The sequence below is a fragment of the Aquarana catesbeiana genome, linkage group LG01, assembly GCF_042186555.1.
Source record: "Aquarana catesbeiana isolate 2022-GZ linkage group LG01, ASM4218655v1, whole genome shotgun sequence".
Taxonomy (NCBI): Eukaryota; Metazoa; Chordata; class Amphibia; order Anura; family Ranidae; genus Aquarana; species Aquarana catesbeiana.
This window is the reverse complement of record NC_133324.1, coordinates 806,707,421-806,995,778: the sequence shown is the minus strand read 5'-3', so window position 1 is coordinate 806,995,778 and position 288,358 is coordinate 806,707,421.

Here is a 288,358-nt window from a genome sequence, read left to right as displayed (position 1 = left end):
AAAATTTGGCCCTGGACTTCACCCAGACTGGCCCACTTTGACAGGTCTCTCCCATGCCGGCTTGCCACCCAAGCCCCCCCCCACTAGCTATTAGCCGTTCTACATTATTTCTCTTATAGGCAGTATCAGTGGGGAAGCTAGACATTATTTCACCTGGGGCAAAGAATCAGTTTGGCGCCCCCCCCCAATGGAACAAGATTAGGCAGGAAAGTGAGGCCGCCCTCCTTCCAGATCGTATGATGAGCTTCTAAGTGTTGACTCCTGAGCATCATGTCTGTATTCAGGCGCGCTGCATAACTAGCCAGGGAGAGGAGGTGAGCAATGCGGGGGGGGGGGACAGAGGACTGGAGGGAGGCAGCGGTCCACTGTCACTAAAATCGGCCCACTGAGCCATCGGCCCACCGGGAAACTCCCTGTAGTCCCAATGGCCAGTACATGCCTGGGTGGGGGGAAGGCTGCTGCACTTTTCAGACATTTGGAGAACAATAGTTCAGGACGAGTGGGTGACCTCAACTATATCCCACGGTTACAAGCTGGACTTGTGGGGGGTTCCCCTCAGAGGTTTCTTAAGATCCAGAGTTCCCTCGGATCCTCCAAAAAGAGACTTTTTGCTTCAGGCACTACATTATTTAGTGCATTAAGGAATAATTGTAGAGGTTCCTGTACCCGAAGGGGCGGGGGGTTTTACTCAAACCTATTTACGGTTCAAAAACCAAATGGGGACACAAGGCTCATTTTGGACCTAAGATACCTGAACCAGTATCTACTGATCTAGTCCTTTCAGATGGAGTTTGTCCACTCAGTAGTAGCCTCACTCCATATGGGAGACGTTCTAGCCTCCATCGATACAAAGGATTCGTATTCACACGTACCTATCTTTCAGCCTCATCAGATGTTCCTTCAATTTGCAGAAGAGGAACGTCATTTTCAGTTTGTGGCTCTATCCTTCAGGCTTGCTACAGCTTCCCAGGTGTTCACAAAGGTCCTAGCACCAGTACTGGGTCTTTTAAGGGCCCAAGGGATCCTGGTGCTCAGGTATCTGGATGACCTCCTGCTCAGAGATCACTCACTACAGGCTCTAGAACAGAGCATAACATGCACAGTGTGGTATTTGGAAAGTTTAGGCTGGATCATAAATATCGAAAAGTCAACCTTGAGACCAACTCAAAGTATAAAGTATTTAGGTCTGATCCTAGATATGGTCCAAGCAAGAGCATTCTTGCCACCCGCAAATATCTGTGCCCTGAAGGATCAGGTGCATCAGTAAGGGTCACCAGGCAACCCTCCATTCGGCTCTGTTGGAGTTTTCTAGGGAGGATTGTATCCTCCTTCAAGGCGGTGCCCTATGACCAGTTCCATTCCAGGCCTCTACAACAATACATCTTGTTGGCTTGGAACAGGAGAGGACAAGCCCTGGATTATCCAATGTTCTTATCTCCTCGGGCACGATTAAGCCTAAACTGGTGGTTGCAGGATCAGAACCTGCGAAAGGGAAGAACCTTCCTCCCAGTAACTTGGAGAGTACAGACTACAGATGCCAGTCTCTCAGACTGGGGAGCAACCCTAGAAGGGCTCACAGCTCAGGGGAAATGGTCAAGGAAAGAGTAGATCCTGCCCATCAACATCCTGGAATTATGGGCAGTACGTCTAGCCCTATGGTCTGACAATGCCACTGCAGTGGCCTATATAAACCACCACGGTGTTACCAGGAGTCATTCAGCTCTGAAGGAGGTAAACCACATACTAGCCTGGGCAGAGGGACATGTGCCAATTCTTTTGGCAGTCCATATCCCAGGAGTAGAGAACTGGAAGGCAGATTATCTCAGCCACCAGCAGATCTGCCTGGGGGAATGGCCCCAACACCCGGGGTGTTCCAGGAAATTTGCCAATGTTGGGGGTGGCCAGAGGTCGACCTACTGGCATCCAGGTTCAACAACAAGCTACAGCAGTTTGTGTCCCGAACAAGAGATCCTCTGGCAATCATAGAAGATGCTCTGGTAGTTCCATGGAGCCAGTATTCCCTCATTTATGCTTTCCCTACAATCCCTCTTCTTCCGCATTTGTTGAGCAGGATTCAGAGAGAGGGAGTTCCAGTCATTCTGGTGGCACCAGCCTGGCCCAGAAGGCCCTGGTTCATGGAGATTGTGAGACTGACAATAGACGGGCCATGGACGCTTCCACGTTGCCCCGATCTACTGTCTCAAGGTCCTAGATTCCAATTCCACCCCAATTTACAGACTCTAAATTTGATGCCATGGCTATTGAAGCCAGGGTGTTAAAGGACTGTGGCATCTTGGGACCAGTGGTGTCTACCCTAGTGAATGCTAGAAAAGCTGTCACTAGGAAGATCTATCATAAGGTCTGGAAGACTTATATTGCTTGTGTGAAGCCAAAAAAATGGCATCCTCATAAATACGTGATTGGGAGAATTCTCTCTTTTCTATAGTCAGCTGTGGAAATCAATCAGAGAAAAGGGAGGAAGGGGCAGGCAGGACTTTTAAGGTACCAAAAAGTGGAATAATCAATTTAGAAAAATATAAGTTTTATCAAAACAATTCTTTAAAATCGCGAGTAAACATTTACAAGAATCACGTATTATTTCTTTTGACATGTACAACCACTTCTTACGCTACATGTTTCGCTCAGAGGAGCTTCTTCAGGAGTTTTTTTGGAATGATGTATGAAAAATAAAATAGGATTTTTTGGTCATACTTACCTGTAAAATCCTTTTTTTTAAGTACATCATGGGACACAGAGGTCCCTCCCCTCTGCTTGCTACAAAACTGAAGTACTTCCTGTATGGGAAAGGTTATATAGGGGATCACTTCCTGTCTAAAGACCTTTGGTCTACCAGTGTCCATTCACCTGGAGATGACGTATAACCAGCAGGTAATAAATATATTAGCCTAACTCAGTGTCCCATGATCTACTCAAAGAAAAGGATTTTACATGTAAGTATGACGAAAAAATCCTATTTTTTAAATGAGCAGTGATTTGTTTATTTTTAAAGTGAAAGCAAAAAAATGAAAAATTCCTTCCGATATTATGCAATACTGACACATAATCACACACATAGGTTGGACTTGATGGACTTGTGTCTTTTTTCAACCTCACCTACTATGTAACTATAGATAAGCACCTGAATGACCACAACATACAGGGATATACAATGCAATACTGACACATAATCACACATATAGGTTGGACTTGATGGACTTGTGTCTTTTTTCAACCTCACCTACTATGTAACTATGTAACTATGTATATAGTGCCCCTTATGCCGCGTACACACAAGCGGACTTTATGGCAGACCTGGTCTGGCATACTGGATTTCGTCGGACAATTCGATCATGTATGGCCAGCGGACTTTGTTTGCTCAAAAGTTGGACGGACTTAGATTTGAAACATGTTTTAAATCAATCCATCGAAATCGAGTCTGGTCGAAAAGTCCGCTCGTCTGTATGCTAGTTCGACGGACAAAAAGCCACGCTAGGGCAGCTATTGGCTACTGGCTATGAACTTCCTTGTTTTAGTCTGGTCGTACGTCATCACGTACGAATTAGACGGACTTTGGTGGATTGTGTGTAGGCAAGTCCGTTCATTCAGAAAGTCTGTCGTAAAGTACATCAAAAAGTCCGTCGGGCAAAGTCCGCTCGTGTGTACGCAGCATTAGTCTACCTGTAAAGTGGCAGATCTGTACCATGTCTAGAATCTGCTGCAGCAATAATGACATTTATAAAGCCAAAAATAAATGAAATTTTCCCTGCAAGCTGCCTTTATTTTGCTAAGCAACAGCTGGGGAGCCAGTGTGTATGATGAGGCCACAATGTAGTGCACTGGGAACAAGATTAGAGATTTTTTGGATACATTCTGGTGTCACTTTGACTTTGTATAGAAATAATGGGTGCATAAAAATTGGTCTTTGGGTGTTGTGGCGCCTTCCTACCGTAACCCTACAGAGGTACTCTTGATGAAAGTAAGAATTGGCCTTTCTGTAAAAAATTGCAATGATATGCACCTGTCAAACGGGTGCTGAAAAATTGGCCTTTGGGTGTTAATTGTGCCCATGAAACCTATACCAAAAAACATTCTTCCAGATGAAATAATTGAACACCCTCAAAGCTAGGCAGATTCAAAGTCCTGCAGAGATTCCATATCTCAAAAAGACTTAATCAGTGACATTGGCATCAGGGGCTTCATAGCTGGTAATCCAGGACTGATTCATCTTTCTAAAAGTCAAACGGTCCACAGAGTCAGTAAACAGACGCGTTCAATGATCAGTAAAGGAACCTCCTGCAGCACTGAATGTCCGTTCTGAAAGCATGCTGGATGCAGGGCAGCCCAACAAATCAATAGCATACAGGGCAAGGTCTGGTCAGTGGTCTATTCTCATGACCCAGTAAGTCAGTGGATCGTCAGCTGGAAAGCTCTCAACCTCTGTTTTGGCCCCGAGGTACTCATCCACCATGTGATGCAGATGCTGCCAATGGGATGTGGAAGCTCACAGCCCTGGGCTGCGAGGACTAAAACAATTCCGAAATGCCTCACTTAGGCAGACGCCTTCTCCAACGATCCGCTCTTGACCAACAGAAGACTCAAAACTACATTTTCCACGACACTGTAACCTACCGAGTCAGGAAAAATGTTCAATAAAACCCTCTTTAACGTGTCCTCAAGAGATTTTATCTTCTGCACTCTTTGTGGGGACAGGATGAGTTCTGAGACCTTCCCCTTATAACGGTGGTTAAAAGGAGAGTTTCCAACCAGTAATCATCCTTCTGCTTTATGCAATGTATTCTTGGGTCCTTTGGCAAGCTTTGAAGCATGAGGTTGCCCATGCGCCTCAAATTTGCCGAAGCTTGAAAAGCAGACTCCTCAGGGTCACTCAGGATGACAGCATCTGGAACTTCCTCCTCCAAGCCACGTACTACTCCCAAGGGTCCTGGGGTTGGAAAGCCATCACTTACAGATTGACTCAATGTATTCCTCTTCTTCGAAGCCTATGAAAGTGCCAGAATTCTTCTCCTCATCCTCCTCCCCTCTCTCCTCCTGTGTGTTCTGTGACATAGGAATGATAGTGTCTGGATAAAGTGGGCCTCTTCCTCCTGCTGCTCTGCCTCCAGTGCCCTGTCCATAATGCCACGCAGAATCTGCTCCAGCAGGAACACAACAGGGATTGTGTCACTGATGCGTGCACTGTCACGGCTCACCATCCTTATGGCCTCCTCAAATGGTGACAATAGAGTGCATACATCCTTAATGATCAGCCATTGGTGTGGGGAAACAAAGCCCAGGCGGCCTGAGCCTGTCGTTGTGCCGTTTTCGCACAGGTACTCATTGACGGCCCTCTGCTGCATGTATAGCCACTGCAGCATTGCCAAGCTCAAGTTCCACCTGGTGGGCATGTCACAAATCAGGCGGTTTATGGGCAGGTGGATTTCCCACTGAACTGGCTGTGTATGCCCACCTGAAATGGCTACAGACTCTTCTGGCCAGCTTTAGCACATCTTGCAACCCTGGGTACGTATTTAGGAAATGCTGCACCACCAAATTGAGGACATGTGCCAGGCATGACACATGTGTCAACTTTTCCTGTCTAAGGGTGGACAGGAGGTTTGAGCCATTATCGCACATCACTATTCCTGGATCCAGCTGGCATGGTGTGAACCACCTCTGGGCCTGTCCCTGCAGAGCTGCAAGAATCTCTGCTCCTGTGTGGTTCCTGTCCCCTAGACACACCAGCTGAAGAACTGCATGGCACCTTTAACCTGACTCTGGGAATAGCCCTTTGAAGGCTTAGGGGTACCTAAAGTTCATAGGACAATTCTGCAGAGGAGGGCATGAAGGTGGCGGAGGAGGAGGAGGAGGGGGTAGAGCTCACACATCTGGCATCGTCACCACCAGCTGTATGGAGATGTGGGGGCACAACAAGCGGCAGCACCAAGACCTGTCCTGCATCCTTTTGAGTTGCAAGCAGCATTACCCAGTGTGCTATGAACGAAATATATCATCCTTGTCCATGCTTGCTGGACCACGTGTCAGCAGTAAGGTGGATTTTACAGCTGACTGCCTTGCCCAACGATGCCAGAGCATTCCCTTCCATGAGATGGTAGAGAGATGGAACGGCCGTAAGTGAACAGTAGAAGCAACTGGGAACCTGCCATTGTGATACACCACATTGTGCGGAGGCAGAATCCACCCGCCTGAAAGGCAGAAGTTGGAGAGCAAATAGCTTTGACAAACTTGCATTTAGACGCTGGGCATGTAGGTGGCAAGGGCTGTATTTTTTTTTTCTGCTACAGCAGATGGGGCAGAGAAATTGGTCAGCTACAGTCCACAGCTGGTGGTGTGCTGCTGGCAGATGTGCTGCTAGGACCTGGGACACCCTGCGCTATACCATCATCCCTGTCAGTAAAGGCTGATGAGAGGTAATGACTCGGTATAGCAGGGGCAGACTGAAGTGGGTAAGGATGAGGAGGGGCAGATTTGTGCCCCTTTTGTGTGGCTTTTAGGTGCTCTTGCCAACGGGCTGAGTGGTTGGACGTTAAATGCCTTGTTAAGCATGTGGTGCCCAAATGGCTGGTGTTTTTGCAACGTTTGATGTGCCTGAGACACAGTTTGCAGATAGCAACAGTGCAATCTGCTGCAGATGTGCTGAAAAAGGCCTAGACAGCTGAGCTTTGGGGAGTGGGCCGGGAGATGACAGCTGCAGAATGTGATGGAATAGGGTGGCTGCTCTCTACTCTTTCTTGATGCCTCCTTGGGGTTGTGCCGCCTCACCTTCAGTTTACTCCTCTGCTCTATCTGGCACCCAAGTCGTATCAGTGATCTCATCATCATTATCATCTCCATTTCCTCCATCATCATCATTACCACTGGAGACAACTTGGCAATATGCCTTGGCTGGGGGAACATGAATGCCAATTTGTCTACCAGTGTTCTCCTCTCTCTTCTAGGCTCGTGTTCCTGTCATCCTCAACCACTCACCTATTTTTTTTTTTTTACATGTAAATCTATTGTTAAATTAGGTGGTTTTCATCTAATTACATGACTGATTAGCTTGCCATTTAAATTCAAGCTGATTTGTAAACCATTCTATAAATTAACTACATCTATTTAAATGCTCCCAAAAGAAAACTGGGAAAGAAAATCACTTTTCCAAACAATTTTGTGACATTGATGCCATTTGGCATGGAAACACAAAATAATTATAAACATATAATGAGTAAAACATGCCATAATATAATTCACATACCCACCGTTATTTTTATTAAAGATCACACAGTTTATGCATAACAGCATATGAAACTTGAATTATGAATACAATAATAACATTATGAAAGAAAACTGTTGACTACTTGTTCACGGGAAGCAAGTATATATACAGTATCTCACAAAAGTGAGTACACCCCTCACGTTTTTGTAAATATTTTATTATATCTTTTCATGTGACAACACTGAAGAAAAGACACTTTGCTACAATGTAATGTAGTGAGTGTACAGCTTGTATAACAGTGTACATTTGCTGTCCCCTCATAATAACTCAACACATAGCCATTAATATCTAAAGCACTGGCAACAAAAGTGAGTACACCCCTAAGTGAAAATGTCCAAATTGGGCCCAATTAGCCATTTTCCCTCCCTGGTGTCATGTGACTCGTTAGTGTTACAAGGTCTCAGATGTGAATGGGGAGTAGGTGTGTTAAATTTGGTGTTATCACTCTCAATTTCTCATACTGGTCACTGTTAGTTCAACATGGAACCTCATGGCAAAGAACTCTCTGAGGATCTGAAAAAAAGAACTGTTGCTCTACATAAAGATGGCATAGGCTATAAGAAGATTGCCAAGACCCTGAAACTAAGTTGCAGCACGGTGGCCAAGACCATACAGCGGTTTAACAGGACAGGTTCCACTCGCCATGGTCGACCAAAGAAGTTGAGTGCACATGCTCAGTGTCACATCCAGAGGTTGTCTTTGGGAAATAGACATATAAGTGTTGCCAGCATTGCTGCAGAGGTTAAAGGGGTGGGGGGGTCAGCCTGTCAGTGCTCAGACCATACGCTGCACACTTCATCAAATTGGTCTGCTTGACTGTCGTTCCAGAAGGAAGCCTCTTCTAAAGATGATGCACAAGAAAGCCCGCAAACAGTTTGCTGAAGACAAGCAGACTAAGGACATGGATTACTGGAACCATGTCCTGTGGTCTGATGAGACCAAGATAAACCTATTTGGTTCATATGGTGTCAAGCATGCGTGGTGGCAACCAGGTGAGGAGTACAAAGACAAATGTGTCTTGTCTACATCAAGCATGGTGGTGGGAGTGTCATGGTCGGGGGCTGCATGATTGGTGCCGACACTGGGGAGCTACAGTTCATTGAGGGAACCATGAACGCCAACATGTACTGTGACATACTGAAGCAAAGCATGATCCCCTCCCTTTGGAGACTGGGCCGCAGGCAGTATTCCAACATGATAACAACCCCAAACACACCTCCAAGATGACCACTGCCTTGCTAAAGAAGCTGAAAAAGTGATGGACTCGCTAAGCATGGCTCCAGACCTAAACGCTATTGAGCATCTGTGGGGCATCCTTAAACAGAAAGTGGAAAAGCGCAAGGTCTCTAGCATCCACCAGCTCTGTGATGTTGTCATGGAGGAGTGGAAGAGGACTCCAGTGACAACCTGTGAAGCTCTGGTGAACTTCATGTCCAAGAGGGTTAAGGCAGTCCTGGAAATAATGGTGGCCACACAAAATAATGACACTTTGGGCCCAATTTGGATGTTTTCACTCAGGGGTGTATTCACTTTTGTTGCCAGTGGTTTAGACATAAATAGCTGTGTGTGGAGTTATTTTGAGGGAACAGCAAATTTACACTGTTATACAAGCTTTACACTCACTACTTTACTTTGTAGCAACGTGTAAGTTCTTCAGTGTTGTCACATGAAAAGATATTATAAATTATTTACAAAAATGTGAGGGGTGTACTCACTTTTGTGAGATACTGTATCTCTCTTTCTCTCTCTCTCTCTCAATATATAGATATAGATATATCTATATCTATATAGATATAGATACATCTATATCTATATAGCTATAGATCTATATATATATATATAGATCTATATATATATATATATATATATATATATATATATATATATATATATATATATATATATATATATATATATATATTTATATATATATATATATATATATATATATATATATATATATATATATTTATCTACATATATATATATAGATAGATATATCTATCTATATATATAGATATAGATATAGATATATCTATCTATATATATAGATAGATATATCTATATCTATATATATTAAGATAGTGGGGTGATTCAACTCAAGTAGTGCATGAGATTTTAGGAACACATGTCAGTCCAGACTGCATTTTAAGGGCATGGCAGCCCACTTATATTTAAGGGAAATGAAAAATGTCAAACAAACAGTAATCTTCCCTCGCAGGGGGTTCCACCATCACTTTATAAACACATCCTTCAGCCTCCTGACTTACTTACTGTCAGCTTCATGCTGTTCAGTCGCGGGCCATATCTGCCTGCTACAGATGTGCACACATGGACTGCCACCTGCAGCCTTAGACCCCGAGACCTCCTGTCTCTTCTTACTGGAGGGTATCCGACTGGGACCCTCCTGAACTCCTTGGCCAGACTTCCTGTCTGCCAGGCGGAGCTATCTCCAAGTGCTCTATCCCTGGGATGCATATGAACCCAGCCTACAGCTATGTAATTAGCATGCCTGCTTCTGCCACAATTAGGCGTATATTGCTAATCCACAACGTGACATATACATATATATATATATATATATATATATATATATATATATATATATATATATATATACACAATTTGTTTTTGCATATACTATATGCAAAACAATTTACAACTTAAAACAAACTCAGGAGTCTGTATATAAACATAAAAGTTCACAAGTGTATAAGCTGACTTAAATATGGTCCTTCATATTTTTTGATACAGGAAAATCTGATTGTAAAATCTCATTTAGCTCTACCATCAACTATGTAGTGCAAGGGCCTCCCTGATTTGATACAAATTGAATTGATTGTTCAGATGGATCATCCTATTACATAGTTTTGGACAATCTAAAGGAAATTGTATAGCTATTATACAATCAGGTACACATTACATAGTGTATGGCCAGCTTTATATAAGTACATTGGAAGGAGACATTCAGCTGTCAATGTTCTTGTATTCCAGGTTCAGCTCAGGATGGCGGAAACACACACCAATTTAACTTTTAGGCCACATTTACATATTGTAGTGGGAGTGCATATTTTTGACATGCATATGCACAATAAATGCAGCAAAGTAGCCCACGAGGCATTTGGCACATTGGGATTTGCTAAATTTTTACTGCGCATTTGTTGCATGTTTTTGCATTTGACAAAATGTGTGTTGGCTTTCGCATTAATGGCTCCTAAAGTATAACTAAGTTAGTTTTAGGTGTATAAAGGTTGCCGTATACTTTGCAATATGAATGCATAATATCTGTACAATCTCTTATAGATTTACCAAAACTATATAATAGGAGGACACACCTATCTATCCAATTACTCTGTATGCAATCAGGCAGGCCCTTGCACTACATAGTTGATGGTAGATCTAAAGGAGATTGTATCCACTTCCATACTGGGCCATTGTCAAATTACGTCCGCAAAAACACCCTGCCATCCCGGGTGGACGTCATATGAAGGCCTCTGCTTCTCGCCATTACTGCGGGCCCCCGGGCACCCTCAGCACGGCGCTCAGGGATCAGGCGTGTCCCTCGGGGCACAGCCCCTCCCCGATCAGGGTAAAGAGCCAATGAAATGAGCCAATTAAATTAAATTTGCTCTTTACCACATGACCGGCTGTGTCCAATCATTTTTTGTACGAAAGAGCAACTCCTCACTGCTGCTCGCAATAAAGATGCTCTCCTAAACCCATGATTACCCAATTCTTTTCAGATTTGGCCCCCGTAACAATCGCTAAACGTCAAGTGTTGAAGCCACAAATCCTTCTGCAGCACCAGCTCAATTACACCTGGCTATTTCCATTTGCCCTGCAGTTTACATATCAAGGCCAGCAACATTCCTGCACTACGCCTGAATCACTGCAGCACCTCCTTGAATCCCTACACCTAGCTACCCCAGCTCAACAACCCGAGACTTTGCTACAAAGAACACCGGCCCATTCAGCAGGTTACCCACACAACACAACACCGAAACGCAACCAGCGAGGCCCATCATCTATCCAGAAGGGAACCCCATCCCGGGCCCACAACCATGCCTTCAATGACCCGTGCGCTTGGCTGACTAGACTCAACCCCCTCTTCTTTACAAATTACTTATCCTCAGTATTTGTGAGATAATTGACCCCCGCATGGCTCTATACTAATCCCACACAACCGAGATCCAGAGACACACAGCCTGGTAGATACTTTTTACCTTACGCCGGACAGCCCACACGGGCCCCTAAATCCCTGCTAGGGTTGCACTGGTTCAGACCCTATTTATCTGTTGACTTATTTTTGCACATAGCTCAATAATGTCCAGTTTATTCTTTTTTCTTTCACCCCCCCCTTTTTTTTGTTTTGTTTTTGTTTGTTTTTTCCTCATAGCACAATCATCTGGTTTGATGCGAGTAACAAAATAACCGTGCTCTTTTTTAGGCCCAGGTGCCTCTGTTTCAAAGCAAAATTTTACTTGTTTATTCATGTTTGCATGACTAGTTGCCAAATATTCTTGCTGCACCCCCCATCTACCCTCCCTTCTCATTTACCCTCCCCCTCTCTCCCCTCCCTTCCCCCTATCCCTTACCCTCATCTCCCCTGCTCCCTCCTACCCCTTCCTCCCTATCCCAACCCCCATTAAACATCTGGCGACATTGATACAACCTGTTTTGTTAGTAACAAAGGTTTAAGTAAGAAAATGATTTATATACAATCTTCTAGTTCCATGTTATCTTTATGATCTATATTTTTTCCTCCATTTGCAGCGGAGAGCTGTCACTGCTCCCCCCTCTATAGTGTGCTCACTCTTCAGCTGACGGGCTAGCTGTGAAGTCAGTGTACTAACAGTTTCGGGCAATAGAGTCCAATCTTTAAGGTTATTTTTGCTCTACTGGTTGCCCTATGGAACTTCCACTATATTCTCTGACATCCCTCTCCTTTCCCCTTTCTTTTCTAGTTTCTTTCTATCTTTCCCCTATGGTCGTTCGGTTCACATGGGCCCGACGTCTCCTCATAATAGCTTACACCAGACCCCCAGATGGCCCAGCTGAACATACTCTTTCTAAATGTTCAGGGACTCAACTCCCCTAACAGAAGAGTTAAAGCTTTTCACTCATTTGTGTCCCTTAAAGCCAGAATAGTAGCCCTACAGGAAACGCACTTTTTGACCCACAACACCCCTAAATACTTCAGCTCCCGTCATCCCCAAGTATTCACCACCAGCCGCTACGAAGCATAGAGGTGTCCTACTGGCCTTCCTAAACACACTACCTTTTACCCCTCTTAATGAGATTAAAGACCCTGAAGGTCGTTACATTATTTTAGTTGGCCTCCTACAAGACATTGAAACCACATTTGTTTCATACTATGCTCCTAACCATAGCCCAAACCCCTTCTTCTCTCACCTCCTGCAAGTGGTACGTACCCACTGTAAAGGAACTTTGTTTATGTGCTGCGATTCAAACCTTGTTCTTCACCCACATCTTGACAAATCCCTGTATGCCCCAGAACAGCACTCACCTTCTGTACAGTTCCGCAAACTACTTCAACCTTAAACGCGACAAAAAACTCAAGTTGCAACAACTCAAAACTGAGTACCACCGCCACTTCCTCCAATTCCAATCCTCCCCAATGGAACCTCACAGAATAAAGTTAGAAAAAAACAAACTGGAACTAGACCTACTATTAGCAGAGACGGCAGACAAGGCAGATCTAATCACACCATATACACTAAAGCTAATAAGCCAGACACCTTCTTAGCCCTGCGACTTTGTCGGCCTGACCAAACTCATAACCCCATCCAACTCAAGTTGGCTAAAGATGTCTCCTCAAGCAACCCTGTTAAGGTGCTTGCTGAGTTCTGTAGGAGACTAGCCAGGCTATATGAAGCAAAAGCATCTTTTCCTCAGCACCAGGTAGAAATATTGTTCCAAAATTTACCTATGCCCAAATTATCAGAAGTCAACCGTGAGTCCATGGAAAGTCCGGTTATGACCGAAGAAGTCCTTCTAGCTATTAAATCACTCAAACCCCACAAGAGACCAGGACCAGATGGCCTTTCAAGCATGTACTTTAAAAAATTTGCTGATATACTAGCCCCACTCCTGACAAATTCTTTTAATGTCCTGCTTAAACACCATTCCTTTGGGTGGGACACATTGACTGCCATCATATCCATGATACCCAAACCTAACACAGATACCACCCTATGGTCCAACTACAGGCCCATATCCCTACTTAATCTTGATATAAAGATCCTAGCCAAAATCTTAGTGACAAGACTAGACCCAATCATTGGAGGGCTTATACATAAGGACCAAGTTGGTTTCATACCACAACGTCAGGCTGGTGACAACATCCGTCGAGTAATCCTTCTACAACACCTTGCTAAAACCCACAACATACCCATGCATCTTTTGTCCCTCGACATTAGGAAAGCATTCAATACAGTCTCCTGGTCCTACCTACACTTTATATTGCAACGCTGGGGCTTTGGTCCAAATTTTCTACAGTGGATAACCTCTCTATATGACCAACCCCAGGCATACGTCAAATACTCCGGGTTCCGCTCAGACTGCTTTCTTATTCAGCGGGGGACAAGGCAGGGTTGCCCCCTAGTAATTGAACCACTAGCGGCCCTGATAAGAGCTAACCCCAACATAAAAGGCCGAGAGGCTGCCTCCATTTCCCACAAACTTTGTCTCTTTGCTGACGATGCTTTACTATTCATAACCTCTCCCCATATGACCCTCCCAAACCTTATTCAGACATTAGATAAATTTGCTACTATAACTGGATTGGAGGTCAACCAATCCAAATCCAGAGCCCTCAACATATCCGTCCCGCAAGACGAGTTTAAACACTTACAGGATAATTATCGCTTTAATTGGTCTGATTCCTCGATTCCATACTTAGGTATAAAATTAACGAGCAATCCAACACAACTCTTTCAGACAAACTACCTCCCTTTTTTGTCTCATCTCACCACCTTGCTGGCCTCTTGGCAGCCATTATGCGTTTTCTGGCTGGGGCTCGTTGCGGCTGTCAAGATGTCACTGCTACCGAAACTCCTATACCTTTATAGAGTCCTCCCTATTGCAATTCCCCCTTACTTCCACTGGGTTATACAATCAAGAGTATTTAAGTATATAAGGGGCCCCATAAAACCTAGGGTGTCAGGGTCCATTCTGCTCCGTAGCAGACTCAGCGGTGGTCTGGGAATCCCTAATTTTGCACAATATTTCCATGCAGCCCAATTGGCTCAGATTGCATTATACCATACACAATCCAAGACTCCATTGTGGGTCAGCTTGGAAGCAATGGATCTTCACCCCCTGGGATAAATTACGAGGATCATTCAAACTAATATCCCCACACACTCCTTTACTCTCCTTTTTCAACCACTCAAGTTTTTACCCAGCCTTCACGGACCCAACTTCCTTCCAAGTCTGGGCCCAATCTGGACTTAGACGAATATGTGACCTAGTCAACAACAACAGCCTACACACTTTCCCAGCCCTACAAGAGCAAGCACAACTCCCTTCCAATAAGTGCTTCTGCTACCTCCAGATTGCCCATTTTACCAAGACAATCATAGTCACACACACGTCACTAGACAGCCTATCCCTATATGAAGACATTTGCGACTCGGATCTGCATGCCCCAGGCATCATTTCCCGTCTGTATAGTCACTTCATATCCCCTCCAACTAGCCTCCCACCATACGCTACTCAATGGTCCCAGGACCAAGCAATAGATCTAGAAGCAGAGGACTGGACAAACATATGGACCAATACAAAAGCCTCCTCCCAAAATGTTATAGCACTTGAAGCCAACTACAAAGTCCTTATGAAATGGTATTTGGTCCCTGCACGGATTAATAAATTCTTGCCTGGATATCCCCCAGTATGCTTCCATGGTTGCGGAGAAAGAGGCACACACGTCCACATATGGAGGTCATGCCCGATCGTGCAGCTTTTCTGGACCTCTATCTTCCAGATGGCCTCTACACTACTCCGAGTTCCCTTAGATCACGATCCAGCTCTTGCATTGTTGAACCACATCACGATTGACTGTACTAGAGCCCAAAACCGCCTCCTCCTACATCTTACTACAGCGGCCAAGCAAATGATAGCTAAGGCTTGGAAAACCCCAACACTGAATTTAATAGAAACCAAGAATAGAATCACCCAAGCTATGATACACAACAAAATCGAAGCCACAATCTTAGACGGAGTCCCCCAACACCTTAAAATATGGCAGCCATGGATCGAACACCTTTTGCCCCTGGATTTTGATAAACACCTCCTAGAACCTTAACCTCCCCTATCCCCCAGGGTCCTTAACCAAACCTGATGGAAGCCCATGTGACACCCCCGTCCCCTCCACCTGGCAGCCCTTGCCTTTCCTCTCTTACTTCTCCAACTAACCTGTATTTCCCCCCTTCACTCTACCCCTTCTCTTATCCTACCTTTGCCAATGGTGGCACGATCAATTTGTGTATTGCATCTATCTGTTGCCTCTCTTTCATCCCACGGAATTATACTCTCATCCCTTTCTTAATGTTACAGTAGATTTTTGCCTCTAAATGGTTTGTTCTACCCAGAATCAATTAAAATATAGTTGTTTATCTTACACTATTCAACTCTGTATCTCCGTAACAAATGCACTGTTCTATATATCACTCTAACAATACTCCCTTGTAAACTGTAATTATCTTTCAATATCCGCAACTGATTATTTGTTACTGTTCATTGATTGTTACCAATAAAAATATTTAAAAAGAAAAGGAAAAAGTATATTGCTAGGTGATACTAATGGTATTTTGAGATATATTAGAGAGGAGGCTGGTTGCAAGATGTGTATGTGTCAGGAGCTGAGTCTTCCTAATCCAAGAGGAAATCTAGGCTTTCCTGTGTTGAGGAGCATTAGAGCGATGTCCAGCTTATCTCTTTGGTGCCATATTATGTGTCTTCACTTGCAGACCTCAAGAAGAAGTTTGTTAGTCTGTGAGGCCTAAACTTCTTGTTTCGTTTGTGGGACATATTGCAGAATGTTTTGAGGGATATCATCTGCTCTCTGACAGTGATAGGAGGTGGAAGATACCACAGAATTCACATACAGACACTTACATAGTTACATAGTTACATAGTAGGTGAGGTTGAAAAAAGACACAAGTCCATCAAGTCCAACCTATGTGTGTGATTATATGTCAATATTACCTTGTATATCCCTGTATGTTGTGGTAGTTCAGGTGCTTATCTAATAGTTTCTTGAAACTATTGATGCTCCCTGCTGAGACCACCGCCTGTGGAAAGAAATTCCACATCCTTCCCGCTCTTACAGTAAAGAACCCTCTACATAGTTTAGGGTTAAACCTCTTTTCTTCTAATTTTAATGAGTGGCCACGAGTCTTGTTAAACTCCCTTCCGCAAAAAAGTTTTATCCTTATTGTGGGGTCACCAGTACGGTATTTGTAAATTAAAATCATCTCCCCTCTCAAGCGTCTCTTCTCCAGAGAGAATAAGTTCAGTGCTCGCAACCTTTCTTCATAACTAATATCCTCCAGACCCTTTATTAGCTTTGTTGCCCTTCTTTGTAATTGTGCCATTTCCAGTACATCCCTTCTGATGACTGGTGCCCAGAACTGGATAGCATACTCTAGGTGCGGCTGGACCAGAGTCTTGTAGAGCGGGAGAATTATCGTTCTATCTCTGGAATTAAACCCCCCTTTTTTTCTGACTTAAAAAAATATTGGCATGGATTGGGGGGGGTTTTTTTTCCCAATTTTTTTTGCCAGCAATTTTATGTACATTCAGCTGTCAGCGGGGAATCCCACTGACAGCTGATGAGTCATCCGTTGCTAAGGACGTGGGGCTGGCTTGCTGGGCCGCTCCTTAACAACCAGCTATTTACTGGTTGTTAAGGACACCGCCGGCATCTTGCTTGAAAAAAAACAAAAACACTGGGCACCACTTAGCAGAGTTTAGGAGCTGTTAGCATTTTTTCTGCCAAAAAGCCACTGCTCTAGAACACCCTAGGAGTAGCAGTAGTTTTTCTGACACTAAATTCTCCTGCCACAAAGCGCTAAAAGTCTATGGGGGTCATTTACTATAGTGCCAGGAAGTACTGGGCACTATGGCAAATAATAGCTCCCATTTTAGTCAAATAAAATTTCAACAGGCGAATGTGCGAATGAAAATTTGCGCTATTAGTGAGAAACACATGTCAGTAAATTCTAAGTCGGCGCTAATTAGCGCTTCTGCATATATGCAAATGCTAATTAATACCAAGTTGACATATAGTACTGCACTGTAACCATGATCCATGTATGTGAAAGAAACATTTTTATGTGAGATGTGCTCTACCTCGTGTGCATCTATTGATGTATGTTGCAATTAGTATTCCTAGTTTTTTCCTTGTTTTGCTAACGAATGCAGTTATGAATGATTATTACATAGTAATGTCTGCCATTCTGTAAAGTAACATTTAGGTTACCTATTTGTTGTATGTTGTTTTTTATTTTTTAATTTAGGTGACTATAAAGCGGTAATTATTTATATTCATTCTTTAATCATACTACACTATTATGCAGGTCCCGTACTTAGCACAATGGCTTAGTGGTCTGCTCAGATGTCTCCACAACACTCATGGTACAAGTTCAAATACCATCCACCAGCTGTGTTTACTTTTTCAGTGCACAAGCGAATTAAAATAAACAAACAAAAAAATGTAATCTGCCCGTTAGTGTGTGGTGTTTGGAATTTCACACCATAATAGTATTGAATACTTACATATCATTGCATGCATTTGAAGAGTTAATATAATAGAATCAGCCAAATTTAAAGTGCATTGGCTAATTGGCATTCACCTATTTTCAAAATATTTTTGGCTAATTGGCTAATAGTCATTTGCCTTTTTTTCACCAATTCCATCTTTTAGTATTTCTCTGTGGGATTTGAACCCATGAGTTATTCAAGGTAGAAGTGCTGACCACTAGCCTATTGGGCGTAGCACAGTCAAACATAGAAAATACATTCACTAATGTTTGATGTTTCTTCTCCCTGAGCTGTCTCTCCTGCTGCCGCCATCTTCTCCTGCTGATGTGTTCTTCCGCGCAGCCGGTTACCCACTAATAAAAAAAAAGCCGCTCTTCTTGTGGCGGTCTTCTGTGGCCATCCGATAATGTCACCCAGAGAGGCCGCTCCATGGCTATGTAAGAGACGCCACACAGCAGGTGACAACACAGTGGAGAAAGACCGCCACGGAAGATGAGCAGCTTTTTTTTTATTAGCGGGTAACCAGCGGTGCGGAAGAACACAGCAGATGGAGAAGATGGTGGCGGCAGGAGAGACGGCTCTGGGAGAATACAGCTCAGGGAGAAGATGGAGGAGGGAGAGACAGTGTCTGGAGAAGATGGCTCAGGGAAGAAGACAGCTCAGAGCTATTTTACAATAAAGGACTTGTCAAAAACCGGCTATTGATTTTTTTACATTTCGCTGCTTTTTTTGGTGAATGGGTAGGAGTAAAATGTACCCCATACCTATTCACATAGGGGGGCATGATCTGGGAGCCCCCTTGTTAAAGGGGGCTTCCAGATTCTGATAAACCCCCTGCCCGCAGACCGACAACCACCGACCAGGGTTGTCGGGAAGAGGCCCTTGTCCCCATCAATATGGGGAAAAGGTGCTTTGGGGCATGTGGCCTGGTAAGGTTCAGAAGGGGAGGGTGCTCACTCGTCCCCCCCAGCCTGACCTCCAGGCTGCATGCTTGGATAAGGATCTGGTATGGATTTTTGGGGGCCCCACATCAAATTATTTTACATTTTGGTGTAGGGTTCCCCTTAAAGTCCATACCGAAGGGCCTGGTATGTACTGGGTGGGCCCTAGGACATTTTTTTCCTTGAATTTTGGAAATCCATACCATAATATTATTGAATAAGTACATACCATTGCATGCATTTGAAGAGTTAAAATATGGAATAAACCAAGCTGGTGTGCATTGACTAATTATGCTTCTGAGTACAATTGAGTTCCCCATTGAGAACGTCAACCTATGACGAAACGCGTCTGGAAGGGATGTACTGAGGTCACCACGTCGCCTTGCTGTGGACGGGAGTTTGTTTGAGTGCCGGCCGGCATCGCAGTATTCCTTTGCTTTTATTGATCTCGGCTTGTGTTTTTTCCAATCGGCCATCTGGTAAGCAGGAATTTTAAAAGGTCTGCTAAAGACAGATCCTCTGTCACGTTCATGATGTCAAGCCCCTAACTGTGTGGAGTTTGTGCACATCAGTTTGCCATCTGGTAAGCTGCTTTATGTGTCTGTGCACTTGGTGGGATTTTTTCCTTGCTTCTCCTTTGGGTGATAGTTGTATGCTCACTTGTCCTGGATATCTGGTAAACAGATTCGTTTGGAGGTTCACCTATTTATCTAAAGAGCACTATTTTATTGCATGTTTGCATGTCACTCACTTTATATTCCTGTGTATGCTGTGGACACAGGATATCTTTATGATATATATGATTTGGGTTTGTTGAGTGTTGCACCCCCTTTTTTTCTTTTTGTGTTTGTTATCGTATCAGTATTACGCTATGTTTTTTGCCATATATTTTTTGGATAACCCCATGCGGATCTGAATATGCTGCAGGAGTGCGACTGATCCTGTCACATTGGAATCGCTCTCTAAAGGCCCGGGCTGGGTTTAAGCCATCTGTCTGTTTTTGGCTTACGTTCTGGTAAGCATTTCACCACACAGATTTATCATATTTGAATTGTCATCTTTCAACATTTTCACATTGAGGAGTTTTTACGTCACTTATTATAATTGGACTCTTTTGTATTGGACTTTACACTCTCATTATTGTTTCAATTTTGTCTAGCGCGCTTTTTTTGTTTTATACAATTTCATTCCTGCATGTCAGTCCCGACTGTGGGGGCAACATCAGAGACATCGGTGCAGGTTTCTGCACCAATATCAATACAAATCGCACCAATTAGAACAGTGCAATTGCCACCAATTTGACATGTCAAATCACACCAACGTGAACAAGAGCTGACACATTCAAACACTGCCTATCCACCAGCTGAATTCCTTACCTGCAATTCTCCACAGCTATTAAATATAAAGATTCCTTGTTAAATATATTTATTGAGTTTTCACAGAAGAAGAAATAAAATGATACAATACATGGATAAATATCAATCATCAGAAGATCTTTGCAGTATGATAAAAAAGATAAATAAATAAGTTAATAAAATAAAGTAATTTGAGAGATATCTTACAACCATATTTACTATACACTAGTTGGGATTCTAGATGTAAGATTAGAGAAATAAATCAAGTTATTAAACTAAGTATCGTAGGAATATTTTAGGAAATGATAAAAGAAAAGGAGAGGGAGGAGAGATAAAGAAGGAAAGAAGAGAAAAAAAAAGAGAGTTTCCAGGGATGATGATCCAGCTCTCATTAGGTATACAAATATAATATATATTTCAGTAATAATATGATATATATCTTATAGGGTGTACACACGGTCGGACTTTGTTCGGACATTCCGACAACAAAATCCTAGGATTTTTTCCGACGGATGTTGGCTCAAACTTTTTTTGTCTACACACGGTCGCACAAAGTTGTCGGAATTTCCGATCGCCAACCACGCGGTCACGTACACCACGTACGACGAGATTAGAAAAGGCGGTTCAGAACCAAGCGCGGCACCCTTTGGGCTCCTTTTGCTAATCCCGTGTTAGTAAAAGTTTGGTGAGAGACGATTCGCGCTTTTTCAGACTCGTGGCTTTCAGTTCGTTTTCTGCCGTTCAGTTTGTGCTTGTGGGTTTGTATCTGCTCTTCAGTGCGTGCAGCAAGTTCCGCGTGACTTTAGGTAGTCATTGTATTCTTGTTCGTTTGTTACTGTTTTTCAGGTCGCTCTTCACAGGCCTTGCTGTTCTTCAGTGCGTTCTGTTACTTCGTTCTGAGCAGCCGACCGTTTTCTAGCCATGTTTCGTATGCGTACTCCTCGTAGAGTTCGTGCTGTGCGGGGGCTTGGTGTTGGAGTCCTGACCTTGACACAAGTCCAGTCCATGAACAGGGTGGGGAGGAGTTCATGGACCAAGAATTGGTTGCTTCAGCGTGACCAGTTCTCTCATATGCCTTTGCTCCGTGAGATCCGTGAGAATAATCCTGATGATTTCAGGAACTTTCTCAGGATGACGGACCCCGTATTTTACCGTTTGTTGGCTTCGCTGACCCCCTATATCAGCAGGCAGGATACCTGCATGAGGCAAGCCATCACTCCGGAGCAGAGGTTGGTCGCTACCCTGCGGTATTTGGCGACAGGGAGAAGTCTGCAGGACTCAACAGGCATCTCCCCCCAGGCTCTGGGGATTATTATACCAGAGACCTGTTCTGCCATCATTCAGGTCTTGCAGAAGGAGTATATGAAGGTAAGATTTTTATCCTTTTATATCACATTTTATTGTATTTAATGTTTGATAATGTATTGTATTTCTTTCCTCATTCCCTAATTACCATGATTGTAATATGCTGTGAATGTCCCCTTTGTCCTCATGCATGCTGGATTTTTATGTAATTATTATTTTAGGTCCTTCATACATATTTGCCCTTCACTAACCTCCCCAGCATGGTGTCTCCTGCCCTATATTCACCTCATGTAGTCACTTAACAATGTATTTTATCAGCTCTATAGTAGTACTTTACCCCAAACACCCCCTAAAATGTTTGGAAATGTTATTTTAGCTTTAAATTCAGGCAGAGTGCCAGAGGCTTTTTTTTGTGGTGTCCCCAAATAATTTTTAGTAACCCTCCCTCCCCCAACTGCTAAGTCAGCTGATCCCAATTCTCTATCTATCCTCAATCATCTATCTGCTGACTTTGCCAAACCCATACACACTACACCCACCTCTTTACTGGTCAGATTTATGGATGAATTCCCCAAAGCATGTAGTGCAAGGGCCTGCCTGTATACTTTCCAATGGTACTGTTTAAAGTTTTTGTATCCTAATATTATCTTGATAGGTAATAGCAGAATGTCCAAATATCCTCAAATGTGTACAGTGTGTATTTATATCTTTGTATTATGACACTTCTTGACACCACCTGTCCAGTGGTCTGCCAATAGCGTAACTAAGGAGGGTCTGTTCCAAGTAATACCCATTATTTAGGCATTCATCTCTCAATGAAGTGAAGAGGGTTACCTGTCCAAGATTTCCACACACCCCCTATAATGTTACAAATGGCCCATGAGAGGGGGGGGGAGGGGGAATATGATAGCTGTACCTCATACTTTGGCGTTGTTAATTTCCCCTTAATAAATGCTATCTGGAGGTTGCCCCATAATGTTTGTGTCTAATCTGCTTGCCATGTTTCAGAGTAAAAATAGTAATGTTTATTGTTTTTTCCTCAACAGTTTCCTTCCACGCCACAGGAATGGCAGACTGTGGCCTCCCACTTTGCCCAGCGGTGGGACTTTCCTAACTGCGGAGGGGCAATTGATGGGAAACACGTCCACATCGTCCCACCACCCAACTCGGGGTCGTACTATTATAATTGCAAGGGGTTCAATAGTATAGTGATGTTGGCGGTGGTGTTGGCTAATTACGACTTCTTGTATGTGGACGTGGGGAAGAATGGCCGGATGTCCAATGGTGGAGTCATCGCCCAGACGGAGTTCTACAGGCGTCTCCAGAATGGCAGCTTGGACTTGCCAGTTCCAGAGGACAATGTTGAAGGACTCCCATTTGTGTTCGTTGCTGATGAAGCATTTGCGCTGGGGGACCACCTGATGCGACCATTCCCAATGAGAACCCTCACCTCGGAACAGAGGGTTTTTAATTACCGGCTGGCCAGAGCCTGAAGAGTGGTGGAGAACACATTTGGAATCCTGGCCAGCCAGTTCCGCCTATTTATGACACCCATCCATATGGCGGAGTATAAACTGAACCATATTATACTTGCGTGCTGTGTTCTCCATAAATTTTTAAGGAAACATTCGGCCAACTATGCTGGCTCAGTTGGGTCTGAGGCTGGAATCCTACATCAAACCACACTGACGGCGCTTGAAAGTGGCCGTCCTGGCTTGCCCTCCCTGAGTGCCCGTGATGTCCGGTTACACTACCTGGAGTTCTTTGCGGGTAGGGGGGCTATCAATATGCCAGACAATCTGTGAAGCCTTTTTATAATAAAAAAAACAAAAAAATTCTTTGTGGACATTTACTGCTTGTGTTTGTTTTAGCTGACCCTGACAGAAATGTGTTGAGTGCAGAAAATGGCGTGATTGTGTAACCTTATTATACAAAGCACTGTTGGCTGTTATTTAAATAAAATGCAAAAACACATTTCACTACAAGTGCACTTGCAACTGCACTGAAACTGCACTTGTAGTGCCAAGAGGATTTGCCCTTAGGAAATAACCCACATTTTCTCAGAAAACAACAATTACATCACCCCAAAAGTGTTGTAGCGTTGAGACAATAATCCACACATTCTTGATTAAAAATCTTTTTTATACCTGCACAATCACATGTGCATTTACCAAATGTTTTTCAAACAAACCAACATGTTTGTTGTATATCAATTTTTGTGGTGGCATTGTCCAAAATCAAAATGTCCATTTTATAGAAAACAGGCCTGTGTAAAACCAACAAGAAAAGACACAAATCTTGAACTTACAAACGTCACATTTGGTAGAACTTGAAGGCAATATCAGACATGAGTATTTAGGAACTGTGTTTGATATTGCGTTCAGATGGGGTGAAATCACCTCTGGAAAAGCCAAATTTGGAAGATGCACACAAATTTCACAATGTCAACATGTGCGACCTGCCATCAGGGGGGATCAAGGGACGTGTTTTGGGGGAGCAAGCCCTTCCTCTCAGCTACTTTATAATTGAGGAAGGGGTTGCACCCCCAAAACGTGTCCATTGATCTCCCGTGATGGCAGATAGCACATGTTGACACACTGTGTGCATCCTCCAAATTTGGCTTTGGGAAAAATCACAAAAACATTTAGCACATTGTAGCACACAAAAGAAGAAATGATGTTTTTATTTTTTGGAATAACATCATTGATGTTTTGCTTGATGATTTCCAATTGTAAATTACACCCCATGATCTCCCCGATCAGGATCTGGGCACTTTCGGATGTGAAAGGATCTGGATCCACAACATCACGATCACCTAAAAAGAGAGGAACCCCAAAATAAATTAGGTCTAAAAAAAATGCCGCCATCCATCTCTTATCTGAGCCTGTGGTTGCAGACACTCACCTGTTGTGGTGACTAGTTCCACCACGCCTTCATCCTCCTGCTCAGCTTGTGTTGGGGGGATTTCCCCTTCTTCCAGAGGGGGGGGGGCTCTGGTCTCCTCGGATGAGGGTTGTCTTCCGAGTCTTTTCTCCCCTATGTAAAACAAAAATGGTATAATTAGCACACAGATATTTAATGTCAGAACTATAAATAGGAAACATTGCTTGGAAGTGTGGTACAATTGTCAATTTTAGCAGCGTTCCAAGATGTAGCATTTTTAGTGTCCTTTGTCAACATGCAATACTTTACCTGTTTGGTACAAGCTTCACAGATGGAGACCCCCCCTATAGTATACACTGGAGCACCTGTGTGGCCCCCTAATAAAAATGGTGTTCTTGTGTCCCACACTAGTGCTCCAGTGTCCAGATGTGAAAACAGCTGCTCAGTGTCCTCTCCTTACACACAATCTAGTTTGCATTTCATTCTAGTAACAAAGCCATCTACACAACCCAATTCTTTGAAGACAAGTATAGGGCGTCAAAATGGTGGCCAAATGCATATGGGCTAAACAATGGTATTTTATAGTTGGAACGAAAAATGTTGGATCCGAAGGAATAATGTGCCCATGAACATGAAAGTTGCCATTTTAAACTGTACAACAGTTCCTAAAAGCACATTGAGCAGCACGAACGTAATAAACACAAAAAGAATAGGAACACAGCACAACTACTTACTTTTTTGCAGCACTCTCCGGATCTTTCGGTACTGCTCATGTTCTCGTAATTTCAGGTCCGACCACCGCTTCCTGAGCTGATCTTTCGATCGTCGTACCCCGAAATTCCGGTGCAGACTCCTGACCACTTTAGCCATGATCTTGGCCTTTCGGACATTGGGGTTGGGGTAAGGCCCATACTTTCCATCATAGTCGGCCTTCTTCAGGATGTCCACCATTTCCAACATCTCCCCAAAGGACATATTTGAGTCCTTAAATCTCCTTCTGGATCGGGACATTTCAGGCTCCGGCCTTTCCTCCTCCTCCTGCTGCCACAACTCCACCACCAGAGCCACAGCGTGGAAGGAAGCGTGGAAGGAAGACCAAAGAGTGATGGCCCTGGGTTCAGTCTGGTCTGACAGAAGATGCAGTCTCTCGTATGACCACAGCCTGGGGACACAGATGTCATCTGCTGCTTTCCGGATCTCTGGGACTTCTGGACCACACTGCCCTCCCTTATATATGGACTCCTCAGGCCACCAATTTTGCTTTAAAAAAGTTGATGTGTGCCCTGGGGGTCCAAGGCTTCACCCACTTCTGCAGTTTCTCCAGCGTTGCCTCCCTCTTTGTTTAGTTGTGACCCCTTAATAAAATTTTTTAGATAAATTCTACTCTCCTGTGTGTGTTTTCATCCAAAAAGGACAGTTTGTTGGTGACGATTCAGGTACATTTCTAACATAAAATGTGAAATTAACAAGAGACAACAACACCAAACAATCTCCTACAGATTAAATAGAACAACATATCAATGGTGTTGTGGGAACTTGACACAAAAAACACACACAAAAATTTTCGGGAGTACAAATCAAAATCGCAAAAAAAAATAAATAAAATACAAACACAAAAAAAGAATCTACATTAAAGCCAAAAAATATATAAAAAATATACAAAAATATGTTGTTAGATGTGAGAAATCAAAATATATTGAGGGAATCACGATAAATAGTAAAGAAATAAGTTTGTGAGAAGTGTGTGTGAATATGAGCAGCAAAACTAATATATTCTTGTCACATTATAAAGAAGAAGAGATTGCGCTGTATTAAACCATTTTGAACATTGCAGCGCGACGAAAGTGCTGTATCCATTGCGAACGCTAAGTTTACCAGAATGAGCTGTTCTGTCTTGGAATTTCTTCTGAGCATGCGTGGCACTTTGTGCGTCGGAACAGGCCACACACGGTCGGAATTGACGCGATCGGATTTTGTTGTCGGAAAATTTTATCTCCTGCTCTCCAACTTTGTGTGTCGGAAAATCCGATGGAAAATGTCCGATGGAGCCCACACACGGTCGGAATTTCTGACAACACGCTCCGATCGGATATTTTCCATCGGAAAATCCGACCGTGTGTACGGGGCATTAGTGTGGTAACAACAGAGATTGGTCAAAATCTGTAGGGAGGTAGTTTTTAACCCATGGTTGCCAAATTTTGCGAAATGTATTTATTTTATTTTCTTCAATAGCTGTCATCTTGGCGTATAAAAGTGCTCTGTTCATTCTGTGTTTAGCTTCAGCAAGAATTAGATTTTGGGACTTCCACGCCTTGGCAATCGTTTGTTTAGCTGCAGTGCTAAGTTGGATAAACAATTGGAATTGAGTATGGGTGAGTATTGTGGGTTTAAGGTTTAGGAGTGCCATTGCAGGAAATGGAGGAATCGTGATTTCCAGGGCTTTAGAAGCCATAAGAAATATATTCTTCAAGAATTCTTCAACTACGGGGCATTGCCACCATATGTGAAAATGTGTTCCTGCTGTGTCACATCCTCTAAAGCAATTAGGTGAATATGTGGGGACAAATTTAGCTATTCTAGCTGGTACAAGGTACCAGCGTGCTAGAACCTTGTAATTAGTTTCTACAGCAAAGCAATTTGGAGAGGAAGTTTTGGTGGCTGACCATATATTCAACCAATCTTGTTTATTAAACACTCGATTCATATCTTGTGCCCATTTAGTTGTGTATGAGGGTAGAAACTCACTAGATATCATATTATTTTGGAAATATAATATTGAGATAAGTCCTCTAATGTGTGGATCACTTATACAAATCCGCTCAAATTGAATCATTTGATTAAGAGTTGAGCCTGTACTAAGAAGTGGTTCATAAAAATTTTTAATTTGTAAATATCGAAATATTTCAGTTTTAGGTAACCCAAAGGTTTCACAGGAACAGTACAGGAAATGTATAAATAGCTTTAGTCGAGGAAAGATTGAATAAACGAGTCAGGTTCGTAGAGGTCCATGCAGAGAATGATTTTGGGAATTTCCAGGCAGGATAAAAGGCTGGATTATTAAGAAATGAAAGCAAGGGATTATGTGTTGATTGAAGATTATGTGCAAATTTACATTTATCCCATACGGCTAGGGTCTGTTTCGTGATAGGATTAGAAAGATGTATTCTATCAGCAGGACAGAGCCAAAACATATTTGCCACTGAGATAGGGTCACTTTCCACTGATTCAATAGCTACCCATAGGGGAGCTTCTACAGAAGTATGATACTTGGGTATAAGTGCTAGCTGTGCAGCGTAGAAATAGGAGGAAACGTTCCCAATCCCAAACCACCACTCAATTTATTAAGGTAAAGCGTAGATTTAGGTATACGAGGTTTGGTGGTACCCCAAATGAAGGACATAACTCTACGTTGAGTAAGTCTAAGAAAGTAAGATGGTAAAGAAATAGGGAGTACCCTAAATAAATATAAGAATTTCGGCAGGATTGACATCTTTACCGCATTAATCCTTCCCAACCATGACAATGATAGAAGAGCCCATTGTTTCAGAAAGCCGGAAGTTTGTTTAAGGAGGGGTAAGTAATTTGCCGCAAAAGGTCTTTAAGAGAGATTGTGAGTTTTATTCCTAGGTATGGAAGCAGCTTTGGAACCCAAGTAAAGGGTAAGGAAGTTTGTGCCTGCTGAAGTTCTAATTGAGATAAGGAAATATTTAATGCATTTGATTTTGTTGGATTAACATGTAGTCCTGATATTTGGGCAAAATTATCTAGTGTTTTTAGTAGATTAGGGGTGGATATATGGGGATGAGACAAAAATATGAGAATGTTATCCGCAAAGAGACATAGTTTATGGTGATAACCACCTAGTTCGATACCTTTAATGTCAGGATTGGTTCTAATAAGGTGTGCCAGGGGTTCTATTATTAGGGCAAAAAGTAGAGGGGAAAGAGGGCATCCTTGTCTAGTGCCTCTTTTGATCTCAATCATTGTTGACTTATAGCCTGCATATTTGATATATGCTCTAGGATTATTGTATAAGGATGAGACCCAGGTTAAAAAATTGTTTCCAAATCCCCATTTACCAAGGACATATTCCATATAAGGCCACGTACCCGAATCGAATGCTTTCCTTATATCTAAGGATACAAGGCAAGCTGGGATTCGTCTAGTTTTAGCCGCATTAATAAGTAAGAGTGCTCTCCTGATATTATCTCCAGCATGGCGTTTAGGGATAAAGCCTGTTTGGTCTTTATGGATTAGTAGGCCAATAATATTATTCAGTCTAGTGGCCAAAATTTTAGCAATTAATTTTATATCGAGATTTAGGAGGGATATAGGATGATAATTAGTCCAGGAGGTGGAGTCAGAATGTGGTTTGGGGATCATTGCTATTATAGAGGTGAGAGTCTCTGTTCTAAATGAGTTACCTTTAAGGATCGAATTGAAGGCTTTAGTTAAGACAGGTGTTAAGATTGATGCAAATTGTCTATTACGTAATTTTAAAGATTTTATTGCGTTAAGGACTTCAGTATCTGTAATTGGACATTCAAGAAGATCTTTCTGTTGTTGATCAAGGTTAGGAAGCGTGATATTGGAGAACAGTGTGTCTGCTTTAGTTTTATCAAAATTTGAGGCAGAAGAATATAGTTTAGATAACTTAGAGCGAAAAATTTCAAGTATTTTCACTGGGTTGCTAGTGTAAGATTCCCGGGATACTTTCAATCTGATAGGCGTATGTATATTTTGTGAATTTTTTAAAATTCTGGCCATAGGTGTATCAGGTTTATTTGCCCTGCGATATTGAACATGCTGGCGTTTACTTATAAGTTTATCTGTGGTATCAGTAAGAAAAAGATCTAGATCCAGGCGGGCTTTTTCTAGTTTGGTACTGTTGGTAGCATTTGGGGAGGTTTGAAAAGTTTGATGACAGTCATTAAAGGTAGATTCAAGTTTTGCAAACAACAGTTTGCGTTCTCTTTTAAGGTTAGTTGCTTGTTGTATCAGTCTACCCCTAATGACTACCTTGTGCACCTCCCATAATGTAATCACACAAGAAAAGGCAAAATAGCGCAGGTTACTTGGTTTGTGATATATTAAATGTTGCTGAAGATATGTCCTTTAGAGCAATGCACTCTCCGTGAGATGAAAGCAGTCTATGTGCTGGGCAGCCTTTAGATGGGAGGTGAAGCCGCTCCAAATATACAAAAAGAAAAACAACAAGAAAGGCGCCTCTTAGTAAACTGTACATTTAATAGCGTATTGGTATTAAAATCACTCACATTTCAAACTTAAATAGTCCGGCGTAGAGAACTCAGTATAGGCATACGGGATAGCGTCCTCCTCTGTCCCACAGTCTTTTTCTCTCTTGCTGACGGCTGGTCTGTGTGGCATAGACTTCCGGGAACAGTGATTGTCCAGAACGAGGCTTGGCCACCGCCGAGCAGTTGATTGAGAGGCAGGGACACTGGAACGCACATCCGAAGTATGTGCTGTACTGCCGTAAGGAGACGCGTTTCGGAGCATGCGCACTCGGGCGCGCTCCTTTCTCAAGCTAGGGATAATACAAAGAACTGCAGCCTATTTAAGTGCTCTAATGGCACCGCCACCTAATGGACATAGTAATAATTACATGCAGAAATGGACAAATGGAATATTTTGTCTATTGACTAAAGAAATAGAATATAAATATGATGTACTTAACATTAATATGTATGTGGTAATTAAAACAATGTGTTTTACATGTTGTTATGTATATCATTGTTGCCTGGATTAAATAGGTAGATAAATTAAAATAGACTAAAATAATAAGTCAATTTGTGAACTGAATAATTACATAGTTGCCTACGTGCACTAATGAACCATATGTACTAGCCTAAATATAATATGTGGGGATAAACACTGTACTAATGGGCATATGTGTTAGTACATTGTGCATGATGACACTATATAATAATAATAACAATTGCAGATAAAAATAAATAAAATTAAATTTAAACTATGGGACTAATATTAGAATATAATTAAAACATAATTAAAACATATATATATATGCTATACATATATACTAAAAATCTATATATATATATGTGTTAAAATGGAACTCAACTATCACCAACAAGGTATGTTTATCGGTAGTATATAGCCAGAATATGACAGAATTCTCCTAAACGAATGAATATTGAGCAGATGGTATACTCTAAGCCAATAATATTATTACAAATATTATTATAAAATGGTGGATATTTCTATTTCTTCGTTAATTCCACCAGGATTTAGGGCATCCAAGGAATAAATCCAGTAAGTTTCTCTTTCACATAATCTGTGAAATCTTTCAGCTATGGGTACATTTTTTGGTATTTGTTCGATAACCCATACCTCAAGACCATCGGTTGATTTAGCATGGTATTCACAGAAATGGCGGGGGACACTGTGTTTGTCCCTCCCACCTTCTATTTTTCTTCTGTGTTCCCCGAATCTTTGCCTTAGTGGGCGTATCGTGCGCCCCACATAGATGAGGTTGCACGGGCAACTCAAGCCATAAACTACAAACTCCGAGCCACAATTATAGAAATTGTCAAGCACGTAAGTTTTTCCTTTAGTAGTAAACTGTTTTTTGCCATGCTTGACAAAAATGCAAGTTTTGCACATGGCTTTCTTACATTGGAACATGCCCTTGAGGGGAATCATGTGGGCCTGTGCTGGTACGGTTTCTTTAATGGGCTTTAATTTGCTAGGTGCTATTTTATTTTTTATTTTTTATGTTAGGGGCTTTCCTGTAGGTTATTTTGGGATGAGGCGGTAGGACTGGTTTCAGGTATGGGTCCTCAAGTAGGATAGGCCAATGCTTTTTAAATATTGCTTCCATTTTCGAGAATTTTGTATGAAACCTGGTGATGAAACGTCCTGATGGGTTGGATGTATTTTCATTTGGATGTTGGTTAGAGGGTATGGGTTGTAAATACTGTTTCTGTGCTTGGTCTACCAATGATTCTGGGTACCCTTTATCTTTGAGTTTTTTTCTGAGTAAATGGCTCTGTTCCTTATAGTCAGTCATTTGTGTACAATTCCTCCGTAGTCGACAGAATTGCCCTTTTGGTATATTGTTTTTCCATTTTTCATAGTGGCAACTTTTGTAATGTAACAGGGAATTTCCTGCTGTAGGTTTGAAAAAATTCCTTGCGTGTATCTCATTGCCAACATGGAAAAGGTCAAGGTCTAGGAAGGCTAGTCTTTCTTTGTCCATGACATAAGTGAAACTCAAACCGTGTGGGTTATTATTGCAGTGGGCCACAAACTGGTCAACAGCATCAATTGGACCATTCCAGATAATAATGATATCGTCTATAAAACGACCATAAAAAATGAGATGCCTGAGAAAGGGATTATTTTGCCATATGTATCTGTGCTCCCATAGTCCCATTGCCAAATTAGCATATGGGGGCGCAAAGTTGGCCCCCATAGCTGTCCCCTGAATTTGTAAATAGTATTGCTCATTGAATGTGAAATAATTGTGAGTTAGACAATAATTAGCACAATCCAAAATAAACGAAGCCTGTTTGTTGCTCATGTATGGGTCCTGGGATAAGAAATGATTGAGTGCTGATATTCCAAAGGTATGAGGAATGGACGTGTACAACGAGTTCACGTCTAGGGATATCCAAATATATTGATTCTCCCATCTATATGGTTTCAATAAGTCCAATAGATGGGTTCCATCTCGGATGTATGACTGCAGTCCTTGAGCTAGGGGCTGTAGATGGTGATCAATATATTTCGATAAACCTGAAGTAATACTATCCATGGCTGCGATTATGGGTCTTCCTGGAGGATTGGTCTGATTTTTGTGAATTTTGGGTATGTGATAGAAATATGGGGTACGGTAGAAATCCCTCCGTAAGAAGGATGCCTCGTTCTTACTAATGATGTTTGATTGAATAGCACCATTGACAAGAAGGTTTATGTCATTTTGGAATTCTGGTAGCGGATCCGACCTTAACTTTTGATAGGTGGAACTGTCTGCAAGTAAGCGTTCTGCTTCTTTTATGTAATCCACTCTGCTTTGGATTACAATTCCGCCGCCCTTATCGGCAGTTTTGATGATTAAATCTGTGTTGTCTGTTAATGCTTTTAGGGCCAGTTTCTCTTTAGTGGTGAGGCTGCCAAGAGAAATGGGACTCACCTCCTTCTGACTGCACATCTTTTTTAGGTCAGAAAAAATCATATTATAAAATGTGGTGAGGTGTGGGCCTTTAGATTGATATGGATAGAATGTTGATTTAGGTTTTAATCCAGAATGTTGAACTGGTGGAGAGGTATGTAGATGTTGTGTAAAAAGGTCTAATCCTGTATATGATTCGTCATGATAGAGATGTTCAAGCATCTCGATCATTTCTACATCAAAATCAAACTCCTGGTTTTCTGATTGAGGATCTATAGTACTGGTTAGAAGGGGACTGTTAGTATCATTTTTATTGTTTTTTGTATCTTTGATTTGAAAAAATCTGTGCAATGTTAAATTCCTAATATATCTATTAAGGTCTTTGAACAAAATGAATGGGTCTGGTTTATTGGATGGGGAGAAATTTAGGCCATGGTTTAGCAGAGAGACTTCAGCTGAGGATAGGGTGTGCTGGGACAGGTTGAAGATCTTGACTGTTTCAGGTTGTTGTTTGCTGGTGTTATTGTTTCTGTTTCTTCCCCCTCTACAGCCTCTCCGATGAATTTTCTTTTTAATTGGGTGGCTGGAGAGGGGTTTGTGGATAAAAAAGATGAATTATCTAGCGTGCTACATGAGCCAAATGTGATTGGTATATTAGTCGTAGCTTGTGAAGTGGATTTGGAATAAATGGGAGGGATGTCTGATACTGGGCCAATGAATGATAAGGTACTAGGGGGGGGTCCAGTACCATCCGCACTAAGTGTAGTGGTAGTATAATTGGTATTTGGAGTTTTTTTGTTATTACTATTACTGGATTCATCTGTGGGGACGGATGTATCCATTTCTATTATCTGCATGGGATTCTGTGGTTTTGAAGGGATTTCATGAATACTGGTAGACTTGTTTTTGGTAAGAACGGGTTGAGAACGGTTATAAAATGAATTTAATTTGTTCAACAATTGAGCTTTGGGTGACTTAATAGGCGGGTGGGGATGATCTTGTGGTTGTGTGTTACAACCTATACGAGAAGAACATTCTGTGTTTCTAGTTGTTTTTTGTTTTACAGCTGAACCACGTGATGGTAATGGGAGATGGGATGGGGGTACTGGAGCAATAGACTGGTTGAATGGGTCTATTTCCATTAGTGGTGGAATGCGTGTGGGTTTTTTCATCCATGTAAATACTTTTTTATTTGAATAATCCTGGATATCTCGCCTAAACTTTCCTATTTTACTGGAAATGAGATCATTTTCCTGTTTTTTGGTGTTGCTCTTGAGGATATCTAGCCAGGGTAAGGGAATTTTTTGTCCTACATTAATAATCTCAGTGGTAAGGTTTTCTACGTTTTTTTTGAGATTTTCAAACTTTTTTTCTCTATGTTTGACCAATATATTCATCCATTTAGTGGTACAGAATTCTGCTAGGCAGCCCCATTCCAGGGCGTCCTCTGGTTCCAAAAAAGAACAATTTTTGAGAATGCGGAGACCTCGTGGAGTAATTCTATTGTTTAGGTATTGGTTAAGGAAATATTTATCCCACCATTGGGAATTAGTGGAGTGGATCAGACGTTCAAGTTTTTTGAATTTTCCGCATAGATTGTATCGTGTCTTTTTGTCTAAAACAACATCTAGACTAAAAATGGACAATGGTAATAGCTTATGTAGTGAATCTAAAACACTATATTTAGGTGACTCTATATCTATAATAAAATCCATAACACTATGCCAAGTGTGATGTTACAAATGAATGAATGATGTATGTGTTAAGCTGGACTATTTAAGTTTGAAATGTGAGTGATTTTAATACCAATACGCTATTAAATGTACAGTTTACTAAGAGGCGCCTTTCTTGTTGTTTTTCTTTTTCCCATAATGTAATAGCAGAGACATCATCTGTATCATTGGATTTTAGGTAATCAGAAAGTGCTTTTTCAATCTCAACACGACGAGAAGGGTAGGTCAGAATTGAATCGTTTATACACCAAGTGGTATCGTGTGATCTAGGAATTGTGGAAGCAATGGTAATGAATACTGCGCAGTGGTCTGTCCATGGAAAAGGAATGATTTTGGATGATATGATTTCTGGTAGCATACTTGACGGGATTAGAATATGATCTATTCGTGAAAAAGAGTTATGCGGATAAGAATAATGAGTGAAGCGCCTACTAATAGGGTTCATCTCTCGCCAAGTATCTACCAGGCTATGAGTGGTGAGTAGATGTTGAAAAGTTAGGTTTATTGAGTTTGTGGTAGGTCCAGGGGGAGATTTATCTAAGAACGGGAAAATAGTAGCATTAGAATCCCCACAAATAACAACAGTACCAAACTTATGTACTTCTATAAGTTGAAAAAGGTGGGATAAGAAAGCAGTTGGGCGTTTGTTAGGGGCATAATAAGACACAATAGTAATAGGATTATCAGAAATAAATCCTGTTAGGAGAACATATCGTCCTTCAGGGTCTGTTATTTTGGATACAAGGTTAAACGGAGTGGAACGGTGAAAATCAATGAGAGTTCCGCGCTGTTTAACCATAGCTGAAGCAGTATAGAATTGTGGATATGATGATGAAAGAAATTTGGGATAAACTTTGTCAGTAAAATGCGTTTCCTGCAAACATATAATATTAGCTTTTTTCATAGCAAAAGAGCGTAAAGCCTTGGTTCGCTTATGTGGAGTATTAAACCCCTGTACATTTAATGACAAGATATTTATAGGAGCCATAAAACAACGAATGCGAATATTATAGCATAACAAGCAGAGTACTCACCGAGAGCCAGGATCACCAACCCGAGAGTCAGGAGGGAATAGCAAAGATTAAAGAAAGAAGCAATAGAATAGAAAAAGAAAAAAGGAGAGGAGAATCGAACAAACCCAATATGAAGACAATTTAGCAGTATATAAAGGCTAAATAATAGGGTGTAGGAGCATCTCAGGAGAGTTTTTAGAACTCTCTGAGAGGGTCCGGGACCACCAATAGAGACCCCCATAACAATGGTAGGAGTCCTTAGGTGGAATAAAGGGCAACAAGAAATTCCTAAGGGATGTATAACATCGGAGGACCACAGGAACTATTCCATCACTATCATGGAAAAATTTTGCTTAAAAACTTTCAAAAACTTGAGAGGAAAAAAAACAGAAAAAAGTTAATATAAAGAAAATAAAAAAAATATTAAAAAAAAATATATTTTTGTAACATAACAGTAGTATGTAGCCATAACTAATTTTAGTCATGAATATGGCCAGTTTATTAACTCTGTCAGCATACTGTGCTGGAAAAAAGTAGCAAGGACAAATAACTAGTCTGGCTTAGATTGTCAGTCCATTGAATCCTCATTATTTGGTGGTGAATGTTCATATCGACCTCGCTTGTTAAGATTTTGATGGGAAGATGTGGAATAGCTGGGTTTTGGGTCTTTGTTTTGCTGTGTAGAACGAAAAGCTGAGCGCCTATGAGACTGGTCATTTGGTAAGATTGCTTTGGCTAGGCCCATATCAAATAGGGCTGACTTCAAGTCCTCTGAAGAGCGACAAACATATTTTGTTTCCAAATGAGTAAATCTGAGACAAAAAGGAAATCCCCATTGATAGGAAATTTGATTTCTCTTGAGTATCTGGAGTTGAGGTTTAAGTGCACGTCTTTTTGCAACCGTTAGTAGGGACAAATCTGTGAAGAGTTGATAGGTATTGCCCTGGAAGCTAAGAGATTCTCTCCCTCTGGCAGCTGTTAGTATCTGTTCTTTGGTTCTGTAAAAGTGCAATTTAGCTATAATATCCCTCGGGGGACCATTTATTTTGCGTGGGGCTAACGCTCTATGCACTCTATCCATTTTGAACCTGTCAATAGGGGTTCCAGGTAATAATTCTTGAAAGAGCGCCGTGATATTAGCCTGCAGGTCTAGAACAGATTCAGGGATTCCCCTGATTCGCAGATTCGATCGACGATCTCTGTTCTCTTGGTCCTCTAAACGATTTTGTAATGTAAGGTTTTCCTTTTTTAGTACCTTCATCTCAGACATGTAGTTCTGTGTAAAATTATCAATTTCATCAACCCTCAGTTCTAAGTCAGCTGTTCTCTGACCTAGTTCTCTAATTTCTTTAGTCAGTTTGTCAATTATATGATCAGAAGTCTGTTTGAGGGCTTTCTGAAGCATACATTCAAATTTTTTGAAGATGTCAGACTGTGTAGCAGCTTGTAATTCAGAGTATTCATATTCAGACTCAGACTCACCGTTAGCAGCCTGTGTCTTCTGACTGTGAGGTAAAGATTTTTCAGTGTATTCACCGCTGTGCTGACTGTGAGGTAAAGATTTTCCAGTGTATTCACCGCTGTGCTGACTGTGAGGTAAAGATTTTTTAGTGTATTCACCGCTGTGCTGACTGTGAGGTAAAGATTTTCCAGTGTATTCACCGCTGTTCTGACTGTGAGGTAAAGATTTTTTAGTGTATTCACTGCTGTGCTGTGGGGGAGAGGATGCCGCCGCCATTCCAGCCGCCAGCCTGTGTGCAGTTTCCTTCGTTTTTCCTGCTTTAATTTTTGTTTTAGGAACTCTCAAGACCATTGTGAAGCTGACAGTATTAGGTAGGATTTTCTGCAGTTTTGGGATACTTGCTGGTTCACTGGAACCTGTAGTCCTCCGATGAAAACTCCTGAGGAGCGGAGCTCTAAGGTAACATTACCTTCACCTCAGGCTGCCGCACATGCGCCCCTATATATAAAGATTCCACCTTTATCACTTACTTGCAGGTGTGCTGAAGCCTAGGTTTATATTGGAGCGATTTGAGAGAGCAAATTGCATGACAAGACACAGCCCATTAGCGGCAATGGCACTGGTCCAATCGATGCGACACCGCACCGATTTGCAAAAGTAGTTCCTGAGCTACTTTTGCTGATTTCAGGTGTGACTTCAATAGAAATCTATATGAAGCCACACAGATGTCTATCAAGTAGCACCTGAAATAACGCTGACCTTGCTACTTTGAAATCGGGCTACTTCAAATGAAGTAGCCCAATTTCAAAGTAGCATCAATGTGAACCAGGGGGAAGAGACTAGCTTTTTTGGTGCACAAATACATATAGAAATTATAAGTTATAAAAAGATTGCACTACCCCAAAACCACCACCCCCAAAATGAATTAAAAGAAAGAAAAAAAAAACACAACAAACTCAATAATGTACTTTTATTTTGCCAGCAGAAACAAAATTATGCACATTCATTTACTAGCAAAAAAAATAAAGTAAAAAAAAAAATTCTACAGGATGTATGGTGCTACATTTAGCAAAACATTTAGCAATTGGATTTTAAGGGCCCTGCTTATAGGAGCTTACAATCTAAAATTTGTCTAAACCTTAGAGTAGACACAGCTTTACTTTCAGTGTATAATGGGCAACACATCACATTTTTATCTGCAAGATTATAGAAACATACTTAACAGTCATTATTCTAACAAAGCATTCCAACATAATATTAAAAAAGGCAATTATTCAATACATAACACCCACCACCAGCCCACAATCCACACACCTACATACATATATACATTGGTGACCATGTTCTGCTGTTCTGCATTTCTGTGTACATGATTAAGCAATAAGCTCAAAGAGTAGAACATCAGCACATACTCCCAAACCATGTTTGCATGGTCAGACAAGAACAATACACACATAACAGTGACAGCATGGCCACAAAAAGCCACTTTTGATGGAAAAAAGCACAAGAATTTCAAAAACCCTAGTTGGGCATTTGTCAATCTGCACAATATCATTCCTTCTCCCCCACAAATCACATAATTGTTAGCACACTGACACGCCCAATAGAAGTACATGCCCACCAGTATTTTTCAATCTGTCTCTTCGTGTATGTCTAAAGTGATTGCACCTGATTAGCAGGAGCACATAATACTATTTGTAACTGTGTTAGCCCTTGGCTATGTGCATCAAATCTCCAACTGCAGGCTAAAAATCGAAGTCTATTTGCATCCACAAAGCAACAGTTTTCTAAGCATATGTACCTGTGCATTGTAAACCTTAAAATTTTAAATGTCCAAGTCCCTGGGCATGATTAGTGCTAACAAACATTGGGGGTTATTTACGAAAGGCAAATCCACTTTGCACTACAAGTGCAAACTAAAAGTGCAAAGTGCACTTGAAAATGCACTGAAAGTGCATTTGGAAGTGCAGTCGCTGTAGATCCGAGAGGGACATGCAAGGAAGATAAAAAACAGCATTTTAGCTTGCACATGATTGGATGATAAAATTGTCAGAGCTTCCCCTCATTTCAGATCTTCCCCTCAGATCTACAGTGATTGCACTTCCAAGTGCACTTTCAGTGCAATTTTAAGTGCACTTTGCACTTGTAGTTTGCACTTGTAGTGCAAAGTGGATTTGCCTTTCGTAAATAACCCCCATTAACATCAGTCCCTGGCTGTAATGAGCTTCCAATCTAAAGTCCAAAATGAACTTTCTTACATTAGAGACTATTTTGACAGGAGCCAAATAAAACACCAGCAAGTCTTTGGATTGTAGTGAGAAACCCACACAGGGAGAACATATAAACTTCAACACAAGCATTAGCATGTTGGGGAATTGAACCAGCAACCCGAGTGCTGCTAGACAGAATTGCTACCCACTTAGCCAGCAGGCAGCCTCCCACATGGTGACTGCATCTCTGTGGTGTGAACCAGCCCTAAGTCCATAGCCATGCTCAGTGTCACAAGCAATGTACAATATATTGGCCTAAGTATTGGAACGCCTGCCTTTAAATGCACATGAACTGTAATGGCATCCCAGTCTTAGTTCGTAGGGTTCAATATTGAGTTGGCCCACCCTTAACAGCTTCAACTCTTCTGGGAAGGCTGTCCACAAGGTTTAGGAGTGTGTCTATAGGAATGTTTGACCATTCTTCCAAGTGTATTTGTGAGGTCAGGCACTGATGTTGGACGAGAAGGCCTGGCTTACAGTCTCCACTCTAATTCATCCCCAAGGTGTTCTGTTGTATTGAGGTCAGGACTCTGTCCAGGCCAGTCAAGTTCCTCCACCCCAAACTCACTCATCCATGTCTTTATGGACCTTGCTTTGTGCACTGGTCCAAATCATTTGGTGGAGGGGGGATTATGGTGTGGGGTTGTTTTTCAAGGGTAGGGCTTGGCCCCTTAGTTCCAGTGAAGGGGACTCTTAAGGCATCATCATACCAAGATATTTTGAACAATTTCATGCTCCCAACTTTGTGGGAACAGTTTGGGGAAAGCCCCTTCCTGTTCCAACATGACTGCTTACCAGTGCACAAAGCAAGGTCCATAAAGACATGGATCAGCGAGTTTGGGGTGGAGGAACTTGACTGGCCTGCACAGAGTCCTGACCTCAACCCGATAGAACACCTTTTGGCTGAATTAGAGTAGAGACTGTGAGCCAGGCCTTCTCATCCAACATCAGTGCCTGGCCTCACAAATGCACTTCTGGAAGAATGGTCAAACATTCCCATAGACACACTAAAACCTTGTGGACAGGCTTCCCAGCCTTCCAGAAGCTGTTATAGCTGCAAAGCGTGGGCCAAATCAAATCTTAACCCTATGGACTAAGACTGGGCTGTCATTAAAGGTCATGTGTGTGTAAAGGCAGGCGTCCCAATACTTTTGGCTAGATAGTTTATCTGGTAAGATTTACAAAGATGGTGGAACCCTCCTACACATAAATACTACATTTAGACATAGTTTTAGGATTTGGGAGATGAGACAACTCTACATGAAGCTGAATGTTTGGGATTTGAAACCAGACCCTCAGAGATGCTAAGAAGAAGTTCTAACCTCTAAGCCACAGAGCTGTCACAGATAAGAACCTCCTACACAAAAATACTCATAAATACTGCATTTCTTTGAAGAGGTGATGGAATTACATTAGTTAAGAGTTATTCTTTTTGATTTATTCTGTAATATTTGGTGGTTCTTTGTGGGTGAGAGTATAGTTATATTAGTAGTAAATAGTGATATTATCCTCAAATTTTTGGGAATTACATTTTGATTTCTGATGTTGGTACACATATCACATTTTTTGGGCTCAAATTATGAATATTTGGAAATAATAAAAAGCACAAAAAATTGCGACACATTTTAAATTTGCATCAGCAATGGTATTGTTTGTGCTTTGTAAAGACACCTGTGTGAGTTTGGCTAAAGATTGTTGTGAGATGGAGAGTAACAAGTGAAAGTGACAGAGAAAAATATATTTTACCAAAACATCAAAACATTCCACATTCTAGCATTCTTAAAAACAAAATAGATGAGAAAAAACAAAATAGAAGCAGTAACATTGTTGCAAGGAACATTTATTTCAGAGAAAGATACATTTCATTTCAACATTAAAAGTATTTATTGTACCATTAGAATCAATGGCTGAAACTTGCATTGGACTATAATAGCGCAAATTTTCATTCTCAAAAACGCATTTTAGCCAAGTGCTAATTTTGGTATTTACTATAGCGCTTGGTGAAAAAGACACTTGAGCTATTTGCAGGTCTGAGCATACTCAGTTGTGTTGGCACCTAGTTGTACAAAAACGGGGAATTTATCTCTTCTCAGACTTTTAAAGATATTTCAGTGTATAAATCACACAGTTTAAAAGCAGATTATCTTTAAATAATATACCTCATATTTCAGTACCATTTAGGCAATTATATCATGCTCTAAACATTATTTCCATGTGCACTACTCCAGATTTTAGCAGAGTAAGGATTTGGGCGCTATTTGGTTTCAGGGAACTATAGTAAATTCGATTTTGGGAGTATTTTCTCACCAGCCCTATAGTGAATACCGTTTTAGCACTAATTCACGCTAATTTGTGCAAATTTGCACGAATTAGCACCGTGGCGCTCTAGTAAATGACCCCCTATGTGTCCATGAACATATGGAATAACATGCAGGGGAGTCAGTAAAAAAAAATGCCTGACTCTCCCCTAACAGTAGCACCAAAAACGCCCAGTGTGCATGAGGCCTTATCATTTTAAATGTTTTAATAATTGATTTAATGTTGTATATTTTCCTCCAATTCATTCCTACCTAATGCACAGTACATTACTGACTTGTATTTTCTTTTATATAAGGCAGGTTCTTACATATACCCTGTCAATAAGTCTAAAAAAATGCTGCTGCAAGCACAGAAAAATATGAAGTGAGCTTACTTGCAGTCTTTTTCCTTTCCATAAGTTATTTTTATTTGCTTGTGATGTGCCAGTGAACTGGTTGAACAATGTGACAACTATGCACTCTTTTGGGAATGTTTAATTTTTTCTGTGCTGGCCAAGCTACTCCACTCCTAACCTTCATACCTAACCCTTTTTGTAGCTTACAGGGGAGAAGCAATGATAAATAACATACAGTGTAATTAAAATGACAGCTCAGAGTCTGCTGGGGCTGCTTACAACACATTCAAGATGGTATGACCCAGTAGCAGTCTTTAGGATGTCTACACAAGAAATAAGTTTACAAGTAAATAACATACTGTATATTAAATGCAAAAAACATCTTATGGGACTTTTTTTTTGTTGTTGTTAAAATCAATGATCTAGCAACAGGGTCTCAGCAATAGTATCCTTAAAATTGAGAAGCCCTCTCTAAACCTCAATGAAAGGCTCACCACTAGTCCCTCATTGATTGCTCCAGGGGGTAGTAAAGAAATGCATGTGTGATAAAAAAAAAGTAAGCTACTATCATTTTTTCTTGGACTGAACTAAATACTCTTATGCCTTGTACATAGTACAAATAATTTCAAAATAGAAATCACTGTTCCTATTTCCTCACCAGTGTGAATCTTGGTGGACAGTGCTTAAAATGGAGCTTCTAGTAAGTGTTATCCTAATATAGAATTAGAGAAGCAATTGAACTAGGTTATAGTAGATCACCAATGTTCTGGTAGATTTCTAAGATTTAAATAGTTTCATTATCTTGTTGAAAATTGGTTTATTCGTTGACTAGTAAATATTGCAGTTCCAAAGAAACATTTTCCAATAAAGAATACGGAAACTGGTATCCTGCCAAAATCTGTTTACTGGTTTGTGCATCTTAGTTGAAGTTATTAAAAAAAAAATGTTAAAATTGACGGTTGCTACCATTCTATTGCCATTTCACTGTAAAAATGAAGCAACAGGCCAATATAAATTCTCTATTAGTCCACACCTCCTAAATGCTGCTAAATCCTTCATTCCTAAAGAGAAGACTGAGGCATAAAACTACCACATCCATTCTAACATTTATTGTCAGCCTACATGTGGACGCAATACTCCTTTTTAAACTAAGCTTTTAAGATTGTTATTCCTATATCCCTCTCATGTAGTTTTGTTTCCACACTTTTTCTTGTCATACAAATAATAATATACATGTAATTCCTTAGTGTTCTTTATATCAGAGATCTTCTACTGCACGTTTTCTTTACCTGTACAAAAACCTTTCTTTAATATACAAATATTGAACAAAAATAAATAAATAAATAAATTGTGTTTGTAAGTCTGCTAAAGAAACACATGCAGCACTACCTGTCGTTGAAGCTTGCATATTATTAATCCATGTCAGTTTTCATTTTCACTTTCTTTTCTGTAATTTCAGTAGTGTGCTAAATATACCCTTTTTTATATATGCTATTTTTTTTTACCTAGATGAATAGTCAGCCACATCCAAGGTCCCTAATATAGATGTAACTATTGTGTAATAGAGAAGTTTGTGGAACTTTGCGTGTACCTTGTGGGGTCTAATAAATGTCAAAACTAGTAAGTTTTAAAAATAAACAAATCTTTATTTTGTACATGCATATAGTTTCATTTAAAAAGAGAAAAAGACAAAACTTTTTTTTTAAAATATAGTTACAGTTTAGTTGTCCAGCATATGGTTAACCCGGCAGAAGAATCCAAAGAAATGGCCTACATGTTTTGCGGGTAGAATCACTTCATCAGGGCCTCAGATTATGATGCAAATTATGTAAATACTGTAATGATATACAAATTAGTGATTAACACACAAATTTATATTGCTAATAAAAAATAAATGAATTTTTTCAGATTCTTCTGACGGGTTAACCAACCTTGGACAACTAAACTGTAATGCCCCGTACACGCGGTCGGACTTTGTTTGGACATTCCTACAACAAAATCCTAGGATTTTTTCCGACGGATGTTGGCTCAAACTTGCTTTGCGTACACACGGTCGCACAAAGTTGTCGGAATTTTCGATCGCCAACAACGCGGTGACGTCAACCACGTACGACAAGACTAGAAAAGGCTAGTTCAGCACCAAGCGCGGCACCCTTTGGGCTCCTTTTGATAATCTCGTGTTAGTAAAAGTTTGGTGAGAGATGATTCATGCTTTTTCAAACTCGTGGCTTTCAGATCGTTTTCTGTGGTTCAGTTTGTGCTTGTGGGTTTGTATCTGCTCTTCAGTGCGTGCAAGCGAGTTCTGCATGACTTTTAGTCATTGTGTTCTTGTTCGTTCGTTACTGTTTTTCAGGTCGCTCTTCACAGGCCTTGCTGTTCTTCAGTGCGTTCTGTTACTTCGTTCTGAGCAGCCGACCGTTTTCTAGCCATGTTGCGTGTACGTACTCCTCGTAGAGTTCGTGCTGTGCGGGGGCTTGGTGTTGGGGTCCTGACCTTGACACAAGTCCAGTCCATGAACAGGGTGGGGAGGAGTTCATGGACCAAGAATTGGTTGCTTCAGCCCCTTGTTACCATAAATGTACAATTGTAATATTAATGTGATACCTACGTAATCATGTGCATAAAAACCTTCAATTGCGTCATAATAAAGCAGAACAGTTATTTGGAAAGATGCTGAGTGTATCTTTTGTGTCTGCTCCCTACTGCAGTAGTTATTATTAATTTGGAACCACTAATCAATATGAGGATAGGAGTTGCCTATCATCAATTTAACCAAGTCAGCATGGCGAGCCTTGCCTTAGGAGGGGATTCCAGGTGACCCTGAGTATCCGAAACGAGGAGCTTGAGACGATCCGGGAATTTCTGATAATCAGCCGGCTGAGGTAAGCCTTTTGCTTACATTTGATTTATCAGACTTCCTTGATCGGTAAGGCATTTTTGGGACAAAGGGTACCTATTTTACTCCCCTTAATCGAACTGTATTGATTGGTGGTTATATGTTATGTTGTCCCTGTCTATTGTCCATCGGAGTGTTATAGATAAGAAAGGGTAGAATAGTGCTGTTCACAGGTATATGTAGTAAATCTGCTAGATAAAGTAGTTTAGAGGCAAGAGGGTATAGGCACAAGTAGAGAAGAGAGAAGACTGGCCAGTCATTATGGGCATTGAATTAAGTAAGGGAATGAAGGGTAAGAGACCCTCAAAAATGCCCAGCGCAAGAGAAGCGCTATATATGAACCGAAGGTGCGGTTCCGCCTATACTGAGCTCCTAGATTAATGGTTAAAGTGGACATGGATCCACAATGGGTAACTGGGTTACCAAGGTCCACAGGGACTAAGAATCATGCAGAGTAAATAGCTAAAGAAACAGCTATCTATGTGAGCAGGATGGATCAAGGGTGACATTAACGCTAGACAGAAAGGGACATTTTCACGTTAAGTTGTCGGATGCATTTGGGGTCAGGCACTACAACTAGTAAAAATCAGAAACAGAGAAATGAGAATTAAAACAGAATACTTTATATGTTGTCAGAAAGGGAAGATGGGATGAGTACTCTGGCTCCCCGTCTGATCATAGAAGCTAGAAATAAAAGATATCTGAACAAAATAAGGAAAGCAGAATTTAGGCAGGGAAATATTAAAGAGTTAAAAGAAAGTGAGAGAATGATATGCATGTGTTGTGTACAAATGGGAAAAAGTAAGCGATTTTAGAGAGATATTGGTGTATGTGTGTGCGAATGCTGGGACCTTTAGTTCTATTGTTTGTGTGTCATGTACGCAGATGTGACCCCCTCCTTTGCGCTCTCATGAAAGAAATGTGGCTGGGATGAGAGGTCAGTGATAAGCTGGAAGGACACCATGTCAATTCCAGTTTTTTAGACAAAACATTTATAACAAAATGTGCCAGGTTAACGAATCTAATGGTAAACAATGTGATCACAATTATTTTGAATCTGTTTTCCAAACATGGTAAAATGAAGGTTACATTTAACCGTGTATTATACAAATTGAAAATCTTTTGAGAGTGGAAACAGTGCATTAAAAAAAGGGAAATTAAGTAAAATTAAGTAATGAGTATTCATTTCTAATATGAGTTTAACAATTTTATTAATAATATTGATATATTGAAACTGGTTTAGACAGCCTTTGGATGGAAATGAAATCCAGGTTAATGGGGAAATTTGTAAAAATTGGATTAGTTTAGATTAAGATAACAATTTTGTAATTTTACATTTATACAATAAGCCCTTATTGAGAGAAAAAAAAGATTAAGATGAGGTTGTTATTTGGAATGAAGCTGCCATAATATTTAACAAAGCCAAGATGGATGGAATACATAAGAAGTTTTTCTATAAAAATGAAATTTCAAGGTTCTTGATAATAACTTGATGTGCGGTCCATGATGTGAGAGTTATAATAAATAAAATTTAAATATAACAGACCCATCACATCAAGTCCACACACCCTGTTAGGATAGATGCCACCTGCAGCCAGTTGTTTTATAGTTTTTGATGCTTTCTGGTCCATCATACAGATTGTTGATCCTTTTGTTTTTATGTATTTTTATTTTTGAAATCCAAAGCAGAATGTGTGGATTGTGAAATGATGTGCCCCTTTTCCTTGTAAGTGCAGTGGTATAAGCAGAAGAATATTTTGAATTTATGGGCATCTCTCCATGACCGCAGGGTATTGTTATCATTTATCATAATATTGCCAGGAAAAAGTTGTCTTTTGAAACATGAAAATGGAGTTCTTACACAAACAGCGTGATAGAAAACAAGCCATTGTAACATATTTATGGAAGCTGGACCCAGTAATGAAGGGTTCACCCCGATATATCAGAGCTGTAGCTTTTATGCAAAAGTGCTATTAGACAAAGTTAGATATTGTTTTGGTCAAACATTTAATTTTTAATGGTCCGACATTCTGTGCAGCAAATATACAGCTAACTAAATGTTTGTCTAATGAAAGGTTTAAAATATAAGTTTGTTTATGTACAAATCTAACAATGAAAAATGCGTACATTTGAATCCAGCCACCTTATTGCCTCTATTGGAGGAGGCTGGAGACAAAGGAAGACACGTGTGTTGAATTGATGGTGTAGGAATCAGCTGCTGTGAGCCCAGTGCGGGACACACTCCCTGAAGACCCAGATATTACATTTTTTGTAGATTTGAGTATGCAGTTTATCACCCAGAAGGATACTCTGTATTCAAAGTCATTGGATCCTTTTTCCCCAGCTCAAGAAGCAGAGCTCCATGTTTTAGCAAAGCCTGTGAGCTATAAAAAGAATGTATATTTATATAGATAGTCGAGATATAGAGAGCTTTTGGTTCCATTTAAAGGGCCAGAAGTTCGTTTTTACTTCGGCAGGTAAACCAACCAAGCATGCCAAGTTAATTTGATTGGCTGTTTTCAGCCTTCCAGGTTCTTGCTGAGGTAGCCATATTAACTTTCACACATGGAAGCAGACCAGGTGACTAAGGTCACTAAGGTCATTTACAGCCCTGGACACTTGATGGGTCTGTGCAACTCACAGATTCCACCCTAGTTCTGGCCCAGTATAGCTGGGATTAATAATACAACTTTAAGGACCCCAGAACGAGAAGAACAAGTGGTCCACAGGGGGCAACTTCTTATGAAACAGGACTTTGGAAAAGGTGATCATTTATGTCTGCCAGCCACTCTTTTCTCTCCAGCTTGACACATGGACCGTGTCATCAGTCACAAGCAGTTATGGCTGCCTTAGTAAATGAGCGTGGGATAGAGCCAGGGTTCTCCACAGTTGTTTTTATAACATACCACTTCTTGTTTTACCTGTTACCAAAGGTGTTACCAAAAGATGAACATACCTTCCAGAGATTACAAAAAAGATATATCCAGATGCCCAAGTCAGGATCTTACAAGTATGCATTTTGTCTGTACGGACATGTTTTTTGGATGTCCAGTGGCAAATGCTACTGCAAAGGCCACAGTAAAAAGTGTTATCAGAAGTAGTTTGTAAGTACAGAGTGCCAGAAAGTACATAGAGTAACAGAGGAAATCATTTTTTATAGGAGAGTCCTTAATAGAAGTTTTGAGGTTTTATTTTTACACCCCTTACTGTCTACAATGTAGCGGACAAAGTAGAGTAAGAAACTAGAAAATTTTTGCCTGAATGTTTTCTTATATTTTATGAAGCCCCTAAGGGGGATGTTGGACTCTCTCCCTATGGGATTTGATTTGGGAGTGTGTTACTCACTTGCTTATATTTTGTCTCAGCAGCTGAAGTCCTTCATTCGGATCTCACAGAGAATGTTGCTGATCTTTTAAGGTTTTTGACAAACTCATTTATGTGTTTTTTTTCCCCAATTCCAGGTCCTAAAAGTTTGGAAGGATCTAAAACTAAAGCCAGGTGACTTGTGGATTGTTAAGACACATTTATATATAAGGAAACGTTTGGAGACTCAATACAGCATCTATTTCATGTACAGTTTTTGCAAAACTTGAAGGAAAAGTCACCTGGATCCACCTCAGACACTGCAAAAATGACTAAATTAAAGAAATCTCTGTGTTTGATTTGTTTCCCTCTTGTGATCACAGTCTAGGGTACTTTTTGATTCAATTACTTTAATTGTAAGGGATATGCATATTTGAAAAGTAGTTTAGCCATGTTGAAGTCATATTTGTCTTTTGTTTGTCTTCCATTTCATGTAGAATTGTCTGTGTTTACATATGCTGATAAGTCAGCATGCCCACAATTCAGTTAGAAGGCCATTCTGGCCACAGGAGTGTACAGCCAGTACTCTGTAAATATGTCTTATCAATCATTTGTTTTTCACAATGAAAAGTCATTTGGTAATGAAAAAAGTTGCTCAGCTATTATTTTCTCCACAATGGAGTTTTTGCCTCTTTGGCCAGGACTACTTCCACCTAAGCATGTCGAGGTTCCAGGTTAAAGGTGATAGCAGGTATGGTTAGTGATCAAAATATTGATCAAAAGAAGGCCTATATTGTAACAAGATTAGGAGAGTTTTGGATGACATTAGGGTTTGTCTTGTGTTGTGTCTTGCAGTGAAAATTGATATCTTGAATGATACAGCCTTCATGGCAATATTCATTGACATGTTCAGGGAGCTGCCTTGTCTGTGGGAGATCAACCACCCACATTATAGGAACCAAACAAAGAGGAAGGCAGCGCTGGATCAATTGTTGGAAATTGTGAAGCAGGTGATCCCCACGGCAGACATTACATATTTGAAGATCCTAATTGGTGGCCTGAGGAGCACATATGTAAGGGAGCGCCAGAAAGTCCAGGATTCGCAGAGATCCAGAGCAGCAGATGACATCTATGTCCCCAGGATGTGGTACTATGACAGGCTGCATTTTGTGGCAGGCCAGACTGAACCCGGGTCATCACTCTCCAGTCTTCCTTCCACACTTCCTTCCCCTCCAGCTGAGGCTTCTGACGCCCAACCTGGGCCTTCCAGACAGGAACAGGCCACACACGGTCGGAATTGACGCGATCGGATTTTGTTGTCAGAAAATTTTATAGCCTGCTCTCGAACTTTGTGTGTCAGAAAATCCGATGGAAAATGTCCGATGGAGCCCACACATGGTCGGAATTTCCGACAACACGCTCCGATCGGACATTTTCCATCGGAAAATCCGACCGTGTGTACGAGGCATAACTGTATTTTTTTAAAAAAGTTTTGTCTTTTTCTCTTTTTAAATTAAACTATATGTATGTTCAAAATAAAGATTTGTTTATTTTTATAACTCACTAGTTTTGGCTTTTTGTTAGACCCCACAAGGTACACGCAAAGTCCCACCAACTTCTCTATTATACAATATATGCTTCTTTTGGGATGGTACCTTGATAGGGTCATAATTATCCCACACTCATCCCCCATATCCCCTTATCTAATATAAATGTAAGGTACAGAATTGCTAGATAAACTATTTTGTAACCTAATGTTATTAAAAATGACCTTTGCATTTCAACCTGAAGATAGGTATAAAAATGTAAGTTGGCAAGAATTGGCAAGAGACTTTTGGGGGTGCTTGGTACAAAGTTAGCATACAGAACACTTTAGGCAATCCAATTTTCCTTTTTTTAAGTCTTAGTTGAATTTGAGTAATATTTTAGCCATTTATACAACAGTCTTTGGTGATATACATCTTTGGCAATCCTGGGATACATAATTTATTTACAAAACTGAGTGTGGTCAAAGGATCGTAACAGGCAGACCTTCCCTTTCAACATTCAATACAAATCAATAAATAAAGTAAATGTGCAGAAAAAAAGTAAAATATTAAATGTCTGACTGCTTTTAGTGGTTTAACCATTTAAGAACCGGAAGGATTTGCCCCCTTAACGATCAGGCCATTTTTTGTGATACGGCACTGCATTGCTTTAACTGACAATTGCGCGGTCATGCATTACATGCATGACTGCATTATGCATTATGCATAATGTATTACATGCATTACAACATTATACCCAAACAAAATTTTGAAAAAAAAAACTCAATATATTGATTGGTTTGCATAAAATTTATAGCATCTACAAACTATGGGATAGATTTGGGGACTTTTTATTTTTTTAATATTTTTTAAAACACTTCATAATTTCTTCCATTATTTATCTGTTTAACTACTTCAGTTCTGGAAGGATTTACCTACTTTCTTCCTTCCGGAGCTGAAATTTTTAAACAGATAGAAAATGGAAGAAAATATGAAGTGACCAGCTCCCGCTGGACTTAATGTCCCATGCAGCGATGCGGGGTAAAACTGTGCAGCACAGGCAAAGCATAGTAAGTTGCTAAATATGGAAGGAACTATGAGTTCTGAAGAGAGTGAGCCTGCCCAGGACAGTCTAATTTATCTGATTGCCCAGAATTCCTTTAGTCTTTTAGCCCTCTGGAAATTGTATCCTCAAACAGTATAAAGTCTATGGTAACGCCAGGTGACCGGACTATCTGTCCCACAATCCTTTGCTGTCAGTGAATGGATTTTCCTCACATTCCAGATGTGATTATCTCCTGGTTGAGCACTAGAGGTAAAGTGCTCCATGTATAGTATTAGAAGAAGTGTCTCTGAATGAATATCCAGTGTGAGAGAGATGATGACTGCACTCTAGAATGTAGAGGATGAAAAACTTTATTCCATAAAATCCTAAAAATGTATTATGTCAAGACATCAGGATACAGACAGAAAGCAGCAAGGGTTGACGAGTTTCATAAAAAACTTTGCATAGTCATAACCTGAACTGCACCTATGGGTATAAACCTTAAATAGCATAAATGCAGCTGAATATAATTGGCGCCTAATTAAGCTGCTATAAACACACATCAAGTTCATGGTATATTCAAAAGATAGAAAGATAGAAAAATAAAAAACAAAATGTAAAAAAAATACATACATACAATATCCTAGAACGTATCTAAGATCTCAAACAGTATATGGGTACAGTTAATAGTAAAGACAAAAAATAGCGCATGAATGTCATATATCATATATGCAAACTCATAGACATATGAGAAAAGCATGACCCATCGCACAAAGAGCTGTTAAGCCCAATCTATAACATGCAATGCTGGGAACCACATATGGGCAATCAAAATCATATATATATATGGATGTATACATGCAAACAATTCACTAGTTAAATAATGTGTTACTATGAACCCAGAGTGGACCCAGCATTATATGTAAACAAGAAAAAAAGTTATATGTCAGTATATTTTTTGTATACAAAAAATAAATGAAAATAAACAAACAAACAGAGAAGAGGTGATCTGATAGATAAATACACCTAGATACAAAGGCGAGGGAATGATTAATCTCACTAAAATCCATATAAATGTACCAAAACATTAACTGCTGGAAAACTGTGAAATACATTGTCACATACCAGTCATGTGAATACACAGTGTACCCAGTGACGCATCTAAAAAAAGAGAAGAACAATTATATGTGTCAGGGCTGGGCTCAGCCCTTCCTTCTCTGTGCTGGCCGCTCAGGTGTCAGCTAATTGCCAGCTCCTATCTCTCCACAGTTACTCAGCTGTTGATAATATGCTGCTCGTCAGCCCTGCCTACTTAAGTCATCCAGTCCAGAGGATCTCTGCCTTCACCTCAGTCAACATCACAGAGGCGCTCTCCTGCATTCCTGTTAAAAGATTTGCCTTGCCTGACATCCCTTCTGGCTCCAGATCCTGCTTGCTGTTTTACTACGCTCATCTCTGACTCCCTAACGTTTGGCTTGTTTGACTATCCATTCCAGTTCCTGAACTCTGGCTATGTTTTGACTATGCTGTGGTACACTTATACAATATTTACTGTGGTTGTACCACATTTAGGGTACACATCAGTATAGTTTGATTCAGCACCACACTATCACTTTTTCATATTCACCTGAACGTTGTATGTTTGAGTGTTGGCTGCTTCCCCCTTTTTTTCACTTCACATATAGCTATAGTAGCACAGTTTTTTCACTCATACTCTCTATCTAGAAGGATAAGCCTCTGGTTTCAGTCACCCTTTCTTGAACTGAGTCGTCCATCCGGATACCGGCTCTAATCGACTTTGGGGCTGCAGGCCTGTTCATTGATGCTGCCTTTGTATTAAAGCGTGACACTCCACTTGCCATTGAGGCTCTTGACGGTAGACCCCTACAGCCTACCCATGTGACTCATGAGATGGTTCCATTGTCTGTGGCCGTAGGGGCTCTTCACCATGAGATAATCCAATTCAAAGTTATTTCCTCACCTAAGTTTTTGCTGGTTATTGGTTATCCTTGGTTACAGAGGCACAACCCCTCTTTTGAATGGCTCCATGCTGAGGTTCTCTCCTGGTCACCACAATGCAGTAAGGCATGATTCCAGAAGGTAGCCAAGGTCCTGTGCACCTCTTCACCCTCCTCCCTGCCAGAGGAGTAGTGCAGTTTTAGCTATGTCTTTGACAAAAGGTCAAGCCAGTAATTTGCCTCCACACTGGCCATATGATTGCGCAATTGACCTTCGACCTGGTGCCATACCCCCCGTGGCCGGGTTTACCCTTTGTTGGTCTTGGAGGATAAGGCGGTGGAGCAGTATGTTGCAGATGCACTTTCTCGAGGTTTCATCCGCAAATCCTCATCCCCTGCTGGTGCTGGTTTCTTCTTCGTGAAGAAAAAGAGTGATGAACTGAGACCTTGTATTGATTATAGAGGTCTCAATCATTTCACGATTAAGAATGCCTATCCGATTCCATTGATTACAGAGTTATTTGACTGCCTTAAGAGAGCAACGGTTTTCACAAAGCTTGATTTGAGAGGGGAATACAATCTTGTGAGGATTAAGGAGGGCGACAAGTGGAAAACTGTGTTTAATACCAGAACAGGCCATTATGAGTACCTGGTAATGCCTTTTGGCCTTTGTAACGCCCCGGCAGTTTTCCAGGAATTCATTAACAATGTCCTCCAAGATTTGTTGCAGTTATGTGTGGTGGTCTATCTTGATGATATCCTCATATTTTCCAAGTCCCTGGAGAACCACCACACAGATGTCTGACGTGTACTTCAGAAACTAAGAGAGAACAATCTCTATTATAAATTGGAGAAGTGCGAGTTCCATCGTGAACAGGTTAAATTCCAGGGTTATTTGCACTTAATGCACCTACTTCACTTTTTTATAGATAATGGTAACCCATTATGTACACAACCTATTTAGGTTCTGGGTCTGGCATGCATGAATAAACACGTCATTGAACTTTGGGGGTCATAGGTGCTGCCTTAACATAAAGTCATTCCACCGGGTATGTGCCACTGTTAAGTTACTTTTAGTTATATCTTATTTATTTCTTTTCAATTTACATACTCACTTTGATGGTTATTTATCTGTCCATTATTATTTGTTCTCTATCTATCCATTTATCCAATGTTTGTGCTCATTTGGTCCGAGGATCTTCTTACTGTTCATTTCTGTAATGTGATGTTCTTTCTGACATGCCTCTGTGTATACTTTTAGAATCCACACACATGTAAAACACTTGCAACTCTCAAACCCCTGATGAAGGTATCAATATACCGGAAATGCGTCGGGTATTGGGGTACATCAACCCCAGGAGAGCACATTCAATATTATATTTGTATTATCACTGTTCTGATCTAGTATCAATTTTGTATGGAATGCATTTTCTTTTTTTGTACGTTATAGACATCTTTACATTCGTTTTTAAGTACATTAATAAAATATATAGCTTTTATCTCAGGAGTTGGTGGTCTATTAAAGTCCCAATTTAAGGGGGTTACATTTTTTTCTGTGGTTCATACGTTAGGGATGGGACCACCACACTCCATACTTGTCATGATGGAAGCCTCCTTTCTGCATCCTGATCACAGAGATGCTCTCCTGCATTCCTGTTAAAAGACTTGCTTGGCTGACATCCCTTCTGGCTCCAGATCCTGCTTGCTGTTTTACTATGTTCATCTCTGGCTCCCTGACGTTTGGCTTGGCTGACTATGCGCTCCGGTTCCTGAACTCTGGCTATGTTTTGACTACATTTTGTTCTATTTACTTTTATTATTAAACAAGTGTGATTTAACTGTACTTCTGTCTCAGTCTGATTTTATGGTTCCTGACAATATGATAATTACACAAAGGATGCGTCTAAAAAAGTAAAATTTATTGAATAATATAATGACATCCGGTTTTGCTGTAACTGAGAGAGAACATTGACAAATTGAATATAAGAGTGGGAAACTATAAAAATATTGATATTAAGAATACCACATCACTACTCATAATAGTGTGTGACATTCCACTCATAATTTAACCCATTCAGTATCCTGACCTGGAGTTTAAAAATACTTCCCTTTTGCAAAGGAGGCAAAAAACATTCCCTTCCCTTTGAGGGGGTCTTCACCTTTTCGATAACCTGTACCTGAACAAAGGACAAATCACCCCTATGTATTGAATACATAGGGCCCCACACAAACTGGCTGCAGCTAATTGGTTAGTTTGTATTTGGCCATTAGGAGTGAGCAGAACACCCCCCAGTTTGGTTCGCATCCAGAACATTTGAACGGACCGAAAGTCTGCACGAACGTTCGAACACCGTTAAAGTCTATGGAGCTCGAACATGAGAAATCAAAAGTGCTAATTTTAAAGGCTAATATGCAAGTTATTGTCCTAAAAAGGGTTTGGGGAACCGGGTCCTGCCCCAGGGGACATATATCAATGAAAAAGAAAGTTTTAAAAACGACCGTTTTTTTGGGAGCAGTGATTTTAATGATGCTTAAAGTGAAAAAATAAAAGTGAAATATTCCTTTAAATATCGTACCTGGGGGGTGTCTATAGTATGCCTGTAAAGTGGCATGTGTTTCCCGTGTTTAGAACAGTGCCTGCACAAAATGACATTTCTAAAGGAATAAAAGTCATTTAAAACTGCTTGCAGGTGTAATATAATGTTGGGTTCCGGCAATATGGATGAAAATTATTGAGAAAAATGGCATGGGTAACCCCACAGCCCATTAGCAGGTCCTTTGGGTCTTGTATGGATATTAAAGGGAACCCCGCACCCAAATTAAAAAAGAAAAGGAGTGGGGCCCCCAGGCCCTATATACTCTGAACAGCAGTATACAGGTGGTTCAAACAAGACAGGGACTGTAGGTTTGTTCTTAAGTTGAATCTGTTTGTAATTTGGAACAGGAACATTTTTAAGTGTAGCTCCAGCCAAAAAATCTATTTTTAAGCTTTTTGGATAACATAGGGAAGGGTTATCATCACTCCTGTAACATTTCTTTTGCTGTCTGTGCCCCTGTTCAGAAGATTTCACCTCACTTTCTTTCCCAACGAGAATTGGATTTTAAAAATTTGGGTTTTTTAGGGAAAAAGGATTGGTGATAATAAAGCATCAGTGGAGACACCTTTTTCCCATAATAACTCTTACAGGAGAGAATTTCCCTTCCTAGGGGTAGATTTCCTCTCACTTCCTGTTGTCTCCCTCCGTTTGTAAGTAGCAGTCGTTTGTAAGTTGGATGTTTGAAAGTAGGGGACTATACGGCCTGCCCTATATACTCTGCAGAAATTTGGGCTTTAGGTGTTGGTGGTACCAGAACACTGTAAGCCCTCACAGTTACTCTTGGGCACTGGAACAGAGCCTGCAGTGAAATATTATATCAAGAATTGTAATTACATGCCCCTGTTGAACAGGGGCAGAAAAATTGGGCCTTTGGTGGTGGTGGTGGTGCCACAACACTGTAAGCCCTCACAGTTACTCTTGGTGGGTGCTGGAATGGGCCCTGCTGTGAAATATTATATCAAGAATAGTAATTACATGCCCCTGTTGAACAGGGGCAGAAAAATATTATTTCTTAGGCAGTGGTGGTGGTGCCACAACACTGTAACCCCTCACGGATTCTGTTGTTGAGCTCAAGAACGAGCCCTGCTGTGAAATATTAGATCAAAAATTGTAATTACATGCCCCTGTTAAACAGGGGCAGAAAAATTGGGCCTTAGGCACTGGTGATGGTGCCACAACACTGCAACCCCTCACAGATACTTTAGTTGAGCACAGGAACGAGCCCTGCTGCAAAATATTACAGCTAAAAATGTAATTACACGCCCCTGTTAAACAGGGGCAGAAAAATTGGGCTTTAGGCACTGGTACTGGTGCCACAACACTGCAACCCCTCACAGATACTCTAGTTGAGTGCAGGAATGGGCACTGCTGCAAAATATTACAGCAAAAATTGTAATTACATGCCCCTGTTAAACAGGGCCAGAAAAATTGGGCTTTAGGCACTGGTGGTGGTGCCCAGAACCAAAAATGTTCTTAGAAGCTATAAACATGAACATTGAGGAGGAATAGGATAGTCACTCAGCATAACAGGATAGATCTCACATTCATAAAAAAAATTAATTGGTTACATCAGCATCAGGTGCTTGGTAGCTGGTGATCCAAGACTGATTAATTTTTATGAAGGTGAGCCGATCAACCGAGTCTGTGGACAGGCACACTCTGTGATCGGTTACAAAACCTCCAGCAGCACTGAATGTGCATTCAGAACGCTGGATGCAGGGCAGGCCAGTATCTCACTTGAATACTGTGCAAGCCCTGGCCAGTGATCCATCCTCAAGACTCAGTAACCCAGTGGAGTTTTGGTTGGAAAGGTCTCCAAGTCTCATCTTGCCCCAAGGTATTCCTGCACCATGTAAATCAGACGCTGGCGATGGTTGCTGGAACCGTTCAGACCTTGGGGCTGCGGACTAAAAAATTGTCCAAACACATCGATCAGATGGCCACCTTCTCCACTGCTCCTTCTGTGACTGACTGAAGCCTCGGCAACACATTGTCAAGGAGGACCAGGAAATTGCAACCTCCCAGGCTCTGGAAATGCATTGCACAAACCTTTCTGCAAGGCCTTCTGAAGATGTTTCATCCTGTGCTCCCTCTGCGAAGGCTGGATAAGTTCCTCAACCATACCCTTGTAACGTGGATCAAGAAGGGTTGCCAGCCAGTACTGATCCCTCTCCTTGATACCACGAATCTGAGGGTCCTTTTGCAGGCTTTGCAGGATCAGGAAGGCAATACAGCGTAGGTTTGCTGAGGCATTTGGTCCGGAGTCCTCTGGGTCACTAAGGGCAACATGATCTGCAGCCACCTCCTCCCAGCCACATACAAGTCCATTGGTATATGGGGACCGAAAATGATCCCTTGAAGACTGCTGCTGATGCAGAGTGCCAGGCTCCACCTCCATGCTGACACAATCCTCCTCCTCCTCCTCTTCCTGTGTGATAGGTGCGCCTGCAGGAATACTGTCTGGATAAATGGGGCCTTGAGAGGTAAGGAAGTCCTCCTCTTCCTCCCTCTATTCTGCCTCAAGTGCCCTGTCCATTATTCCACGCAGCATGTGCTCCAACAGGAAGACAAAGGGGACAGTATCACTGATGCATGCACTGTCAATGCTTACCATCCTCGTGGCCTCCTCAAATAGTGACAGGACAGTGCATGCATCCTTGATCATTAGCTACTGGCGTGGCGAAAAAAAGCCAAGCTCCCCTGACCCTGTCCTGGTGCCATACTCACACAGGTACTCATTGATGGCCCTCTGTTGCGTGTGCAGCTGCTGCAGCAGTGCCAACGTTGAGTTCCACCTGGTGGGCATGTCACAGATGAGGCGGTTCTTGGGCAGGTTGCATTCCTTTTGAAGGTCAGCCAGCCGAGCACTGGCATTATATGACCGGCGGAAATGCCCACAGACTTTCCTGGTCTGCCTCAGGAGATCCTGTAAGCCTGGGCACTTGCACAAGAAGCACTGCACCACCAAATTAAGGATGTGAGCCAAACAGGGAATATGGGTCAAGTGTCCCTGTCGGAGGGCGGAGATGGTTGGTGCCATTGTTGCAAACCACCATTCCTGGCTGAAGCTGGCGTGGCGTCAACCACCTCAAGCACCACATGGGATCTTTTTGCGCAACCCCTAGAACACCTACGGAGCACCGCTGATTACGAGGACAAATCTGCACAGGAAGAGGCCATAGAGGAAGAAGAAGAGGAGGGGGTGGAGGAGAGAAGTGTGGCAGAATCACCACTACCAGCATTTTGGAGGTGTGGTGGAGGAACTAGCTCCAACATTACTGCACCCTGTCCTGTATCCTTCCCAGCTGCCAGCAGGGTTACCCAGTGTGCCGTGAAAGAAAGGTAAAGTCCCTGTCCATGCCTGCTGAGCCATGAGTCAGCAGTAATATGCAACTTACCGCTGACTGCCCTGTCCAACAAGGCCAAGACATTGCCTTCCACATGCCGGTAGAGAGCCGGAATGGCCTTCCGAGAAAAAAAATGGCGTTTGGGAACCTGCCACTGAGGTACTGCACATTCGCTTGAGAGGGGATATGATTTCAATATACAAATATCGTACTGGTGACCCCACAATAGAAATAAAACTTTTCAGCAGAACAGAGTTTAACAAAACTCGTGGCCTCTCATTAAAAGTAGAAGAAAAGAGGCTTAACCTTAAACTACGTAGAGGGTTATTTACTGTAAGAGCATCAAGGATGTGGAATTTCCTTCCACAGGCAGTGGTCTCAGCGGGCAGCATCGATAGCTTCAAGAAACTATTAGATAAGCACCTGAATGACCGCAACATACAGGGATATACAATGTTATACTGACACATAATCACACATAGGTTGGACTTGATGGACTTATGTCTTTTTCAACCTCACCTACTATGTAACTATGTAACATTCCACAAATTCTCGAAAGGGGGCAGAGTCTACCAGCTGAAAAAGTAGCAGTTGGAGTGCTAGCAATTTAGCCAAACTAGCATTCAGCCGCTGAGCATGTGCATGGCTGGGACCAAATTTCTTTTTGACTGTTTAGCAACTGGGGTAGGGAAATTTGCCTGCTGCAATCGGATTTAGGTGTACCGCTAGCAGATTGCCCGCAAGTACTTGGGACACCTAATTCTACACCTTCATTCCTTTCAGTGCAGATCTCTGAGAGGACTGAAGGTATAGTGGGGTTGGAGATCCCAGCTGATGAGGAGCAAGGAGAGGTCCGCTTTGTTCTTTGGTGTGGGTCTTTTAAGTACTGTTGCCAACGGACTGCATGGGAGCTCAACATATGTCTGATCAAGCATGTGGTGCCCAAGCGGCTGCTGTTTTGTCCACACTTGATATGCTTCAGACAAATGTTGCAAACAGCAATGGTGCGATCTGCTGCACACGTCTCAAAAAAGGGCCACACCAAAGAACTTTTGAAAAAACGCGCTGAGTCAGCAGTGCAATGCACATGCACAGCTCTGCGGTGTGATGCAGTTGGTTGGCTGTCCTTAAGCTCCTGGAGGGCATCCTGCCTCATTGGAGATGTGCCTCCTCCTCCTCTTCTCTTCTATCAGGCACCCACATAGAGTTAGTGACCTCATCATCCTCTTCCCCCTCACCACTGGAGCAAACCTGGCAGTATGCTGCAGCTGGTTGAACATGACTGCCAGTTTCTTGTCCTTCTTGGGTATCCCCTCTCTCTGGGCTCATGTAACTGCCTTCATCCTCAACCTGGGTACCATCATCGGAGCCTTCAAAATGCTGCGCATCCTCCTGCAGCATGTACCCGACACTGTGGTCGAACAGATCGTGGGACTCCTCAGGACATGATGGTGAGGTTAGGGAAGGAGTGACTGATGCCATTGAGCTCATGAAATAGGCCACTTTGTCAGCTGCATTGGCAGCCAAGCTTGTCTTAGCCTGGGTGACAGAGGATGAGGAGGATGAGGATGGCTTTGTGATCCACTCTACCAACTCTTCTGCATGTTGTGGCTGTCGAAAAAAAAATAACAAGCGTGCCCCACGGCCACTTGCTGAGGATGCACCGCGTCCATGACCAGCACTGTTGGCTGTAGACACAGAGCCTTCTTGCCCTCTTTTAGTGGCCTGTGAGCATCTGCCTTACCTTGGTGGCCTTCCAGACATGCTGTAAAATTGGATTAGCAAAATACCGCCTGAAGTTTACTAGAAAAATTACACCAGGAATGGCCTGCAGTAAGGTATTGGCTTGGCTAGACTAGAATGCAGTGGATATATGCAGGAGACTGTATATATATCTTTATTCACTGCAGATCACTGAATCACCTGCCTGCCTGCCTGAAAGTGTCATTGAAAACATACACCAGCAATGGCCTGCAGTCAGATATAGGCTTGGCTTGACTAGAATGCAGTGGATATAAATGTAGGAGACTGTATATATATATATATATATATATATATATATATATATATATATATATATATATCTTTATGCACTGCAGATTACTGAATCACCTGCCTGGCCTGCCTGCCTGAAAGTGTCTTTGAATACGTACACCAGAAATGGCCTATAGTCAGGTATAGGCTTGGCTAGACTGGAATGCAGTTTTTATTTATATGTTGGAGACTGTATATATATTTAATGCACTGCAGATGACTGAATCACTTGCCTGTCTGCCTGAAAGTGTATTTGAAAACGTACACCAGCAATAGCCTGCAGTCAGATATAGGCTTGGCTAGACTGGAATGCAGTGGATATATATATGTTGTAGACTGTATATATATTTAATGCACTGCAGATCACTGAATCACTTGCCTGCCTGCCTGAAAGTGTATTTGAAAATGTACACCAGCAATGGCCTGCAGTCAGATATAGGCTTGGCTAGACAGGAATGCAGTGGATATATATATATGTTGGAGACTGTATATATATTTAATGCACTGCAGATCACTGAATCACTTGCCTGCCTGCCTGAAAGTGTATTTGAAAACATACACCAGCAATGGCCTGCAGTCAGATATAGGCTTGGCTAGACTGGAATGCAGTGGATATATTTATGTTGGAGACTGTATATATATATATATATATATATATTTAATGCACTGCAGATCACTGAATCACTTGCCTGCCTGCCTGCCTGAAAGTGTATTTGAAATTGTACACCAGCAATGGCCTGCAGTTACATATAGGCTTGGCTACACTGGAATGCAGTGGATATATATATGTTGGAGACTGTATATATATTTATTGCACTGCAGATCACTGAATCACCTGCCTGCCTGCCTGAAAGTGTCATTGAAAACATACACCAGTAATGGCTTGCAGTCAGATATAGGCTTGTCTAGACTAGAATGCAGTGGATATATATGTAGGAGACAGTATATATATATATCTTTATGCCCTGTAGATCACTGAATCACCTGCCTGGCCTGCCTCCCTGAAAGTGTCTTTGAATACGTACACCAGAAATGGCCTATAGTCAGGTATAGGCTTGGCTAGACTGGAATGCAGTTTTTATATATATGTTGGAGACTGGATATATATTTAATGCACTGCAGTTCACTGAATCACTTGCCTGCCTGCCTGAAAGTGTATTTGAAAACGTACACCAGCAATGGCCTGCAGTCAGCTATAGGCTTGGCTAGACTTGAATGCAGTGGATATATATATATGTTGGAGACTGTATATATATTTAATGCACTGCAGATCACTGAATCACTTGCCTGCTTGCCTGAAAGTGTATTTGAAAACATACACCAGCAATGGCCTGCAATCAGATATAGGCTTGCCTAGACTAGAATGCAGTGGATATATATGTAAGAGACAGTATATATATTTTATGCACTGCAGATCACTGAATAGCCTGCCTGGCCTGCCTGCTTGAAAGTGTATTTGAATATGTACACCAGGAATGGCCTGCAGTCAAATCTAGCTACACAGAATATATATATATTTCCTGGTGCCTCCATGGCAGCATACCAATGGTTGGTGGCTCCACCCTCGACCAACCCCCAGGACCACGTAACTATAAAAAAAAGAGTTACTCCCCCCTCCAGTATTCTTTTTCCTGTCCTCATCCCTGCAAGATCACAGTTCAGCCCTACCTCACCGACATATGGTGTGACCATTGCAGGTTCATGCTCTCCTGCAGTATGGAGTCCCATTACTTGGGTTGCTAAATGCACCATATAAGTATGGGAGCCCATTTTTTTCTGTGGATCTTTTTTGGGGCATGTGAGACCCAGGAGCATTTCCTTCTCCTCTGTCTCTAAACGATGGCCATTTCAAACGGTCTGGAACTTCCAGTGACAAAATACCTGTGTGTTTGTAAGTTGGACCAGCATACCGCTCCCCTCCTGCACAGCGTGCTTCCTGGAGTCACTTTCAGTATAGTGCAGCCTCCTCCTGCTCCGATGGCCGCCCCTCCCCTCCTGTGTATGTGTTGGACGCTTCGCACGCGTCTCTCAGCACACTTTCGTCTCTTCGGGGGCGGAGCTTCAGTGGAGCGAACGGCGCATGTGCAGTAGCCTTCTGAGGCCAAGCGGTGGCCATCTTTGTATACCCTGGTTCAATTACTATTTAAACAGCCTAGAAGTGTCATTTTAGCCAGGCTATCAGAGGGAAGACAGCTGTTGGCATCTTCTCCTTTTCTCTACCTTGCCTCCCTATTATGGAGCCCGGCCAAGGTAGAAGTTTATGTGTTTATGGGTGTGTGTGTGTATATATATATATATATATATATATATATATATATATATATATATATATATATATATATATATATATATGTGTATATGCATATGCATATGTATATGATGATATGGTTACATGTATATTTAGATATACATGTGTATAAATATTAATATTATCCCTTTCTGTACCTAGTTGCCACAATGCCGCATCAAAATAAAGATCCTCAACATACCACTAGGTAAGGGCTGCATCAAACAGGTAAGTTTCTTCTTTAAATGAGCATTCTTGGGGCAAATGGAAATATCCCTTTATTCTTTATTTCCACAGCCTGCACCATGATTCATCTCGCAGATCTTCCTGCAGAGGCTCTGATGACAGGTCAAAAGGTCACAGAAGCTCTGGTCACTCGCACTCATCCTCTGCTCATGCTTCCCGAAGCAGTCGGAGGTCACCCCATCATACCTCAAGCAGATGTGACTCCCAGAGCGGGTCAACACATCCAGGGGAAAAGGCGTGCTGGGTCTGCGGGAAACAAGCCCTACCAGGAAAATTGGCATGTAGTCAGTGCCTCCTGGAAGCCACGATAGACAGGCAAGGGTCTATAGACTCAATTAAGGATATGATCAAAGATTCCATCCGGGAGCTAGCCCTATCTCAGGATCAGTCTGTTCTGCCGGTGGAAGAGAGACTGCTGGAGACGCCTCTTCTCCGACCCAGTTTGGAAGCTAATTCAGAGGACGAATCGGTTGCAGTCGAGGATAATTCAACATCTTTTGATTTTGCCTTGGTGGACCCATTCGTTGTCGCGGTAAAAGTTGCGATTCAGTGGGAGGAAGACCTGGAACCTCCATCCAAAACCAAAAAATATTTTCCTCACCTGACAAAAAAGGTTTCAAACAGCCCCTTGATGGATGAAATAAAGGAAGTGGTCACGGAGGAGTAGTGGAAAGTGGACAAGAGACCTGTCGTCTACAATAGATTCCAAAAACTTTACCCACTGGCAGAGGCAGACGCTGATCTCTTTGATTCTGTTCCGACTGTGGACGCATCTGTCATGAGATTAGCCAGGAACACAACGTTGCCTTTAGAGGATGCAGTCTCCTTCAGGGATCCCTTGGATCGGAGGATCGATTCAGAGCTTAAAAAAGTTTATCAGGCAATGGGGGGAGCTTGCAAACCAGCAGTGGCACTGTCCTCAGCCTCCAGGGCTACCAGAGTATGGTCGGATAATATTGAGACGGCCCTCAGACGAGGCTTGGGGCAGACAAAATAATCAAGGCACTGGATGAGCTGAAATTGGCCTTGGACTTTATGGCAGAGGTAGCCATCGATATTCTGAGGTGTTCCTCGAGGGCCATGCTGTACTCTATTACAGCCAGAAGAGCATTATGGCTAAAACCATGGTCAGCGGACCCATCGTCAAAACAGTCCTGGTGTCGTATTCCATACGATGGAAAGGCCCTGTTCGGCGAGAAAATGGATACAGCCATAACCAGAGTCACAGGTGGCAAGAGTGGCCTAATTCCTCAGGATAGGAATAGGAGAAGGAAATTCAACTCATGACCAGCTACCCAGCAAAGATCTAGAGATGCCAGAATGTACCGGCCCAGTAAGGAGTACAGAAGAGGCTGGAAGGGCTCACAAGCCACTTTTCTTAAATTGGGGAAGCCAAAGGCCTCAACATCAGCGTGTTGAGGGCCAGAAGTCTTTTTGACTCCTTACCCACCCAATCCGGTCCAGTAGGAGCAAGACTCAGGTCTTTTGCCCTGGTTTGGGTGGAAAATTGCACGGATCCATGGGCAGTCTCCACGGTTCTTCAAGGGCATTTTTGGAAGTTTAAAAGCCATCCTCCACCCTTTTCCTTCCAGCCCACCAAGATTCCGACTTCCAAGGAGAAGAAGCAGGTTCTCTTTCAGTATATCCAAATACTACTTCAGCAGCGGGCGGTTCTACCAGTACCCGACTCGGAGAGACACATCGGGATTCTATACCCCAATCTTTTTAGTCCCCAAGAAATCAGGAGGCTGGAGGCCCGTACTGGATATGAAGAGGCTAAACAAGTACATTTGCGTGGAACATTTCAAGATGGAATCCCTGAACACAGTCATCCTGTCAGTGCAACCAGGGGATTGGATCGTCTCTATATATCTTCAAGATGCGTACCTTCACATTCCCATCCACCATCATTTCCAACCTTTCCTCTGGTTCAAGGTGGGCGATCTCCACCTCCCGTTCCAGTGCTTGCCGTTTGGGGTTTCATCAGCCCCCAGAACTTTTACCAAAGTTTTAGTGGCAATCCTGGCTCCCCTCCGAGAAAAGGGGGTCAGGGTCCTGCACTACTTAGATGACATACTAATCCTGTCCCAACACAGAGGAACTCTGGAGGCACAAGTACAGTTAGTCCTGAACACTTTGTCCCAATTCGGGTGGCTTATCAATTACTCAAAGAGTCAGTTAACACCTACGCAAAAAATGACATACCTGGGAGCTTTGTTCAACACCCCGGAGAGGGCTGTGTCACTCCCACCAGAGAAGATCCCGATATTGATAGGGAAGGTGAAGCAGGCGTTAGGGAGCTGCCAGCATCAGATTGTCTAAGTCTCCTGGGGTCTCTTTCATCCTGCATACCAATGGTGAAATGGGCCAGATGGCATCTACGAGATTTCCAATTGGGGTTTCTGGCAAAATGGAGAAGGAAGCATTTGAGGCAGTTAATAATCATCACCTTGGCTATGAAATCCAGCTTCTGGTGGTGGACAAGACCACCCAACCTTCTAATCCATCATTCCCTGGGACCCGTCTCATGGTCCGTCCTGACATCGAATGCAAGTCAATTAGGATGAGGAGCACACTATCTGAACCAGCTAGTGCAAGGGAGATGGCGATTCAAGGCGGAAGGAATAGTTTTCAACATCCTAGAGCTAAGAGCAGCATGGATGGCAATTCTACATCTGGCTCCTCTTTTCAAAGGCAAGTCCATACTGCTCCAAATGGACAACCGAGCAGCAGTGGCCTATGTTCAACACCAAGGGGGGACACACAGCAGGTCCCTGAACAGCGAAGTAGCCCCAATTATATCTTGGGTGCAGAACAATTTGGTCGATCTTCGGGCCGCTTACATCCCAGCCCCCGAGAATCAACTAGCCGATCACCTTTCAAGGTCTTTCAGCAACAACATTGAATGGTCACTGGACCCTCAAGTTTTCCGTTGGATATGCCAACAGTGGTGTACTCCCCAAATAGATCTTTTCGCTTCCCCGCTCAATGCAAAAACTCTGCTGTTTATCTCGAGATTCCCATCTCCGAGGTCAGCAGGAGTGGATGCCCTAATCCAGCCCTGGAACTTCCAGAAGGGGTATGCTTTCCCTCCGGTTCCTCTGATACTGAGGTTCCTCCAGTGCCTAACCTTAGAGAAAGTCACTATCCTGGCGGTCATTCCATACTGGCCAAGGAGACCGTGGTTTCCACTCTTATGCCGCGTACACACGATTGGACTTTTCAGCTACAAAAGTCCGACGGCCCATACGACAGACTTTCGACTGACTTTTGGCAGACTTGCGGCAGACTTTCTAACGAACGTACTTGCCTACATACGATCACACAAAAGTCCGACAGCCTAGTACGTGGTGATGTACACCAAGTCCGACGAGACTATAAAACGGAAGTTCAATAGCCTGTGTTTAATCTCGTGTTTATCTTGTGTTAGTAGTAGTTTGGTGAGAGACGATTCGCGCTTGTGAGACTCATATTTTTCAGTTAGTTTTAACTGTAGTTCAGTCTGTGCTTGTGAGGTTTGTATCTGCTTTTCAGTGTGTTTGGTCAGTTGGCATTAAGCAATCTTTGTTTTATTGTCCGCTCGTTGATGATTTTCAGGTCGCTCTTCACAGGCCTTGCTGTTCTTCAGTGCGTTCTGTTAAGTGCATTCTGACCAGCCGACCATTTTGAAGCCATGTTACCTGTACGTACTCATCATAGAGCTCGTGTTTTGTATGTGCTTGGTGCTGTAGTTCATTCTTCAGCCCAAGACCAGTCCATGAACAGGGCGAGGAGGAGTTCATGGACGAAGCGTGACCATTTCTGTCACATGCCATTGCTCCATGAGATCCGTGAGAATAATCCTGAGGATTTCAGGAACTTTCTCCGGATTACGGACCCCGTTTTTGACCATTTGATGGCTTTGCTCACCCCTTATATCAGCAGGCAGGATACCTGCATGAGGCAAGCCATCACTTCGGAGCAGAGGTTAGTCACCACGTTGCGGTACTTGGCGACAGGGAGAAGCCTGCAGGACCTTAAGTTCTCGACAGGCATCTCCCCCAGGCTCTGGGGATCATTATCCCAGAAACCTGTTCTGCCATCATTCAGGTCCTGCAAAAGGCGTATATTAAGGTAAGAATTTTATCCTTTATTAGCATCACATGTTATTTTATTTAATGTTTGATAATCTAATGTATTTCTTAACTCAAACACTACTTACCATCATTGCAATATAGTGTGAATGTCCCCTTTTTGTCCTCATGCATGCTGTAATTTTTTCATGTTCTTTTTTGTCCTTCATGTATATTTGCCTTCACTAACCACCCCAGCATGCAATGCTGGGCACATATCCACCTAGTCTACTCACTTTGAATGTATTTAGTCAGCTGCATTGTAGTTTTTTTCCCCTAAACTCCATCCAAATAGTGTGTGTGTCATTAGTTCGATTTCCAATCCCCCCCTAAACTCCATACAAATAGTGTGTGTGTCATTAACTCGATTTCCAATCCCCTCCCCCCCTAAACTCCATCCAAATAGTGTGTGTGTGTCATTAACTCGATTTCCAATCCCCTCCCCCCCAAACTCCATCCAAATAGTGTGTGTCATTAACTTGATTTTCAATCCCCTCCCCCCTTAAACTCCATCCAAATAGTGTGTGTGTCATTAACTCGATTTCCAATCCTCTCCCCCCCTAAACTCCATCCAAATAGTGTGTGTGTCATTAACGCGATTTCCAATCCCCTCCCCCCTAAACTCCATCCAAATAGTGTGTGTGTCATTAACTCGATTTCCAATCCTCTCCCCCCCTAAACTCCATCCAAATAGTGTGTGTGTCATTAACTCGATTTCCAATTCCCTCCCCCCCAAACTCCATCCAAATAGTGTGTGTGTCAATAACTTGATTTTCAATCCCCTCCCCTCCTAAACTCCATTCAAATAGTGTGTGTGTCATTAACTCGATTTCCAATCCCCTTCCCCCCCTAAACTCCATCCAAATAGTGTGTGTGTCATTAACTCGATTTCCAATCCCCTTCCCCCCTAAACTCCATCCAAATAGTGTGTGTGTCATTAACTGGATTTCCAATCCCCCTCCCTAAACTCCATCCAAATAGTGTGTGTGTCATTAACTCGATTTCCAATCCCCCCCAATAATTTGCTATAATGTTCTGTGGTGTTGATTTTAAAAAAGCAAATATATGTTGCACTTTGCAAAATGCATTTGCACTCTGCAAGTGCATCTGCTCCAGGGCTTTAGTAAATGAGCAGAAGCTCTGCTGATTTCCATCATCCAATCATGTGCAAGCCACAAAGTGTTTGGATTAATTGCCCTTGCATGTGATTGGGTACTTCTTGCAACACGAAGCCTTTACCTTACCTCATTTACTAAGCTGTGGAGCAACTGCACTTGCAGAGTGCAACAACTGCACTTTTCAAACTGCACAGTCTTGTAGCCTTTAGTCAATCAAACCCTGCATGTCCTTAAACTTAATTTCTAATTTCACCACCCCCTAAAATGTAACAATGTGCCATCAGAGGGGGTGAGCAATCTGATAAGTGTGCCTTTCCATATTATTTATTAAAGAAGATTTCAATTATTTAATGTTATACTGATGCTGGACAATAATGTTTTAAGTTTAATGTTCTTGCAATGTTCTTTTCAAAATTACTGAGTTTTGTTTTTTTTGTTTGATTCCCCAGTTTCCTTCAACACCACAGGAATGGCAGATTGTGGCATCCCATTTTGCCACCCGTTGGGACTTTCCCAACTGTGGAGGGTCTATAGATGGGAAACATGTCCACATCGTGCCACCACCCCATTCGGGGTCATACTATTTTAATTATAAGGGGTTCCATAGTATTGTCTTAATGGCGGTGGAGTCAGCACATTATGACTTTCTGTATGTGGACGTGGGGAAGAATGGCCGGATGTCGGATGGAGGAGTATTTGCCCAGACGGAGTTTTACCAGCGTCTCCAGAGTGGTGCCCTGGGATTGCCACCTGATGCAGCTAACGTGGAAGGACTCCCCTTTGTCTTCATAGCAGATGAAGCCTTCACTCTGAGCAAGCACCTCATGAGGCCATTCCCCCAAAGGACCCTCACCCCGGAGAGGAGGGTTTTTAATTTCCAGCTGGCCAGAGCGAGAAAAGTTGTTGAGAATGCTTTTGGGATTCTGGCCAGCCGGTTCCGCCTGTTTCAGACATCGATAAACCTTGCGGAATACAAACTTAATTACATAATTTTAGCGTGCTGCATCCTGCACAACTTTTTGAACAAACATTCCCCAAATTATATTTTGCCAGTTGGGCCTGGGGCCGGACTTATTATTAGTGACAATGTGACGGGCCTGAATACTGTCCATACTGGCTTGGCCCCCCAAAGTGCTCTTTAAGTTCGTGATCAATATGTAGATTATTTTATGGATAGGGGGGCCATTGCAATGCCCCAGAATATTTAATTTGTCAAAATAAAAAATCTTGATCAAATCTTGAATTATATTTATTGCTTGCCTTTCTTTTTGGCTTTCTCCTAGGTTATCGTAGAGCACTTGTAGTACCAAGTGTATTTTCCTTTAGTAAATAAGCACCATTGTCACTGTAACCAACTATTTTAACTTTAAACAAACTGATACTGAGCATTGAAAGAAGAAACCACACATTTTGTTAATTACTAAACAGATTTTTTAATATTCGGTGTACATTCACTTATGCGTTTGTTAAAAATGTTGATAGTCAAAAATATATCTATATTTAGAAATTTTTAACAATATAATTAGGTCCTTTTTTTTTTTACAATATTTTTGTTTCTTTTTGTTTTAACAAACAGGCCTCTTTTTGTTTTGTTTTTTTTTAAAAAACAGGCCTCTATTTTTTTCGTTTTTTATTTTATAAAAACAGGCCTCTATTTTTTTTTTTAAAACAGGCCTCTATTTTTTTTTTTTCGTTTTTTATTTAAAAACAGGCCTCTATTTTTTATTTTTTTTATTTTATAAAAACAGGCCTCTATTTTTTTATTTTTTTTTGGGAAAACAGGCATATCATTTTTACAAGAGAAAAGAGAAGGCCCAGAATGGGGTCAGAAAACAAGGAAATGAAGAACATGATCAATGTTTTTTTGGTTGAAAAAGGGCATTTAGATTCTCCCCAAAACATCGATCATGTTCTTCATTTCCTGCTGCATACGATCCAGCCGATTCCGCATTAAATCAATTTCCCCATTCCAGGCCACTATCTGACCAATTAGGCGTTGTGCACTGTCTGTGCTAAAATGTACACCCAGACCTAAAATTGAATGAAAAAAAGATGTGTTTAGAAATATGCAGCCATACATAGATTACCTTACCATAAGCTGGTGTCTCAGACACTGACCTGGTGGGGTGCCCATGTCGCATACTTCATCAACATTCTCAGGGGTGGCGCTGATCACCAGATCACCTAAAATAGAGTTTAAAATGTTATTTTCAAAATATGCAGCCATACATAGATTACCGTAAGCTGGTGTGTCAGACACTCACCAGTTGGGGTGCCCATGTCACCCACCTCTCCTTCCTCCACATCCTCTGTGGGGCTTGGGCTGATTTCCCAATTATGGTGTTGCAGTTGGGGGGGACTGGGTTCATCTTGGCTGAGTCTTTTCTCCCCTATGTGAAAGAAAAAAAATATATACTTAGCACACAGATATTTTAGTACATAGTAATCTTAAAACTTTGTACTGAAGTGGTGTACAAATTGTCTGTTTGTGTAGAGTTCCTAGTTTAATACATTTTTAAATGTTCTAAAGACATATCTATATAGATAGATCTATATCTATATATCTATATATATATATATCTATATATATATAGATATATATAGATATATATCTATATAGATTTAGATCTATCTATATATCTATTAGGGATGAGCTTCGAGTTCGAGTCGAACTCATGTTCGACTCGAACATTAGCTGTTCACAAGTTCACCGAACAGCGAACAATTTGGGGTGTTCGCGGCAAATTCGAATGCCGCAGAACACCCTTTAAAAGTCTATGGGAGAAATCAAAAGTGCTAATTTTAAAGGCTTATATGCAAGTTATTGTCATAAAAAGTGTTTGGGGACCCGGGTCCTGCCCCAGGGGACATGGATCAATGCAAAAAAAAGTTTTAAAAACGGCCGTTTTTTCAGGAGCAGTGATTTTAATAATGCTTAAAGTCAAACAATAAAAGTGTAATATCCCTTTAAATTTCATACCTGGGGGGTGTCTATAGTATGCCTGTAAAGGGGCGCATGTTTCCCGTGTTTAGAACAGTCTGACAGCAAAATGACATTTGGAAGGAAAAAACCCATTTAAAACTACCCGCGGCTATTGCATTGCCGACAATACACATAGAAGTTCATTGATAAAAATATCATGGGAATTCCCCACAGGGAAACCCCGAACCAAAATTAAAAAAAAAAAATGACATGGGAGTCCCCCTAAATTCCATACCAGGCCCTTCAGGTCTGGTATGGATATTAAGGGGAACCCCGGCCAAAATTTAAAAAAAAAATGACATGGGGTTCCCCCTAAATTCCATGCCAGACCCTTCAGGTCTGGTATGGATTTTAAGGGGAACCCCGCACCAAAAAAAACAAAAAACGGCGTGGGGTCCCCCCAAAGATCCATACCAGACCCTTATCCGAGCACGCAACCTGGCAGGCTGCAGGAAAAGAGGGGGGGACAAGAGTGCAGCCCCCCCTCCTGAACCGTACCAGGCCACATGCCCTCAACATTGGGAGGGTGCTTTGGGGTGGCCCCCCAAAACACCTTGTCCCCATGTTGATGAGGACAAGGGCCTCATCCCCACAACCCTGGCCGGTGGTTGTGGGGGTCTGTGGGCGGGGGGCTTATCGGAATCTGGAAGCCCCCTTTAACAAGGGGACCCCCAGATCCCGGCCCCCCCTGTGTGAAATGGTAACGGGTACTTACCCCTACCATTTCACTAAAAAACTGTCAAAAATGTTAAAAATGACAAGAGACAGTTTTTGACAATTCCTTTATTTAAATGCTTCTTCTTTCTTCTGTCTTCCTTCATCTTCTTCTTCTTCTGTTTCTTCTGGCTCTTCTGGTTCTTCCTCCGGTGTTCTCGTCCAGCATCTCCTCCACAGCATCTTCTATCTTCTTCTCCTCGGGCTGCTCCGCACCCATGGCATGGGGGGAGGCTCCCGCTCTTCTCTTCATCTTCTTCTTCCTCCTCTTCTCTTCTTCCTTCTTCTCCTCTTCTCTTCTTCATTTTCTTCTCCGGGCCGCTCCGCATCCATGCTGGCATGGAGGGAGGCTCCCGCTGTGTGACGGCGTCTCCTTGTCTGACGGTTCTTAAATAACGGGGGGTGGGGCCATCCGGTGACCCTGCCCCCCCTGACGCACGGGACATGACGGGACTTCCCTGTGGCATTCCCCGTGACGTCACAGGGAAGTCCCGTCATGTCCCGTGCGTCAGAGGGGGCAGGGTCACCGGGTGGCCCCGCCCCCCGTTATTTAAGAACCGTCAGCCGAGGAGATGCCGTCACACAGCAGGAGCCTCCCTCCATGCCAGCATGGATGCGGAGCGGCCCGGAGAAGAAAATGAAGAAGAGAAGAAGAGAAGAAGGAAGAAGAGAAGAGGATGAAGAAGAAGATGAAGAGAAGAGCGGGAGCCTCCCCCCATGCCATGGGTGCGGAGCGGCCTGAGGAGAAGAAGATAGAAGACGCCGCGGAGGAGATGCTGGACGAGAACGCCGGAGGAAGAACCAGAAGAGCCAGAAGAACCAGAAGAAGAAGAAGATGAAGGAAGATAGAAGAAAGAAGAAGCATTTAAATAAAGGAATTGTCAAAAACTGTCTCTTGTCATTTTTAACATTTTTGACAGTTTTTTAGTGAAATGGTAGGGGTAAGTACCCCCTTACCATTTCACACAGGGGGGGCGGGATCTGGGGGTCCCCTTGTTAAAGGGGGCTTCCAGATTCCGCTAAGCCCCCCACCCGCAGACCCCCACAACCACCGGCCAGGGTTGTGGGGATGAGGCCCTTGTCCTCATCAACATGGGGACAAGGTGTTTTGGGGGGCTACACCACCAAGACACTAGGGATAGAAGTCACACTCAGCCCAATATTTGGCTACAGGGGAATTAGAGGGCACCCTAGTTATATGCAAAATCACGGCGCTCAATATTGCATAAGGGAGATTCACAGCGCAGTAAGTTCATGTAAAAAAATCGCATGAATGCGATCAAAGAAACGGAAAGGCATAAAGTTAGAAATAAAAATGCGTCCTAAGAGTGAGGTTCCGCCAATATCTTGGCTGAATGTTGGAACCTCCACAATAGGTCCTTCTGATAACACCAGTTGTTGTAGATGGTCTTTCACATATGTAGCCAGCTCCCCATGGTGATCCAGCAGCAAGGAGATCTATCTATCTATCTATCTATCTATCTATCTATCTATCTATCTATCTATCTATAGATATAGATATCTATATATAGACAGATATATATATAAATATATATCTATCTATATATAGATATCTATATATACATATCTATATATATATCTATATATATATATATATATAGATATATATATATATCTATATATATATATATATATATATAGATATATCTACATCTCTATATATATATAGAGAGAGAGAGCGAGAGAGAGATATAAAATCTAGATAGATACATTAATAAAAGATATAGGTCTGTATATATGTAACGAGGTTTATTAAGATCGTTTCAAATGATATAAACTCGTACATTAAAGAAAAAGCACATGGAGCAGTATACAAGGTAATAAACAGAATATGAACACACAACAAGTACTTTACTTTTTTTCAGCACTTTACGGATCCGTCTGTACTGATCCGGCTCCCAGAGTTTGAGGTCGGACCATCTTTTCCTAATCTGATCTTTTGAGCGCTGTACCCCAAAAGAAAGATGTAATGTCTTCACCACCTTCGCCATTATTTTGGCTTTTCTAAAATTAGGCCGGGCGTACGGTCTATACTTCCCATCATAGTAATTTTTTCTAAGAATTGCCACCATTTCCTCCATCTCTTTAAAGGACATATTGGAGGCCTTAAATCTCTGCTACCCAGATCAGGACGTTCGCTCCGGGCTTTCGTCGCTACCTGAAGTAGTACACATCTGATGTGTCTCCGCCATTGTTCATCCCACTACGCACCGTAGAAAGAATGGGCGGAGAATATTCGTTAAACTAGAACGTCAGGGGCGGGCGACGCAGGTGGAGTTTCACACATGCACAGTGTATAGAGGTATTACGCACATGTCCTACGTACGTTCTGTGCGTAGAGACAAGGGGCGGAGAATATGAGTTAAAATAGAACGTCAGGGGCGGGCGACGCAGGCGGAGTTTCACACATGAGCAGTGTATAAAGAGAGGTATTACGCATGTGTCATACGTATGTTCTGTGCATAAAGACAAGGGGCTGAAAATAAGCGTAAAGAAAACAAATGTCAGGGGCGGGCAAAGCAGGTGGAGTTTTACGCATGCGCAGTGTATAAAACGTTATTACATATTGTGTCGTGCGTACATTCTGTGCGTAGATGATAGTGGAGCGGGACGCTAGAAAATGAAGGTAATTTTAAATTTTGAAATTTGGTAAAAACTTTGTAGCAAGCAGCTTATATGGCTTGACAGATTGATGAGGCCTATGTTGGGATAAGATGATGAGGGTTTAGCAGAAACATAAGTGTTTTTTGTCTTGTGTCTTTATCTTTTACAGAAATTATGAATGCAAAATTTAAGGAGCCTGAATTTCTGTCGGCTTTTATTGATCAATACAGAGAGATGAGGAATCTGTGGGAGGTCGAACACCCTCAATATTATCTTAAGCATGTAAGGAAGTCAACGCTGGAGAGACTTCTGACATTTGTCCAGACGTACATCCCAGAAGCAACAATGGAGATGTTGTTATCGAAAATTGGGATCTTGAGGAACATGTATAAGAGGGAGCATAACAAGATCCAGAATTCCCTGAGATCAGGAGCATCAGCAGATGATGTATATGTACCCAGGCTGTGGTACTACGATAAACTATGTTTTCTTGATGACCAGACTGAAGCCAGGGCATCACTTTCAACCCTTCCCTCCACCCTTCCTTCCAGACTTCCATACACTCTTCCATGCAACCTTCCCTCCACCCCAGCAGAGGCTGATGAGGACCAAGCTGGGTCTTCCATCCTGGAAGAACCGGATGTGACCATCTGGAGTCAGGTAAATTAATTTTAAAAATATTTACTGTCCTAATATTAATGATGTTAACTAGATGTTATAATTGATTAAAATAATTTTATCCAAAAAATTATACATATCAATTGACAGTAGTGGCCAAATATGTTTGTCACCTGCTTTAAAAAATTATAGTGTCTGATTTCTAGACTCTTTTATTAATAGATGTATTAACATTGAATTTGCAAGTCATGAGAAGCAAATTTTGTGTCATTGATGAACCAAAAACAAACAACTAAAACTATGTCCCTTTGTTATACACAGGATGAGGTCAGCCAGGAGGAAAGTGGGGAAAGTGGCAGGCAGGAGGAGGCCGGGCCCAGGGACAGCCAGGAGGAGGCCGGACCCAGTGTCATCCAGGAGGAGGCAGGACCCAGTGTCATCCAGGAGGAGGCAGGACCCAGTGTCATCCAGGAGGAGGCAGGACCCTGTGTCACCCTGGAGGAGGCCAGACCCAGTGTCAGGCAGGAGGTGGCTGGGCCCAGTAGGAGCCTGACCCAATCCCAAGTGGCTCCCCTGCGCCTTCCTACAAAAAGGGCAAGGAAGGGGACGGTGACACGGGAGGCATCCCTGCGCCTCATGCGAGAGGCCACCAATTTTTTGAAGAGCCCCCCTGAAGCTGAAGAGGCCTATGGGTGCTATTTAGCCAGCAGGCTGCTTCTAATAGAGTGGGCCCAAAGCCTCATTTGTGAAAAACTGTTTGCTGAAATGATATACAAGGGGCTGAACGGCGAGCTAACTGCCAACACTCAAATAAATGTGGCAGCCCCCCTCCTCCTCCTCCTCCTCCTTCTCCTTCTGCCACAACTCAACCACCAGAGCCACAGCCTCCAAGGAAGGCTGCAGGGAAGGGTGCAGGGAAGAGTGCAGGGCTGCATGGAGTGAAGGCTGCAGGGAAGAGAAGAAAGTGATGACCTGGGTTCAGTCTGGTCTGACAGAAGACGCAGGCTGTTGTAGTACCACAGTCTGGGGACATCTATATCAGCTGCTGCTGCTGTTGATCTCTGGAATTCCTGGACCAGATTGTGCTCCCTCTTATATGGACTCCTCAAGATCCCAATTTTCTTGTCCAGAGACTTTTGCCGGCGTTGACTTCATCTTTATTTTCTTTTTACCATAAATAAATGGATATTTTAGTTTATGAAAAGACTTTATGTGTTTTAATTAACATCATTGATTTAGAGACAATGTCAAATTAACAAGGGACAACAATCTCCTTGAGATTTCAAAAACACCAACAAAAATATAATGTTCTAGTGGTAACTTAAAAAAATATATATATACATAACCAAAAAAGGTTCTTTGTGTTAACTTTGTATACAAAGAAAAAATCCAAATACAAAAAAATGGTTCTTTGTGGTAACTTAAACCAAACAAAATTAAAACAAAAAAAAAAAAGAAAAGAAAAATGTATTTGTGTTCAATTTAAGAACTACAAAAAAAAAAAAAAAATGGTTCTTTGTGGTAACTTTACAAACCCAAAAAAATAAAAAAATGTAGATAAAGATAAAATAATTTCAACAATAATCATAAAAAAAAATCTGGATAAAATCTAAAATAAAAGATGACCCCCCAAAAAAGTGTAAAAATTAGTATTAGTATGGAGATATGGCTTTAAAAAAAAAATACTAGATCATTCATGAGATCAAAGAGAAATCAGTTTGGGAGAACTCTGTGTGAGTAGGAACAGCAAAACATCTTCGTTCTTATAGCATTATTAAAGAAGACATTAAATGCGCTGCATTCAATGATCACAGAATTTGCAGCGTGAGGAATGTGCTACCTACAATACGAACACTAGTTTTACTAGACCGAGTGCTTCCGTTTAGTTTTTGCTTCTGAGCATGCGTCTTTTTTGTCCGCCAAACTAGCATACAGATGACCGGATTTCTGGATCCGGTGTAGTTACGACGTAAAGATTTGAAGCATGTTCCAAATCTAAAGTCCGTCAGATTTGCGGCTGGAAAAGTCCGCTGAAAGTCCAGGGAAGCCCACACAGAATCGGATTGGTCCATCGGCGTCCGCACGGAAAAACTCCTATCTCAAGGCAGCTTCTTTCATCTACATCCGGAGATCCTGGATTTGAAGGCCTGGAAATTGAGCGGAAGAGACTGGGCGACATAGGGTGCTCACAGGAGGTCGTCAAAACACTGCTACAAGCCAGGAAGTTATCTACCAATGCAACCTACTACAGGGTTTGGAAGAAATTTGTCCAGCTAGCTGATTCCAGCCATTTTGATCCAATGGATCCTGGGGTCCATAATATTCTACTGTTTCTACAGTCAGGCCTAGACTTAGGCTTAGGGCGTAACACTCTGAAGGTTCAGGTTTTGGCCTTATCAGCTTTAACAGACACACGCTGGGCACTCAATCCCCTCGTAAACCATTTCCTAAAAGCAGTCCTTAGATTACGTCCTCCCAGGAAGACTCTTTACCCCAAATGGGATTTGACAGTTGTCCTCAATGCCTTAGCCAGCCCACCCTTTGCACCTACTGAGGAATGTGCATTGGAAGACATTACCTGGAACACAACCTTTCTGATCGCCATCACGTCAGGGTGCAGAGTATCGGAAATTTAAGCTCTAGGAGCACAAGAACCCTATGTCACGTTCTTCCCAGACAGGGTAGTTCTACAGCCTATTCATCAGTTTGTCCCGAAGGTTCCCTTGGACTACCATCTCGAAAAGAATGGGTTCTCCCAGCTTTCGGAGAGGACTTAACCTCCTCAAAGCTACATGAATTGGATGTATCAAGGTCCCTGAGGCGTTACTTGGAGCTGACACAACAATTTCGCAAAGATCATCGACTATTCGTTATTCCCAAGGGTGCAAGGAAAGGAGTGGCAGCCTCCAAAATGACCTTGGCCAGCTGGATCATGAAAGTAATCCAGAAGGCGTATCGGGCTAGTGGTCTCCCAGTTCCAAATGCTCTGAATGCTCACTCGACGCAGGGAATGGCTTCCTCTTGGGCAGCTTTGGCTAGGGTCTCCCCTGAGACAATTTGCAGAGCGGCTAGTTGGTCATCTTTCAACACCTTCATGTCGCACTATAGCCTAGATCCGGCGGTTCTCACCTCCCGAGATTTTGGGAGAAGAGCCTTGGAACGCTCAGTTCTGTAAACTCATTAAAATATTATTATTGCAGTACCCACCCTGTAAGCGAGTTATTTACCATTGGTATGCTGCCATGGAGGCACCAGGAAAACGTAAAATTGAATACTCACCTTTCTGTAATTTTCCTTTCCTGGTGCCTACCCATGGCAGCATACACCCTCCCTTCAATAATCCTTAAGGTTCAAAAGACTAGTTACAAGAATACCGGAGGGGGAGAGTAACTCTTTTTTTTATAGAGTTACGTGGTCCTGGGGGTTGGTCGAGGGCGGAGCCACCAATCATTGGTATGCTGCCATGGGTAGGCACCAGGAAAGGAAAATTACAGAAAGGTGAGTATTCAATTTTCCGTTATATATATATATATATATATATATATATATATATATATATACAAAGCTGGGATGTATATAAACTAAATACACTGCAGCTAACTGAATCAACTGCCTGCCTGAAGTATATTAGAAACAGTACACCAGGAACGGTCTGCAGTGAGATCCAACTAAACTGGATATAGAGGATATATATATATATATATATATATATATATATATATATATATATATATATATATATATACCCTCTTTCCCCTAAAATAAGACCTAGCGTGATTGTCGGTGATGGCTGCAATATAAGCCCTACCCTCCAAATAAGCCCTACCCTGTTTCCCCTAAAATAAGCCCTACCCTGAAAATAAGACCTACAAAGACTTTAACTAGGGCTTATTTGGGGGGTAGGGCTTATATTGAAGTCATCGCCGACAGTCACGTTAGGTCTTATTTTAGGGGAAACAGGGTACCAGTCTGACTGTATATATATATTAATTACACTGCAGCTAACTGAATCACCTGCCTGCCTGAAGTAGATTAGAAACAGTACACCAGGAACGGTGCCTGCTCAATCTAATGCCAGCAACACACTACACAGGGCCGACATGCAGGCGGCCTTATATTGTGTGGGGTGTGGACTTAACCCCCTGAGCCATAATTGGCCATAGGCACCATGAGTCTAACTCATGTTCGACTCGAACAAAAAGCTCATCCCTATTGGCCATAACACAGAGTGGTGTTGTGTGCAGAGGTGGCATTTAACTGCTTCTGCAGATATGCAACTGTGTAAAAGTATTTTAATATGTTTTATTTGTATTTTTGTTGTTTCCAGACATGGCTCTGCATCTGTGTGGTTTCGTTCAGGCTGCTATATGCACAGGTCGGATGTCGGATGGTTCCTGTTGAACCGGCCGATATTTGGCCTGTGTGTACCTGGCTTTAGTGAGCGTGGTATCAATAGTGACTCATTAATGAACCTGCAACTTCAAAAACAGACTCCTTTGACCCCAATAGAAGTTTTTATTGAATCTAGGTGATAATTGTAAGAAAAAGGTGCAACATAAGACAGATTTTCAAACCCTAAATAAAGTTCCAAACTAGGGTGCATGAAAGACTAATAACTGTAAGCTGCTGTAGGAGGCACAGCTGTAGCATTGATGCACATGATTTAATAGAGATGAAAGATAAAATGTCACCATATGATATACAGTCACTTAATGCTGTTTTACGTTATGTGTCTGATTAATAAAAGTGTCTAAAATAATTCACAGTTTGATGAATCAGCTCCACAGGTTCTAAGGAGTGATGTCTTCCGAGACAATATCTTCAATTTAATGTCTATTTATGGCAGGAGCCTTGGTAAATTTATATGTATTCTGTTGCTCAATTAACATTGATAATTGTGTATGCTAGCAATGATTTATTTCAACTGCAATATCATAAGACCTAAGTAAAGTGTGTTGTATCAACCATATTCATCTATTGCTGTCATGTAGATAAACGGAGCAGGATATATTATGGATCTGAAAGACCAGTAAGTATTATTGAAACTTAATATATACCATGTGTAGTTGGAATGCTTAATTTAAAATAGATTTAAACACCAACTGACATTGAGTTTACCAAAGCACTGCACTGCAAACACTTGCCATGTGTGTGTTTTTTTTCTCATAAATTACAGAGTTTTATTTGTTTATTTATTTTTTTACATTTCAGTGCTGCTGATTCCTATACGCATCTCTTAGCCTATTTCTGTTTAGATGTACATGCCCCAGTTGCGCATCATTGCTTTGGTTCAGCTTCCTGATAATCATAATGGTGGACCATACCTGCAAAATGTTTGCCAGTACAGTTGCCTATAGTCTGCAATAGGGGTGCATGTGACTGGTCGGCAATGCATGAGAATGTTTAGATTTGATTCTCCTGCTAAGCAATGGTAAAAGGCTTTTGCCAGTGAAGTCCCTGTGTCTTCGCATCTAATAGTGTCCCACCAGATGGGCTCCTGGGATGTGTGCTTAGTGTCCACTATGTTCAGTTACTTTCATGATCAATGTTGGCTACAGCCTGTTTATTGGTTTGGGCTAGTAAATGGTGCCATGGAATGCAAGCATGCTATTCACAGAACTCTGCAAGTGTCAGAAGACCACTAAATGAAGCTAGCTTCTGCTTAAGTCCTGTTGGCTATTTACTGGTAGGAGGTACAGAGCTGTAGAATGCAAACTAGTGATCCATGCTACCTCCATCTAATACATCAGGGTGACCTATCTGTTTACCTTAAGGGACATCATTCCTATGCATTAGACCAGTGTTTATCAACTCCAGTCCTCAAGGCGCCCCAACAGGTCATGTTTTTAGGCTCTCCTTTATTTTGCACTGGTGATTTGATCAGTTTCACTGCCTTAGTAATTACCACAGCTGTTTCATCTGAGGGAAATCCTGAAAACATGACCTGTTAGGGCGCCTTGAGCACTGGAGTTGAGAAACACTGCATTAGACTAGGCACTCCAATAATACAACCAAATATAAACAAAATATAAAATTGTTTTATTTATACAAAATCTTTAAAAATGTAATAAAATCATAGACTTACATTAAACCATGTTAAATCATTATATCACTGATCAAAGATAGGAATGCCAACTCACTAAGAAAAATGTGAAATTCTGTGTTTGCTTGATGCACCAGCACAAATCAATTACAATGCATGAGCCAATGCTCACAGCTCTAGGAACTCTGGGATGATAAATATAAGTCAAATGATAAATGAGCTGGCAGACCTAAATTGGTTGTAAAACTCTAACACAAAAATTAAACAAAGCATATCATTCTATAGTGTGTACTATCCTTAATCCAAACCAAGTGTCATTTCTCTCTGCTGTCTCTTCCCTCTGCTATCTGTCAATAATAATACTCTATGCCAACTCCACAGTATTCTGAGTGATGGCCGACCCCTCTCTCCAGCACACAGCAGCTGATTCACAGCCTCAGCTATGCATGTTTCCTTATGGTTTTGTGTAGACGGGGGTGTGTTCATTCCCTCCTCTTAGGTTTTAGGTTTGACTGAGATCTGTGCTCTAGCTGTGCAATATGAGTGACATCAGATCCCCACACCTTGGCTTCTACTGCTAAGAAATAGCCTTTTATTTATGTGCTGTAGAAGGATGTAGAGGGGAGAGAGCTGCAGATAAACAAGTACACTTATGTAAGAGAATTTATTTCATCTTTGTGTGTCACCTTAGGCTAGTTAGTTTGGTGGGTATATGTGAGGGTTTACAACCACTTTAACCACCTACCATCTGACCACTGTAGACTCGGCCAACCAGGAGATGCTTTGTATTCTTTTTTTTTGCCATAGGCCAATTCTTACACTATTACTTGCAACCTCTAGTACAAAAGACTAGAGCGTATTTGAGAGATACGAAGCACTTTATACAACCGTTGGGAGATATACAAATGGAAGATGGACCTTGTATATTAGTTACGGCCGATGTTAATTCTTTATATACAGCCTTTTGAGGGCTACTAAATGCGCATTGAAATATTCAAGTGATATACCTAGAAAACAATGAGCGTATCTGATGGAAAATTTGGAATACTGTTTATCTCATAATCGCTTCTGGTATGATAATACGTATTTTAAAAAAATCAAGGTTATTGCAAAGGGTGCAAGGTTTGCATCAAGTGTGGCAAACATTTTTATGGCTGAGTGGAAAGAAAACATTATTTACCAAGCCACTCCCAAACAATTGAAAATGACGATGCATTGAAGATGTAATTATAGTCTGGAATGGTGAAGAAAACACACTAGTTCAGTATTTGAAAAATGTAAATCAAAATGATAAGAATATCGCCTTCTCATGGGAATATGACACAAAACACAAGGCGGTGATTGGTTTTCGGGGTCCTGTACACGGTTAGACTGCCAAAAAGTCCCACACATGTGGTATCCCCATACTCAGGAGAAGCAGCAGAATGTACTTTGGGGTGTAATTCCACATATAACCATGCTATGTTTGAACAACATATCATTTTTTCAGAACATTTGGGGTTAAAAGAATTTATATTCATATATATATATATATATATATATATATATATATATATATATATATATATATAGACCTTTATATTTTATATTTTTCAAATGAACATGAGAGGGGCCATTTTAGCTCTAAAGTTGAATCAGAGTTTATAGCCCATGAATAGGCATTGTTGCAAAAGTTGCTTTATGTCTTGAGACTGTGTAAAAATACCAGTATCCCAGGTTATATATCTTTTGTCTTTGACACTTATAGATAAGGGGAGTTGGTACAAACTTACACAGCCTGCAAAACTAAATAGTATTTTCAGAATAAACCACGTAACAAAAAGGGCTTATCCACAAATTATATATTTTAAATAATAATGTTTCTTTTATACATCTTTACAATGTATCTTTATTATGTAACATTATATAAACCTGTTTACTACATATATATTATTATAAGGTTGCAAATATGGTATCTTATTTAGGAAACCATTCATGAATAACTGGTAGGCTTATCGTAAGAATCCTGACTTGCATGCCATTTACAACCCCAGTTAATTGTGTGGGGTATATTTTCTTATACACCACTTAAGGACCAGTCTCGTTTTGGATTTTAGGTGTTTACATGTTTAAAACATTTTTTTTGCTAGAAAATTACTTAGAACCCCCAAACATTATATATATTTTTTTATAACACCCTAGAGAATAAAATGGCGGTCATTGCAATACTTCTTTTTGCACCGTATTTGCGCAGTGGTCTTATAAACGCACTTTTTTTGGAAAAAAATCACTTTTTTGAATAAAAAAATAAGACAACAGTAAAGTTAGCCCAATTTTTTTTATATTATGAAATATAATGTTACAACAAGTAAATTCATACCCAACATGTCACGCTTCAAAATTGCGCCCGCTCATGGAATGGCGTCAAACTTTTACCCTTAAAAATCTCCATAGGTGACGTTTAAAAAATTCTACAGGTTGCATGTTTTGTGTTACAGAGGAGGTCTAGGGCTAGAATTATTGCTCTTGCTCTACCAGTCACGGCAACACCTCACATGTGTAGTTTGATCCACTGTTTTCATATGTGGGCGCTACTCACATATGCATTCGCTTCTGCGCACGAGCTCGTTGGGACAGGGTGCTTTAAAAAAAATTTTTTGTCTTATTTATTTTACTTTATTTTATTTATTTTTTCACTTTAAAAAAAAAAAAAAATTTGCATCACTTTTATTCCTATTACAAGGAATGTAAACATCCCTTGTAATAGAAAAAAGCATGACAGGTCCTCTTAAATATGAGATCTGGGGTCAAAAAGTCTTCTATCGGTAAGTGGTTAAGAAGCGACAGGACGACTGGAGATATTGACACTTGATTGTCAACCATTAGACAATTAATAGTGTTTTGCTAAGCCAAAGTCAGAAGGTTATGGCAATTTCTGATCCAACATCGCCCCTAAGAGGCTGAAATTGGTAATTATTCAATATGGCTTTGGTCTTGGTTGGCAAGGTAACATATAAACTATATCATCATTTGACATCATCAATTACATATTCATGAGACCCACACCCACTTTTGGAGGTGAGATAAAAAGGAGAGACAGATAGCAGGAAGGGAGAGCTATTGGAAGAGAGCTATGGGAAGATCTGGGGGAGCTCTGAGAATGGCTGGACGGGTCTATCTCTAAGATGGAAAGAAGTCTCTTTTGGGACTTGTTTCTCAAACTGACAGAATTCTTAAAGACCTGGTAAAGTATTAATCTTTCCAATGTATACCTTTTTAGGTAACTGAAGTTTGGTTGAGCATATTCTTGACTAATCCAATTCATTGTTAGTTCTGCTTTGGAGTGAAGTGAATTCTAACTGCAGTATGAATTTGTTTTGCTTTTAAACCAAGGGAGATACATATATATTGTTATATCTCACAATACTGACTTCAAAGTTTTAGAACTGGATTGGTTATAGTATGTGTTAAACCATTGATTCATTCTAAATCTAAAATATAAGCTTTGATCAAATTATCAAGCTGTGCACAATATAACAATTTTTGTTTGTGCATTTAAGAGTGTATTAAGAAGGTCTGTTGGTTTTGAGAAGAGATCACATCATAGTATTAAGGTAAACAATATTTGTTTACACAAGTCCGTGAAGTCACGGAAGGCTATTCACAAGTTACCAGGTTTAAAATGTACAAGTATCATTTAAGTATTGAAATGTGGTATTTTGTTATAAGAAATTGAATAAAAGAACTGTGAATATTATCTGAACCATCATTTATCTTTGATATGTAGAAGTATATCCATTTATTTGTTTTATCACAAAATATACCTGATATTTAATTTGCACTGTATTTTTAGTAAATAAATATATATTTTTAAGCAACATCATTTGTATCACTTGTCTTCAAAATAGCAAGGATAAATGAACTTGAATTTCTTGTTGGTATTGTAGAAAATTGTAAATCTCCCAAATCAAAGATTTGCATATTTTCATGATTACAAAACTATTTTATTATTTCAGTATAAACATTCTGACAATTTAGTGACAATTTTGTATAAAAAAAAAATTGTAATTTTCCCGAAACTTGTGGCAAAACATAAAATATTCCATGGGCTCAACATGCCTCTCAGCAAATAGCTTGAAGTGTCTTCTTTCCAAAATGGGATCATTTGGGGGGGTTTGTGCTATCTTGTACTTTAATAGCCTCTGAAACTGTGATAGGTAGTGAGGAAGTGAAATCAACATTTTACGCCCTTAGAAAGCCTGAAGGCGGTGCTTGGTTGTTGGGGTCCTATACATGGCTAGGCTCCCAAAAAGTCTCACACATGTGGTATCTCTGTACTCAGGAGAAGCAGCAGAATGTATTCTGGGGTGTCATTTCACATATGCTCATGGCATATTTGAGCAATAGATCATTTAGTGACAACTTTGTGCAAAAAAAATGTCATTTTCCCGCAACTTGTGGCAAAATATAAAATATTTCATGGACTCAACATGCCTATCAGCAAGTAGCTTGGGGTGTCTACTTTCCAAAATGGGGTAATTTGGGGGGTTTTGTGCAATCCTGGAATTTTATGGCCTTCAAAACTGTGATAGGTAGTGAGGAGTGAAATAAAAAATGTACACCCTTAGAAATCCTGAAGGTGGTGCTTGGTTTTTGGGGTCCTGTATGCGGCTAGGCTCCCAAAAAGTCTCACACATGAGGTATTATTATTCTGAGCAGAATGTATTTTGGGGTGTAATTCCACATATAACCATGGCATGTGTGAGTAATATATCATTTAGTGACAACTTTATGTAATTTTTTTTTTGTCAATTTTCAATCACTTGTGACAAAAAAAAAAATAAAATATTCAATGGGCTCAACATGCCTCTCAGCAATTTTCTTGGGGTGTCTACTTTCCAAAATGGGGTCAATTTGGGGGGGTTTGTACTGCCCTGCCATTTTAGCACCTCAAGAAATGAGGTAGGTAGTCACAAACTAAAAGCTGTGTAAATTCCAGAAAATGTACCCTAGTTTGTAGACGCTATAACTTTTTTTTTACCAAAGACATGTGACTGAATACATTTTGGCCTAAATGTGTGACTAAAATTGAGATTATTATTTATTTTTTATAACAAAAAGTAGAAAATATTTTTTTTTATTTCAAAAAATAAAAATTGCAGAGGCAATCAAATACCATCAAAAGAAAGCTCTATTTGTAGGAAAAAAAGGACGCAAATTTCGTTTGGGTATAGCATTGCATGACCAGTTAAAGCAGCGCAATGCCAAATTATAAAAAGTGCTCTGGTCATTGAGCAGCCAAATCCTTTGGGGCTGAAGTGGTTAAACAGCAGATTGAAGAAGTAGATCAAATGAATAGACAAAATCTTATAAAGGACACTTATCAAGATAATGTGCCTATTATCTTCAATGATGGTGTACAGCATAAGAAAGTGGAGAAAGTTTTCAAAAAGCACTAACCCATCCTGATAGCTGATAAACATTTAAAACAAGTGCTTCCTAGACAACCAAAATTCACTTACAGAGAAGCACCAACACTATGGGACAAAATAGTAAGAATATAGTGGATTCCCTCAACAAAATTGATTTCATGTTCTTTTCAGGAAAAGGTTTTTTTCTGTGCAAACAGTGTTATGCGTGTAATAAAACTAAGAAACAGAATATCAAAAGGAATAATTTTCAAGCTAAAATGACAGAACATGAATACCCAATTAAGGACTGCATAACATGCAAAATGGAAGGAGTAGTTTATGCCCTCCAATGTCCATGCCAAATCCAATACATTGATTGTACTAAGTGACCTATGTGGAAAAGAAATAGGGAACAAATCCAAAATATCATTAAAGGTTACGCCAAGCATAGTATTTCTAAGCACTATGCAACTCATCATGATAAAGATCCCTTCTCCCTCTTATTTGGGAAATAGAAAAATATCATTCCCATTGGAGGGGGAGTAATAAAATGACTTCCCTTACTCAATGGAAATCCTTTTGGATACATGAGATGCAGACCCTTCATCCCTTAGGATACAATACTGAATTTGATATATATATATATATATATATATATATATATATATATATATATATATATATATATATATATAAAAATTTGAAATGTTTTACTTTTAATCATTAGAGATGGAGTTTATTTTTAGTTATTCATCTCCATATTCATTATTAGATTGCTACGTATTTCCCTTGGGTCATTACACGATCTCCCCATTCACCTAGTCAGTTAGGAACACATCGTTATAGGTCCTTATGATTCTAGGATATACTACAGTATATTTCTATTTTTAGTACATAGGCACATTTTTAACAAATATTTTTTATATTTATTTTATGTCAATATATAGAGGGTTTTATCTTATCTGATGATGATATATTATGTAATTTATTAATAGCCACTTTTCAGGTTAGAATGGTAGGATTTACTATGTAGAGTGGTTCGTCTTGTATCCAGATGTTATATTGTACGCAGTGGCTTAAGTTATTTACCCCAGATCTACGTCTACATTATTGTTTCTATGGCCTCGATTTGGCCATTTTGTTGTAACATTTGATCCCCTTGATTGCTGTCGTACGGCACTGTGCATGTGCGAACTTCCGGATTTTCCAGAGACCAACACGCAGGCATGAAATAGAGATTACCCAGGATTGTTGGAAGACACTATTGTGCATGCACGACCCTGCTTTTTTCATGGTGTTTAACAGCGTTAATCTATAATTTACCCCACCACAACTGCTCGGCTTATCCTCCAGATGAAGCCACATGGATGGTGGCATAACACGTAGAGGTGGAGCCTTGCAGTAGGAATATCAGCACAATATGTGAGACTTGTTGGATGTTGTTATATGCCTTGTTTTTTTCAAAATTGTATTTTTATTAGTATATCAAAGAACAAGTACAAAATTGTAACAAAATGTACATTACGCATTATAAACGGTCATAGTAAAAAGGGAAAGCAAAATGGAAAGTAATAAGTATGACTAAAAAGAAAAGTGTTGACAGAAACTAGGCATATGGGTAAAAGTGTAGAACCTTAAGGTCAATCTAGGCCATATACACAAGCAGTGTAAAATCCGTGTAAGATTAGGGTGTGTTTGGTGGCACGGGGGACCTGAATTCTGAAAGGTCCCACGGTTCCCATATTTTATTAAATTGGTGGATGCAGTCATGTACTGAGGCCGTCAAAAACTCCATTGTCCGAATCTCAGCCACCAAATGTAGAAGTATGGACCATGAAGGAGGTGTATTGGATAACCAGGACAATGGAATAAGCCTCCTGGTGGCTAGTAATATATAGGTTATCAATCTATTTGTCTTTTTAGATACCGCGCTAAAGGAGGTAGTCCCAATAGGTAATTTAACGGGTCCATCGGAGGGGACACCCCAGCCACCTTTTGTATAAGGAAATGTACATCACGCCAGAAAGGTTGTATCAAGGAACATTGCCAAAAGATGTGAAATAAGGAGCCTATGTCAGTTCCACACCGCCAACAGTGCTGCGGAACTGAGGGATCATACTTATGAATTACATCAGGAGTTCTGTACCAAAACATGAGAATCTTAATGGTTGTCTCCCTCTGAGTTACATATTTGGAAGATTTAAAAGTAGAGGACCAAATCCTATCCCACATCTGTATTGTGACAGGGCGGCCCACTAAGCGAGACCACCTGTTCATATAATGGTGCAAGGTCTCCGTGATTGGAGTCGACTCATGGATGATACGGTAGATATAGCAAATTAGATGCAGTTGATGAGGGCCTTGAGCACACAGGTATTCAAAAGTAGTTGGCTTATCTAGGGCCAGGGATGGCGATTTAGAGTGAAAGAAGTGTCTAACCTGTAGATAAAAGTGGAAGAGGTGTGGTGGAATATGTTTATATATGGGATCCAAAGAAGGGGGAGCACCCCAAACCAAGGAGCCTGGATGAACCTGGTAGAGTATCCCTTTCTCAATGGCAGTCCACTGGTTTGGTGCATGTAAGGAGGTCCAAGAGGTAATGGCCCTTAAATGTGTGGCATTATAATAATTAGTATTGTCTGGAGCTCCCAAACCTCCTCTGGATCTGAGGGAAAATATCACGGAGCTCACTATGCGGTAAGCCCTGCCATTCCATATAAATTTTAGAAAAATCCTGTGGAGTGCTTTTAATTGTGAAGCAGGTACAGCTACTGGGAGTGTTTCAAAATAATAGAGCAGTCTGGGTAGGATAGACATTTTTAAAACATTAATTCTGCCTAAGAGAGACAGGGGGTATTTGGTCCAGTTTGACAAAGACTTATTAATGTCCAATATCAGAGGAGGGAAGTTAGTACTATAAAAGGAGGCATAAGAAGGGGTAAGTAGGATACCTAAGTATTTGAGAGAGGTATTACACCATTTATAAGAGTATGATTCCTTGAGTTGAGATAATAATGGTGTTGGAATGTGTATAGGAAGGGCTTCAGTTTTGGAAGTGTTGACTTTATATCCAGAAATAGCACTAAAAGAGGTCAATAGTTTATGTAACGAGGGAAGAGATATCAGTGGGTTAGTAATAGTAAGCAAAATGTCGTCTGCAAATAACAATAATTTATATTCCCCCTGTCTAATCTCCACCCCCCGCATATCTGGATGAACACGGATAGACTCGGCTAGGGATTCCAGGCACAGGATAAAAAGCAGTGGCGAAAGCGGACTCTAAAGCTTTTAGAAAAGGACCACCAAAAGCATATATTTTTAAAGTGGCAAACATGTAGGGCCAACTTAGGCTGTCAAAAGCTTTCTGCGCGTCTAAACTCAGAATCAATGCCGAACGAGAGATTGTATCCAAAAGGTCTATTAGGTCTATTGTATACCGGGTGTTATCTCCCGCATGTCTACCAAGGACGAAACCCACCTGATCCCTGTGTATCAGTTTGGGGATGAGCCCAGAAAGGCGGGAGCCGAGGATTTTAGTAAATATCTTGTAATCTGAATTTAGGAGGGCTATGGGTCTGTAGGTATCTGGGATAGAGGGATCCTTTCCAAGTTTAGGGATAGCCAAAATAAATGAATGGGAGAACTGTGAATGCGGAGGAGTACCCTTGAGGAAGGAATCGTATAAAGCTAGCATGTGAGGGGATAGAATGTCAAAAAAAGATTTGTAGTAGGAGTAGGGCAAGCCATCTGGGCCAGGGGATTTGTGTAATGGGAGACTTATAATTATAGCTAGGAGTTCCTCAGCTGATACTGCTACGTTTAAACTCTCTAAATCCGCTGTTATATTGGAAAAAAAGGACTCAGAATGTTCTTGGGTGAATTCAAAATGGTTCTCCTGGGTCAGGCAATTATACAGTTTGCTGTAAAATTTGCCAAACATTTTGGACATCTCACGAGGGTAGTGTGTTCTAGATCCATCTGGTTGTAGAAGAAAGTCAGAAAATGAATTGAACGGATGAGGGCACAGCTTATTAACTAACATCCTGTGGGGTTTATTGGAGTATTCATAACATTTTTGCTTCATCCACAGCATGGACCTAGCTGTTTTGTCAAATTTTGTTGATTTAATTTGTTCTCTAAGATGAATGACTTTTCATCACTGTGGGACCACCCAGAAGCCTCATCTCAGCAATTACTAGAGTGGACATTAAGGACTGTAAAAGACTGTTCCTATCTCTCTTCAGCCGAGAGCCCTCGGCTATGCATGCACCTCGGAAAACAGCCTTGTGTGCCTCCCACAGTGTAGAAACCTGAGACACCGATCCAGAGTTGAATAAAAAATACTCTTTCAAGCTATTTGCTAGGATAGAATGGGATATGTCAGACTGCAAAAGGTGATCATTAAAAGGCCAATAACAGGATTTGGTATAGGTCTGGGATAGCATAAGATCTAACATAATGGGCGCATGATCCAACCATGTTATAAGGGATGAGTGGAGCCAAGATAAAAAAATGATCAAGGCGGGAGTACATTTTATGAGCCAGTGAATAGAACGTAAACTGTTTAGCAGAGGGATGTTTTATCCTCCATGAGTCGAAGAGTCTGCATGACCTAAAACATTTACGGAAGGTGTTAGCTTGGGACATCTTTTAGATGGGACAGTACTAAAAAGGGTTTGTCTGTCTCTAGTGGGTGACATGACCAGATTGAAGTCCCCACCAACTATCATAAAAGTTTGTGAACGATATTGGGGAGTATCAAAAAGGTTGTTGAGAAAGTCAATCTGGCCCGTGTTTGGAGCATATAAATTAACCAGTGTAAAAGAGGTAGACATGTATTCACATTCTAGGATAAGAAATCTCCCATGAGGGTCCACATGAGACCTCCGAACCTTAACAGGGCATGATTTTTGATTTCTGATCAAGATTGCCACTCCTGCCTTGCCTGTGGAGTCAGAGGCAAGAAAGGAGGTGGGGAAAAACCTTGAGGCAAATTTTAATGTGTCGCTAGCCCGAAAGTGGGTCTCTTGGATCATCACCACGTCTGCGCCCGAGACCCTGAAATCCTTCAGGGCCATCCAGCGCTTACTAATAGAGCCCAGGCCTTTCACAATATAAGACATAATTTTCAGAGCCATGGTTGTGCTCTATTTAGGAAGGCTAATGTAAAAACATCTGATAAGCTAAGCATAGAAGTATTGAAAAAATAAAGGCATAAATATGGCAGTTTATGGGTATTGATAATAGCAAACCTTTTTCCACCTCTAACTATTGAAGTACAAACCCCAAGTTGAAACTCTTTTAAATTGAGGTGATAACGACCATGAAATCTCAATCTGTGAAACACATCATTAGACATGGATAATAAAAGAAAAAAAGAAAACCAAAATAGAAAAATCAAAAGAAAAAAAAGAAAAAAGAGTTCAAAACATATGCCTTGTTTTTAATTCACAAATGTGAGTGCATTGTATAGAGCTGGGGTAGTGAGATTTGTTCAAACTTACACCTAGGTACTGCACTATTGGAAGCACTTTTGTCTTTCCATATTATCTTGGAGTTGCTGGTAACTAATGTGGAGCCATCCTTAAAGGGGAATCACACAGTGTCCTAAGGAACTAGAGTATCAGCTTATAAGTCCATTTGACCCCTGGGGGTCTATTATGGAGGTCAACCTGCATTGCATTCGATGAAGGGGCCCACAAGTCACGGAGTGGAGTCCCATTATGTGTTCATGAAACACGGTTCACAAGTAGAGACTATTTAAAGCTTTTATCCATTAGAAGATTCTCTTCTAATATTGTGGACTTTTTTTTCCATCATATTTATTCATTACTTTATAAATTTATTTTTTACTATTTTGCAGAGTGGCACATGCACCTTATATATTGTGGACTTTTTGGATCATATTTTTTCATCACTTTGCATATTTATTTTTTGCTATTTTGCACAGTGGCACATGCACTTTGTGTAAAGTTTGATTGTATATATTATCAATTTATGGATTTATGTTTATTTATCTAGCAGCGCTACCACATAGGTATTTATATTTGTTTTTTTCTATCATTGTGGATGTGGGAACACATAGGTGGTAGCAGCAGCTTGACTTACATCCTTATCACTGGGGGAAGAGCACAACCATTCAATGGCTTTTCAGTACTAGATGACAGTGTACTGGTGTGGCTGGCAATCAGGTTACTGGTGTCAGCTACACTGGCACTAGTGACATTGTACTAGTGTGACAGCTATCAAGACACTCTTGTTGGCTTACACTGGCTCTGGTGACACTGAAAATGGTGGGGCTAGTGATCATAACACTATACTGCCATAGTGTACTGATGTGGCAGCATTTAGGACACTGCTGCTGACTTACACTGACTCTGGTGTTGCTAGTGATCAGGAAAATGTTGCAGGGCTTAACTGGCACTGGTTACATTGCCACTGATGTGGCTAGTGATCAGAAAAGTGATGCTGGCCTACACTGGCTTTGGTGACACTGTACTGGTGAGGTGGTATCAGGACACAGTTACTTGCTTACACTGGCACTGTTGACACTGGCACTAGTGTGGTTAGTGATAAGGACATTGTTGTTGGCTTACACTGGCTCTGGTGACACTGTACTGATTTTGGCTAGTGATCCAACAATGTTGCTGGCTTACACTGGCACTGAAGACACTGGCGCTAGTGTAGCTAGTGATCAAGAGACTGTTATTGACTGCATTGTCACTGGTGTGGCTAGCAATCAGAACATTGATGTCGGCTTACACTGGTCTGGTGACACTGTGCTAGTGTGGTTAGTGATTAGGAAAACTGCTGCTGACTTCACTGGCACTGGTGACATTGGCAATACTGAAATATATAAATGTCCGTGCCAATAACTAGGCACAATAGAGGCCCCTGAGGATGAGCTTTGGTTGGAAATGTGATGGGCGGTGCTACTCCCGTGAAGTCACACCGCCACAATTGTCAATCATGGTGGCATTGCATATGAGTGGCTTTATTGCGACTTGCACTTTATGTATCATGTTTTTATTATCTATTTTAATAAATGGTACTGCACTATGATGCCCTGTTTCATTTATATGTTATCGTGCGGTGGAATAGACTAGAAAGAACGTCAGGGGCGGGTGGAGTTTCACGCATGCGCAGTGTCTATAAAGCGTAACACGCGTGCATAGTACGTACGATCTGTGAGCGGAGGAAGGAGTAACGGAGGCGCCGATCATGATTGCGAAGGTAAGATTTTACATTGGGCCTATACTGCTTCTAGATTGAGGCATGTATTTGCACAAGTTTAGTAGACTTTAGGCTGACATTAGGGTTTGTCTTGTGTTGTGTCTTGCAGATAATAAAATGGATGGCTTCAATGACCAAAACTTCCTCCCCCTGTTCATAGACAAATACAGGGAACTGCCCTGTCTGTGGCAGGTGAAACATCCACATTACAATAATAAACAAAAGAGGCAGACAGCGCTGGAGAAACTGCTGGAGTTGGTGACGCCGGTGGTCCCCACAGCAACCATTCCCTATTTAAAAACCAAAATTGGTGGCCTGAGGAGCACTTATCTTAGGGAGCGCAAGAAGGTCACGGATTCCCAGAGATCAGGAGCTGGAGCAGATGATGTTTATGTCCCCAGGCTGTGGTACTATGAGAGACTTTGTTTTCTGTCAGACCACACTGAAGTCAGGGAATCCCTCCCCACTCTTCCTTCCACTCTTCCTTCCACCCCAGCTGAGGCTTCCCATGTCCAACCTGGGACTTCCAGCCAGGAAGAAGTGGAGGAGCCCAGATGGAGTCAGGTATAGCATTGTTCAAAAGATTTCTGGTCAATAAATAAATGATGTTTACTAGATGTTATTATTGATCATTAATTGCTGATTGAAAAAAGTGTTTTACATATCAATAGACAGTAGTGGGCACAAAGATTTTGGACAAGACTGAAAAATGGTGGGCTCAGAATGATAGTCTGTTATATTTGTTAACATTCAATTTGCAACAGTCATGAGATGAAAATTGTGTGTGATTGATGAAGAAAAAACTAAAACTATGTCCTTTTTTCATAAACAGGAAGACCTCAGCCAGGAGGAGGCTCTGGAATGTGGCACACAGGAGGAGGCTGTGGAATGTGGCAGCCAGGAGGAGGTAGGGGTAAGTGGCAGCCAGGAGGAGGTGGGGCTAAGTGGCAGCCAGGAGAAGCCTGGGACCAGTCGCAGCCTGACCGAATCACAGGTTCCACCCCTCCGCCTTCCATACAAAAGAGCGAGGAAGGTGACTCACATGCAGGATTCTGCACTCAGGCTCATTCAGGAGGCTTCTGCGTCCCTCAGAGCCTTACCCACTCCTGAAGAGGCCTTTGCTGCATGGCTAACACCAAACTGAAGGGCATGCAGGAGGGTCAACTCAAGCTATGTGAGGACCTTCTGTATAAAGTCCTAAGTAAGGGGGTGAGTGGTGAACTAACACCCAATACCCACCTGAGTGAGTTGGACCATCCTCCTCCTCCTCCTGCTGCCACAACTCCACCACCACAGCCACAGCGTGGAAGGAAGCGTGGAAGGAAGACCAGAGAGTGATGGCCCTGGGTTCAGTCTGGTCTGGCCAAAGATGCAGGCTCTTGTATGACCACAGCCTGGGGACACAGATGTCATCTGCTGGTTTCCGGATCTCTGGGACTTCTGGACCAGACTGCACTCCCTTAGATAAGAACTCCTCAGGCCACCAATTTTGCAAGAAAATAGTTGATGTGTGCCCTGGGGGCCAAAAGCTTCACCCATTTCAGCTGTTTCTCCAGAGTTGCCTCACTCTTTGGTTCTGAGCCCTTAATAAAGGAAATTTTTTTACAATTATACTCGCCTATGTGTGTTTTCCTTTTAAAAGGATAGTTTGTTTGTGAGGAGGCAGGTACATTTCTAATATACAATGTGAAATTAACAAGAGACACCAACACCAAACAACCTCCTTGAGATTAAATAATACAAGATATCAATGGTGTTGTGGTAACTTGACACACAAAACACACACAAAAATATTATGGAGTAAAACACACACACAAAAAAAAAAACATCAGACTTTTTAAAAATACAAACCACCAAACAAATACAAAAACAGCCTTGAAAAAAAAGAAAAAATATTTAAAAACAACCCAAAAAATATTTGGTCTGATGTGACAAATGTAAATATTTTGAGGGAATCCCAATATATAATAAAGAAATAAGTTTGTGAGAAGTCTGTGTGAATATGAGCAGCAAAACTACTTCATTCTTCTCACATTATAAAGAAGAAGAGAGTGCGCTGTATTAAACAATTTTAAGCATTGCAGCGTGACGAAAGTGCTATATCCATTCCGAACGCTAATTTTACCAGACCGAGCTGTTCCGTCTCGGAATTTCTTCTGCGCATGCGTCGGAAATGGCCACACACGGTCGGAATTGACGCGATCGGATTTTGTTGTCGAAAATTTTATAGCCTGTTCTCAACTTTGTCGGAAAATCCGATGGAAAATGTCCGATGGAGCCGGAATGTCCGACAACACGCTCCGATCGGACATTTCCCATTGGAAAATCCGACCGTGTGTCTGGGGCATAACACTTCATCAGCAACAGTGGGCTCCTTCAGAAGATCCACTTTAGCACCTTGAATGTGATTAACATGCGAGTTGTTTCTTGCGTCGGGTGAGTGCACATTTCTACCATATTTCTACTATATGGACTATCATATGGTTAAACAGATTTTGGACGGATTCAGCACTTTTTTGCATTGGACATTATTATTTATTTGTGTGTTATTTATTAGCGCTGCAATTTTTATTTTTATAAATAACTGAAAAGTCCTGTTGCTATATTCTAATCAATGGAAATATACCTCCTGTCCTAGTTGCTGTATTAAAATACCTGTCGGTATTTGTATACATATAAATATAAGAATACAGCACTAAAATACCTTTCTAAACTGTGTCTTTTTCTATACAGTATATGTAATACTATTGTAATATCCTATCCAAATAAATACTGTTAAAAAAAACCTTTAAAAATTACTATGAATAAATAAAACAACAACCTTAATACATATGCCTCAAAACATATAACCAATTTAGAAAAAAAACAAGAGCATTACCTGTGCAAATCCACTATGCATAAATAAATTAGTAATCAATGGCACCTAAATTCTCTTTTTCCTAATTCAGTGCAAAAAAATTGTTCAAGTGCATTAGTGTTAATAATCACTATAAAGATAAATGCATAAATGTGTGTGTACTTTAAACAATTCTTCTAACAACAAAATTTCCATGAGGAAATTATGCGCAGCAAACTCCACTTCACTCTTTGCTCCTTCATCATACAACACAACATGCTCACCAGGGGTTCTGACCCTTTCATAGTATGGGTATTAATGTATTCCTTTTAATATTAGTATTAGAGCTCCCACAGAAAATTCCATATACATGTGGTAAGAATAAAAAAAATACTTGTGACTGGCACGATTAGCGAAAACGTACCAGTCCAATATCACAGGCAGTAATCTCGACACAGTAGGGTAGGCAGAAATGTGTAACAGCAATGGTTACATCCAGCACACAGGGCAGTAATTTAGGCATGGAAGGGTAGGCAGCAATGTGGCACATAAAGCGTCAGGTGACTCAACAGACAGCAACCTCAGTCAAGAAGACCCAGGTAAGGTGACAGGGAGAGGAGGTCCAGAGGACACAGGGCAGAGGTCCTTCGCAGGCTGATTGTGGATCCCCAGATGGCTGTGTGTCCTGGCTACAGCCTCCAGACCACTCAGGTAGCAGTTGTAGGAGGAGTGGAGACGAAGCAAGGAGAAATAGTCCACAGAGTAGTTATGTTAAACTGCAAGGGGAAATAGACCACAGGCAGTAAGCATAGCCAATACAGAACTGCAATTTCCAGCATTACCAGTGTCCAGAAAGTAACACACAGCCCATGCTGGCAGCAGTCCTAAATACCTTCTAGTCTCTTTCCAGTAGAACCTCGAGGCATGATTTCGTCCGTGTCTATCTTTGGGGGAAGATCTGAATAGTCTGACCCTCTTCTCTTAGCAAAGGGATATCTAGCAGTTTGAATTTAGCTGAGATCTCAGCCCTCTGTGCTGAGATGTTTATCTCTATTCTGGTACAGGATGCAATAACTTCTGTGCTACCTGCTGAAAGGGGACTCATCTCATACCCCCTGTGAGAACACAGGATCTCACAGACCAAATTATAAAGCTAAGCTAACTTTCTGACCTATGTTACAAAATGGTTGTAAAGGCAGAATGTTTTTTACCCTAGTGTATTCTCTATAGTGTCTTGAAAAAGTATTCATATCTCTTGAAATTTTCCACATTTTTCTATGTTACAACCACAAACGTGAATGTATATTATTGGGATTTTATATGATAGACCAACACAAAGTGGCACATAATTGTGAAGTGGAAGGAAAACAATAAATAAACTCCTTTCTATCGCCCACCTAACCACCTGTCCCCTGGACCCTATTCCCTCTCAAATGCTACGGTCACTCTCTGACCCCATCTTACACTCTCTAACCCACATCTTCAATCTCTCCCTCACCTCTGGCATCTTCCCCGATGCTCTAAAACATGCACTGGTCACTCCCATACTCAAAAAGCCGTCCTTGGACCCTACCAATCTTAACAACCTACACCTATCTCCTTGCTCCCCTTTTCCTCTAAACTCCTTGAACGCCTGGTTTACAACCAACTGAGTGACCACCTCATTAAAAACAACCTTCTTGATCCCCTTCAATCTGGATTTCGCCCTCAACACTCCACAGAAACTGCTCTTTTAAAACTCACAAATGACCTACTAACTGCAAAAACCAACGGACACTATTCTGTACTCCTACTTCTGGATCTTTCAGCTGCCTTTGACACGGTTGACCACCCCCTCCTCCTCAAAAAACTTTACTCCCTCGGTCTCCGTGACTGTGCTCTTCAGTGGCTCTCATCCTACCTATCCCAACGCACCTTCAGTGTCACTTACAATTCTACTTCCTCCACTCCTCTTCCCTTCTCTGTCAGGGTCCCCCAAGGTTCTGTTCTTGGACCTCTTTTATTTTCAATCTACACCTCTTCCCTGGGTCAGCTGATAGCCTCTCACGGCTTTCAATATCATTTCTATGCTGATGACACACAAATCTATCTCTCCACCCCCCAACTTACTCCATCAGTCTCCTCACGCATCACTAACTTACTAACCGACATATCTGTATGGATGTCACACCACTTCCTTAAACTCAACTTGTCCAAAACCGAGTTTATAATATTTCCTCCCCCACGTGCCTCTTCCCCTGACTTCTCTGTGAAGAGCAATGGCAAAACCATCCACCCGTCCCCACATGTCAGGGTGCTAGGTGTTATCCTGGATTCTGAACTCTCCTTTCAGCCCCACATCCAATCACTTTCCAAAGCTTGCCGCCTCAACCTCTGCAACATCTCTAAACTACATCCCTTTCTAACCAGTGAAACCACAAAGCACCTGATTCACTCCCTGGTTATCTCTCACCTTGACTACTGCAACTCACTCCTCACTGGCTTACCTTTAAATAGACTATCCCCCCTTCAGTCCATCATGAATGCGGCTGCCAGACTCATCCACCTTACAAACCGCTCAGTGTCTGCTACCCCTCTCTGCTAATCCCTCTATTGGCTACCACTCGCCCAACAAATTAAATTCAAAATACTAACAATAAGTTACAAAGCCATCCACAACTGTGCCCCCAGCTACATCACTAACCTAGTCTCAAAATACCAACCTAATCGCCATCTCCATTCCTCCCAAGATCTCCTGCTCTCTAGCTCCCTCATCACCTCCTCCCATATCCGCCTGCAGGACTTCTCCCGAGCCTCGCCCATCCTCTGGAACTGCCTACCCCAATCTGTCAGACTGTCTCCAAATTTATCCACTTTTAGGCGATCCCTGAAAACTTTTCTCTTCAGAGAAGCCTATCCTGCCTCCATCTAACAACAGCACTATTTTCTCCATTAGCTCATCCCCCACAGCTATTACCCTTTTGTATAACTTGACCCTCCCTCCTAGATTGTAAGCTCTAACGAGCAGGGCCCTCTGATTCCTCCTGTATTGAATTGTATTGTACTTGTACTGTCTGCCCTAATGTTGTAAAGTGCTGCATAAACTGTCGGCGCTATATAAATCCTGTATAATAATAATAATAATAATAATAATAATAATAATAATAAACGGTTTTCAACATTTTTTATAAATAGAGTCAATACTTTGTAGAAATACCTTTCGCTGCAATTGAAGCTGCAAGGCTTTTTGGGTATGTCTCTATCAGCTTTGCCCATCTAGAGAGTGACATTTTTGCCCATTCTTCTTTGCAAAATAGCTCAAGATCTGTCAGATTGGATAGAGAGCCTTGAAAAAGTATTCATACCAATTGATATGTACCACATTTTTTCATGTTACAACCAAAAACGTAAATGTATTTTATTGGGATTTTATGTTATAGACCAACACAAAAAGCGGCACATAATTGTGAAGTCGAAGGAAAATGATAAAGGGTTTTCCATTTTTTTTTACAAATAAATATCTGAAAAGTGTGGCGTGCATTTGTATTCAGCCTCCCTGAGTCAATACTTTGTAGAACCACTTTTCAATGCAATTACAGCTGCAAGTCTTTTTGGGTACAGTATGTCTCTACCTGCTTTGCACATCTAGAGAGTGACATTTTTGCCCATTCTTCTTTGCAAAATACCTCAAGCTCTGTCAGGTTGGATGGAGAGCGTCTGTGAACAGCAATTTTCAAGTCTTACCACAGATTCTCAAATGGATTTAGGTTTGGACTTTGACTGGGCCATTCTAACACATGCATATGCTTTGATCTAAACTATTCCATTGTAGCTCTGGCAGTATGTTTAGGGTCATTGTCCTGCTGGAAGGCAAACCTGCACCCCAGTCTCAAGTTTTTTGCAGATCCTAATAGGTTTTCTTCTAAGATTGCCCTGTAATTGACTCTATCCATCTTCCGACCAACTCTGACCAGCTTCCCTGTCCCTGCTGTAGAAAAGCGTCCCTACAACATGATGCTGCCACCACTTGTTTCATGGTGGGGATGGTGAGTTTAGGGTGATGTGCAGTGTTAGTTTTCCACCACACCACATAGTGTTTTGCTTTTAGGCCAAACAGTTCAATTTTGGTTTCATCTGACCAGAGCACTTTCTTCCACATGTTTGCTGTGTCCCCCACATGGCTTCACATAAACTGCAAATAGGACTACTTATGGCTTTCTTTCAACGATAGCTTTCTTCTTGCTACTACTCTTCCATAAAGGCCAGATTTGTGGAGTGCACGACTAATAGTTGTACTGTGGACAGATTCTCCCACCTGAGCTGTGGATCTCTGCAGCTCCTCCAGAAATACCATGGGCCTCTTGGCTGCTTCTCTGGTTAATGCTCTCCTTGCCTGACCTGTGAGTTTAGGTGGAAGGCCATGTCTTGGTAGGTTTGCAGTTGTGCCATACTCTTTCCATTTTTAGATGATGAATTGAAGTGTTCCGTGAGGTGTTGGTATATCACATGAAATCCCAATAAAATACATTTTTTTTTTGGTTGTAACATGACAAAATGTGGAAAATCTCAGGAAGTATGAATATTTTATCAAGGCACTGTACATTAAGGTTAAAAGCCTTCTGTGTTCAGCTCCCCCCAGCCCTTCTATATACTTACCTGAGCCTGATCTCTGTCCAGTGCTGTGCCTGAGAGCAGCAGCTCTCTCCTCTCTCTTTTTTCTTGCAGGACACAAAGGTGGCAGCTAGAGCCATTGGCTCCAGCTGCTATCAATCACAGCCTGTGAGGATTGGAGCTGCCCTGTGCTAAACCATTGCACAGAGCATGTAAGTATAATATGCTTGTTATTTAAAAAAAATAACTTTATAACCACTTTAAAGGAAATATTTTTTACTTGTTCAACTTTAATTGATATATAGGAATACAAATTTAAACCATGACTTTGCATGGGGTTACCCTGTAATTTCTGCTAGTTGTCTTTTAAAAAGCATTATGTACAACATACAGTGAACCATAGAAATTTGCCTTCCATGACTTTAGAGCAGTCACTACAAAAACAGATGGTATTATAGTACCTCTTTTGGGCCACTACGCTCAACAGATTTCTCTTTGCCTTTTTAAATAAGCTTTTTTAAACGAGTTCACAGTATTCTCATATTTTGCCATAACTGTGCGTTGGCAGTATATTGAAGCTGAAGTCATTCTTCAGTGCAGCAAAAGTTTGCCCAGGACTGAAAACTTCATTATAAATTAATTCAAATTTAAAGTCATATCTCCTGCTGAGAGTTGTATGACAAATAGCCAATAATAAAGTATTTTGTTCTGTCTATTTGTTGAATTGTTATAGGAACTCTAAAACACCAAGGCACTAAAGGGAATTTATCCTTCAGAGAGAACAGAAAGTGAGCATTATTTTTATAGCTATGTAGAATTCCAACAGACTCTATTGAAGTTGTCTGAGATTTATAATAATCTTTTACAGTGTATTTTGCTTTCTTTATATATTTCTTCACCGCTGACACACACTTGTGTATCATTACACTAAACAATGTGCACCTTTACCATTTCTCATCATTTCTCTGATACATGTGGAGCCTTGGGAAATAATTGTCTTTTAGAATTGAATTAAAGTCTAGAAATTGGATGTCATCAGAACTGCCCTGAAAAATGTTTAAAGCACAAGCCATTGTAGCTTTCCTGCCTATTTTATACAAGAATTAAAAGGTTATCTTAGAACATGTACAAGTGCACTTTACTACAGAGAAGTTTGCTAACAAAAGATACATGCACTTCATATTGCACATGCTCATGAGGTATAATTTTAATTTTCACCTTTCATTCTTGAGTGAATTAGGAGTCTATGATTATGGATTTGCTACTGACTTTTCAATTGCTTTAATGCCAAGAAACACCAGAAATTGCACCATAGCAGGGAATTATGGAAATTACCACTGCTGACTTCTTTAAATGATAGCTGCCTGGCTATCCTTCTGGCACAATGGTTTGTTTGGTTTCTGAGCATGGATGAGCCAAATGTACCTGGGTTCAGTTTGAAGTGGCTTTGCAGAACACCCTATTGAAGTCAATGAGAGCTGAATTTTAAAATGGAGTACTGGCCATTTTTTTTTACTAATAGGCACAATATTGTCAAACAAATAGCATAGCAGACATGTACTAAAGCTGAAAATTATTTTTAAAACATTCAGTTTGGTAGGGAAAGGTGATTTTAACTAATTCAGCATTCAGCATATGTCCATGTGGCCATATTTGGTCAGTTACAGTGAGGGAAAAAGTATTTGATCCCCTGCTGATTTTGTATGTTTGCCCACTGACAAATAAATGATCAGTCTATAATTATAATGTTAGGTTTATTTTAACAGTGAGAGACAGTATAACGACATAAATATCCAGAAAAATGCATTTAAAAAAGTTATACATTGATTTGCATTTTAATGAGTGAAATAAGTATTTGACCCCTTCGCAAAACATGATTCAGCACTTGGTGGCAAAACCCTTGTTGGCAATCACAGAGGTCAGACATTTCTTGCAGTTGGCCTCAGGTTTTCACACATCTCTAGAGGGATTTTGTCCCACTCCTCATTGCAGATCCTCTCCAAATCATTAAGGTTTTGAGGCTGACGTTTAGTAACTTGAACCTTCAGCTTCCTCCACATATTTTCTTTGGGATTAAGGTCTGGAGACTGGCTAGGCCACTCCAGGACCTTAATGTGCTTCTTCTTGAGCCACTCCATTGTTGCCTTGGCCGTGTGTTTTGGGTCATTGTCATGCTGGAATACCCATCCACAACCCATTTTCAATGCCCTGGCTAAGGAAAGGAGATTCTCACCCAAGATTTGGTGGTACATGGCCCTGTCCATTGTCCCTTTGATGCAGTGAAGTTGTCCTGTCCCCTTAGCAAAAAATACCCCCAAAGCATAATGTTTCTACCTCCATGTTTGACTTGGGAATAGTGTTCTTGGGGTCATAGGCAGCATTCCTCCTCCTCCAAACATGGCGAGTTGAGTTGATGCCAAAGAGCTCAATTTTGGTCTCATCTGACCACAACACTTTCACCCAGTTCTCCTCTGAATGATTCAAATGTTCATTAGCAAACTTCAAACAGGCCTGTACATGTGCTTTCTTGAGCAGGGGGGCCTTGCGGGCGCTGCATGATTTCAGTCCTTCGAGGTGTAGTGTGTTACCGATTGTTTTCTTGGTGACTATGGTCCCAGCTGCCTTGAGATCATTGACAACTTGTAGCCCATTCCAGCCTTGTGTAAGTCTACAATCTTGTCCCTGACATCCTTGGACAGCTCGTTGGTCTTGGCCATGGTGGAGATATTGGAATCTGATTGATTGATTGCTTCTGTGGACAGGTGTCTTTTATACAGGTAACAAGTTGAGATTAAGAGCACTCCCTTTAAGGGAGTGCTCTTAATCCCAGCTCGTTTCCTATATAGAAGACACCTGGGAGCCAGAAATCTTGCTAATTGATAGGAGATCAAATACTTATTTCAGTTATTAAAATGCAAATCAATTTCTAACTTTATAACTTTTTTGAAATGTGTTTTTCTGGATATTTTTGTTGTTATTCTGTCTCTCACTGTTAAAATACACCTACCATTAAAATTACAGACTGATCATTTCTTTGTCAGTGAATGTACAAAATCAGCAGAGGATCAAATACCCTTTTTCCTCACTGTAAATCCTGCTATTCCTGCCCCTTTGTTTACATAGTCAGGGATTCCTGGCCAGTAAATGATCTCACTGGTTAATAATGAGCTGGCTGGTGTTGACACCCACCACTTTTTTTTTAGCAATTATTAACAAATAAGAAGCTGTCATAAACAGTAGGGGTAGAAATACTGCTTCTATATAAAATGTTCAGCTCCTGCTGAATGGGCAAAAATAAGAATGACTCAACAGCCAAAATATTAAAGCCGGAGACAGTCAGGTAGCTAGCATTTGCAGAAGCCGCGTATTGATGGCACTCATATTTTCTTAAGATATGGTTTATTTAAACCATTTAAGTACTGGTCCAGGAAACATTATGAAACCAATACTAGGGAAGCCAGTTTAGTTTTGCAGAGGAAAAGACTGATATGCAGAAGTGAGAGTAATGAGAGCATTGTGTGCATGATATCATTTGACAGTTTTAAAAATAAATAACTTTTGAATGGTTTTTAAAATGTAAGTTTCGTTATAGATCAGGGCCTGATCTAGCCTGTCAGATGTGGGGGTGTAGTAAAAAATGTGAGCAAAGGATGCAAGGTCAGCAGAGAAGTGTATAGGAGTTATAGGGAACTGTGATCCCAGTACTAATCCCCCGCCTGTAAGTTCCACACCCCAACCTTACATAGTTACAAAGTTACATAGTTGGTGAGGTTGAAAAAAGACACCAGTCCATCCAGTTCAACCTATGATGTGTGTGTGTGTGTATGTGTTTATGTCAATAGTACATTGTATACCCCTGTATGTTGTGGTCGTTAAGGTGCCCATCTAATAGTTTTTTGAAACTTTCGATGCTCCCTGCTGATACCACTGCTTGTGGAAGAGAATTCCACATACTTACCACTCTGACAGTAAAGAACACGCTACGCAATGGTTAAACCACTTCTCTTCCAATTTTAGTGAATGGCCGCATGTCTTTTTAAAGTCCCCTTCGCTGAAAAGTTTTTTCCCTATACTAGGGTTGCCAGTAGGGATGAGCTTCGAGTTCTAATCAAACCCATGTTCGACTCGAGCATTGCATGTTCGACTGTTCGCCGAATTTCGAACGTTATGGGCCATTCGCGCCAAATTCGAGTGCCACGTCACGGCCCATAATTCACTGCAGCATCGCAGTGCATTGCTGGCTGATGATTGGCCAAGCATGCACTATGACCCGCATGCTTGGCCAATCACAGTGCCGTCTGTACAAAGAGCCTTAATTGGGCAAAGACAGGATGGCTTTGGCCAAATATGGCTCAGGGGGTTTAGTACACGCCCCACACTATATAAGACCACCACAGAGAGACAGTGTGATTTGATTTCAGTTAGATAGAGTAGGCAGGCGAGTCAGTATACTGCACTTACAGTATATTTTGTATATATGCATCCTAGGTGTTGTGTATATATATATATATATATATATATATATATATATATATATATATATATATACACTGTATTCAGTTTAGCTAGATTTGTTCCTGTTATTCTCTTCCTACTGACAGGCAGGCAGGTGTTTTTACAGTATTTACAGCTACCTGAAGAAAATTGCTGGTGTTCTTCTGACCCTATTAGTCCTATTAGCTGCAGTATTTACAGTAATGCCGCGTACACACGGTCGGACTTTTCAGCTACAAAAGTCCGACAGCCTGTCCGACATACTTCCGGCGTACCTTCGGCGGACTTGCGGCAGACTTTCTAACGAACGGACTTGCCTACACACGACCACACAAAAGTACGACAGCCTAGTACGCGGTGACGTACACCAAGTCCGACGAGACTATAAAACGGAAGTTCAATAGCCCGTACGACACCCTTTGGGCTCCTTCTGCTAATCTCGTGTTTATCTCGTGTTAGTAGAAGTTTGGTGAGAGACGATTCGCGCTTGTGAGACTCGTATTTTTCAGTTCGTTTTAACTGTTGTTCAGTCTGTGCTTGTGAGGTTTGTATCTGCTTTTCAGTGCGTTTGGTCAGTTGGCATTGAGAAATCTTTGTTTTATTGTCCGCTCATTCCTGATTTTCAGGTCGCTCTTTACAGGCCTTGCTGTTCTTCAGTGCGTTCTGTTTAGTGTGTTCTGACCAGCCGACCGTTTTGAAACCATGTTACCTGTACGTACTCGTCGTCGAGCTCGTGCATTGTATGTGTTTGGTGCTGTAGTTTATTCTTCAGACCAAGACCAGTCCATGAACAGGGCGAGGAGGAGTTCATGGACCAAGAATTGGTTGCTCCAGCGTGACCAGTTCTGTCACATGCCATTGCTCCGTGAGATCCGTGAGAATAATCCTGAGGATTTCAGGAACTTTCTCCGGATGACGGACCCCGTTTTTGACCGTTTGTTGGCTTTGCTGACCCCCTATATCAGCAGGCAGGATACCTGCATGAGGCAAGCCATCACTCCGGAGCAGAGGCTAGTTGTCACGTTGCGGTACTTGGCGACAGGGAGAAGCCTGCAGGACCTCAAGTTCTCGACAGGCATCTCCCCCCAGGCTCTGGGGATCATTATCCCAGAGACCTGTTCTGCCATCATCCAGGTCCTGCAGAAGGACTATATTAAGGTAAGATATTTTTCTTTTATTAGCATCACATGTTCTTTTATGTAATCTTTGATAATGTAATGTATTTCTTGCTTCAAACACTACTTACCATCATTGCAATATAGTGTGAATGTCCCCTTTTTATCCTCACACATGCTGGATTTTTTTCCTGTTATTTTTTGTCATGCATGTATATTTTCCTTCAATAACCTCCCCAGCATGCAATGATGGGAACATATCCACCTAGTCTACTCATTTTGAATGTATTTTGTTTGAGTGTATTTAGTGTGCTTATAATTAGCAATTAGCTTGATTTCCCAACCCCCCCCCACCCTCGTAAAAATTTGCTTGAATGTTCTGTGGTGTTGATTTGTCTAAAGCAAATATATGTTGCACTTTGCAAAATGCATGTGCACTCTACAAGTGCATTTGTTCCAGTGCTTTAGTAAATGAGCAGAAGCTCTGCTGATTTCCATCATCAAATCATATGCAAGCCACAAAGTGTTTTCATTAATTGCCCTTGCATGTGATTGTGTACTCCTTGCAACATGAATGCCTTTTTACCTTACCTCATTTACTGTAAGCTGGTTAGCAACTGCACCTGCAGAGTGCGACAACTGCAGTCTTGTAGCCTTTTTAGTCCCTAAATTCCTGCGTGTCCTAAAAGTAATCTTTTTTAGGGATTTCACAACCCCCTAAAATGTAATCAATGTTCCATCAGAGGGGGTGAGCAATCTGATAAGTGTGCCTTTCCATATTAGTTATTCCAGAAGAATTAAATTATTTAATGTTATACTGATGCTGGGGAATAATGTTTTTAATTGTATAATTTTCTTGCAATGTTAGCTTCCAAATTAATGATTTTGGTTTTCTTGTTTGATTCCCCAGTTTCCTTCAACATCCCATTTTGCCAGCCGTTGGGACTTTCCCAATTGTGGAGGGGCTATAGATGGGAAACATGTCCACATCGTGCCACCACCCCATTCGGGGTCATACTATTTTAATTATAAGGGGTTCCACGGTATTGTTTTAATGGCGGTGGTGTCGGCACACTATGAATTTTTATATGTGGACGTGGGGAAGAATGGCCGGATGTCGGATGGAGGAGTATTTGCCCAGACGGAGTTCTGCCAGCGTCTCCAGAGTGGTGGCCTGGGATTGCCACCTGATGCGGATAACGTGGAAGGACTCCCCTTTGTCTTCATTGCCGATGAAGCCTTCACTCTGAGCAAGCACCTCATGAGGCCATTCCCCCAAAGAACCCTCACCCCGGAGAGGAGGGTTTTTAATTTCCGGCTGGCCAGAGCTAGAAGAGTGGTTGAGAATGCGTTTGGAATTCTGGCCAGCCGGTTCCGCCTGTTTCAAACATCCATTAATTTGGCGGAATACAAACTTAATTTTATCATTTTATCGTGCTGCATTCTGCACAACTTTTTACACAAACATTCTCTAAATTATATAGGAACAGTTGGGCCTGAGGCCGGACTTATAGATGACAACCTTACGGGCCTGGATACTGTCCGTACTGGCTTGGCCCCCCAAAGTGCCCGTCAAGTTAGACAGCAATATGTTAATTATTTTATGGGTAGGGGGGCCATTGCAATGGGCCAGGATATTTAATTTTTTTAAATAAAAAAAAATATTGATGAAATCTGGAATTATATTTATTGCTTGCCTTTCTTTTGGGCTTTCTCCTAGGTTATGGTCGAGCAGTTGTAGTGCCAACTGTATTTTCCTTTTAAATGTCTAAATAAGCTCCATTGCCACTGTAAACAACTTTTTTACAATTATAACCAAACTGATACTGAGCATTGAAATAACAAACCACACATTTATTTAATTCCTATAAGGAGATGTTTTTATTAATCGTTGTTATGCATTCAGTTATGCATTTAGTAGAAAATGTTCATAGACAAAAATATAATGATATCTTAATAATTTGCAAAAATATAATTATATTTAAATATTTCTACATAATCCACAAAAAAATTTTTTTGCCTTTTTGATTTTCGCAAACAGGCTTTTTTTTTTTTTTTGAAATCCTTTTTTGTTTATTTTTTTGGTTTTTTAAAATCCTTTTTTTTTTTTATTAATTTTTTTTTGTTTTTTTAAATCAAGTTTTATTTTTTTTTTGGTTTTTATAAAATCAAGTTTTTTTTTTTTTTGTTTTTTTAAATCAAGTTTTTTTTTTTTTGGTTTTTATAAAATCAAGTTTTTTTTTTTTTTTGTTTTTATAAAATCAAGTTTTTTTTTTTTTTTTTGGTTTTTTGGAAAATCAAGTTTTTTTTTTTTTTGGTTTTTTTAAATCAAGTTTTTTTTTTTTTTTGTGGATTTTTTATGTATTTTCTAGAAACAGCCCTCCTTTTTTAAATTATGTTAAACAGCCATATATGTTCAGCCAAAAAAAAAAAGAGAAGGCCCAGAATGGGGTCAGCAAAACAGGAAATGAAGGACATGATCGATGTTTTGGGGTTTCAAAAAGGGCATTTAGATTCTACCCAAAACATCAATCATGTCCTTCATTTCCTGCTGCATACGATCCAGCCGATTACGCATTTCATCGATCTCCTTATTCCAGGCCATTATTTGACCAATTAGCCGTTGGGCACTGTCTGAGGTGAAATAGTCACTTCTTGTACCTAAAGTGGAATGAAACCAAAAAATGTGTTTAGAAATATGCACACATACATAGTTTACCTTACCATAATAAAGCTGTTGTCTCAGACACTGACCTGGTGGGGTGCCCATGTAGCATAATTCCTCCACATCCTCGGGGGTGGCACTGTTGCTTGAATCAAGCACAACCAGATCCCCTAAAATAGAGTAGAAAAATTACATTAAAGAAAAGACAGCCATGCATAGATTACCGTAAGCTGGTGTGTCAGACACTCACCTGGTGGGGTGCCCATGTCGCCCACCTCTCCTTCCTCCACATCCTCAGTGGGGCTTGGGCTGATTTCCCAATCATGTTGTTTGGCTTGGGGTGGACTGTCTTCTTGTTGGCTGAGTGAATTTTCCCCTATGTGAAACAAAAAATTAGTAATCTACTTAGCACACAGATATTTTAGTACATAGTAATTTTCAAACATTTGGAGTGAAGTGGTTTGTGTAGAGTTCCTATTTTACCTCAATATTTAAAATTATAAAGACATATCGGATAGATAGATATCTAGATATCAATATCTCGAAATATAGTTAATAATCTTTTGATCTCTCTCTCTCTCTCTCTCTCTCTCTCTATATCTGGAACAAAATCTAAATATATAACTAAATGTAAAGAAAAAAAAAAGATAACTTAAAATATTCCAAAAGAATGTTTTACATTTCTATATCTATCTATCTATCTACCTATCTCTCTCTCTCTCTCTCTCTCTCTCTCTCTCTCTCTCTCTCTCTCTCTCTCTCTCTATATATATATATATATATATATATCTATATATATCTATCTATATATCTATCTATATATACACACATATCTATAGATAGATATATCTATAGATATGTAACGAGGTTTATTAAAAGATCGTTTGAAACGATGAGCAAAAAAATCGTATAGGAAGGAAAAGCACATGGAGCAGTATACAAGGTAATAAACACAAGAGAAAAACACGACAAGTACTTACTTTTTTTAAGCACTTTACGGATCCGTCTGTATTGATCCGGCTCCCTGAGCTTGAGGTCAGACCATCTTTTGCGAAGTTGATCCTTGGAGCGCTGGACCCCAAAAGAAGCCTGTAAAGTGTCCACCACCTTTGCCATTATTTTGGCCTTGCGCAAATTTGGCCGTGCGTACGGCCCATACTTCCCATCATAGTCCTTTTTTTGAAGAATGGCCACCATCTCCACCATCTCTTCAAAACTCATATTGGAGGCCTTAAATCTAGGCCTCACAGATCTGGTTGACGTTCCAGCCTCCGGGCTTTTTTCGCTACCTGAGGTAGTCAACATGTCAGGTGTCTCCGCCATTATTTACCCCACTACGCGCCGTAACTAAAAATGGGCGGAGAACATGAGTTAAAATCGAACGTCAGGGGCGGGCGACGCAGGCGGAGTTTCACACATGCGTAGTGTATAAAGAGGGGCCTTGCGCACGTGTCATACGTACGTTCTGTGCGTCGAATTAGGGGGCGGAGAACATGAGTTAATTTCGAACGTCAGGGGCGGGCGACGCAGGCGGAGTTTCACACATGCGTAGTGTATAAAGAGGGGCCTTGCGCACGTGTCGTACGTACGTTCTGTGCGTAGGTGATAGTGGACCAGGACGTTACAAAACGAAGGTAATTTTAAATAATTTTTTTTTTTGGTTTTAGGTCATGACTTTGTAGCAAGCGGCCTATATGGCTTGATAGATTGATGAGGCCTACATAGGGAGAAGATGATGAGGGGTTAGCAGAAACCTAATAATAAGTGTTTTTTGTCTTGTGACTTTATCTTTTCCAGATATAATGAATCCTCTATTTAAGGATCCAGAGTTCCTTACAGCTTTCATATCTAAATATCGAGAGATGAGGAATTTGTGGGAGGTGAAACACCCTCAGTATTATGCAAAGCATGTGAGGAAGTCAACGCTGGAGAGACTTCTGTCCTTTGTCCAGGCGACCATCCCGGAAGCAACAATGGAGACATTGCTCAAGAAAATTGGGGTCTTGAGGAATATGTATAAGAGGGAGCATAAGAAGATCCAGGAATCAATGAGATCAGGAGCATCAGCAGATGATGTTTATGTACCCAGGCTGTGGTACTACAATCAACTCCGTTTTCTTGATGACCAGAATGAAGCTAGGGCATCACTTTCAACCCTTCCCTCCACCCTTCCCTCCACCCTTCCCTCCACCCCAGCAGAGGCTGATGAGGAGCAAGCTGGGTCTTCCATCCTGGATGAACCGGATATGACCATCTGGAGTCAGGTAAATTATATTAACAAATATTTACTGTACTAATATTAATGATGTTAACTGGATGTTATAATTGTCTAAAATAATTTTGGCCTCAAAATTGTGTATACATATCAATTGACAGGAGTGGCTAAATATGTTTGGCACCTGCTATAAAAAATTAGGGTGTCTGATTAGACTCTTTTATTAAAGAGATGTATTCACATTGAATTTGCTAGTCATGAGAAGCAAATTGTGTGTCATTGATGAACCCCAAATAAATAAATAAAACTATGTCCTTTTTTTATACACAGGATGAGTCCATCCAGGAGGAATGTGTGGAAAGTGGCAGGCAGGAGGAGACCGGGCCCATGGACAGCCTGGAGGAGGGCGGATTCTCCATCATCCTGGAGGAGGCTGGGCCCAGTGTCAGGCAGGAGGTGGCTGGTCCCAGTGAGGTGGCTGGTCCCAGTGAGGTGGCTGGTCCCAGTGAGGTGGCTGGGCCAAGTGAGGTGGCTGGGCCAAGTGAGGTGGCTGGGCCCATTAGGAGCATGACCCAATCACAAGTGCTTCCCCTCCACCTTCCCAAAAAAAGGGCCAGGAAGGGGACGGTCACACAGGAGGCATCCCTGCGCCTCATGCAAGAGGCCACCCGTTTTTTGAGAAGCCCCCCCGAAGCAGAAGAGTCTTATGGCTGCTACTTAGCCAGCAGGCTTCTTCAAATGGATTGGGAGCAGCGTCTCATTTGCGAGCGCCTATTTGGGGAAACTATCCAGAAGGGGCTGCAGGGCACGCTAACCCGAAACACACAACTACATGAGGCAGCCCCCCCTCCTCCTCCTCCTCCTCCTCCTCCTTCTGCCACAACTGAAACTCCACAGCCACAGCCTCCAAAGAAGGCTACAGGGAAGGCTGCAGGGAAGGCTGCAGGGCAGCGTGGAGGAAAGGCTGCAGGGAAGAGAAGAAAGTGATGACCTGGGTTCAGTCTGGTCTGACAGAAGACGCAGGCTGTTGTAGGACCACAGTCTGGGGACATCTAGATCATCTGCTGGTGCTGTTGATCTCTGGGATTCTTGGACCAGATTGTGCTCCCTCTTATATGGACTCCTCAAGATCCCAATTTTCTTGTACACCGACTTTTTCCAGCGTTGACTTCCTCTTTATTTTATTTTGACCATGAACAAATGGATCTTTTTTGACTTTATGTGTTTTCTTTTAAATCACTGATTTTACACACAATGTTAAATTAACAAGGGACAACAATCTCATTGAGTTTGAAAAAACACACCAAAAATACATTACTAATGTTAATAATGTTCAAGTGGTAAGTCTTGAAAATAAAAAAATCTACATAACCAAAAACGGTGCTTTGGGTTAACTTTATCTAAAAACTAAAAAATAAGCACTAGAAAAACAAAACTAGAATAATGGGTTCTTTGTGGTAACTTTACAAACCTAAAAAAAATAAATAAATAAAAGGTAAAAAGTATTATTAGTATGGAAACATTGTTTTTAAAAAGCATACTATATCATTCATGAGATCAAAAAGAGAAAAAGAATCCAGAAATCAGTTTGGGAGAACTCTGAATATGAACAGCAAAACACCTTCGTTCTTTAGAGCATTCGTAAAGAAGAAATAAAATGCGCTGCATTCAACGATCACAGATTTTGCAGCGTGATGAATGTGCTACCTACAATACGAACACTAGTTTTACTAGACCGAGTGCTTCCGTTTAGTTTTTGCTTATGAGCATGCGTCGTTTTTTTGTCCGTAGGACTAGCATACAGACGAGCGGACTTCGGGGTCCGTCGTAGTTACGACGTAAAGATTTGAAGCATGTTTCAAATCTAAAGTCCGTCGGATTTGAGGCTAAAAAAGTACGTTGAAAGTCCGGAGAAGCCCACACACGATCGGATTACCAGCCAGCTTTAGTCCGTCAGCGTCCGTTGGACTTTTGTAGCTGAAAATTAGTGTAGTGTGTCCTCTGCACAGTGTGCACCTAAAGCTACCTGAAGAAAATTGATGGTGTTCTTCTGATCCTATTAGTACCACAGGCAGCTGCAGTATTTACAGTTAGTGTAGTGAGTCCTCTTCACAGTGTGCACCTAAAGCTACCTGAAGAAAATTGGTGGTGTTCTTCTGATCCTATTAGTACCGCAGGCAGCTGCAGTATTTACAGTTAGTGTAGTGCGTCCTCTGCACAGTGTGCACCTAAAGCTACCTGAAGAAAATTGGTGGTGTTCTTCTGATCCTATTAGTTCCGCAGGCAGCTGCAGTATCTACAGTTAGTGTAGTGCGTCCTCTGCACAGTGTGCACTTAAAGCTACCTGAAGAAATTGGTGGTGTTCGTCTGATCCTATTAGTACCGCAGGCAGGCAGCTGCAGTATTTACAGTTAGAGTACTGTGTCCTCTGCACAGTGTGCACCTAAAGCTACCTGAAGACAATTTCTGTTGTTCTGATCCTATTAATACCACAGGCAGGCACTTACAGTATTTACAGTTAGTGCACTGTGTCCTCTGCACAGTGTGCACTTAAAGCTACCTGAAGACAATTGCTGGTGTTCTCATACTAATAATACTACAGGCAGGCAGTTGATTCTGCTAGCTGCAGTATCAGTATATATATACATCCCAGCTTTGTGGAGCTACATCTCACTGCAGGCCATTAGTATGTCTGGAAGGCCAACAAGGGGAGGCAGTCACAAGCCAATAAAAGAGGGCAAGCAGGCTCTGTGTCTAGAGGCAACAGTGCCAGTCGTGGAGATGGTGCATCCTCATCAGCACATGGCTGTGGGACACGCTTGTCCATTTTTTCAGCAGTTGGCCATGTTGAGCCACAACATGCGGAAGACTTGGTAGAGTGGATGACCAAGCAGTCCTCATCCTCCTCATCTTCTCTCACCCAGGCTCAGGGTACTTTGTCTGGCAAAGCAGCTGCCAACGCGGCCTCTTCCCTTGGCTCAATGGCATCAGTCACTCCTTCCCTAGTCCCACCATATCCTCCTGAGCAGTCCCCTGAACTGTTTGACCACAGTGTTGGGTACATGCTCCAGAAGGATGCCCAGCGTTTTGAAGGCTCCGATGATGGTACCCAGCTAGAGGAAGGCAGTAACGTGAGCCCAGAGAGAGGGAGTGCCCAAGAAGGACAGCAATCTGGCAGTCATGTTCCCCCAGCTGCAGCATACTGCCAGCTTTGCTCCAGTGATGAGGAGTGAGGGGATGATGAGGTCACTGACTCCATGTGGGTGCCTGATAGGAGAGAGGAGGAGGAGGCACATCTCCAACGAGGTAGGATGCCCTCCAGGGGCCAGCTTAAGGGCAGCACACTGACTGCATCACACCGCAGAGCTACGCATGAGCAGGGCGCTGCTGTCTCTGTGCGTTATTCCAAAAGTTCTTTGGTGTGGGCCTTTTTTGAGATGAGTGCATCAGATCCCACTGCTGCTATTTGCAACATATGTCTCAAGCATATCTCACCTGCTTGGGCACCACATGCTTGACCAGACATATGTGGAACTGCCATGTAGTTCATTGGCAAGCGTACCTAAAAGAACCACAACAAAGAACAACGCGGACCTCTACTTGCTCCTTATCAGCTGGGATCTCCAACCCCACTATATCTTCAGTCCTCTCTGAAACCTGCATTGAGAGGAATGAAGGTGTAGAATTAGGTGTGTCACAGCCAAGTACTTGCGGGCAATCTGCTATCGGTACACCAATATCATTGTACCAGGCAAATTTCCCTGCCCCAGCTGCTGCACCACTGAAAGAAGTTCACTTCCAGCCATCCACATGTCCAGTGGTTGAATGCTAGCTTGGCAAAATTGCTAGCACTTCAACTGCCCCCTTCCATGAGTTTGTGGAATGTACGGTTCCTCAGTGGCAGGTTCCCAAATGCCACTTTTTCTCACGGAAGGCGATTCCAGCTCTCTATCGGCCTCTGGAAGGCAATACCTTGGCCTTGCTGGACAGGGCAGTCAGCGGTAAGGTGCATATTACTGCTGACTCATGGTCCAGCAGGCATGGACTGGGACGTTACCTATCTTTCACCGTGCACTGGGTGACTCTTCTGGCAGCTGGGAAGGATGCAGGACAGGGTGCAGTAGTGTTGGAGGTTGTTCTGCCACCACGCCTCCAAAATTCTACTAGTGGTGATTCTGTCACACCTCTTTCCTCCACCCCCTCCTCTTCTTCTTCCTCCATGGCCTCTCCCTGTGCTGATTTGTCCAACGGAACCAGCGGTGCTCCGTAGGCGTTCAAGGGGCTACTCAAGCATGCAGGCAAAAAGATGCCATGCGGTGCTTGGGCTGGTGTGCTTGGGGGACAGGAACCACACTTGGGCAGAGATTCTGTCAGCTCTGCAGGGGCAGGTTCAGAGGTGGTTGATGCCACGCCAGCTTAAGGCAGGTATGGTGGTTTGCGACAATGGCACCAACCTCCTCTCTGCCCTCTGACAGGGACAACTGACCCATGTGCCCTGTTTGACTCACGTCCTTAACTTGGTGGTGCAGCGGTTCTTCAGCAGGTACCCAGGCTTACAGGATGTCCTGAGGCAGGCCAGGAAAGTCTGTGCATTTCCGCAGGTAATATAATGCCAGTGCTTGGCTGGCTGACCTCCAAAAGGAATTTAACCTGCCCAAGAACTGCCTAATCTATGACATGCCCACCAGGTGGAACTCAATGTTGGCAATGATGCAGTGGCTGCACACGCAGCAGAAGGCCATCAATGAGTACCTATGTGACTATGGCACCAGGACAGGATCAGGGGACTTTGTGTTTCCCCACGCCAGTGGGCTATGATCAGGGATGCATGCACTGTCTTGTCACCATTTGAGGAGGCCACGAGGATGGTGAGCAATGACAGTGCATGCATCAGAGACACTGACCCTCTTGTCCACCTGTTGGAGCACACGCTGCGTGGAATAATGCACTTAAGGCAGAACAGAGGGAGGAAGACTTCCTTACCTCTCAAGGCCCCATTTATCCGGACAGTGTTTCTGCGTGCCTGCCGATCACACAGGAAGAGGAGGATTGTGTCAGCATGGAGGTGGAGCCTGGCACTCAGCATCGGCAGCAGTCTTCAAGGGATCAGTTACAGTCCAAAGAAACCCATGGACTTGTACGTGGCTGGGAGGAGGTGGCTGCGGATCATGTCATCCTTAGTGACCCAGAGGACTCTGGACCGAATGCCTCAGCAAACCTACGCTGCATGGCCTCCCTGATCCTGCAAAGCCCGCGGAAGGATCCTCGTATTCGTGGTATCAAGGGGAGGTATTACTGGCTGGCAACCCTCCTTGATCCACATTACAAGGGTAAGGTTGCGGACCTTATCTTGCCATCCGAGAGGGAGTAGAGGATGAAACATCTTTGGCAGCCGTGTTGCTGAGGCTTCAGTCAGTCACCGAAGGAGCGGTGGAGAAGGTGGCTGTCTGACCGATGCGTTCAGACAATTTTTTAGTCCGCAGCCCCAAGGTCCCATCGGTTCCAGCAACCATCGGCAGCGTCTGATTCACATGGTGCAGGATTACCTAGGGGCAAGATCTGACTTGGACACCTTTCCCACCGAAAATTCTCTGGATTACTGGGCCTTCAGGATGGATCACAGGCCAGAGCTTGCACAGTATGCAATTGAGCTACTGGCCTGTCCTGCATCCAGCGTTCTTTCAGAACGCACATTCAGTGCTGCTGGAGGCTTTGTAACTGATCACAGGGTGCGCCTGCACCTTCATAAAAATTAATCAGTCTTGGATCACCAGTAGGGATGAGCCGAACACCCCCCTGTTCGGTTCGCACCAGAACATGTGAACAGGCAAAATATTTGTCTGAACACGCGAACACCGTTAAAGTCTATAGGACACGAACATGAATAATCAAAAGTGCTAATTTTAAAGGCTTATATGCAAGTTATTGTCATAAAAAGTGTTTGGGGACCTGGGTCCTGCCCCAGGGGACATGGATCAATGCAAAAAAAAGTTTTAAAACCGTCCGTTTTTTCAGGAGCAGTGATTTTAATAATGCTTAAAGTGAAACAATAAAAGTGTAATATCCCTTTAAACTTCATACCTGGGGGGTGTCTATAGTATGCCTGATGTAGGGGGTCCCCCTAAATTCTTTACCAGGCCCTTCAGGTCTGGTATGGATATTAAGGGGAACCCCGGCCAAAATTAAAAAAAAAAATATATAGTGGGGGTCCCCCTAAATTCCATACCAGGCCCTTCAGGTCTGGTATGGATTTTAAGGGGAACCCCGTGCCAAAATTTTAAAAAAAACGGTGTGGGGTCCCCCCAAAAATCCATACCAGACCCTTATCCGAGCACACAACCTGGCAGGCCGTAGGAAAAGAGGGGGGACGAAAGAGCGCCCCCCCCTCCTGAACCGTACCAGGCCACATGCCCTCAACATTGGGAGGAGAAGAAGGGAAGAAGACGCCGACGCTGCAAAGGAGATGCCGGACGAGAACACTGGAGGAAGAACCAGAAGAACCAGAAGAAGATGGAGGAAGAAACCGAAGGAAGATAGAAGATAGAAGAAAGAAGAAAGAAGAAAGAAGAAAGAAGAAAGAAGAAAGAAGAAGCATTTAAATAAAGGAATTGTCAAAAACTGTCTCTTGTCATTTTTAACATTTTTGACAGTTTTTTAGTGAAATGGTAGGGTACCCTCTTACCATTTAACACAGGGGGAAGGGCCGGGATCTGGGGGTCCCCTTGTCAAAGGGGGCTTCCAGATTCCGATAAGCCCCCCGCCCGCAGACCCCCACAACCACCGGCCAGGGTTGTGGGGATGAGGCCCTTGTCCTCATCAACATGGGGACAAGGTGTTTTGGGGGGCTACCCCAAAGCATCCTCCCAATGTTGAGGGCATGTGGCCTGGTACGGTTCAGGAGGGGGGGCGCTCTCTCGTCCCCCCCTCTTTTCCTGTGGCCTGCCAGGTTGCGTGCTCAGATAAGGGTCTGGTATGGATTTTGAGGGGGACCCCATGCCATTTTTTTTTTAAATTTTGGCCGGGGTTCCCCTTAATATCCATACCAGACTGAAGGGCCTAGTATGGAATTTAGGGGGACCCCCGCGTCATTTTTTTAAAAAAATTTTGGCCAGGGTTCCCCTTAATATCCATACCAGACCTGAAGGGCCTGGTATGGAATTTAGGGGGACCCCACGTCATTTTTTCAAAAATTTTGGTTCGGGGTTCCCCTGTGGGGAATTCCCATGCCGTTTTTATCAATGAACTTCTATGTGTATTGTCGGACCGGCAATGCATTAATAGCCGCGAGTAGTTTTAAATGACTTTTTTTCCTTTGAAATGTCATTTTGTTGTCAGACTATTCTAAACACGGGAAACATGCGTCCCTTTACAGGCATACTATAGACACTCCCCAGGTATGAAATTTAAAGGGATATTACACTTTTATTGTTTCACTTTAAGCATTATTAAAATCACTGCTCCCGAAAAAAACGGCCATTTTTAAAACTTTTTTTTGCATTGATCCATGTCCCCTGGGGCAGGACCCAGGTCCTCAAACACTTTTTATGACAATACCATGAATATAAGCCTTTAAAATTAGCACCTTTGATTTCTCCCATAGACTTTTAAAGGGTGTTCCGTGGCATTCGAATTTGCCGCGAACACCCCAAATTGTTCGCTGTTCGGCGAACTTGCGAACAGCCGATGTTCGAGTCGAACATGAGTTTGACTCGAACTCGAAGCTCATCCCTAATCGCCAGCTACCAAGCACCTAATGCTGATGTAACCGATTGATTTTTTTTTAATGTGAGATCCCTTCAAGACTGACTATGCTGATGCTGAGTGACTGTTCTGTTATGCTGAGTCACAATCTTCTTCCTCCTCAATTTTCATGCTGATAGCTTGAAAGAACATTTTTGGTTCTGGGCACTGCCACCAGTGGCTAAGGCCCAATTTTTCAGCCCCTGTTTAACAGGGGCATATAATTGCAATTTTTTATGCAATACTTTGCAGCAGGGCTCATTCCTGTGCTCCAACTATAGTATCTGTGAGGGGTTGCAGTGTTGTGGCACCAGTGCCTAAGGCCCAATTTTTCTGCCCCTGTTCAACAGGGACATGTAATTACAATTCTTGATCTAATATTTCACAGCAGGGCCAATTCCTGCGCCCACCAAGAGTAACTGTGATGGCTTACAGTGTTGTGGCAACACCACCACCACCACCAAAGGCCCAATTTTTCTGCCCCTGTTCAACAGGTGCATGTAATTACAATTCTTGATATAATATTTCACAGCAAGGCCCTTTCCAGCGCCCACCAAGAGTAACTGTGAGGGCTTACAGTGTTGTGGCAACACCACCACCACCACCAACACCACCAAAGGCCCAATTTTTCTGCCCCTGTTCAACAGGTGCATGTAATTACAATTCTTGATATAATATTTCACAGCAGGGCCCGTTCCAGCTCCCACCAACAGTAACTGTGAGGACTTACAGTGTTGTGGCACCAGCACCACTACCACCAAAGGCCAAATTTTTCTACCACTGTTCAACCATGGCATGTAATTACAATTCTTGATCTAATATTTCACAGCAGGGCCTGTTCCTGCACCCACCAAGAGTAACTGTGAGGGCTTACAGTGTTGTGGCAACACCAACACCTAAGGCCCCAATTTCTGCAGAGTATATAGGGCACGCCACTACTTTCAAACATCCAACTTACAAACGACTCCTACTTGCAAATGGAAGGAGACAACAGGAAGTGAGATGAAATCTACCCCTAGGAAGGGAAATTCTCTCCTGTAAGAGTTAACATGGGAAAAACGTCTCCTCTTCACTGATGCTTTATCACCAATCCTTGGTTCACTAAAAACCCCAAATCTTCGAAAAACATTTATCATTGGGACAGAAAGTGAGGTGAAGTCTTCTGAAGAGGTGCACAGACAGCAAAACAAATGTTACAGGGGTGATAACCCTTCCCTTCCAAAAAGCTTAAAAATTGATTTTTTGGCTGGAGCTACACTTTAAAAATGTACCAGTTCAAAATTACAAACAGATTCTACTTATTAACAAACCTACAGTCACTGTCTTGTTTGCACCGCCTATATACTGCTGTTCAGAGTATATAGAGCCTGGGGGCCCCACGCCTTTCCTTTTTTTAATTTGGGTGCGAGGTTCCCCTTAATATCCATAACAGACCCAAAGGGTCTGGTAATGGATTGGGGGGGTACACAGGCCGTTTGTCTCACTGATTTTTATCCATATTGCCGGGACCCGACATTACATTAAAGCCACAAGCAGTTTCAAATGACTTTTATTCCTTTAAAAATTTCATTTTGTGCAGGGACTGTTCTAAGCATGGAAAACAAGCGCCACTTTACAGGCATACTATAGACACCCCCCAGGTACGATATTTAAAGGAATATTTCACCTTTTTTTTCACTTTAAGCATCATTAAAATCACTGCTCCTGAAAAAACGGTCGTTTTTAAAACTTTTTTTTGCATTGATACATGTCCCCTGGGGCAGAACCCGGGTCCCCAAACCCTTTTTAGGAAAATAACTTGCATATTAGCCTTTAAAATTAGCACTTTTGATTTTGAACGTTTGAGTTCCATAGACTTTAATGGGGTTCTAAAGTTTGCGCGAACTTTCAGTCCATTCGCAGGTTCTGGTGCAAACCGAATCCCCAGTTGCCAGTACAGTATTTGTACATTTATATCATATCCTCTCTCAAGTGTCTCCTCTCCAGAGAGAATAAGTTCAATGCTTGTAGTCTTTCCCCATAGCTGAGGTCCTCCAGTCCCTTTATTAGCTTTGTTGCCCTTCTCTGGACTCTCTCCAGTTCCAGCACATGCTTCCTGAGGACTGGTGCCCAGAACGTGATGGCATACTCAAGATGCGGCTGGACCAGAGTCTTGTAGAGAGAGTGAATTTTCATTTTATCTCTGGAGTGAATCCCCATTTTAATGCATGCCAATATTCTGTTGGCTTTGCTTGCAGCAGCCTGGCATTGAATGCCATTGCGGAACCTGTCATCTACTAGGACCTCCAAGTCCTTTTCCATCCTGGATTCCCCCAGAGGTTCTCCCCCTAGCGAGTAACTTGCGTTCATATTTTTGGCACCCAAATGCATTACCTTACATTTTTCAACATTAAACCTGATTTGCAATGTAGTTGCCCACCCCATTATTTTGTTTAGTTCTTCTTGTAAGGTTTCCACATCCTGTGTAGAAGTTATTGCCCAGCTTAGCTTTGTATCTGCTGCAAATACTGAGATTGAGCTGTATGTCCCATCCTCTTTGGTCCCAGAACAGATTCTTGGGGGACCCCACTTTCCACACCAGACCATTAAGAGTACTTGCCATTTATCACCACCCTTTGGACTCACCCCTATAGCCAGTTTTCAAACCAGGTACTCCTCTTATGGTCCATGCCTAAATAACTTAGTTTGTACAGTAAATGTTTGTGGGGAACTTTATCAAATGCCTTTGCAAAATCCAGATACACCTATAGGCCTTGCTTTATCTAGAAGGCAGCTTACTTCTTCATAGAAGGTTAATAGATTGATCTGGCAAGAACGATTCTTCATGAATCCATGCTGATTACTACTAATGATACAGTTTTCATTTCATGTGGGAAATTGCTACAGAGCCAAGAGGAAGTACAGGCTGTGCTGTGCTCTCCCCTAATCCTGTCAGAACAGTGCTCCTCTAGTCCACACAGCAGATGACACAGGATCACTGTTATATCTGCCTGTTCAAGGTTTGATTACTCACCCCATATCTCCTCCAAGGGCTGCTCATCTGCCAGCAGCAGGAACTGTGGCTAGGTATGGGTTATCAAACCCTGTATAATCTGATGGTAGAGCGATCCCGTGTCATCCATGCCTCTTCCCTGCTCTCTCTGCCACTGTCACATCTGTATGGACTTTGCTGCTCACTTTAGGAATTCGATGCATCAGGTTGGACCCTGGTCTTGGCCCTGAGTGCAAGCATGGAAGAAAGAGCACAAGCATAATGTCCATGAGGGTGCAGCCTGGGGGTGGGGCACAACTTAAATCTGGGAGACACAGTCCATCCCTGCACCCCTCTAGATCCGGCCATGTTATAGATGCGGTTTATTAAAGAAATATTTGACTAAAGACCTACTCAATTTTCTTCTGGTCTTGGTGAAACCTAAACCAGTAAAGTGCCTTAAGGCTTATACATCTACGGAAATTATTTATGGATACCTTTGGACTACTGGAATACACTGATCATTCGGAATTCTTCATAGCAGGGGTCTGAAAGTGCTCTCAATGACTTGGGGCTGAGATAAGAACCATGTAAATGTGCTGTTTATTAAATTTGTTTTAGCATGAGGCTTTGAAAGTTAAGGTAGCAATTGCACATTGCACATCATATCTTTACATTCCACTTTAAATACATAAACACTATAACTAAAACACTATATATATTTGATGAAAATAGAACTTAATGGTAGAATAGGATCAATATTTCTACAGAGCTAACTATAGCTTCAACCAAACCAAATAATGTATAATCTGTTTAAAGGAGCAAAAAAGAGAACATATTTTGTTCAATGAATTTAAGTTTTGACAGAGCTTGGCACAGATGTACTACGATTGACTCTACTTTTGAATACAAATGGGTCAGATAGGGAAGTAAAGCTACTATCATGTATTACTATGGTACATAAAAGAAGTAGACCTAAACTGTGATATTTTACAATAGGTTAATGTTGAAAATTACTGAATGGGAATGGCTTGAGTATGGTGCAGGGCAACCATGCCTTATGTCAGTACACCCTTAAACTCCCTCACTAATGCATTAAAGTGTTACTAAACCCACAACAGTAGAATCAGTCTAAATCAGTGGTGTTTCATCCACGTGTGCAGGATGCTCACTGCACACAGGCCCCTGGAGGGGGGGGGCCCTGTGACCCACCCTGCACACATGGATGGTCCTCTGGTTCACAGCTGGGGATGATCGGTGCGGCGGGGGGGACAGCTGTGAGCACCAATCTCCCTGCATAGCTTTTCAGCTGACAGCCGCTTCTATTCCTCTCCCTCCTGTGTCTCTCAGTTGAAAAGCCATGCAGGGAGATCGGTGCTCACAGCTGTCCCTCCCACTGCATCGATCATCCCCGGCTGTTCCCTTCATCCTCCTCCTCCGGCCCCCTGTCCTCTTTCTCCATGTCCTCCAACCTCCCCCATGTACTCCTCCCCCCCCTCATCCCCCGCTGCCAGCTTCCCTCCTCTCCCACCGGCTGCTGGGGGATGTGTCAGGATGGAGAACAGAGGAAGGGGCCGGTAAATATGTAATTTACTTGCCCCTTCCTTTTCTGAATTGGACACAGTGAGTGATTGCTACCAATCACTCCTGTGTCCTGTGATAACTGAGCACAGTAAACTGTTTACTCTGATTCTGTTTATAAATGAACAGGAGCCACTGTCTCCTGTTCATTCCTTTCAATGCTGAGGCTGCTGAGAAAGGGACCGGGGAATCTCTGTCCTCAGTCCCTTTCTCTATCTCAAAAGGGAAATGTCAGAGTAGCTTAGACCCCTGATATCTCACCAAAGCCAACTAACAGGGCATATAAAAAAAAAACATATAAAAAAAATTATTGTAAAAAAAAATATTTAAAAAGGGGGGGCGTGGCCTGACCTGGCACGGAGACAGTCGCCTGATCCCTGAGCTCCGTTCGCCACAGGATAAACCCGCTTAAATCCTGACGTAATATCTCACAGCTTTGACATAGAATTATGGGGACAGCCTCCCGGACCTCTTCGGCATCCCGCTTGAGATCCCCGAGAGACCTAGCGGGGGCACAGGGGCAGAATATCCCGGAGATGTTCCGGACTGGCAGGGGCAATATAGCGCCTTCCCGCCAAGCGCCAGCTCACTCCTCACAGCCTCCCTCACAGCCGCAAAACCCATCAGCTATGCCTCCACAACCCCTGCTTCCACACGGAGGGGAAGGGGGGATAGAACTCAGGCCCCAACCGCCCATAAATATGCAGGACCTCCGCTCCATAGCAGATGACATTAAAGAGACACTCTCCGCAGCCATCTCGGAACTGAGGCTAGATCTCCGTACACTGAATGAAAGGGTGCATGTTGTAGAGAGAGACGGAACGTCAGGAAACCATTTTACAATCTGTCACGGAGGACATTGATTCCCGCACCTCGAAGACCTCGACAATAGAGGCAGAAGGCATAACCTGCGCATCAGAGGCTTACCAGAGTCGTTTGAGGGGGAACAGATCTCTCAGGCTATAATAAGCATCTTTAATACCCTTCTCAACCATCCTGCCCAAACCCCTATTGCAATGGAGAGAATACACCTCGCTCTACGTCCCAAAGGCAGGGAGACGGATCCTCCCCGAGACATAATCTGCTGCATTGTGGATTTTAAACTTAAAGAAGACATCATCAAAATTGCGAGGGGCAGACAGCAGATCCTGCATGAGGGAGCACCAGTGCAAATCTATCAAGACCTATCTGGCATTACACTCCAGCATAGGCGCGACTTAAGACCCCTGCTAGAGGCCCTGCCAGAAAAACAAATATTATACAAATGGAAGTTTCCCTTCTGCCTCTCAGCATCCGCTCATGGCCGTACAGCGATCCTCAAGGTCCCTGAAGACCTTCCGCATTTCTGTGCCACCCTTGGCATTCCGCCGGTGCCGGTTCCTAATTGGTACGCAGCTTTTCGTCCCTGGCCCCCCACCTGGGAGACGCTCAGAGAGGAACCCATGGAGGCACAAAACTCCTTGCTCAGCAGGAGACGCTCTCCCTCTGCGTGAAGAAGTCACACCACATATCGCTCAAACTACCGTGCTAACAGCCCCAACATCTCATCAAGATCCAGGGGAACACGCAGGGACCGCCACAGGCATGTGGAAGTAGCCTCATCCTTCTGACTGACGGATCAATTTGTACACAGCACGATCGGCCCATATTTTTGTTTTTAGTTCATGTTCTAGAATATTTTATACTGTTATTTTTACTTTTTCCACCTCTTTTTGAACTGTTTTAAGAAGACCTGACCAGGCTACACAAGAAGAACACTGGCCGGTCCCCCTGTAAGTTCGACTCCTTCACATCCCTCTCAGAACCAGGTTCATGGCCATAATACACCATCTGCCTGATCCTCCCAGTTACCAATCTCTCGAACCTGAGCTCCATTGTCTGATGACCCCGCCTATCTCCAATGGACATTTGCGGAAAAACTACAGTTCCCACCATGCACTGCAGCACCAAACCCCGCCCACGTCGCACCGCGAACCCACGTATCCTGCATCCGAACTCCTTTACTTTGCAGAGGCAAGCTCCAATCAACTAACAGGACTGCACCTCTGACCCCGGTTTTTACCCATCTATCCATCAACGGGCACCCACATTGTCTTCCCAATAGTTCCGGACCCACCTCGGACAACCCAGCTGTACCTACTCTTCACCTGATCCGGGAGTGACTCAATACGGAGGGCTTCTTACCACATCTGCTTGTCTACGACCTACCGGACCAGTCAAGCTTCTGCAGTCTACCTCTTCCCTTCCAAGAGTATGAACTTAACTGGTATAATTTCTTACAATTTTGTGGCTCCTCTGCCAAATGATACTTCATGTTGAAATACTCTTTGTTTTGCTGATATCTACCTGCTCTGGATTTATAACTTCTATTCTACTCTGTAGTAGACCTGAAAGGAGGCACAGTGTTGTAGATCAGCTTGTTTATAGGTTTACTGACACTTGCCTTTAGAGCATTTAATTTCAGGTCGCTGGCTCTGGCTCAACCCCATTCCGATGTCACTGCCCCACACCGTTGGCGTGGGTCACTACATCGCTGGAATTGGCATTGATGATAATCTACCCATTCCTGCTGTTCAAGGAGAATGGTTGACCTCAGAACTCAGCACGTTTAATTACCCAACCTGCTTGTTTAACTGTTTTATTGTTTTGATGTTCTATTGCATTATAGCTCGCTGGGTATCTCCTGTAGATTCCTACACCTGCGCACTTACCCCAAGGTCCTTATCACATGACCCCAACCAACACAATTAGGCTTCTTACCTTAGTTATTAACTTCATGTCATCCTGTGGCGGAGGACCTTGTCCTCTCCTTCGATACTAGACTCCCTCACTCTCTCCATCGCCTGGTTTTAGGTCAACCCTCACACAGGTTTGCGCTGGGCTGCCGTCTCCCTTACGAGGTGAGACGCCCCACGCAAGGCCTGTACCCCACCGATCTAACGTTTGGGAGGCGAGTGGACGTATAGTTCCACACCTCTTCGGTATTCACCACATCACCCCCACATTTGCTAGGCAACCTAAACTTCCAAAACAGACGTAAACTACCCTTCATCCACCCTTTTCTTCCCTTCCACTTCTTCCTATGATGGCGGCCCCAACGGACTCACTCTCCATTCAGGGTGTATCGCCACCCCTACCCCAATCACTTAAATTATACTCGGTCAACATATGGGGTCTTAACACCCCTGAAAAACGGTCTAAACTTCTACTCTCCCTTCAACGATCTAGAGCACATAAGCACATATTGCGCTCATACAGGAAACACATTTCTGAACGGACTCTGTCCCTAAATTACATAATCACTACTTCCCCACTGCGATCCACGCCTCCAATTTGGAGGCGAAATCCAAAGGGGTCACTATCCTTATCTCCAAACACTGCCCATTCCAGATAACAGACACTGTAAGAGATCCTCTTGGCAGGTACCTTTTTATAAAGGGCACTCTACATCATTTACCTTACACCATTGCCAACATCTATGCCCCCAACTCAGGCCAAGTAACCTTTTTCAAAACGACCTTACAATTGCTCTCCAGCTTCCAAGTTGGAACCCTTATTGTCGGCGGTGACTTCAATGTCCCCCTGACCCCGTCCATCAACACTTCGAATGGGTCTTCCTTCCTCACTTACAGGGCCTTACGGGCCATCAAACTGCAATTAAGCAATCTGACTTCTTCATGACACCTGGCGTACAATGCACCCTAAGGAGAGGGACTTTACATACTATTCACCGCAGCACAATAAGTACTCCAGATTGGACCACTTTTTCCTTTCTCAGAACGACCTGACAAACCTTACTAAAGCCACCATAGACCCGTCCCTCCTATCGGACCACAATCCTATTTCTATGACCTTACAACTGCTGACTAAGTGCACGAAGACACGTATTTGGCGCCTTGACAGCTCCTTACCGACAGACGAAATCAACACAAACAGACTGACCAAATGCCTAGCGGACTACTTCGCCAACAACTCCGCTCCTGATATCACACCCATGACCACATGGAATGCCCACAAATGCGTCATTAGGGGCGAACTGTTGTCTATCGCGGCTAATCGCAATAAACTTAAACACGCTCGCATCACTGAACTAACCGCGCGTATACACGCGCTAGAACAGACACAAAAGCTTCTATTGCAACTGCTTTGCTGACCGAACTGACACAGGCTAGAAAGGAACTTCTAGACACGCTTAACAAAACGCTAAAACGCAAATTTATGCTGACGCAAAAATTGTACTATGAATTCGGTAACAAATCCGGCAAATTATTAGCTGGGGCTCTCCAATCCAAAAAGGCTTCACATACCATTCACAAAATCTCCAACTCGGCTGGAGAATCGTTGGTTACTAATGAAGATATCTCAGCACAATTTGTTCAATATTTTACCAAATTGTACAATCTGACCCCGACTGACAACACTGACAATTCGATGGACCGAAAAACTGCTCTACTAGATTTTCTAGCGCAATACGGACCAACCCCCCTTTCTCCAGAAGATGCACAATCGCTAGACACCCCTCTATCAGCAGACGAACTCCTTACAGCCTTAAGACAAATGAAGAATGGTAAAAGCCCCGGCCCTGATGGCCTTTCGGCCAGCTATTATTAATCCTTCCCATTCATCCTCCTTCCGCACCTAGTGAAAGCCCTCAATACTCTGACGCCTGCAACAGATACCTATAATGAAATGCTCGCAGCTCACATTACACTCATTCCCAGACAAGGCAAAGACCCCACACTAGTGACGAATTACCACCCCATTTCCCTATTGAACGTGGACCTTAAACTCTACGCGAAAGCATTGGCTAACCAACTCCTACCTTTCCTGCCCTCTTTAATCGCGCTTGATCAGGTTGGTTTTGTCCCGGGCCGTGAGGCAAGGGACAATACCACTAAGGCCCTGAACATACACCATTGGCTCACTAGAACGTCCACAAAGGTTTTCTTTCTATCCTTGGATGCAGAGAAGGCATTCGACAGGGTGGCATGGGACTACATGGAAGCCACCCTTAAGGCAATAGGCTTGCTGCCCCGTATGCTTCAAATGATCTTAGCTCTTTACGCCTCCCCGACGGCTAGGTTAAGGATCAACGGTGGGCTGTCGGACGCCTTCTCTGTATCTAATGGAACCCGTCAGGGGTGCCCTCTGTCACCGCTTATATTTATATTGACCCTTGAACCCATGCTCCGCAGATTGAGAGACAACCCCACCATCAAATGTATTACTATCCATCACAAACAATACAAACTACGCCGATGACATTTTACTCTTCCTGACGAACCCTATCACATCCATCCCTAACCTCCTAGCTGACTTCAAACTCTTTAAAACCCTCTCCAACTTACAAATCAATTTTGAAAAGTCCAAAGCCCTCAATATTACCCTGTCGACAGACATGGTTAATCTTTGTAAACTCAATTTCCCCTTTGGCTGGGAGCAATCGGCTATTTCTTACCTCGGAATCAAACTTACCACTGACTTAAAGAATCTTAAGAATCAAGTAACTTCGTTCCTTTGATACTGTCCATCCAGAGAGACCTTCAGAAGTGGCATCTGGGATCCTTCTCCTGGTTGGGCAGGATCGCTATATTGAAGATGAATGTTTTGCCCAGACTCCTTTATCTTCTTCAAGCTATACCAATTAAGTTACCATCATCATTCTTCTCATTTTACAAACGCATTTGCAGGACCTTCATATGGGCATCCAAACACCCAAGACTTAGTTGGGATAGATTGGTCCTTCCCAAATGATTAGGGGGCCTAGGGCTCCCAGATATCCTAAAATACCATTGGGCATGTCACTTAACTAGACTGGTTGACTGGCACAAACACCGCCCATTCAAAGATTGGGTCAACTTGGAAGACTCCTTCGCGAGTCTCCCTATCACCAACTCTCCATGGATAAATAGCAGACATATACCCGAAGACTTCACATCCCACCCATCCATTGGTGCCACCCTAACAATTTTTAAAAGGGCATGCAAGACACTCAGCATCATACCAGCACCGGGCCCCATGACACCATTAGATAATAACCCAGAATTTCCTCCGGGCCTAGCGTTTAAAGATCCTACCCTGGGCACAGCTACCACTCAAGCAAGGGCCCATAGTTGTTTTCGAAATGGTTCGCTACTTTCCCACAAAGACCTCTCCACGACACTACCTAACTACCACATACCCTTCTTCAAATACCTGCAACTGAGACATTTCCTCCAAACTCACCTCACGGACTCTCCTTGTAGCAGAGACCACTCCCCACTAGAACTCCTCTGCTCCAACGAGGAACCCCAGGGTCATCTGATATCCGCAACTTACTCCCTCCTGTTCTCACAACACATGGTCAAAAACGACAAATTAGTACAGCAATGGGAATCTGAACTAGCATTGGACCTTTCCCCACAGGAATGGGATTTAATTTTCACCCTCATGCACAAAGGATCCATAAACGTCTCGACACAGGAAAATAGATATAAATTGTTCTCTAAATGGTACAGAACATCTGATAAGGTACATTACTTTCATCCAATCATCCCCCCAACTTGCTGGAGGTATGGTACAACCAAAGGCACCCTATTGCACATATGTTGGAATTGCAACCTTATACAGCCATTTTGGGTGGAAATTCACCGGCTGATTACACAAATATCCACATATACACCGGCCTTCACCCCTGAACGATATCTACTCCACCACACCCCTGACTCACCTGGGTCCTACAAAAAATCGCTTACCATACACCTCGTCAACGCGGCCAATCTATGCATCCCTGCACTATGGAGGAATATGACACCCCCTACAGTCCAAGATTGGATCCGGAGGGTAGATAAAATAGCCGATATGGAAAATCTTATATGCCAAGCCAACGATAACCCTACCAAATTCAATACCACATGGGCAAGTTGGTTACACTACCGACAATCCCTTACCCAGACCGCTCAGTCTCTAAATCCTTCACACACACCACACTGACTTTAATTGTCTTGGAATCCTGAATCCCTGACTCCGCTATGCCGCCTACCCCCTGATCCACCCTATACCACATTTCCCGCTTCTATTATATCCCTACCCCCACCCTTTTCACAGATACTTTAGACACATATCCTTTCGAGCATACTCTCTCATCTTCTACACCATTGATATAGGCTCCTAGCCACTACTGTCAGACTGCCCTTTCCAACACCCCTATGCAGAGAACCCGGTCACCTAGTGGGACTGCATCTCAACCCGCGCCACACTTTAGATTTTGATCCCACTCATTAACTGTCATTATAGCCTGGCCCATTCACAGCGATGGTCCCTTTAGGGGTGAATGGAACCGGCTTTAGCCCTTGTCAATTTTGATGTGACCTTTGCACTCATTCCGATTTAACCTTATAGAACCACCCTCTCATCTCAAATATAGTGCTTTAGCTCTCGGAATTTTAGTGAGTTGGAATTGCATTTTCTTTCACCGCGCATGGAACCGACATATTGTCCACCTTAAGCGAGTTGGCTAAATTGGAAAATGCATACATGCTATATGTCTGTAACCCTACCAATTGAGATGTATGTTTCATATGCTTTGTAAATCTGTAAAGCTCAATAAAATCTTTTTGAGAAAAAAAAAAATATTTAAAAACTGTAACTATATATATATATATATATATATATATATATATATATATATATATATATAATATAAATAACTACTGGGACCACTCCCCCCCTGCGCTACCTACACTGTTCACTGTCCCAACCCCCCCCCCCCCCTAAAAAAAAAAGCATTGTGAAAAAAATTTAAGACAAATTAAATTGTAAAAAAATAAATACATAAAAATACAAAAATACTGACACCATCCACTACTCTACTCACATAGTCCACTGCCCTATACCACCCCATCCCCTTCCCCAAAAACACTGTGAAAAAAATATTTAAAAAAAATTAAAACAAATAATAAACACCAACGCTGTAAAAAATAACAGAAATAATAGGTAAAATAATAAAAACTACTGACCACTGTCTACTGTCCTACTGGCACTGTCCACTACCCCCATTCCCAATTGTGAAAAAAACTCCAAAAATACATTGTAACAATATTTAAAAAATAAAACTGTAAAAAATAATAAAAATTAAAAAAAAAACTCTGACAAGGTCCATTTTTTCTAGCATTGTCTAGGGCCCACTTTTTATCTTGCACATGGGCCCACTCATTTCACGATACACCCCTGGCCTGTATATGTAGTAAATCATGCTTGTTATAATCAATGGTTCACCCATTCCACTGCTCTGCAGTTGGTGAAGTCCTGCTCCCCCTTCTGTGGGCTCTGGGCCGGTAGTGGAGTCTACTTTTTCTGTACTCCTGATGTGTAGTCTTCTTGACCTGACCTTGTTAGTATTCATTCTGCCCTGACATATGTTGTGTTGTGCTAATCCTCTGCACTGTGTGGGGGGTGGAGCCAGCAGCTGATATGTGAGCAGCACTGAGACAGAGCTCCCTGCAGGACAACGAATCCTTCAGACATCCTGGGTGTCAGAGACACAGATTCTCCACACCAAAGCCTTCAATACCCTCTCTGGATCTGGCTGAACACGGCAGTGTGGTTAAATACAGGCGAGCGCCCATGGAATCCTCGGCAGACCGTCTCTCTCAGTATGCCTGGGGATCTCAAGATGAAGGCGGCCATGAGGCAGAGGAAAGACACCACAGCAATACACAGCAGAGCGGACCAGATAAATCTCCTTTTCACTCTGGCAAGGTAAGCCCACTGCCTCCAAGAACTAAGGGAATGAGGAAAGGACTCTCCCTGGATGGGTTACCACAGGAAGAAATGGGAGATATAATGCCAGAGGAGGGGGAGGGGGAGCCATCTCCGAAACAGATTATGGAAGCTATATGTACCTGCCAGGCCACACTGACTGAACACATTGATGGCATGAGGGCTGAGATGTCGTTTTTAAAGAATGATGTACAGAATATTAGAGAAAGGGCTACTGAAGCTGAACACAGAATTAGTGACCTGGAAGATGTAGTCCGCCCTTTGGAGAATAAAGTTCAACACATCCACTGTGAAGTGAATGCTCACACAGATAAGCTCAGTGGTATGGAAGACCGCCAAAGGAGGAACAATATTCACCTGGTTGGTTTCCCTGAGAAGGCAGAGGGCAAACAACCCGAAGACTTCTTTGAAATGTGACTTAAGGACAATATGGCGAACGATACCTTTTCACGCTTATTCGCCATAGAGAGGGCTCACAGGGTGCCATCTAAACCTCCCTCTCCTGGGTCTCACCCGCGTCCAATGATAGCCCAGAAACAGAGAGCCAGTTTTGTGCATGTCAAGAAAAGACTCAGAGATCTCCAGCTGGCCTATAGCATGTTGTATCCTGCAAAACTGAGAGTGGTGGATAGGGGAAAAGTTTCCTTTTTTAACTCTCCCACTGAAGCTTCTCGCTGGCTGGACACTAGGGGGCGCAATAGCCCTGAAGATAGACGCTGAAAGAAAGACACACATACCTTTGATGTATGCCACTGCAGCATACCTCTCCAATCTTCTTTTGCTTATCAGTCATGAGTGTCCTTGAGCTCTGACACCTCAATTAGACCGTGCTTGTCCTGCTCGGTTCTACATGTTGGTTCAAAGTTCATTCTACTAAATTTCTCTTGGATACAAGAGGTTTTTTTTTCTCCTTGCTTTTATTATTCAAAACATTTTTTATTATTATTTTTTTCTTTGGGGAACTTTATTATCTACCCCCCTGAGTGTATTACTGAACTGTGTATTGCCGGGAACTTGTACTTTTAAGATCCTTTTATACAGAAGAAGAGGTTTTTTTTTTCTCTTTCTTTTGCTTCTTTTCTTTTTTTTTTTTTGTCGCCGGTATTGGCTACAGAAATTGTTTCCCTTATACATACAGGGAGGGCAGGGGGCGGTGGTTCACTCTTTTTGTTTTTCCCCTTACCACCCCAAGATTCACTACAAACTGGTAAGCAGTGGGTCCCCCCCGCTGAAGAACTATAACTTCAGAAATTGACCACGACCTATGACCCCCTGAGGTCATCTATTATTGTTATAGTTATGGGATATGGGCGCACAGCATGTTGGGGCTGTGTGCAGGGTGGAAAGGGAAGGGAAGTTATGCTCTGTTGGTTCGTGCTGTGTGCTGTTGTCTCTCTCTGTTTTAGTCCTCACAGATTGAAGTGGCTGGCCAAAAGCTGGTTAGCCGATGCTCTCCTGGGAAGCGAGTTCTGGTATTACTCCTCTTTCAGTGGCGGGTAAGATAACTATATTATCATGGAATGTCCGTGGTATGAACTCAAAGATAAAGAGGTCTCTTGTCTTTGACTTTATCCGAAGATATAAACCCCATATTGTCCTGTTACAAGAGACACACCCACAGGGATCCAAAGTCATGGTGTTAAAGAAAGCTAACATTATGAGGGTCATACATGCCGAATATTCAACATATTCTTGGGGAGTGGCCATCTTGGTTACTAAGAAAGCAGCGGCACAAATTATACAGGTCAAATCAGACCCTAATGGTAGATATGCCATATTAGTGTGTCAAATGTTTGGTATATGTTTAACTTTGGTGTGTGTGTATGTTCCACCACCGTTCTCCTTCCAAGTACTAGAAAGCATTCCAAATGAAACTGTGAAGATAGCACAGGGCCCCTTATTGTTAATGGGCGATTTTAATGTAGTGTCGGATGGGGACCTTGACAGGCATGGATGTGCGTCTTGCGTGCGCCACACCCTTTCATCCTGGCTCGATAGTTATGAACTTATTAATGTATGGCATTGCAATAACCCAGGAGTCAGAATGTATTCATGCCACTCAAAAAACTCATAAGACACTGACTAGAATAGATATGCTCCTGTCCTCCATGGATGGTCTCCAAATTATATCCGGGGTCAGGTATCTTCCTAGAGTTCGGATCACTCTCCAATAGAGAGTCGGATCACTCTCCAATAGAAGTGACATTAAATTTGAATGTGCCCATTGGAAGACGACAATGGCGCCTAAAAACACAATGGTTACAGGAGGAATACATGACACTTGGCTGCAAGACGGCTATTAATCATTACTGGAGGGAGAACGGTGCTGAGACCTCGATACATAATCAATGGGAGGCTTTTAAAGCCACCATGAGGGGGGTGTTCAATAAAGAGACGAGAGCCTTTGCAATTGCCTTAAACTCAGATATTAAACAGGCTGAATGTGATGCTGCAACGGCTGAACAGGAATATATACAAAACCCCTCACCTCTGACTTATCAGTTGACAAGGCAATTTAAATTACTTCTGACTGACCAGACTATGAAGAAACAACTACAACAAGCTAGATCCATATTTGAATTTGGCAACATAAGTGGCCGCCTGTTGGCCTTCTTGGCACGTCCTCTGTATGCCCCCACGTCGGTACTGCACCTTAAACAACCAGGTGGAGACTTTGTGAGGGATTCACGAGATATTCTGAACACGTTTGTAGACTTTTATGACAACCTATACCAGTCCCAATCAAGATGTACTGATCAGGAGCTTTCCTCCTATTTGGGGGACCTAAACCTTCCATCTTTGGCACTGGAAGATAGTGTAGCATTGGAACATTCCATTACCTCAGAAGAGATAGCTGGTGCTATTTCCTCCTTTAGGCCGGGTAAGTCACCTGGACTTGACGGCTTCCCGGCGGAATGGTATCAGCTACACAAAGAAAGCTTAATCCAGCGACTCCAAAAAGTGTTTGTAAATGCAGAAAAAGAAGGTATACTACCGGGATCCATGCGTGAGGCCTTTATTGTTGTGATACCAAAACCCGGTAAAGACCCAAGCGAATGTGAATCATATAGACCGATCTCCTTGATCAATACTGACGTCAAAATATTGGCCAAAATCTTGGCTGGTAGATTGCAGTCAGTAATCCTTAAATTGATCAACTCGGATCAAACTGGGTTTATCCCGGGCCGTTGTACCCACATGAATCTTAGAAGGCTCTATGTAAATTTACAAATTTCACATACAAATACAGGTAAAAGAGTGGTGGCGTCGCTCGACACAAAAAAAGCATTCGACTCGGTCGAATGGCATTATCTGTTTTCCCTGCTTAGTAAATTGGGCTTTGGACCTAGATTTGTGAACTGGGTTAAGTTACTGTATAATGATCCCCGGGCATGTGTTAGAGTGAATGGGCTCATCTCAAATACATTTAAGATAGGTAGGGGGAGGAGACAGGGATGCCCCCTGTCTCCGCTCCTCTTCGCCCTAGCTATAGAACGCCTTGTGGTTAAACTTAGGAGTTGGGATGACATCGGGGGCTCGTGGTTGGGGATCTGGAGGAACGAGTATCATTATATGCGGATGATATGCTCCTATATTTAGGAGATGGAACTCTCATTATCTAATGCATTGAATGTAATTCAGGAATTCGGTAATTTCTCTGGTTTCCAAAATCATCACTGTTTCCTCTAGATCCTCAGCCGAACTTAGTACTTCCCACCCAATGCCCTCTAGCGATAACAAACCAGTTTAAGTACTTAGGAATACAGATCCAATTGCCAGTGCAATCATTCACGAAAATGAATCTATGGCCTGTAATCAACGCCTTCAAGGATAGAGTACAGAAGTGGAAAGATCTTCCGCTCACATTGTTGGGGAGAGCTAACTTATTTAAAATGATTTTTCTCCCGAAATTTTTATATATACTCTCTAATGCCCCACTATATATCCCTAAAAAGATGTTCCGATACATTGACTCCCTGTTGACCTCCTTTTTGTGGGGAGACAAGGCAGCTCGTGTGTCGCTGGCCATTCTACAGCTACCAGTAAAAAGGGGTGGTACTACTTGGCGTCTCAACTAGTTCAGGCCCACTGGCGCATGTTTCCACAGCTGAATAACGCCGCCTCTGCGGTGGAGGCAGCTGTCGCGACCTCATACGTAGCACTTTTGAATTTCTTTTTTAGAGGGATGGTGCCTACTCAAGACGGGGTAACTGTACTTCAATCAGCTAAACACGTACTTTAGATTTCTATAACATATACAAGACGGACCTCCACACCTATCACCAAATACACCACTATGGTTCAATCCTCGTCTAAAGGACCTTTCTCGCTTGGAGGATGGATATAGGTGGGCCAAATTTGGTCTTACGTATGTGCATCAACTATTTGAGAGGGGTGAATTTAAAACGTTTGCACAATTGAAGAGGGAAATGGGTGTCCCTGACACATGGGCATTCCATTATTCCAGGCTGTGGCATGCTGCGCATGCACAATTTGGAACGGGGATGGTTCTGTTAGAAAACACAAAACTTGAATCAATGCTTGCAGAACCTGACCACACGAAACGTATTTCCACTTATTATGCGATACTTATGGAAAAAACACAGCCGAGAGAGAAGAAAATAAGAGAGAGATGGACAGACATTATCCCAGAGTTGACTGAGGCTCATTGGAATGAGGTTTTAACCTCCTATATGTCCACGGTCATCTCTGCGAGGGATAAACTGATCCAACTAAGATACCTACATCAAATGTATTACACCCCATACAGACTATATAAGATGGGCAGGAGAGCAGACCCTATTTGTCATAAATGCCTGGTGGCAGAGGTACTTTTATGCACATGGTTTGGGACTGTAGTAGGGTACAACCCTTATGGTCACAGGTAACCCAGTTTGTTGCAGAAACCTTTGATCTTCCGAATATATGTAGCCCACTGCTGGGTCTCTTGGGGGTGATAGAGGATGATGTAATGAGCAACAATATTAGAATGTTTTTGAGATTATTGTTTTACTATGTCAGGAAGCTGATTGTCTTGAATTGGATAAAGAGGGATCATCTTACCTTAGGAGCTTGGAAAAGATTAATTAATGCAAATATTACACTGTATAAAATGACATATGAAGCAAGAGGAAGTTAGAAAAAATTTAATAGAGTATGGGGCAGATGGATAAACACAAAAGAAACTACACCATGGGACATCTAAAATGATTTTATTATAGAATATAGCCGAATGATAGACTACTTTTATATTATTTTTTTACTTTATTTTATGTTTTATACCAGATATTGGATTGCTGATAAATTGCATTACGATTACAGAAAATAACTGGTATTTTAGAGTTAAAAAAATTGCTACCTGTACTGATATATCCTTTATCATAGGATGTTTATCCGAAACTACCCTTGAATGTTAATTATATTTTGACGGTTGCAACCGACAATATACCTTACATGCAATGTGTTATTCTATGTATGTACATCTGGCAAATAAAAACCTTTAAAAAAAAATCCTCTGCACTGTGTAATAAGGCTAAATATGTCTTCTCTTATCCTCCCCTTCTTAAACTGTTCCCAATATATCTGCTGATAGAACAGAGCCTTGGGGGCAAACTGCACATAGTCAGTTTGGTGTGTATAGCTAGAGAGTGTTTTTTTTTTCTTGGGGAAAGTGCATGTGATCAGCACAGGGCCATTCAGCACTGCCCAGAGGGTCAGGGGCCCTGTAGCCTCATAGGACAATCAGAGGAGATTGAAAACTCCTCCTAAAGGCTTTAATCAGACACTAATAGAAGTCACAAGACTGCTCTAACTGCTGATGAGAAAAGGTATTTAGCAGTTTTTATTTACTAAAATAATTGTTCTGTGCACTGTGGCAGACCATATATCGTACATGTAGAGCCCTGGGTTTAGAAATAATAAGTGTCCAGGATTACTGGGTGTCTGTGTGTTTGATCTCAAGCAGGTTTACATTTTCCATTTACAATGCATTACTTCAAATTAGTAGATTCTGGAGCTAGTACTTTTATGCTCATATGTTTTGATGAAGGAAGGGTTGATCATCAGTTCAGAGGATCTCGGCACAAGAAAGGTGAGTGTACAAAAAAGGCTAATGTTAGGGTTATAGATACAAGTTGACATATTGTGAGGAGGGCCTTGGTGTAGGATATTACACTCTGAAACTAAAAGCTTATGTGCTTTACCTGCTAGGATCTTACCTGCAGATGGTTCACCCATTCGCGTGCTCTGTGGTTGGTGAAGTCCTGGTCCCCCTTCTGTGGGCTCTGGGCCTGTAGTGGAGTCTGCTTTTTCTGTACTCCTGATGTGTAGTCGTCTTGACCTGACCTTGTTAGTATTCATTCTGCCCTGACATATGTTGTGTTACTGACTGTGTCCTTGCTCCATACTTTGGTTTTAAAACTCAGCTCTGGTTACCCACAGCAAAGACTGTTTGGCTTCTCATCTTGACAACTACATTGTTCTTGGCTCACCCATACTGGGAAAAGGCCTCCTTCATAAAACCAAATAATCCATCACAATCTTCTGGTGTCACCTAGGTACCAGTATAAATATATGAAGGATCCACAAAATGTTGCTACTGAAAGTTAAGTAGCAGTAAAGGGAAAATAATCTAGCGCACAGAGAATATATAGTGCAGTCAGCATTACGTGTCTGTAAGACCATTGATAAGGGTTGGGGGTAGTTCAAGATAATCTCTGATCCATATAGAACGAGATATGGTAAAGGGAAAGTGCTGGAGCACCTGCATCTGCTATTCTCAGAGTTGGGGGGCCTGTAGAAGAAGCTAGATTCTCCGAGCGTGTTGCCTTCTCATCTGGTCCTCCATCCTTCCAGTGGTGTCACTTCCGGTGTGCATTCCACGCGGGATAGCGCGGCTTCCTGGGGCTCCTCCAGACTCTTGAGCTGGCCATCCCTCTCTCCCAGCTTCTGGAACCTTTCAGCCTGCAGCCTTTCGGTCCTGCAGCTCGGATCTAGGAGGAATCTACACCACTACACTCTGCACCAGATGGGCTTTTTAATTTTATATTTCTTGTGAGTGTTTTTTATCCATTGCCATTCAAACTTTTAACTAGGATACTGAAATTAGCTGATGCTTCCTTCCCTTTTTCCTTTCTGCTGAAAGTTAAGTGTTTCACAGCAATGGTTATCTGGTCTTTACAGAGGCTCTGACCTACAGTATTAATATTATTTTGGTGTTTTTTTAGAATCTACATATCTCCCTTTATGTTCTCTTTTAAGGTCAAATGTAGAAATGGGCAGTTTATTTTACTAAGGTTTACTTTTGTTTACTAAGATAATTTTTTCTCTTAGTAAACCAAAATAACTTACATTACATTATATTAAACATGTTGATGATCTTAAGTAATCATTTCGGATAAAACCGCTTTAAAGGAAATAAAGCATAGTAAATAATGGTAGATTTTAAAAAGACTATTTACATGGAAGATTTTCTATTTCATTGTTGAGTGTATATTACTAAATCCATTAAGAGAAAATTAGCTTTTAGATATTGTGTTTTTATAGTACATTATGTCTCCAGAGGCAAGGTTATTATTTGCTGTAGACTTAGACATGTAATTTTCCTGAAAATTGCAGCTCATATTTCTTCTGGCACAATCAGAAAATTAGTTAACAAAATAAAATTAGTTAATGAAATATATTGAAATGATAATCAAATTGTCATTTTTGATATATAATATTAATATTACAACTAGTTTGCAATGTACATTATAATAGAAGAGAAAACAAAAGTACTTCTCCTTCACAGCTATAAATCATATGTGTTATTACAACAATTTAAAGCTTAATTGGATCCCATAATATATGCCAGATAAACACCAAAATGCAATTGGTCAACAGGAGGTGTTCAAAACTAAAACATATGCATAGTATATATATATATATATATATATATATATATATATATATATATATATATATACATACATTTATCTTTGCAAGGTTTTAAAGACATAATTACAAAGTTCAGATTTATTTAAAATGGATTCAGTGTATAAATATTAGGGCCAATCTACTTACAAAAAAGAATTGTTGAATCAATGATAGTCCCGATTCAATCACCACTGGTCCCAAGTCCATTAAAAGTCAGAGTCAGGGAAATTTAAAATTAGTATGCTGGTGAATCTCCTGGCTTGACCATAACTGTATGCCCTTTTCCATTTTATTTCAAATGCGTGAGTGCTATGATTTATTAAAACATGTAAAACACAATAATGAAGGGCATTTCAATTATTTTTTGACACGTGCAATAATTTGATTTTATGTGCTGATATTTTCTCTATACTCATTTCCTTAAAGATACGTTCTTGGGTTTACAGCTAGGAGGATCCCCCACCCTTTTGCAGTAATAATAATAATTGTTGAAATCAATTTTTAATTACCATGGGCCAGAGAACAGCAAGAACCCATAAAAGTGTTGAAGGAAATTTAATTAGAGATAAAGTTTTTATGAGAGGTCCTAATGTATTTTACCTCGACTAACCTAACAATAAAGGTAGTTGAAGTTACAATGACATCTGGCACAAAACCACATGTACAAATTATGCAGAGGTAATAAAAGGCAGCTAATTAGCAATGGAAATTACGCTACAACATTTTTGAGATGTGTGAAAATTTGCATACAGATACATAATTACATCATTTGCAGCTGTTGTGTTTTTGTTGTTGTTAAGTCCTTGCATCTTTATTTACAAATATAGATTTTTGTTGCTATACAAATATGTGGTAAATCTTGCATTTGGATCAGTTTCTTACTTTACAATTTTTCCCATGTTTGATGACAATATTTGGAACATACTCGCACATCAGAATATATTTTGCATTAGAAGCCCTTTGAGAGTTACAAGTCCATGGGTAATCATCCATTTAATTTGCTTTGCATGCCATGGTTATGCAGTTTATGTACTTATAAAAGATTTCTGATTTTTCACAGGTTTATTTACAGCATAAAAGTCTTACCAAATAACTAAAACAAAGAACAAAAGAAGTTCATTGTTTAAATATTCAGCTACACACGCTCTGGATATACTCAGATTGGCCAGAGCATATTAATTTGCTAGTGGTTACAGTATATTTCTATTGCTTGTAAAGATTATTTAAACATTATTAACATCGATGTATCCTGTATCTTCAACAGAATAAATATGTTTTTCCTGTTTTACTCAATGTTATTGTAACCTTTTAATGGACAGAAGTCATTGAAGCCTAGATATTGCACCAAATTTAGCAGTCACTATGCATCATTTCCTCAACAATAATGCTATGGCTAATTTTTACACCCAAATAAATGCATTTTTAAAGAATATATACAGTGCCTTGAAAAAGTATTAATACCCCTTGAAATTTTCCACATTTTGTCATGTTACAACCAAAAACTTAAATGTATTTTATAGGGATTTTATGTGATAGACCAACACAAAGTGGCACACAATTGTGAAGTGGAAGGAAAATGATAAATGGTTGAAAGATTTTTTACAAATATATATCTGAAAAGTGTGGAGTGCATTTGTATCCAGCCCCCTTTACTCCGATACCCCTAACTAATATCTAGTGAAACCAATTGCCTTCAGAAGTCACCTAATTAGTAAATTAGTCCACCTGCGTGTAATTTAATTTCAGTATAAATACAACTGTTCTGTGAAGCCCTTTAGAGATTTGTTAGAGAACCATAGTGAACAAACAGCATCATGAAGGCCAAGGAACACACCAGACAGGTCAAGGATAAAGTTGTGGAGAAGTTTAAAGCAGGTTTAGGTAATAAAAAAATCCCAAGCTTTGAACATCTCATGGAGCATTGTTCAATCCATCCTCCGAAAATGGAAGCAGTATGGCACAACTGCAAACCTACCAAGACATCCACCTAAACTGACAGGCCGGGCAAAGAGAGCATTGATCAGAGAAGCAGCCAAGAGGCCCATGGTAACTGGAGGAGCTGCAGAAATCCACAGCTCAGGTGGGAGAATCTGTCCACAGTACAACTATTAGTCATGCACTCTACAAATCTGACCTTTACAGAGAGTAGTAGCATTGAAAGAAAGCCATAAGAAGTCCCATTTGCAGTTTGCAAGAAGCCATATGGGGACACAGCAAACGTGGAAGAATGTGCTTTAGTCAGATGAGACCAAAATTTTACTTTTTGGCCTAAAAGCAAAACACTATGTGTGGCAGAAAAAAAACACTGCTCATCACCCTGAACACACCATCCTCACCATGAAACATGGTGGTTGCAGCAATATGTTGTGGGGATGCTTTTCTTCATCAGGGATAGGGAAGTTGATCAGAGTTAATGGGAAGATGAATGCAGCCAAATACAGGGCAATTTTAGAAGAAAACCTCTTAGAGTCTGCAAAATACTTGAGACTGGGCCGGAGGTTCACCTTCTAGCAGGACAATGACCCTAAACATACAGCCAGAGCTACAATGGAATGGTTTAGATCAAAGCATATTCATGTGTTAGAATGGCCCAGTCAAAATCCAGACCTAAATCCAATTGAGAATCTATGGCAAGACTTGAAAACTGCTGTTCACAAATGCTCTCTATACAATCTGACAGAGCTTGAGGTATTTTGCAAAGAAGAATGGGCAAAAATGTCACTCTCTAGATGTGCAAAGCAGAGGCATACCCAAAAAGACTTGCAGCTGTAATTGCATCGAAAAGTGGTTCTAAAAAGTATTGGCTTAGGGGGGGCTGAATACAAATGCACGCCACACTTTTCAGATATTTATTTGTAAAAAAAATTGGAAAATCATTTATCATTTTCCTTCTACTACACAATAATGTGCCACTTTGTATTGGTCTATCACATAAAATCCCAATAAAATACATTTACATTTTTGATTGTAACATGACAAAATGTGGTAAATTTCGAGGGGTGTGAATAATTTTTGAAGGCACTGTAATGCCGCGTACACACGGTCATATTTTCCGACAACAAATGTTTGATGTGAGCTTTTTGTTGGAAATTCCGACCGTGTGTAGGCTCCATCGGACATTTTCCGTCAGAATTTCCGACAAACAAAATTTGAGATCTGGTTCTCAAATTTTCCGACAACAAAATCCATTGCAATTCCAATTGTGTGTACATAATTCCAACGCACAAAGTTCCATACATGCTTGGAATCAAGCAGAAGAGCCGCACTGGCTATTGAACTTCATTTTTCTCAGCTCGTCATACGCGTTGTACGTCACCGCGTTCTTGGCGATCGGAATTTCCAACAAGATTTGTTTGACTGTGTGTATGCAAGACAAGTTTGAGCCAACATCCGTCGGAAAAAAAACACGGATTTTGTTGTCGGAATGTGCGATCGTGTGTACGCGGCATAAGACTCCTTTGGTACTATTATTCCAATAAACTCATATATTTAAACACAGCATATCAGTAGTGTTATCATAAAATTGTTCTTCAAATAAGGTTTGCATCATTTTGGGTCTGATCTGACCCTTTTTCTTACAAGAGCAGTACCATGACTGTCTGTAATGGTGATTACAGAATATGAAACCACATTGACTGGTATCTGATCATTAAAATGAGACTCATACAGATACACGCACTTAGTATTGAAATGGAACACAGATTAACATTGTCTTAGCACAGGGCACCATGCCCGAGAATGTTAGTCTACAGATTGCAATCAGAAACAATTTAAAAACTGGTATGGTGTCATGAACATAAAAAAAAAAATAAAATAATTCCAGGTGATATAGTGGTCATAACTAAGTGTAAAATATTTCACTATCCCTTTTACTTCAATTTATTATGTTGTCAACATCAAACAATCAGCAGTTACAGAAAACTTTACAGAGAACTGTGTTCACAAAATGCAAGCAGAGGGCAAAGTATTTATCAGTATTGCCTGAGGTCTCCCTTCAGTTGATTTTTCCTATTAGGGCTGCAATATGTCTTGTTCTGCTGTTCGTTTTTGTGTGGAGGTGGACATCTTGGTATAGACAGGACTTTGCATAATTATGCAGAGCTGCCATCCAATGACTCGTAAACTGATCAATAGTGGAGGAATATTCAACAAGACAAAGCAGAGATTAGACATGTGAACAATGGAAAAATTTGCTTTGTTTCGTTTCTTTTAGTTTCCGTTGAGTCGTAACAATTCATAATATCGTAAGACGTGAGTTTTCATATTCGGACTCATTTGTATTTTCGTAAGTGTTATTTTTTTGTTGATACTAAATGATTCGTATTTCCGTAAGTCTAATTTTCATTGATTCCAAATTCGTGCTTTTGTTTATTCGGGACACTACTTGTAATTTTGTAATTTGTACTTTCATTAGATTGCCCTTTTCATTGATTCATATTTTCATAACATTGTTTTGTTTTTGTTGATTCATAATCGGAACACATTTTGTAATTTTACGTAATGTAATGTCTCTCTCGTACTTTCATAAATACATTGCGGTTATTCGTAATGATTAGCAATCTCATATTTTAGTTTTGTTTTCGACACGCGGGTATAACCTCTGTCCCTGTACGCCATTTTGAGAGGGAGTACAGTGGTTTGGTGAGGGAGGAGCAGAGCAGAGAGTGGGATTGTTGGTTTTGTAGTTATTTTAGTGTGGTTTGGTGCTTTTGTTGCAATTAAAATGTCTAGGAGTGAGAATGGATGTGTGTGTCTTGTGAGTGAGAATGTAGGTGTTAGTCAGTGTGTTGGTATGAGAGTAGTTGGTGTGACTGAGAGTGGAGGGGAGCAGAGGAGTGGAGGAGGAGCATCAGCGGAAAGGAGGAGTGGAGGGGAGGAGGGGAGAGGCATGGATGGGAAGCGTGGAGGGGAGGAGAGGAGTAGAGAGGAGAGGAGTGGAGGGAAGGCATGAAGGGGAGGAGAGAAGAGGAGTGGAGGGGAGGAGTGCAGGGGAGGGGAGGCATGGATGGGAGAGGAGGCATGGAGGGGAGGGGAGGAGTAAAGGGGAGAGAAGAAGTGGAGGGGAGGCATGGAGGGGAGAGGCATGGAGGGGAGAAGAGGGCATGGATGGGAGAGGCATGGAAGGGAGGAGAGGCATGGAGGGGAGAGTATTTTTGAGGAGAAGTGGAGGGGAGGAGAGGCAAGGAGGGGAGGGGAGGCATGGAGGGGAGGGGTGGAAGAGAGGAGTGAAAAGGAAAGGAGTGGAGGGGAGGCATGGAGAAGAGGAGTGGAGGAGAGGTGTGCAGAGGAGGGGAGGCATGGAGGGGAGAGGAGGCATTGGGGGAAGGGATGAGTAGAGGGGAGAGGAGGAGTGGAGGGAAGGGGAGGCATGGAGGGGAGAGGTGTAGAGGGGAGGCATGGAGGGGAGAGGTGTGGAGGGGAGGCGTGGAGGGGAGAGTATTGTTGGGGAGAGGAGGAGTGGAGGGGAGGAGAGGCGTGGAGGGGAGAGTATTGTTGGGGAGAGGAAGAGTGGAGGAGAGGAGATGCTTGGAGGGAAGAGTATTGTTGGGGAGAGGAGGAGTGGAGGTGAATGGAGGCATGGAGTGGAGATGAGGCATGGAAGGGAGCGTGAAGATGTAGTGGAGCGGGAGCATGGCCAAAAAAGGAGACATGTGTCCCCCCTACATCAGAGAGTGCTGGCTCAGACATGCAGCAGCGCCAGCGAACCAAGGGACACAGATCAAGGGGCCCCGTATATAGCCCAGAGGAGAATTCTGCATTGGTTTCTGCAGTTCTAGCAAAAAAGTGACACTCTTCTGCCAAACCGTGTCAACATCCCAGAAGGCAGCAGCCTGGGAATGAGACTGGGACTCCGTGAATGCAGTCTCATAGGTTCGTAGGGCCAACACTGCCATCAGACACAGGTAATTATTCAAATATTCTTTGACTCTTAGAACACATATATGTAAAAAATACACAGTGTAGTAGCCAATAAAAAAGTAACTGAGTTCAACTTAACAAAAATATTTATTTGGCACAGCCACATACAGAAAAGTGAAAATATTGTAATTGGGAAAAATGGACTTTGTAGGGATGTATAAAAATAATAACACATAGTTATTAGTTCACATAAAATACATACATATATGACACAATTTGTAAAACAAACCATGAGGCATACTAGTTTTTCTGGAGGAAATACTAAATATGATACTTCCTGTGGGGCTATGCTAGACATGTCAAGAATATGCCCACACTGAGATTTATGTACTACTCTTGAGTGTTCCAAATGTCCTTAAGATTAAAAGAATTACTCTCTCTACATGTTTTGCGACCTGAAATGTCGCTTCTTCAGGAGCTTCAATGTTTCTAGTTAGAAAAACATACTTTAATTAGAATACAATATACAATATAAATGTTGAGGTACACAGGTGCATATGCATATACAGTATACATGAACACATACAGAAAAGTAACATGCATGGAAATATTGTAACGTGTATATATATAACCATCACTGTGTGAAACGAAAGGTTGTTGTAGAAAAAATAAATCTCTTTGGTTTCTAATTTATGTAACTAATAATGTTTTTTTTTCAAGTGCAGGTTCTATGATTGCCGGGTGACAGTGAACTGAAAGATGAAGCAGCATCTCCGGGGATAGTCCTGAGGCAGAGCTGAGGGATGGTCTTCTTGCAGAGGCTGTCCCTGGAGTCACCAGCAGGAGTCCAGCTGAGCATCAGAGAGCTGGTGAGTAAAATTAAATATATCATTATATATTGCAATTATATGGTTGTTTCAAGCTCACTATTATTTTTTATGACTATGCATGTGAGACTTATGTTTTTCTTCACATTCATGTTTTCCAGATCCAACAACGTCATCTGTAGAGGGATCAGCTCCAAGTACATCCTATCGACATTCTGGTGAGTACCTAACACAAACACAAAGGATAAATAATGATGAACATCTATTTAACATTTAAAGCAGGCATCACTAAATGGCGGACTGTGGGCTGGATGCAAACCGAGTCACTGTGCCATCCAGACCGCCACAGTACAGCCATTTAGGTGCCGGTTCTGTCTGCCTGCCTCCACCGCTGTCACTATCACAGTGGAGAGCAGGAGGCAGAACAGTTCTGCACACAGAGCTGGGGACACAATGGGTGACACAGCAGCGCTGAACAGGGCGGCACAGTGGTGTAGTGGTAGCACTCTCGCCTAGCAGTAAGAAGGGTCATTGGTTCGAATCCCAACCATGACACTACCTGCCTGGAGTTTGCATGTTCTCCCTGTGCCTGCGTGGGTTTCCTCCGGGTACTCCGGTTTCCTCCCACAATCCAAAGACATGCTGGTAGGTTAATTGGATCCTGTCTAAATTGTCCCTAGTATGTATGAATGTGAGTTAGGGACCTTAGATTGTAAGCTCCTTGAGAGTAGGGACTGATGTGAATGTACAATGTATATGTAAAGCGCTGCGTAAATTGACAGCGCTATATAAGTACCTGAAATAATAAATAAATAATAGTGGGAGGGAACAGAGCTGCTGAAGATAACTTTCCAAGTAAACCAGCAGGTGATTGGTTGCTATGCTGTGTCTCCCGCTGTGTCTCCGGTTCTGTGCGCCCAAGTAAGGTAGGAAGGGGCAGAGCTGTGGAGGCTGTAATGTGAAGGGGGCCAGAGATGCAGGGGCTGTGTAATGTGAAGGGAGACATAGGTGCGGAGGCTGTGTAATGTGAAGAGGGCCAGAGATGCAGGGGGCTGTGCATGTGAAGGGAACCAGAGATGCAGGGGGCTGTGCAATGTGAAGGGGGACATAGGTGAGGAGGGTGTAATGTGAAGGGGGTCAGAGATGCAGGGGGCTGTGTAATGTGAAGGGGGACATAGGTGTGGAGGCTGTGTAATGTGCAGTGGTCAGAGATGCAGGGGGCTGTGTATGTGAAAGGGGCCAGAGATGCAGGGGGCTGTGTAATAAGAAGGGGGATATAGGTGCAGAGGCTGTGTAATGTGAAGGGGGCCAGAGATGCAGGGGCTGTGTATGTGAAGGGGGCTAAAGATGCAGGAGGCTATGTAATGTGAATGGGAACATAGGTGCAGAGGCTGTGTAATCTGGTCATCGGGCCCACACACTTCAGACTCACTGCTTCCAAGCAGTGCCCACCAGTGCCACATACCAATGCCATCTATCAGTGCCCATCTCTGCTGCCAATCAGAGGCCATTGGTGCCGCCTATCAGTGCCAGCTATCGGTGTCGATCAGTGACGCATTATCTGTGCCTATTAGTGCCCATCAGTTCAGCCCATCAGTGCAGCTAATCAGTGCCCATCAATGAAGCCTCATCTGTGTACATCGGTGCAGCCTCATCAGTGCACATCAATGAAGGAGAAAATTACCTGTTTGCAAAATTTTATACCAAACTATGATTTTTTTTCCACATTTTCGGTAATTTTTGTTTAGCAAAAATAAGAAAACTACAGTGGTGATTATATACCACCAAAATAAAGCTTTATTTGTGTGAAAAAAATGATAATGGTAACCATTAACATTTTTTTCAGCGTCGCCTATGAAGATTTTTAATTTTAAGTACCATAGTATATCGCCATTCCACGAGTGTGCACAATTTTTTTAAAAATTGTAACATTTTAGGTATCTATTTACTCGGCGTAACATCATCTTTCACAATATACAACAAATTCTGGATAACTTTACTTTTTAACTTTTATGTAACAATTATGTGTATTTTTCACAAAAAAAATGCGTTTGAAAGACCGCTGCACAAATATTGTGTAACATTAAATATTGTAACAGCCACCATTTTATTCTCCAGAGTCTTTTCTAACAAAATATACAGTGGGGACGGAAAGTATTCAGACCCCCTTAAATTTTTTACTCTTTGTTATATTGCAGCCATTTTCTAAAATCATTTAAGTTCATTTTTTTCCCTCAATAATGTACACACAGCACCCCATATTGACAGAAAAACACAGAATTGTTGACATTTTTGCAGATTTATTAAAAAAAAAAACTGAAATATCACGTGGTTCTAAGTATTCAGACCCTTTGCTGTGACACTCATATATTTAATTCAGGTGCTGTCCATTTCTTCTGATTATCCTTGAGATGGTTCTACAACTTCATTTGAGTCCAGTTAAATGATTGGACTTGATTAGGAAAGCCACACACCTGTCTTTATAAGACCTTGCAGCTCACAGTGCATGTCAGAGCAAATGAGAATCATGAGGTCAAAAGGAACTGCCTGAAGAGCTCAGAGACAGAATTGTGGCAAGGCACAGATCTGGCCAAGGTTACAAAAAAAATTCTGCTGCACTGAAGGTTCCTAAGGCTGGATTCACACCTATGCATTTTTAGTGCTTTTTGCATTTTGCAGATTGGCACTACAGTCCATTTACCATGATTTCCTATGGAACATTTTCTGTAGTGCAAATCTGCAAAATGCAAAAAGCACTAAAAATGCATAGGTGTGAATGGAGCCTTCGAGCACAGTGGTCTCCATAATCCTTAAATGGAAGACGTTTGGGATGACCAGAACCCTTCCAAGAGCTGGCCGTCTGGCCAAACTGAGCTATCGGGGGAGAAGAGCCTTGGTGACAGAGGTAAAGAAGAACCCAAAGATCACTGTGGCTGAGCTCCAGAGATGCAGTCAGTAGATGGGAGAAAGTTGTAGAAAGTCAACCATCACTGCAGCCCTTCACCAGGATGGCAGAGTGGCCCGACGGAAGCCTCTCCTCAGTGCAAGACACATGAAAGCCTGCAAGGAGTTTGCTAAAAAACACCTGAAGGACTCCAAGATGGTGAGAAATAAGATTATCTGGTCTGATGAGACCAAGGTAGAACTTTTTGGTCTTAATTCTAAGCGGTATGTGTGGAGAAAACCAGGCACTGCTTATCACCTGTCCAATACAGTCCCAACAGTGAAGCATGGTAATGGCAGCATCATGCTGTGGGGGTGTTTTTCAGCTGCAGGGACAGGACGACTGGTTGCAATTGAGGGAAAGATGAACATGGCCAAGTAAAGGGATATCCTGGACAAAAACCTTCCCCAGAGTGCTCAGGACCTCAGACTGGGCCGAAGGTTTACCTTCCAACAAGACAATGACCCTAAGCACACAGCTAAAATAACGAAGGAGTGGCTTCACAACAACTCCGTGACTGTTCTTGAATGGCCCAGCCAGAGCCCTGACTTAAACCCAATTGAGCATCTCTGGAGAGACCTAAAAATGGCTGTCCACCAACGTTTACCATCCAACCTGACAGAACTGGAGAGGATCTGCAAGGAGGAATGGCAGAGGATACCCAAATCCAGGTGTGAAAAACTTGTTGCATCTTTCCCAAAAAGTCTCATGGCTGTATTAGATCAAAAGGGTGCTTCTTCTAAATACTGAGCAAAGCGTCTGAATACTTAGGACCATGTGATATTTAATTTTTTCTTTTTTAATAAATCTGCAAAAATGTCAACAATTCTGTGTTTTTCTGTCAATATGGGGTGCTGTGTGTACATTAATGAGGAAAAAAAAGAATGTAATGATTTTAGCAAATGGCTGCAATATAACAAAGAGTGAAAAATTTAAGGGGGTCTGAATACTTTCTGTCCCCACTGTATATCATGTTTGGAGTTGTAAGTAATTTTCTAGTAAAAAAATACTGATTTTAACTTGTACGATACAAGTGTCAAAAAATTAAATAGGCTTGATCCAGAAGTGGTTAAAAAAGCAGATTCACCAAAATGTTAATTGGGGTAAATTTGAAAAGAAATTTATTCAATATCTGTTTTAACATATCAGCAACTTTAGATTAGATTTTACAGTCCCATTGCAAATTCACCTCAGTGCACTATTTTGTGAATAGATGCTTTGATTTTGTTGTACAACATATAACAGGCAAAAATAAATAGTGCTCTTGACTTAACTTTATCTTGAACATTACCTTGACTCTTTTCTTATGCCTTTAACAGAAAGCCCGAGCCGTATCCCTCCAGTGACAGAGTCAGCTTCTGGCAGAAAACAGCGGCCCGTTACTTCTCAGAGTAAGTACACAAGCTGCCAATATAAAGAAACAGGACACACTATAATCATTTGTACATTACACGCAGGCATTATCATATAAAAAACACATAAAAGATATTACCATTAGGTATTAGCTGAACACCCCCCGGTTCGGTTCGCACCAGAACTTGCGAACAGACAAAAAATTTGTGCGAACCCTGTTAAAGTCTATGGGACATGAACGTGAAAAATCAAAAGTGCTCATTTTAAAGGCTTACATTATTATTATTATTATTATTATTATTATTATTATTATTATTATTATTATACAGGATTTATATAGCGCCAACAGTTTACGCAGCGCTTTACACCTTGAGGGTAGACAGTACAAATACAATACACTTTGATACAGTAGGAATCAGAGGGCCCTGCTCCTTAGAGCTTACAATCTAAGAGGGAAGGTCAAGAGATACAAGAGATAATAACTGTGGGTGATGTGCTGATTGAGAAGATAAATGTATAGTTGTTAGGTGGGGGCCAGATAGGCTTCTCTGAAGAGATGAGTTTTTAGGGATCGTCTGAAAGTGGATAAAGTAGGAAAAAATCGGACGGATTGGGGTAGAGCATTCCAGAGGATGGGGGAGGCTCTGAAGGCGAGAATGGGATGAGGTGACAAGGGAGTTTGAGAGCAGGAGGTCTTGGGAGGAGCGAAGAGAATGATTAGGTTAGTATTTAGTGACTAGGTTAGAGATGTAGCTAGGGGCCAGGTTGTGGATGGCTTTGTAAGTTATAGTTAGAATCTTGAATTTAATTCGGTGACTGAGTGGCAGCCAATGGAGGGATTGGCAGAGGGGTGTAGCAGACGCTGAGCGGTTTGTGAGGTGGATGAGCCTGGCAGCAGCGTTCATGACGGACTGAAGTGGGGATAGCCTATTTAGAGGTAAACCAATGAGGAGGGAGTTGCAATAGTCGAGGCGGGAGATGACCAGGGAGTGGATTAGAAGCTTTGTGGTGACATTGGTTAGGAAGGGGCATATCTTAGAGTTGTTGCAGAGATTGAGGCGGCAAGTTTTGGATAGTGATAGAATGTGGGGTTGAAAGGTTAGTTCAGAGTCCAGGATTACACCTAGGACCTTGGCGTGGGGAGATAGGTTGATAGTTGAGCCGTTGATATTGACAGGGAAATCAGGGGAAGTGGCACCTGAGGAAATATCATGAGCTCAGTTTTGGATAGGTTGAGTTTGAGGAAGTGATGTGACATCCAGGCTGATATGTCTGCTAGTAAGTTGGTAATGCGTGAGGAGACAGATGGAGAGAGCTGGGGGGTGGAGAGATAGATTTGGGTGTCATCAGCGTAGAGATGATATTTAAAGCCGTGGAAGGCAATCAACTGACCCAGGGAGGTGGTGTAGATTGAGAAAAGGAGAGGTCCAAGAACCTTGGGGGACCCTAACGGAGAAAGGAAGAGGAGAGGGGGAAGTAGAGTTGTAAGTGACACTGAAGGAGCGGTGGGATAGGTAGGATGAGAACCAGAGTACAGTCATGGAGACCAAAGGAGTGGAGTTTTTTGAGGAGGAGGGAGTGGTCCACTGTGTCAAAGGCAGCAGAGAGATCCAGGAGAAGTAGTACAGAATAGTGTCCATTGGCTTTAGCCATTAGTAGGTCATTTGAGAGTTGAAGGAGAGCAGTTTCCGTGGAGTGTTGAGGGCGAAAACTGGACTGAAGGGGATCAAGAAGTTTATTCATGGTCAGATGGTCGCTTAGTCAGTGGTAGACCAGTCTTTCAAGAAGTTTGGAGGAGAAGGAGATTAAGGAGATGGGACGTAAGTTGTTGAGATTGGTGGGGTCCAGTGAGGGCTTTTTAAGTATGGGGGTGACTAGCGCATGTTTTAGAGTTTTAGAGTTTTAGAGAGTTTGGGAAGATGCCACAAGAGAGGGAGAGGTTGAAAATGTGAGTTAGAGAGTGTAGAATCGAGTCAGAGGGTGAGCGTAGCATTTGCGAGGGAACAGGATCCAGGGGGCAGGTGGTTAGATGAGTGTTAGATAAAAGTTTAGCAACCTCAGTAATAGTAGCAGGGTTGAATGAGGGAAGTAATGATTGTATCTGTGGACATGGGGTGTTGCATGTGGGGGGGTTTTTTGCGCATTGGTGATCTCCTCATGAATTGTATCAATCTTAGTTTTGAAGTGATTCGCAATCTCCTGGGCAGTGATTGAGTTGGTGGGTGGAGGCAGTGGAGGACAGAGTAGAGTGTTGAAGGTAGAGAAGAGTTGACGTGGACTGGATGAGAAGGTGTTAATGAGTGTGATAAAGTAGGTCTGTTTGGCAGTGTGAAGGCAGGAGTAGTATTTTAGGAGGGCAGATTTATATTGTGTGAAGTCTTCCTGGGTCTTATGCCCCGTACACATGGTCGGACTTTGTTCGGACATTCCGACAACAAAATCCTAGGATTTTTTCCGACGGATGTTGGCTCAAACTTGTTTTGCGTACACACGGTCGCACAAAGTTGTCGGAATTTCTGATCGCCAACAACGTCAAGCACGTACGACGAGACTAGAAAAGGCCAGTTCAGAACCAAGCGCGTCACCCTTTGGGCTCCTTTTGCTAATCTCATGTTAGTAAAAGTTTGGTGAGAGACGATTCGCGCTTTTTCAGACTCGTGGTTTTCAGATCGTTTTCTGCCGTTCAGTTTGTGCTTGTGGGTTTGTATCTGCTCTTCAGTGCGTGCAAGCAAGTTCCGCGTGACTTTTAGTCATTGTATTCTTGTTCGTTCGTTACTGTTTTTCAGGTCGCTCTTCGCAGGCCTTGCTGTTCTTCAGTGCGTTCTGTTACTTCGTTCTGAGCAGCCGACCGTTTTCTAGCCATGTTGCATTTGCGTACTCCTCGTAGAGTTCATGCTGTGCGGGGGCTTGGTGTTGGGGTCCTGACCTTGACACAAGTCCAGTCCATGAACAGGGTGGGGAGGAGTTCATGGACCAAGAATTGGTTGCTTCAGCGTGACCAGTTCTCTCATATGCCTTTGCTCCGTGAGATCCGTGAGAATAATCCTGATGATTTCAGGAACTTTCTCAGGATGACGGACCCCATGTTTCACCGTCTGTTGGCTTCGCTGACCCCTTATATTAGCAGGCAGGATACCTGCATGAGGCAAGCCATCACTCCGGAGCAGAGGTTGGTCGCTACCCTGCGGTATTTGGCGACAGGGAGAAGTCTGCAGGACTTGAAGTTCTCGACAGGCATCTCCCCCCAGGCTCTGGGTATCATCATCCCAGAGACCTGTTCTGCCATCATACAGGTCCTGCAGAAGGAGCATATGAAGGTAAGATTTTTATCCTTTAATATCACATTTTATTGTATTTAATGTGTGCTAATATATTGTATTTCTTTCCTCATTCCCTAATTACCATGATTGTAATATGCTGTGAATGTCCCCTTTGTCCTCATGCATGCTGGATTTTTATGTAATTTTTTAGGGCCTTCATACAGATTGTCCTTTAATAACCTCCCCAGCATGGTCTCTCCTGGCCCTATATTCACCTCATGTAGTCACTTAACAATGTATTTTATCAGCTCCATAGTAGTGCTTTACCCCAAACACCCCCTAAAATGTTTTGAAATGTTATTTTAGCTTTAAATTCAGGCAGAGTGGCAGAGGCTTTTTTTTTTGTGGTGTCCCCAAATCATTTTTAGTAACCCTCCCTCCCCCAACTGCTAAGTCAGCTGATACCAATTCTCTATCTATCCTCAATCATCTATCTGCTGACTTTGCCAAAGCCATACACACTATACCCATCTCTTTTGTGCTCTGATTTATGGATGAATTCCCCAAAGCATGTAGTGCAAGGGCCTGCCTGTATACTTTCCAATGGTACTGTTTGAATTTTTAAGATACTATTATTATCTTGTGTCAGGTAATAGCAGAATGTTCAAATGTGCTCAAATGTGTACAATGTGTATTTATATCTTTGTATTCGGACACTTCTTACCTGTCCAGTGGGCTGCCAATAGTGTAACTGAGGGGCTGTTCCAAGTAATACCCTGTATTTAGGCATTCATCTCTCTGAAGTGAAGAGGGTTACCTGTCCAAGATTTCCACACCCCCCATAATGTTCGAAATGGCCCATGAGAGGGGGGGAGGGGGAATATGATAGGTGTACCTTATACTTTGGTGTTGTTAAATTCCCCTTAATAAATGCTATCTGGAGGTTGCCCCAGAATGTTTGTGCCTAATCTGCTTGCCATGTTTCTGAGCAAAAATAGTAATTGTTTTTTTTTTCCCTCAACAGTTTCCTTCCACGCCACAGGAATGGCAGACTGTGGCCTCCCACTTTGCCCAGCGGTGGGACTTTCCTAACTGCGGAGGGGCAATTGATGGGAAACATGTCCACATCATCCCACCACCCAACTCGGGGTCGTACTATTTCAACTATAAGGGGTTCAATAGTATTGTGATGTTGGCGGTGGTGTCGGCTAATTACGATTTCTTGTATGTGGACGTGGGGAAGAATGGCCGGATGTCCGATGGTGGAGTCATCGCCCAGACTGTTCTACAGGCATCTCCAGAATGGCAGCTTGGACTTGCCAGCTCCAGAGGACAATGTGGAAGGACTCCCATTCGTGTTCTTTGCTGATGAAGCGTTTGCGCTGGGGGACCACCTGATGCGGCCATTCCCGATGAGGACCCTCACCCCGGAACAGAGGGTTTTTAATTACCGGCTGGCCAGAGCCCGAAGAGTGGTGGAGAACACATTTGGAGTCCTGGCCAGCCGGTTCTGCCTATTTCTGACACCTATCCATATGGCCAAGTATAAACTGAACCATATTATACTGGCGTGCTGTATTCTCCATAACTTTTTAAGGAAACATTCGGCCAACTATGCTGGCTCAGTTGGGCCTGAGGCCGGAGTGATACCTGAAACACTGATGGCGCTTTCAGGGCCTGGCTTGCCCTCCCTGAGTGCCCGTGATGTTCGGTTACGATACCTGGAGTTCTTTGTGGGTAGGGGGGCCATCAATATGCCTTCAAATTTGTGAAGCCTTTTTCCAATAAAACAAAAAAAAACCAAAATTCTTTGTGGACATTTACTGCTTGTGTTTGTTTTAGCTGACCCTGACAGCAATGGCTGGAGTCGTGAAAATGGCGTGATTGTGTAACCTTATACAAAGCACTGTTGGCTGTTATATACTAAAGGCGTATACACTTTTTATACTACAAGTGCTCTTGAAACTGCAATGAAAATGCACTTGTAGTGCAAAGAGGATTTGCCCTTAGGAAATAACCACCATTTTCTACGAAAATAGCAATTACATCACCACAAAAGTGTTGTAGCGTTGAGACAATAATCCACACATTCTTGATTAACAAACTTTTTAATACCTGCACAATCACATGTGCATTTAGAAACAGTTTTTAAGACAAACCAACATGTTTGTTGTATAACAATTTTTGGGGTGGCATTATCAAAAATAGAAATGTCCATTTACGATAAAACAGGCCTGTGTAAAACCAACAAGAAACACAAAAAAACTTGAACTTACAAAGTTCACATATGGTAAAACCTGAAGGCAATATCAGACATGAGTATTTAGGAACTGTGTTTGATATTGCGTTCAGATGGAGTCAAATCACCCCTTGAAAAGCCAAATTTGGAAGATGCACACCAATTTACGAATGTCAACATGTGCTAGCTGCCATCACGGGGGATCAAGGGACGTGTTTTGGGGGAGCAAGCCCTTCCTCACCGCTACTTTATTATTGAGGAAGGGGTTGCACCCCCAAAACGCGTCCATTGATCTCCCGTGATGGCAGATAGCACATGTTGGCACACTGTGTGCATCCTCCAAATTTGGCTTTTCGAAACATTTCAAAAATATTTTAAACATTGTACCAAACAAAAGTGATTTTGTGGGGTATTAAATTCGCCCCAAAACATCAATGATGTTATTATTTTTTTTAATCACATCATTGATTTTTGTCTTGATGTTCTCCAATTCGAAATTACACCCCATGATCTCCCCGATCAGGATCTGGGCACTTTCTGATGTGAAAGGATCTCGATCCCTAACATCACGATCACCTAAAAAGAGAGAAACCAAACAAAAACAGGTATCAAAAATCTGCCAGCATCCATCTCTTACCTGAGCCTGTGGTCACAGACACTCACCTGTTGTGGTGCCAATTTCCACCACATCTTCTTCCTCCTCCTGCTCCGCTTGTGTTGGGGGTATTTCACCTTCTTCCACAGGTGGGGGGTCTCTGGTCTCCTCGGATGAGGGGTGTCCTCTGAGTCTTTTCTCCCCTATGTAAAACAAAAATGGTATAATTAGCACACAGTGATTTGGTGGCAGAACTATAAATAGGAAACATTGCTTGGAAGTGGGGTACAATTGTCAATTTTAGCAGAGTTCCAAGATGTCGCTTGTTTATTGTCCTTTGTCAACCTACAATACTTTACCTGTTTAGTCCTCTCCTTACACAGAATCTAGTTTGCATTTCATTCTAGTAACAAACCCATCTACACAACCAAATATTTTGCATCCAAGTAGGCCCTAAAAAATGTAGGAAAATGCATATGGCCTAAACAATGGTGTTTTAGAGGGTGAAAAAAAAAATGTTTGATACTAACGAATAATGGGCCCATGAACATTAAAAATTGACATTTTAAACTGTACAATTAAGAAAAGCATATGGAGCAGCACGAACGTAATAAAAACAAAAAGAATAGGAACACAGCACAACTACTTACTTTTTTTGCAGCACTCTCCGGATCTTTCGGTACTGCTCGGGCTCTCTTCATTTTAGGTCCGACCACCGCTTCCTGAGCTGATCTTTCGATCGTCGTAACCCGAAATTCCTGTGCAGACTTTTGACCACTTTCGCAATGATTTTGGCCTTTCTGATATTGGGGTTGGGGTAAGGCCCATACTTCCCGTCATAGTCGGCCTTCTTCAGGATGTCCACCATCTCCAACATCTTCCCAAAGAACATATTTGTGGCCTTAAATCGTCTCCTTCTGGATTGGGATGTGTCCGGATCTGGGCTTTCCTCCTCCTCCTCCTCATTGCTATAATTAGCACGCACCTGCTCTGACTCCGCCATGTGCTCTTCACCCACTGCGCCGAACGAAAAGGGGCGGGGAATAGACTAGAAAGGACGTCAGGGGCGGGCGGAGTTACACGCATGCGCAGTGTGTATAAAGCGTAACACACGTGCGTAGTACGTACGATCTGTGGGCGGACGAAGGAGCATTGGACGCGCCGATCGTAAGAACGAAGGTAAGAGACAAACTTGTGCCTATACTGCTTCTAGATTGAGGCCTATATTGTAACAAGATTAGGAGAGTTTTGTCTGACATTAGGCTTTGTCTTGTGTTGTGTCTTGCAGTGAACATGGATATCTTATTAAAAGATAATGACTTCATGTCACTATTCATTGATATGTTAAGGGAGCCGCCATGTCTGTGGGAGATCAACAACCCACATTACAAGAACCAAACAAAGAGGAAGGCAGCACTGGATAAATTGTGAAGCAGGTGATCCCCACGGCAGACATCACATTTTTGAAGATCTTAATTGGTGGCCTGAGGAGCACATATGTAAGGGAGCGCCAGAAAGTCCAGGATTCGTAGAAATCGGGAGCAGCAGAGGACATCTATGTCCCCAGGATGTGGTACTATGACAGGCTGCATTTTCTGGCAGGCCAGACTGAACCCAGGCCATCCCTCTCCAGTCTTCCTTCCACGCTTCCTTCCCCTCCAGCTGAGGCTTCTGACGCCCAACCTGGGCCTTCCAGGCAGCAACATGTGGAGGAGCCCATCTTGAGCCAGGTATAGCATTCCTCTAAATATTGCTGGTTGTCCAATCAATGATGTTAACTAGATGTTAGTTTGGAGTATAATTTAGGATTGTGATTGATGATGCAAAAACTAAAACCATGTCCCTTTTTCATACACAGGGAAGTCTCAGCCAGGAGGTGGCCGGGCCGAGCAGGCTGCCTGATCTGCAGGTCCCTCCCCAACACCTGGAAAGAGAAAGTGGCAGGAGCAGGAGTGCCCTAGAGGAGGCTGCCATAGGCCTCTTTTGGAGGGCTACAGAGGTCCTGGGAGCACCAAACACCGCGGAGGAGGACATTGCTGCCATCATTGGCTCTAAAATGCAGAGGATGGAGGAGGGACAACAACTCTTGTGTGAGTCGCTCATATTGGAGGCCCTTAATAAAGGTATGAGGGGCCAAATTACATCTCAGACACACCTTTGCGAACTCACAGATGGTCCTCCTCCTCCTCCTGCAGGTCCTCCTCCTCCTTCAGGTCCTCCCAGTCCTCCTCCTCCTCCAGGTCCTACTCCTCCTCCTGCCACATCTCCAACAGCACAGCCACAGCCCGGAAGGAAGCGTGGAAGGAAGACCAGAAAGTGAGTGAGGACCCTGGATCCAGTCTGGTCAGCCAAGAGATGCAGCCTCTTGTGGTACCACAGCCTGGGGACACAGATGTCATCTGCTGCTTTCCAGATCTCTGGGACTTCTGGACCAGACTGGCCTCCCTTACATATGGACTCCTCAGGCCACCAATTTTGATGTTCAAGAATTGATGTCTGCCCTGGGGGTCCCAGGCTTCGCTAATTTCTCATGTTTATCCAGTGTTGCCTCCCTCTTTGTTTGGTTCTGAGCCCTTAATAAAGGAATTTTGTTTTGAATTATACTTGCCTATGTGTGTTTGACTTCAAAAAGGACAATTAGTTTGTGAGGATTCAGGTACATTTCAAAAATACAATGTGAAATTAACAAGGGACACCAACAACAAACAATCTCCTTGAGATTAAATAATAAAAGATATCAATGGTGTTGTGGTAACTTGACACACAAAACACGCACAAAAATAGTCTGTAGTAAAAATAAAAACATTAAACAAAGATCAGCCTTGGAAAAACTACAAACATAAAATCTAAACCAAAAATGGCTTTAAATCACAAAAAAAGAAAAAAAAAAAAAAAAAATTCTGTCAGATGTGACAAATAACAATATATTCCGGGAATCCCAAGAAAAAAAACACAAAAATAAGTTTGTGAGAAGTGTGTGTGAATATGAGCAGCAAAACTACTTAATTCTTGTCACATTAAAAAGAAGAAGAGAGTGCGCTGTATTAAACTATTTTTAACATTGCAGCATGACGAAAGTGCTGTATCCATTGCGAACGCTAAGTTTACCAGACCGAGCTGTTCCGTGTCGAAATTTCTTCTGAGCATGCGTGGCACTTTGTGCGTCGGAACAGGCCACACACGGTCGGAATTGACGCGATCGGATTTTGTTGTCGGAAAATTTTATCTCCTGCTCTCAAACTTTGTGTGTCGGAAAATCCGATGGAAAATGTCCAATGGAGCCCACACACGGTCGGAATTTCCGACAACATGCTCCGATCGGACATTTTCCATCGGAAAATCTGACCGTGTGTATGGGGCATTAGTCTTATGCCACAGGCGCTCAAGAGCGTGGCTACGTTTTCTGAGACTTCTGGTGTCATCTGTTTGCCAGGGTTGTAGCAGTCGGGGCCTAATTCTGCATGTAGTGAGGGGGGCAAGCTTGTCTAGGGAGGAAGACAGTGAGCTGTTGTAGATGAAAGTAGCTAGTTTGGGGCAGGACAGAGGTGAGATTTTGTCATAGAGGTGATCAGTAGCAGAGTAGAGAAGAGAAGGGTTGAGGTGGCGAAGGTTTCTATGTGTAACTGTTAGGCGGTTGGAGGGAGAAGAGGTGGAAGACAGGGAGAGAGCAAAACTAATAAGGAGGTGATCAGAGAGTGGGAGTGGATTGTTGGAAAGGTTGCATGGAGTGCACAGATAGGAAAAGACAAGGTCAAGGGTGTTGCCATTGGAGTGGGTAGGAGCCTGTATCCATTGCTTCAGGTCAAGCGATGAGGTTAGACTGAGAAGTTTAGAAGTAATAGTAGTGTTAGTGTTAACAGGGATGTTGAAGTCCCCAAGAATAATTGTGGGGATTTCAGAAGAGAGAAAGTAGGGTAGCCAGGTAGAGAAGTCATCAAGAAAGGCTGATACCGGTCCAGGGGGCCGGTAGATGACAGCAATTTTTAGAGAAATGGGAGAGAATAGACGAATGCAGTGTGCCTCAAAAGAGGAGAGTGTCAGAGAGGGAGGTGGGTGAAGTACATGATAGGTGCTGCATGGGGCTAGAAGGAGTCCCACTCCACCTCCCTTCCGTCCACTTGGTCTGGGGGAGTGGGTCCAGAGAAGGCCCCCATGGGAGAGGGAAGCAGGAGAAATAGTATCTGATTCATGAAGCCAGGTTTCAGTAATGGCAAGTAGGTTAAAGGAATTTGTGATAAAGAGGTCGTGAAGGGCGGTGAGTTTGTTGCAGACAGAACGTGCATTCCACAGGGCACAGGAAAAGGGGGGGCTGGTTTTGGAAAGAGGAACACAGACCAAGTTCTGTGGATTGCGGCTCCTGCCAGAGGGTGTAGGGGGATGGGAGCGTTGGGCAAAGACAGATGATGGTGGCCCAGGGTTTGGGGATATGTCACCAGAGATTAGGAGAAGCAGGAGGGCGAGGGAGGTAATGTGGGAATGTGATTTACATGCAAGTTATTGCCATAATAAGTGTTTGGGGACCTGGATACTGTCCCAGGGGACATGTATCAATGCAAAAAAAAGTTTTTAAAACCAACGTTTTTTCAGGAGCAGTGATTTTAGGAATGCTTAAAGTGAAACAATAAAAAATGAAATATTCCTTTAAATATCGTGCCTGAGGGGTCCCCTTAATCTGCCTGTAAAGTAGCACATTTTTCCCCATGTTTAGAAAAGTACCGCAGCAAAATTTCATTTCTAAAGGAAAAAAATGTCATTTAAAATTCCTCACGGCTGTAATATATTGCCAGATCCCGGCAATATACATAAAAAAATCATTTGAAAAAAACAGCGTGGGTTTTCCCCCCAGTCCTCAAGTGTATTTGAAACTGTACACACTGTATTATATATTGTGTACACCGCATGCACATTATAAGAAACTGTACACCGCCAAATGCACTGTATATATAGGCTACGCTGAATGCATAGTATATATATTAGTTTGACTGTTGTAATATCGGGGACCATTAGCTCTCATGGTAGATGCGTTTGTCAGTGATTCAAGCCAGTCAGGAACTATATTTAAGGGCATGGTAGCCCATTTTTATTAAAAAGTCCGTAACATAAAAGGTTCCCACGCAGGGGTTCATCTCCAGCAAATAAACACAATAGAAAATGCTAGCCCACCTGGCTCTCTTTAGCAGTACCTCTGCTCTTTATCCTGGTCACACAGACCACAGGATTCCTCAATGTGGGTGGCTTCACTTTAGCGCCCACAGCTCCGCTTTGGCCTTAGTCCTCAGGCCGATCCACTGCCTCTTGCAGTTACACGTTCTGGCTGCCTCCTGCAGCCCCTCTGACTCCTGAAGACCTCCTGTCTCTCTGGGTGTGGAGCAGTCTCCAACTGGGAGCCATGAGGTCTTCCCATACCCTCATTATAAGTGCTGTGCTCACCTGAGCACACACCCTGCTGGTAATCTACAAAGTCTGGACACAGGGTTGGAGATCCCGTCCCACCCAAGACACTATGGGATCTCCAAACTACAGAGCCCCATGACCGAATACCAAAACCTGGAGAAAACTGCCAGAGCAGTTTTCTCTGTTTCAAATTTACACTCTGTAGCTCTGCACTTAGCCAATATGCAGACTCTGTGTCCACTTTAACCCCATTTTCATAGTGACAGGGACTCTCACTATTACATATCCCCCCCCTTTGTTTCGATCCTGAGGGAGGAACACCAGCACCCATCATGGTTGGGACACCTCTGTGCTGGCTGTCAGCCACGTAGGCCCAACCTTTTTTTCGGGTGCGCTTTCAGGTACGTCCCACCCTGGATCTTAACAGGGTCCTACATTTCCCTATACTCAGCCTACTCCCTCTGTCCTTGGGGTTCCTGAGCTCACATTTCTTTTCTGTTGGCCCCCTGCCTTTCCTGCTACTTCCTTCCAACTCAGTTTCCTGATTCTGTAGAGAACCTCCTCCAGACACTACGCCTGATGAGTAACCACCTTTTCCCTCACTGGTACCCGTTTTCCCCATCACAATAGGTCTCTTGGGTTTACAAACTCTTTTGCCTTCACACTTCCATTTTCCTGGTTTCCCAAAACCTCTCTCAGCATTACTGTTCTGAGACTGTAGGGGGCCTATTTCTATGGTGTTTATAACGGGACCCCTCCTCTTATTTCTGGTACCTGACTCAGCAGTCACTAATTGTTTACCCGGTTTACCTGTACCTTTGGACACCACAATATAATGTACCATTAACACATTACTTGGTTCATCATTGACAGACATTTTCAAACCAACATTACACCTCTCAATGTTGCACATGTCACCAATGCCTTTTTTTCAGCATTTACTAGGGCAGAGTCTGCAGAGGGCACACATACTGGAGGGCCGCCATCACCCACGGGAACCTCACGGGATGTCACCTCCCCTGGGTTCACCCACTCTGCAGACAGCTGTCCTACCACTTGACCTTATATACCACCTGGATTTCTATCCAAAACCGGAACAGGTGAGCTCTCGTCCAATCCGCGTACCAACCTTATTGCACTTTTTACCCATTTCCCTGTCTCAGGGACCATATCAGGTTTGTCACATAAACCTATTATTGGACTGGTGACCCCAGTCTCTTTAACTACCTCTGTCTGAGCCCCAGTCAGGATTTCTGCTGTTTTCTGGTCCATGCTTGGCCCTTCCATCTCACGTGGTTTGTCCACTGGTGCAGTATACGCGCCCTTCACCGACAACTGACCAGCACCACCCTGGACCATATCCGCAGAAATGCTTCCCATCGGGCTGTTAGGAGGTGAAACCTCAGACATTTTGGACTCATTTTTAGTTTCTCCAAAGCATCTCCCATATACCATTTTTTCAGGAATTAACCCAGCAGCACACCCAGAAGCAACTTTTAACAAGAGTAATACTTTCAAGAATAATCCATTCCTGTCTTGTTCTCCTTGGTTCTGTACAGCCTGCCATTTAGTGCTCCACCTAGTGGTACTCCACTGTACCAGGCCGTCTGACTGTGGAGGAGACACACTAGTATAGATTGGCTGTACATCCCAAAGTTCAAGTATCTCTTTTAATGCTTTGGTTACAGACCAGACCCTTAATCCCAGACCCAAGTCTTTTCTGGGGACTTTCATTACATTGGGAATGCAGACAGACTCATTTGCTGAGACTTGAGAAGTTGCAATTGTCAAACAAACATCCTCCCAGCTGGAGGTAACCACAGCCTAGTGCTCACCCAGAGCTCTGCCAGGTGCTGGACTCATACCCAACTTCTCAGGCTCAGCATCAGTGAACTGCTCCAGAACATTACCAGTGATGTCACTTTGACACTCCATGTCAACCTCAGTTTTGTGGGTCATGGACAATGTCTCTGCTGTGCGCTCACCCTTATTTGGTTCATCCTGCTCACAAGGGTTAACCTCTGCAGCAGCCACCACGCCCTCCGGGAACAGCTGTTCTGCAGTCCCTCCTACTGGCACAGCAGAAACCGTGTCCACCTTATTTTTGTGCATAAAAACCTTATCTATCAGGGAGATTAGATTTTTACCCCAACTATCCCAATCAGTTGTATGCGTGCTCCCTGCAGCGGTACTCCTCAGCACTGATCCATCCGCCCAAGGAGACACATAAGAACAGACGGGCTTAGTTGCAGACAAATTACACAAGTCATTGTAAATCATGTCAGATTGTGGCAATATGTGTTTTAACATAGTAGGTTGCAATACACCATATTCACCACCTTGCTCGGCTAGTGCTTCATAAACCTCACACACCTTTGCATTTTTCACAGGTTGTGTTAACCCACCATTTACCTGCACATTTTTAGTACTAATAGCTTGTACTAACACATTACCATTACACGTTACAGTTCCACTCCGTCCCACCAGAGTGACATCACAGTTTTCCAGGCCAACCTCCGACTCCAATACATGAAGTTCCCTGGAGATTTCTGGGGACAACTGTGCTATCTTACCACCCATTGCTACAGGCAACGGCCCATTTGTGATAACTTTTGCTCTGAAAGAACCTGGGGTTTTCCCAACAGCAGCAAACTTTTCATTAACAGTAACACTTACAGCACTTTTAGCTTTTGCAGGCTTTCCTAGCCCACTGCCAACTTGAGACTGACAGTCATTAGACACAACACTTTTAGTAATCAACACAGGTTCTATTTGGACTTTAACCCCTGCATTCCCACTGGGTAGGGAAAAGTCATTCTCAAATGCACATTCAGTGGCCCCACTAACTGGGGTCACTCTCACATAATCATGGACAGTCTCGTAACCAGTCCTTTTATACATGAAATCAGCAGTTCCAGCCATCACTTCATTAAAGTCAGTAGTTGGGGTCACCATCTTCATTTGAGTATGTTGTCTTATGAACCAATCCTCTGCTGTACTTCTACTGGCCAACTCCCCCTGGTGGCCACGGGATGAAACTACAGCAGGCATCTCCCACTGTTTACCACCCCCTGCAGGCACAACAGGAAACTCCTTGTGGTTAGGGGTGACTGCAAACATCTTTGCACAGGAATTTGGGCCTGCAGACAAAAACTTTTGCTCAGCAATATTATCTCCAGCGGTATCCCATATTCTAGGGCAAAAAAAAAATGTTGTGCCCCAGATGTTCACATTCCAGGCATGGGACTGGATGATTTTTTTTCAGGTAACCATCCTCCTGGTAATTTTGAAATTCATACGCATCTTTAGGTGGATGCTTAGCTACATATGCCCTGTAGCTCCTCCTTTCCTTTGGCAATCCTTCTCCTGTCGCCATGGGAAACCGCACTCTCCCAGCAGAGCTTTGCTGAGTCTCCCAAACTCTTTGATGCATTTTGGCTTTCAACTTGCCACGACTCTCTGCAGGCAATACTTTTCTCATGTGGTCTGCAGACTTGACATCACCGCCGTTGCTATGGGCAACCACATACCTCTCCAACTTCTGGTTAGGCTGTTGGTCACTCCTGGCACTCAAATCAGGCTTCCCAAACACTGTTGCAGACCTTTGTCTGGCCATGTCACTTTGTATTGGAAGCTGTGACAAAAGGCACTTGGAGACAGCATGCCCCCACTCGCTGCACCGCAAACAGCGTTCTGGCATACATGCACGAGCGTTGCCAGGGGCAACAGCACCCCTCTTCCAGTTATGAACATCCAGCCGCTCTCTCCTTGCACTGAGGGTTGGCTTGCTTTCCTCTTTAGCTTGGTTCAGCGCTGCCAGGTGCCGCTTGCACCAGTCCACAGCCGATTCAAACACTGGTGGACTTTCCATATTCGCAGTCACTCCACTGCACTTTTGCAGCCTCCAGCAAAAAATGAAGCACTGTCACTTTAAAGCAAGTTGCTTTTCACTTCATGCAAGCTTTCCTCACCTGCACAGTGCACACCCAGATTGTGCTGTCTCATGCACACAAACACAGTTCATAGCAGAAAAAATAAGTTTGACTTTTCATTCACAGGTACACCACCTGCAACACGCAATGCCTTTTGCCTGGCTGCACTTCCACACACAGCCAATAGTTACTGACTTGAACTCACTGTGGAGCAAGGACCCGGATTTCACCATCTGTTGCCCGCATTCGAACACCACTTGTAATATCGGGGACCATTAGCTCTCGTGGTAGATGCGTTTGTCAGTGATTCAAGCCAGTCAGGAACTATATTTAAGGGCATGGAACCCCTTTTTTATTAAAAAGTCCGTAACATAAAAGGTTCCCACGCAGGGGTTCATCTCCAGCAAATAAACACAATAGAAAATGCTAGCCCACCTGGCTCTCTTTAGCAGTACCTCTGCTCTTTATCCTGGTCACACAGACCACAGGATTCCTCAATGTGGGTGGCTTCACTTTAGCGCCCACAGCTCCGCTTTGGCCTTAGTCCTCAGGCCGATCCACTGCCTCTTGCAGTTACACGTTCTGGCTGCCTCCTGCAGCCCCTCTGACTCCTGAAGACCTCCTGTCTCTCTGGGTGTGGAGCAGTCTCCAACTGGGAGCCATGAGGTCTTCCCATACCCTCATTATAAGTGCTGTGCTCACCTGAGCACACACCCTGCTGGTAATCTACAAAGTCTGGACACAGGGTTGGAGATCCCATCCCACCCAAGACACTATGGAATCTCCAAACTACAGAGCCCCATGACCGAATACCAAAACCTGGAGAAAACTGCCAGAGCAGTTTTCTCCGTTTCAAATTTACACTCTGTAGCTCTGCACTCAGCCAATATGCAGACTCTGTGTCCACTTTAACCCCATTTTCATAGTGACAGGGACTCTCACTATTACACTGAATATATACAGTGGGGACGAAAAGTATGCAGACCCCCTTAAACTTTTCACTCTTTGTTATATAGCAGCCATTTGCTAAAATCATTTAGGTTGTTTTCCTCATTAATGTATACACGGCACCCCATATTGACAGAAAAACACAGAATTGTTGACATTTTTGCAGATTTATTAAAAAAGAAAAACTGAAATATCACATGGTCCTAAGTATTCAGACCCTTTGATCAGTATTTAGTAGAAGCACCCTTTTGATCTAATACAGCCATGAGTCTTTTTGGGAAAGATGCAACAAGTTTTTCACACCTGGATTTGGGGATCCTCTGCCATTCCTCCTTGCAGATCCTCTCCAGTTCTGTCAGGCTGGATAGTAAACATTGGTGGACAGCCATTTTTAGGTCTCTCCAGGGATGCTAGATTGGGTTTAAGTCAGGGCTCTGGCTGGGCTATTCAAGAACAGTCACGGAGTTGTTGTGAAGCCACTCATTCGTTATTTTACCTGTGTGCTTAGGGTCATTGTCTTGTTGGAAGGTAAACCTTCGGCCCAGTCTGAGGTCCTGAGCACTCTGGAGAAGGTTTTCATCCAGGATATCCCTGAAATTGGACGCATTCATCTTTCCCTCGATTGCAACCAGTTGTCCTGTCCCTGCAGCTGAAAAACACCCCCACAGCATAATGCTGCCACCACCACGCTTCACTGTTGGGAGTGTATTGGACAGGTGATAAGCAGTGCCTGGTTTTCTCCACACATACCGCTTAGAATTAAGGCCAAAAAGTTCTATCTTGGTCTCATCAGACCAGAGAATCTTATTTCTCACCATCTTGGACTCCTTCAGGTGTTTTTTTAGCAAACTCCATGCGGGCTTTCATGTGTCTTACACTTAGGAGAGGCTTCCGTTGGGCCACTCTGCCATAAAGCCCCGACTGGTGGAGGGCTGCAGTGATGGTTGACTTTCTCGCATCTCCCGACTGCATCTCTGGAGCTCAGCCACAGTGATCTTTGGGTTCTTCTTTACCTTTCTCACCAAGGCTCTTCTCCCCCGATAGCTCAGTTTGGCCAGACGGCCAGCTCTAGGAAGGGTTCTGGTCATCCCAAATGTCTTCTATTTAAGGATTATGGAGGCCACTGTGCTCTTAGGAACCTTAAGTGCAGCATAAATATTTTTGTAACCTTGGCCAGATCTGTGCCTTGCCACAATTCTGTCACTGAGCTCTGCAGGTAGTTCCTTTGACCTCATGATTCTCATTTGCTCTGACATGCACTGTGAGCTGTAAGGTCTTATATAGACAGGTGTGTGGCTTTCCTAATCAAGTCCAATCAGTATAATCAAACACAGCTGGACTTAAATGAAGGCGTAGAACCATCTCAAGGATGATCAGAAGAAATGGACAGCACCTGAATTAAATATATGAGTGTCACAACAAAGGGTTTGAATACTTAGGACCATGTGATATTTCAGTTTTTCTTTTTTAATAAATCTGCAAAAATGACAACAATTCTGTGTTTTTCTGTCAATATGGGGTGCTGTGTGTACATTAATGAGGAAAAAATGAACTTAAATGATTTTAGCAAATGGCTACAATAAAACAAAGAGTGAAAAATTTAAGGGGGTCTGAATACTTTCCGTCCCCACTGTATATATATCAAATACACTGCCTGTACTGACTGAATATAGAGTTTACACTGTATTTATAGGCTATTCTGAATGCAGAGTATATATATATATATATATATATATATATATATATATATTAGTCTCTGATGTCTGACTGTATATATATATCTCAAATACACTGCCACTAACTAACCTGCCTGCCTAATCTAGCTCAATCTCTATCTCTGTCCACTATAACACACTATATGGTCAGTTCCCCTGAGACATGATTGGCCAAAGGCACCCTTCCTTTGGCCAATTATGGATCTTGCTGAGGAGCATGCTGTGATTGGACAAAGCATGCAGGTCAGGTGTATGCTTTGATCAATCATCATATAGCAATGCACTGCGGTCTTGCAGTGCATTATGGGGGGCTCAAATTTTCTGTGAACGACCCATAAAATTCGCTGTTTGGCAAATGGACGAACACCCGATGTTCGAGCTGAACTTACATTCGACTCCAACTTGAAGCTTATCCCTAATTACCATCCATTTTCAAATTCATACACACACCTCATACCTCAATCACTTCTACATGAAATCATCCAATGAAGTGTTGTTTTAATGTATGAAACAATGTTTTTATGTGTAACCTAGAATTGTTTATTATATTTCTAAAATATTAGGAAATTCATCTGATCTTCCATCTCCACTACAATTGGCCACCAGTAACTAGAGAAAAGAGAAGCAAAAATAAAATATTTGATAAATATATAATGAAGAAAAAATCAAACGCCTTTTTGTTTAAGGCTTTATCTGCTTGTGCTATATTCAATTTTATTTTTTTATATAAAGGTTATTTGATTAAAATAGTGGAAAATCAAATATAAATTTGCTTTGACTTTTATATACAATCATCTTATACAGGTTTAGGCTTCCTCATGCAGGAGTGATAGAGATTATATCTGTTTAAAGACAAGAGAAAACAAACTATGGCTATATAAGATATAAATGCAATTTACACTAATGGGTAGATTTCGTAAAAAAGTTGTAACCATATTTAGCTAGATAAACCTTTTTGGGATTCTCTCTTAATCATTAATACAATTTATCCCCCCTCCCCCCACCCGATCTTTCATACTCTCCATAAATCATTATTACTACTACTTTCAAGTCTAATGTCTACAAATCCATTTATATGAACGCTATCATCAACTTTGGCTATCTCATCTATTTCAGATCAACAAGACCAGCCTGTGGGGAGAGTGTCTTGCCTGTCCTTATTTTGGAGGGCATTGAGAATGAGAATGAGGCAGAGCTGAGCGCTGGAATTCCCCAGATTCCTGCCTTCCATGCCCAGAGGAAGAGGTCATGGGCTAAGGTTCCCGCATGCTGCCACCATCTGATGTTGCCCCCCGTGCCTGTATTGCAGGAGGTATTGCTGTTGCCGTCTCCTGCCCGGATGCCACCTACTGCTCTACTGCCTGGTCCAACTGTCCAGGAACTTCTTAAGAGGGTGCTTAGAGAAGTGAGGAGGTTGTCAAATGACAACAGCAGGATGTCATGGGATATAAGGAGGCTTACCCAGACCATTCATCTGGTAAGCAGACAATAAACTGTCTGTTTAGAATTATAGTTGGCCCAGGTAAACCAACCACACAACCAGGTAATGGAGCAATTGAGGATTTTTTTACTTGAAGCTATTTCCCGGAACAGTGCTCCATTGCCTGGGAGCTCCTCCACAACTCCAAGCAGCAGAGAACCCTCTCCCTCTGAAAGCTGAAGGCTACATCTTCCTCCGCCCCAGGACCCAAGCCAACTCAGCTCACCTTTTAGGCCGCATGCAGACTGGACGTTTTTGCAGTTGCTGTTTTTGGCTTCAGACATTTTTTTTCTTCAGCCAATAAACTCCCCAGCATGTTATTCTATGTGTCCATGTACACATAGGCTGTTAGCAGTTTTTGGCAGGGGCGTTTTTTGGCTGGAAAAAACCCCAGTAGGTTTTGAGAGGAGTTTCTCAAGTGTAAAAACACTGAAACTCTGATAAAAGCTTAAAATTGCGGGAAAAAAGCCAAAGACCGTGGCTATTCGGTGTTTATCAGCATTTTTGATTCATAAGCCTTTGTGGAAATATAGTTTTGCGGAAAAAAACAACAAAAAACACTACAGTTGAAAAAAGCTAAAAAACACTACTGCAAAAACGTTGAAAAACTCATTCCACAGCTACAGCTTTCTACAGCTAATGCTACTGGCGTTTTTATAATGTCCAGTGTGTATTATTGTTATAGTGGATGTAAACTTGATTCCTGAAATTTAAGCTGGGTACATATATCTGCAGTGTAAATAAGGGAATTTTTTTGGCTGGATTTTTGAGGGCGACGGAAAAAAAGAAGTAATTTCAATACTCCACAATATGTATGAAAATAACAAAGTTTTTATTGCTACATACAAGACATAGTTAAAAAGTTTTGGTATAAGTTATGTGCACATGTACAAAGAAACATCTAGAATTCAAAACAGATGACAAAATGTTATCACTCGGCATTAACATTGGAGTGATTGTCCCGACATGTTTCGCCAATCTGGGCTCATCAGGGGATGTTTTAAAGACAATTAGATGTAACACTGCATAGAACAAAACAAAATTAAAAACATTACATTGACTTTTAATATGATACAGAAAAATAATAGGAAATAATATTAATGGTACGGTAGAGTAAGCTGTCGACTACCATGCCCATCACCAATCGCTCACCCATATGAAGATCTTTTGCCTGTGACTCAATGTCAAATCAAGAAAGACCATCACTAACATGATCAACTCGGTATTTAAGGTTTCTCTTCAAAAGGACCCGAGAGCTTGCCTCTTGGGTGCTTTGGAGAAATACGAGTGGGAGGAACATTGCAAGGAAGCCATACATAGAGTTCTATTTCAGGCAAGGAGATTAATCATGCTGCACTGGAGATCTGAGGCTCCCTCGACCACAAAGGAATGGATTGATAATATTGGAGTGGTATTGAAAATGAAAAAACTGGTGTACCAACATAGGGGTAGCATGCATAAATTTGAGAAAATATGGGCGATGTGGTTGGATGTGCCGGGGTTAGCCCCAGTAGATTTGGTAGCTGATCGACTATTGGGAATAAATGCCGGGTGAGGAACAGGATCTGTACATTAGTAAAGGGGATACTGTGACATTAACAATATGATTATAGAAGTGGGTGCCCTTCTGGTCGGAAATATACCCAATTAAGTATTGTACTAAAGAATATGATTCTACTGTATTCTAATCCATATTGCAATGAGAATTCTGTATGCAATGTACCTTTGCAAACTAAATAAAATTTTGTTGGACAAAAAAAAGAAAGACCGTCACTGGGTAGTGCACATAAGAAGACGCCAAATAGGGCGCTAAATAGGGCGCCAAATGGGACCCGCGGGCCGTGATGCACATACCGACAGCCCATACGTGACATCAGGTGCTAATTGTACGGCATTTGTATGCCTATATATAGCGCCTTTATATTACATTATATTGCTAGACACACCAAGGGTAGCTGTGCTATGAAACTGCTGTGTACAAGGTTAAACTCTATATGAAAATCTTTTCCCTTTTTCTGACTTTATGGCGCCTCACTGCAGTCTCCTACTATGCTCTAAATTTTAGTTCATTTTTTCAATTATACCACCCGCTGCCGCCTGTGTTAGTAACTTACTGCCCCATTCTTTGAGGGGGGCAGGTGATCTGCAGCAGGTATTTGGTCACCTCTATATATAAGAGGACCTATCTTCCATTATTTTAACTATCAACATGAACTACTCTCTTTATATCTGTTTTCAAACCAAGATTCACGTAGCCTATACCTAATTTAAAAATCTATTTATCTCGTCTCCTACAGTTACTCATTATACATCCTCCCCAACAGACTTCTGTCTGTAGTCCAGGCACCCTTGGTCCTTCTTCAATTATAGTTTTTATTAATGTAAGTAAGCCACATTCTACCCTGGCATATATTATCACTTTATATTAGCACATCTTTAGTAATCACTTTTGCCCATGGTTTTCACCTGTTTCCCAGATGTTAACCATCTTACCTATCACTATTCACACCTTTTCATCACTCATTACCTCTTTAGTTCATCTCTCCACCCAGCACACTCACCTTTTCAAACCCTCCCTCCTCCCCTTCCAATCTTCCCCCTTCTTCCCCCTCTCTCCCCCCCCTTTCCCCCTATCCTCTCCCCCCATTTTTCCTCCTCTCCCCCCTTCTCCCCTTTCTTCCCCTTTGTCCTCTCCCATCCCTTCCTTATTTCCCCTTCCCAGTCCTCTCTCCGCCCCCTTCCTTCACTCCCCTTCACCTAAACTTTTTTTATAGTAGATTTATTTAAATCAAATTTTTCACTTAGGATATCTTAATTCTTTAAATTTCTGCACTACTCTCTTGGCTAGATTCCAGCCGAACAATTTTTTTCGGGCCCTATTTGGTGTCTTCTTATGTGCACTACCCAGTGAGTCGCAGGCAAAAGATCTTCATATGGGTGAGCGATTGGTGATGGGCATGGTAGTCAACAGCCTATTCTACTATTATTATTATTTCCTATTATTTTTCTGTATCGTATTCAAAGTCCATGCAATGTTTTTAATTTTGTTTTGTTCTATGCAGTGTTACACCTAATTGTCTTTAAAACATCCCCTGATGAGCCCAGAGTGGCGAAACATGTCGGGACAATCACTACTGCCAAGTGATCAAATTTTGTCATCTGCTTTGAATTCTAGATGTTTCTTTGTACATGTGCACATACCTTATACCAAAACTTTTTAACTTGTCTTGTATGTAGCAATAAAAACTTTGTTATTTTCTTACATTTTGTGGAGTATTGAAATTACTTCTTCTTTTTTGCCGGCACCCTCAAAAATCCTACCAAAAAAAATTCACTTGTTTACACTTATCTACAGGGATGTTGGTGCCATTTCCTTGTCATTGTCACCTACCTATATCACTACTTCCTATATCTGCAGTGTTTTCTTATCTCTGTTCAAAGCATAAAGTCTTGTGGTTTTTTTCTGCTCCGTTCTTCTGTTATCAGCATGATAACTTTTGACAAGTTCTCCAATAATTGTTAAAAAAACAGCCTGAAATTTGTGTCAGGGTGTGCGCTATAAATAAATTAGCAGAGAGCTGGACTATTCACATCACAGCTCTGCAAGTCTCTGCCTTCCTATGTGGAGGGGTGTGTGTGCCTTTCCTCCAATCAGCTGTCTCACAGTATATGGCAAGAAACCACATCCACAGGTGAATCATGAAGATAAAATTCTAACAGGACGTGCACTTTCTAAACAGTATATAAAGTTGAAGACAGCAGACATACTTGTAAAACTTATGTAGAGAGAATTGTTTCATCTCTGTGTATAATCTGAGGCTGTTCACTTTATTTGGTATGTGAGGGTGTACATCCGCTTTAATGTACATGTAAATAAATGATAATCCCTAATAATACATACGTGTTGTTTGGTACTTTTGAAAATTCTTTTCTTACTGTAAATAAAAATATTTTTTGTGTAATACTTTGATAGTTTGATTATTATTATTATTATGTGCTATTTTTTTTTTCAATAGATCACATATCTGGTTAATTAATCATTTATTCACACACACACACACACACACACACGGTAATCATTCAGAACTTCACACCCTTATGCCGTGTACATAAGATCGGAATTTCGGCCCGCAAAAGACCATAAACATCAACACAGGGTTAATTCGAAAAAACAACAATGTGTGGAATACCCTTAGAACCTGTGGTAAGCCAGACTAGACTCATTTACATTAAACACATTATAGCAGACATCAGAAAGGTGAGTGGAGTTGATATTAGCATCTCCTCACATTATGTGTCTCAACAGTATGACTCAGTCACTATTGCTAATATGGCAAATACAGAGTCCCCAGAGTCTGTGTGTCCTGGGGGACAAGGACCCGAAGCCAAAGTAACAACACCTCAAGGGTACCCCAAATACCAGGGCCCCTTAATCTGTAGGCAAGAGGCTCACATTCAGTCCCCTCCAAAAGCCTCTGTCTCAGATGAGTCTGTCACATGCTCCATCGGACTTTTGTTGGCCGAATTCCAGCCAGTAAAAAATTGAGAGCATGTTCATAATTTTTCGGTCGGAAAAAGTTCCAATCCGAAAATGCGATCGTCTGTGGCACGTCTGTGGCAATTCCGACACGCAAAATCCCTATGCATACTTGGAAACAATTCGACGCATGCCTCGGAAGCATTGAACTTCATTTTCTAAGCTCGTCATAGTGTTGTACGTCACCGCGTTCTTGACGATCGTAATTTCAGCAAACTTTTGCGTGGCCGTGTGTATGCAAGGCAAACTTCAGCGGAATCCCGTCGGAAAAGCCGTCATATCTTTTTACGCCGAGAAATCCACTCATGTGTACGCGGCATAAGTCTACAATAGTTAAAGGAACCCAGTTTCTACTTCCTTTAGCTATTCATTTAAATTTTATGGTGCCCCTCTGCTCTTATACCCTGTACACACGGTCGGATTTTCCAACAGAAAATGTGCGGTCGGATTGTGTTGATGAAAATTCCGATCGTGTGAGGGCTCCATCGGACTTTTTCCGTTGGAATTTCCAACACACAAAGTTTGTGAGCAGGATATAAAATTTTCCGATAACAAAATTCGATCGTTTAAATCCAATCGTGTGTACACAAATTTGATGCACAAAGTGCCATGCATGCTCAGAATAAATTAAGAGATGAAAGCAATTGGCTACTGCCCCGTTTATAGTCCTGGTGTACGTGTTTTACGCCACTGCGTTCAGAACGATCGGATTTTCCGACAACTTTGTGTGACCGTGTGTATGCAAGACAAGTTTGGCCCAAAATGCGTCATAAAAAATCAGAAGGATTTTGTCGTTTGAATGTCCGACCAATGTCCGATCGTGTGTACAGGGTATTAGTGTTCTTTTAACCACATCCCGACCAGCTACTGCTGCAGGTTGGCAGCCCTGCGTGAACTGCCGTACAGGTACGTCGGCTCCATTAAGAGCCTTAGGAGAGGAGTGCGCACCCGCTGCATGGCAGGGGACCCAATGCGCATGGTGGGCAGTTGCGATGCCTGCCGGCTACCCACGACCACAGGCACGAGAGCCAGAATGGGGATCTGTGTGTAAAACACACAAATCCCGATTCTGTCAGGGGAGGAGAGACAGATTGTCTGTTCCTAGTGATTAGGAACAGGGATTGGTCTCCTCCTCCAGTCCCATTCCCCTACAGTTAGAAACACACATGAGGGAACACATTTAACCCTTTGCGTTAACCCCTTCCCTGCCAGTGACATTTACACACTAATCAGCGCATTTTTATAGCACTGATCGCTGTATAAATGTCAATGGTCCCAAAAAAGTGTCAAAAGTGTCCGATCTGTCCGCCGCAATGTCGCAGTCCCGATAAAAATCACTGATCGCAGCATTACTAGTGTAAATAAACAAATAAAAATGCCATAACTTTATCCCTTATTTTGTAGACGCTATAACTTTTGCGCAAACCAATTAATATACACTTATTGCGATTTTTTTACCAAAAATATGTTGTTTTTTTTTAAATTGGGGGGATATTTGTTATAGCAAAAAGTTAAAAATATTGTTTTCTTTTTAAAAATTGTCTCTCTTTTTTTGTTTATAGCGCAAAAAATAAAAACGCAGAGGTGATCAAATACCCTCCAAAAAAAGCTCAAAATTAAATGACTATCAAGATACTGCCTCATACACATTGCAAATAGAAAGAGGGGGGAGGAGATGGGATGAGAGCTATTGGTAAGAAATACATAGTATGCCAACTCAAAGAAAAAAACTGATTACGCTCAACCATCCCAATATAAAAACTATTGGTCAACACGCTGTATATGTTAGAAAATGTTTATTAGTATCAAAACAGAAAAAAAAATCAAACATTAAAAAATGATACTACTGACGCAACAACATTCATACTAAAAAGCCATGTCCACCTCAAATGTACATATAATTATGATCACAAGTAGAAAAATAGATATATTTGTTTCGGTTTCGCCCCCTGGTTCATGTTGTCAGTGTGGGGGAGTAGATATATGTTTAAGCGGGGTCCAATATATTGAACCAGTACTCCTTCAAGGGGCTGTTTATAGGGAGCTATCCAATAAACAGGACGATATATAAACAACCCCTTGCAGGAGTACTGGTCCAATATATTGGACCCGGCTGCACTCATACATATATCTACTCCCCCACACTGGTAACATGAGCCAGGGGTGAAACCAATATATCTATCTTTGTACTCCTGGTCATAATTATACGTATGTACATTAGAGGTGGACATGGCTTTTTATGAGTATGAATACTGTTGCATGAATGGGACCAATTTATAATGTTTGGTTTTGTATTATGTTTTGACTCATCCCAGCATTAGTGAGATGCCCTAAAAATCTCCCACAGCTCACTTCCCTGCCACATAGTTTGCACTTGGCTAGGCGACCATTCCCAACAAAAACAAAATGCTCCCATACTTTTGACCGCCGATGGCAGTTGCCCCTGCCACTGGGTAGCAAAGAATGTTCTACAATTTGTTCAGAGTGATGGTTTGAGATTGAGTAGCTTCTGGGGTAATGGAAGAAGATGGTGGTGGCCTAACAATGTTTACAGTGGCACTAGCTTCTGGGGTGATGGAAGAAGATTGTGGCCTAACACTGGTTACTGTGGCACTATTTAAATCTTTTGAGCCAGAAGAGGCGGGTGATGGTGACTGTTTTGTGTGTGTAAATAACAGAGGAGACACAGGAGGACCAATATCTGATGCTGGACTACACGCTTGATATTGTTGTAGTAATTGCTCTTCCTCTACATTTAAACTCAATACAATTCCTAAATCAAAACCTTCAAAGGTGAGACTTAAAGGTATGTCATGTTGTTCAGCAGCAGGTTCAGGTTGTAAAATATTAGCTGCCACTTCACCTCTATCTGTAGAGCTGCTGCTAGCACTTGTAGTGTTGGCAGCTACGCTTTTATCTTGAGCTATTGCCTCCAGCTCTAAATGAAAAATCAAAATTTTTGGCTGCCTAAAACTATGGCCACTAGCAACAGCCTTTGCAGGAACTGCCCGGCCTCTCTTGTGAAAAAGAGCAGGTGTTACAATTGGCTGTCCTTACCACCTTTTTTTAAGTTGTCGCTGTATCAGAATGAACGCTTTCCTCTGTTGCTTCCTTCATGAGAGGAGAAGTATCCATTATAATTATTGTTTTTAAACAAACAGATAAAAAATGCTCACAAAAGAATAAATATGGTGTATTACCGATCCTTAAAAATGTCCGTGCTTAACATGAAAACACACCACCCATCTATCCATCAAAAATGCAACGGCAGAAAAGAAAGTATTTAAAAAAAAACTCTCAGACAGCACAGCAAGATATAAAACAGTGCACACACTGTCCCACAAAAGCACAAAAAATACAATTGCAGGAAATAAATAATAATCCTATGCTTTTCTAATAAGTTCTGTACTTACAGTCCACTCCCTCAGTCACAAGACCTGACTCAGTCTCCTCCCCAAATGAATCTAAAGAAAAAAAACACCCTGTCTCAGAAATGCAGTGTGACTCAGACACAAAAGGTTAAGCTGTTTAGCTAAAGATATTAAGATACACTAATACACTGCCCATTCGGAAGAACGCTTCAAGAGCATGAAAAAACAAAATTATGAATGGACAAAGGAACGAAATTACGAAGAGACGAATGAAAATATGAACATATGAAATTACGAACAGACAAAGGAATGAAAATACGAAATGCAAATCATTCGTTATAAATGTCATTTTCTTTCTTTTACTGATTCGGAACTTTGAAGACGTCTACTAATGACGAAACATGTAGGGCGTGGCTACGTTGTAAGCCGTCACGATTGCCCCATGTTATGCACGGGCTATTACGATTTTTATATGCCGGCTTGTTTTTAATTGTATTTTCACCTCACGGAGCGTGCACTCTCCGTTGCGGTCTGTACTTTTATTTAATAAATTCCGAAACTTTTTACACTATTGGAGCTCCGCTCTTTTGTTTTTTCCTTTGCCACACTGGGAGCAAAAGAGCTTTCCTTCCCCCCCTCTCCAGGCGTTTCACTTGGACCAGCCCGGATCGGAGACAACATTCCTAACAGCTGCTGGGGAGATCTTCTCATTACATGGTCCCTGCAGAGGGCAAAAATCTGCATGCCTGATAGACCCTGCCAAGGAGGGGGTCCAACACGGAGGGTAAGAGTCCACCTTTATCACTTTCTCACTTATTGGAGTCACCGCCAGTGGATTTGCACCATCCTGCACATCTCTCTCCTTTGTCAATCCACTCATAGGGGGATTAGTTGCTGCTGAGCTGTATAGTGGATGGAAGCTTTTTTTCACTGATGAACTTTTTATATTTGAACCCATGGACTGAGTTTGTTTGATTTTCAGATTTTCACGCTATTAATATCATTGTATTTCACATGTACACATTTTTTGTTTCTTCTTTTTATTTGAGTTTTTATGTTTTGCACTTATATATTTTTACCACTCATGGAGTCATTTACTTGCTCTCAGTAGATTGTGGTTTTTACTACTACCCACATGTATTCACATCTATGTGTGTATTTTCATATAATTAGCGCACTTTATTTATTTTTTATTTTTCATGGTATACACAGATATTGGTGTATTTTGTGTGCAGCTTCTACCTTTGACCTTTTTTGCTCTGCAGCACAGTTTTTCTTTTTATTTTGGATACCCATTATGTTCATAGGTCTTTGGTAGTGGGGATCTCCCCTAAAGAGTGGGGGTGGGGGTTGCGATGGAGTTTGGGGTCTAATGGGTTCATATCTGTTACTTGTGGGAATGTTGCACCGAGGTGTATCATTCCCATATTGAGGACTATTGTGTTGTTGTGGAGTATCTCTGAGTGTGTAGTTATTACTTCCTTTGTAGTCCCTTCCTCCCCTTGTTGTATTTGGTGTCAGGGTTTGTGTGTAAGGTACAGTTTCTCTTTCTGGAGAGGATTCCCTAGATTGTGGGTCATCCTCTATTTTTTCTTGCCATTTGTATACTAAACCTTGTCTGTAGTCATTGGAATCATGGTGGAATTTTTTAGTCTTTTTACTTTGTGTGTCTCTATCTAATTTAGTAATATATTCTTGTATTTGTGTCATTTTGTCTTTGTATTCTGATGTGTTCAATATAGGGTTGAGTTGTTTGCTAAGGTTTAATATTTTACTCTCCAAAAGTTGTTAAAAGTTGTTACTCTCCAATAATTTTAATTTGATTCTCCTTCTGGATACAATCAAACCCAATAGTTTTTGTTCATTAGTGTTAAAAAAATTATACCATTTCTCTGTGGTTTCTGGACTATCCAAACCATCGTTGGGTGCTAAGTCCCAACATAGCCTTTTAGGGGTAATGCCATCTTTTATGTACATATCTACATAGGACCCAAATAGAATGCATGCTAGATATGCTACAATTAGCCAAGGAAAATAACTACTTTTGGCATGATAAGCAGTACTACAAACAGATAAGGGGAGTAGCCATGGGAGCTAAATATGCTCCCACGGTGGCAAACATCTTTATGAGTAAATGGGAGTCAGAGGAAATATTTGGGAGAAATATAGTAGGATTGAAAACATACAGAAGATATATAGATGACATTTTTCTAGTTTGGGAGGGCAGTGAGGATTCCTTGAAAAAGTTTTTGGAACAGATTAACATTAACAAATATAACATATCTTTTTCATCAAACTACAGTAAAGAAAAGGTCAATTATTTGGGCCTGGAAATTTTTCATTCCAACAACAGTCTATATACGCAACTTTTTTTAAAAAACGGATAGGAATAGTTATATCCCTACAACTAGTGGCCACCACCTGAGATGGATCTTGGGGATACCCAAAGGACAGATGATCAGGTTCAAAAGAAATTGCAACTTGCAGGAAGACTACACAATCCAGTCCAACATGCTGGTGGACAGATTTGACCAAAAAGGATATAAACGACAACAACTTTTAAAAACACAACAAGAAGTAGGAACAATGGCTAAAGAACAACTACTGGTCCCCAATTCTAAAAAGAGAGAAAGTTATGATCTAACCTTCTGTACAGAATTCAACCGACAGTATAAACAAATAAAAAAGATCATTAAAAAACATTGGCCCATCTTACTTAGAGGTCCAGTTTTATTGAAAATCTTACCTCCACGTCTGAAATTTGTCTGCAAACATCCTCCTGTATTGAAGGACAAAATTGTTAAAAGCATCCCAACCCCCTAAGGAGCTGACAACCTTCCTTGACCAAACAGGTTTCTTTAAATGTGGCAGATGTCTAATCTGCAGAACATGTAAGGGTGGAAACAAAAAGACTACGCAGTTTAAATCTAGGGTAACAGGATAAATATATGAAATCCCCAAATTCATAACCTGTGGCACCACACATGTCACATACCTCTTGGAATGTGAATGTGGTCTCCAATATGTGGGAAGAACCACAAGAGAGCTTAGAGTTAGACTGGGGGAACACATTAATAATATTAAAAAGGGTTTCCGGAAACACAGTTAATCATATCATTTAAGGAGATTCAACAATAGAGATCCATCTAAACTCACATTTTGTGGCATTGATAGGGTGGAAAAACATTGGAGGGGAACTAATCTTAAACAGGCTATTTCCCAAAACGAGACCCAATGGATATACAAATTACAGTCTTTAACGCCGAAAGGGCTAAATGTGGACCTGGACATTAATTGTTTTATTAGTAATTTTTGATTATTTATTTTTATTTTATTTTTCTTCTTTCTTTTATTTTTCATTTTATTTTTATTTTTACTTTATTTTTATTTTATTTTTTATTTTATTTTATTTTAATTTTTATTTATAGTTATTTTTTATTTTATTTTAATTTATTTTATTTATTTTTTTCTTAGTTATTTCAATTTTTCATTATTTGTCAGACCAGGTTCTCATATATGTTTTTTTTCCAACTATCTAATTACTTATATATTTTTCTCCAGATGTATGAGTGTATGAGTATACTGTCATTGTCATAATGGTTCGTTGAATGCCATATACCTTGATTTGTTTTTAATGTAATACCGAGTTACCAACACTAGATGGCCTCTGATCACTCCCTGTTAATCCAGGAAGTAGGATGCTGATGTTTACCTTTTGGCAACAAGGATTACATCACTTCCTGTGCTGCTGATCACTTTGGTGGAAATGTCACTTCCGGTTCAGATGGAAACCAGAAGTGAGGCCAATTTCATACTGCGCCATCAATGAGAGTAGTGGGAGTGATTGGGTGTAGTAGGCGGTACTTAAAGTATATAAGACAGCCAACCACAGACTCCATAAGCTTCTGATGATGCCCAGTGGGAGGGGTGAAACATGTCAAGCTAATCTGTAAAGGCTGTTTGGATGCCAAGGTGGCAATATTTGCACATTTTAAAGATTCTTATGTAAGTGTAATGATTTTAAACCTTTTAATAAACCTTGCAGTATTACACTATATGCCCTCTTCTTTTCACTTGTCCAAACTTTACTACTCCGATCGTCTTTGACTAAGTAAAGTATGTAGGATCTACAATCAAGTGGTGAAGGAGAGGAGATTCCATTCTCTGAGGCACAACCTACCTACATATCTGCTGGACAGGAGACACCATCTTGATATACACAGGCGTATTTTTCATCTTTATCTGGTGAGTGGGGATCCAGGAGGGGAGCACAGGAAGTCACCAAGATTACATCAACGTGTCACCAGCCCCGCACCTCACACTTGATGAACTTTATTGTTTGCGTCTTATTTTGTAATTTTTTTGAATTTTTGAACTTTATTGTATGCCCTTTTTTTTTTTTGCTATATTGGCACTTTGTTACACATGTTGTTATATGACACATATTTGATGTGAGTTTATGCACATTTATGATTGAGAGAGGCAGTGCTGAGTATATATTTTTTCTGTTGTCATGAAATTATCTTTATCTCTTGCAGTTTTATGTCACTAGTGTCTAAGGCTGGGTTCACACTTATGCAAATTGGATGTGGGTTTGCCCGCATCAAATTCGCATGACAGGAGAGTGTGACAGGCTCTCAATAAAGCTGGTTCACACATCTCCAGGGCAGCCACGGAGTGCACTGCAAAAGGGTTCTGTACATCTTTGGATCTGTTTCAGGTCCAAATTCAGTCAAAAAATCAGACCTAATTTGTACCTTAAATGATGAAAGGGAAAACACCAGACCCCTGCTGCGAGCTGTGCTGCAGATAGTGTGAACCCCAAATTTTTCTTGCAGTGGTCTGCAACCACTTATGGCAATTTCTTCTGTTCGTCTATGTCAAGGGGTTTATTTACTAAAACTGGAGAGTGCAAAATCAGGTGCAGCTCTGCATAGAAACCAATCAGCTTCCAGTTTTTTTGTCAAAGCTTAATTGAACAAGCTTAAGTTAGAAGCTGATTGGTTACCATGAACAGCTGCATCAGATTTTGCACTATCCGGTTTTAGTAAATCAAGCCCATGCTCCCAGTCACCAACTACATCTGGAAATATATTGCAACTTGTCACAGTAGTCATCTGTAGTATGTTTCCAGTATCCAACCACTTATGTAGCAAGTCCATACTCAATCATGCTGGTTGTCTCCTGGAGCATGTTTTTAGCCTCTGATGTGGCATTACATGTGCTAAATGTAATGTGCAGCCTTTTGGTGCTATCAGTGCCATACATATCAATTATGTTGACCACCACTGATCTAATTACCTAACTTCTGCATGTCCAATTATTGTTCAGTCATTGTTCTTTTGTGTAGCAGAATATTCTGCTATACACATGGCTTCTGTGTGTATAACAGCATAATATCTATAGCTGGACATTTGACTATAAATATGCCAGTTCTTTATTTAACAATCTAAAATAAAGTTTGACAGCTGCTATAACTTGCTTAAAATATCTCTAAATATGTTTTACTAAATGAACAGCTGTACAAGATAAACTGAGTTTAAATCATTATACATCTCCTTCAGAGTCGCTATTTATCCATTTATCACTTGGGAAAGTCACAGAGAGATTCAGCTTGCAATAAATTAGTTCTGCTTTCACTAAACAACTGTGAATTCTTTGCTTTATCTTTTAAATGCCTAACTACCTTGGAGCTAGAATGAGCCCTATATATTTTTAGCAATTTCTCTAATTTCAACATTCTATCTTGGCCTAATTCACATGGCCATCAAGGGCCACATCCACCCAGAATAAAATGAAATATAAATTTACTCTTGCACTAACTTACCCTAAAAAAAATTTTAAAAGAAGCCTGCTGACACTATAAAGCTTCATACACACTCTACATTTGGACATCTCTCCTAGAAGCCTTTCCTCTTGGCAGCAGTGTTTTGGCAGAAAAAATGCTTGATGCATTTCATAACAAGCACATATGTGTTAATTAGTTTCATTGGCCATTGTTACTCTCTGAAGCTGGTGCTGTCTGCTGTGGCAGGGGAAAAACTCTCTCTAAAAGAAGTATTGCAAACAGTGAACTCTTGCAAATACTCTCTACTTAAAATATGTGATAAACCTAAAGGTATAAGGGAGGAGATGCATTTTTTGAGACATGACTTCAAAAAGTGCGTGAACGGACTACAGTGAGTTTGATGGAGGAGATTTTAAACCTGTCAAAACAAGAAATGAAAGTAATCAGTGAAAAATTCAACATGTGAGAATTGTGGGTCTCCCTGAAGGAAGTGAGGGTATGGAAAAGTGGCTTATAGAGGTTTTTGGAAGATAATCTTTTTCATATTTTTTTTGCAATAGAGAGAGCACAAAGAATGCCCTATAGAGTACCACTGCCAGGGGGCCAGCCTAGGCCATTTTGGTAACAATGCTCTTTTATGAAGACAAGGATACTATACTTCAAAAGGCAAGAGAAAAGAGAGATATATTCTATACTGGAATTAGAATCTCAATGTTTCCAGACCTTTCCCCAGAACTCCAGAAGAAGAGGGCTAAGTTTGTGGAGGTTAAAAAAAGACTACTGCCTCATACAATCAATGTTATATAGTGTCCATATGTATTGCTTTCAAAAATGAATAAAGAAAAAGGAACAAAGAAAGAGGGAGGGAAATGGGATGGGAGCTCTCGGTAAGGAAAATATCTCTATCTCAAAAATAAAAAAACTTGATTTTGCTCAACCATCCCAAATTAGTAAACTGTTCAACACCATTCACTGTGCACATTTATGAAAATACATAAATGTTTATTGGTATCAAAACAAATAAAGATCAACATTAAAATGGAAGTCAGTATCATTCAACCAATGACATACATACAGGTAAAACACCATGTCCACCTCTTGTTAGAAGGTAGGTATCACCACCAAAGTGAGAAAACAAGACAGGAAAAAATATATATATCATGGTTTCATGCCCTGGCTCATGTAGCCTCATGGAGCAAAATACCTTTGTAACTTTATATTGAAACCAAAGTTATGGCTGGTATATCTGCAACAGGGCTGTAGATACCAATGATTGGAACGCTACAAAGTAGCATCTGTGTTTTGGACAAGACTCAGAGGAAAGACTCACAGTTCATACTGTAAAGAATAATTATGATTAGTGACGATTAATGATGGTGGGGTAGCTGAGGAAGATAAAATAGTAACAGTGGTCCAGAGGAGGTATAATAAACAGGATTGGTGTATAATGATGTAAATAAGTATAATTACATGATCAACTATAAAATATACCAAGTCCTCAGTTGCCTCCCTCTCACTTTACTGTTGATCCACAAATAAGGTTGTAAGATAGACTCAAGCTACCGATCCCGGCCCCTTAAGGAACAATTTGTAATCCAGGGTAAAGCACTTGAGTGAGCCTCTGAAGCAGTCAGCGGAGACCAGGCAAAACCGGTCAGGGTATCCCATTGTACACCTCTTGATTTTGACCATTTCACACTGACATTTATTTCTATGGAATGGCAGATCCCACAGGGCAGGATTACCTCACTCCATTGAAAGACCAATGTCCATTGAAAGCATCAATGTGCTCCACAGATCTGATAAGTATCTTTACACTTCTTTATATATGGAACTGTCTCACCATTCTGTGCTCTTTTACCCTGGATTATAAATTGGTCCTTAACTGGTCAGGATCGGTAGCTTGAGTCTGTCTTACAACCTTATTTGTGGATCAACAGTACAGTGAGAGGGAGGCAACTGAGGAGTTGGTATATTTTGCAGTTGAGTGCCCCCATAGCATGCAGCTTGCTATGGGGTCACTCAGAAATGAGTAGTAGCCTAGAGTGGCAGCGGAGGACCCTAGAAGAGGAGGATTGGGTCTGCTCTATGCAAAACCATTGCACAGAGTATGTAAGTATGACAGGTTTATTAATTTTAAAAAATGTTGTACCCAGATGAGATCAAAGTGGCAAAAGGTGGTTGGCACGATGACATCACATCATCACATACTGTATGTGGGAAAATAAATAAAAATCTTATTTTAAAAGACCACAATTCATGGATGGTTCAATCGCCTGCCTCCCTAACTTGGTTATATCATTGGTGCCAAGGCATACAAATAAAAGATATTTCAGCTGTGAAAATAAATATGAAACTGAAAGCCCCTAATAATTGCTATGGGATGTGTGCACTTCCAGCAATAGCCTCAGGCAAAAGGCCATGTCCCAAGATTAGGAATGAGCCTAACACCCCCGGTTTGGTTTACAGCAGAACATGCGAACAGGCAAAAAACACGTGAACACCATTAAAGTCTATGAGACACGAATGTGAAAAATCAAAATCAAAAATCAAAAAAATATCAAAGGCTTATATGCAAGTTATTGCCATAAAAAGTGTTTGGGGACCCGGGTCCTGCCTCAGGGGACATGTATCAATGCAAAAAAAAGTTTAAAAATGGATTTTTTTTTGGGAGCAGTGATTTTAATAATGCCTAAAGTTAAACAATAACAATGAAATATTCCTTTAAATATTGTGCCTGGGGGGTGTTCTTAGTATGCCTGTAAAGTAGCGCATCTTTCCCATGTTTATAACAGTGCCACAGCAAAATGACATTTCTAAAGGAAAAAATTTCATGAAAAACTGCTTGCGGCTGTAATGTATTGGTGGATCCTGGCAATATAGATAAAAATACCAAAATTACCCCCCAAAAATTACGTGGATGTCACCCCCAAAATCCATACCAGGCCCTTCAGGTCTGGTTTGGATATTAAGGGGAACCCCTCACCCAAATTAAAAATAAATGGCATGGGGGGCTCCCAGGCACTATATACTCTGAACAGCAGTATATATACTATATGGCCTGCCCTATATACTCTGCAGAAAATTGAGCCTTAGCTTTTGGTGGTACCAGAACACTGTAAGCCCTCACAGTTACTCTTGTTGGGTGCAGGAACAGGCCCTGCTGTGAAATATTATATCAAGAATTGTAATTACATGTCCCTGTTAAACAGGGGCAAAAAAATTGGGCCTTGGGCGGTGGTGGTGCCAAAACTGTAAGCCCTCACAGATACTCTTGTTGGGTGCAGGAATGGGCCCTGTGTTGAAATATTATATCAAGAATTGTAATTACATGCCCCTGTTAAACAGGGGTAGAAAAATTGGGCCTTGGGTGGTGGTGCCAAAACACTGTAACCCCTTACAGATACTCTTGTTTGGCACAGGAATGGGCCCTGCTGTGAAATATTAGATCAAAAATTGTAGATACATGCTCCTGTTAAACAGGGGTAGAAAAATTGGGCCTTTGGTGGTGGTGCCACAAACACCGTAAGCCCTCACAGTTACTCTTTTTTGGGAGCAGGAATGGGTCCTGCTGTGAAATATTAGATCAAAAATTGTAATTACATGCCCCTGTAAAACAGGGGCAGAAAAATTGGGCCTTGGGTGATGTTGCCTAAACCAAAAATATTGTTGGAAGCTAGCATCATCAAGATTGAGGAGGAATAGGATAGTCAGCATAGGCACTCTTCAAGGGATCCCACATCCATAGCAAATTCAATCAGTTACATCAGCATCAGGTACTTGATAGCTGCTGATCCAAGACTGATTCATTTTTATGAATGTGAGCCTATCAACAGAGTCTGTGGACAGGCACACTCTTTGATCATTTACAAACCCTCCAGCAGCACTGAATGTGCGTACAGAAAGCACGCTCGATGCAGGACAGGCCAGTAGCTCAATTGCATATAGAGCAAGTTCTGTCCATTGGTCTATCCTCAAGACCCAGTGACCCAATGGATGCTCTGTTGGAAAGGTCTCCAAGTCAGCTCTTGCCCCTAGATATGTCAAGGATGGGCTCAGCTCTTGCTTCTCTGAGCTGGCCAGCTCCTATCTCTCCACAGTTACTCAGCTGTTAATGATATCCTGCTCGTCAGTCCTGCCTACTTAAGCTGTCCAGCCCAGAGGATCTCTTCCTGCACCTTAGTCAACATCACAGAGACACTCTCCTGCATTCCTTTTAAAAGACATACTTGGCTGACATCCCTTCTGGCTCCAGATCCTGCTTGCTGTTTTACTACGCTCATCTCCAGCTTCCTGACGTTTGGCTTGTCTAACTATACGCTCCGGTTCCTGAACTCTAGCTATGTTTTGACTATGTTTTCTCTATTTTCTTTTATTATTAAACAAGTATGATTTAACTGTATAATCTGTCTCGGTCTGATTTCATGGTTTCTGGCAGGATATTCCTGCATCATGTAATGTGACACTGGTGATGGTTGCTTGAACTGATCAGAGCTTGGCACTCAGGACTGAAAAATTGTTTAAAGCCACCACCTTCTCCACCGCTATTCCTCTGACTGAATGAAGGCTCAGCAACAAATTGTACCTTCCCAGGGTCTGGAAATGCATTTCACAAGCCTCCTGAAGATGTTTCATCCTTTGCGCCCTCTGCAAAGGCAGGATGAGTTCTGCAACATTACCCTTGTAACAAGGATCAAAAAGGGTTGCCAGCCAGTAATGATCCCTCTCCTTGATACCACGAATACTAGGGTCCTTTCGCAGGCTTTGCAGAATCAGGGAGGCCATGCAGCATAAGTTTGCAGAGACATTCAATTCTGAGTCCTCTGGGTCACATGATCTATAACTACCTCCTCTCAGCCACGTACAACTCCTTGGCTTTCTGGGGACTGAAAACCATCCCTTGAAGACTGCTGCTGAGTGTTATCCTCTACATCCATGCTGACACAATCCTCCTCCTCTTCTTCCTGTGTGTTTGGCAGGGCAGCAGGAATGCTATCTGAATAAAGGGGGCCTCCCGCTGTTCTGCCCCAAGATTCCACGAAGCATATGCTCAAACAGAAAGACTAGAGGGACAGTGTCACTGATGCATGCACTGTCGCTGCTCACCATCCTTGTGGACTCATCAAATGGTGACAGGACAGTGCATGCATCCTTGATCAGTAGCCACTGGCATGGCAAAAAGAAGCCAAGCTCCCCTGACCCTGTCCTGGAGCCATACTCGCACAGGTACTTATTGATGGCCCTCTGCTGTGTGCAGCTGATGCAGCATTGCAACGTTGCCTTCCACCTGGTGGGCAAGTCACAAATGAGGCGGTTGGTGGGCAGGTTGCATGCCCCTTGAATGTCAGCCAGCCGAGCACTGTCATTGTATGACCTGCAGAAATGACCACAGACTGTTCTGGCCTGCCTCAGGAGGTCCTGTAAGCCTGGGTACCTGCTCAAGAACCACTGCACCAACAAATTCAGGACATGTGCCAAACATGGCACATGGGTCAAGTGTCCCTGTCGGAGGGCGGAGAGAAGGTTAGTGCCATTGTCACATACAACCATTCCTGGCTGAAACTGGAGTGGTGTCAACCAACTCTGAGCCTGCCCCTGCAGAGCTGACAGAATCCCTGCCCTAGTGTGGCTCCTGTACCCGAGGCAGACCAACTCAAGCACCGCATGGCATCTTTTCATTGTAAATTGTGTATTTATTACATTTTCACAGAGATACAGAAGAGAAAAAGTACAAATGAACAAATAGTAGATTGTGGGCAAAGCAATCATCAAAAAGACACAGATCATATATATAGAACATAGAAAAAGCTGTACAATGCTACCTGTATTACAATATCATGAAACTTCAACCCAGCTGGTTGAGGAGGGACGGGGGGAGGGTGGGAGATCGAGAGAGCAGGTGACACAAACTGGACTTAGTATATCACACAAATAGGAGTTAACGCTCTCTGGATTGGTTGTCAGTGGGGTTCCCAGGGTGTCCAAACTGAGAAATGAGTGCACTCCGCAGGAGTCCCACCGAAGGGGAGGGAGGGGGGTAGAAGAGGGGGAAAAACCATAGAGATATGATGTGGAGAAGTTAGTAGGTCTGAGAAGACAAAATTCAGCACAGTAGCTTAGGAAAGTACTAATCAGATAGGGTGTAATGGTATGGCACTAGGATTAAGCTCTGAATGATCCCACAAGTCCCAAATTTTTGAGAACTGAGGAAGTGAATCATGGACTATCACAGTAAGGTGCTCCATTCTGTTGATCTGCTCCAATATCCGTAAAGCCTGTGGAAGGGTGGATGGAGAGGGGGATAGCCATCTTAAGGGTATTGCTCTTTTTGCTGCCAGGAGAATAAAGATAGCTAATTTTTGGGTGTGTCTGGAAATGCCAGGGAACAGCAGGCCTAGTAGGTAATGGATCGGGTCCAGGGGGAGATCAGTTTCTAAAAGGCCTTGTAGAAGGGCTTGAATGGCGGACCAGAATGGTTGGATAATGGGGCATTCCAAAAATATATGATAATGTGAGCTAATGTCACCCAGGAATCTCCAGCACTCCAGAGGAACCTTAGGATCATATTTATGTAGGATCCCTGGAGTTCTATACCAGAAGAAAAGTATCTTATAAGCCATCTCTCTCTGCTCTACGCACTTTGATGATTTGGAAACAGCCTCCCAGGTCTTCTGCCATTGAGGGAGAGGTATGGGTCATTGAGTAACCTAGGACCATTTCTGCATATATGGATATTGTGTGTTAGTGAGTGGGAGAACATCATGGAGATACCTATAGATATCTGAAATAAGGTGGGTCTGGTATGGACCTTGAGCACATAAGAGTTCAAATGGGGTAGGTTTATCCAAGGTTAGGGTAGGGGACTTAGAGGAGAAGTAGTGTTTGAATTGGAGGTAGGAATAGAATAATTGTTTAGGGATCTGATGCTTCTGTTGTATTTCTGCAAAAGGTAAAAGGACACAGGTGAGTGGATGCGCTATATTTCGAAGCTGAAAAATTCCAGCCTGTGTCTAGGGGAGCATTCGGATGTAGGATAGACTATCGGGGTTGAAAAGCATGTTTAGTAGGGATGGGCATTGGGAAGAGAGAACTGACGGGAACATCTCTGCCATATAAAGAGTGTAAATATCATCGGGCTTCCAGGCTTGATCAAATCATGGAGCAGGGGTGAACCGGGCTTGTAATGCCCATTTCTATCTCTGACCAAATACTAGTTGCCATTCTAGTGGACCATGTAATAATTCGGTTTGAGATGGGTGGCAAAATAATACTTGATAAGGTCCGGTGCTCCCATACCGCCTCTAGGGCGGGGGCTAGCATTACCGAATTGGCTATTCGATGAGCTTTATTATGCCAAATGAAGTAAAGAAATGATCTCTGTGTAGCTTTAAGCTGTGACATAGGGATAGGGACTGGTAGGGTTTCAAACAGATATAGGAGTCTTGGTAGGATAGACATCTTCAGGACATTGATTCGACCCAAGAGAGAGAGAGGGGAAAGGCATTCTGTTGCAAGAGTTGGTCGATGTCACGGAAGAGTGGGGGGAAGTTGGCCTGGTTGAGGGTGGGATAGGAGGAGGTTAGTTTTATCCCTAAGTACTTGAGGGAGTGTGGGCACCACTGATAGGAGTAGTTTTGTTGTAGAGTGGCAAGAACTGAGGGCAGGATGTGTAGTGGTAGAGCTTCTGTCTTGCTCATGTTGATTTTGTACCCAGAGATTGAGCTAAATTTCTTTAACAAGTTGTGGAGGTTCAGGGGGGAGGTATGAGGGTTGATCAATGTCAGTAGGATGTCGTCTGCAAATAAATACAGTTTATACTCTCTCTGGCATAGTGAGACCCCATGGATGTCAGGATTAGGGATGAGCTTCGAGTTCGAGTCGAACTCATGTTCGACTCGAACATTAGCTGTTCGCAAGTTCGCCGAACACCGAACAATTTGGGGTGTTCGCGGCAAATTCGAATGCCGCGGAACACCCTTTAAAAGTCTATGGGAGAAATCAAAAGTGCTAATTTTAAAGGCTTATATGCAAGTTATTGTCATAAAAAGTGTTTGGGGACCTGGGTCCTGCCCCAGGGGACATGGATCAATGCAAAAAAAAGTTTTAAAAACGGACGTTTTTTCAGGAGCAGTGATTTTAATAATGCTTAAAGTCAAACAATAAAAGTGTAATATCCCTTTAAATTTCGTACCTGGGGGGTGTCTATAGTATGCCTGTAAAGGGGCGCATGTTTCCTGTGTTTAGAACAGTCTGACAGCAAAATGACATTTGGAAGGAAAAAACACATTTAAAACTACCCGCGGCTATTGCATTGCCGACAATACACATAGAAGTTCATTGATAAAAACGGCATGGGAATTCCCCCCAGGGAAACCCCGAACCAAAATTAAAAAAAAAAAATGACGTGGGGGGGTCCCCCTAAATTCCATACCAGGCCCTTCAGGTCTGGTATGGATATTAAGGGGAACCCCGGCCAAAATTAAAAAAAAAAAATGACGTGGGGTTCCCCCTAAATTCCATACCAGACCCTTCAGGTCTGGTATGGATTTTAAGGGGAACCCCGCGCCAAAAAAAAAAAAAAAAACGGCGTGGGGTTCCCCCAAAAATCCATACCAGACCCTTATCCGAGCACGCAACCTGGCAGGCCGCAGGAAAAGAGGGGGGGACGAGAGTGCGGCCCCCCCCCCCTCCTGAACCGTACCAGGCCACATGCCCTCAACATTGGGAGGGTGCTTTGGGGTAGCCCCCCAAAACACCTTGTCCCCATGTTGATGAGGACAAGGGCCTCATCCCCACAACCGTGGCCGGTGGTTGTGGGGGTCTGCGGGCGGGGGGCTTATCGGAATCTGGAAGCCCCCTTTAACAAGGGGACCCCCAGATCCCGGCCCCCCCCTGTGTGAAATGGTAAGGGGGTACTTACCCCTACCATTTCACTAAAAAACTGTCAAAATAGTTAAAAATGACAAGAGACAGTTTTTGACAATTCCTTTATTTAAATGCTTCTTCTATCTTCCTTCATCTTCTTCTTCTTCTGGTTCTTCTGGCTCTTCTGGTTCTTCCTCCGGCGTTCTCGTCCAGCATCTTCTCCGCGGCGTCTTCTATCTTCTTCTCCTCGGGCCGCTCCGCACCCATGGCATGAGGGGAGGCTCCCGCTCTTCTCTTCATCTTCTTCTTCATCCTCTTCTCTTCTTCATCTTCTTCATCTTCATCTTCTCTTCTTTTCTTCTGCGGGCCGCTCCGCATCCATGCATGGAGGGAGGCTCCCGCTGTGTGACGGCGTCTCCTCGTCTGACGGTTCTTAAATAACGGGGGGCGGGGCCACCCGGTGACCCCGCCCCCCTCTGACGCACGGGACATGACGGGACTTCCCTGTGGCATTCCCCGTGACGTCACAGGGAAGTCCCGTCAAGTCACCGTGCGTCAGAGGGGGGCGGGGTCACCGGGTGGCCCCGCCCCCCGTTATTTAAGAACCGTCAGACGAGGAGCGCCGTCACACAGCGGGAGCCTCCCTCTATGCATGGATGCGGAGCGGCCCGGAGAAGAAAAGAAGAGAAGATGAAGATGAAGAAGATGAAGAAGATGAAGAAGAGAAGAAGATGAAGAAGATGAAGAGAAGAGCGGGAGCCTCCCCCCATGCCATGGGTGCGGAGCGGCCCGAGGAGAAGAAGATAGAAGACGCCGCGGAGAAGATGCTGGACGAGAACGCCGGAGGAAGAACCAGAAGAGTCAGAAGAACCAGAAGAAGAAGAAGATGAAGGAAGATAGAAGAAGCATTTAAATAAAGGAATTGTCAAAAACTGTCTCTTGTCATTTTTAACTATTTTGACAGTTTTTTAGTGAAATGGTAGGGGTAAGTACCCCCTTACCATTTCACACAGGGGGGGGGCCGGGATCTGGGGGTCCCCTTGTTAAAGGGGGCTTCCAGATTCCGATAAGCCCCCTGCCCGCAGACCCCCACAACCACCGGCCACGGTTGTGGGGATGAGGCCCTTGTCCTCATCAACATGGGGACAAGGTGTTTTGGGGGGCTACCCCAAAGCACCCTCCCAATGTTGAGGGCATGTGGCCTGGTACGGTTCAGGAGGGGGGGGGGCCGCACTCTCGTCCCCCCCTCTTTTCCTGCGGCCTGCCAGGTTGCGTGCTCGGATAAGGGTCTGGTATGGATTTTTGGGGGAACCCCACGCCGTTTTTTTTTTTTTTTTTGGCGCGGGGTTCCCCTTAAAATCCATACCAGACCTGAAGGGTCTGGTATGGAATTTAGGGGGAACCCCACGTCATTTTTTTTTAAAATTTTGGCCGGGGTTCCCCTTAATATCCATACCAGACCTGAAGGGCCTGGTATGGAATTTAGGGGGACCCCCCCACGTCATTTTTTTTTTTTTTTAATTTTGGTTCGGGGTTTCCCTGGGGGGAATTCCCATGCCGTTTTTATCAATGAACTTCTATGTGTATTGTCGGCAATGCAATAGCCGCGGGTAGTTTTAAATGTGTTTTTTCCTTCCAAATGTCATTTTGCTGTCAGACTGTTCTAAACACAGGAAACATGCGCCCCTTTACAGGCATACTATAGACACCCCCCAGGTACGAAATTTAAAGGGATATTACACTTTTATTGTTTGACTTTAAGCATTATTAAAATCACTGCTCCTGAAAAAACGGCCGTTTTTAAAACTTTTTTTTGCATTGATCCATGTCCCCTGGGGCAGGACCCAGGTCCCCAAACACTTTTTATGACAATAACTTGCATATAAGCCTTTAAAATTAGCACTTTTGATTATTCATGTTCGTGTCCCATAGACTTTAACGGTGTTCGCGTGTTCGAGCGAACTTTTTTCCTGTTCGCATGTTCTGTTGCGAACCGAACAGGGGGGTGTTCGGCTCATCCCTAGTCAGGATGAGTGTGAATGGCTTCAGCTAAAGGTTCTAGACAAAGAATAAAGAGCAGGGGAGATAATGGGTACCCTTGTCTGGTACCATTACTCAAGGGGAATGGCGGCGACAAATAGGAGGATAGCTGAACTTGGGAGCATGGTCAGGATTACAGGGCATGTAGTGCTGCCAGGAAGGGGCCTTGAAATCCATAATTGGAGAGGATAGCAAACATAAAAGGCCAGCTGAGCCGATCAAAGGCTTTTTGCGCATCTAGGCTCAGTATTAGAGCTGGGCGGGTTGTTTTATTTAACAGGTCAATGAGGTCAATGGTGCTTCTTGTGTTATCACCAGCATGCCTGGCAGGTATGAAGCCTACTTGGTCTTTGTGTATTAGTCTGGAGATTATGTGGCATAATCTGTTGGCCAAAAGTTTTGTGAATATCTTATAATCGAATTAAGTAAGTTAAGTAAAGCAATGGCTCTATAATTGTCAGGGAGGGAGAGGTCCTTACCAGGTTTAGGAATTACGGAGATGTGGGCATGGAGAAAGTGGGGATGGGGTTCAATGCCTTTGAGCAATGAGGCATATAAAGATATCAAGTGTGGGCTCAAAATCAGGAGGAACGTTTTATAGTATGAGTAAGGATGATTTATCGGGAGATTTTTTACTACTTCGGCTAGTTCTTCAGGGGTGACCACAGAGTTTAGGTATAGAAGATGATCTGGGGAGAGTTTAGGTAGGCGTTGGGAGTCAAAAAAGGTCAAATTTTTCTTGTGTGAATTGACAGTTGGGGTCTGTTTGTAGGCAGTTGTAGAGTTTATGAAAGAAATCTCCAAATACTTTGGACACAGTGAGAGGGCAATAAGTAGGGGTAGCATTAGTTTGCATGGGAAAATCTGGGAAGGAATGGAAGGGGCGGGGTTTCAGTATATTTACCAGCATTCTATGGGGTTTGTTGGAGAATTCATAGAATTTTTGTTTGGCCCACAGAAGAGATTTATCGATTCTCTTCATATCTAGGGATCCGAGTTGGTTTCGTAGAAGAATAATTTCTCAGAGCCTAGCCACCTTGGGGGAAGATACCAAGTGTCTCTCAGCTTTGCATAGTTTGGATAGGAGAGAGGAACGTTGGAACGCTGCATCTTTTATCAAGCAAAGCCCATAGAAATACCCCAGAATACAGCTTTATGTGCTTCCCACAAGATGGAGGCCTCAGAGACCGTGTTTGCATTAAGTTGGAAATATTCAGATAGGCTTTTGGATAGGTGGTCCCTGGTTTCTGGGACAGGAAGTAGGGACTCGTTGAGGCACCAATGAAAGGTTCTGGGGGAGGCGGAGGATAGGGTAATGTCTAAGTCAGGGGTCAGGAATCTTTTTGGCTGAGAGAGCCATGAACGCCATATATTTTAAAATGTAATTCCGTGAGAGCCGTACAATATGTTTAAAACTAAATACAAGTAAATGTGTGCATTTTATGTAAGACCAACACTTTTAAAGTACAATAAGTCTCTGAATTCTTTTTTAATAGTGTTGTTATGCTTTTGCTAACCAATGATGAAAAGTACTTCTTACCATGAATGCGACTTTTTATGTTTGATTAATCAATTTTTTTAATAGATTAATTGACTAATTTTGATTAATTATAACTGTATTGTCGTCATCTCCCTCACTGTAATATCCACGTCATCTCCTCCACTGTAATATCGACATCTCCCCCACTGTAATATCCACATCTCCCCCCACTGTAATATCGACATCTCCCCCACTGTAATGTCCACATCTCCCCACTGTAATGTCCACATCTCCCCCACTGTAATGTCCACATCTCCCCACTGTAATGTCCACATCTCCCCACTGTAATATCCACGTCATCTCCCCCACTGTAATATCCACATCTCTGCCACTGTAATATCCACATCTCCCCCACTGTAATATCCACATCTCCCCACTGTAATATCCACATCTCCCCCACTGTAATATCCACATCTCTCCCACTGTAATGTCCACATCTCCCCACTGTAATGTTCAGATTTTCCCACTGTAATATCCACGTCATCTCCCCCACTGTAATATCCACATCTCCCCCACTGTAATGTCCACATCTCCCCCACTGTAATATCCACATCTCCCCCACTGTAATGTCCACATCTCCCCACTGTAATATCAACAAGTCCCCCACTGTAATGTCCACATCTCCCCCACTGTAATATCCACATCTTTCCCCACTGTAATATCGACATCTTCCCCCACTGTAATATCCACATCTCCCCCACTGTAATATCCACATCTCCCCCACTGTAATGTCCACATCTCCCCACTGTAATATCAACATCTCCCCCACTGTAATGTCCACATCTCCCCCACTGTAATGTCCACATCTCCCCCCACTGTAATATCCACATCTCCCCACTGTAATATCCACATTTCCCCATCTCCCCACAGCTCCCCCATTGTAATATCCACATCTCCCCACATCTCCCCCACTGTAATTGTCTGCTTGCTTACCACTACACAAGCAGGCTCACCGAAGCCGCCGCCGGGTGTACCTAGATGGCTGCCACTCCGGAGCTAGGCTGAAGCCGTGGCCTTTCCTATGGGCTCAATCCGTGGATTGGCACACCACACGATCTGTGGATTGAGAGGTGAGAGCCAGATGCAGCCATCAAGAGAGCCACATCTGGCTCGCGAGCCATAGGTTCCTGACCCCTGGTCTAAGTGTACAGAAGAATGGTCTGACCAGGTTATGGGGTTAATTTCTGAGGAGACCGTGGAAGTCAGAAGGGGAGAAGAGACAAAGAAATGGTCTAGTCTGGAGTAAAGCTTGTGGGGACGGGAATAGAACGTGTATTGCTTGTGCATGGGGTGTTTAATCCTCCAGACATCTAGGAGGTTACAAGCTCTTATGAGTTTCCGGAAGGAGTTTGAAAGTCGGCTGACTTTGGTGGGTGTCATGGAGGGGAATAGTATATGCCTGTCTTTGCTGGGGGACATGGTCATGTTAAAATCCCCACCAATAACCGTAAAGGGTTGGGAAAATTTGTCTAATTGTCAAACACGGTGGATAGGAACTGAACTTAGCCAGAGTTAGGAGCATAGACATTCACTATAGTAGGAGAATGGGTGAGAAATGAACAATTTAAGATAATAAATCTGCCGTGGGGGTCCAGGTGTGAGGATTTGATGCACAGGGGTCACGAGCGTTTAATTAAAATTGTCACACCTGCTTTGCCAGATGGGTCAGAGGCCATGAAAGTTGTCAGGAAGTTTTTGCTAGCAAATTTAAAGGATCCCCCAGGGCAGAAATGAGTCTCCTGGATCATGATTATATCAGCCTCGGAAGATTTAAACTCTTTCAAAGCCAGCCATCTCTTTTGAATAGAGTTGAAACCTTTGACATTATAAGTAATAAATGTTAGCACCATAGTAACTTAGTATGTTGAGAAGGCATATGATAAAACGCATAGTAAACATTAGGTGGATAGTTCCATGGTGTGTGGGGCATATAAAGGATATAAGATAACATAATGAAACTTAGAAGATCAGTAGCATTGTAACATGAATACCTTAAGTCGGGGATATGCAATTAGTGGACCTCCAGCTGTTGCAGAACTACAAGTCCCATGAGGCATGGCAAGACTCTGACAGCCACAAGCATGACACCCAGAGGCAGAGGCATGATGGGACTTTTAGTATTGCAACACCTGGAGGTCCGATAATTGCATATCCCTGCCTTAGGTCAATAAGGTGTAACAGGTCAGAAAAAAAGACCTGAAAAAAAAAGTAAAAAGAAAAACAAAAAAAATTAAAAAAACATCATTTTATCCAAAATGAAACCTGAAAGGCAGGGCGCCTCCAGGAAGCCCAGGTCAAAGCCTTGGGCTGGGAAGGGGAGCATGAGAGTCTCCAAAAATGGGGAGTGAGAGTCCCCCATTGTCCTCTGGGTTAAATGAGTCTGGAATACAAAACATTAAACATATGGAAGTTCAAACCTTTAAACCAGAGTGCAATGAAAGTGACAGGTGATGCACCCCATGGGCAGGGGGTGAATAAGCCCACTATAGGGGCACTGGCCAAATAAGAATGACAGGGGGCCAGGTAAGATGAGAGATCACAGCTAATACATGTATTAGTGTTCCTTGGGTTGGAAAGCTGGAGAGAGGGCATCTCTGGGGTGTGAAGTTGGACTTGTTTTGTTTCTGCCTCAATGGGGTCCAGATGCGGCCTGGGGCTATCAGCGGCTTAGGAGTGGCAGGAAGCTGCACAGGATCTTCATCAGGGAGGGGTGGCAGGCCCAGATTGCGCAGAAAGATGTCACTGGAGATCACGTAGGGAATACTGTATGCCATTGCAGGAGGCAGAGAGACAAAAGGGGAAACCCCAGCGATATACGACTTTGTGGGTGTGGAGGTGTAGTGTCACTGGGCGAAGGTTTCTTCCTTTTGCCAGAGTTATAGGGGAGAGATCACCAAAGATCTGGATTCTGGACCCTTTGAAATCAAGCCTGGATTTGTTGGCCATGGTTAAAGCTTCTTTGCTGTCATAATAATGAAATCGGACAATCACATCTCTCGGATTAGCCCCAGCAGGGGGTTTAGGAGCAAGTGATCTGTGAGCTCTATCTAAACGCCAGTCAATATCAGGGAAACTGGGAGCTCCTATATTAAACAGGCTTAGTAGGTAGGGGGGGAGGTCCTGGTCTTCTACTGTTTCTGGAATACCCTTGATCCGCAGATTTTGTCTGCATTCTCTATTCTCCAGATCTTCCTGTTGAGCTTGGAGCTGGGTGACAGAGTGTTTTATGGCAGCATTGTTCTCTTCCAGGACTTGCACATAGTGTATAACTTCTTCGAACTTTGTCTCCAGGGTGTCAGTGCATTCTCCCAGTTGTACTATTTCCCCTCTCAGCTCTTTAGCAAGTTTCCCCATCTCCTGTGCAATGTTATGGATGAGGGCTTGGAGCAGAGATTGCAAATTGCCATCCAAGTTTTCTGCCGTCAATGGGGGGAAATCCCTGTGCTGGAGTGTGGGGGATATCAAAAAGTGTACCTGTCTCGGTGGGTCTGGTGCATCTTCCTGCTTAGTTGAGACCGTGGGCCTGTGCAGGTAGCGGTCCATGGTGGAGAAGGCCTGAGGCTTATAGACTTGTGTGTCTGGTCTCCAATTTTGCCCATGAGACGCACAGCCGCTGCAGGAGTTTGGGGAGGTGTCTCCCGTGGCTGTTGGTGCTGCGAGTCGGGTGGCTGGAGTCCCTGAGTGCCGATGCCCGAGTCTCACACATCTGGCATGATCAGAAGCCGTGCATACGCTCCCTTCCCACATGGCATATTTTAGCCTGACTGCTTGCATAGCCCCTTGAACGCTTACGAAGCACCACTGGTTCAGAGGACAAATCTGCAGAAGGAGATCTGCATTTTGGAGGCGTGGTGGCGGAACAAGCTCCAACAACACTGAACCCTGTCCTGCATCCTTCCTAGCTGCCTTCAAAGTTATCCAGTGCGCTGTGAAGGAAAGGTAACATCCCTGTCCATGCCTGCTGGGCAATGAGTCAGCAGTAATATGAACCTTACTGCTGACCGCCCTGTCCAACAAGGCCAAAACATTGCCTTCCACATGCCGGTAGAGAGCCAGAATGACCTTCCATGAAAAGAAATAGTATTTTGGAACCTGCCACTGAGGTACAGCACATTCCACAAATTCACGAAAGGGGGCAGAGTCTATCAGCTGAAAAGGCAGCAGTTGCAGTGCTAGCAATTTGGCCAAGCTAGCATTTAGATGCTAAGCATGTGGATGGCTGGCACCAAATTTCTTTTTATGGTTCAGCAACTGAGGTAGGGAAATTTGCCTGCTAAAATCAGATGGTGATGTACTGCTAGCAGATTGGCTGCAAGTACTTGGGACACCTATTGCTATGCCTTCATTCCTCCCAGTGCAGGTTTTTGAGAGGACCGGAGGTATAGTAGGGTTGGAGATCCCAGATGAGGAGCAAGGAGAAGTCCCCCTTTTTCTTTGATGTGGTTCTTTCAAGTGCTGTTGCCAACAGACTGCATGGCAGGTCATCATCTGTCTGGTCAAGCATGTGGTGCCCAAGTGGCCGCTGTTCTGGCCACGCTTGAATCGCTTCAGACATAGGTTGCAAACAGCAACGGTGTGATCTGCTGCATACGTGTTGAAAAAGGCCCACACCAATGAACTTTTAAAAGTCAGCGGGGAGTCAGCAGCACCCTGCACCTGTGTAGCTCTGCGGTGTGATGCAATAGCGTGGCTGCCCTTAAGCTGCCCCTAGAGGACATCCTACCTTGTTGAAGTTGTGCCTCCTCCTCCTCCTCTCTGCTCTCAGACACTCAAGTACAGTCAGTGACCTCATCATCCCCTCCCTCCTTGTCACTGGAGCAAACTTGGCAGTATGCTGCAGCTGGGGGAACATGACTGCCAGTTTCTTGTCCTTCTGTGGCACCCCCTCTCTCTAGGCTCACATTACTCCCTTCCTCCACCTGGGAACCAACATCGGAGCCTTCAAATCGCTGCGCATCCTCCAGCAGCATGTACCCAACACTGTGGTCGAATAATTCTGGGGACTCCTCCGTTCATAATGGTGGGGCTACAGAAGGAGTGAGTGTAGACAAGGAGCTGGTGGAAAAGGCTGTTTTGGCAGCTGCGTTGGAAGGCAAACTACTCTGATCCTAGGTGACAGAGATTGAGGAGGATGAGGACAGCTTTGTTATCCACTTCACCAACTCTTCTACATGTTCTGGCACAATAACAGGACCATCAGCAGAAAAAAGGACAAGCATGCCCCATGGACACCTGCAGAGGATGCAGGTGTACACCTACAGAAGGTGTACTTTGTACACCTCCAGAAGTGTAGTAGAAACTGTACAAACTGTATTAGATACTGTGTACACCACCAGAAAAGTAATAGAAACTGTACTACGGCTGCACTGTATTGTGTACTGTGTACACCACCAGAAGTGTAGTAGAAACTGCACACACTATATTAGATACTGTGTACACCACCAGAAAAGTAGTAGAAACTGTACTATGGCTGCACTGTATTGTGTACTGTGTACACCACCAGTAGTGTAGTAGAAACTGTACACACTGTATTAGATACTGTGTATACCACCTGCACCGTATTAGCAACTGTACAATGGCTGCCCTTTATTGTATACTGTGCACCAAACCAGAAGTAAAGTAGAAACTGTACACACTGTATTAGATACTGTGTACACTGCCTGCACTGTAGTAGAAACTGTACTACGGCTGCACTGTATTGTGTACTGTGTACACCACCAGAAGTGTAGTAGAAACTGTACACACTGTATTAGATACTGTGTACACCACCTGCACTATATTAGCAACGTACAATGGCTGCACTGTATTGTATACTGTGAGCACCACCAGAAGTGTAGTAGAAACTGTACACACTGTATTAGATACAGTGTATCTAATACAGTGTGCACTGTATTAGAAACTGTACTATGGCTGCACTGTATTGTGTACTGTGTACACCACCAGAAGTGATAAGGGATCTGAAGCCTGGTCCCCAGCAAAGCTTCCAAAAAGAAGTGCATCTCTATGTGAACCTCTACTTAGAGATTCTACTCTTGGACCAAACTGAGAAGGACCTTTAACAAAGTAGATATGGCGCTGTTCTGCTGCTATCACATAGTGGTATAAAATTATATGGGGTGTTTCCTTTGAAAGATCCTAGAGCCTAAGAAGATATTACACCGTGTATTGATGTGAATTACCAAAGTGCATGAACCAACCAAAAATTATTTCACAATAAAGTTAAAACCAAACAAAGCAAGTGATTCCTGGTGCAAAAAAATCTGTATATCCGTTAAGGATAAAGTACTAAGCAAAATTGTGAGACTTGCTGAACCAATCTAAAGTGCAATTGCAAATGATATGCTTACATAAAACTTTCCAAAGTGCTAATTATTAAAACCACCCAACCAAGCAGATTTAAACCAGCTTCCTTCAAAACTGTTTTTAGGTCACAATTACAGTAAACTATACTTATGTTCTGCGCTGTGGATAATCTACTTCAGACCCAGCCCGGCTTTGCAGAATTCTAATAACCTCCAGTTTTTTCCCAAGGGGTGGCGGGAGCCAAAAAGCAGATAAGGATCTTTGTGGCCAGCCCTAAGGACGGTCTTCTTTCATTATTGCTACACAGTGGCACATACTGTGGATGCTTTTAACCCCAGGAGGGGGAGAAGAATTTGGTGAGTGCAGCTGCAATAGGAACACGAATTAAGATATGCACAGTGTGTTCACTCACTAAAAAGTCCATCTGACTAGAAAGAGGATTTTCTTCACGGGCACAAGAGCACTTTATAATTTAAAATCCAATATTATCATCGTTATTTTTATTTTTATATTCTTATTTTTACTTTTATTTTTATTTCATTACTTTTTTATTTTCATTTTTTATTTTTATTTTCATTTATTCATTTTCATATTTTATCATCCAGCAGTCTTGTTTTTTTTCACTTGTTATATGGATAATGGACACTATAGAAATGCAGACCTAGGAAATCTGCTTGGTTGGGTGATTTTAATTAGCACTTTGGAAAGTTTTATGTAAGCATATCATTTGCAATTGCACTTTAGATTGGTTCAGTAAGTCTCACAATGTTGCTTAGTAATTTATCCTTAAAGGATATACATTTTTTTTTTCACCAGGAATCACTTGCTTTGTTTGGTTTTAGCTTTAATGTGAAATAATTTTTGGTTGGTTCATACACTTTGGTAATTCACATCAATACACAGTGTAATATCTTCTTAGGCTCTAGGATCTTTCAAAGGAAACACCCCATATATTTTTATACCACTATGTGATAGCAGCAGAACAGCGCCATATCTACTTTGTTTTCTTATTTTGTATCATTGCTCCACCTAGTGGTAGTAATAAGTAGAGGCAGCAGTTCTAACCCCCTCCAACTCTTCATTAACATTTAGTCCGTTGCGTGGAGATTTCTCTCTATTTCTAGCCAGGACAGATGCTTTTGGACGGGACTGAACGCTGGCCTCTTGCCCACTGATTATGGGCCCTGGCATTTGGGGTACCCTTGAGGTGTTGTTACTTTGGCTTTGGGTCCTTGTCCCCCAGGACACACAGACTCTGGGGACCCTGTATTTGCCATATTAGCAATAGTGACATACTGATGTCTGCTATAATGTGTTTAATGTAAATGAGTCTAGTCTGGCTTACCACAGCTTCTAAGGGTATTCAACTCATTGTTGTTTGTTCTAATTAACCCTGTGTTGATGTTTATGGTAATGTGCATTGAATAGTCAATGAGCTAGGAGATGTAAAGTCTTAAACCCAAACGTCATATCTCTTAGGCACCTAGGCTGCATAAAGGATGAGATAATTAGCTCATGTTAATTAGGTTAGGTTTTAGTCATCCTGCTGTATATATTTGTGTGAGATATCAAATAAAACAGACCACCATATTCTAAATAAACATCTCCGCAGTACTCCTGAGCTAGTTTTCCAAAGAGCTAATTCCCTCAAAGATCGTTTAACTAGCAGTCATTATCAATCTGACACCTGTCGCCCCTTAAGGTCGAGGGGCACCTTCCAATGTGGGCAATGCCCCTGGTGCCCTTGGATCCTCACGGGTACTACCTTTATACTTCCCAGTGGTGAAATTTTTACTCCCCATAACTCAGCCCATTGTGGCACCACTGGGGTTGTTTACTTAATGCTCTGCGACTGTAAGGCATTTTATGTAGGGAAGACTATCAGGGAACTAGGGCAGAGAACTGGCCTGCACATAGGCCTTTACCACAGATTTAACCCCTCAGTGGTTACATTTTTGGCCTTGAAGGTGGTGCCTCCCGATACCAGGGGGGTGACCGCGACAAGGTGCTCTTTCAGCGGGAGACCCTCTGGATTGAGAGGCTTAATGCCACCATTCTACCCAGCCTGAACAAAGTTAATTCTTTTAGACTATTCTTATAATACTTCTTTTTCAGAGTTTCCCACCCCCCAGCGTTCCGTCAGGATTTGTGGATATGCTGATACATTCCTGCGTGTTCATCTATACACAATCCCCTGTTACAGTTTGTGGTCAGCTTCGCTTACATTATCCCACAATATGTATATACATATACACCAGTTATTTGTATGCTTTGTGTGATATTCCAACTGTGCCTTCTGTGACTGTACATATATTCAATTGTTTTCTTCTTTTTCTTTTCTTCTTTTTTTCTATGACCTTCAGCCTCGGGGTTTATACACCTTTGAGCCCCCTATGTGAATGTTAAGAATTGCATTGGCCCTTCAGGGCATTCATTCAATATCTGTACCTTAATTGTATATTGTTTATTTCTTTCATATAATTCATGCATATTAAATGTTAACTGTTGTTTACTTTTTCATATAATTCATGCATAATAAATTTTAACTGTTGTTTACTTTTTTGTGTTTACATTGTTGTGCTTAAGCCTTGCTGCTTGCTCCCCTCCCATGTGACATGCGCTGGTCCTCGGTGTCCCATATGTGCATCTCCTGTGGCGGCTCAGTGGGCTCCCTGGTGGATGGACAGATCCCGGCACTCGGGACCGCTCCCTCCACTTGTATCCGCCCTGGCTTGCGCTTCCGCCCTTAGGCCATAGGACGAGTGCGCATGCATGCATGCTATCATCTAGCGTGCGCTCCTTGCGGGAGCCCTGACCCGGTTACATCACAGGTCGGTGACGCCCGGTGCTTGTGAAATGTTGCCGGGTTGGGAACTACAAATAGCAGGCATCAGCCTGCTTGGTCATGCTCTGGACCCTGCGCCCAGGATTCGTGTTGCCATCAAGTCCACAGTGAGTCGACCTTGGGGTTTTATATTATATTGTATTCTAACTATAGCCATTCAACAGCTTTCCCTGGTTTAGGGAGTTGGCAATGGAACAATCCACTTCAGGCATTATTTATTTATCCATAGGATACTGGGAATTGAGTGTATGTGTTTGCTTGCACTACCACTTTCCATCATCCCCCTGTGGTGTTATATACCACCTTTATATACTGGTACCTTCCCCTTCATGCAACTCCTTTTTCCCGAGACATACAAGTTTCTTTATATAAATATAAGGTACATATTATGTTTTTTCTGCTCCACTTTTCCCTATTATCACCTTCCAATTTTAATTTTTATCAATATTCCATCCACCCTTCCCCGCTTTTTCTTTTTCTTTTTTTGTCACCATTTATCTTCTTTTCTTTCCCTTTCCTGTTTTCTTTTCCCCCTCTTTTTTCTTTTCTTTTCTCTTTTCTTTCTTTTCTTCTCATCTCTTCTCATCCATTCCTTTCCTGTTTCCTCCCCCCCTTTTTTTTCTATTTTCTCTTTCCTTCTCATCTGTTCCCTCCCCACACTTTCCTCCACTTTGCATCTCCCCTTGTTTTTTTCCCTTCTTTTCCCTTTTTCTTCTTTTTTTCCCCTCCCTTCCCTTTTTTCCACTTTTTCCCCTTCTCTTTCCCCCTCACTTCTTTCCCCTGTCTTCTTTCACTGTCCTGCTCACTGCTCAACCCCCTCATCACTTAATCCAATCCTATTCTAATTTTTTATTCACCAATTAATTATATATAATTTTTTGTTGCGGCTTTTCACATTTTTTCAATCCATCACTTCAATTTTTCTCCCTTCGGTCGCTTTATCAAATTTTATTAACCGCCCCTCACTACACTTAACCTTCACTGTCACCTCCCTTTATTTGTAGCTTTTTAGATAATTCAATCACCACAGTCATATTCCTTTACCCCCATTCTCCTCAAGTACATCATTTACCGATTTCACTTGTTCCATTCCATCTAGACAGACTTCAGTCCATTGTTTTGTTAGTCCTCCCCGTCGCCACGGGGGACCCCCTCTTTGGTGGTGATGCCTTGTACCCTGCACCTGCCAGGATGTGGATAAGTAGCTCCGCTCTTTCCCCTTTATTTACATAAATATACTGCCTAATCGATATTTTGTAATAAATGCTGTTATTATTTATGTTTTTTGGTCAATTATACTGTTATTGACTGTCAATCAAATTACAGATACTCTCCTGATAAAGCGGCTTTGTCCGCAAAACTAGTAGATATGCTATCTGTGATCAACTGCCCCATTGTGATTTTCCCCATCTAGGGATCATTATCTTGGTGATATACATTCAGTGTTACTATGCTTTTTACCTGTAACTGATTGTTTGTCATGCAATATTTTTTGCATTAATAAACTTTTGTAATATTTTATACATTTGCTTACATATCTGAATTTACCGCTGCTCTACTGTACCAAGATAGTTCAATTGCCCCACTTCTTTGGGGAAGCCTTGTTGGGGACCAGGCTTCCGATCCCTTATTTCTAATGTTCTGGATGATGGTACAATCTTTTACACATTTTGTATTATTTTCATTTATTATAGGGGTTATCTCTTTTTCACCACCAGAAGTGTAGTAGAAACTATACACATTGTTTTAGATACTGTGTACACCACCAGAAAAGTAGTAGAAAATGTACACACTGTATTAGATACTGCGTACACCCTCTGCACTGTATTAGAAATTATACAACGGCTGCACTGTATTTTATACTGTGTACACCACCAGAAGTGTAGTAGAAACTGTACACACTGTATTAGATACTGTGTACACCACCTGAAGTGTATTAGAAACAGTACACCACCGAATGAACCACCAAAAAAAAAAAATGGCTGCACATACAGTTTAAATTCTCCAGTAAATACACTTCTGTGTGCCTTTGCAAAATACTAGCTACCTGGAGACCCAGTTGTACAGTACTGTCTATGTGTGATGTTATGGTTCCAAAAGGCTGCAAGCCACTTTTTCCATTCAGTGGAAAGGTTAAAAAGCTTTCGTAGACTGAAAATTAGAATCATGCATAAACATTACACTACATTATGCAAGAGTCACATACCAGTGTTATCTTTGCAGTCAGGAAACTCTTTAATTCAGCACACAAACCTGTTGCTTTTTTAGAGATCTACCCATGTTTCTACATTCAGGCTGCAAGGCATTATTGTTTAATTGTCACCAGTGCAGGGTGGTAGCTCTGGTCAGCATGTGAGGTGCCACAAAAGTGACTTTTTTTACTTTTGAAAGAACAAACAGAGAAAACTCCAAGAACTTTTTTCCAAGAAATTTGTTAAAATTGGCCTTTCAGAAAAGAATCATGGGACATTGGTAAATGCTATTAGTTGTATAAAGTGATCACTACACAGAATGAGTCTGGTTTGGGGAATAATAATCACAGTAATCACAAAAATGTTGAATAGCATTGGATGCTTGACTGAGTGTTTGACGATCACACAATTAGCACAAACATCATTCAAAGTATCTAATGCGTTAGTTAAGACTTGGTGGTCGATGGAGATGGGGTTGGTTTTGTTTGTGTTTTTTACTGTTGCATGTATTTATTTTGTTTCTATTTCTTTTTAAACACTTTTGTTTCACTTTTTTAATGAATGTGGCAGCTGCATCAGTTCAGAGGCAGTACTGTTGTAGTGCCATTATAAAAGAGTACTTGTTCCTCAAATTGATTAAAGTGGCAGAAGGTTTTTTATGCATTCTATATATTAATCATAGGTGTGCGCAGCCTATTGCATTAGGGTGTGCACCCTTGAGCTCAAACACACATGCGTGTGTGGGTGTCTACATATATATGACCCCGGCACATTGAGCTCCCTTCCGGCACAGTGAAAGAGAAGAGCATAAACACTTCTCTTATGGCAGAGACGGTAAGAGGGAGATCTTTCCCCTATTTCTGCTGCTACACAGAGTGATAACACTAATGTGCACGGGGTGATTAGGGTGTGCCTGGGCACACCCGGCACACCCTGTGCGCACGCCTATGATATTAATGTAAAAAACCTTCTGGGTGCAGCACCACCCCAGACCCCTTTATACTTACCTGAGCCCCATCTCAATCAAGCAATGTGCATGAGAACAGTGGCTCTCTCTGGTGTCGCTCTTCTCATTGACTCATGGGGCCAATCTGAGCTTCATGTGTAAATAGACAATGTCCATTCACAGGAGCATGCCTCAGGAGCAAGCCTGCTCGAGTGCCCCCATAGCAAATGTGACTTGCTGTTGGGGGCACTCAGCAGGGGGAAGGAGCCAAGACCACCAGCGAGGGACCCAAAAAGAAAAGGATCTGGGCTGCTCTGTGAAAAACCATTGCGCAGAGCAGGTAAGTATAGCATGCTTGTCATTAAAAAAAAAAAAAACAACCTTTAGAATCACTTTAACATGTATACAGTACCCCATATAATTCTTTAAACTTGGCAACCTACCAGAAGCCTGTCCTAAATTCTTCATGCAGTATATGGTCAATCTATTGTATCATTAACCTTAAGTAGTATTTTTCTATCCTATAAAAAGCAGCGCATCTTAAGCCAAATTTCGGTAATTTATATTTATGTGCAGACCTTGGTCTGTCTCTTCGGGTAATAGTGAAAAAATAAATCAAGTTTGACTATAGTTTATTCGCTTGTGAAATGGTCTCTTAGGGGAAACAAAAGTGTGTCTGGAAATTTGTGTCTAAGATTTTAAATTTTAGTCTGTTAAAAAATTAGCTCCAGACAGGGACAAAAAGTCTGTAACAAATACTGTACTTTAAGTTATATGAAACATCCATTTTTAATGTGGATGCTGTAATGAGTCATGTCTAACTGCAAACTTTATTTACCTGATTTCTCATTAATTTGAATCTGACTTTTGCAGAATAAAATTAAATATATTCAATTTTTCCTGCAATATATGAGCAATTGTGCATTAAGTGTATCTAAACCTAAGAAACAAAATAATGTATAGCAGCTTAGCAGTCCTTAGATGTTGTGACTGCATTAGTATCCTTTTTTCAGCCATTTTTCAATTATTTTAACCTGATGATCCTGACAAAATAGCATATACCTTATATGTATTTTCTTCACTAATTAAGTTCTAAATACAGTATGAGCTTAAATCATGACAGTTATCTTAAAGAACCAGTAGAACAATGCTTATAGTGCAATATGGTAAACTGGAAGATACAGTAACTGGATTTTTTTTCTAATTGGCAATTGTTAAAGAATAAATATATTTAAAAATAGTTAAGAGAGGTATGGAAATTGCAAAAACAAAAAATCATACTCACCTCCATGGCTGCAGCACCAATGCCAGCTGCAAATGTCCCCAGCCACCTATAAGACCAGGAACTAAGCAATCAAACACCAATGATCACTCAGCTCTCAGTCCTCAGCCTGCAGAGAGCTGGTGACTGTCAGTCATCTGCTCTCTGCTCTGTCCCTCCACCGCTCACTGGAGTGGTGGACTGTGGAGGGGGTGGGAGCGGCTGGCTCAGGTTCTCAGCAGCTCGCTGAGAGGTTGAGCCAGCTGTCAACCCAGACTTTTTGGTGAGGATCCCGACCATATGGTCTGTATCTGCTTTAGCTTAAGCCCACCGTTGGCTGAAAAAGGGCCACAAGAGTGCAGAACAAACAGATCCAAAATAAAAAAAAGGTTTGCATTTAATACTACTTTAACCTATCCAAAACCCATCCATCCTTTAGTCCACTTCATTAAACTTCATGATCTGTTCCACAAATCAGAAATGTTTATATCACAGGATTTTATAGAGGCTAATTGATGTTGTTAGTGGAGTAACAGTAGGAAAATACAATTTGTTGTTTGTTGTGAGCAGCCTAAGCTGAGCCAGTGAGTTCTCTGAATGTTTTTGTCCTCCATCTACTTTGTGCAAACACCTATCAAAGTCCTAGTGCCTCTTGGATGCTTTTTTCTCATTGTATGTATTTTTTGTTCTGGAGAGGCAAAAATTGAACAACCTATACATTTTTATTTATGATGTTTGTTTTAGGGCAACAGCAGCCAGGGAATTCAGACTGCTGAGGCAATTACTTTCTTTAGAAAGGAAGAGGGCAAAACGCTGTCAACAAAATAGGTAAAATAGTAAGGTTTTTGGCATAAATAGATAAAATACAATTATAGTGCAAACTTTAGCAGACTAACACAATTCCAGCAAATAGAGAGGATTCACTGGTAATGGTACTTCATTATTGTTTTCTTTTCCAGACTGATTTTTGTTTTTAACATTTTGCAGTTTTTTAAAAACATGTTTAACTTTTTCTTAAGACCTGTGCTAAAAAAAAAAAATTGGGAATAATAATGCAATCCACTGTGACCAAACTATTTTGGAAAGGATATTGAAGTGTAAACAAAGAAAACACTTGGATGGCACACTGGGTTCCTTTTGGGTTCCAATGGGTCCATTTTAGAGCCCAGTATTTCATAGCAACTTGGGCTAGATTATCTGGGAACAGGAGGTCTGCCTTCTTAATCCTGTGTTGTGACTGGAACTAATTGGACATCATGTCTGGTCATTTGAAATGAATGTTGATGGTACTAATGGTGGTACTGATGCTCTTTCCAGTGTTAACAATTGACAGCAGTGGTAAAGCAACTTCAACTGGCCCAACTTGTTCTAGTGTATCATTTTTTCTTCAGGGTAAGTACTTTCTGTATGTTTTTCTACTAACCATGGAAATTACATTGTAAACTATTATTTCACCTCCTGCTGAATGACTGACCACTGTATTAGCCCATCAGAGGATGGGAGCATGCTTTCTGTTATTAGAAGTATACTTGTCTGTACTTGCACAGGAGCAGAGGGCAAATCAGGACAGTTTGACATCTATGTGTTTGACAACTTACTGAGGCACTTGGCAGAACATTAAGAATAAGGAAGCTTAGGGGCCCAAATAGCAGGAACATGATCACAAAAGCAGTCTCTGTAATTCCTGTACCTATACCACTGATTTTTCCATTATGATTACAGCAACCAAGATTGTTCACTTGCTTAATCTTTCTAAAACATAAAATACCGTGAAGAGTTACTGTATATAGCTAACATAACGAAATTAGTCAGGCATTTCCTCTTGAACCGTGGAAACCCTAACACAAAGAACCATAAATCATTTTGCTCAACAATATTGATTATTTTAGATCTGCCAACCGCTTGTTGGCAGTCGTCTAGCAAATATACGAATGTGACAAAAGAATTAGTCTATTTTAAGCCACACGTGCATAATAGGTATGAGGAATTTAAATCAAACTTTTTTATTTTTTATTTTTATTCTGGAACAGCTTTTCTCTTGTATCTACAAACGGCAGGGTCAAACTCTGTTATAGTTTATTCTGAGGGCATATGTAGGGGCAAAGACTACATTTACCAGAATTTTGTTTGTCTCTTTCCTATTTCATCAAGCTCTCCCAATGGAAATTGTGAAATAAAGTGAAAAGCAAAAAACATAATAGCCTCGTTTCAGATTAGTAATGGAAACTCAGTGGTGCAAAGAAAATGTTAAAATGGCACAAACTTTGACAAGGAAACATGTTCCCTTTGTGTAATGTTCTGGGACATCAGCAGTAAGCCATTTTGTATCATAAAATTGCTATTATGCTATCTTTATTTCTGCAGTTTTATGTTGTTTGAATCAATAAAATTGTAAATTTTATGAACAACACAGAATGTTCCAGTTATACATCTAGTTATGAGAAGGAGGAAACAACACACAAAAATGCCTTTATAATGGGGTTTAAAAGTATAATTGCATTTTATTACTTTGCTTATAAAATAATTTTAAAGCTGATCAAATGACAGCAAACTTTAGTAAAATAGATTATGTTACTTAATTAAAAAGAACATCTTTAAGTAGGAGTTACTGCTCATAGACATATATTATAAAATGCAGAGTGCAAATAGGGTGCATAGATACAAAATCTACATGACTTTTTTATGTTTACTGTTTACCAGTAGTTGAAGCAGTTGCTTGAGAAATACTGCAACAACATTTTCATATTTACTCATGTGTACAATTGAGAAACTGCTGGTATATAATATATAATAATAATAATAATAATAATAATAATAATAATAAATAGAGATACTTTGGCATATTTGACTTAGAGGGAAGATAATTGAAGGAAGAGAAAGATAATATCAAATGCGCCCTGGAGAGCCCTGATAGATATTTTGAGCTGGGTGATTTATCCAGGTGATCTAAATAAGAGTCAGTAACATCACATTCATGAAAAACTGCCTCCATAAAAAGAGGATGGAAAGAAAAATGACATGTTCACAAACAGTTAGTGTTTGGAATGTAGCCAGTGTCCCTAGGTCATGAATATGACCACCCCCCTTTCCGTCTCCTTTCTTTCATCCTTTTCTTTTCCCATTCTTTCCTTTCCCCCCTTACCTCCCCCCCTTCCCTTTCCTCCCCCCCTTCCCTTTCCTCCCCCTTCCCTTTCCTCCCCACCATTCCCTTCCCTCCCCTTTTCCGCACCTTTACCTCATTATCTGTCATGGTGGATGAATTAAGCAATATTAACAATTTGTCATAAAAAAAGCTATTATTGAAAGTTATTATGATGAGAAGAATTATTGTTTAAGATCAATTTTTTTTTATATTAAATGTCTCTTTGTGATAACATCCTATCTATATATTATTACAGTATTTTGAGTTCCGAGGCCCTGATGAAGCAGGTTAGCTTGCCAAACACATTGGCCATTTTAAACCAGATCTTTTAGCCAGGATGACAACACCCTGGACAACCAACTTGCAACTTTGGTTTAAAACAATTTTGTCTTTTTTTAACAATTATGTGTAATTTACAATAAATATTGGTTTATTTTATTAAATTTGGTTTAGTATTTGTTAAACCCTAGAGGGTACATGTAAAGTCTCACAAATTCCAGTGCATTGTTTTACACCTTTCAAAGTAGGATTGAACAGGTTTCCAATAAGGAATTCAACAGGGGTCTCATTGATGAAGATGTCAAATCTTTTTCAGTAAATGCACTGGCTTCAAATATTTGGATAGGAATAATACTGCTTTAGTACAAAAGATGAGATCATATACATGTGACACTAATGACTTTTTACATCTTCTAAAAGGTATAGAAGTGCTTTTGAACTGCATTCTATTCACATGTGTTATTTGTGTTATTTTCAGCTGATATACCAATACTATATATCACATGAAATGGGAATACTTGCATGTCAACATCTTTTACAAGAATCTATATGTTATGCTCCATCTGAAATGAATGTTTATTGATATTTTGCAACTGGGGGGCGCATGCGCGGATGCCTGAGAGGATAGTAATGCTGGCTTAGAGCTCCGCTCCAGTGATGTTCGCGACGGGGGACTACAGGTTCCAGAGTTTCTTAAACTTCAAAATAACTACAGCCACACGTACTGCAAAGCCTCAGGTATAACTAAATATGGTTTTGAGAGGCACAAAGTCAAAATTTAAAACCGGCATTAACAAAGAAACAACGCCTGAGCTGTCTTCCAAGATGGCGGTGGCAGTCTCTTCACAGCCTAGCATCTCACACAAGATTAAGCCTCTGAAAATCAAACTAAATACTGTGGATAATGAGGAATCTGATTCTGACTCTGGAAATTCACAGACAGAACTTCAATCTGCCTTATTTTAAAAATGTGAATGTATTTTACAGAAGGCTTTAAAGAAAACATCAGACCACATCACTGATAAACTGACTAGAGAAATTAGAGAACTAGGTCTGAGAACAGCTGAACTGGAGATCCGTGTAGATGATATTGAAAGCCAAACTCAGCTCTATATTTGTGAATTTAAAAATCTAAAAGAAGAAAATGTTCTTTTACAGTCCCGTTTAGAGGACCAGGAGAATAGAGACAGAAGGGCTAATTTGCGGATCAGGGGTATTCCTGAGTCTGTCACTGATGTGCAAGCCACTATCACCGCATTATTTCAGGAATTACAACCTGGCATTCCTATGGAGAGATTAGAGATGGACAGAGTGCACAGAGCATTGGCTCCACGCAAACCAAATGGCCCTCCTAGAGATGTAATTGCTAAACTGCATTACTATCGCATAAAAGAACAATTGCTTGCAGCAGCTAGAGGAAAGGATTCCCTCACTTTTCAGGGTCAAGTCTATCAACTATTTGCAGACTTATCTCCTATTACAGTGGCTAAAAGACGTGCTCTTAAACCCCAATTACAAATACTGCAACATGATGACATCACCTATCATTGGGGGTTTCCTTTTTCTCTCAAATTCACACACTTAGAAACCAGATATGTCTGTCGCTCTTCAGAGGACCTACAATCAGCCTTGCTTGAATTGGGCCTTACGGACCAACTTTCATCTACAGAACAATCCTGTAGAAGATCAGCTTCCAGATCTCCTCAACAAAATGCTGCAGCAGAACTAAACCCATCTATTTCTCCTCGCCAAAATCTACATAAGCGCGGTCGCTTCGGAAATCCAATTCCTTATACTGAAGATTCGATGGATTGATTTTCATATATTTTTTTGTTTCACTAATTTTTTTCTTTTTCAGATCTACAGGACCAAACATTGTCTGAAATGACTTAATTTCAAAGACAATATGTTTTCAATTTGATGGCCTCTCAGAGTATAAATCATTTAATGATTTATCTATATATTTATTTAAAATGTATTTAATAAAGAGGTCATTTCCTGTTTGGTTAGGGCTTTGATGGTCTGTGTGTGTTTTTTTTTTTCACTATTTAATATCTAGGTACTGTTATATTAGGGTTTTTCTTCTCTATTCTTTCCTTTCTTCTTTTCTCTCTCGAGGTGATGACTAATATTCTAGTTTTTGGCCATATTTCTTATCTTATGATAGTCAATTTTGAATTGCTATGGCTCCTATAAACATCTTATCCCTAAACGTACAAGGATTTAACATCCCACACAAACGAACAAAAGCAATGCGATCTTTTTCAGCCAAAAAAGCACACATAATTTGCTTACAGGAAACCCACTTCATTGATAAATCTTCCCCTAAATTTCTCTCCACCTCATACCCACAATTTTACACTGCCTATACCACGGTTAAACAAGTGGAACTCTTATAGGATTTCATCACTCCATGCCATTTACTTTATCAACACAACTGAAAGATCCAGAGGGAAGATATATACTTCTCACTGGTCATTTATCAGCTATTCCCATTACCATAGTATCATACTATGCTCCGAATAAAAAAACAGAATCTTTCTTATCCCATCTTTTCCAAGTGGTTGAAACACACAAAATGGGTACTGTAATCCTATGTGGAGATTCAAATACAACAATATTCCCTTTTTTAGATAAGTCTCCCTCATCCCCTATCACCAACAAGTTAAATCTTCAGCATTTACTTACTAAGCACTGATTGGTGGACGGATTGGAGTGAAATTAATCCTACTAGCAGGCATTTTACACATTATTCTTATCCGCATAAATCTTTTTCTCGTATCGACCATATTCTAGTCCCTTTAAGTATGATTCCCGAGATTTTATCATCCAACATTCTCCTATTAACATGGTCAGATCATTTCGCAATATACACCTTTATTGCTTCCACTGTACCCAGATCACACAATTAGACTTGGTATATAAATGACTCTACATTAGCTAACCCTGTCCATCGTCTAGAGATCGAAGGAGCACTAAACGATTATCTTTTCTCTAATGACACAGGTGATGTTTCAGACCTTACGTTATGGGAAGCTCTTAAAGCTGTTATTCGAGGCAAATTGATACAGAAAGCGACAAAACTTAAAAGAGAACGTAGACTTATGTTTACAAAGCTGGAAGCTAATTTTAACTCCTGTCATAATTCATTTCAATCATCCCCGAATTCCACTACTAATGGTAAACTAGATAAAGCTCGCCTAGATTCAGATTCAGCAGACAAACTTTTACGTAAACGCCAACATGTACAATATCTTAAAGCAAATAAGCCTGATTCCCTTATGGCTAAGAGTTTAAAATCAATAAAGCACATAAGGTCCTCCATAAGGTTGAAAACATCTCGTGACGCCTATACTAGTAATCCGATTAAAATATTAGAGGTGTTTCGTTCTAATCTAGCTAAACTATATTCCCCCATGACTGATTTTAATCAGACTAACGCTAATAAACTGTTTTCTAATTTCAAACTCCCCACTCTTAATAAGGAGCAGCGAGAGAGACTTGAGCGCCCTATTACAACTAATGAAATTCAGATTGCTATTAAAGAATTGAAATTACATAAAAGGCCAGGCCCCGATGGGTTTTCAGCATCATATTACAAAAATTTTGAGCACATTTTAACTCCAGTCTTAACCAGGGCGCTTAATTCTCTCATGGCAGGTCACTCGTTTCATCCTGAATCATTAACATCTATCATAGTTATGCTACCCAAACCACACTCTGATAACACTTCTTGGTCTAACTATCACCCTATTTCCCTCCTCAATTTAGATATTAAATTACTAGCCAAGATTCTTGCTTCACGTTTGAACAATTTCATAGGCCACCTAATACCCCCAGATCAAACAGGTTTCATACCCAAGAGACAAGCAGGAGATAATATTAGACAAGCTCTTTTACTCATTCAAGCTGCTAAATCTAGACGTATCCCAACTTGCCTTCTATCATTGGATATCCGAAGGGAATTTGACTCAGTCACATGGCCTTATATGCAATTATACGCTTCAACAATGAGGTTTTGGTAATAATTTCTTGTCTTGGGTCTCCTCTCTCTATAACAACCCCAAGGCATACATCAAATACGCTGGTTACAAATCAGCAATGTTGAATATTAGAGGAGGCACGAGACAAGGATGTCCATTGTCCCTGTTGCTTTTTACCCTACTGATAGAACCCTTGGCACAAATAATCAGATCTAACCCAGATATCAAAGGTATCGAATTAGGTGGCCACCATCACAAACTTTGTCTCTTCGCAGACGATATACTTATTTTCTTATCTCACCCCCACATTTCTGCTCCTAATCTCCTCAATATATTAGATACATTTTCACATATATCCGGACTCATAGTAAATCACACCAAATCAAACTCACTGAATGTTTCTATAATACAATCAGACCTGCATCAGGCCCAATCCTCTTTACCATTCAATTGGGTTAGTCTTCAACTACCATATTTAGGAGTACATCTCACCTCCTCATTATCTGATCTTTTTGCAGCTAATTACCTACCTTTGTTAAAACAAACTACAGCCTTAATGAAGCAATGGTCCTCATAACCATTATCGTGCTTGGGACGGATAAATGCTGTGAAAATGTCAATACTACCAAAGTTCTTGTATTTGTTTAGGGTACTCCCTGTTTCTTTACCGTCATATTTTTTACGTCTCACACAACGTAGAGTTATGTCTTTTATTTGGGATAAGATTAAACCATGTATTCCAAAATCTACTTTATATCTTAGTAAATATTGTGGGGGATTAGGGCTACCAAACTTTTCCTCTTATTACTATGCAGCCCAATTATCAATATTAACTAAATATCACTCTACTGAGGACATACCCTTATGGGTAGCTATTGAATCCATTGACTGTGATCCCATCTCAATTGACAATCTACTATGGATTCTACCAAAGGATAGATCTCATCTTACTAACCCCATCATGAAACATTCATTGGCTATTTGGGATAGGTTTAATGACTCACATGGCCTACGATCAAAACATAATCCTCTCCTCTCTTTTCTTGGGAATCCAGCCTTTTACCCTGCGTGGAAATTCCCAAAATCTTTTTCTGCATGGTCTTCTAGAAACTTGACGAGACTTTATAAGCTATTATCTATAGATACTTTTCAAACATTTCCTATGTTATGTAAGAATCAGGAACTCTCAAACAATGAGATATTCCGTTATTTACAAATTAATAATTTCTATGCACCTCTACTTAGTTTAAGTACATCAATTAATCAAATGTCCCAATTCGAACATATTTGTATAAGTGACCCACATGCTAAAGGGTTGATTTCATGTGTGTACCAGATTCTCATTACTAACTCTAATGTGAATATTCCTTCTTATACTGTTAAATGAGCACAGGATATGGGATGAATATTTGACAACAATGACTGGTCTAATATTTGGTTAGCCACCAAATCATCATCTCCTAATTGTTTTGCTTTGGAAACCAACTTCAAAGTTCTGGCAAGGTGGTACTTGGTACCAGCTAGAATAGCAAAATGTACTCCTTCTTATCCCAACAACTGTTTCAGAGGTTACTCTTCACCAGGTACACATTTCCATTAATGGTGGGATTGCCCGGTGGCCCAAGAATTTTGGAAAAATATATTTACAATGGCATCTAAGGCTCTAGATATCGCTATTATTCCAGACCCTGCCATTGCACTTCTGAATCTTAAACCGGCTTCACTCACCAGGGTACAATTCAAACTACTTATTCACATTAGTACTGCTGCCAAACAAACCATAGCCAGGGCATGGAAGAACAAAAATTTAATCGTGGCAGAGGTTAAACATAGAATGAACAAAGCTCTCATTTTTGCTAAAATGTCAGCTATCAAAGATAATAATATCAACAAATTTCATCTGATTTGGCAACCATGGGTTAAAAACACTTCTTTACCTGATTTTGACCAGTCATTGTTGTTACCATGCTAAAATCCTTGTGTTATTGCTATTATATAACTTGTTCATATCATAGGCCAGGTCTTCACCTCGAGAGATTTCTTTCTTTCTTATCTTTTCCTCTCTTCTTTTTCCCCTTTTTTTTCTTCTTCTCCTTCTTCTCCTCTATTCTCATCTTATTTACTAAGCTAATGATGAATTTGGGATACCTTACTAATTTATACACTAATATATTCCTCATTGGCTTAGGGATTAACTTATGCTCTGAAGATTCCGAAAAAAAAAAAAAATTCTCCTCACAATTTTTTTCCGAAATAGTTATGATTATCTAATGATTCATTAAAGAAATTATTATATCTTTATATTATATATCACATAATATAATAATTATAAATAACATTGTTTTCGATTTAGACTATAAATGCCCCCACCCGTCCACAGTTTGAGCCCATATGGGGTGGATGAGTGGTCTGGAGGCATAATATAAATAGATTTTTTCTTTTTTATGTACTCCAATTTAGATCTTATTTTGGATCTTTACATATGTTACTATTCTATACAGTCTCTAAGATGCATAATCTTTTTCTTTCAGTAAGACTAATTTGAAATATGCATATAAAATGTTAATTACATTGCCTATATCTGTATCCCATGCTTTGATGACTTGTCCTAATTTGTATCTTATTTATACAAACTTCAATAAAATATTGAACTAGATATTTTGCAACTGATTTTTTTTCTTCAAGGATCAGTTCTACTTACAGTACAATTGTGTGGTGTATCTCTGTGCTCAAATGTCCCCCCTCCACATCCTTACACAAATGAGTTCATGAATACGATAGACAACTCATATGCTTACACTAATACTTTGTTTCAAAACCATTGTGTATGATGGTGTAATTTTATAGATGATATTATTGTAGTATGGGGGAAGGGCTACAGTGGTATCAAGGATGATCCTTAAAAAAGTCATGTGGTGCTGATGAAATGCATCAGGGAGGAGCCAAAGATGTCATCACATCACCGGAAGTTAACAATTGCTGAGAGTTGATGGCTATGTTTTATGCTCCTTAAGAGGCTAGTGTTCTACATTTTGCTGTTACATCTATGTGCACTAGAAAATATGAGTGGATTTTAACAAGCTTTTTATTCATTTAGAATTTGTTATACACTTTGCACAATGATGGTTCCATCTTTGTTCCTTTGAGCACTTTATATCTCATATTGAGGGAGGAGTGAATTGCTGAAGAGGGCTGGTGATTTTAGGTATCATCCTAAAGAGCTTTTCGTCATAAGAACCTGCAGCCATTGCTTTTGTTGGTCCCAACAAAAAGGGTAAACACACTTCTGACCTATTATTACATAGGTCTAAGAATGGAGAAGAGCTACTAGGATTACTGGTGGAGGAGTGACTCTGTGTTTTTTCACATAGGATTATTTAGGATTTGCCAGCACAACATAAAGGAGGATTGGACTTTATTGGACTGCTATATACAGTATATATATGGAAGGAACCAGAGAGATATTGAGGATATGCACATTGGAGTTTATGTTTGGGCTGTTGATTTAGAAATGTGTATTTTTTTTAAACAAATATGTTATGTACTGTATATAAGGGTGTCATACCATCACTGCTTTAGTTACATAGTTACATTGTAGGTGAGGTTGAAAAAAGACACAAGTCCATCAAGTCCAACCTATGTGTGTGATTATATGTCAGTATTACATTGTATATCCCTGTATGTTGCGGTCATTCAGGTGCTTATCTAATAGTTTTTTGAAACTATCGATGCTCCCCACTGAGACCACCGCCTGTGGAAGGGAATTCCACATCTTTGCCGCTCTTATAGTAAAGAACCCTCTACGTAGTTTAAAGTAAAACCTCTTTTCTTCTAATTTTAATGAGTGGCCATGTGTCTTGTTAAACTCCCTTCCGTGAAAAAGTTTTATCCCTATCGTGGGGTCACCAGTACAGTATTTATAAATTGAAATCATATCCCCTCTCAAGCGTCTCTTCTCCAGAGAGAATAAGTACAGTGCTCACAACTAGGGATGAGCCGAACACCCCTCTGTTCGGTTCACATCAGAACATGCGAACAGGAAAAAAGTTTGTTCGAACACGCGAACACCGATAAAGTCTATGGGACACGAACATGAATAATCAAAAGTGCTAATTTTAAAGGCTTATATGCAAGTTATTGTCATAAAAAATGTTTGGGGACCTGGGTCCTGCCCCAGGAGACATGGATCCATGCAAAAAAAAGTTTTAAAAATGGCCTTTTTTTTAGGAGCAGTGATTTTAATAATGCTTAAAGTCAAACAATAAAAGTGTAATATCCCTTTAAATTTCGTAGCTGGGGAGTGTCTATAGTATGCCTGTAAAGGGGCGCATGTTTCCCATGTTTAGAACAGTCTGACAGCAAAGTGACATTTCGAAGGAAAAAACCCATTTAAAACTACTCGCGGCTATTGCATTGCCGACAATACACATAGAAGTTCATTGATAAAAACGGCATGGGAATTCCCCACAGGGGAACCCCGAACCAAAATTAAAAAAAAAAAAATGACGTGGGAGTCCCTCTAAATTCCATAAAGGCCCTTCAGGTCTGGTATGGATTTTAAGGGGAACCCCGCGCCAAAAAAAAAAAAAAAAAAAACGGCGTGGGGTCCCCCCAAAAATCCATACCAGACCCTTATCCGAGCACGCAACCTGGCAGGCTGCAGGAAAAGAGGGAGGGAGAAGAGTGCAGCCCCCCTCCTGAATCGTACCAGGCCACATGCCCTCAACATTGGGAGGGTGCTTTGGGGTAGCCCCCAAAACACCTTGTCCCCATGTTGATGAGGACAAGGGCCTCATCCCCACAACCCTGGCCGGTGGTTGTGGGGGTCTGCGGGCGGGGGGCTTATCGGAATCTGGAAGCCCCCTTTAACAAGGGGACCCCCAGATCCCGCCCCCTGTGTGAAATGGTAAGGGGGTACTTACCCCTACCATTTCACTAAAAAACTGTCAAAAATGTTAAAAATGACAAGAGACAGTTTTTGACAATTCCTTTATTTAAATGCTTCTTCTTTCTTCTATCTTCCTTCATTTTCTTCTTCTGGTTCTTCTGGCTCTTCTGGTTCTTCCTCCAGCGTTCTCGTCCAGCATCTCCTCTGCGGCGTCTTCTATCTTCTTCTCCTCGGGCCGCTCCGCACCCATGGCATGGGGGGAGGCTCCCGCTCTTCTCTTCATCTTCTTCATCTTCTTCTCTTCTTCTTTTCTTCTTTTCTTCTTTTCTTCTCTTCTTCTCTTCTTCTCTTCTTCATTTTCTTCTCCGGGCCGCTCCGCACCCATGCTGGCATGGAGGGAGGCTCCCGCTGTGTGACGGCATCTCCTCGTCTGACGGTTCTTAAATAACGGGGGGTGGGGCCACCTTCTGACACTCAGTGACTTGACGGGACTTCCCTGTGATGTCACGGGGAATGCCACAGGGAAGTCCCTTCATGTCCCGTGCGTCAGAGGGGGGCGGGGTCACCGGGTGGCCCCACCCCCCGTTATTTAAGAACCGTCAGACGAGGAGATGCCATCACACAGTGGGAGCCTCCCTCCATGCCAGCATGGATGCGGAGCGGCCCGGAGAAGAAAATGAAGAAGAGAAGAAGAGAAGAAGAGAAGAAAAGAAGAAGAGAAGAAGATGAAGAGAAGAGCGGGAGCCTCCCCCCATGCCATGGGTGCGGAGCGGCCCGAGGAGAAGAAGATAGAAGACGCCGCGGAGGAGATGCTGAACGAGAACGCTGGAGGAAGAACCAGAAGAAGAAGAAGATGAAGGAAGATAGAAGAAAGAAGAAGCATTTAAATAAAGGAATTGTCAAAAACTGTCTCTTGTCATTTTTAACATTTTTGACAGTTTTTTAGTGAAATGGTAGGGGTAAGTACCCCCTTACCATTTCACACAGGGGGGGGAGCGGGATCCGGGGGTCCCCTTGTTAAAGGGGGCTTCCAGATTCCGCTAAGCCCCCCACCCGCAGACCCCCACAACCACCGGCCAGGGTTGTGGGGATGAGGCCCTTGTCCTCATCAACATGGGGACAAGGTGTTTTGGGGGGCTACCCCAAAGCACCCTCCCAATGTTGAGGGCATGTGGCCTGGTACGGTTCAGGAGGGGGGGCGCACTCTTGTCCCCCCTCTTTTCCTGCGGCCTGCCAGGTTGCGTGCTCGGATAAGGGTCTGGTATGGATTTTTGGGGGGACCCCACGCCGTTTTTTTTTTTTTTTCGGCGCGGGGTTCCCCTTAAAATCCATACCAGACCTGAAGGGTCTGGTATGGAATTTAGGGGGAACCCCACATCATTTTTTTTTAAATTTTGGCCTGGGTTCCCCTTAATATCCATACCAGACCTGAAGGGCCTGGTATGGAATTTAGGGGGACTCCCACGTCATTTTTTTTTTTAATTTTGGTTCGGGGTTCCCCTGTGGGGAATTCCCATGCGTTTTTATCAATGAACTTCTATGTGTATTGTCGGCAATGCAATAGCCGCGAGTAGTTTTAAATGGGTTTTTTCCTTCGAAATGTCATTTTGCTGTCAGACTGTTCTAAACACGGGAAACATGCGCCCCTTTACAGGCATACTATAGACACCCCCCAGCTACGAAATTTAAAGGGATATTACACTTTTATTGTTTGACTTTAAGCATTATTAAAATCACTGCTCCTGAAAAAACGACCGTTTTTAAAACTTTGATCCATGTCCCCTGGGGCAGGACCCGGGTCCCCAAACACTTTTTATGACAATAACTTGCACATAAGCCTTTAAAATTAGCACTTTTGATTTCTCCCATAGACTTTTAAAGGGTGTTCCGCGGCATTCGAATTTGCCGCGAACACCCCAAATTGTTTGCTGTTCGGCGAACTTGCGAACAGCCAATGTTCGAGTCGAACATGAGTTTGACTCGAACTCGAAGCTCATCCCTACTCACAACCTTTCCTCATAACTAATATCCTTCAGACCCTTTATTAGCTTAGTTGCCCTTCTTTGTACTCGCTCCATTTCCAGTACATCCTTCCTGAGGACTGGTGCCCAGAAATGGACAGCATATTCCAGGTGCGGCCGAACCAGAGTCTTGTAGAGCGGCAGAATTAGAATTTTATTATAATTCTGATCCCCTTTTTAATTCATGCCAATATTTTGTTTGCTTTGTTAGCAGCAGGTTGGCATTGCATGCCATTGCTGACCCTATCATCTACTAGGACCCCCAGGTCCTTCTCCAGCCTAGATTCCCTCAGAGGTTCTCCCCCAGTGTATAGATTACATTCATATTTTTGCCACCCAAATGCATTATTTTACATTTTTCTACATTAAACCTCATTTACCATGTAGTTGCCCACCCCATTATTTTGTTCAGATCTTTTTGCAAGGTTTCCACATCCTATGGAGAAGTCATTGCCCTGCTTAGCTTATTATTGTCTGCAAATACAGAGATTTAACTATTTACCCCATCCTCCAGGTCGTTTATGAACAAAATAAATAGATTTGGTCCCAGCACAGAACCCTGGGGGACCCCACTACCCACCACTGACCATTCCGAGTACTCCCTATTTATTACCACCCTCTGAACTCGCCCTTGTAGCCAGTTTTCATTCCATGTACTCACCCTATGGTTCATGCTAACAGACCTTATTTTGTACAGTAAACGTTTATGGGGAAAATGTCTGTGTCAAATGCTTTTGCAAAATCCAGATACACAATGTCTACGGGCCTTCCTTTATCTAGATGGCAACTCGCCTCCTCATAGAAGGTTAATAGATTGGTTTAGCAAGAACGATCTTCATGAATCCATACTGATTACTGCTAATGATACTGTTCTCTTTACTACAATCTTGTATATAGTCCCTTATCATAGTTACATAGTTAGTAAGGCTGAATAAAGACACCAGTCCATCCAGTTCAACCTGAGTGAGTGTGCATGTCTACAATTATCCCTATCCCTGTACATTGCATCTCATTAAGATGCACATCTATTATATTATTATTTATTTAAGGTACCCATATAGCGCCATCAATTTACACATACATTGCACACTAACATTGGTCCCTACCCTCAGGGAGCCCACAATCTAAGGTCCCCAACTCACATTTATTCATATACTAGGACCAATTATGAACAGAAGCCAATTAACCTACCAGCATGTCTTTGGAGTGTGGGAGGAAACCAGAGTACTTGGAGGAAACCCACACAGACACAGGGAGAACACGCAAACTCCAGGCAGGTAGTGTTGGGATTCAAACCAGCAACCCTTTTTACTGCTAGTGAGAGTGCTACCCACTACACCACTGTGCCGCCCATTATTATTATCTTCCCCTGCAAGAGCTTGCATACTATTGATGTTAGGCTAACTGGTCTGTAATTCTCCTGTAATTGCAAAAAGTATCCTTATTACTTTTATACTGGTTGTTTATGATCATATGTTGTTTATGTGGTAACATAATACATAACACAGAATAGAACAGCCTTATGGAGAGGGTGCCACCACTACTAGTCACCAGTTAATGTATATTTATTTTGACCAAAATATTTTTTTTTACAAATATTAATTTCACATTTTCTTATTTTCTTGGTAGCGCTGCAGTTTTTTTTCTGTTGTATTGCTAAAATGCTGGTAAATATTAGTATTACACTGGGTATATTGTTATAGGGCTGGAAGTTATTATGAAGCTTAGGAATATTTTTATGATATATTATGGTGTTTTTATATTATGTGCTGTTGAGGGAGATCATTATGCTGCTGCGGGATATTTTCACTGTATTTATTATTTGGGAAATCGCATCCTTTAAAACTACACCTATATTTTAACCAAACCTAGCATGTCTATATGATTTGCATGGTGATATTTTCCCCCCCGGGAGTTTTGCACTAGTTCTTTTTGAATTCCAGATCATCCCTCCCTACATCTAATTAATTTGATTAAACTAATTGTTTCCCTTTACTTCCTAAAATGAATCTGTGTTGAACTGAAAGTAATGAAATACCAAACATCAGGCATAAATAAAAAGAAGACACTTAGCTGTGCCTACTTGTATGTTCATATATCTTGCTAAAGGAAAACCCAAAGCAAAATAATATGTATATATGTAATAAGTAAGTTAAAAAATGTGTATAAGCTCCAGGAATGCTTTGCCACATTCCTTACTACTGATTATTGTGGCTACTCATCAAGGTTATAGACCAATTGTGAGTTGTGGGAGGTAGGTGGAGCCGAGCATAAGAACAAAAGTGCTATTTTCATTTTTTAGTGCCTCACATTTTGAGACTTAAATGGTACATTAAGTGAGCATCTGTACAAGGAAATGTGGGAACCTATGTTCCATGTCTGCCTGCAATTTAGCATCTTTCAAGTGAGCACAGACTTGTTTAAAATGTGAAGATACAAAAAATAGGGACTAAAAAGTGGATTATCTCTCTGTCACTCAGACCGGCTAGTCAACAGTAACTGATTGGTCATATGAATCTACTGGCAGAAAAATGTAATTTTAAAAATATGAGATACTTGACATTTATCACAGCTGTTCTATTAGCCACACTTTCCTGTGTAAGGTATCCTCCCAAAGACTTTTGCAACTGAAAAGATCTGCTACAATAACTATTAACACTAATACATATTTTGCTCTATCCCTGTCATTCTGGTCACATCTGACATCAAACATCTACTATTCAGTTTCAGCGTTGCATACACCATTATATCTTTGTTCTGGTCATTAGTTTGCTGAATGAATATGAATAACAGGACATACTGCTACCTGTTATGGGAGTAGAGAAAGATGGACCTTTGTATTTTTCCAAGCTATGTTGTTGTTTATAATTATCCAGAGTTTCATGGCTGGCTAAGGATTGAGCTTTGAACCTTGTAGATAAAATACTAAATAAAAATTAGTTTCAGGAAATAAAGGGAAGAAACATGTTGCATTCTGCAGGGCAACTATTGTACCCATCCAAAAGGATAGTTAATACTACTTCTGAAAACCAAATGGTGCAATACATATTGTGAGGGGGTTAGCTCAGCAGCAGGGGTGTATGACCCCATGGTTGAGCTCACTACACAAAATTAGGCACAGCAAACAGCTTTGCAAGTGAGAGGTGTGGTTTATTTACACTATATACAATGTAAAAATAGCGGCTTGCTACACAGGCTTTGTTTCACGGTACAGGACATACCATTTGTCTCACAACACATGCAGGTATCAAGCTCCCCAGTCTACACAGACACAAAACTGGTTCCAGGATGGAGCACCCTCCCTAAGCAGGCTGGGAATTTTATAGAGGCCCTAATGAGCCAACTTAATTCAGCTGGGCTAATTACCTCACCGCTGCAGGACTATCAGCACTTCCCCCTAGTGGAACAAATCTGTATAGAGCCAGAATCTAGGACTCACATACCTGCCATCTTGGACACCACCAGGCAATTTTACCTGTCTGCTGTCACAATATTTATAACTTCCAACAACAAGTTTTTAAATACTGTACCTATTAGTGTTGGGCGAACGGTACGGCACGAGCATGGACATGAACATTGGCTGTTCGTCCTAATTGGGGAACACTTGCAGGGTGTTCGGCGGGTGTTCGCCACAGTGAATTCTGCACCCTGACTGGGGAAAGCTTTCCCCAATCGGGGCGCAGTAAAATCTGGCTGTTAAGGAGCGGGGCTGGGAAGCCAGCCGTGGCGTCCTTGACATCTGATGAGTCATCAGCTGTCAATGGGCTTCCCCGCTGATGGCTAAATTAAAAAAAAATGGCAGTAAAAAATAGTAGAAAAAAATCCATACCTGCCCCTTATCCGAGCAGGCAGCCTGGCAGGTCAGAAAAGGGGGGGATATGAGCGAGCGCCCCCCTCCTGAACCATAACAGGTCACACACCCTCAACATGGGGGGGTGCTTTGGGACTAGGGGAAACAAAACACTCTGTCTTCATTGACGGCCGACCACCGAATGCATCCTCCGCTGTTTGACAGTACTTATATAGGTAAGGGTGGGGCCCCCTGGCAATGTCACATGGTGGCACTGCCCCCTTGTAAGATAAGAGGTAAGATTTAATGTCATTGTAAATCAAATTCACAATGAAATTACATTACTACTCCACACATTCATACATCACAATTATCAACCATACATTTAACAAACACAATTTAATAATACCATAAATATAAAAAGTAAGCCCTTATTAAAAAAACTAGACAAGACAATAAAATAAGACTATGTAACCTCTTTCATTTCATTCCTGCATTGATAGCCTTAACAGCCCTGGGAAAGAAGCTCTCTTTAAATCTCTTTGTCCTTGTTTGTCACCCTAAAACGTCTCCCAGATGGCAATAATTCAAAGAAATGACAACCACGATGAGTTTGGTTTCTGACTATTTTTCCTGCTCTACAAAGGCAATGAGTCTCAAATATTTCTTCTAGAGAAACAAGTACACACCCTACAATTTTCTGTGCTGTTTGAACCACTCCCTTTAGAGCATTTTTATCTGCCTGCGTACAACTAGGATACCAAACTAGAATACGCTACGTTAATATACTCTCAATAGCAGAATAGTAGAAGGTCTCTAGTACCTTCCTTTCCAAGCCATTCTTCCTAAGGAGTTACAAGAAATATAAACGTTGTTGTGATTTTTTGATAATGGCTTTGACATTAATTGTCCATGATATGTTTTCAGGAATGCATGTTCCTAACAACTTAAAAGTAGAGACCCGCTCCACGCACAACCTTTAATAAAAAGCAGTGCTGGTGCAGGCCTATTCCTTCTGAAATTTACAATCAGTTCCTTTGTTTTCCCTGTGTTTAAGATCAGATTATTCGCTGTACACCATTTCACTATCATATTAACCTCTCTCCTATATTGCTCCTCATCATCTCCAGTGATACAACCGATTACTGTAGTGTCATCTGCAAACTTAATTATACTATTGGTCTCATAATAGGGGGTGCAGTCATATGTGTACAGCACATAGAGAAAGGGACTTAACACACAACCCTGCGGTGCTCCAGTACTTGTTTCTCATTTGGAAGAAATAAACTTGTCCAATTTTACCACCTGTGAGCAATTGACCAAAAAAACCCTTAACCAAAAACAAATAAAGGGCGACAGATCCAAATTTTGCATTTTTTCGACCAACCTATCTGGAATGATGGTATTAAAGGCAGAGCTGTAATCTATAAACAACATCCTTATGTAGTTTCCCGAATGCTACAGATGACTAAGAGCTCCATGCAACCCTAAAGCTATCACCTCTTATGTGCTTCTATTTGCTCCATATGCAAACTGATAAGGATCTAAACTACCCGGTAATTTAGACTTGATATATTTCAAAACCAACCTCTCAAAGCACTTCATTAGTACTGAGGTCAGTGCTATTGGTCTATAATTGTCTAAACTTCCCACAGTTGACTTTTTGGGAATTGGAATAATAGTGGCTGATTTTAACCACTTGCCGCCCACCATATAGCAGAATGACGGCTCAAAGTGGTTGTGAAATCCTGACTGGACATCATATTATGTGCCCAGGATAACACAGCACGGCGATCGGAGGTGCTGTGTGTCAGTCTGACACACCACAACTCCGATCGTAGTATGAAGCCTTTGACAGAGGCTTCTTACCACATGAACAGCTGTGACTAATCACAGCTGATCATCGTGTGAACCAGGAAATGCTGGTAAATGGCTTTCCTCGGTTCACTCTGACAGGGAGAGTTGATTGGCGTCTTTCCCTGTCAGATAAGGGGTCTGTGCTGATAATCAGCACATTGATTATCAGCACAGCCCCATCAAAAGGTGCCCATCAGCTGCCAATCAGTGCCCAACACCTGCCAGCCTGTCCCCATAATAAACACCTGTCAGTGCCTATAACATTGCTGATTAGTGCCCACAACAGTGCCAATCAGTGCCCACAAAAGTGTCAATCATTGCCCCATCAAAGTGCCAATCAGTGCCACTCAGTAAAGTGTCAATCAGTAATGCCTGACAGTAGCTCATCAGTGCTGCCTATCCAGTGCCATCTATCAGTGCCCATCGGTGCCGCTTATCAGTGCCTATCAGTGTCGCCTATCAGTGCCGTCAGTGCCACCTATCAGTGCCACCTATCAGTGCCCATCTGTTTTTTTTTTTTTTTTTTAATTGTCGGTCTTTTTTCATTTATAGCGCAAAAATTAAAAACGACAGAGGTGATCAAATACCACCAAAAGAAAGCTCTATTTGTGGGAATAAAATTATAAAAATTTAATTTGGGTACAGTGTTGCATGACCACAGGAAGGAGTTGACCAGCTGATGTCATTAGCACACATCCTGCATCATCTACCCTCAGCTAGTCAACTCTTATCTGTGTCATGACTTATAGTCTGTCCAGGAAATAAAGCAGAAGTAATCAAGCAGTGTTTTTAAACAGCTATGAAGAGAGTGAGGTAAGCGTATGTAGAATAAATGGAAAGCTGTTTTAGTTTTGCAAAAGAAGTACATTAATGCTATATTGGTACACAGGGGAGCTGGAATTTAGAAAAAATAGGTGAACAAAGGTGAACTTACTCTTTAAAGTATACCTGTTAAAAGAAAGAAAAAAAAATATTCAGTGGCTTTAAATTAGCAAAAAATCAATAGCTAACACAATACTTTAACCACTTGACGACCGCCTCACGCCGATTTACGTCGGCAAGGTGGCACGGACAGGCAAAATCACGTACATATACGTGATTTGCCTTCTGCGGGTGGGGGGTCCGATCGGTCCCCCCCCGGTGCCCGAGGCGGTCGCCATTTCTTCCCGGGCGATGAGAGGTGAGGGGGAGGCCATCCATTGTTGGCCACCCCCTCCCGATCGCTCCCGGCGAATGAAAATGCTTCCTTTCCCTCTGTAATGTAAACAGAGGGAAAGGAAGTGATGTCATCCCTCCTCGAGTCGGTCTTTTTGATCCGGCGCCGAGGAGAGAAGACATCAAGTAAGTCTGCACAACACTACACTAACAGTAGAACACGCCAGGCACACTTGTCACCCCCCATCACCCCCCGATCACCCCCCGATCACCCCCCTGTACCCCCTGTCACTCTGACACCAATAGCATTTTTTTTTTTTTGTATTGGTGTCAGTTTGTGTCAGTTACAAGTGTTAGGGCAGTTAGGTTAGCCCCCTTTAGGTCTAGGGTACCCCCCCTTAGGTCCAGGGTACCCCCCTAACCCCCCCTAATAAAAGTTAACCCCTTGATTACCCCCCGTCACCAGTGTTGCTAAGCGATCGTTTTTCTGATCGCTGTATTAGTGACACAGGTGACGCTAGTTAGGGAGTTAAGTATATAGGTTTGCTGTCAGTGTTTTATAGCGACAGGGACCCCCATATACTACCTGCTAAAGGTTTTAACCCCCTGATTGCCCCCTAGTTAACCCTTTCACCAGCGATCACCGTATAAGTGTTACGGGTGACGCTGGTTAGCTAGTTTGTTTTTTGTAGTTTATTACAGTTTATTACAGTTTATTATAGTTTTAGGGCACCCGCCGTTTATTACCCTATAAAGGTTTAACCCCCTAATTGCCCGGCGGTGATATAAATTACATTTTTAGGGTCAGATAAGGTCTGCGTCGCCCCAGGCAGCGTCAGGTTAGCGCCAGTACCGCTAAAACCCACGCACACAGCATACACCTCCCTTAATGCTATAGTATCTGAGCGGATCGATATCTGATCCAATCAGATCTATACTCCCCAGCAGTTTAGGGTTCCCTGAAACGCAGTGTTAGCGGGATCAGCCCAGATACCTGCTAGCACCTGCGTTTTGCTCCTCGGCCCAGCCCAGCCCAGCCCACCCAAGTGCAGTATCGATCGATAACTGACACTTACAAAACACTAAGCACACATAACTGCAGCGTTCGCAGAGTCAGGCCTGATCCCTGCGATCGCTAACAGTTTTTTGGTAGCGTTTTGATACAGTCGCTGACAGTCAGGAGCTTTTTTGCCTGTGAGTCTCACTAATGTACCCCTAAATTTAGAGCCCAAAATGGCAAATCGAAGGTACACTAGTGAAGAGGCCTACACGTTTCTGAGTATGACAGATAGTGAAGAGGAAGTCACTCATCTGTCAAGTTCAGGCTCAGAATACGAACCTGTAGAGGACAGCGGCTCCATGACAGATAGCTCTGACGACAGAGTTGTGGTCCCTGCTAAGGTCAGGCGTACCAGACCCCAATCTTCTTCTGTCCTTGATGTGCAAGAACCGCAGGGCTCTCGTATGGAGCAGAGAAGTACTAGCGCCGCTATTCCTTCTGGTGAACTGGCAAGCACCAGCGGCCTAGTACACCCTGGTCGTACATCCAGCACTGCAGTATCACATGGTGACGTGGCGAGTCCCATAAGTGCAGTTCAAGCTGGCGAGGTGGCAAGCACTAGTAGTGTCCCGCTGCCACCAAGAAGACAAAGACAGGCCCATCGTGCCCATAGTGCCCTTCCTGCTGCATTGGCCAATCCGAATTGGGAACCCTCCACTTCTGCAGCACCCGTACTTCCCCCTTTCACTGGCCAACCCGGAATTCAGGTGGAAACAGTTGACTTTACGCCACTGGATTTTTATTCACTGTTTTTCACCGAAGATCTCTATAGATCTATTGTGGACCAAAGCAATTTATACGCTGGTCAACACATCGCCGCTAATCCCCAGTCCTCCCTTGCCAGAGACTGGAGACCAATTACGGTCTCCGAATTTAAGACCTTTCTGGGCCTTTCCCTCCTCATGGGGTTGAATAAAAAGAGTAAGTTGCGGTCATATTGGTCCACTGACCCAATTTACCATTCACCCTTGTTCTCTGCTTCCATGGCCAGGGCACGATACGAGCAGATTTTGCGGTTCATGCACTTCAACGACAATGAACTCTGTCGTCCTCGTGGAGACCCTGCATACGATCGGCTCTACAAAATTCGGCCCCTCGTAAACCACTTCAACCAACGTTTTGCAGACTTGTTTACCCCCCATCAAGTTGTCTGCATTAATGAGTCCCTGATTAAATTTTCTGGCCGCTTGTCATTCAAACAGTTCCTTCCCAGCAAGCGTGCCAGATACGGGGTCAAGATGTATAAGCTCTGTGACAGGGCCACAGGCTATACATATAGTTTTATGGTTTACGAGGGCAAAGATAGTCACGTAGAGCCGACAAACTGCCCTGACTACATAGGAAGCGCTGGCAAGATAGTGTGGGACTTGGTGTCACCCTTATTCGGAAAGGGGTACCACTTGTACGTGGACAATTATTATACGAGCGTGCCACTTTTTAGTCACTTGTTTGATCAGCAGATTGGAGCATGTGGCACCGTGTGACCTAATCGCCGGGGCTTTCCCCTGCGGCTTGTAGATTCCCGTCTTAGGCTGGGGGAGAGAGCTTGCTTGAAGTATAATAATTTGCTCGCTATGAAGTGGAGGGATAAGAAGAATGTTTTCGTTCTCACATCCCTTCATGGAGACACGACGACCCAAATTCCTACGGCGACTGGTGTTGTGGAGAAACCCCTCTGTGTCCACGAATACAACCTTAATATGGGAGGGGTGGACCTCAACGACCAGTTGTTGGCGCCGTACCTAGTTGCTCGTAAGGCCAGACGCTGGTACAAAAAAGTGTCTGTTTATTTATTTCAATTGGCTTTGCTGAACGCTCATGTGCTATACAGAGCTTCAGGACAGACTGGATCCTTCCTTAAATTCCAGGAAGAGATCGTCAGAGCCCTTCTGTTTCCAGACAGTGCTCTACCCCAACCAAATGCAGTAAGCCGGCTGCATGAGCGGCATTTTCTTTATGCCATCCCGAGTACCCCTACCCAACGAGCCCCCCAAAAAAGATGTCGTGTCTGTAGCAAGCGCAGATTTAGGCGTGACACCCGGTCTTATTGTCCCTCCTGTCCTGGCAATCCTGGTCTTTGCATGGGTGAATGCTTTGAACGCTACCATACATTAGTTGAGTATTAGCGTAGGGTTCAGCACTGCACAGACTAGGCACACTAACACAGGGTCTCCCAAGATGCCATTGCATTTTGAGAGACCCAAACCTGGAACGAGTTACAAAAGTTAAAAGTTACTAAAAAAAGTGTAAAAAAAAAAAATAAAAAAAAAATTAAAAAAAATAAAAACACAAAAAAAATATAAAATAAAAAAAACAAAAATAGTTGTTGTTTTATTGTTCTCTCTCTCTCTATTCTCTCTCTATTGTTCTGCTCTTTTTTACTCTATTCTATTCTGCAATGTTTTATTGTTATTATGTTTTACCATGTTTGCTTTTCAGATTTTTTATACTTTACCGTTTACTGTGTTTTGTTGGTAACCATTTTATTGTTTTCAGGTACGCCATTCAGTTGCAGCGCGGATTTATTTATCTTGACAGCAACAGCGTTTGCTCCCACGATATATAAAGCCGTGACTCCAGCGCTGTCGGAGGTGATTTCACCACCACAGTTACATACTTCAGCATATATGCCGAAGCGTGGGGGCAGCAGTGGGTGGAGGAGCAATTTGCTCCTGCCTTTTGCGGGAGGATGCCCCCATGCTTCGGCATATATATATTTTAGGCACAGGTTGCGTTAAATGTTTTATTTTTTACTATGTTTTTTTTTTGTATTTGCTTTGCAGGTATGGTAAGTCTTACTGTTATACTGTAATGTTACTTTGTTGTATTGTTAACCATCATTTGCTTAGCAGGTACGCCATTCAGTTGCAGCGCGGATTTATTTATCTTGACAGCAACAGCGTTTGCTCCCATGATATATAAAGCCGTGACTCCAGCGCTGTCGGAGGTGATTTCACCACCGCAGTTACATACTTCAGCATATATGCCGAAGCGTGGGGGCAGCAGTGGGTGGAGGAGCAATTTGCTCCTGCCTTTTGCGGGAGGATGCCCCCATGCTTCGGGCATATATATATTTTAGGCACAGGTTGCGTTAAATGTTTTATTTTTTACTATGTTTTTTTTTTGTATTTGCTTTGCAGGTATGGTAAGTCTTACTGTTATACTGTAATGTTACTTTGTTTTATTGTTAACCATCATTTGCTTAGCAGGTACGCCATTCAGTTGCAGCGCGGATTTATTTATCTTGACAGGAACAGCGTTTGCTCCCACGATATATAAAGCCGTGACTCCAGCGCTGTTGGAGGTGATTTCACCACCACAGTTACATACTTCAGCATATATGCCAAAGCGTGGGGACAGCAGTGGGTGGAGGAGCAATTTGCTCCTGCCTTTTGCGGGAGGATGCCCCCATGCTTCGGCATATATAAATGGTGCATGTATGCCCATCATTAGAAGTGGGTGGATGAAGGGAGGTATTCTAATGGTGGGCATACCCACCGATCAATATCTTTTTTTCATGCAGCCCACAGGCTGCATGAAAAAAAAAGTTTACAATATATGCCTAACAAGGACCAGCAACGTACTGGTATGTTGCTGGACTTTGCGTGGTTATACCAGAATGATGCCTGCAGGTTTAGGTATCATCTTGGTATCATTCTTTTCAGCCAGCGGTTGGCTTTCATGTAAAAGCAATCCTAGCGGCTAATTAGCCTCTAGACTGCTTTTGCAAGCAGTGGGAGGGAATGCCCCCCCCACCTTCTTCCATGTTTTTCTCTGGCTTTCCTGTCCCAACAGGGAACCTGAAAATGCAGCCGGTGATTCAGCCAGCTGACCATAGAGCTGATCAGAGACCAGAATGGCTCCAAACATCTCTATGGCCTAAGAAACCGGAAGCTACGAGCATTTCATGACTTAGATTTCGCCGAATGTAAACAGCGCCATTGGGAAATTGGGAAAGCATTTTATCACACCGATCTTGGTGTGGTCAGATGCTTTGAGGGCAGAGGAGAGATCTAGGGTCTAATAGAGCCCAATTTTTTAAAAAAAGAGTACCTGTCACTACCTATTGCTATCATAGGGGATATTTACATTCCCTGAGATAACAATAAAATTAATAAAAAAAAAATAAAAATGAAAGGAACAGTTTAAAAATAAGATAAAAAAGCAAAAAATAAAGAAAAAAAAAAAAAAAAAAAAAACACCCCTGCCCCCTCTCGCGCAAAGGCGAACGCAAGCGTCGGTCTGGCGTCAAATGTAAACAGCAATTGCACCATGCATGTGAGGTATCACCGTGAAGGACAGAACGAGGGCAGTAATTTTAGCAGTAGACCTCCTCTGTAAATCTAAAGTGGTAACCTGTAAAGGCTTTTAAAGGCTTTTAAAAATGTATTTATTTTGTCGCCGCTGCGCGTTTGTGCGCAATTTTAAAGCATGTCATGTTTGGTATCCATGTACTCGGCCTAAGATCATCTTTTTTATTTCATCAAACATTTGGGCAATATAGTGTGTTTTAGTGCATTAAAATTTAAAAAAGTGTGTTTTTTCCCCAAAAAATGCGTTTGAAAAATCGCTGCGCAAATACTGTGTGAAAAAAAAATATGAAACACCCACCATTTCAATCTGTAGGGCATTTGCTTTAAAAAAATATATAATGTTTGGGGGTTCAAAGTAATTTTCTTGCAAAAAAAAATATTTTTTCATGTAATCAAAAAGTGTCAGAAAGGGCTTTGTCTTCAAGTGGTTAGAAGAGTGGGTGATGTGTGACATAAGCTTCTAAATGTTGTGCATAAAATGCCAGGACAGTTCAAACCCCCCCAAATGACCCCATTTTGGAAAGTAGACACCCCAAGCTATTTGCTGAGAGGCATGTCGAGTCCATGGAATATTTTATATTGTGACACAAGTTGCGGGAAAGAGACAAATCTTTTTTTTTTTTTTTTTTTTTTTGCACAAAGTTGTCACTAAATGATATATTGCTCAAACATGCCATGGGAATATGTGAAATTACACCCCAAAATACATTCTGTTGCTTCTCCTAAGTATGGGGATACCACATGTGTGGGACTTTTTGGGAGCCTAGCCGCACACGGGACCCCGAAAACCAAGCACCGCCTTCAGGCTTTCTAAGGGCGTAAATTTTTGATTTCACTCTTCACTGCCTAGCACAGTTTCGGAGGCCATGGAATGCCCAGATGGCACAACCCCCCCCAAATGACCCCATTTTGGAAAATAGACACCCCAAGCTATTTGCTGAGAGGTATAGTGAGTATTTTGCAGACCTCACTTTTTGTCACAAACTTTTGAAAATTGAAAAAAGAAAAAAAAATACATTTTTCTTGTCTTTCTTCATTTTCAAAAACAAATGAGAGCTGCAAAATACTCACCATGCCTCTCAGCAAATAGCTTGGGGTGTCTGCTTTCCAAAATGGGGTCATTTGGGGGGGTTTTGTGCCATCTTGGCATTTTATGGCCTTCAAAACTGTGATAGGTAGTGAGGAGTGGAATCACAACTTAACGCCCTTAGAAATCCTGAAGCCGGTGCTTGGTTTTCGGGGCCCCGTATGCGGCTAGGCTCCCAAAAAGTCCTAAACATGTGGTATCCCCGTACTCAGGAGAAGCAGCAGAATATATTTTGGGGTGTAATTCCACATATGCCCATGGCATGTTTGAGCAATATATCATTTAGTGACAACTTTGTGCAAAAAAAAAAAAAAAAAAAATTGTCACTTTCCCGCAACTTGTGTCAAAATATAAAATATTCCATGGACTCAACATGCCTCTCAGCAAATAGCTTGGGGTGTCTACTTTCCAAAATGGGGTCATTTGGGGGGGTTTTGTGCCATCTGGGCTTTTTATGGCCTTCAAAACTGTGATAGGCAGTGAGGAGTGAAATCACAACTTTACGCCCTTAGAAATCCTGAAGGCGGTGCTTGGTTTTCGGGGCCCCGTATGCGGCTAGGCTCCCAAAAAGTCCCACACATGTGGTATCCCCATACTCAGGAGAAGCAGCTAAATGTATTTTGGGGTGCGATTCCACATATGCCCATGGCCTGTGTGAGAAATATATCATTTAGTGACAACTTTGTGCAAAAAAAAAAAAAAATTGTCACTTTCCTGCAACTTGTGTCAAAAAAGAAAGTATTCCATGGACTCAACATGCCTCTCAGCAAATAGCTTGGGGTGTCTACTTTCCAAAATGGGGTCATTTGGGGGGGTTTTGTGCCATCTGGGCATTGTATGGGCTTCAAAACTGTGATAGGTAGTGAGGAGTGAAATCAAAAATGTATGCCCTTAGAAATCCTGAAGGCGGTGATTGGTTTTCGGGGCCCCGTACGCGGCTAGGCTCCCAAAAAGTCCCACACATGTGGTATCCCCATACTCAGGAGAAGCAGCTGAATGTATTTTGGGGTGCAATTCCACATAGGCCCATGGCCTGTGTGAGCAATATATCATTTAGTCACAACTTTTTGTAAATATTTTTTTTTTTTTTTGTCATTATTCAATCACTTGGGACAAAAAAAATAAATATTCAATGGGTTCAACATGCCTCTCAGCAATTTCCTTGGGGTGTCTACTTTCCAAAATGGGGTCATTTGGGGGGGTTTTGTACTGCCCTGCCATTTTAGCACCTCAAGAAATGACATAGGCAGTCATAAACTAAAAGCTATGTAAATTCCAGAAAATGTACCCTAGTTTGTAGACGCTATAACTTTTGCGCAAACCAATAAATATACGCTTATTGACATTTTTTTTACCAAAGACATGTGGCCGAATAAATTTTGGCCTAAATGTATGACTAAAATTGAGTTTATTGGATTTTTTTTAACAAAAAGTAGAAAATATCATTTTTTTTCAAAATTTTCGGTCTTTTTCCGTTTATAGTGCAAAAAATAAAAACCGCAGAGGTGATCAAATGCCATTAAAAGAAAGCTCTATTTGTGGGAAGAAAAAGACGCAAATTTCGTTTGGGTACAGCATTGCATGACCGCGCAATTAAAAGTTAAAGCGACGCAGTGCCAAATTGGAAAAAGACCTCTGGTCCTTAGGCAGCATAATGGTCCGGGGCTCAAGTGGTTAATACACAGTACTCAAAATTCTAAAACTAAAAAAGTGCAGCACTATATGAAATAATTAAACCCTTTTTAATGACCAAATATAGACCACAAATTATATACCCCACCAGAAGAAAAAAAATTATAAGTGCAAAAACCCATACATTCATATATATAATAAGTGACAAAATATATTAAAAAAGTGCCATTACTTAAAAAACTAATTAATCAAACTAATGTAAACAATAATCACAATAAAAATATTAGTACAAATTCATATATGTACATAGAGGGGGTCATTTACTATAACTCCAGGAAGTACTGGGCACTATGGCAAATAATAGAGCCCATTTTAGCCAAATGGAAACAAAACGGCGAATTTGCGCATGAAAATCAGCGATACAAGCGGAGAACAAACGTTTGTAAATTCTAAATTGCCGCTAATTAGCGCTTCCGCGTATATACAAATGCCAATTCTTATCAAGTTGTTATATAGCACTGCACTGTAGCCATGATCCATGTATGTGAAAGAAACATTTTTTATCAGAGATGTGCTCTAGTTCCCGTGCATCTATTGATTTATATTGCAATTAGTATTCCTAGTTTTTTTTTCCTTCTTTTGCTAAGAAATGCAGTTCTGAATGATTATTACATAGTAATGTTTGCTATTCTGTAAAGTTACATGTATTAATCATTTAGGTTACCTATTTGTTGTATGTTTTTTTTCATGTTTTTGATTTATTATTTATTAATTTAGTTGACTATAAAGCAGTAATTATTTATGTTCATTCTTTAATAATACTACGCTATTATGCAGGTCTTGTACTTAGCACAATGGCTTAGTGGTCTGCTTGGATATCTCCACACCACTCATGGTATGAGTTCAAACCTACTATCCACCAGCTGTGTTTATTTTTTCAGTGCACAAGTGAATTAAAATAAACAAACAAAGAAATGTAAACTGCCCTTTAGCTAGTGTGTGGTGTTTGGAATGTCACATCATAATATAATTGAATACTTACATACCATTGCATGCATTTAAAGAGTTAATACAATAAAAACTTTCACATTAAACTGCATTGGCTACTTGGCAATCACCTATTTTCAGTAAATATATATACACATATATTTGTGTTGCTTTGGCTAATTGGCATTCTCCTTTTCCCACCAATGCAATATATAGTATTTAGGATTTTTCTGTGGGATTTGAACCCATGAGGCTTTCAATACCTGAATGTAGAGGTGCTAACTGCTAGCCTATTGGGCTGAGCACAATTATCCATACAAAATACTTTTACTAGTGTTTGATGTGTTATATACTATACAATAAAGTTTATCAAATGTAAACTGCTTGTTAGCTAGTGTGTGGTGTTTGGAGATTCACACCATAATATTAGTGAATACTTACATACCATTGCAAGCATTTGAAGAGTTAATACAATAATATCAACCACATTAAAGTGTATTGGCTACTTGGCATTTACTGTATGCTGCTTTGGCTAATTGGCTAAGAGTAATTCTCCTTTTCTCCACCAATAGTAATCTTTTAGGATTCTTCTGTGGGATTTGAACCCATGAGTCTTTCAATACCTGAATTTTTGAAGGTGGAGGTGCTAACTGCTAGCCTATTGGGCTGAGCACAATTATATATACAAAATACTTTTACTAGTGTTTGATGATTTATATGCCATACAATAAAGTTTATCAAATGTAAACTGCTTGTTAGCAAGTGTATGGTGTTTTGGAGATTCACACCATAATATTAGTGAAGACTTATTTATTTTTATTTAAGGTACTTCTATAGTGCCGTCAATTTACGCAGTGCTTTACATATACATTATACACTAATATGGGCCCCTACCCTCAAGGAGCTTACAATCTAAGGTCCCTAACTCACATTCATATACTAGGGCCAATTTAGACAGAAGCCAATTAACCTACCAGCATGTCTTTGGAGTGTGGGAGGAAACCTGAGTACCCGGAGGAAACCCACGCAGGCACAGGGAGAACATGCAAACTCCAGGCAGGTAGTCTTGTGGTGTGGTTGGGAATACGAACCAGCGACCCTTTTTACTGTTAGGTAGGGATGAGCAGACCCCCCCCCCTGTTCGGTTCGCACCAGAACATGTGAACAGGAAAAAAGTTTGTTCAAGCACGCGAACACCGTTAAAGTCTATGGGGGTCATTTACTATAGGGCCAGGAAGTACTGGGCACTATGGCAAATAATAGCTCCCATTTTTGCCAAATAAAATTTCAACAGGCGAATGTGCGAATGAAAAACTAGCGCTATTAGTGAGAAACACGTTAGTAAATTCTAATAAATTCTAGTAAATTCTAAGCTGGCGCTAATTAGCGCTTCCGCGTATATGCAAATGCCAATTCCTACCAAGTTGTTATATAGTACTGCACTGTAATCATGATCCATGTATGTGAAAGAAACATTTTTATGTGAGATGTGCTCTACCTCGTGTGCATCTATTGATGTATGTTGCAATTAGTATTCCTAGTTTTTTCCTTCTTTTGCTAACTAATGCAGTTATGAATGATTATTACATAGTAATGTCTGCTATTCTGTAAAGTTACATGTATTAAACATTTAAACATTTAGGTTACCTATTTGTTGTATGTTGTTTTTTATTTTTTAATTTAGGTGACTATAAAGCGGTAATTATTTATATTCATTCTTTAATCATACTACACTATTATGCAGGTCTCATACTTAGCACAATGGCTTAGTAGTCTGCTCAGATGTCTCCACAGCACTCATGGTACAAGTTCAAATACCAGCCAACCTACCATCCCCCAGCTGTGTTTATTTTTTCAGTGCACAAGCGAATTAAAATGAACAAACAAAAAACTGTAATCTGCCCATTAGTTAGTGTGTGGTGTTTGGAATTTCACACCATAATAGTATTGAATACTTACATATCATTGCATGCATTTGAAGAGTTAATATAATAGAATTAGCCAAATTTAAAGTGCATTGGCTAATTGGCATTCACCTATTTTCAGCATATGCTACTTTGGCTAATTGTCATTTGCTTTTTTTTCACCAATTCAATCTTTTAGTATTTCTCTGTGGGATTTGAACCCATGAGTTCTTCAAGGTAGAAGTGCTGATCGCTAGCCTATTGGGTGTAGCACAGTCATACGTAGAAAATACATAGAAAATACATTCACTAGTGTTTGATGTTTCTTCTCCCCAAGCTGTCTCTCCTGCTGCCACCATCTTCTCCCGCTGATGTGTTCTTCAGCGCAGCCGGTTACCCACTAATAAAAAAAAAAGCCGCTCTTCTTGTGGCGGTCTTCTGTGGCCATCCGATAATGTCACCCGGAGAGTCCGCTCCATGGCTATGTAAGAGACGCCACACAGCGGGTGACAACACAGTGGAGGAAGACCACCATGGAAGAAAAGCAGCTTTATTAGCGGGTAACCAGCGGTGCGGAAGAACACAGCAGATGGCGGTGGCAGGAGAGACGGCTCTGGGAGAATACAGCTCGAGGAGAAGATGGAGGAGGGAGAGACAGCGTCTGGAGAAGATGGCTCAGGGAAGAAGACAGCTCGGAGCTATTCTACAATAAAGGACTTATCAAAAACCGGCTATTAATTTTTTTACATTTCACTGCTTTTTTTGGTGAATGGGTAGGGGTAAAATGTACCCCATACCTATTCACATAGGGGGCAGGATCTGGGAGCCCCCTTGTTAAAGGGGGCTTCCAGATTCTGATAAACCCCCTGCCTGCAGACCGACAACCACCGACCAGTGTTGTCGGGAAGAGGCCCTTGTCCCCATCAACATGGGGAAAAGGTGCTTTGGGGCATGTGGCCTGGTAAGGTTCAGAAGGGGAGGGTGCTCACTCATCCCCCCCATCCTGACCTCTAGGCTGCATGCTCGGATAAGGGTCTGGTATGGATTTTGGGGGCCCCACATCAAATTTATTTTACATTTTGGTGTGGGGTTCCCCTTAAAGTCCATACCGAAGGGCCTGGTATGTACTGGGGGGACCCTACGACATTTTTTTCCTTGAATTTTGGAATTCCATACCATATTATTGAATAAGTACATACCATTGCATGCATTTGAAGAGTTAAAATATGGAATAAAGCAAGCTGATGTGCTTTGGCTAATTATGCTTCTGAGTACAATGCACACTTCTAGGAGGTGATGCTGTCAGTGGGATTTGAATTCATGACTTAAACTTTTGGGGGCAGCAGGGTATACCGCTATGCTACAGAGCTGAGCACTTACCTACAGAGAAAATACATTTACTAATGTTTGATTCAATACAATAATGTTTTTCATTTCAGGCATTAATATTATAGTAACAACCATGCTCGTGCCGATGTGGCATTGGCTAATAGGCATTTGCCTCTTTTCAGCACATGCTGCTGAGTACAATGCAAGCTTTCAGTAGGTGATACCATCTGTGTGATTTTCAGCCATTTGAGCACAATTATATTGAGAACATATGTTTACTAGTGTTTGATGGTAGGACTACTTTATATTCTAGGTATAAAATAGTACTCAGCACAGTGACTTAGGCACCTTTCACACTTGTGCGACCTGAAAGTTGCGAGATTTTAATGCGACTTTAAGCAATGCCTGTGTAATCTTGAGGTCTATGGACGCAGGAGTCGCAGGGAAAGACACGCAACTTTCCCATGATTTTGCATCAGCAATTTTGCCGCAATTCCAGGGAATGCCTGTGTAAACTTGAGGTCTATGGACCTCAACTCGCATCAAAGTCAGACCAAAGTAGTACAGGGACTACGTTGAGGTCAGTGTTACTTGAAGTCGCACAGATATGAATGGTACACATTAAAAATCATGGCATATGACTTGTCATACGACTCTGATGTCCAAAATCGCACAAGTGTGACTCAGCCCGACTTTGTCAGCGATTTCAGAGACATCAGTGCACTTTCCTGCACAGATGTCTAGTGAAATCACATAGGTCCCAACTGTTCTCCTTTAAGAAGGTGTCCTATGCCTACCTACTTTTGCTAATAGGTGTCCCTTACACCCATCTCAAAAAGTTGGGAGGTAAGAAATCGCCCCCTGAAGTCGCCCACAGTAGTGCAGGAACTACTTTTGGGAATCGTTGTGGCGTCGCACTAATTCGGACAGTTCCATTGCCATCAATAGGCGCCGATTTGGCCTACAATTTGACATGTCAATTCAGACCTATGTGAACATGGGTGAAGTTGCATAGATATTAGAGCTGCACGGTTCTGGCCAAAATGAGAATCACTATTTTTTTGCTTAGAATAAAAAGATCACGATTCTCGCGACGTAAAATCTTTCACATTATCCCACAAAAAATTGGGCTAACTTTTCTTTTTTTTTTTTTAATTCATTAAAGTACTTTTTTCCAAAAAAAAAAATTGCATTTGAAAGGCGCAAATACAGTGTGACATAAAATATTGTAACAACCACCATTTTATTCTCTAGGGTCTCTACTAAAAAAATATATATAATGTTGGGGGGTTTTAAGTAATTTTCTAGCAAAAAAAAAGATTTTAACCTGAAACCAACAAATGTCAGAAAAATGTTTAGTGTTTAAGTGGTTAAACTTTCCTCACTTACACAGAATTCTATTTAATTGACAAATTGTTACAAGGTTTCTAGTTAAGTTCACTGATAAAACGGAAAATTGTATACTCACCTTTCCGTAATTTTCCTTTCCTGTCGCATCTCATGGCAGCATACACCTATGGGTTGTGGCTCCGCCCCCGCAACCTGATAGGACCGCGTAGCTATTAAAGTCTGAGAGAGCCCCTGCCCCAGCATTCTCCGTGTATATATACCTCTCCTCAGATGGGTGGGCATTTGTATGCTGCCATGAGATGCGACAGGAAAGGAAAATTACGGAAAGGTGAGTATACAATTTTCCGTTTTCCTGTCGCATCATGGCAGCATACACCTATGGGGAATAACTCGCAAACTGGGTGGGTATGAGCAAAAGATAAGTTTTTTATTTAGAAGGTATTGAGGAGTTAGCCTGAATAATTGCTCTCCCAAATTCTACCGTGGACAATCTAGCGGAGTCCACTTTATAATGAGAGATAAAAGTGGTTTTCGAAGACCAAGTGGCTGCTTTGCAGATGGTTTCGGCTGATACCCTGCAGTAGGCCGCCCAGGAGGTCGCCATTGCCCTTGTGGAGTGTGCCCTTAAGCCCTCAGGTACTCGTGCATTGTTAGATGCGTAAGCTCTCTTAATGATCTTCACCAACCATGCTGCGATGGTGCGAGAGGTTGCTGCTTGTCCTCTTCTAAACCCATGAGGAATGACCAGTAGGTCCTCTGTCTTCCTTAAATTGCTGGTTGCCAGGAGGTAGGCCTGGATATTCGACTTTATGTCAAGCGGATGTGGATCACCCTGTTCTGTGGATAGGGTGGGGAGACATAGTTCTTGGTTAAAGTGGAAAGATGATGACACTTTCGGGATGAAGCGATCCGATGGTTTTAAGACTACTTTGTCTGGATAGAACATCAAGTATGGTTCCTTAGCCTGTAAGGCCTGAATTTCCGATACCCTTTTAGCTGATGTAATTGCTATTAGGAAAGTGACTTTGAGAGTTAGGTCCCACAGGGAAACATTCTCTAACGGAAAAAATGGCTCATGGGATAAGGCTTCCAACACTACTGAAAGATCCCATGTCGGGAAGGAAGGTTTCCTAGGTGGTCTCAGCTTTAGGCAAGCCTTCTGAAATTGGATGATGAGAGGTTCTTGAGCCCATTTCACTCCTGTCATAGCGGATAGGGCTGATACATGTACCTTCAGGGTACTAGACCTAAGACCTTTATCTAGACCTAACTGGAGAAATTCGAGGATCTGAGGAACTGATGGAGATGCCGGGTTCCAGGATTGCTGTTGTGCGACTAAGAGAAAACTCTCCCAGACCCTTTTATAGGTTTTATTGGTCGTGGATTTTCTGGCCTGGAGGAGAGTGTCTATCACTTTCTGGGAGCAACCTTGGACTAAGAACCTAGTCCTTTCAATCTCCATGCTGTTAGATGCAGCCTCTCCGGAAATGGGTGAAGGAGTTGCCCCTGCGACAGTATATCCGCTGTCATTGGGAGTGTCAGTGGTTCTGCTGTGCTCAATTGGAGGAGCGTCGTAAACCATGGTCGTCTCGGCCAAAATGGGAGGACTGCTAGCACTGTGGCTTTCGACCTCTTGAGTCTGAGTAAGAATCTCGGAATGAGTGGTGTTGGCGGAAATATGTACCCCAAACGGAAGTTCCAGTCGTGTTGTAGGCAATCCGTGCCTTCTGCCGATGGGAAAGGAATTCTGGCTAGATATCTCTGGCATTTCGTGTTGACCGGTGTTGCCGCCAGGTCTATATCCGGTATCCCCCAGGTCTGGGTTATGACGGTAAAGGCTTGGTGACTTAAGGCCCACTCGTTGTTTGATACAAAGGTCCGACTTAGAGAGTCGGCTAGTTGATTTTGGACTCCTGGGACATACGCTGCCGTTAATCCCGACAGGTTCAGCTGTGCCCACTCGAAGACTGGACGGACTTCCTGCATCATGGAGCGACTCCTGATGCCCCCCTGCCTGTTGATATAGGCAACTGCCACTCTGTTGTCCAATTTTAGCAGGACCTCTTTCCCCCTGAGGAGGGGGCTGAAGGCTAACAGAGCTTGGAAAGCTGCTTTCATCTCCAATATATTTGAAACCACGTTCTGTGTTCTGAATGTCCAAAGGCCCTGGACTGCGTGATGGCGGTAGTGTGCCCCCCAGCCCTTCAGGCTGGCGTCTGAAGTGATTATTTCCTGAGGAAGAGGGACTATATGCCTGCATCTCTTCAGATTGTTCAATCTGGTCCACCACCAGAGTGATTGTTTTATTTCTTTCTGGACTATGATCGGCTGAGACAATGATACCCCGTTCCATTGTTTTAACAATGATGCTTGCAGAGGTCTGGTGTTCCATTGGGCCCATTGTACCATTGGGATGGTTGCTGAGAATGACCCCAGTATGCTGAGGTACTCCCGGGCTGGTAGTGTGGTAGAGGCTAATAACTTTCTTGCCTTCTGAATGAGGCTGGGAATTTTTCCCTGCGGAAGTTCCACCGTATTGAGACGGGTGTCTAGTTCCGCCCCCAGGAATATCATTCTCTGAGTGGGCTGCAGATTGCTTTTCCCCCAGTTTATGATCCAGCCGAAGTTTTGTAGGGTGGTAATCAGAATGGATCGATGCAGTAGAAGGGAATCCTGATTGTCTGCTAGCAAAAGGATGTCGTCCAGGTAATGATGGACCCTCAATCCTTGTTCTCTTAGTAAGGCTATTACTGGCAGTAAGATTTTTGTGAATGTCCTTGGAGCGGTGGAGATCCCGAACGGGAGGCTTCGGAATTGAAAATGATGTAGACCTACCGCAAAGCGGAGAAATTTTTGGAATGAGATGTGAATGGGGACGTGCAGATAGGCGTCTTGTAAATCGACGGAAAGCATCCAATCCCCGATATTCATGGCCCGAAGAATTGACTGGAGGCTCTCCATTTTGAATGTCTCGACTAAGATTGAGCGATTGAGATTCTTTAGATCTAAGACAGGGCGTAGATCCCCCGATTTCTTCTTCACCAGAAACAACGGGGAGTAGAATCCCGTTGACCTTTGGGATATTGGAACTTCCACTATGGCTTCCTTTTGTAACAGGTCTTGGACGTACTTTGTCAGTAGCATCCTTTTTTCCCGAGATGCAGGTAATCTGGTTACAGAGAATTGGTCTCTTGGAGCCCGTGTCTTGAATTTCCATTTGTGGCCGAACTGGACAGTGTCTATCGTCCATGGGTCCTTTATTGTATCCGCCCAGACCTGCTTGAAACTCATGAGTCTGGCCCCCACTAAAGCTGGTTGGGCGGACGCACCTTCAAAAAGACTTTTGTTCCCCTGACGCAGGGGTCTTAGACTTTTGGAGCTTGAGGAATGATGACTGGGGATTCTTCCAGTTCCTCCTATACTCTTTTCCGGGCCTGTAGGATCTTGCCTCTCTGTATTTATCTGGCAGATTTCTTCTAGAAACCGGTGGTCTCTGCTGCCTGGGCCTCCTATCTGAAGGGATGAGTCCCAATTTTCCCCCCGTGACTTTAGAAATAGCCACGTCCAGTTTTTCTCCAAAAAGGTTTACGCCATCAAAGGGTATTTTGCACCAATTGGATTTTGAGGAGGGATCTGCCGACCAGGGTTTTAACCAGAGCGCCCTTCTGGCCATTACTGAGCTTAACATTGCTCTTGAAGTGGTTTTAATTATATCCACAGAGGCTTCTGCGACAAAGTCGCCTGCAAGACAAAGTTCTTGGAGTGCTGAGATAACTTTCTCCTGCTCTATTCCTTCCGATACCAGCTTCTCGGCCATCGTGGACCAGCTTGAGATAGCCTTACCGACGGCAGCCAATGCTATTGCTGGCCTGCAAGCGCCACCTGCCGAGAGGTAGGTTCTCTTAAGATCCAGATCGATCTTTCTATCCAGGACGTCTTTGAATGTGACTGCATCCTCTATTGGAAGTGTTACGTGCCTGGCGAGGCGCATTAGGGAGGAGTCGACCACTGGAGGAGATATTAGTGGGTTGACGTTAGGCTCTTTAAGTGGATAGAGTTTTGATAATCTGTTGCTGAGGCCAGTTTTTTTCTCTGGCTTTTGCCACTCATCCTTAATTAGATCCTCAAGTTCCTCAATGAACGGGAAGTTCTCTGGGTCTTTTTTAAGATTTGGAAAGTATTTCCTCACTTTTTGAGGAGTTTCTTTTTCTTCCACCCAGTCGATCGCCTCTTTTACTGACTTCACGAATGGGTCGATCAATGAGAAGTCGAAGCCGGTGGATGCCTCTAGATCATCAGTGTCAGAGAGAGGGTCTGACGTCTTTGATGATGATGGGGCAGTGGATGAGGTACTTTGTATAGGTCTGCTGGCTTCTGGCTCTGCGACTTGTGGTGATGGATCAATTGGTTCTCTTGCCTCTGTTTCTCTGTCCTTAGTTGCCTCAATGAAGCATGTGCGACAGGCCAGTTTGTCTGGAAGTGCTGTAGCACCGCAAATCCAGCAGGAGTTCCCGGGTGGACGGGAAGGCTGGGTGACAGGAGATTTCCTGCGCGCAGGGGATTTTTTGTGGTGGGAGCGACTATGCCTTGATCTTGATCGGCTTCTCCTGCGACTTGATCTGCTCCTCCTGCGACTTGAGCGGCTTCTGCGACTTGAGCGACTTCTGCCGCGCTCTGAGCGACTCTGCCTGTGGCTTGAGCGGCTCCTTCTTGAAGGCTCCCCTCGTCTTGAATGTGACGATCTGGAAGACCTGGTGGGGCTGTTCAATTTAAACAGCATTAGTGAGGGCTCTCTTTTTCCTTCTCTTCATACTTACCCATCATCCCCTCTTACCTAGTAGGCTGGCGATGGTCTACCTGGGCAACGGTCTCCATGAAAGGTGATGAATCAACCTATAATTATATAGGTGGCTTAGCATGCATGGGATAGCAGATAGTAAACAAGCAAAGAAAAAACCATCATAGATCTTACCTGGGCGTGGAGATAGCAAGAGAGAGACAGGATAGAACAGCTGGGTAGAGTAGCAAAAGAAATCCGGTCAAAATTCCCCCTTACAGGCTCAGGAGAGAAGAGACAAGAAAATGCTGACATTACAGCATTTTTAAACTTGCCGCCGTCGCGGGGTGATGACGTCACGCTCGTGCATGCTCAGATGCGCTCTGAGGCCTCCGACGCCATTTTGGAAGCTGGAAAGTGGGATGTCCTGACAAGCTGGAGCTATGGAGACAGACAGGAGGGGAAGTTACCCACAGGTGCACAGAAAGGAGCTGGAGACCGCTGCGATCCATAAACCTGTTTAAGGTTTGTAATGTATTGTAACATACCCCTGAGACCATCAGAGTGGGGTTCCTTCCATTGAGCTCATTTAGAGGCTGTACAGGATAGGACTTCCACCCAGGAGAGGCTAGAACCTGGCTGGGGCGAATGTTTTAGGTAAGGGATGCATGTTTTCGGTCCTTGACAGGTGAGGAAAAAAAAGGAGAATGCTGGGGCAGGGGCTCTCTCAGACTTTAATAGCTACGCGGTCCTATCAGGTTGCGGGGGCGGAGCCACAACCCATAGGTGTATGCTGCCATGATGAGACAGGAAAGAATGTTCTAATTCTTGGCAGACTTCCTGGTTTTTCGGCTGTGGCTTCAGAAGAGCAGAGAGAGTTCTTTGCATAGCAAGAATCGTGAAACTTTTTTCAAGATCGTAAAGGGGAAAAAAATCACGATGACGATTAATCGTGCAGCTCTAATAAATATGCATGGAAATCAAGGGGGACAACTTTTCATGTGACTCTGAGGTCCAAAGCTCCATGAAAAGTCACCCAAGTGTGAAAGTAACCTAATGCAATTAATTAATAACACCTTTGAATAAGGCCCCATTTGCACTTGTGCGACCTTAAAATTGCACAGCTTTGTCATGACTTGAAGCAATGTCTGTGTAATCTTGTGGTGTATGGACCTCAAATTGCATCAAAGTCAAACCAAGGTAGTGCAGGGACGAATTTGCTACACCTTCAGGATGCACAAGTGACAATAGGGCCAAATTCAAAGGTGTTATCCTTGAATCTCATTCACACTGCTGCGACCTGAAAGTCAAACTATTTTGCTGCCACTTTGCCGCTGCAACTTGGCCCCAACTTCTGGGAATGCCTGTGTAATATTGTACCCGATATACCTCAAGTCACACCAAAGTAGTACAGGGACTACTTTGAAGTTGGTGCGACTTAAAGTAGCACAGATATGAATGGTTGTCATTGAGAATCATGGGGTACAACTTGTCATGCAACTCAGAGGTCCAAATTTGCTGGAAAATTCGCCCAGCTGTGAAACAAGTCATATATTTTAATAAAAGGAGCTCTCATTTATACTTGCATAGTCCTTACTAATTTACATCAGCAGAACAAATGCAGGAAGTGATGTGTGCACATGGGACGGAAGCAAATGTGTGGTGATGCCAAACAAATCAATGAACCCCACCCACACCAAATCTAACTATGACATCCACCCCCGCATTGATTAAGTACAAGTACATATCCTACACTTACCCGGCCAATGAGCAGCACCTCCTCTCTGCTAAAGAGACCTTGCCATGTCCACCTAGATGGAGATCCTGACCAGCACAGGAACTTCCGGGTGCATACAATGACTAATTTCCAGGTCAGAAGGTGAAACCACGCTTTTGATTGCAGCTGCGAATATTTGATCTCAACCATGATTAGTATTTTTTATTTTCAGATATGCAAATCTGTATTTCTACATATATTTGAAGGTAAACTTAAGGGAGTTTGATAAGAAATGGTGTCCCTGGTTTAACAGCAGGTGAATTACAAAGGCAAAAGGCCCAGTTTGAGCCCTGGTTCACACTGACAGCAGGAGGAAAGTGTTCAGCTGAACTCCCACAATTTCATTCCTGCATGTCAGTCCCGACTGTGGGGGCATCATCAGAGACATCAGTGCAGGTTTCTGCACCAATATCAATACAAATCGCACCAATTAGAACAGTGCAATTGCCACAGATTTGACATGTCAAATCACACCAATGTGAACCAGAGCTGACACGTTCAAATACTGCCTATCCACCAGCTGAATTCATTACCTGCAATTCTCCACAGCTGTTATATATAAAGATTCCACCTTTATCATTAACTTGCAGTTGTGCAGAAGCCTAGGTTTACATTGGAGCGATTGGTCATGCAATTTGAGAGATCAAATTGCATGACTAATGGCACTGTTCCAATCGATGCAACATTTTTTTGTGGCACCGCATCAATTTGCTAAAGTAGTTCCTGCACTACTTTTGCCGATTTCAGGTGCGACTTCAATAGACATTTGTGTATGAAGCCACCTGAAATCACGCTGACCTTGCTACTTTGAAATCGTGCTACTTCAAGTGAAGTAGCGCAATTTCAAAGTAGCATGTGAACCAGGGCAAAGAGATTAGTTTTTTGGTGCACAAATACATATTGAAATAAAATATAAAAGAGATATTGCACTTTCCCAAAACCACCACCCACAAAAACTAAAGAGAAAGAAAAGTAGAAGGAAAAAAAAAACCCACAAACACCACAACAAAAGCTCAATGTACTTTTATTTTACCAGCAGAAAAAAAATAAATTTACATTTACTAGCTTCAAAAAAATTTGGACAGGATATATGGTGCTACATTTAGCAACGGAATTTTAAGGGCCCTGCTCATAGGAGCTTACAATCTAAAATTAGACAAAACCTTAGAGTGGACACAGCTTTAATTTCAGTGTATAGCGGGCAACACATCACATTATCTGCAAGATTATAGAAACATACCTAACAGTCATTCTTACAAAGCATTCCAACATAATATTGCAAAAGACTTATTCAAAACACCCACCACCAGCCCACAATCCACACATACATACATTGATGACCAGGTTCTGCTGGAAGCTTCATTTCGGTGTACACGATTAAACGAGATCAAAAATAGTAGGTCAGCAGATGCTTCCAAACGATGTTTGCATGATCAGACAGGAACAATACACACACAACATTGACAGCATGGCCACATAAACCCACTTTTGATTGTAAAAATGCACAAGAATTTCATCAAATCTCCCAATATCATTCCTTCTCCATCACAACAAAAAACCTGACCTTCTCAGGCCAAACGAACCCCTCTACTGCAGGCCTTTATATAAGAGAGGTTGTATTGTTAGCACACTGACACACCCAATAGAAGTACACGCCCACCAGTATCTTTCAATCTGTCTCTTCATGTATGTCTAAAGTGATTGCACCTGATGAGCAGGAACACATAATAGTATTTGCAACTGTGTTAGCCTTGGCTATGTGCATCAAATCTCCAACTACAGGACAAAGATCAAAGTCCATTTGCATCCACATAAACAAAGCAACAGTTTTCTAAGAATATGTACCTGTGCAGTGTAAACCCTAAAATTTGAAATGTCCAAGTCCCTGGGCATGATTAGTGCTAATAAACATTAACATCAGTCCCTGGCTGCAATGAGCTTCCAATATAAAGTCCAAAATTAACTTTCTTACATTAGAACCTATTTCAACAGGAGACAAATAAGATGCCAGCATGTATTTAGATTGTGGTGAGAAACCCACACAGGGAGAACAAGAATAAACTTCAACACAAGCATTAGCACATTGGGGAATTGAACCAACATCCCAGGTGCTGCTAGACAGAACTGCTACCCACTTAGCCACCAGGCAGCCCCAAGCATGGCCTCTGCATCTCTGTGGTGTGAACCAGCCCTAAGTCCATAGCCATGCTCAGTGTCACAAGCAATATACAGTATATTGGCGTAAGTATTGGGATGCCTGCCTTTAAACACACATGAACTGTAATGGCATCCCAGTATTAGTATTGGGTTCAAAACTAATTTGGCCCACCCTTTGCAGCTATAACAGCTTCAACTCTTCTTGTCCACAAGGTTTAGGAGTGTGTTTATGGGAATGTTTGACCATTCTTCCAAGTGCATTTGTGAGGTCAGGCACTGATGTTGGACAAGAAGGCCTGACCTACAGTCTCCTCTCTAATGTATCCCCAAGGTGTTCTGTTGTGTTGAGGTCAGGACTCTGTGCAGGCCAGTCAAGTTCCTCCACCCCAAAATCACTCATCCATTTCTTTATGGACCTTGCTTTGTGCACTGGTCCAAATGATTTGGCGGAGGGGGATTATGGTGCTGGGTTGTTTTTCAGGGGTTGGGCTTGGCCTCTTAGTTTCAGATAAGGGAACTCTTAAGGCGTCAGCATACCAAGACATTTTGGACAATTTCATGCTCCCAACTTTGTGGGGACAGTTTGGGGAAAGCCCCTTCCTGTTCCAACATGACTGCACACCAGTACACAAAGCAAGGTCCATAAAGACATGGATGAGCAAGTTTGGGGTGGAGAAACTTGCCTGGCCTGCACAGTGTCCTGGCCTCAACCCGATAGAACACCCTTTGGCTGAATTAGAGTAGAGACTGCAAGCCAGGCCTTCTCATCCAACATCAGTGCCTGGCCTCACAAATGCACTTCTGGAAGAATGATCAAACATTCCCATAGGCACACTAAACCTTGTGGACAGCCTTCCCAGAAGCTGTTCTAGCTGCAAAGGGTGGGCCAAATCAAATTTTAACCCTACGGACTAAGACTGGGCTGCCATTAACGTTCATGTGTGTGTAAAGGCAGGCGTCCCAATACTTTTGGCTATATAGTGTATCTGGAAAAGACTTACAATGGTGGTGGAACCCCCCTACACATAACTACTACAATTAGACATAGTTATAGGACCTGGGAGATGAGACAACTTCTCTACATGAAGTAACATGGTTGGGATTTGAACCCAGACCCTCAGAGATACTAAGCAGAAGTTCTAACCTCTAAGCCACAGAGCTGCCACGTGTGAGACCCTCCTATACATAACTACACATAAAAACACATAAATACTGCATTTCTATGGACATACAGGTGATGCAAATGACATTACTCAAGAGTTATTCTTCTCGATTTATTCTGTGATATTTGGTGTTTTTTTGTGGGTGAGAGTAGAATATTACCCTCAAATTTTTGGGAATTACATTTTGATTTCTGATGTTGGTACACATATCACATTTTTTGGGCTCAAATTATGAATATTTGGAAATAATAAAAAGCACAAAAAACTGTGATTCATTTTAAATTTTCATCAGCAATGGTATTGTTTGTGGATTGTAAAGACTCCTGTGTGAGTTTGGGGTAAAGATTGTTGTGAGATGAAGAGTAACAAGTGAAAGTGACAGAGAAAAATATATTTTACCAAAACATCAAAACATTCCACATTGTAGCATTCTTAAAATCAAAATATTTTAAGTAGAAACAACAATGTTGCAAAGGAAAATTTATTTCACAGAAAGATACATTTCATCTCAACATTAAAAGGTTTTTTTGTGAAAGTTAGAATTGTTCCATTAGAATCAATGACTGAAACTTCATTTGGACTAAATTAGAGCAGATTTTAACTCCCAAAAAATGCTCTCTAATTAGCTCTCATTTTGGTATTTACTATAGCTCCAGGTAAAAAAGACACTTGAGTTAAAATGAGAGTTATTTTCAGGTCTGAGCATGCTCAGTTGTGTTGGCACCTAGCTGTCCAAAACGGGGAATTTTTCACTTTTCAGACTTTTAAAGATATTTCAGTGTAGAATTCACTTTTTCACACAGTTTAAAAGCAGATAATCTTTAAATAATATACTGCATATTTCAGTACCATTTAGGCAATTATATCATGCTCTAAACATTATTTCCATGTGCAATTCTCTAGGTTTTAGCAGAGTAAGGGTTTGGGCGCTATTTAGTTTCAGGGAGCTATAGTAAATTCAATTTTGGGAGTATTTTCTCACCAGCTCTATAGTGAATACAGTTTTAGCGCGAATTAGCGCTATTAGCGCTAATTCGCGCTAAATTGCCGCGAATTAGCGCTAATTCACGGCAATTTGCGCAAATTAGCGCCATAGCGCTATAGTAAATGACCCCCAGAGTCTATAAAAGAGCATGAGCAACTATAAGTTACAAGTTCTTGTGATGACAAAGAAGCACCAGAAGGAGTTAATCTGAAGAAAGAAGTATTCCCAAAAGTGGAAGATAGAAAGCCTCCAGTTCATGAATATCATGCACATCACACCACTTCAGTGGGACAGGCAGGGGCTTAACAGAGGGAAGTGATCACTAATATAAAGTGGTTAAAAATGCTTGTGTTACTCCAGGGAATTCTCACATCCCCTTAGCTTTCCTCTGGCCCACTGGTAGGTGTAGTGCCTCCAAACAATCTGCTTTCTAAACTTTCACTCCAGAGAATGCCAATAGTCATACATGTGGTCAGGGATAACACTTGAGCACCACATTGCAGCAAGACAAAAAAATCACCCCCCCAAAAGTGAAGATCTGTATTAAAAGGAACAATTTATTATGCCAATGAACTTGCAATTGTAGACAAATAGATAGCGCTTGTAATACATAGATGTCCCGGTTTCCTCCTACATGTTTCATCACATATGACTTCACCAGGGGATCCTAAAAGAAATATCTGAGCTAATATTGCTGCTTTCTGCCAAAGAATACATTAAATTAAAGTCAGATTTTCTTGGAAAAAAATATTAGAATTATTCAATGTAGTATAAACAAACAGTAAAGGGTGCATCAGTAGTGCAATAATAAATGAATAAATATCGTGTAAACTCAATCGTGTAATAAGGTACAACAGTGCATGCTACAATAATTTATATCATGTATTGCCAATAAAGTGAATATAGTGAAAAAAAGTTCAATTTGTCTCTTGTTATTATTATGAAACAAAACCACAATCTTCTTAAATACTCCAATCATCACATGACAATAAAGTTCAAATGCTATCTTATTAGTACTTCACCCGAAGTGGTATGTCAAAGCGCTCACCAGGCAGTAGTGGCCACAGAGTGACCCTCAGGCATGGAAAGGATCAAATGAAATAATTAATCAAGGGTTTCTTTCCAGATGTCCTGGCATGAAAGATTTCAGTGCAGAGGGACTCCAGTATAGAACAGCAGGAGTATATAATATGTGACTTCTTGTACCTGATCCCCGGTACTTCAGTTCACCAACCAAATCTGTAAAGAGTGGCTCCCCATGAAAGCCACAAAGCTCAAATAGTGTAAAAACGTCTTTAATCCAAATAAAAACTTCACAGTCAAACAGGTATGCAAGGTACAGGACGAGAGACAGGTGGGCTGCAGCTATGGAGGAGAAGCAGAGACCAATGCGGTACCTTACGAATCTGTGGGTACTCGATGTGTGTCTCGGCGTGTGCTCCAGCTGATAGCAGGAACAGAGGACTCGTTGCTGCATGAAAGGGAGGCTCGACATGCAAAAAGGAGTCCTCTGTTTCTGCTATTGATGCCCAGCTAAATGGGAAGTGACCCTTAAGTTGATCTACTAGTACTGTAGGGACTGAAATATTTAATGCGGCCAATTTGGCTATGTTTACTTCAAGGCCTGAAATCTTGTCAAAGTCTTTCAGCAGTTGAAGCAGATTGGGAGTGGAGATCAGTGGGGAGGAGAGAAAAAGCAATAAATCGTCTGCGAACATCGCAGATTTGTGCTCCTGCATGCCACAAAAAAACCCTTTAATATCCGGATTGGACCTGATAGCTAATACTAACGTCCGGTTCCTTTTTGTATATTGACTGTATCTGAATAGTGACCCATCAGGCGGATTTGCGCAGTAGGGTTGGAATAAAGTGATTGAAGCGTTCCCAGAAATTTAGGGCCAAAGCGCCACCTGTCTAACATTTCAAAAAAAAAGTGCCATGAGATGGAATCGAAGGCCTTCTGGAGGTAAATTGATAACAGAAAATCTTCTTGCTGGGTTCCCCCATCCCACCTGGAGTTGAGAATGGAGATTATGTCTATAGCCCTCCTAATTTGGTCTGGCCCTTGCCTCCCTGGGATGAAGCCCACCTGATCCTTATGAATATACTGTGTGATAAAGCTCAAAAGTCTCATTGCTAGGACTTTGGTCTTATGTTAATGAGCGAAACTGGGCAGTAGTTGTTAACATCACTCACGTCCTTCACTGGTTTGGAGATGACAGAGATAAATGCCGAATTTAGATCTTTATTTATGGGGGCTCCATCCCGGAGAGAATTCAAGAATCGTATCATAAAGGGGGCAAGGGAATGTCCAAATTTCTTGTAATAGCATACTGATAGGTCATCTGGGCCTGGGGAGGAAACATTTTTGAGCGATTTTATGACCTCTAGGACTTCCTCAGATGAGAAGGGTTGTTCGAGGAGATCCATGTGGTTGCGGGATATTTTAGGCAGGGGTACATTTTGAAGAAAGTCCTCTAATTTAGAGGAAGAGGGGAGGAATTGTTCCCTATAGATCTCTTTGTAGAATTTTTGGAATATTTCCATGATCCGGATGGGGTTTTGGGTTAGGTCCCCTGAGTCAGAGCGTATCTTGGGGAATGCTAGGGTAAGCATCTTTGGGGTAAGTCGCTAGTTTGGAGCCATTTCTGTCCTTTTGTGAATAGAGTTTTGCTCCAGACCACCAAAGGTGTTTTTCCTCTGCTGTGGTCAAGGCCAGGTTAAGGTGTATTCATGCATTTTCCAGCTGTGCTAAGATTCTAGCGGAGGGGGATTGTTTGTGTTGTTTGCTAGTCCCCTGTCAGTTTCCTGAATTTTAGCTTTGCGTTTTATTTGAGAAGATAACTGTATTAGTTTCCCCCTGATTACTGTTTTGTGTGCTGCTCAAAGTATGACTGGTGAGACCGAATTGTTATCATTGTCTGTAAAGTACTCTTTCAGGGCTTTGTCTAATAATGTGCAGTGTATCGGATTGCTGAAAATGACCTTGTTTAGTCGCCATTTGGACATTCCCTTGACCCCCAGTGGGTGCTGTATTAGCAGGGATACCAGAATGATCAGACAGGGACATGTCAGGGATTTTGGAAGAGATCGCTAGCGGGGTCACAGCTGATTGTAGGATGATATAGTCTATCCTGGAGTATGTACAGTGTGGGGATGAGTAGTGTGTGTAATCCCTGGCATGCGATTTCAGTTCCCTCCAGATATCTATCAAGCCATATGAGTTTAGAAGTTGTACTATTTTTAAGCTCTGTTTGGGAGGTTGCTTTGTTTTCGGGATTCCTCTAGGAGATTTGTCTAGAGAGGGGTTGAATAGTATGTTCGAGTCTCCCCCCATAACCACCATACCCCTTCAGTGGGACGTTAGGGTTTTCATCAGTGTTTCAAAGAATCTCCCCTGACCCTTATTAGGGGAGTAGTAAGAGATGAAGGTAAAGATCCCTCCATCTATAGATCCCACCACCAGGATAAATCATCCCTTGGGGTCTTTTATAAAATTAGAGGGGGAGAAATGTAAACGTTTGGAAAAGCATATTGCTACTCCTCTAGTCTTGTTCTCAGCATTAGCTAAAAAGAATTGTGGGTAGCTTTGGTGGATAAATGAAGGACTGTAAGAGGTAGGGAAGTGGGTTTCCTGTAATAGGATCACCCCTGTTTTCAGGGTGTGATATAATTGGAATAAATTTCTTCTTTTTACTGGGGAATTAATCCCTTGTACATTGTGGGAGACTACCTGCATCTTAACCCTCTCAATCGTGAGATCAGCCATGGATCAGAGGGAAGTAGCTGTGGAGAAAGAAATAGCTCACCTTATGCAGACAAATGTACCGTGGGAGTAATAACACTCTTTTAGGAACCTCTGCCTGGGGATCGGTGACTAGGAAGCTCCTGGAAGCTCCGTAGACAAAAGAGCACTGGGAAAGAAAGCAAAGAAAGAACAAAAAAGAAAGGAAAGTGTAGGGGATCGAAGAAAAAGCAGTCACTATTTAATATTAGAGATGAGCCCGATGGTTGAGTCGAACCGATTCGAGCATCGGATGTTCGTCTGTTCGCCGAATAACAATTTGCGGTGTTCGCGCCAAATTTGAAAGCCGCTGAACACCCTTTAAAAGTCTATGGGAGAAATCAAAAGTGCTCATTTTAAAGGCTTATATGCATGGTATTGTCATAAAAAGTGTTTGGGGACCTGGGTCCTGCCCCAGGAGACATGTAGCAATGCAAAAAAAGTTTTAAAAACGGCCATTTTTTTGGGAGCAGTGATTTTAATAATGCTTAAAGTGAAACAATAAAAGTGAAATATTCCTTTAAATTTCGTACCTGGGGGTGTCTATAGTATGCCTGTAAAGTGGTGCATGTTTCCCATGTTTAGAACAGTCTGAGAGCAAAATGACATTTCTAAACGAAAAAAAGTCATTTACAGTAGGTGACCGCGATATTGTGTCAATCTCGCTGCTGTTATCGGCGAGATTTGACACCTGCAAGCCCTGTCGTGGGAGCCAGCGCCCAGCTGGCTCGCTCATCTGGAAAGGAAAAATGTGTTTTTTCCTTTCCCGATGAGCGACAAGCATTGCTGACAGGTGTTTGGTATGAAACATGAGGGGGAACTCCACGCCAAATTTTAAATAAAAAACTGGCATGGGTTCCCCTCCAAGAGCATACCAGACCCTTAGGTCTGGTATGGATTTTAAGGGGAACCCCCTACGCCGAAAAAACGGCGTGGGGTCCCCCCAAAATCCATACCAGACCCTTATCCGAGCATGCAGCCCAGCCGGTCAGGAAACGGGGTGAGGACAAGCGAGCACCCCCCTCCTGAACCATACCAGGCCACATGCCCTCAACATGGGGGTGGGTGCTTTGGGGAAGGGGGGCGCCCTGCGGCCCCCCCACCCCAAAGCACTTTGTCCCCATGTTTATGAGGACAAGGGCCTCTTCCCGGCAACCCTGGCCATTGGTTGTCAGGGTCTGTGGGCGGAGGTCTTATTGGAATCTGGGAGCTCCCTTTAATAAGAGGGCCCCCGGATCCCGGCCCCCCACCCTATGTGAATGAGTATGGGGTACATCGTACCTCTACCTATTCACCTGGGGGAAGAAAGTGTCAATAAAAAAACACACTAGACAGGTTTTTAAAGTAATTTATTAGGCAGCTCCGAGGTATTCTTTCCGACTTCGGGGGTCTCTTTCGACTTCTCCGCTCTCTCCAGCCTCTTCTCCCAGTGCAGAAGAACCAGAGAGTGGGAGAAGAACCGGAGACCCGGAGAAGAGGCCGGAGAGCAGGAGAATGACCAGACAACGGGAGAAGAGGCCGGAGAGCAGAAGAATGACCAGACAATGGGAGAAGAGGCCGGAGAGCAGGAGAATGACCAGACAACGGGAGAGGAGGCCGGAGAGAGCGGAGAAGTCAGAAGAGACCCCCGAAGTCAGAAGAAGACCCCCGAAGCTGCCTAATAAATTACTTTAAAACCTGTCTAGTGTCTCTTTAAAGTTAGGCCAGGGTTGTCAGGAAGAGGCCCTTGTCCTCATCAACATGGGGACAAGGTGCTTTGGGGTTGGGGGGCCACAGGGCGCCCCCCATGCCCCAAAGCGCCCACCACCCATGTTGAGGGCATGCGGCCTGATACGGATCAGGAGGGAGTGCCGCTCGCTCGTCCCCACCCCCCTTCCTGACCGGCTGGGCTTGCTCGCATAAGGGTATGGTATGGATTTTGGGGGGACCCCCGCCCCGTTTTTTATGCCTAGGGGGTTCCCCTTAGAATCCAAACCAGACCCCAAATTCCATACCAGACCTGAAGGATATTAAGGGGAACTCCGCGCCAAAATTAAAAAAAAATGTCGTGGGGGTCCCCCTCAAAATCCATACCAAACCCTTATCCGAGCATGCAACCTGGCCGGCGGCAGGAAAAGAGGGGGGAGAGAGCGCAAGCCCCCTCGAGAACCATACCAGGCCACATGCCCTCAACATGGGGAGGGTGCTTTGGGGTAGCGGCCAAAGCACCCTGTCCCCATGTTGATGGGGACAAGGGCCTCATCACCACAACCCTTGCTCAGTGGTTGTGGGGGTCTATGGGTGGGGGGCTTATCAGAATCTGGAAGCCCCCTTTAACAAGGGGACCCCCAGATCTCGGCCTTCCCCCCTGTGTGAAATGGTAACAAGGTACAAATGTACCCCTACTATTTCACAAAAGAAGTGTGAAAAAAATATTAAGAAATAAAAAAATAAAACTGTCCCACGAAGTCCATTCATCTTCTTCTTCTCTCACTCCGACGGACCGAAAAAGGAATAAAAAAGCCGCAAGCTGCCACTGATCTGCCTCCATGGAAGGCACCCGCCGTAATGACCGGCCTCTCAGGTGACAGTTCTTTTATAACTGAGAGCGGGGCCACACGATAACGTCGCCAGGTGACCCCACCCCCCCTCTGACGCACTGGGACATCCCTATGGCTTCCCCGTAGCGTCGGAGTGAGAGAAGAAGTTGAATGGACTTCGTGGGACACTTTTGACTTTTTTTCCTTTAGAAATGTAATTTTGCTCTCGGACTTTACAGGCATACTATAGACACCCCCCAGGTACAAAATTTAAAGGAATATTTCACTTTTATTGTTTCATTTTAAGCATTAATAAAATCACTGCTCCCGAAAAAATGACTGTTTTTAAAACTTTTTTTGCATTGCTACATGTCTCCTGGGCCAGGACCCAGGTCCCCAAACACTTTTTATGACAATACCATTCATATAAGCCTTTAAAATGAGCACTTTTGATTTCTCCCATAGACTTTTAAAGGGTGTTCAGCGGATTTCAAATTTGCCGCGAACACCGCAAATTGTTCGCTATTCGAACCGACTTGAACCGATGCTCAAGTCGGTTCGACTCGAACATCGGGCTCATCCCTAATATTTAATAGTGACTGCTTTTTCTTCAATCCCCTACACTTTCCTTTCTTTTTTGTTCTTTCTTTGCTTTCTCTCCCAGTGCTCTTTTGTCTACGGAGCTTCCAGGAGCTTCCTAGTCACCGATCCCCAGGCAGAGGTTCCTAAAAGAATGTTATTGCTCCCACGGTACTTTTATCTGCATAAGGTGAGCTATTTCTTTCTCCACAGCTACTTCCCTCTGCTCCATGGCTGATCTCACGATTGAGAGGGTTAAGATGCAGGTAGTCTCCCACAATGTACAAGGGATTAATTCCCCAGTAAAAAGAAGAAATTTATGCCAATTATATCACACCCTGAAAACAGGGGTGATCCTATTACAGGAAACCCACTTCCCTACCTCTTACAGTCCTTCATTTATCCACCAAAGCTACGCACAATTCTTTTTAGCTAATGCTGAGAACAAGGCTAGAGGAGTAGCAATATGCTTTTCTAAACGTTTACATTTCTCCCCCTCTAATTTCATCAAAGACCCCGAGGGACGATTTATCCTGGTGGCAGGATCTATAGATGAAGGGATCTTTACCTTCATCTCTTACTACGCCCCTAATAAGGGTCAGGGGAGATTCTTTGAAACACTGATGAAAACCCTAATGTCACACTGAAGGGGTATGGTGGTTATGGGGGGAGACTAGAACATACCATTCAACCCCTCTCTGGACAAATCTCCTAGAGGAATCCCGAAAACAAAGCAACCTCCCAAACAGAGCTTAAAAATAGTACAACTTCTAAACTCATATGGCTTGATAGATATCTGGAGGGAACTGAACTCACATGCCAGGGATTACACACGCTACTCATCCCCACACTGTACATACTCCAGGATAGACCATATCCTCCTACAATCAGCTGTGACCCCTCTAGCGATCTCTTCCAAAATCCCTGACACGTCCCTGTCTGATCATTCTATGGTATCCCTAAGGATCTGGTATGCTCTTAGGGGGGAACCCATGCCAGTTTTTTATTTAAAATTTGGCGTGGAGTTCCCCCTCATGTTTCATACCAAACACCTGTCAGCAAAGCTTGTCGCTCATCGGGAAAAGAAAAAACACATTTTCCTTTTCTGATGAGCGAGCCAGCTCAGTGCTGGCTCCCGCGACGGGGCTTGCAGGTGTCAAATCTCACCGATAACAGCGGCGAGATTGACACAATATCACGGTCACCTACTGTAAATGACTTTTTTTCCTTTAGAAATGTCATTTTGCTCTCAGACTGTTCTAAACACGGGAAACATGCGCCACTTTACAGGCATACTATAGACACCCCCCAGGTATGAAATTTAAAGGAATATTTCACTTTTATTGTTTCACTTTAAGCATTATTAAAATCACTGCTTCCGAAAAAACGTCCGTTTTTAAAACTTTTTTTTGCATTGATACATGTCCCCTGGGGAAGGACCCAGGTCCCCAAACACTTTTTATGACAATAACTTGCATATAAGCCTTTAAAATTAGCACTTTTGATTACTCATGTTTGTCTCTCATAGACTTTAATGGTGTTCGCGTGTTCAAGCAATTTTTTTGCCTGTTTGCATGTTCTGCTGCGAACTGAACCGGGGGGTGTTCGGCTCATCCCTAGTAAATATACATATCCCAAAATTCCCAAACCTAATTGGGTCAGAAAGGGACCAGCACTTCCTGGCCCAAACCAGAAAAGGAGTGATATCCCCCTAAACAGGGTACGTCAGTCTGATCCCGATGGAGTAACATGGATCCCTCAATGTCAGATGGAGGCTCATTGCACGCGCAAAGGCTACCCAGCCTAAAACATCTTCAATAATGAAAGTGCTACAAAAAAAACAGAAACCTGTCCCCAGCCGTAATGTAATGATGTTGTCCGTGTGCTTCTCCACGACCCCCGAGGCAGAGACATCTTCCCACAGGGTAGGGAGAGATGGGGCAACCACACACGTCACCCTGGACACTTGCATTAGAACTTTCAACGGTGCTCTTTAAAGTTAGGCTTCCTGTCACTAACGATCCTTAGAGAACTCGTCAGTGTTAGGGCAGGATTGAGAGATATTGACCTGGGTAAGATAGAAAAGGCATTGATTAGGCTTAAACAGACTTATTACGACAAAGCCAATAAGCCCCACACGCTCTTGGCAAAACAGCTTCGCGACAGGGCAGCAACAACTACCACTACACATCTTAGAGACACAAACGGTGTCCTTCAATCTCACCCTAACAAAATAGCACAGCTTTTTCATGATTTCTACTCTACTCTGTATAATGATCCAAGTGTCCCGCACAACCCATCCCCTCCTGACTTATCCCAGGCCATCCATACCTATTTAGCAGACACGGATACCCCTAGGCTCACCTCCTCTGCTCTGGAGACACTTAATGCCTCCATCACAGAGGAGGAAGTAACAGAAACTATTGCCAAATAATAAAGCCCCTGGACCTGATGGATTACCGTACCTTTATTACAAGATGTTCCTACCACATTTACCCCCCACATGACAAATCTCTTTAATTCATTTCTCTCTGATACACCCATCCCCAGAGATTTGCAAAATTCCTACCTGACACTAATCCCAAAACCAGGAAAAGACCACACTCTTCTGTCCAATTACAGACCAATAGCTCTCCTCAATACAGACTTAAACATTTTTACAAACTGCTGGCAAACAGATTAAACAATTTCATGCCATCCCTGGTCCATGAAGATCAAGTGGGATTTATTCCTTTTTGACAGGCCGGAGATAACACCCGGAGGGTCATCGACTTGGTTGAGGTTGCGAACAGGAATACAATGGAGGCAATACTGCTCAGTCTGGATGCTGAAAAAGCCTTTGATAGGCTGGGCTGGCCTTTCCTGTTTGCAACTCTCAATTGGGCTGGTATTGAAGGTCCATCCTCCGAGCTATCGCCCACCTATACTCGGCCCCTACGGCCCAGGTCCACACTCAATTTGCCACTTCCCCTACCTTTCTGATTTCTAACGGGACCCGCCAAGGTTGCCCACTTTCCCCTCTTCTATATGCCCTATGCATTGAACCTCTAGCAGCCCATATCAGAAATAGCCCAAGTATTCATGGTATCCCAGTCCGTACTAGAGATTTTAAGATTTCCCTATTTGCGGATGATGTCCTTCTTACCCTCACCCAACCTCATATATCTCTTCCGAACTTACAGGCTGAGTTGGATAGATACAGCACCCTCTCGGGTTATAAAATTAACAGTTCCAAAACGGAGGTCCTTCCTCTCAATCTATCCCCTCAAACACTATAAACACTTTCGCAAACATTTCCTTATTCTTGGCAATCCTCTTCTTTAAAATACCTCGGGGTACATATCACACCCACATACGACACTCTATATAAAGCTAACTCTCCCCAAATGTTTACCTCTATCAGAGCCTCCCTAACTAAATGGAAATCTTTGAAATTGTCCCTTTTCGGTAGACTTGCAACCGTGAAGATGACGATACTATCCAGACTTTTGTATCTTTTTGAGATGCTCCCTATTCCCATCCCATCCTCACACCTAAAAAAACTTCAGGGTGACCTGATAAATTTTTTCTGGAACTATAAAAGACATCGCATTGCTAGATCGGTTTTATACGCTCCTTGTAATCAAGGTGGACTGGCGTTCCCCAACATAGCTAAGTACTACTTAGCAGCCCAGTTAAGACCTGTAGCCTCCTGGTGTACCCTATATGCCTATAATAGGTGAACACAGACTGAGAAGTTATGGTTAGCCCCCATCCACCCAAACTCCATGCTTCTGATATACCACCTGGCAGTGTACAACTGTTAGGACCAATGGCCCTCTTACGCACACTATGGCGACGTGCCAAATCGAAGTACCCGCTTTCTACCACGTCTTCCCCAGTCACCTCATTTCTATTTACACCCAACATTCCTGACAGCTTAACCTCACAGATGTCTCATTTCTGGATGGATAAGGCTCTATTTCATTATGGCCAGTTAATTGATCCTAAAACCTGATTGCTAAGATCCTTCTGAGAACTGCAAATCGCTTTTGATATTCCTAAACAGGCTTTTTTTAGTTACCTACAACTACGTCACTATGCACAATCACTAGTGTCGAAATTAAGATTTTCTCCCCTAACAGACTTCGAAAAGCTATGTTTAGAGGGTTCGTCCCCTAAGGGCATGATCTCCCGCACCTATCAGATCCTGGTCACAGATTTCTCACCGGATGGGCCGCGACATTCATATATGGTTAAGTGGGAGCAGGCCTTGGGTACAGACCTATCCTTAAAGACCTGGCAATCCATATGGACCCAAGCTACTAAAAGCTCCATATGCACGCTTTATAAAGAGAATCAATATAAGATTTTATTCCACTGGTATCAGACCCCTGATCTGCTCCACTCCATATATCCCGCGGCCGATTTCCGTTGTTGGCAATGTTATAAAGATATTGGGACGTTATTTCATGTCTATTGGACCTGCCCTCTAATCATCCCCTATTGAAGTATGGTACAATCCTTACTCCAGTCCATCTTTGATACTGGGGTGCTCCTCGATCCGAAGATTTTTCTTCTGGGTCTCCCACCTGCCACCTTCACTAAAATATAAAAAAATCTCTTAGCCCATGTGCTCACTGCAGCACGCTGTTTGGTGGCTCTAAAGTGGAAAAAGAGGGAACCCCCCTCACTGTCTGAGCTGCACTCCAGGATCAGAGATGTTAAGAGAATGGAATATCTTACGGCCTCATTAAATGATACTCTTGATAAGCATAACCGTATTTGGGAACCCTGGGTCCTGCTGGAGACTCCTACAACCTAATGATCTGTGTCATTTGCGTATTTATGGCCCGTTTCTTCTCGGGCTGTCCTGGACTCTGGAGGTGGGTGGCCGTCCTTTTTTCCCTCTCCCTTCTTCTCTACTCTTTTCCTTCTCTCTTTTTTATGTGTTTATATATTTGTGCAAAAGGTATTAATGGATATACTGTTTGAGATGTATAATAATCCAGTAAACTCATTCTGTTTAATCACTAAATGTTGGCACCGAACGGCATCGTCGTTCAATGTTCAGCTGACTGTCTGTCAAATCGAACTGTGATATTATGAACTCTATTTTTTGTACCCAATGCTGCAGATTTGTATATTTTTGTGAAAAAAATAATAAAAATTGTCAGTTAAAAAAAAGTTAGGCTTCCTGTCATAAGGGCAAGAGACCTTGTTGCTACATAACTGAAAGGCTTGTATATACTAAGGCATCAGGTAGACCCAAGTAAGACTAATACCAAGATTTGGTATAATAATTGGAAGTTCTTAAAGTTCAAAAGCTCAAGAGCTGGGTATGAACCTGTGTTCATAACTAACATACTCCCCCGGGAGCTTATTCCGGGGTCTTAAGATTTCACCTGTGCCTAAATCATGGAGTGGAGTGTCAATTTAGTGTAAAGGAGAAGTTAATTCAGTTCCTGAAGGTGAAAACTGGATGTCTTTGTCCACATCCTAGACTTCCTCCTCAGGTAGGGTGAGCTTCCCTCGATTTCTTCGACTGCTGTTGCTGCCAGACTGGGGTGAGAGGACTCAGTGGAGACGGCCTTTTCACAGATGAGTTTCCTCTGAAGGTAGATGGGAGTAGGGTTTCTTGTGTGATCAGCCCCAGGTGTAGAAGAAAACGTTTACCCTTCCTGAATGATGAGAAACCAAAGGGCTTGTTGGGATGAGAAAAGTTCAGCGTTAATGGGAAGGACCATCAGTAAGCAATTTCTTTTTGTGTCAGCACCTGAAGAAGTGGTTGCAAGCATCGCCTTTTTTGGACAGTATAAGGAGAGAGATCCGCAAAACTGGATTTGATGGCCATGGATGGTGAGCTTGTCAGCATTGAGGGATCTTTTCATTACCTCTTCTTTTACAGTGTAAAAATGGGGTTTGACAATGATGTCCTGTGGTAGGCCATCCGAGTGTAATGGTTGCAGGGCTCTGTGAGCTCTGTCAAGCTCCAGGCAATGATCTGGTATGGTTGGAATTAAGTCCTTTAACAGCATACATGTACCTCTTTGACTGACTCGGATAGGCCCCAGATCCTAAAGTTATAGTGCCTCGATCCGTTTTCCAGGTCGTCAATTTTGGACAGTGTGGTCTCTAGATGATCCTGTAAATCCTGAATTCTGGCTGAATCTTGATTACCGATTGATCTTTTTTCTTTTCCATTGTGTCTATCCTTGCTCAAATTTGCTGGAGGCCAGCATGTATGGAGTTAGTGATCTGTTTTACTGTTTGTGCTAAGCCCTTTGCTAGCATGCTGGAGAATGCCTGCATCATGGAGGGGAAGTCAGAGGGCGTGAGGGGATAGCCGGGCACCCCTATGCTTGGTGTGCTTGGGGTCATTAACACATTGCTCAGCGGAGTGAGATTGAAGCCTCCCATTGTTTTCCCAAGCAGGGATTCAGTGGATGCTGGGAAGTGGGCAGAGTGTTGCCAGTTACTCACTGCGGTATGCTACTGCGGGAGCGGTGTGAGGTGTGTAATGTCCTGAGCTGCATCCTGGTCAGCAATAGACTCCTCTGCCTCCTGGTCTGGGCCTCGTGCAGTTGCGGTCGCCATCTTGATTCGGCCAGGCAGTGGATGTGCTGAGTTCCGCTGACGCGCGAGGTCCCTGCGTGCCGATCCCGAGGACATCGGGTGATTCCCTGGGTATCCCTTTCTCTTTCAGTGGCTGTGTGGGCAGGGAACAGCGTTTCTGTGTGCTGTGGCTGGGGTTAGAGAGACGTCATGGTGCATCTTTGACGCTTCCACGCTTGCGCCTTCACATATAGTAGTTTTAAGGTTTTTAAATACCCAAATTCTTATTATTCTAATAAAATAATGGCATTAACCAATCCCCATGTGAGATGAGCACATGGAGCCATGGAGGTAGAGTGAGTGGAATAAGGAGTAGAGCACAGTGTGGACAGTGAGATGATAGCATGCATACAGTAAGGACACAGGCTGGTAAGAAGGGAGAGCTGGCACTGATATATACACTAGCTAGAACAGATGTGTCACAAACATAGACACTGGTATGGACTGCCTCAAGCATAACAAATGCCCTAAAAAAAAATACAGAACTTTTTTTTAGAGTGGAGCGTGGGTCCATAATGGAGCCGAAGGTTTACCTTCCAACAAAACAATAACCTTAAGCACACAGGTAAAATAACGAAGGAGTGGCTTCACAACAACTCTGTGACTCTTTTTGAATGGCCCAGCCAGAGCCCTGACTTAAACCCAATTGAGCATCTCTGGAGAGACCTAAAAATGGCTGTCCACCAATGTTTACCATCCAACCTGACAGAACTGGAGAGGATCTGCAAGGAGGAGTGGCAGAAGAACCCCAAATCCAGGTGTGAAAAACTTGTTGCATCTTTCTCAAAAAGACTCATGGCTGCATTAGATCAAAAGGGTGCTTCTACTAAATACTGAGCAAAGGGTCTGAATACTTAGGACCATGTGATATTTCAGTTTTTCTTTTTTAATAAATCTGCAAAAATGTCAACAATTCTGTGTTTTTCTGTCAATATAGGGTGCTGTGTGTACATTAATGAGGAAGAGAATGAACTTAAATGATTTTAGCAAATGGCTGCAATATAACAAAGAGTGAAACATTTAAGGGGGTCTGAATACTTTCTGTCCCCACTGAATATTGGTGTTATAGGGAAGCTGGAATATAGAAAAAAAGGTGAACTTAACCTTTAGGTAATGGCAATGGAAATGTCATGGGTCCATAATTGAGACAACATTTCTTTGAATGGCTAAAGTGTATGTAAAACCTAACAATAAATTATAGTCTGTTCAATAACTGCAAAAACTTTTTTCTCAAGAAGCTTAGCACTCCTCGTTCTTATCTTGGGATTAGAGATCAATTAGTTTACACACTGAAGAAATCTGGGAATGAGAAGGATTGTGTAGTTCAGCAAACAAAAAAAACTAAACAAAAAAAACTGTGGATGATTGATACCACTTGTCCACAAAAATGCTGTGTTGTAGGTCCACAAAAGGAATTAGGAGACAAGTACAGGTGTTTTTCTGTACTTGCATGGTCTTTGAAGAAATAAAACATGATGCGAAATGTGCATGGACTGCAAAGATGTATTGTTTTTTTTCCATGACATACAGTACACTTCAAGGTTATTGTTTCTATCATTAACTTTAAATTATATTTGGCTATAGGGCAGCAACAGTATATTTGCTTGTTACATGTAAATTGTGTTTCAGCTCTTATTCAGTGCAATTATGTTGTTCTGGTAGGATTGATTGAAATGGCATATGTTGTTTAGCAAGGATTTACCTGTAATGTCTTGTATACAGATAGGCTCATAGATAGATAATAATGCACGACAGACAAATAAAACATTTGAAAGCACATCATTTTTTTGTTGCTGGCAAACAACAAAAAGTTTCCAGTAAAAATATGAGAAAATTTGTTCTCCATTCCATCCATAAGATATCAAGATGCATACTGTCTGTTGCAGTCCACTCAATATAACAATACATAATGGCTCCTTTAATCCTGTTATAGTTTTTGCCAAGAGTTAGAGCTATGACTTAAAATTTCACCTGCTGGAAAATTTGACATTGAAGAGACCTAGGAAATACTGTAGTGCTCTGTGAGAATCTTGGAATGGTTATACTTCACAACACCAGTAACTGTAAAAAAAAAAGAATGTACAGCAGGGTCAGTGTCAAAGGCTGTAGGTAATGGTACTTTCAGCACTATGGCATGCAAAAAAAATATTTAAATTTGTTACACAGTTATAAAACATTTTTTCAAGCAATAATTTAATAGAAAACATTTTCCAAAATGTATTTCTTAATCTGTCACATATCTCATATGTATCAGGTGAAATAATAGTTGGCACTGTTTGTAAATTATTGCACATCTAGAATGTTGTGGACAAAATATGATTCTAATACATCATATATGTATTAGACATATATCTTACTGTGCAACAAAATATACATATTTAAACAGGCTAGAAAAGGTGCCAACAAGCAAATAATAAGCTATTTGTGAAATTTCTCCCCTGCAATTGTGGAAATATGTAGAATGTTCTGCATTTAACCTATAATCCTCAACTTAGTAAATTATTTATCTAGTGTGCAAACTCCACTTTGACATCTAAAGAAGAGAAAATGTATGTATTAGTTGTGTTTTATGATACCTATAAAAAAAATCAGCTTACAGCTGTTTTTTATTAGATCTAAAACAGGAAAACTGACACCTTTTACACAGTGGAGAGATTGGAGTGAAATGCATGAGTCTCACTTCACTTGCTATAATACTTTTTAGTTTAATGCTTGCAAAGAGAAGAATCACTTTAGGGTACACATGATGTTGAAAGATGTTACAAATTATAATTGAATCAAGCTGGGGAACTACTTCTGAACTTACAAAATGTTCTTTCCTCCTGACATTGTTTGAATTTTCCTATGTGCCACCCACAGTCTAGGCTTTCAACACTGTCACAAAAAAAATACAAAATGCCGAAAGTAATTCTATAGAATTAATTGGCAGAAACTTTTACATTGAGATAAACAAGGCACTGCATTTTATATGGAACAGCTAAAAAGGTTGACCATATTAACCCACACTGTTTTCCTTAAAACCTCTATTTTAAGGAATTTATCATTTGTACTGCATGCTTTACACTTTAACATGTAACCAATTTTATGCAATTGCTCCTGCATCTGGATATCCATTATGAACCAGATTAATTTTCACAGCTCAGCTTTGGGCCTCACCTCAATACCAACATGTTACACCCTCTTTCTTTCCTGGCTACTTTCTAGTTTGCGTTGCTGTGATAGTTTGACCAACAATTGTTCGGTCATATAATAGCGTACCCAAATTAATTTGTTTTTTTTTTTTTTAGACAGCTAGAACTTTCTTTTGGTGGTATTTAAAAAACACTCATTTTTTTTTTTAGATGAATGAAAAAAAGACCAAAAAATATGAAAAAAAAATGTTTACCTTACTTTAGTAGAAGACTTATTATACTGGGAAACTGATGCAGTGCAGTGAATTAAAACTCTCCAGGACTCTCTTGTACCATTATAGGTTGAATATTTGGAACTATTCTTTAGTTGGTAAGCCTATCTCTCCCTCCTCCATTGCCTTAGCCATCACACTGTATGAATTATTTCAGCACCTGTGTGACCAAATTAATTTCATTATGATTGATCCTAATTTCCTAAAATTTGCATGTGGTAGGACTATCGGGAGCATCTGAAATCAAAAGTATCTTGGGAGTATTCTCATTTAGACTGTGTTTATTCTGCCCAGCCACAAAATCGGTCTGTGTCTAAGGGATTTCAGCTCCTCTTCAACAGAGTTAGAGAGTTAGTGGGATATAATTAGATTTATACAAGTCCCCTAACAAGACTGTCAGTAATAAACCTAAATATCTAAGTTCCTTCCTTTGCCAACTGATGTGGAGTGTGAGCTGCATCAAATTCTGTTCTCTTACAGAGACCGATATATTCAGAGTTTTTGATTTGGTTACAATCATTTTTAATTTTGATAATTCCCTCTAATACCTTTAAACCCTACCAAGACACTTGGTAGGGTTAATCTTGGGATTGAGATACAAACAAGTATATCCTCTGCATATGCAGCGGCTTTATACTCTCTATCTCCTATTCTTACTGTTAAATCTTGCAAGCTTTAACTTAACAAACTGATCCTCTTTATTTAATCTCCCTGTGCATGCAAATCCCTCCTCCTAAAACTGAAATGTCACTGACTTGACCCTTTCTATACAGGTAATGTAATCATGCTCAATAATATTTTAAGCTAAAGGAAGGTCCTCCTGTTAATCCTCCAGCTTGTTGTTCCACGTTGAATTGAATTAAACTCCTCAGCTTTCCAAATTTAAACATGCACCAGGGAGGACAAATAATAATGATAGTGTAATATCATATATTATCAAAACAGCTATTATAAAAGCATTTTTTTTTCTATTGTAGATAATTCTCTTAACTCACATGTGTGTCATAGAGGGTTTTGGAGCAGTAGGTTTTCTATCATTTATCATGTAAGCATTTTATTATTAGTGGAAGAAAGTGCCCTAGAAAATCAAACTGCATTACTAAGAAATTGAATTTCATGTCATAAGTAGTTATGAATAAACCCCAAACAACCCCACTATCATTGGTGGTCAATGGCACTCTAAACCCCTCAAAACAATCCAATAATCATTGGTTGCACCTTAAAACCCCTGCCCACCCCCTCTCCCCATCATTGGTTGTCAGTGAAATGTTAAAACTCCCCTGTCTATCATTGGTGGCTTGTAGTACTATTGATGGCCAATTGCCCTTTAAATCCCCACTTGAATTGCAAACATTCCTCTGCTGCCTTTCTTTTCTCCTTTCATCAGGTTGAGATCCCCCCATCCTTTTTCTTTTATGATAGGGAGGTAAGGGGCCCTCAAATGTAAACACAGGGAGCATTTACATTTGTGATCACTATGATTGGTTGTTACAGGCACAGAACAACCCTGGTTGGCTCTGAGCATTTTGTCTGTGATCTGCACTGCACTGTCTGATAACACGTGCTCTAAAACAAGGACACTTTTAAGCATCTACTCAGGGGTGCAGTGCCTCTGACTAGTTATTTAACTACAATAGATGGTGGTTAAGATAAAAGTAATAACAAAGTAATAGTTCTATGAATTTTTAGTGGAAACAAGGATTTTTCTCAAAAAAGAATTTGTTTTTATGCAATCTCTAGACAAATGATGTAACAAAGTGATAAAAAATATTTTTTTGATTCAGTTTACCAAAGCAAATCATCTATTATGTTTCATAATTGTAGATTCCTCCAAAAACAGTACATCCTGTAGCAGACTGACAACGCTAAGCTACAAACCTTCAAACCTTCAAACCTCCAAATAACAGCAGTGTTTTCAGCCTGCCATGTGAGCACCTTCAGTATGCCATTGGGATGCCTACTATATATGAAAAACCTGATGGGTGGCACAGTGGCTTACTGAAGGAGTGCATCTCTGCTGAAAATTGTGAGGCAGTGTCTCAGGCTGGCCATACACACCTCTATTTTTTCATTCTCTTAGGCCACTGAATTAAAAAACTGAACTGATTCCCCCAGCTACATATTTGAGGTGAATAGAGAAATCATGCCTACTGTGTCATTGTATTCTAACAGCAGCACTCCCCCACCAACAGAATATACTGATCAGAGTTGAAGCTGAATGGCTGCATGCACTGATCAAGCAAAAATTTACTAACAAGCTAGTTAAAGTGAAGTCATTTAATAGATTGACTTTTTATGAACAGAAAGGCCATACATGGATCGAAAATTAGGCCATTTCTTGCTGAAATGGCTGATACATGTATAGCCAGCTTTAGCTGTTATTAGTCTGCAACAGGAGGTGCTGTTATTGACAGAATCTCTATGTAAGAACATTTTAGTGTAATGTATTCAAAATCCTGTTTGTTGCATCTTTAGTGTGGTATTCAGCAAAATACACAATCCTTAAGGGTGAATAATAACCTGTAAAATGCATCTAAAGCATACCAAAAAAAAGTAGGTACACTGCCCAAGGTAATCTCTGCTATAACTCTGGCTGTATATGTCAGTCTCTGGGGTTTGTTCTATCCCCCTAGCATGCAAAATATTGTTTATCCCTTAAGGATGAAGATGTTGACAGGGTGAACATAACTACTTGGTACCCCGGACAAGAATGGGGTGTGGCTTTCCTTGATTGACATAAAATATACTATACTGCAACTGTACTATAATAAAAATGTACAGGTGTAAATGTGTGTTGATTTTTGTGAAGGTTTTCATTTGCATGTCATAGATATTTACTAGGACATACCATTCTATTTGTCTTAGCCAAAGCTTCACTGACTATGACTATTATTAGCCATTATAATTCAGTTTAACTAAGCATGAGCATGCACCTAGAGAAGAACTGTACCTGGCTGTAAAGGAATTAAAAAGACAAAGCGTTTCCTATCAGAATGCATAACATGTGAATGATGAAACATTCCATGAGCGTGTGGCGCTGTACCCAAATAAAATGCTTGTCCTTTTTTCCAAGAAATAGACCTTACTTTTGGTGGTATTTAATCACATCTGCGTTTTTTATTTTTTGCACTATAAACAAAAAATGACCGACAATTTTGAAAAAAAAAAAAAACAATATTTTTTTACTTTCTGCTATAAAACATACCCAATAAAAAAAATATTGTTGTGCATATCAATTGGTTTGTGCAAAAGTTGTACCATCTACAAACTGTGGGATATTTTTATTTATTTTTTACATTTTTGTTTTACTAGTAATGGAGGCGATCGGCGACTTATAGCGGGACTGTGATATTGCGGTGGACAAATCGGACACCTAACTGTCACTTTTGACACTTTTTGGGGACCAGTGACACTAATGCCCCGTACACACGGTCGGATCTTCCGATGGACAATGTCCGATCGGAGCGTGTTGTTGGAAATTCCAACCGTGTGTGGGCGCCATCGGACATTTTCCATCGGATTTTCCGACACACAAAGTTGGAGAGCAGGAGATAAAATTTTCCGACAACAAAATCCGATCGCGTCAATTCCGACCGTGTGTGGCCTGTTCTGACGCACAAAGTGCCACGCATGCTCAGAAGAAATTCCAACACGGACAGCTCGTTCTGGTAAACTTAGCGTTTGCAATGGATACAGCACTTTCGTCACGCTGCAATGTTAAAAATGGTTTAATACAGCGCACTCTCGTCTTCTTTATAATGTGACAAGAATTAAGTAGTTTTGCTGCTCATATTCACACACACTTCTCACAAACTTTTATTTGTGTTTTTTTAGTGGGATTCCCTGAATATATTGTTATTAGTTGTCACATCTGACAGTTTTATATTTTTTTTATTTTTTTTTTTTGGATTTTCAGCCTTTTTTTTTCTTTAATGTTTGGATTTTTTCCAAGGCTGATCTTTGTTCAATGTTATTTTTATTTTTACTCCAGAATATTTTTGTCTGTGTTTTGTGTGTCAAGTTACCCCAACACCATTGATATCTTGTATTATTTAATCTCAAGGAGATTGTTTGTTGTTGGTGTCCCTTGTTCATTTCACATTGTATATTTGAAATGTACCTGAATCCTCACAAACAAACTGTCATTTTTGAAGTAAAACACATAGGAGAGTATAATTCAAAACAAAAATCCTTTATTAAGGGATCAGAACCAAACAAAGAGGAAGGCAACACTGGATCAACATGATAAATTAGTGAAGCCTGGGACCCCCACATCAATTCTTCAACATCAAAATTGGTGGCCTGAGGAGTCCATATGTAAGGGAGTGCAGTCTGGTCCAGGATTCGCAGAGATCTGGATAGCAGCAGATGACATCTATGTTCCCAGGCTGTGGTACCACAAGAGGCTGCATCTTTTGGCCGACCAGACTGGATCCAGGGCAATCACTGTCTGGTCTTCCTTCCACGCTTCCTTCCGGGCTGTGGCTGTGCAGTTGGAGATGTGGCAGGAGGAGGAGTAGGACCTGGAGGAGGAGTAGGACCTGGAGGAGGAGGAGGACTGGGGGGACCTGGAGGAGGACTGGGAGGACCTGGAGGAGAGGGAGGAGGAGGAGGAGGACCTGCAGGAGGAGGACCATCCCAAAGATGTGTGTGAGGTGTAATTTGGCCCCTCATACCTTTCTCCAGAGCCTCCGATATGAGGGCCTCACACATGACTTTTTGGCCCTCCTCCATCCTCTGCATTTTATAGGCTATGAAGGCAGCAATGTTCTCCTCCATGGTGTGTGGTGCTCCCAGGACCTCTGTAGCCCTCCAAAAGAATGCTATAGCAGCCTCCTCTAGGGTACTCCTCCTACTGCCACTTTCTATTTTCAGGGGGGGTGGAGGGACCTTGATATCAGCCAGCCGGCTCGGCCCGGCCACCTCCTGGCTGAGACTTCCCTGTGTATGAAAAAGGGACATGGTTTTAGTTTTTGCTTCATCAATCACAATCCTAAATTAGTACTCCCAACTAACATCTAGTTAACATCATTGATTGGACAAGCAGAAATCTTTAGAGGAATGCTATACCTGGCTCAATCTGGGCTCCTCCACATATCGCCTGGAAGGCCCAGGTTGGGCGTCAGAAGCCTCAGCCGGGGGGAAGGAAGCGTGGAAGGAAGACTGGAGAGGGATGACCTGGGTTCAGTCTGGCCTGCCAGAAAGTGCAGCCTGTCGTAGTACAACATCCTGGGGACATAGATGTCATCTGCTGCTCCGGACCTCTGCGAATCCTGGACTTTCTTGCGCTCCCTCAGATATGTGCTCCTCAGGCCACCAATGAAAATCTTTAAATAAGTGATGTCTGCCGTGGGGATCACCTGCTTCACAATTTCACACAATTGCTCCAGTGCTGCCTTCCTCTTTGCTTGGTTCTTGAAATGGGGGTGGGTAATCTCCCACAGACAGGGCAGCTCACTTAGCATCTCTACGAATACTGACATGAAGTCATTGTCTTTCATTAAGATATCCATGTTCACTGCAAGACACAACACAAGACAAAGCCTAATGTCAGACAAAACTCTCCTAATGTTGTTACAATATAGGCCTCAATCTAGAAGCAGTATAGGCACAAGTTTGTCTCTTACCTTCGTTCTTACGATCGGCGCGTCCAATGCTCCTTCCTCCGCTCACAGATCGTACGTAATACGCACGCGTGTTACGCTTTATATACACTGCGCATGCGTGTAACTCCGCCCGCCCCTGCCTTTCTTTCTAGTCTATTCTCCGCCCCTTTTCGTTCGGCGCAGTGGGTGAAGAGCATGATGGCGGAGTTACAGCAGGTGCATGCTAATTCTAGCAACGAGGAGGAGGAAAGGCCGGATCCAGGCACGTCCCGATCCAGAAGGAGATGTTTTAAGGCCACAAATATGTCGTTTGGGGAGATGTTGGAGATGGTCGACATCATGAGGAAGTCCGACTATGACGGAAAATATGGGCCTTACCCCCACCCCAACATCCGAAAGGCCAAGATCATGGCGAAAGTGGTCAGGAGTCTTGAGAGGAATTTCGGGGTACGAAGATCTAAAGATCAGCTCAGGAAGTGGTGGTCGGACCTGAAGTTGAGAGAGCCAGAGCAGTACTGAAAGATCCGGAGAGTGCTGCAAAAAAGTAAGTAGTTGTGCTGTGTTCCTATTCTTTCTGTCTTTATTCCGTTCGTTCTGCTCCATATGCTTTTATTAATTGTAACGTTTAAAAGGGCAACTTTAATGTTCATGGGCCCATTATTCGTTCGTATCAAACATTTTTCTTTCGGCCTCTAGAACACCATTGTTTAGGCCATATGCATTTTCCCACATTTTTGGGGGCCTACTTGGATGCCAAATATTTGTTTGTGTAGATGGGTTTGTTACTAGAATGAAATGCCAACTAGATTGTGTGGAAGGAGAGGACACTGAGCAGCTGTTTTCACATCTGGACACTGGAGCACTAGTGTGGGACACAAGAACACCATTTTTATTAGGGGGGGCACACAGGTGTTCCAGTGTATACTATAGGGGGGGCTACATCTGTGAAGCTTGTACCAAACAGGTAAAGTATTGCAGCTTGACAAAGGGCAATAAAAAATATACATCTTGGAACTCGGCTAAAATAGACAATTGTACCCCACTTCCAAGCAATGTTTCCTAGTTCTAGTTCTGCCATCAAATATCTGTGTACTAAGTATACCATTTTTGTTTTACATAGGGGAGAAAAGACTCGGAGGACAACCCTCATCCCAGAAGAACACAGACCCCCCCACCTCTGGAAGAAGGGGAAATACCGCAAACACAAGAAGCTGAGCAGGAGGAAGAAGAAGATGTGGTGGAGATTGGCACCACAACAGGTGAGTGTCTGCGACCACAGGCTCAGGTAAAAGAGATGGATGGTGGAAGATTTTTGAGACCTTTTTTTTGTTCTTTATCTCTTTTTAGGTGATCGTGATGTGAGGGAGAGAGAACGTTTCACATCTGAAAGTGCCCAGATACTGATCGGGGAGATCATGGGGTGTAATCTCGAATTGCACAACATACAGCAACAAATCAGTGATGTTATTAAAAAAAATAATAACATCATTGATGTTTTGGGGCGAATTTAAACCCCACAAAATCACCTGTTTTATTGTGGTCCAATCTTCCAAAAAATTTTTCAATGTTTAGAAAAGCCAAATTTGGAGGATGCACACAGTGTGCCAACATGTGCTATCTGCCATCACGGGAGATCAATGGACGCGTTTTGGGGGTGCAACCCCTTCCTCAATTATAAAGTAGCGTTGAGGAAGGGCTTGCTCCCCCAAAACACGTCCCTTGATCCCCCCTGATGGCAGATAGCACATGTTGACATTCGTAAATTGGTGTGCATCTTCCAAATTTGGCTTTTCCAGGGGTGATTTTCCCCCATCTGAACGCTATATCAAACCCAGTTCCTAAATAGTGATGTCTGATATAGCCTTCAGGTTTTACCATATGTGAACTTTGTAAGTTCAAGTTTTTTGGCTTTCTTGTTGGTTTTACACAGGCCTGTTTTATCTGAAATGGATATTTCGATTTTTGATAATGCTACTGCAAACATTGTTATACAACAAACATGTTGGTTTGTTTTAAAAACCTTTCGTAAATGCACATGTGATTGTGCAGGTATAAAAAAGTGCCTTACTCAAGAATGTGTGGATTATTGTCTCAACGCTACAACACTTTTGGGGTGATGTAATTGCTGTTTTATGCAAAAATGGGGGTTATTTCCTAAGGGCAAATACACTTTGCACTACAAGTGCAGGTTCAGTGCAGTTGCAAGTGCACTTGTAGTGAAATGTGTTTTTGCATTTAGGAAGTACCAGCCAACACTGTTTTTTATAAGGTTACCCAATCACGACATTTTCTGCACTCAACACATTTCTGTCAGGGTCAGCTAAAACAAACACAAGCAGTAAATGTCCACAAAGAATTTCTTTTGGTTGTTTTTTATTTGAAAAAGGTGTCACAGATTGTCTGGCATATTGATAGCCCCCCTACCCGCAAAGAACTCCAGGTAGCGTAACCGGACATCACGGGCACTCAGGGAGGGCAAGCCAGGACGGCCACTTTCAAGCGCCGTCAGTGTTGATGGATTTGGGATTCCGGCCTCAGGCCCAACTGAGCCAGCATAGTTGGCTGAATGTTTTCTTAAAAAATTATGGAGAACACAGCAGGCAAGTATTATATGGTTCAGTTTATACTCCGCCATATGGATGGGTGTCAGAAATAATCGGAACCGGCTGGCCAGGATTCCAAATGTGTTCTCCACAACTCTTCGGGCTCTGGCCAGCCGGTAATTAAAAACCCTCTGTTCCGGGGTGAGGGTCCTCATCAGGTGGTCCCCCAGCGCAAATGCTTCATCAGCAACGAACACAAATGGGAGACCTTCAACATTGTCCTCTGGAGGTGGCAAGTCCAAGCTGCCATTCTGGAGACGCCTGTAGAACTCCATCTGGGCGATCACTCCACCTTCGGACATCCGGCCATTCTTCCCCACGTCCACATACAAGAACTCGTAATTATCCGACACCACCGCCAACATCACTATACTATTAAACCCCTTGTAATTATAATAGTACGACCCCGAGTTGGGTGGTGGGATGATGTGGACGTGTTTCCCATCAATTGCCCCTCCGCAGTTAGGAAAGTCCGACCGCTGGGCAAAGAGGGAGGCCACAGTCTGCCATTCCTGTGGCGTTGAAGGAAACTGTTGAGGAAAAAACAATAAACATTACTATTTTTTCACAGAAACATGGCAAGCAGATTAGACACAAACATTATGGGGCAACCTCCAGATAGCATTTATTAAGGGGAATTTAACAACAACAAAGTATAAGGTACACCTATCATATTCCCCCTCCCCCCCTCATGGGCCATTTCTAACATTATAGGGGGGGGAACTCTTGGACAGGTAACCCTCTTCACTTCATTGAGAGATGAATGCCTAAATACAGGGTATTACTTGGAACAGACCCTCCTTAGTTACACTATTGGCAGACCACTGGACAGGTAAGAAGTGTCATAATACAAAGATATAAATACACACTGTACACATTTGAGCACATTTGAACATTCTGCTATTACCTATCAAGATAATAATAGGATATAAAAACTTTAAACAGTACCATTGGAAAGTATACAGGCAGGCCCTTGCACTACATGCTTTGGGGAATTCATCCATAAATCTGACCAGTAAAGAGGTGGGTATAGTGTGTATGGGTTTGGCAAAGTCAGCAGATAGATGATTGAGGATAGAGAATTGGGATCAGCTGACTTAGCAGTTGGGGGAGGGAGGGTTACAAAAAATTTGGGGACACCACAAAAAAAAACCCTCTGGCACTCTGCCTGAATTTAAATAAAAAATAACATTTCCAAACATTTTAGGGGGTGTTTGGGGTAAAGCACTACTATAGAGCTGATAAAATACATTGTTAAGTGACTACATGAGGTGAATATAGGGGCAGGAGACACCATGCTGGAGATTATTGAAGGGCAAATATGTATGAAGGACCTAAAATAATAACTACATAAAAATCCAGCAAGCATGAGGACAAAGGGGACATTCACATCATATTACAATCATGGTAATTAGGGAATGAGGAAAGAAATATAATATATTATCAAACATTAAATACAATAAAATGTGATATAAAAGTCTTACCTTCATATACTCCTTCTGCAGGACCTGGATGATGGCAGAACAGGTCTCTGGGATAATGATCCCCAGAGCCTGGGGGGAGATGCCTGTCGAGAACTTGAGGTCCTGCAGGCTTCTCCCTGTGGCCAAATACCGCAAGGTAGCGACCAACCTCTGCTCCGCAGTGATGGCTTGCCTCATGCAGGTATCCTGCCTGCTGATATAGGGGGTCAGCGAAGCCAACAGACGGTGAAACACGGGGTCCGTCATCCTGAGAAAGTTCCTGAAATCATCAGGATTATTCTCACAGATCTCACGGAGCAAAGGCATATGAGAGAACTGGTCACGCTGAAGCAACCAATTCTTGGTCCATGAACTCCTCCCCACCCTGTTCATGGACTGGACTTGTGTCAAGGTCAGGACCCCAACACCAAGCCCCCGCACAGCACGAACTCTACGAGGAGTACGCATACGAAACATGGCTAGAAAACGGTCGGCTGCTCAGAACGAAGTAACAGAACGCACTGAAGAACAGCAAGGCCTGTGAAGAGCGACCTGAAAACCAGTAACGAATGAACAAGAATACAATGACTACCTAAAGTCACGCGGGAACTTGCTTGCACGCACTGAAGAGCAGATACAAACCCACAAGCACAAACTGAACGGCAGAAAACGATCTGAAAGCCACGAGTCTGAAAAAGCGCAAATCGTCTCTCACCAAACTTTTACTAACACGAGATTAGCTAAAGGAGCCCAAAGGGTGCCGCGCTTGGTTCTGAACCGGCCTTTTCTAGTCTCGTCGTACGTGGTGTACGTGACCGCGTGGTTGTCGATCGGAAATTCCGACAACTTTGTGCGACCGTGTGTAGGTAAAACAAGTTTGAGCCAACATCCGTCGGAAAAAATCCTAGGATTTTGTTGTTGGAATGTCCGAACAAAGTCCGACCGTGTGTACGCCCTATAACAGCGATCGGTGCTAAAAAATATGCATTGTCAGTGCACTAATGACACGGGCATGGAAGGGGTTAACATCAGGGGCAATCAAAGGGTTAACTGTGTTCCCTGGGAATGCTTTCTAGCTGTGTGGGGGTTGGTTATACTGTGGGAAGGCAAAGATCATTGCCTTCCCTTGTCACATAACAGCGGTGTGCCTGGTTTAGATAGGCAGACCGCCGTTCTGCCTGTCTCCCAAATGACCTGCCTGTCCCGGTGGACATCACGTCTGCCGGACCCACTGGTTATGTCCAATCACAGCAGTAGCAGGTCGCTGGCGGCACGCGTGCGCACCTCAGACAAGTATGTGTAACGTGATATGGTGCAGAGCTGTATATCTGCGTGGGGCGGTAAGAAGAGGTTAATATACCTAATGGGATTTTAAAAGAAAAGAACCAAAGACATTTCAGAAATTTATACATGACTGACAATTTTTGGAAATAAAATTAGGGGAAGGGAGCAAAAAACCCTTTTTTCTGATCTTTTTAAATAGGATCCTATAAAGTTAACAAGCTATTTTACTAACCAAAGGAAGATATATTTATATCAACAAAAACATTCACCTTGACTACTATATTTGAAACTACTGGTAATTTGTTATTAAGATATTAAATTATACCCGCTCACTTGAAAGAGAGAATATAGATTACGTTTTTTTTTTCCTCTAGCCTTGTCATGAAACTGACAGTGTACCAATTGAAAAAGGAAAAATCAACTAGTACAAATGAAACCCTCTAAAGTGGTAAAAAGATGTGAGGATGCCATTTTTGCCACAGGGAATATGCTTTTAATCTCTTGGTGCTTTTAAAAGCTGATATGAACTCTATTAAGTCTAAAATTATTTTCATCATTCCTTCCACAAACTTAACATGAATGTAGATTGAAATGGTTTGCTTATAAAATACTGCAATACTGGAAAGGAATACATTCCATAAACGTAAAATACAATGTAGGAAGTGATATTAAAACACGCTTATAGGAATTTTATATAACTTTGTGCTGCAAGCAAATATATTTAAAGTCATTTAATAAAAAATATATACACATGGAAAGTTATTTAATTTGTGTTGCAAGCAAATATATTTAGCCATTTAATAAAAATATACCTAGGAAGAATTTTGATGAACATTTGCCTATTCCATAATTCAGTTAAAAAAAGTGGATTTCCAAATCCCAAAAGAAACAGTGGTAGAAGTTTCTTTGTTTAGGGGTTGTGTGTCTTTTGGGAGCTTAAACAGAACTGTCAAAGACAAGGTATACAGTATTATACTATCCACTATTGCCCTAGTGGCAATCAGATTAATCCCTAAATCAACATTCTACTATACAAGTTTAAAAATGTAAGTAATCCTTTATAATTTATTCTTTTAGAAAAATATACATGCAAGGGTGTTACTATGTGTTACTATGATTGTGAAAGACCAAGGGAATCCCATGAAGCAAGCAGAGTAATTCTGTGAACACAGAAAATCGTGCTCATACCCAGATCATACCCAACAGCGGGAAAGGTTTAAAGGAAGATGATTGCATAGAAATGAAGACTGTACATATATGGTACGATCCCTATACCCACAAAACACATCTTAATTACAATGCCACAAGTGAATGTCACACAGATACACATGAACCCCAAAACAAGTATAATTAGATAAAATAAATAAATTATAAAAATAAAACACTTTAACTGTTATTGCTTTTCTGCACACAGTATGCAGACAAAGAGCAAACTAAAAATAATTTAATTAAAACAGTTGGAAGCTGCTTAGCAACCAGAAATGGTTCAGACAATAAACACCTTGGCAAGGAGATTGTGTTGCACTGTTTAATGTATAACTTAGTGTATAGAGTGCAACACTCAGGACTATGTAATAAGAAAGCAAATCAAGTATAGAGCCCATTACTATGTAATAACACGACACAGCTTATCTGGCTGTAATAATGCAGGCCCTCTAAAACTATCCTCTTCACCAGGTACAGCATACTCTGTTCCTAAGTGTCTTTCTACCGTTCTGATTTAATGTTATATTACAAGATAAAAGGAGAAAAGAGACAAAGAATTGATCAGAAAAAAAAGTTTGTAGGTGAATGGATGGATGCACGGTCATAATAGTCAAAAAGCATACTATACCTTCTAGTAATCATTTGCTGACCGCCCTATAGCAGTGTTACTGGATCCAGGATCCTGTATATTGATATATACATTTTTTTATAGGATATGTTTTATAGCAGAAAGTAAAAAATAATGTTTTTTTTTTCAAAATTGTTGGTCTTTTTTTGTTTATAGCGCAAAAAATAAAAACAGCAGTGGTGATCAAATACCACCAAAAGAAAAACTCTTTTTGGCAAAAAAATGTCAGTTAAAGTAACGCATTGCTGTATCGCAAAAAAATGGCCTGGTCATGAAGGGGTGTAAATTTTTCAGAGGTCAAGTGGTTAATTTAGAGGTCACAGCAATCTGATAAGTGTGGAGAAAATCTACATTGAAGAAAGTGGTGAAGTATTTGTTTACTAAAGACTGTAAAGCAACCAAAGTGGACTGTCCTTGTATAATGTTTGCATACATTTTTATATTTATTATTTGCATATATTGTGTGGAGAAGGTGGTGGCTATTAATCTGGGGTCCCCAAACAAAGAGTCAGTTTATTGTCACTGTTTGGGAGCCAGAGTGAGGGAAAAAAATCCCATTGGTCAGTGGGAGTAAAAAATGCCCCTGCTTCAGTGGTTAGTGGGAGAAAAACTTTCCTTGGCATCAGCGATCAGTGGGAGTAATAAATGCCTCTGTGTTAGTGATCAGTGGGAATTAGAATGCCCCTGCATGTGTGGTAGTAAACCATGTCCCTGCATCAGTGATTAGTAGGAGTAAATACTGGCCCTGCATCAGTGGGAGTAATCATTGCTCCAAAGTCAGTGTTCATTGGGAGTAAAAAAATGCTCATATCAGTGGCCAAAATGATGCTCAGCTAGACCAGATTATGAGAGCTCCAGTTTTAGTAAATTCCCACCCTCCCATGTGTCAAATCAAGGTATCAGGTAAACAGTATTGCCCTTGAGAATTCAAAAAGTAATTGGGAGGAACTCAGTTGGAGAAATTGAAATTGACAATATGAATCCTACAGACTCCACAGAGGTGGATACTACGGATCCTAGAAACTGGTGGTATATATTTCCACAGACTGTTGGAAACATGATGGTAGAAGAGATAGAGGTAAGATAAGAAAGGGGGGTAGCCCTGAAGATTTCTGAACTGGAACCTCTGGCCAGATCTATGCTCAAGAACATTTGGGTACCTCCTGCTAGATACTGTATATTGAAGATTGTACACTGTAGTCCTTTAAAATGACTTAATATACATAGTTGTAAATTTATCAGAAATGCAACGGCATTGGATGTGCAATTGTTCACTGTTTGTTACTATTTTTGGTAAGCACTCTGTTTAATGCACTTACTGTACATAGGCAGATCAGGGCCTTTTTTAACATTGTGACTGGAAGACAAAGGCGTGGCAGGAGAGGCTCCAGTAAGTGAGGCAGCCAGCTGAAAATGACTTTTATTGAAATAAGTGTGCTTGGGGCACAACACAAAGCTCATGTAAAAAAAGTATTTTCTTCTACACATCTGCTGAATTTTTTAAAGCATCTTTCAGCCAGCCAAGTCAGAAGGGAAGTCACAGCATAAAAGATCAGTGACACTAGTGCTTCTACTGTGTGGCTAGGGGACATCAAAGACCCCTGACAGTTCTGCTTAAGTATTTTTTTGGTAGAGTGGCTCAAAATCCTATACATTTTAGGACTTTTGGTTCATTGCATTTATACATTTTCTGAAAACAAGTGAATAAAATAATTACCAGATAACTCTTCAGATTACTCTTTAAATGTTCTTATTGAGGTAAGAAGAAAATTTCATCCCTCAAAATTGTTTTGTGGAAAACATAATATCTGCATATTTACCTGTAAAGAAAATACAAATGCAAAATATTAAGGCCTTCATGTACTTAAAGTGGAATTCCAGTCTCTCAATCAACATTGACTATTTTTAATCCTAATGCTGCTAGCATTAGTAAATAGTAAGTATATCATATGTACTTGTTTTAAACTTTCATTTACATTTCTTCGGTTGCTTCCTGGCTTCTATGCCCAGGCAAATGATGTCATAGATCCCA